At 38.3% G+C, this 243,416-nt stretch overlaps 2 protein-coding genes across 13 annotated transcripts; one reads left to right on the plus strand and one right to left on the minus strand.

Moving 5' to 3' along the window:
* Positions 1–95,008: 95,008 nt before the first annotated feature.
* Positions 95,009–101,986, plus strand: SMLR1 (small leucine rich protein 1). The gene is made up of 2 exons (XM_058836735.1): positions 95,009–95,263; positions 98,629–101,986. The coding sequence occupies exons 1-2, from the start codon at positions 95,125–95,127 to the stop codon at positions 98,781–98,783; spliced, it is 294 nt and encodes a 97-aa protein (XP_058692718.1). The 5' UTR covers positions 95,009–95,124; the 3' UTR covers positions 98,784–101,986.
* Positions 101,987–108,347: 6,361 nt separating this feature from the next.
* On the minus strand, positions 108,348–215,365 carry EPB41L2 (erythrocyte membrane protein band 4.1 like 2). 12 transcript variants are annotated; one of them, XM_058834131.1, is made up of 23 exons: positions 215,275–215,365; positions 211,526–211,607; positions 165,793–166,268; positions 164,573–164,782; positions 151,787–151,891; positions 147,318–147,360; positions 141,384–141,459; positions 139,672–139,890; positions 139,144–139,231; positions 137,750–137,902; positions 136,778–136,875; positions 132,174–132,346; positions 130,600–130,781; positions 126,206–126,268; positions 123,295–123,441; positions 121,829–121,933; positions 118,901–119,044; positions 117,921–117,974; positions 117,158–117,718; positions 115,201–115,323; positions 114,625–114,723; positions 112,487–112,567; positions 108,348–108,486 (listed from the first exon to the last, which is right to left on the minus strand). In XM_058834131.1, exons 3-23 carry the CDS (start codon positions 166,252–166,254, stop codon positions 108,379–108,381), a joined length of 3,294 nt encoding a protein of 1,097 aa, XP_058690114.1. In that variant the 5' UTR covers positions 166,255–166,268; positions 211,526–211,607; positions 215,275–215,365; the 3' UTR covers positions 108,348–108,378. The 12 variants fall into 12 exon arrangements, with proteins under 12 accessions (XP_058690114.1, XP_058690115.1, XP_058690123.1 ...); XM_058834132.1 differs by having other exon boundaries at positions 215,279–215,312; XM_058834140.1 differs by lacking the exon at positions 117,158–117,718.
* Positions 215,366–243,416: the final 28,051 nt, after the last annotated feature.

Below are 243,416 nucleotides of genomic sequence, written 5' to 3' on the forward strand. Positions count from 1 at the left end.
ACTTCTAAACCTACAATAATAAATTCTGCTTCATGAAGTGAATTTTATTTTTTAATTGAGGTATCAAGTTTTACACTTCTATTTTGCTTTGAAACATTTACATCTATTTGTTTAATATATTTTCAGGCTGTTCAAACTACATTTTTCAAAATTTTGGCTGCCATAATATCTGGAAACAGATTTTTTATTGATATAATCTTCTTTGTCTTCACGGTCTCACTCATCAGACACTGGCAAGAGAAGCCAAGTGATCCTCTGTTACATTTCCTCATAACAGGGTAAGTTCAGCTCTATCTGCAGCACAAGTCTGCTCCCTTTTTTAGCTGTTGCAATGGAGAAGACCACATTCTTCCAGGTTCACCATGTTGATTGTACTTTGCTGTGTGTTCTGTATCAGGAATTTGTTATGTGGTCTCATTTTTCCCCAGTGGCATTTTGTTGGCAAATATTGATGATTCCTAGAGGATTGGTCCCTGTGAGGAGCTTGTCAGATAGCTGGGATCCCTACGGAGGGAGCTACAGTCCTCCAGGTCATGGGAGGTGGGGAAATTCCTGCTGAGTCTGTTCAGAGACTCTTCAAAAGGAAATGGTGTAACTTTGTTGAGAACAGAAGTATTAGTGTAAGCATGGGGATCCAGAGCAGTTTTTGGCACAGAGATAGGTTGGCCTTCTGAAAAACAGCAGACGATAGAGAAAAGAGTGTGAAGAGCTGGACAGCTTTTCTGTGTAGGTGGTCACTTAAATTCACTGGCAGGCATCTAATGTGAGACTGAGCATTGCATATCACGGATAGTCTTTTCCATGGATTGCCCAGTCCTTCGAATGATGAGATGTTACCAGTGCTGCAAGCATGTCCTTCATATCCCTACAGGAAAGTCACTTGGCTGCGAGAATGTCCAGGTTTCAGGGATCAGACAGGGCTCTGCAGCAAAAGCTCTGAGGCTCAGATTATGTTTTGCTCAGTCCTATTGCCATACTCAAGGACTGGGAGTACTTGGGGTGGAAGAGGTTACCACCTGAGCAGCCACTTGGACTGCTCACCTGTAGAGCAGGTACAATGCAATGTTTCCTGTTGCTAAGTACCTTGAGACACAGACTGCTTCTGGGTGGGGTCAGCTTGTCTCTTGATAAAAATAAATCACAGATCACTTACTGGGGACTCTCTTTCCTACAGAAGAGCCCACCTAGCATGACAGTGATGCAGTAGGATGTCATGGCACCAGGCTTCAAAAGAGAATCGTAGTTATTACACATAATGCTCAAAATGCTTTGGTGTCATGTAATTAAGGGATGGAATGGTCAAAGAGTTTAGTGTTGTAACTCTGGTCATTTTGGGAAGTGAGTTACTTTTGTAATCAATGGACAAGACATGCAGTACAAACACATTGATCACGTAACCATATCATGAAATTGCTGTTCACTCCCTCGGTTTAGACAAGTCTGATCCTTCCATGTGCTGCAAATGGACAAATCCCTACTGCTGTTCCTGTAGATATCATCTCAGAAAAATGTGTGCCCTCCTTAAGAGTCCAGGCTAACTGGTGGTGCTACTGTCTTGTTCCACTCCCAATGACTTAAAACCAGGGTAATTCCCCAGCATCTTCATGTGGATGGGACTCACCACTGCCAAGTCACCATCCTTCCTCTTCAAAACACAGAGAAAATATGTATACATGCTACGTAACAAGCAGAGGTCTTTGTGGTCACCTGATCTTTCCTGTGGGCACAGAGATCTGTGCGTTATATCGTAACAGAGCTGCGTATTGAACAGAACTGTTCAATGAGAGTTGGTAGCAGAGTGTGTCAGTAGTGGTGGCTCTCAGCTTGTCTTCTGCTCTTCCCAGATATTAGGAAAAAATTCTTTACCGTGAGGGTGGTGAGGCACTGAAACATTTCCCAGAGAAGCTGTGGGTGCACCACCCCTGAAAGTGTTCAAAGCCAGGTTGTGTGGAGCCTTGAGCAACCTGGTCCAGTCAATGGCATCCCTGCCCATGGCAGAAGGATTGAAACAAGGTGATCTTTAATGTCCCTTCTTACCCAAACCACTCTATGACTCTATGATCCTATGATTTTACTGTGGTCGCTTGGAAAAAAAAAAATTAACAGGGCACAACATCATAAGGCACATAGAGTTTTGAAACAGGTGAATTGTGAAAATTTTGTGAAACAGGTGATTAAAAAAGCTGAGCTCAATCTGTTCCATTTGAGCTACTATAACTGCATTTTCATGGAATGCTCAATACTGGAAGAATTCCTCAAACTTATGTCAGTATTGGTAGCTCTCAACACTTATTTAGAAGAATTAGGTCACTAACTGAAAATTTCTAAAATTTAACTGACATTAGGATCAAGAAAATAAAGAAACTATTATGTGGGTAGCATATATTTTCTAGTTACAGTCATTCCTACTGCGGTTAAAGGCAGACAAAAAGAATGTTGGAAGAATAAAATATTCATTGGTGTGTGTATATGCTAGAAAAACCATTACTTGGAATGATGCCAAGACATTTCACATTATTTTACTCATGTAAAATGAAGGAGATACAAAAACCCACATTATTATTGTTCTTCTGATAAGGTTTTGCAGCTCTTCAAAATGAAAAGTACTGAGGGAAAATTAGAGGGAATATTAGCCATGATATAAAGCATCACAAAAATGGTAACATGTAAAAGCAGTGATTTGTTCACTGTATTAAACTAACCAGCATAACTGACTGCATGTTTTAAATCACAAGGTAATTTTGAGTATTTAAATGAATGGGATATGATTAAATATACAAAACCTAAAAATCAAACATAATGACTGAGAAGTAATCAGCAACTCATTTTCCCATGTTCAAATATTAGAGCAATGCACTCTGAGAAACTGAATCATGCACTGTAATGTACTTCATCTTGCAGAACTGAACCTGAGACATGCAATTACCATAAACACTCAAAATAATTGAACATTTAAAGAACACATAGATGCCTTCTAAAAGATCATCTGTTGTAACTATGCCTGCATCTAGATGGTGTGCAGTAGATGTATACAATTTCCTTCAGCTGATAGAAAACATGACTCCCACAGATTGCTATGCTATTAAGTACATAAAAAGGCAAAGCCTCCCTTGTATTCATTCATCTCCTACACAGCTCAGTCTTTTCACAGCTTATTTGAAGGAAAAAGATATTTTCCATTTAGTTATTTACACAATTGTCTCACACAAACTCCAAGTGTATGCCAAACAGAGTTGCTGCTACTGTGGTTAAGGGAAAGTGGCTATTATGGAGACAAGGTGGTGAAGGAGCCCTGCAGACTGTGCTGGGCTGTGCACTGTGGGACTGACACTGGGAGCATTTCAGAATTTGTGTTGGATTGCAGCTTGATGTGCTTTGGATTTACATTGTTTCCCTTTTATCAGCTAATTCCTCACCAGCTGCCATCACCTCAGTCAGAATATTTCTGGTTTTGAAAGCAACTGCCGGTTGTACTGAGCATTCTTTTGTGACCTCTTGCCAGCCCTCCTTGTTCCCTTCCCTGGAACAAACCAGCATAGAAACAAAAACACAAAGGAGTCACAATGACACAAAGAGATAAATCTGGTCAAATCTTCTGGTCCACTCTCTGTTATTCTTGTTGCTGTTAGATTGTTGTGTACTTATCTAGGGCGTTTCTATTGTGCCACATATGTAACACTTTCACACCTTATGCCCTGATGTACTCAAACACTCCTTGCCTTGTCTTGCTGAATTACAAATTCTGGATGCAGTCATGAGGGTGGAATGGAGGCAGAGCCAGTGGTGGTAAATCCAAGTTTAAGAAAGCATCTGGGGTGCTGAAGGGTTTGAAAGCAAATGCTTGTAGTCAAAGATTTAGCCATTACCTATCTGACAGTCCAGTCACATCAAAACGGAAAAATATTTACAGAAAATATTTAAGCCATCTCAAATAAGAAATACTTAAGTCATCTCAAGTAAGAAAATTTGAGAACAGAGAAAGAGACTACAGGACAGAGGAAAGAACCAACGTGAAATTAGAGACACCAGGCCAAAGGCTGGAAGAATAAGGGGAACGGGAATGACCCAGCTTGAGGTGGAAACAAATTGAAAAATTTTAAACTGGGGAACCCATCAATTCTGCAGCCTAAGTAATGGAAGAGATACTCATTTGCAAATGCTTTTACTTTGTTAGATCAAGAAATTCTGAGGTTTTAGCGCAAGAACCATTTCGGGAGATTCTCTTAACACAGAAAATATCTAAGTGCATCTAGCTTTAGGATGGCACTAAAACAGTTTTTAAAAGAGTGTGTGTGATGTGACTGCCTGAGACTGCAGACAAAGCAGAGGATGACCTCAGTGAATCAGGAGGTCTGTTCCAGCTTTGTATTCCCACAGGAAATCTACTCTAAAATAAATCTACAGTTTTGAAATTATGCATTTAGAGAAAGCTGCAAGGTTGAAATCCTCCCTGTAAAAGGAGCATTTTCTGCAGCTCTTTTGGGATGGCAAAAGGAGAAGCAGAGCAAATTCTGCAAAGCAGTATTTTCTGTACATCAAGGAATACCCAGATTCTCACTTTTCCCTGGGTTTAACCATTCTCTGGTGCTAGTATATGAGTAGCCTATCTTTAAAAGCAGAGGCCCTGACAGTTTATCCTAGCAATCATTTAACAAGCATAGCCTTAATCCCTTACTGCAAATTCTAGTCTCTGGCAAGTCTGTGGTGTCTAAGTGACAATGAAAAATTCTTATTTTCCAATATTCTTTTGCATAAGCTGAGAAAAGAAGATTGATGCAATTGTGCTGATGAACACTGGTAGGGAATAATAATTCTCTACCAGGGACACAACAGTGATCCGGTTGCTAACATCAGTGAAACAGCCTAAAAGAAAACCAGAATGGTTCGTTTCAGTCTCTCCTTAAGAAGCTGTTCCAGAGTCATTGTACTTTATGAGTATTTTCACAGGTCAGTAGAAGAAGAAGATAGATTTTAAAATCTTGTCAGTCTGAAACCAAAGATTTGAAAGAGGTAAGCTAGACAAATCAGAGGACAAATATAATGAGTGAATGTTTGAATACGTAGTAAAAGCACATCATCTACAATTTCTTGCTTGTGAATTTAGATTACAGATTTTGTTTCACAGGAAAATGTCAGCAGTTGAATTTCAATGTAAAAAATGTAAAACACAGAAATACCTACAGTTACGTTTTGGTATCATTCTTGGTTTCCATTCTGCCTGCCCTGGAAGCTGGAATGCAGAAGATGGAAGCTCAAAGTGTCAGAGCCTGTGATAAGAAGGTTTAGTACATATCACACACACACACACACACACATATACACATATGCTCCAGTGTGCATGGGATATAAAGTTGCCCTTTATGTTTTGGGCTCCATCGTTCATCACGTTTTAATGCTGCAAGTGATAAAAAGACCCTTTTTCCTTATCTTCTTCGGTAAACATGGATAGTAAGATCCTTTTTCTTGGTGAACTATGTATTGGAATCACATTTGGTCACTGAGGATTCTAGGATGAGTTTCTAAGCTCTTATTACAGGTTCTCAGTTGTGCTGCAGCCTATGGATGGGATAAACATATATTACTACAATTATTGGTGAAAAAACAAATAAATAAAAAAACAAGTATGAGTATAACCAAACACCATCGTATCATATCATACAAAATATAGATACTTAAAAAATAAAGAGGATCTTAAATATGAAAAGAAATCCTTGCACTACTTGACAGAAAATAAGTACCACTGATTTTAATCACAGAAGAAAGACTGAGGAACTCAGACAGACCTAATAGGTTTCAGCATGAATTTATATTTAAGAGATGCATCTTGCTGATTTACCTTAAATAGGAAATCAACATAATCATAGAATCTCATAGCATTAAAAGCAATGACTTTGTGAAACTTCAAGTAGTTTTAAACGTATATCTGAGCCCACATACTAGCCTTTCAAATTTGTTAAGGATCAACAAACTGGAAGAAATAATATAACAACTGCAGTCTACAATAATTCTCCATGACATCTCTAAAACTATATTTTCTCTTCTGTTTAAAAAAAAATTAATTCAATTATATATTTTTCAACAACTGGAGCCAAATATACTACTCAGTTACTGATGAAAGAAAAGTATTTTAAATTGTACTTTCTGCTTCAGCATCCAGTCCTGACTTTTTAAATATATGTTGAGAGGAAAGAGCAAGAAAGAGAGTGCTCTTTGACACCCTGGTTACCAGCAGAGGAACCGTCAGTTCACTAAGATTTGGAAACAACATTTAGAAAGCTGTAGTTAGCTGTGTTACAAAATTCAAAAAACTTTCTTATCACTTTATGGCAAAAAAAAGCTGAGGAAAAAAAGAGATAAGAAGAGAGCAGGGCAGATCAAAAAAGGTTTTTGACAGCCTGTATTCCCCAGTACAGAATTACATACAAATGACTAATTGAATACAGCAAACACTTTTAATTTTTTATTCTATTTTATTCAAACAGAAACTGGAAATGGAGAGGCCTAAAGACCCCATTATTAATTTTTTTTTTTATAGACAAGAATTTCTTCTAGAAGCATATTGGATTATATGGAATTGGGGGTTAAAATAGTTATGAAGAATTGACTAAAAAAAGTTTGTTATATCTCTAACCATTTAATCAGTTTCAACTGTAATAGGAATAGGTCTCACATATCTTTAAAAGCTGATATTAAGAAAGTTCTTTACAAACTGAAGACCCAGATAAATAATGTAGAACAAAGCAGAGGAAAAGATGATTCACCTCAAAAGAAAATTACTGTGTGTCTTGTACAAAACCTTTTCAACTCCAGTGAAAATATTCCCTTTAAACGACAGTGCACCATATTGATCAACAGAGAATTGGAAATGCTACAGTAATAAGAGATGAAGTACAATTTTACACAATAGGGGCAGACAGAAAATTGCAGATCTTCACAAGTTGGATAAGAGCTGTATTATTTAACTAACAAGCAAGCAATTCCATTGCAGTAATGAATTACAAAGAATAGCTGAGAAGTACTGGAAAAACAGAAGTATCAAAAGCTTCCTAGCACTATAAAACTTCTATTTTCCACAAAGAAAAGACAGAGACATCTAGTTTGCTATCAGCCATGTTTGTATTGTGAATTATGAGAGTTAATCTATAGATTTACAAACTCTGAATTTGATCGTGGGAATGTCTACAGCATCTGAAATGTTTTCTCTCATGCCAACCTGTATTCACCACAATGCTGTTTTTTAAGTTTAATATGCAAATTACCCTTTTATACTTGGCTCATAAGCATTGCAGAAGGCCCCAGTCAGCAATGGCATGTTGCTGAGTGAAAAATGTAGGATCAAATCTCTTCCATTTTTAAGGAAGTGGTATTCAGATACCATATGAAGTGGTGTATAAAATCTGCCTGGTGATGTATAACATTTATCTTTCTTTAAACCTAAAAACCAATTTTATTTTTAACTTGATTAGCCTGGATTGCTTTGATTTCTTTCAATGACACCAACTTTCTCTCTTAATGACCTACTGCAAAGGTGAGGCTGTGCTTCATGAGGCGTTTCAAACTGCTGTTACTGCTGAGGTGGGGCTGTGTGCGTGCCATTTTTTAAGAAAACATATTTTCATTATATAATCTGAAAAACAGATGCAAGCCAGAGTTCCATTCTTCTCTTCCCAAACACAATCTGCTTTTAAGCTGCAAATCAATCCAACATGTCTCAGATGTCTGCCTCCAGCTGACTTCTCCCTTTAAACATAAACAGTGCAGATTCCCAAGGCCTGTTACTCTGACAACCCTATAATGCCATCCTTTAGACTCTCCAAGCTCTGTAAATCTTCGTTCCATCACAGCTTGAAATGGACCAGTCTGTTTTCACTGCTCAAGATATGGAAAGCTATAAAACCAGCTTCATGGTAAATTCATCAGCTTACAAAATTGTTTCAGTATGACCTAAGCACTCACCAATGAAGCAGATAAATTGCAGCTTTTAACATCTTATTTTATTTGCAATCTAATTACTCAATGCTGTTTCACAACTACAGCTGGGGAGGAAAACTCCTCAATTTCTGTAGTGACTCAGCCTGAAAAACTGCTGGCCCAGAAGAAGTAGAGGTGACTACATGCACTTGTATGAGGCACACCAGGTGTCTGTCAGATGGCCTTTTAGCATCTTTGAGTACCTAGTGATATGAAGAGCAAGCACTTCCAAAATGCCTTGGTGCAAATCATCAATCTCCAGCATATGGAAAAGTATGCAGGGGAGTATGCACTTAACAGAGCCAGCCAGATCTTTAGGAGGTTAACATTTGTTTTTAGCCAGAATTCCAAAATTTCCAATGCCCTGTCATAAAGCAGAGAGATATCCGTTCTTCACAGCAATGGTAACCTACAAAAAAGCCACTATTTGTTACGATAATTAGCAGCTACAGGCTATACATCCAATGACTTTTTTTTTTTTTAATTAGAGGGGAAGGAGAGGCATTAATAATTTGGTGTGTTGGAAGCTGAGTTCTTTTTTCAGCCTTAAAAACAATGCAAAGAGAACACAGTTTATTTTAAAAGGGGCTAAACGCATGCCTTGCTAGCAGCAAACACGATGTGCTGTTTCCATAGAAACAGAAGTTGGTATTATTAAAAGAAGAGAGGCTTTCTGTGGCTGTTTCTCCTGAGGGACCCTCATTTACAGCTAGTATTGGGTAAACTGGGTAAGTGAGTTTTACCACCTGTTGTTAAAGATCGTTAGATATGCCTCTTTAAAGCTTTATTAACTCTCTGCTAATTCATGACAGAAGTGGGAGGAAAATCATTACCCACTGCCTATAGGTTTGTCTGGAAGAAGATTTACATTAAAAATCAAAACCAAAGTCATATCCTCCTTTAAACTGAGTTGGCTTTGAAGGACGTTACTTACCATTATCCTGGTAGAAGAATAGAGACAGAATTTTTTCTCTGTCTCAACCAAAAATATTTTCCTTCCGTTAAAGACTTCAAAGACTATATGCCTGAATAAAGAGACCAAGAGGAAACTTCTGAAACTGGAAAATTGAGTAGCAGCAAAACGACAAGGCATTATTTCAGAAAGTTACTGAAGATTTAAAACTAAAGTTATGCATCTGGCTATCTATTGACTCATATGTCCTGTGGTCAATCTAACTTTTTAATGCCATAAGGTAATTTCAGATGTGATAACGTTCAGGTCTATTTTTGTCAGTGCTCACTGATTTCTATACACTGATGTTGTTAAAGTCATTGCTGCTCTTGGCCTTTTCAGTTTTCAGGATTGTCAGAGTGAATGGCACATTGAGAAAGGTATGGGAGAGAGGTCCCCATCTAAATGCTCTAAACACAGTATGCTAGGTGCCAAAAAAACTGGTTAATCATGTTATAGCATCCTGTTGTCCTACATAAAAAATACAAAGCGGGTTTAGTGAGATGGTGCTGGAGTTAAATGTTTTTTATTACCACCTTTCTGTCTATTTTAAAGCATAATTTCTTCATATCTCCTGCAAATCCTAAACTGAGCTGCCCATGTTTTCCAGTTACACCCAAGGCCATAGGAAACAGTGGGCTTGGTGAACTACACATTTTTACTAATTATGGACTATTCCACACAAGGAAGATGAGCAACTTCTGCCAAATAAAGGAACCACACAGCCGTCACGCTCTGGCTATTGTTTCAGGATTTGTACGTAATCCAGATATAAATGGTTTGAAAGGCTTAATATAAAACACAGGTCCGGACTTAGCAATATAAAAAAAATCTTAGAACTAGTGTGGGACACTTCACAAACTACAAATCTCCTTTGTACAAATCTCTTTTGATCCCCCTTATTTTTTTGTTCATCTGAAGTGATACATTTTTAATAATTCCACTAGGGCAGGAGGAGTTGGCATCACTGTGCACGAACTTCATACCTTGATGCTGCTTATGGAAGCTTTGTTTCAATGTGTTAAAGAAAAAAAAATAATTAAAAAAATGCTGCTCTGAAGCTTCAGAAGTCAGATTATCACTTGTTTCCTGTTTGCTGTCACACTTGAAAATGAGATTCATAGAAAGACAAGTTAATTAAAGACAAGCTTCTACTCTTCAGTGGGAAACACAAAGTAAACATACATGCAGAAAGGACGTATAAAATTTTTTGTCTCTTCTTCTTTTGGTCTCAAATAGCTTCTCTTTTCACTCAGTTTGCCAGGGCAGTTAGCCAGCACTGCTCCTAAAGCTGCCTGTTGCAGCAGGAGTCATCTCTTTAGTCCTCCTACCTCAGCATGACGACCTCAAAGAGAACCCCACTAAGCTCTTCAAAATGCAAATTAAAGTTGACAAAGGCCAAAGCCTGGAAATGCTGATGCAAAATGGTAATGGAAAAGAACTTGGGTAAATAATAACTACGGAAAGAAACTGAGACTTGTACTTGCTCTGCATAATAAAATCTGCCCCGACTGTAGAGGCTTGGTGAATGTTGAATGTCACTTCATTGTACCTGCTGGTTTCTGCTCTGAGGCTGCCCGTTATGGGTCAGAGGGATGAGCAACAGAAGTGAGGGTCCCTCAGGAGCAAGAAGAGAGCTAGTTATCAGAAAACACCTAATTGCTTGCTGTGAGGTATGCAAGCTGAGGTCAAATTTCTGTTCAGAAAAATGCTATCATGGAAAAGCAATATAATACATTGACAAAAGAGAGAAAGAAAGTGAGAAAGCTGTGGTAATTTTGGAAGAGATAAGTTTATGCATACATATATGTGTAAATCCCAAGTATATATACAGCACCTTCAGAAGGAATGGAGAGTGAAGTGAGACTTAGCTGTGTGTGCTTGTGACAGCTGGACATCCATCCAAGCTCTAAGAAAGGTAGGCAGCATGCAGATGAGCAGACGTGTGTGTTTAACACTTTTCTGCCTGCTCAGTGTCTGTGGGTAAGTGAGCAACACCTCCACCCAGCAAAATCTGCTCCAATCTGTGTCAACCAGCTGCTGCTTCCAGACGTGCAGAGGAAGCATGGAGCACCCATCGAGGACAGCTGGGCTCTGCACACCCCTGGAGGGGGACAATGAAGAAGCTGCCCCACAGGAACATGGGGATGTGCCCAGACTGCTGGCTGCACATCAGACAAATTATGGGCAGGTAGCAGGTGTAGGGCATAGAGCAGCCTGGTGATCCAGGTGAGCACGGTGTGAACCACAGAACAGCTGGGACCTGTCCATGCAGGTCTGCCCTGGAGAAAGGTGGCACACAAAGAGAAAAAGAGAATGAAATAAATCTGCCTACCCCTACAAAAGGACACACTTCAGGTTTAATTTTACATGAGAAAGTTTTCTTAGGACAAAGCAAGGAAAAGCCCTCTCAGGAAATACATGATTTCATTTTCAAAGAAAAACACCCTTCATAGCAGAACAAAATTTAGAATTTAAAAAAGCAAGAATTTGACATTTAGGGGAAGCCTGTAAACCTTAATTATTTCACTGTATGCGTACAAACTATGAGACACTTCTATGATGTACCTTTTTTTTCTAACCTTCCTCTCATTCAGCACAAGATTCTCATGCAGCTAGCAGCTATTTAATATTTGCTTTCTTCTTGTTTTTCAGTGTGCAGCTCACCAAATGTCATTTACTGCACTCCATAGCCTCATCTGAAGGTGGAATTATCCTCTGTAGGCTGCATTTCTCCTCGCTGTGGTATCTGAGTGCCTCTTAGACCTGAATGTATTTCTTTAATATCCATGCAAGGTGGGAGGAAGTAGTTATCTCGTCTTCCAAGATGAGAATCTGGCCATGGGAATTAATTTCCTAGGAGGATTTAGGATGTAATATGTAGCATCTGCTTTTTAAGTACTCTGCCATTTAGTGCCTGTCCCATCACTAACGGAGCAAAGAACATCATTAGCTACTCCAAGGAAAAGTATTGGCAAGAGGGGAACAGACTCAGCACTGTTTTTACAAGAGTAGGAGATTTCCATTCTCAAGATTCACTGTCAGGACCTACATCTGGGATTAAATGAGAGAGCACCAGGTGATGGATTCAGTGCCATTCTTCCTGTGTTCCATAGTCTGCAGGCAATAGCTTTTATCTGCACCAGAGAAAATAAATTTAAGTCCTTCTTCTGCATAACTAGATTTAATTTGGATCAAACCTAATTGGATATGACAGTAATGAAATTGAAAACAAATCTATCATGTCATAACATCACCAGGTATTGCAGTACTTGTAGGTTTATGTGAGTCATGGCTTAGAGGGTGTTTTTTACTTCTCAATCCCCTCTGCTCTCCCACTGCTACATTCTTGCTGTGGAGCTGAGATCTGATTCTGTGGATTTTTTGCTAGGAAACTCTTCCCTCTTCCTCCCCTCAAAGGCAAGGGATTTTCAAACTGAAGATTGTTTTCTGGACTGCTGACACGTGGATGCAGGAAGAGAGCCTTCTACTCTGTGCAGCAGCACTACCTGGAAAAACAAGAGGGCTGAAGTCAGGATCCAGCAGGTTTGGGCAGCACAGAACTGGGCTGGGGCCCAAACACAGGGCTTCCCTCTGACATTGCTAACAGTTCAGCATCACAGCACAATTGAATACATGTATTACCAGAAGATATTTCTTTCTATGGCATTTATATACTGTCCAAAACTAGGTTCAGCTGCTAGTCTTGCCCTATGAAGCTCATTTTATGTAACTTCTCTTTGCCAGATCAGGAGCTACAACCTACCATTCCTGTCTCACTGATGCTGGCCTCAGTATCCAGAATCTCTCCCTTTTTATCAGAAATTTTGAATCAGAGCTGAGCCTGTATTGTGAACCCAGCTGAGGCTAAACTGTGGATAAGGATTTTTGCAGCTCAGAGCTTTCAAGTTGTAAGTTTAATTTGTGGTTCTCTACACAAACGTTGCAAAAAGAGGTTCTAGCTATGAGCATCCTCTGGTTGCTGCACCTCTGAATATCTCCCTGCATGTTTCCCCTAGGATGAAGGCAGATATTTCAAAGTAAAGGGCTTTTAGTAACCTTAACTGGCCACACTAGAATGCCTACCATCTTTTTTTCAGTATGTTTGGCTTTATACAAGGAAGGAGATCTCCTGTTTAATTCACTTGAGCCTGATGTGTAAACCTGAAGTAACATGGTGAAATAGGCAGAGCTACAGGCAGAGCTGAAAAAAGGAACAAGCAATTGGGAGTCTCACGCAAATTCTCAAAAATTATTCCATCTGATGACTTTGGAGACAAAAATAGACATCTGAAAAATTGCCTTTAATGTAAACTGAAGCTTTGAACTCCACAGCAGTACTTGTTGCAGAGCACATATCTTGTTTGGGTAGTGTACCTTGAAATGTAAAGACTCTTGAAGAATATACTTGAAAATAAATGAAGTAAAATTAAAAGTAAGATAGTAAACCATGACTAAGTCTGACATGAGGGACATGGCATCATAAAGTATGTCAAGAAACTGAGAAAATTCTCTGGTTTTTAAAGATCGAAGTTAAAAAAGACTTTTTGCAGAATATTAAATGACACTGAGACAGGCTCTACCCCAAAACAGACCCTCCTTAGCACTGTGGGATGATGGAAGAAACCAACAGACATTTTAAGAAAGGGCTCAGTGGGGGAAATGCCACTTGCCCTGTATATTTCCAATTGCCCTATTGCATCAGTGCTTTTGGAATAGAACAAAAATGATTTCACTAGTAGAAAAGTGCCAGAACAGGGGGAGGCAGCTTCACAGAAAAAAAGAAGTGGTGAAACACTGTGTTTGGAAAGTGATGATATTTTCATTCCAGTCTTATATTGCAAAGAGTGAGATGCAACTAAATGCTCTGTTTCATGGAAAAGCCAAGCAATACCCCCAGTCATAAGTAATAGTGTCTTCTAAAGTGCAAAAAAAGGATATACCCTCATCTGAGAACAACACCTTCCTCCCAACCTTCCAACCCAAGTTGCTGTACATGTAGTTTCTGCTGAGTGCAGTGACATTTTAGAAAATTTTTCATTTGTTTCTTTTTTTCAGAGTATACCAGCAGGATGAACACAAAATTCTTTCTCCCAACATGAATCAGTTGCTGATGCAAACATGGGAATTCTCAGTCCAGCCAAAGGGAAGTTTTTCTAGAACTCCTTTTAGCCACACCTGTCTGACCCTGACCACAGGGATTGTGATCTCAGACCTGAGTTTCATGTATTAACTGCACAAAGAACCAGGTCAGTAAAGTTTACTCTGTAACCTGTTTTAAGTGAATCTGTTTTGATTGGAGCCAATAAAAGTGCAGTTTACACAAGAAGCAGTACACACAGCAAGAAGAGAACAAGCAACCCAGCCACCAAGTGTGATGGACAGTAATTTCCTGTAGAGGAGCAACGCTAAGTGAAGTAGGGACAAATGGCCCTTCCACTTTTCCCACCACCACAGCTGGGTACAGACCAGAGCAGCTACTGGCAATCAGATCACCCACTGTCTCTTGCAGAAAGACCTGTGCTTTAAGAGCCTGAGTTAGGGGCTCAAAGCTACCCAATTAGGCAATTTGGGGGAATTATTTTTTTTATGCAATGATTATACTTGAGTTGCTGAATAACAGAAAATCCGTATCTTCCTATATCATTTATATGCCACAAATCTGTGTTTTGCTGCCATTAGAAATGTTCAGAGGGCTAATGTGGTGTGACAACAGTCCAAATGAAATTAAACTGCAAATTGTCATAGTAGCTTGAGGTTGACAAGAATTTCTTCCCAGCTGGAAAACACAGAGGGAGAGCTTCACAGATCGCTCGGTCAGCTCTATGCCCCATTAAACATCACTGACTGATATCAGTGAAGGCTTATCAATCACCAGAGTCCCAGAGACTGTGAAGAGATTAGGAGTGGTACAGTTTAGCATGGAAAATAAAATCCCTAGTGGGTTTTCTACATTGTCCAGTCTGCTTTGCTTTGTAGTAAAATTTTAACAGGAGTTCAAGAAAAAAAGATGGAGAAAGAATGGAGACAGAAATGTCTCTGTCTTTTCGCACCTAATCCCTTCTCTAATGCTTTAGGAAATTGCTGACACAACCAGATTATCAGAGTAACTTCTCTGTAATTGCAATTTGTCTGGTAGTGAAGGCATAATACTTTGGTATAAAATATATGCTTTCTTTCTGTTACCACAGACATATGTGGCCATAACTTTGCCCAGATTTCACAAGATGAGGACAGAAAATGCTGTGGTGTTGCTCTATTTCACCTGGCCATAATGGCTAAAATTAATGTAAAAACCTTCTGTCTAATGATTGAAAACAATGAAGTTTTCTTTCTGATGCTCTCAAAGATAAGCTGTCGATTGCTTTGATTTAGCATCAGCAACAAGTTAGGACCATTTTATTTCCTAAATAAGCAACTTTCATGCTTAAGCACATGACTTAAAGGGAGGGAGCTCTAATGCCAGTAACTGATTCTGCATATTATAAATATCTTCCCAATCACTACTTAGGCAACATTTTCTTATCTACAAAGCATCTGGTCTGTGTACAGGCACAGCTGTGTATCTTTGAAGCTCAAAAACACATCATTTTATCATTCCAAAAACAAAAAAATTGAATTTACTAAAAAAATTCCCAAACTTGCAGAAATAAGTGTCTGGTCAAAACAGATAGAACTGAAGTGGTATAATTTTCTTATAGAGAGTAAATTTCTAATGCCATTGCTAGTTATAGTTTGAACTTTAGGTTTCCGAGTCTTTTCATCAGTATCAGTGCATCCAAAATTGAAAAGATTTTCAATTTAAGACAGTAGAAGGAAAGAAGTCTTAAAAAATGTCAGATCTCTCAAGATGAAGATGAAGCGTGTTTTAAAGATCAGTCTAGGAAACCTGAATAAATGAGCTCATGAAGCACCTACCTGTTTCTATTGGCTTTATTTCTAAATGTACCCTCTTTCTGTGAAGGAAGAAGGCTGTGTGAGCATCAATGCACATAGCATAAGGAGATGGAGGCAGCTTATATCATTCTATTTCCATGAAAAATGTGGAAGTCCATCCATTTCAAGAGCTGACACACACAGTCTCACCATTTGAAGTGCGTTACATCTATGCTTGATATCTCACAGTGACGGCATCTGACCCAATGGTTCTGGTTGTAAGGCAATGAGTTTTTCCTCCTTCACAGCACACAGAGAATGGAAGAAGAACTGAACTATTGCCCTCAAGTTTTCACAGCACTAATCATTTCAGAAAGTTTTGACCAGACTTTTCAAAGCAATTTGATGTGATTGTACTTCTAACCTCAAATCCAAATGAGCTCACCTCAGAAAACTGTGAACAAATGAACAATGGAAGTTAAAATTCATATGACTGCCTGATGTAATGCATGATTGCCATGAAGAAAGGAGCCAGTCTGAGCATTTATTTGATATAATGTAGATATGCCATAAAAGTCTCTTCTAAAGGCTCCTTTTTGCCCAAAAGATATATAAAAGAAAGACTGAAACATGTAGCTTCAAGCATGGCATTAATTTTGTTCCAACTATACTGACTACATAGCAAAAGCTCTTGAGAGTTCTAAAATGTGCACATACACTCTTTGGTATGGATTGCAGAAGCATGCTTGATATTGAAAAAGTCCTTCCAAACAGATAAACTTTGATAAAATACATATTTAAAAGATAATTAAATTTTAAATATTCTTAGGAGATATTTCCTCATTTTTGAAATTCTTCTCCTTAGGCAGTAAAATGCCATTTAACACTTCATAATAAAGATAATATAGCATTTCTGTGTATAACAGTGCTTTTCAGCTTTTCAGGACTAAATCTCTTGTCCTACTGAAGGAATTATTCATCATAACTAAAACACAGTCAAAATCTCACCTATTTTTATTGCTTATAATTGATTTAGAAAAAAAATAAATGGGAAGCCGAAGGAAGCTTTTCTTTAGAAAAATGCGGCAAACATCTAATTAATGCTTAAGTGTCTGAAAAAAAGCCCAGAATCTGCAGCCCTTGGTTCCAGGTCAGCTTTAGGTATGTATAAGAAACAGCAGTGATGATACTGCATAATTGCACCTGGAAAAGGAGAAGCATATGCATTTACAAGTGGGAAACAGCTGAGTGAGTTGACAGGATGCTCTGTGCCCACTGGGAACACCCACAGCCCTGCAAGCGTGTCTGCAGCGCTCTGCTCAGGTCTCTTTTGCAGAGCAAGAGGAGTAGTGCATGACTTTTGGCTGTTCCCTGTCAAAAAAATGTAGAAATGCAGTATTTCCACATTCATACACAGAGATCTAAAAATTTCACCTTCTTAGAATAAAAATCCCTGTAGAAATGTACCACTCATCTTTGCCTACTGTCCCCTCAGTCACTCTTTAAAAACTGTCTGAGGAGAAAGAAAAGGACCGAGAGACTGCATTTTGCTTCGAGATGACAGCAGAAATTACGGGAAGCAGTTGAATTTCAGTCACTTCAACATTAATTTGGAAAAAAATTCATTGACTAATGGAATTACAGTGGATCTATATCAGCATAATTGAGTAGAATTTAGTCTTATGCATAATAATGTAGGCTAATCTTTTTTGCCTAAGTCATAAATTAGGGCTTATCCAATCGCATTCTAACAGAACACAGTATTTTCCTCTTTTGAAAAGAATTAACAGCAGGTAAACTGGCATACACCGCAAATCAGTAACAGTTTGCTAAAATGTGCTATGAGAAAGTCATTTAATGTCTCTTCAGCAAATATTTGGAGCTCCTTGCTAACTCTCATACAAGTGGTACATGCCCAAGTGCAGTCTGGGTGACAATATTAGGCTATGCTGAACAGACTTACGCCCACAGATGGGTTCATTACATTTTGCATATGCTGGTTACGTAGCATTTAGCTGGAAAATTCCTTTGGCAGTGCTGAGAAGGGGATTTATATTACAATAGTCTCAGTAACACTCACAGTACTGTACAGAAATAAGCCAAGAACAGAGGGGGAGGAAGAGGAAGGACTGGAATAATTTCTGCATGAAGGAATGCCAAGTATTAAAATACAATTTTTTAAACTTCACCAGTTCTATTTCAAGGACATTAAATGTCCTGACTGAATCCTTTGCATGCGTCTTGCATGTGTAAATTATTGGGTGAACTTTAATTATTAAAGATAAACACTAATGAAGTGCTTAAGACAAAAATAATATATGCAATAAGGCACATATACTAGGAAACATCAGAAATATAGAGGAACACAGAAATTATTGCTTTCAGTGATATTTATATTGTAGAAAAGTTTTGGTCAATTATTGTGCATGTTCAAATAATTTCTGTTAAGTAAGTACTTCACAAATATTAGGATAAGCACAAAAAAGATGGGTTTCAGCTCAGGCTTTGGATTTTCTCTGAAGATTTTTTATTAAAATATTACTTATATCTAACTGAAATATGCCATATCAATATGCCATAAAAATCAATATGCCATAAAAATCTAGTTATTCACTGGTGTGTGGCCTAAACATTCTTTTATTCACACAGTGAACAAAACCTTGAATAAGACCACTTAAGTATGTGCAAATGCAGAGGATCAGATGCTCAAATTTGCCATTTCAACTCCTTGAAATCGGCTTTTAAAGCCTGGATGTAAGAAAGTCCACAAACTATTTCATTTGTACTGATCTCAAATGCAGGGGCCAATCCCACCTTGCTGAAGATGAGCCAAGGCATTTGCCAGTCTGCGCTTCCCAAGAAGACTTTGGAATTTAGTTGGAAAACAAAACATTGGCATGAAAATTTATACTGAGCAGTGCTAGCTTTTGAATATTTTTCAGCTTCTGTTTTTTTCAGCACAAAGTTAAAATGAAAAAGGTCCTCCTGTTTTCCCACCAGTTCCAGCCATAGCATGAATAATAGAACTAGTCCTGTTCAGCCTGTGACACATTATCAGATAAACTCCCAAGAGCACAGGGGAGCAGAAGAGGTGACACTGTGTATCTCAATAAAGGAAAAATTCCATGGTTTTCATACTTAACAAGATATTTCTGTACAAACATAATCTGGTATACCTTACTACACTAAGAATGGAACTTGTATTCCTCTGTACTTGAATGTACAGAAATGTGGTGCACTACAAACTGTAGGCTGAACTAGTTACACAGAACATTTGAATGTGCAACAAGTTGTCTGTCAAATGCCAGCCACAGATCTCTGGGTGTGAAATCCTAAGGAAACTACTTAATCCCTCCCAGAAGGAAATTCTAAGTCAAGGCTATTCACACTAGCCACGGGCACTCACATCAGAGGCATGGGAAGTCTGTGCTCATGTCATCCAAGACTGTCAAGGAGTCATGCAAGGAGCAGGTTTGAGAGCAGGCTGCCATTCCTGGGACTCCACAAAAAAACTTAAAAATGCAAAATTTGCACCATGTAGCAACTGGAGACAGTCCTTATTTATTAATAGTAAGACCTTTTCTTCTTCCATTTGTCCATGAAAAATTGAACGAAAAGGAGAAAAGAAAAAAGAAAAAAGACAAAAATTATTTTTAAAAGTGCTGAGACCTGTCAAACAAAGCAGATTCCAAATAGTTCCCAGAGCAAGTGAAGTCTCCTCCCCCTTCAGCTTCCTCTCACAGAGGTGAGCCTCCAACTGAAGCCAATAAGGTAAGGGTATGACCTGAAGATCTTTCCACACATGTGCACACACATGCACACAGAGTGACCATTTCAAAACATCAAACAGATGGCAGGGGTGAAGAGAAATCATTCTATGGTAGTCAGATCTGCACTGAGGATTCTGATCTGAAACACAGACAGGAGGAATCTACTTCCCCCCAAACCCCTGACATACATGTTATTAAAAAACAGTCTTGACAATCATTTCTTACACAGCCATGCAATGACTGTACTGTTTTATACATAGTTAGTAAAAGAAAATATATTTCCAGAAGCATACTGTCTTTTTGACACTTACTAGGAATACCTTGAAAAGCTATTTCTATTCTGTTTGATGATACAGAATTTCAGATGCAGCTGCTGGAGCCCATGTGTCTGTCCTAGGCTCTTCAGTAGTGCACATTTGGGCAGCCAGCATCACAAGTTCATCTGTTGTGAATAGAAGTGATTTAATTTTGTAAAATGCTGCTCTGTATAACCAGACACTGATGATCCTGTCTGATGATCCCGTTTAATCAGTGTCCAAATGTTAGAGACAGAAGATAAATTCCAGGAGCTTTTCTAAATGTTATGATTTGATGAGGGATTTCACTCCTCATCTTATCTGAGCAGAGCTAGATCAGCAGGCTGGCTAGTAACTTTGTTAATCTTCTAATGCTGATACGTTTCAGGAATCATCTTGGATTAAGAAGAAGCGTGCCAACTGTTTTTGCCTTCGCAGCCTCCCCAAGACTAATCTGTCTGTTCACCTGTTTTGCTTCAGTCCCTTGTTGCCTTTTTCAGTTTCTTCCCTTGGGTATATCCCACTTAGCCATGCAGCCAACACATGGTATACAAAAGCTATTTCAAACAGCCCACAAAAACTAGTATACATTTTTCTCAATTGATCAGAGTCAGGGTAATCCCCAGTGAATTACATGTCAAAGATCCTTTTGAAAATTTGAACCACAAATTACATTGATTCAGGTAATGGAGACAGAGTGTGGGTAAATAAATGGCAAACAGCAAGAATTGTCTTATTCTATATTGCACCAAATTAAATGAAAATGTCTGTGTCCCTAGTTTGGGTGTTTTCTTCTTTCTCATTATTTTACTCTTCTTTTTTCTCTTTCCTCCCTCTCTGCTTTTCACTATAACCACTATAGTCTTCTTCACGTTTTTTTCCCCTAACCTGTTAGAGTGCAGTCCTGCCAAATCTCCTTTCCTTAGTTTTGTAAAACACTTATTTGCACTTTACACATCACACATATTGCCCTGCTGTTAGCCCTTGTCACCCAGTGGTGACAAAAGTGGTTATGCCACTATTAAACACAAACCTTCCCCCCCAAAAACAAACTTCAGCTCTGCTGAAGGCACCCTGAGGACATTTCTGACTCTATATCCACTTTTCCAGATGTCTGGAGCATCACATCCACCTTTATTTTCACTAAACAGTAAGACACTCCATCCAGGACTGATAACTACTGGGTTAAAAGCATTAACTCTGCTTTCAGAGCTCATGGTTTCCATGACCTGCTTCATTCACATAGGTAGATAGATAGATAGATAGATAGATAGATAGATAGATAGATAGATAGATAGATAGATAGATAGATAGAACTGCTATCTTGCTCAGCTACATGAATCTCATGATGCTCAAGGCCAGCAGAGGGTAGTGGAGTTGTTGCCCACCCACCATCATTGTCAGGTATCTTGTTTGTTCTTATCCTTTATTTATACAGGATATTTTGTTCTGTGTCAAATCTACAAAAAACTGGATAAATATACGGATGGCAAAGATTTGCACCAGAGTTTAAAAGAAATGCTAGATAAATATTTAAACACCTGGAAGAAAATTTCTAATGCCTTTTTTATGATCTTGCTAAATAGTTCTGATAACAAATCCATTTCTAATGTGAGGCATTTGCCTTCATCTTGAGTTCATCTGATTAGGCCACATAAAAGTTTGAACTACTGTGGCAATGAATCACTAAGCAATACAGCTGTGTTCATTCAAAAATTATCTGTAAATGCATATGCTGCTGACTCACCTTCTGGACAGTATTTCACAGCTACACTATAAACGCAAGCCAATTTTGAAAACACTTCTGGAAGCTACAGGAAATATTTAACAGATAAATTTTCCTAAACTGTATCCATTATATGGTTTTGAAGCTCAGATTAATGCTCTGAGAGCTTCCCAGGACACACCAGGTCTGATCCCAGGCAATCAAACAAATCAGGAATTGCAGTTGCTTATAATATAGCAAAGTAACAGCTCATCTAGCATGGATCTGCTTGTCTGTTCTCAATTTGACCTGCTCATTAGAACAGAGACCCATGGGTTGCCTATAATGTTATTTCTAAGCTCCTGGTCAGCTTCCAACCAAATTCTTGCCAGATATAATTTGGATGTAAACAAAATTTCAGTTTATACATGTCCACTGTATAACAATTCCAATCCAGCCAATGCCACTGAAAGGTACAGCTACTGTAATTTGTTTAAGAAGAAATGCCATCAGATGAATAAAGCCCTAGTGGTAATTAACAAGACTTCCATTAATTAAATTCTATTTTGAGTGTAACTTACAGTGTCCTTACTGCAAATGGAAGTTTGTTTAATAGTTTTTTTTTACCAGCAGTAAAAATCACCATCCTTTATTTAATTTCCTATCTTTGCTGCAAAAACACTGTTACAGCTCTTGAGTAACCCAACAACCTAATGAGAAACAACTGGGGTTTTTATATAAAGCAATTTCTTTCGCAGTCGTTTGAAGTCTTGAATTGGAGCAATACATACAGACGTTTGTGTGAAAGGAGATTTCTGTTTTCAATCTATCATCAGCAAAGATGCACTTCCCTAGCTTTTTCCATTAGACCAATTATGTTACAGGAACTAATCCTGCATACAAGATTTCCACATAACCTGAATATTTTCTTTTTGTTATTCCATTTCTGGTTGCACAGAACAAATCGAAGCCATCGAATTAGTTTAATTTGTAGACATTCATAATAGTATAGGCACATTATGAATCTGAGTCTACAGGCTATTTTCAGCTGCATGAGTGTATCCTATCAGCCATTACAGAGACTAAGAATATTTTAAAAAGATTGAACAAAGTTCTTGTCTTTTTTGAGTGATTTTTTTTTTACTTTGAATTTCTTCCAGATTGAAATAAAACTGTTTGCAATTTTTGAAGCATAGTATATTAAAATCAGACATAAAAAAATTATATTTCCACCTAAATAAATTTTAGACAAGTCAAAGAGAATATTTTACTTAAAAGGTGTGAGTCAAACTCCCTGTCATTCTATAAGCAACAGATTATTACAACAACTAACTTGAACCTAACTAACCTGACACTGCTCTAAGTGTCAAGAAAGGAAACATCAGCATAAAATTCAGCCAGCACTTTCCTACCTTCTTATTGTAGCTGTTTGCTTTCAATTTTTACAGTCCAGGCACTTTAGTAAAAATATATGTCTTAGTGAGGTGAATTCTGAAAAATGTATCTATCACAAGCACAGCTTTCTTCCTGAGGACAGATAACTTCTCATCATGCAGCTAACATTAGAAGTGGCTTAAAAAAAAGATATATAATATAGAAAAAATACATGTTGACTTAAGAGTAGCGCTCATCACTATGAGTGGCCAACAACTTTTTTCAGTGAAACAGGGGAAGAGAAACTTCTTTTGCTGTACAAGGTTGAAAATAGACAATCTGGTACTCATTGAAGGTGCTGAGAGAGCTTTCAGATACCATAGAAGGATTGTTCATTTTGTTCTCTTCTTGGAATAGCATGAGACAGATTAGCCAGAAGAGTAGCCCCTCAAAAGAAGTGGAAGCATCCTGGAACTGTTTGATTTCAAGAGCAATACAATCACTGCAGTTACCATTAGCAACAAAAGTCTTGCATTTGTTGTACTCAAAAGCATCCTTCAGAGATGATCTCTGAAAAATGTGAATGGTTTCTGACACTGATATTTTTCACAGATTATAAAATTTGAGGGAATGGCCTGAAGTTTTGTCAGGGGAGGTTTAGGTTGGATATCAGGAAAAGGTTTTTCACCCAGAGGGTGTTTGGGCACTAGAACAGGCTCCCCAGGGCAGTGGTCACAGCATCAAGCCTGACAGAGCTCAAGAAGTGTTTGGACAGTGCTGTCAAGTACATGGTGCCACTCTTGGGGATGGTGCTATGCAGGACCAGGAGCTGGACTTGATGATCCTTGTGAGTCCCTTCCAACTCAGCGTATTCTGTGATTTCATAATCCCAGTCAAGTGTTGCGAACACACTCATTTTCTTCAAGTATCCCTCTCAGACAGCTACTTTTAGTCCTCATCAACCTTTGCCAGGAACTAATTGTGGCAGTGGACTCAACAGACAGGCAGATGAAGGGGCTCTCTACACAAGTCTTCTGACTCTCAGAGCTTCGTCCTCTTCTGGCTGCTTGAGATAGTGAAGGTTTGTCTCCTTGCAGCCTCTGACACTGATGATGTTGAAGGACAAGGCTGTATTATTGTTCAACCTAATTCTGGTGCAATAAGGGCTAGAGCAGCAATGTGATACTCTGCTGACAAATCCTCTCAGCTGGGCTAATTAGCCTAGACAGGATGCTGTGTTAATGTGTACAGTTTTCGTGCCCAAGGTAGCTTGGATATACTCCCAAGGCACTGCACTAGGTGATGGAGATGCACCCAAAGACAATACTTGAGAAATTAGACAAGATAAAAGAATTATGAGGAAAGAAGAAGCAGTTTGCTTCCAAATGCCGTGATCAAAATTACTCAAGAGAACGAACAACAGGAAAGAGGTCTTCCATTATCAACCCCACAACATTTTTCAGGGACAAATGTGACAGAACTGCAAAGAAAGGCAGTTTGGGAGGAAATATTTCCGGATATAAACTGGATTAACCAGGTTATAGACTAGATATGGCCTTCAGGAAAAGGTTTTTGCAAGTAGATTTTAATATCCATAAGAAAACAGACTAAACTTTTCCTTTATTATTTAGGTTCTGTAGGCTCCTACAGAAAATAAATTTACAGGTTTACACTTCAAGAAATGCAATTAAAAGTTCATCTTTGCCCCTAAAACTAACAACCAAACATGGCAATTGGGATTTCTCAAACAAGCAACTGAATTGTTTTCCATCTGATCTCTACTTTTCTGCTCCAAATGGAAACAAAATTGCTTTCCATGTGGAACAATTTTTCATTGAGAAATGGATAGAAAATACATTTAACTTCTGCAATCTGTGTGTTACATTGAAAGATCATTCAAACTGAGCTTTAAAATGTTATAATCTGTCAGAGAATTCTGGGCCCAATGATGTCTTACTCATTCTAACAGTCCCATCTGCTTTCTCAAGTGAATACAGATTAGAAGGACATGGGATTTCAGCTATAGATTGAGAAGAAGGTTTTTGATTCCTAAAAAATTAGAGCTTCCATAAAGAAACTCTGAAGTCTTTACTAAGATTATGCAGGCACAATTGTTTCTCCTTTCCTAACGTCAGGTGTGCACTCCAGTAAAGATCTGGAGAGAATTTTTTTTTCTTTCTGAAGATTTTGCCACTCATAATGTAAATGCAACTTATAGATTTCATATAGCACTTAAGATTTTTGAGGTATTCATTTTTATACAATAATGAGTCTGATTCTGGCAGTGTAATGTCTGGGTTAGAGCAGATATGCATTAAATTATAGATTATATGTAATCTTGGATAATGTAGGTTTTCTGTCATGTTTAAGCATTATTTCAAACCATCTGAAATCCTTTTGAAACCTACTTTGAAATCCATTATTTTTAATCAACTCATTAGTTAGAAAATATTATATTTCATAAAATTATTCACTTTCTTCAAAGTTATTTACAGCTTAATACTATAAAAACTTGAACCTCAACTCCTTTTTGCTTAGAGTGCACAGATTATACCAGTAATGAATGATGCCTATTTATAAATACAAATGTGTTGCATTTCTATGCTACCTTCTGCTGAAGATATCAAACATACATTTTAAGACCAGTATTTCAGCTGTCATAGGGAGTAAATGCTAAAAGGGTTTTTAAGAGTTATTCTGTAAAAAAAAATAAAAACCATTCAAGCCAAAAGCCCCAAACCCAACAACACAGAAACAGAGAATAGACCATCTTACAAAGAGTCCTTTACTTTGAGTTTAAATGCTTTTATATTATTTTAAAAGCATATATATATAGATACACTCATTATTATCTAAAAATGAATGAGTGAAGCCTAAACCATACACAGAACATATTCTGGTTTTGTTTTGGCATGATCTAATTCTGTTTTAGTTTAGTTTTTATTTCATGGGGTAAAACACAAATTTCAAGCTGCTTCCTTAACTTACTTATCAAATTTATAAGGAGCCTTGAAAACACATATTGGTAATTGACAAAAAAACTAAGCACTTCACTGAGCTTTCCAGGATCTAATGTAATGCATGTAATGTAATCCAAGTAATTCATCAAAAGGATTTTAATCTGTTCTTGTAAAATTAAGACATATTTAAGATACATTTAAAATATGTTTTGGCTGTAGAAATTACTTGTTGTCAGACTGTCCCCTTTACCAACATGAATATGCAATGGGTTTATTTGAAATGTCTATGGCTGCTGCTACTCAATGCTTTGGCCTTGGAAGTGTTGGATTACTGAAAGCAGCCTGGAAAAAACAGTGGGGTCCTAGCAGAAATAATATTGATATTAAAAGATGGAACAGTCTAGGAGAGGAAATTCCTGGCAAGAATTAGGGAAGTGGTAATAACTACTATTCACAAATAAAGAAAATTTCATCACAGTTTACTGAGTTATTAGCAATAGAATTCACTATCTGAAAAGATTGCCTGCTTCAGTGCAGGCAGTATAACTAACTCCTGGTATTAATTCCAAGTGTGAGTCTTAACAGGATTGTGATCTGAAATAATTCTCATTTTCCTAAATCTGATACCGCTTTCATTTTACCTAGCTACGTTTTTTTTTTTTCAATTTGTGTGTTTTTATATGCCTGAATAATTTTTAATTTATAGGTCAAGTATATAAAAGTAACTGCGAGCCATCTGACCAAAAATCATACCCAGCATTCTGTTATTCAATTGATGATTCAAGGATGTAAATCTTCTCCCCATGTGTCCATATTTTTTTAATTGTTTTCTCTGCAATCCTGCTGTCCAATTTATCATTCTGACCACGGAAGTTACATCCATTAATCAGGACTTAGATTCATGCCACAGTAACAGCAAAGCGTTCATGCATATTCACTCGTTCCAAATATTCTGAGCACGAATGCTCCCTTTGACCACACTGTTTTTAGAATGAATTTAATTCAGTTCACAATGTGTTTATCATCTCTAGAAGATAACTCTAGGAGTAATGTAGGCCTAGTCTTGTTTTGAAACAGTTGCCTAATCGATTGAAGTTTCATAAAGCAATGCCCAGCTCGTATCAGGTGTTTATACAGCAGTACTATAAAGCTCTGTGCACATATGACTCAGGAAGTGATGTGCCAGTAAAAATAGCCCACAGGTCCCTTGAGAAGCATAAGTTATGGAGCCATGTAGAAGAAAAAGCCAACAAAAGAGGACTAGTGCTGAACATACTGAGAGAAGTAAAGATGGGAGCTTGAAAGTGCACTGTATAATGTGGTATTCAGAAATGTTTTCACATTGAAGAGGAGAGGAAAGAAGTTACTGAGAGTATCAGTTTAGATGGAATGAAAGGAAGTGTAATAAACCCAAGGCAAAACGAGATACAAAGCAGGAGTTGAGAGGTTCAAAGAGGAATTTGGCACTCCTATTGTCTTTCAGTAGGAGATAGCTGACATTTTTTAATGCTCTTTTTCATTACGGTGGACATCATCATCTTTGTCTGGGGTTTCTTGATAAGGTGAACAAATACATTTGGGTTTCTCTGTAAGTTCTGTTTTTCACCCCAGGATTTTCCAGATGTCTGGAATGTCCAGATGTCCAGAAGCCCTGGTGGAGGAGTAGCTTTGGCCAGGCTCCAGACATCTGGAAATCCCAAATGGAGAGATACTGCACAGACAGAAATGAATAGCACAAATGTTTTGGGGTTTATTGTGACCTGGATGCACTGGCCCCACTCTACAATGTTGTCTGGGGCATGCATGTTTGTTTATGTTTAAGACATACAAAGAGATATGAAAGCACTCTTTATGTATTGGTGAAGTGTGGTAGAGATTTTATGGAGGTAATTATTGGAGAACAGAATAATTTCAGGGTCCTGTACTGAGCAAGAAAAAATGTAAAGAATTATGTCAAAGCTGTAATTTACTGTAAGACTCCTATTTAGAATTACTTGGATTTCTAAAGCATGGATGAGAAATGAGGACCAGTATCCTGCTTTTGTTAAAATCAGAGGACTAGCTAAAGCCTCAGTACCTCATTTGTACTCATACTAAATTAAAAAAAAATAGTGCATTTTTTTCTGTAAGGGCTAAACTGGTTTAGTGATGAAGAAGGAAGACAGGTAAGCTGAGGAAAACCATACCTCTGCTCATGATTACCCTGCACATCTGTGTTCACCAATACCATCAATATACCACACAGGAAAAGCAGACTTTTCAGCCCCAAAGTGAAAAGCATTGACTTATTTGGTTGGAGTGAAGAATGAGGAGGATGGAGGTGAGAGGGTAATCATCTATCAGCACCTGGAATCTGCAAATCAGGAAGAGCTGACGTGAAGTGAAAACACAGAGAGTCAAATGGTAAGGTCTATCCCCGGGGAAGAGATAAAATGAGCAGAGAGCAGGTTATTTGCTGGCAGCAGAAGGCAGTTGTAAGAAAGAGAAGAAATCACTCTGGATGAGACAAACAACATTCAGTCAAGCAGGGGAGTGGATGTTCTCAAGGCTCCAAAATGTTCTTGGCAAGCCTGGAACAAGACACCTGTTTCCTTTTTTCTTGCTTGCTCTTTTTTTTTTTTTTTTTTTGTCTTCCTACCAAACACTTTTGGGTTAGGTCAGCATAGGTATTTATCCACAAAAATTAATGTCAGTATCAAACTTGCTGAACATGTCATTCCTGGGAAGTTCTTTGCAAAAACAGCTACACATACATATGTATATTTTTATTGCAGCCCAGTTTGTTTTTAAAATCCCTGACTTGCCTACGAATAGACATAGGGGAAACCTGAAACTTGTTTTTCAAAGTGCATTTTACCTATCAGGAAAGCTCACTGGACTTTTCTCCTAATATTGTTTCATGTCAGGGGGAGCCAGAACATGGTGCAGAGTTAAGCAGCGCAGGCAGGAGATCTCTCACCTGACATAAGATAATTAGAAATGCAATTGAAATTTTGTTGCTTGGCTCCTTGCAGAAATGTTCAGTGAGGCATGATGTGGAAATTCAGGGAAATTTTAGAAGATTCAAACTCAGATGTGAGAATTTCAAAGGAAAGTAAGCCCAAAAATGACAACAAAAATCAAACTAAGAAAAAAATATTACTTGATTGTGACCATAACCTCCTTGGGTTTCCATCACAAACTTATTTCTTATATGTATTTTTCCACACCAGTTAACAATGGGGTTCTCCTGCTTTTAATTTAATAAACACAGTGTCCATGAAATGCCTTACAAGCAGAAAGAATGATAGAAATACAATGTGTTTGAGGTTGTACCTTATGACAGGAAAAGGCAGAATTGCTATGTCAACAGTCGACTGACCTTGACCACCAGGAGACCCTAAGCTCAGAACCAGTTTTACCTGCTCTGTGGTTTGGGACACATCCCTGAAACTTTCAATTTGCTCTGGCCTTAGATTTGGTTAACTATTTTGGTTAACTATTGTAAGAACTTGATAGCTCCAGCCTGTCAAGTGTTCGTGTTATCTTCTTTTATGGGCTTTTTATGCTCTGGTCCATAGCACAGGTTCCAGATGAGACAGACAGGTTCATTTCCTTGCCAAGGAGATGGGGCAGAACAAGAGGGAAAACCAAGGAGAAGCCAGCTTCTGCAAGTTTTGTATGTGGGAAGCTGGAAACCATCTGCCTGGAGAGCCACGGTTCCTGCAGTATCTGGTTCTGCCTGGGGCTACTGGGAGACGCTCAGCAGTGCTGCAAGGAGGGAGCCCAGCATCCTCTGGCTGGGAAGGGTCTGTCAGCTCCCACCCTGGGCTGGCTGCTCCCAGCCCCCTTGCAAGTGTGGCTGAGGCACAGTCCTGACCCAGGAGGATGCAATCTTTCACAAACCACGCTGCTTGCTGGCCGGGTTGCTGCCTCTTGTGGATGTTTTAGTTTGAGGCGAGATTGTTTCTCTCTGCTGGTACATGCAGTCCCTGCGTTTATTGAAGAACACGTTCGAGCTTTGTTTTAAACAGTGCAATAAGTCAGCACAGCTGTCTGATTCAGAACAATCTGTTTACTTGCTCATTTGTAAAGATTTTAGGAAATTAAAACATCTAAAAGTAGAAGGTGTGTCAGGAAAGAAAGCAATTTAAATGTGTCGTGTGAGCCATTGCTGGCCATTAATGTTACTGCCAAACTACACAGGGCTGTTTCTTCTTCCATCTTGCCATCCTGACTGCTCAACTCCTCTCAAAGGGAAGGCTTGACATCAAAATCCATCATGTTTCCTTTCCCCTCCTTTTAGGGGGAGCATGAGAAAGAGCCCAGTGAGGCTTCCAATCTGTACCTGCCATGCTGTGTGTCCCTCTCACAGAGCCATCCTGCTTGAAGGTGAAGGGCACCTGCTGTGCTTTGGGCTCTCATGGCAAGTACAGCTGAGGCTTGAAGAGCCCTATGCTTGCAGAATCAGCACCAAGTCTGTCTTATTTGCTACAGCAACAGTTTGAGAGACCAAGCTTCCGTGAATTCTCAGCAAATCAATAGCCTTCCATAATTTTGCCTCGTAGGCAAAAGTGGTGCTGGCATGAGCTGGTGCTTGTGGTCTCACCTCCAGTAGAAGCACATATCTTGTGAGACACTCAGGCACTTGGCCCTTCCAGGTTAGATTCAGTGCCTTTAATCCAGAGAGAAACATCTGCAGGATCCCAGTAGGTGTGGAGAGACCCTGCTGGGAAACAAATCTTCTGGCACAAAGTAAGGAAAATGCAAGCCACTTCTACTTTAGCCTGGGAAACAGGAGTTTGGCAAGGATGAAACTGTGCTGAGAGGACTTCAAACAGTGCTGCTGACGTTAGAGAACCATTGAATCTTAGGCCACACTTTATTCCTTAGGCTTTATGTAGATGACGCCCAATATTCATGGAGCAGCCCCAGACTAGAAGGATACAAAGCTAGTTTATATAACATTTTTCTGAGTGAAGTCTGATGCAAAAAGTGATCAAATAACAAGATACTACAGGTTTTGTGAAAACAATCGCATTTTTGAAATTTTAATGGAATGGAAACTAAAAAAAAAAAACCAGAAAAGCTTCTTGTGGAAATTTTTTTGTAAACCTGGATGTTAATCTTCATTATAAATACCCACTATATCCACCGCACTTCTGAAAAAATAACAAATCTCCAGTAGTGTCTTTCACATCTGGCTCTTCCCCAGTTCAGTCCTGGTGAGCCCTATATGAATATCTGTCATAAGAATAATCAGAGGAATCATTGCAAGGAGAAGTTTGCGCTGTTGTCACTGTAAGAGTAACAAAAACTAGAACATATGTTTTGATCCTTTGATGGAAGGAGACAAAGAAGAAGATGTTAAAAGGCTGATGTTTTATACACTGATATTATATACATTTCATGGATATATGATCTGCCCTGGAATGGTAGCTCTCTCTTTTCATCTACTACAGAGTACCTTTTAAAATAAACAACCTTAAATATAGGCTTTTGATCTAACAAAAGTCTATATGCGTATCATATTGTTTATTTCCCCTTTTTCCCCTTAACTAAAGTTGAACTAGACTGAAGTTTGCTTTCTAAAGTGCCTTTTTTTCTTCATTTTTTCTTCTCCAGTTTCTCCTCAAACTGTGTTCTTCTATTCTCTGTCTTTACACTTTATTTAACCATTCAGCTTTTTGGGGAGTTGCCCTAAAACCCCACTCTGCACAGGCCAGGTGTAAGCTTGGAGGAAAGGACAGTATTACAGTTTTAAAATTTCAAATTTAGACTGGTGCTTTTCTTACTGTAATATCTAATTTCCCACTAAGTATAAGATAAATAAAACTTAAATAATATAAGATACATGTGGCTATTTAAAGACACATACATTTTATTTGCATTGCATAAAGCTTCTAATAATACTGTGTCGTAGTTTTAAAACAGTAACTAAAAAATTACTTATTTCTTGCTGTGAGATATGGATTAGAACAAGAGCAAAACAGGTTTAAAACTTAAAAGGAATAAAGAAAATTTATTAACCAAATGACAAGAATAAAACCACCAGAATAAACTTCCAGAATACTCTTTTATCCCCCACTACCTGACCATTCCTTTGTACACGTGACAACATAGAGGCAGAAAAACTTTAGAACTTTGGTGGTTAAAACAGTCCCAATTCTTGCTAGAGTCTTTTCATCAGCCTTTGTAGAGAAACAGAAGTCTTTTTCTGCTAATCTATGGAGTTTCTCACAAGAAAACTATTTCTGTTATAGTTTTCTATTTTTCTGATGCCAGCTGCCCAGAAATTCTGACATCAGAGTTCACTCCTCCCATTTCACATCACTCTGAGATGTGTATGGGCCATGAGTCTAGGGATGTCATTTTAAGGATGAGTTATTCAAAGGCAAAAGTCTTCTTCATCTGTCTCTGTGAGCTTCCCTGGAAACAGTTTTCTCTTTGCCCTCAAGGCCTCAAATCTTCGCTTCACTCTGTTCCAGCACCTCACTGTATCACAATTACTCTCTCTTTGCTCAAAAATCCACACTTCGAACACTCCATTCCTCCCAATATACTTTGTCATGAATTAAAAGAGTCTTTTTAAACTACTATTGTCCATCTCCATAGCTTTAACAGAAAGATATTTCAGCTTATAATGCATCTCCTTATTCTCTCCCCATCTAAAACTTAACTCTTTCCCTCACTGTTGTTGGTAGTTTTATGATGTCTTCTTCATGTTGATTGTCTCTCTCACTTTGTGTCTCTCTGGGAAAAAGGAGTAATCTGTACATTTTATCCAAGCAGTAAAAGAATTAAAGCCTTAGAAAAGCTGCAAGAGTTCATGGTGTCAGGTTTCAGCCCAGCAGCAGAAGCTGAAAACTAAGCCCGGCTGGCCGGCTCTGCTTCTCCCCACCCCCTCCCTGCGGCCTTGTCCGGCCTGGAGCAGGGGGTGGAGGCCAAGACAGAGTCTTGTTACTTTTCCAGAAGCCGAAAACACAAAGAGGACAAGAGAGCTTTGACTGTACATCTTAAGGGGGTGTTCACATGTTGACTTCACTTTTTAATGGTCAAAACTGCTGTCAATCCTTAGAAATGACTGATAATTGGTCAGGAGGAAAGACCCATCAGCCACCAGCAGCTTCAACTTCCTTAGCTCTCAAAACTACCTTAAAGGTAAAGCCACACCATGACATACGCTAAGATAGTACTGAGAAATTGATAATTTAAGATGAACACTGATTAACAAACTAGTAAAATGAGGTATGAGGTACAGATGAGCAAACTGAGGAGCTAAGTGATGTCATAATCCTATGAGACACCTTTCTAATAATCTATAAAGAGCCCAAATACTTGTATTTGGTATTATAGTCTTGTGTAACTTAAGCTTCTGCTTCAGTGGAACTATTCACATTATTTTGGTAAGCACCATGCACCAGTGTATCAAGGCCAAGGACTAGTGGTGGTTCTTTGAAGTGGACATCCTAATTAACACTGGACAAAGACAATTTCAACACACAAGGACTGTCTTCTTTAACTGCATGATACAAGTCAGATTGCACAGAAGACAAGCTGAACGCCAGGTAATTTTTATTTAATTCAAGAGTGGAAGAAGACTAGCAAAGCCATGTAAATACATGACATAATCAACTGTGCTGGACTAGGTTAAGCACAGGGATAGCACACACTCTGCTCTACGATTATCAGACCCTGCCCTAAGGAAAACACAGGTCAGTCCTCATTAACACTTAGCAAAAAAACAGGGTCAGTGGCAATCAGAGTAAGGGCAAGAGTTGGAAAAGGATGACCTTTTCTCCGTCTGAGACAGCAGCCCTCCCCCACCCCTATCTGAAAGAGACGAATGTACACAGCAGGAGGGAGCAGCAGCAGCAAAGCCTCGCAGCGCTATCAGGGGACAGCTTTGGCAGCTGACCCAATTTGCATTCAAAGCAAAAGCATCTGAGTTCCTTCACGCAGACACTGCGCTGCCAGAAGCAGCACCACATGGCTCCCTGTGAATTCCTCAGCTCTGTTTTTGCACATCCAGGGCAGGTGATGTCACCCTTACCTTTGTGTCCAGGTGGACCACATGATTCATGAGGAAAGGGATAAAGGTGCTAATGTAGCACAAGGTCATGAAAAAATCCCCTATGGACAAATTGTCTTTCAGGATTAAAACTGCATTATTTGAGTTATGAGAGAATGCTAGAGACAAGAAAAGATCAACATTTCATAAGGCAACGGTACTTTAAGACTACTTCACTTTGGATGCCTGAAGTACTTTAAAAATATTGATGAATTTAAGCCTTGCATGGGAGTTCTGTCAAGTCAGTACTGCTGTCATTTTGCATAAGTGAGAACAAAGGTAGAGAGACTTCAGAAATGTAATTTTCTACCAATCTCAGTGCTGCCCTTAAGATTTTCAGTGGATCTTGAAAGTGTTAGCTATAAACACAAATGCACCATCAGCCACAGAATTCTGGCACTTGAAATTTATTTTCAGTACAGCTGGTAACTAAATCTATGAAGGCATATAGAGGACTAATTTTGTTGAAAAGAACATTTTAGAATGAATGCAATTTGCATGTGGTACTTCTAAACTGAAGGTGAAATTTGTTTCAGAAGAGGAATTTTAGAAGGTAAAATGTGTTGTTGTTTGTGTTTCTGTAACTTGTAATTCCTGTCCCAGACTCTTTAAAACACAGAGAGAAGACAAGAGTCTGATGGAAACATACATATCAGGTGGAAAAAAAAAAAAAAAAGAAAAGAAGAAGAAACAATAAAGTAGTGCTAGTAAGCATGTCAGACAGGTATTGGTCAGAATGTCCAACAGTGACCTGAACATACTTTTCACCTAAATGCTGAATCCCTGGCTTGTGAATTTTGTGCTTAACTTCACTTGGGATTCTGTACTTAAGAAAGTGTAGAACTCTGGTTGGAAGGAAATTATGCTTTTTCTCTCACTTGAAAGAATTAGAGAGTCTATCTTGTCAGGAGAGAATCCAAACACTACAGCAATCATCTATTGAAAACTTCAAATGCTAATCTTGTTTTCATTAACAGTACTTCAGTGATATGAGAATTCAACCAAAATTACGTGTGATGTGATGGTTTCATGTTAATTCATATTTAAGTGAAAAGCAAGGCATTAATCAAAGATTAGAGAAATGTATGCTAAATTATCATGATCTATGTATAATTGAAAAGAAGTGTTGAAAGGGCAAGAGACTCCTCTCTTGGAAGAACAAAAATTAAAACATAGAACAAGGTGGAGTCAAGGTAAAATATTTTTGAAGATGCGCTGAATGACTGCTTTTATTTTCTCTCTTTGCATTTTTCTTCTCCCAGTGGGAAAGAAGCAATTTGTCTGGAACAAGTACTTGGAATTCATAATTTGATGCTATAAATGGAGGATCCAAAGGAAAGTTATTCAGGGTAGTCTTGGTAGCTGCTAGGGCAAAAATTATCATCCAGGTTAGAACTAGTTACAAGTCCTTCATAATAAGGTCCCAAACTTGCAAATGTAGCTGTCATGGGCAGTAACATTGAGACCTGAAGTTCAGTTTATATAGAAGTGGGTTTTTTTAGGAGCTGTGAATAAAGAAATCAGCTGATGCGACTTAAGGAGTAATTTTGGGCAAATCCTGTAGTGCCTTCGGCTGTTTTTGTACTGGGAGAGATCTGAGTTAAATTATTCTGTGGAGTCAAGTCCTTTCGCTGAAAAGGAGATGAGTGGCAGCCACGGCCCTGTGTCCCACTAATCCCTGCAGAGCAATGTGGGCTACTGAGGGCTGCAAAAGTACCCCAAAGCAAAACAGAACAGCTTGAAACTTGTCCTCTCTTGTATAAGACAAAGATCGTCTTTGGATCACAGAGCTTTAAAAATAGTTTCAACCCACTTCTGCCTTTCTTAGCTCTGCAGGCTTATGAGACAGGCTGTTTTGGCCCAGGGCTATGTCACTCTGGAAAGGAAAGACTCTAGCCTGAATGTTCCCTGTAGGCTGGGAAGCGCTGGGCCTTAAGAAGGGGGATGAGCTGGACAGAGGTGAAGCAAAAGCCGTTGTCTTGCAGCCAGCCCAGATCCCCCAGTACCAGCACCTAAAGCAACCTTTCTTTTTCAAAACCATTTATTTCCATGAAAACACATGCTCCATCCCCAGTTTTCTGTCAGAGCTCCTTCCTAACAGAGCTGTTACCTGAGCAGAAACCATCTGGTCACCTGCTTATCCCTGTGGGGGGAACTGGCTGAGTCTGAAGCCATCCTAGCAAGCTCATGGCAGGTGGAAAATTGAGTCCCTACTTCCACTCCCAGGAAATACCTCAAAACCCCAAAGGTTCAGTGTCACTGCTAAAAGTATGGGTATTTTCAATGCTTTCTAAACTCCATTGTTAAATTCATGAATCCACTTCAAGCAAATTAATAGTTGCTATTTTGTTTACCAGGCTTGGGAGGACTGAGAGCCCGCAGTGCCACACTGGGTTGTGTCGATCTCATTAGCATTTCATTAATCCTTTACTTCTTCTCATTAAAGTCTCAACCTCATGCAATTTCTCTGCCTCTCTCCACAGATAAGAAAGAAGGCTCAGATGCAGAGAGTTAATGGTGTCAGGCTTTTCCCCTGTTTCCGAGGTATGCTTGCTACAGGCACTTGCTGAGCCCTGTCAAGCTGATATTTTTAATAATACAGTATGTTCTTATTAGTCCTCATGCCTGTGAATCACATTGAGCTGAAAGAGATTTCCAGCAGTTGTAGGCTCCGTGCACAGCATGGTGTAACTTCCCTAGCAACGGGGATCTGATGTGACACGGCTTTGTGCAAAATGTAAAGCTTCAAAAAACTTCACTGACCTTTTGAAACTTTTGTGTCTTGTGGGAGGACAACTATAAGGCTGGGCTGGCTCTTGAGTGTCCTGTCCTGCTCATGCACGTCAAGCGGAGGTCTGCCCTCCGATTCAGCCAGCAGGGAGGCCAGGCACTGCCTACCTGGAGATGACAGTGGTTCTGGTTTCTGGACCCAGAACACCCCCTTCTCCTGATGTCCATCACATCCCCAGAGAAAGATATTAAAATGTGAAACACCAGACTCAGAGAGGCAGTACAGTTCCTCTGCTGGCTGTTGCGGTGCGAGAAATAACTACAGCCCCTCCCTTAAAAAGAAGACACTTCAATAGAGGGAAGAATAACTTTTCCACAGAAAGAGAAGAGGTGCCATGAGGAAAGCAATATCCTTCTGTATGATGCTTTCTGAATATCTGGTAGTTCCAGGCAAAATTTGTAAAAAAAATTATAAAAGCAAGAATATTTTAGATTCCTTTGGGAGCAATGCACAATATACACTAAATCTGGATTTGGGGATGAAAATTTAAAGGACTTTACTGGACCTGGTTAGGAGAGAATTAATATTCTTCATAGTAGCTCATTTTGCACTGCACTTTAGATTTTTGACCAAGACAACACTGATAACACATTAATGTTACAGCTTTTGCTGAACAGTGTTTGCACAGTGTCAAGGCCCTCTCTCACTCTGCCACCCAGTGAATAGATGAGGAGTGTGCAATGGGGCAGAAGGTGACCCAAACCAACAGAGGTGAACTAACTAAAGAATATTCCACACCATATAATGCCATGCACAGCAATAATAGAAGGGGAAAAAAAGAGGTTTCAGCAGTGTTACTCACCTTTTATTTGGGAACTGGCTGAGCATCAGTCTGCCCACAGGAGGTGGTGATTGATTTCCTCTGCATCATTTGTTTTGGTTTTTTTCTCTCTTCTTCCACTTATTCTTCATTTGTTAAAGTTTTGTTTGCTTGTATGTTTTATCTTGACACCCAAGTTTTCTTGCTTTTATTCTTCTTTTTCTCTTCCCCTCTTTCACTGAGGAAGGGGAGAAGTGAGCTGGGTGCTCTGTGGTGTTTGGCTGCCCACTAAAGATAACCAACAACAAAGACCTAAGAACTTTGCAGGTTTTGTACTGTTAGTAAACATTTCCTATGGCTTATGAACATGCCTGACATCTTTACTGATTTTTTTCTGTAAGGAAAGACACTAGGCTATTTTCTGAGCACTTTAACACACTGCAGTTTTGTTTTGAGCAGCAGGTTTTGTGAAGAAAGATGACTTCAGACTTGTTCTCTGGGTTAAAGTCTATATATTCCATAGCAGGAATAATTTATGGAGTTAGAAGAACATAATTTCCTGTGGAAACTCTCAGAGGTTTATGCTTTTTTAGCCTTTTAGAACACATTTACAATTAACCAGTTAATGCTTGATTACTGAAGCATTATTATCTTTATTATTAATCTTCATCTTACCTCTTATTTTGATGATCACATGCTCGCAACCTCCACAGTGAGTATTTCAGATGGGAATTATCTGGAATAGAAATTGTTTATATGTTGTGAGGACAGATTCTGGTACAAAAGATACTGGTCTTTAATAGGGCTTTAAAGTGCTTCCAGAACAGCATTAAGCGGGGGAAAAAAGGCAAGTTCCCCTGATTATGATTGTAAATAATCGTAAAAAGGTAGTTATTTATATTACTCAGTAGGGAGTCATATCATAAATGTGTACAAGTTTAAAAGACAGGAAATTACAAGAGAATAATGACAACACCAAACAATTAAACATCTATCTCCACTTGTGTTTGTTTTCTTTGGTCTGCTACAAATGAGTTGGAGGTAGATGAGGAATACAGAAAGATGAAAATTGGTTCAAGATGTTATCATTTAGAAAATGGTAAATATAATTTCTCTAAGTTTCTGGTGGTTGTTCCATCAATCTTTATAAGAAGGTCATTTTCCCCCAAGTGAGTAATACTTTAATTCACAGAGTGCAACTGATTACATATTCCTGTATAAATAAAAGGCACTTTACACTAAAAGGCAGAGATGAAAATACCCACATGACAGCATTTGACAAGGGAGTATGAGAAGCCACAAGCACAACAAATTTCTCTTTGCTGATTGTGGTAATTGAAGGGTAGTTGGAACTTTTCTATATAAATATTTCCGTATATGTATGTGTACATATAGACATTTGAAATATGAGCTCTTTGTGGACTCCTAATTATACAAAAGCAGTCCTGTGACCTCAAGTACAACAGTGTAGAGATTGATAAACTGCTGTTCTCTAGAGCTAACCACACTGCCATTTCTTCTGTTAAAAAATAGCTTGTCAAATTAATGTCAGCTGATTTTTAATTCCATAACATTAATAACTATTATGGCTCTATCTATTTGTTGGATGACACAGTCAAATCCCTTCTTGTACAAAATGCTAGCTCCTTACATGGAGTTCTCTCATCTTCTCCATTCAATCTATCTGCCTAGTCCCAAACCCACTGAAGTAATTGAAAAGAATTCTTTTAACTTCAGTGAGATTCAAAACAAGCCTTAAGCAAGTAATTGTCTACAAATGGTTCATCATATGACTCACAAAATTTGTTCAGAATTCAGCTTAATAGAGTATTTAATTTAAAAAGAAACACCATTAAAATGCAAAATAAAGAATATTTGTTGTTAACCGACTGGGTTTCATCCAAAAAAAAAAAAACCAAAAAACCAAAACCAAGATTTGAAAAACATTGCCTCTTCTGGTTGATAACTAAGCTTAAAAATAATTTCTTTCTCAGATCTATGCCAAAAATATAGTAAGCTCCATCAGAAAATCCAGAAATACTCACTGACATAAATCTTTTAATGTGGTATAATTTTCATGACTCTCTTCAAAGGTCTATAAAGGTGTATTGCCCAAAGAACTTAAGTGCTAGAAAAAACCTGAAATATGATGCGTAAACACCTTCCATTCCATTTTGCAAGGTTTCTATATTAGGTTTCCTATCATCAGAAGTAAGATGTATCAAAGGGGCCACCGACAGGGTTGGTGCTTGCCTTCCAGCAGGGCAGGGAGGCTGAGCTGGTGACACTGGTGCTACTCCTTCTCCCCAGTTTGCTCCATGTGCAGGGCACATATGAGGCTGCAGGTGCCCTGTGCTCCTGGGTGCATTCCAGGCCAGAAGCAGCCATGCAGGGTCGCTGTCTGCCTTCTGCTAGCCACAAGCCTTTGATAAATGAAGCATTTGATGTAGGTATCATTCTTGTTGGCTAAAAATGTAGGAAGTTCTGTATCCAGAGGTACTCTGAAGCTATGGACACTTGCAGGGCTTAGTGGGGAAGCATGAGTTATGGCACTGTGTGCCTCCCTGTTGGTTTCCAGCCTCTGCCTACATCCCACTTGTAGCAGTTATATCCAAATCAGCCCCTAAAATTGAAGAATGAGTCCTGATTTCAAAGAATAGGAATTTGTCATGTTTGATGCTATTCTTTCTCTCTGTCTGCTCTGTTTGATAAGTGTAATTGCTCCTTAGTGAAGCTGCTGCAAATCACAAAAGGCAGAAAGCTGTGTCTAAGCCTGACCATTAATAAAACCAGTTCATTGATTTCTGGTGGTAAACAGCGTTTCTGAATGCAATTAATTTATATGAACAGTACAAGGGATTTTGTTCTTTAATTTTATTCTGTTGTTTCATGAAAACCTAATGTGATAGAATAGATGAGACTAGTGTTAGCTTAAGGAAGAATACCTCCATTTCTCAGTATTTTAGGTCATCAGCACAGACATGATGTAGGTTTTAATAAATGGAAGATGCTAGGGTCCATTTAAAATGCTTTGTCAGGTCCCACATCTAAAATAGTTGCTCAATTTAAAACTAGCTGCTTGTTTCTGTTAGGATATAGGAGTTAATAATACTCACCAAGGCTCATGTTCTAGCCATATTGAAAGATTGTTCATTTAACTGGAGCTCACGTACTCAACTAGGGCAGCTCCTGGGAATTGGTTTCCATCTAAGAGCAGCAATGTGAGAGTGATGAAGATGTACCACAGATTCCACTTAAGCAGAGTATCTATTCAGGTAGTATCACCACCACAGCTGATGCTTCACCATGAGTGAACACTAAGCTTCAGTCCAGGCTATCCAAGAAAGTTTTACATTTGCCCAGAATAAGAATTTGCTAAACAAAGGATGATTTAATTTTTTTCCCCAATTTTTAATTTTTTGATCCTTGTTTTTGATATATCAAGCCTTTACAGATTTTAGTTAAACAGTCTCCTTCTTAGGCAACTTGGCAAAATTACAGGTTTTAGAACAATAAAGCTTTGGCTAAAATGGCAACAGTGCAACGTTATGTCATTATAGTAAATTTAAGCACCTGAGTTCAGTGTTAAAGGCAGGACAGAGAGCTCTATCTGTAAGCTGAGAGTAAAAAAAGAGGCTTCATGACCTTTGAAAGAGGGGGCAGACAATTCAGGAGAAGTGCAAGGATGTTATGAGGTTATGAAGAAAATTTTAAGGGCCTAAACCCAACTTGAACTTAATCTGGATACTGCTGTGGAGATTAAGTGCTAAGAGGTTCAGTGGTGGAACCAGCAGTGCTAGCAATTGGACTCAATGATCTTGAAGGTCATTTCCAACCTAAACAAAACGAGTCTATGATTTCAATTGAGGACGAAGGACGCTCACTTGGGATTTGTGTGGGATTTGTTTTTATTTTGTTGATGTTCTTCATGTGAACATGTCTAAGGACACTACAGCAAATGCTGCTGTGAGCCATTGCACACTTCCACTGCACAGGGAATACAGTTGCCTTGTTGCCACTGCAGAAGGCTGCTTCTACTCTGTGAACCGAATTGCTCTGTAGTGTTCCCTCTAAATAGGTGCTGACAGACATCTCATTAAAATGGGAGGGTTTTTTTCTGCCACTTCACTTGGGGATGCATACACAATCCCTGTTGACTCTGGGGTCTAGATGGAGGCCTTTTTTTCCCATCTGCTCAGCCAGCATGGCTGGCATGAGAATCTTCTTGCTGTGAGCCCTGTTCCAAATTGTGCAAGTCCACCTGCAGGCACAGGTGGGCTGCTCCTGTGGGACAGAACCTGCATGAAAAATACCTTATCAAAAGCAACCTCTGTGAAAATCTCCTTGGGCCTGGAAAAGAGGGATGAAATAATTTCCCTGTGTCCCTTCCCCATGGAGGTCTCCAGCATGATCCCAGGCCAACCAAGATTTCAGAAAAGTGTTGCAGAAAATGCAGCTGCCTTCTACTTTCACTTAATAGTCACAAATCCCAGGCTGCAAACTCACCTGGACAGCTTTCAGTGTGATAAGTATTTTACTTGGAGAGCTCATATAGGGAATTCTTCTTTCTTGAGGTATTTCATGGCAGACTAAAATAATTCTCTAGAAAATTCTAATTTGTTTTTCTAATTTTTTTAAATTCTATTTTTTTTTTCTTTCAGACATTTCTTCAGACATTTAAAGTTTAATAAACTTCATTTCATTGAGCAATTTTTCAGGTAAGGTGGGCAAAAGAGTGGAAAACAATGAAAAGGTGAACTATATTGACTTATAGTGTGCCTACCAGATAATTTCAAATAGAATTTAGAGGGAAATGTTGATTCTCGAGTTTTCTGACAAATAAAATGAGTGAACTAATGAAAAGGCATAGGAAAAAAAGTATATGTCCAAAAGAAAGACGGACTGTAAGGGAGATAGAAGGTTCATAAAACAAATGGAATGATCTTTTATGCTAGTGGTTTTCAAAAGTTTTTCTTACTACTAATGGAATACAAAATTCTTCATAAAATAACTTAGGAATTAAGGATGCAAAAATATTAGAAAAATAGAAGTATAATGTTTATATAGAAAATCAGTATTTTAAAAATTATTGTTAAAGAATGCAATCTAGTTGCGGCAAAAAGACATTTAACAGCTTCTCATGAAATATGTTGCAGAAATGCAGATTTCTCAACTCCCAATACTATATTTCTTCTAAAATTTCTTTATTCTAAGATTTATTCCTATTTAATCAGTATTCATTTGCCCATGACACTAAAAGATAAGATCCTAAGAAGAACACAAGAAAGGACTGAGCGTACCGTACCCATCAAGTTAAGGAGTCAGGTAAATTTCTGTCATATGGGAGGATAAAATCTATTGGCATTGCACAGTCATCTTTGCAAGCCTTATGTGTATCTTCCACCTCCTGTTTTTCTCAGGATGATCACAGGGTTTTAATTCTCAGCGGGAGACTACCATCTCAAAAATCAAATCATGAGTACCACATAGCCTAAGAGAAATTGTCAGTAGAGTCTTTACTCAAAATGAACCACTTTAAGACATTTAAGAGAGTCCACGTTTGGGATTAACAACTTTGGATTCTAGTGCTTATCTGAGACAAAATAAATTGCAATTTGAAAAGGAAAGTGGTACAGAAGCCTTGGCAGAGGAAAGGGAGTTACAGCAGTACCCATGCACAGCTCAGACAGAAGGCAGCATCAGTGCCAGGGGCAGTATGAAGAGAGTAGGCAGAGGAGATGCAAAACCAGATATGAAGAACTTCATATACTTTTAAAACTTGGATGAAAAAATATTTTTCTTAGATTAAAATGTCTTTGGAAAAAAGGTTATTAGACATGAGAAATAGTTACTGAAGAAGTGCTGGTTAGAGGGGAAAAGCACTAAGAGGGAAAGAGCATCCCTCCTGTCCTGCTCAGCCCTGCGCTTCCCTGGGCACCCAGATTTACCAGTGGGGTTCCCTCTGCTCACCATTTGATGTTTTTACCTATATTTTTACTACCGAGTTTTAGCAATAATTGTCATCTGGTGATTTTTTTTTTTTTCCAACGACAGCACAGTCACACCTTTTTTAAGCCCTCAGAAAAATGAGGAATAAAAATTCCAGTAATGCAGCTGCACTTATTACCTGATAAGTGTTTGTGCCCTCTTTAATTTATAGTAGTTACCATCAAGGACTTTTTAATAGCCACCATTATCTTTATGTACACAATTAACTTTATTAGTTACAAAGAATCACTTTGCAGGAAAAATAAGAAGATAAGAAATGCATAAATGATGGCATTTTCATTAAAAACACTGTATTGTTTTGGAGATTATAAAGTGTGGATCCTGATGGATTTTTTTCTAAAATAATTTCACCATTTTTTTGCTTTTCCCATTCCTGCAAACAGTCCTGTCTCTGTAGGTTATCTAGGAGATAGAAGCATCCTGTTAATACATTGCTTTCCTTACCGAGGAAAGCAGGCTGCTTTGATAATTTTTTTTTTATCAGCTGTAAAAAGAAAAAGCAGAAAAAAATTCTCCACTATAATCCATCTATAACACAATTTTCATGCCTTTACCCATTAGAGGATGGCTACAAAGACAGTTTGGTGCTCTTCTGCAGGTGTCCTGCTCTGCCAGAGACCCGTGGTTTGTACCATATGCCAAAGGGAGCAATGAGGAGAAGATTCTCCACCTCCCTCTGACACGTGTGCATGCCTACAGGTGGAAGTGGTGCATCTGCAGTAAGGAAGCACCAACGAGGAGCCCCCTAGCACTTGGTGGCATCCTGACAGTCCTTTCACCTGATTGCACACTGGAACATTTTCTTCTTATTTTACTTTGTTGAAAGCTATGTATAAATTAACCTAAAAACGAGTGATGTAATAACTGAAGAAAATGTTTTTTGTAATAAATGTTGAGTTAAAATTATTTCATATCTCTAAAGAGCTTAGCTTGAGTCTGCAACACCAGTTGTGATACAAGTCACTAGAAGCAATGAGAATTCTAAAATGGATCACTTGGATCCAAGGAAGTAGGCTGGGTGTAGATATTACCCTCCTCCCATTCCTTGGCTCACTCTTTGATAGAATAGATTGTGTCTAGTTTGGAGAGGCTTGAATAAGTATGATGAAGAATGAAAAATCAATATTAGAATAGCAGACACTATTTATTTCCTGGGGATCACTGAGCATAAGGCTCTTGGAGAACATCACCATTCTGCTGCAGACTGCTCAAGCATACTTTTTATTTTATTTTGTAATATTTTCAGGCTCAAATAAATGTTTGATATCTTTGTCTCTTGGTATATATATGAGAAACAGCTCGCCTACCTGAATGAGGTCAGTTTGTTCTTCCACTCAGATATGTAAAATACAGAAGAACTGCAGATGCAGACCAGACAGAATAGCAATAAATCAGTATGAACTCACTAATACAAAGAACAGTGCCCTTACATTAACTGATAAAAATTATCTTCACTCAGCAGATGTCACTCCCTGGCCCCATTTAATATTTTTCCAGTCTGTCAGTACTCCAGCTTCCATGCTGGGGAATGCTTTGCTGGTTGCTGCTTTCTCATGCTGGCTGTTCTGAGCTGGGGAATACAGACTTATATGGAGGCAAGCACACCGTATGTATTACCACACATATTTGCCTGATTAAGTGGGTTACTTAAATGGCTACAGCCACAGACTCTTCACACTTGTTTAGACTGGAAGATCTTTTTTGCCTTTGCACATTGGAGACCTACAGCAATACCATGTGCTCAGCCTGAGGAGCCACACTGAAGTGTAGCTCAGGGAGGCTGATGATTTCCCAGGAGTTCTGATCCCTGTCCATTGCTCCCATGGAGACTTGCCAGGCTGGTGACCCAATGTGCAGTCTTATCAGAGTCATAAGAAAGAAAACTAGACCAGGCACAGTAAGAATCCAGATAAAGCTGGAATAAAACCATTGAGGACAGAATAGTCTATAAACAAATATTTGGATGGAAAATAACATTCTTTGTCATGTGATTCTACTATAAAAGAGGACTGAGATGTGACAGTGACTCTAGTGGGTTAAAGAAACACCATTAGATGTTACAGAAAGTGCTGTCACAGGATCATGAGCTTCAATTCCTGACATGACACTTACTAGGCTAAACATACTGATCTGAGTTTCATGCCCCTGGTTAGAACTTCACCACAGAACAAATCCTGTGGGCATCTAGGGCAGTGTAAATGCTGAGATTCGTTCAAAATAAATTTTGTAATGCTGGAGTTCTTGACACCTCTAGAGAAGCACCAGACAAAGGCTCACAGACTTCTCTGTCCTTGGTGACCAGTGACACCGTGTGCCTACTGTAGGTTCTCTGGGATGTGACATGGCACAGTAGCCTGCATGCTTATAGTTGTGGATATATTTGAAGGAAATCATGATCCTGTCACTGATATAACAGATAAGGAGAATAAATGCTGGAAATCATTTGTCCACTATTATTGTAGAGCCATGAAAACAGCAATGAATTTTTTGCTGACCTAAAACCCTTATACATTGTCTCAGCAATTCTCACAATATTATTAAAGACAAGAAGGGGTTTTCTTTATATCAAATATATATAAATAAAATATGGGGGTTCATATTTTCATTTTAAGTCTCTCTGAGACAAATATTTCCTTGTGTTATCCCCTAAGAAATATTCCTGACTAGATGGCCTATAAACTCCACTTAGCCTAGCACTGTGCACAGCATTTTAGCTATGCATGACTCCTTTTGGGCTAGCTGCGTGTGTTATCAGCTATATTGTACAGCTTTGGCAAGGTGCCCACTTAAATCATGAAGGCCAGTCCTCTACAGAAAAGTATGTGCAACTCAAAAGCAGCGTAAAGTATAAGAGAGGAAATGCCTGAAACTGCTTCTTCCAAAACATTTTTAAGTATGAGTATGCTCACAGACACTGCAAAGTTAAAATCAGAAGTCAGAGCTGTAGAAGAAACATACAGTCTAAAGTGCTATCATTTTGATCTTGCTCTCAAAAAAAATTATAGACCAAAATAACTTCTCATAGGTATGCTCATTTTGTGCTCTATTACGCTTTCCCCTTAACTCTGATTTGTTTTAATAATTATGCTTTGTTTTGACATTTTGAATCATTTCCATGACATTCAGCATATTATCTGATCCGTGTTACAAGCTGTCACTGAAAATGTGCTGTGCAGTGAAGTTGGATCCGAGGTGACAAGCGACTGAGCTTTTTTTTTTTTTTTTTACCTATAAACTTCAGTTTCATGAAAACCTCATTTCTCACTGCATAAAGCTCTTGACAACAGAATGCTGCAGTGAATATTTGGCAAATCTTTGAATTTTCCCATGGCCTGTAATGGTTACATAAGAATACACTAGTCAGACCCAGTTTTTACTTTCCACTAAATATCCAAGATCACCACTGGTTTTTCCTATCAGTTTTCAACTTGGAAATGTAAAGTGCAGAAATGTTTGCCCATCCTTTTCTCATGTAATGAGCACCTAGATGCCTTCCAGGGGTTTTATATATATATATATATATATATATATCTCTGTGTGTGTGTGTGTGTGTGTGTGTGTGTGTATAAAACAATGTATATACTTTTTCTCTTGAGATACAAGGCTTGATGGAAGGCTTGTTCAAATGAATGAAGACTCACTAGTTCCAGAGGGCTTTAGGTCAGACTGTGGAATAGCATTTGCAATAGCATTTGGGTGAGGCAGCTATCACTCTTTGACCATGAATCTGTCAATTAAGGTTTTTTGGATTTTTTTCATATTTGGCCAGCATACATAATTGCTACAGGATAGTGTATTCACTTTTATTGTTCTTTTGGGGTTTTTTTGAGGGATCTATTGTCAATACTGCATTGTGTGGATGTTCTACAGAAAATCCTGGAAGCCACCAGGACATGGGCTTTATTCCATGGCCCTCATCACTTTTATCTCAGGTACCTTCTTGAAAGATCAGTTTGAATTTGCAATGGTGAGGCTTAATAGAAAAAGAATATGGATGGACAGGAGCTTTCACAGCTGTAAAATTTGCATTTGCAGTCTGTCAGTTTGATTATTCCTATCTCATTTTTATAACTCTCATCTGTTCTGTTAACAATATAATGTGTCTCTCTCTGGGAGCTCTGCATCTTGTTGACATACCCCTTTTCATTTACAAAAAAAAAAATCCCCTCAATGTTTCCTTGAATCATTTCATGACGTTTATTAATTTACCTTTATTATTGAGCAAACAAAGTGGGGTCCATTTTCTATGTAATTACTGTGATTGAAGTCTACTCCTTCTCAATTTACCTATTTATATTCCAAGATGAGCCTTTCCCAGTACAGCTGTCTTTCCTTCAGACTAAGAGATATGACTCTCCAAACTTTTTATCACACTTGTCATTCTTCTGTCTACCTGTCAACTTGTCATTCTTCAATCTACCTGTCATTTTATAAAAGCAGACACTTGGTTTTGGGCAGCTCATAATGAAAGAGCTGATTAAAAAATACCATGACATCAGACAGAAAACTCTTTTTCTGATGTTTTCAAGATTAAAGCAGAAGAGGGAAAACCTGTCTTGAGTCCAAAGGAAAGCAAGGTCAAATAAAATTCCAGGGAAAAGAGTTTGTTTGATATTCAATGGACTGTGGAAGCATGTGAGGGACCCATGTTGCTGCAGGTGTTTCTCAGATGAAGACTTCCTTAGGTAATTTCCACAAACCCAGACCACCAGTGTTTTGTCAGGATTTCATTAATTTTCCAACTAAAATAATCAGATACATTTTTGTAAAACATCTTGACCCTTTGGTACTAAAATACAAACCATAACAACAGATGTAGAATGCCTATAATGTTAACTTTCAGGTTGCTTCTCTGAAACGCCTACAGATCTAATTCAAATAAAGATGATTAAAAGAAAAGAAATTATAACTTGCAATGAAATTCCCTTTTGTGGAGATGTCTTCCAAAACATAACCTCTGCCCTCATTTCCCAACTTGCAAGAGATTTAAGATTTTAGAAGGGTCAGTGTGGCCTATTTTGTTACAGTGCTGCAGACAAGATGAAATTCAGCTGTTCAAGAAGCAGATTTTACTAACAAGCTCAAAGCACTGTATTTTGGCTCCTAGAGCTCAACAGCTGGCTGCAGCTGGCCTGAGGGAGCTGGAGGGTTGCAGAGATGGCTGCTCTCCTTCCTCCTTTCCCCTGTTGCTGCCACAAGCAGCAGGAGCAGCTCCACAGTCGGTGTCAGAAGGGCTCAGTCAGTGAGGTTTGGACCGCCACAGGGGTGAGCACATTCACCACATCCAGCTAATGCTGATGCTGAGCCAAACAGTTGAACCTTAGGGTTTTGTGTACAGGTTTCTGCAATGAAGGGAAAAATCACAATTTATAGATTCTGATAAGATTTTTCTTTTCAGTGACAAGATCCCTGCATCTGTTTCTTTTTGATCTGTTTTTCATAGGATAAGGAGACTTCTTAGTGGAAGTGTTTGCAGATTAAATTTTTCTCCTTCGGAAGACAGACAATCTCACAGTGATTTGATGGAAAAAAAACTTGCTGTAGCAAAAGTCTCTTGACTGAGTCTTTTATTGCATGAGAATTAAATTAAAAATCCAAAGTGTCAATGGGGCAGGAGCAAAATGACAGAAGGGAAATATGAGAGAACTTTATAAAGAGAATGTGGAGCATCGCACCACCCAGCAGAAGTAACTCATGAAACACAAGCAGCATATTTATCCAAGCAATGCCACAATTTTGGTCTTTCCTAAATGGGAAAAAGATTTGTTTATCAGGCATTCTCCTGAAATGGGTACAGCCAAGCGCCTCATAAGCAATGCCAGCTTGAGGTAGAGCAGATGGGTGGCAAAGGAGACCACATCTATCACCCACAGGACAGCTGGAAGTGGGGGGCTCCTAGGCTCATTTAAGCCCAAATTTTCCTCACTTTCCCCCTTCTATATGTCAATTGCCTCATCTCATGGCCTTTGACTCTAAGTGTGAGAATTTGTTCAAGTATTATGTGAAACACCTCTCCAAGTATTTTTTTTTAAACCAGCACAACCAGCTCAGTATGATACTTGGATAAATGTGGTACATGAATGTCATCCTTGTGAAATAAAAGGGAAAAAATAAATGAGTAATTTCCATAAAATATATACCCAAAAGATTATCATGGAGACCGAGTTTATTTTAAGAACAGAATTTGCTTGTGATCTTCCTGAGTTATTATTAGGTCTAGCCACAGAGAGAAAATGCAGTTCAGAAGTGGTGTAATTGGGTACATATGAGTAGTTACACAGTCAATAGCTGCAAACCTACATCAGTTTTCTTAGTAAGCCAAAATAATTGGGGCAATTAAGTATGAAATTTATTTATGAAAATGGGACCCAATTGGTTTTTTGTAACAGATACTAAGAGACTGTAAATGAGAAGGAAAAGTCTCTGGGTAGATTCATGTCTAATTGTAATGTGGTATGTTATTTTTTTTTTTTATTTTTTCTTTTACCTGAGAAAGGATACTTTTGGGATGAATGAGATAGCTAATGTTTTCAGCAATCAAAATAAATTTGATCAGTCTAAAGAATGCATTAATCATTTGGGCAAAATAATCTAGCCTAGAACCAGGCTTTCACACAGTTTACTTTATATCCCCAAGTTTATTTCAAGGCTGGACAAAAGCTGTATGCTGGAAGGTTTTCAGTCAGGAAACTTGTATTGGTATTCAGTTAGTACAACATATGACACAGCTCTTTCTGGTGCAGAGTACTGACTCATTACAATTTTTCTTCTTTTTTTCCACGTCCCAGAGTTTTGATTTCCGTTCAATAATCCCTTTCATAATTGCCAAGATCCATGATTTCCACAGATTTTCTCTCAGTACATCCAGCTTCCCCACACAAGGAGAACAAACATAATTATAAGAGAAAGCTTCAAAGAAAAAAATATTCTTATGAGCACAGGAGGACAAAGTAAAAATGAATAACGCATTCCTCTTCTAACACATTACATTAGAGTAGATTACATTAATTAGATTTTGAGAAGTCAATATATCTGGTAGACATATTGGTCTCTGAGGCTCTTACAGGCTTCTTTTCTCTAGATGAGAGAGAATTTTAATTAAAATAATTAACTAATAGAAAATTTAAACTGTTTTATATTTATTTGTCTTTAGCAATATTATGCAACTTCAGTAATAGTTGGTGGATAATTGATCATTCATGGTCACTGAGGATTATTTTTACTGCTGGTGAACCATCCCTGAGTCTCTCTCCTCCAAGGTCTTCCTGAGTCTTTCGTAGTTTGTTGCCAGCAAAGTCCAGTCTAGTCTTCCTAAGAAGACCTGTAACTTTCCTTCCCATACCTCCATTGGCAGGGTTGGAATCAGATGAATTAAAAAGCTTGTGTTTTTTGGTTTTGAATCAAGTTCTTTGTTTTTTTCGTTTGAATTAAGTTCTCATGAATACATCCTAGAGCAGAATCAGCTGAAAGTATCTATATTGCCAATTGTAAAAGAGGGAGGTAGTGCTCTACTTGGCAGTCAATTTTAATTTCACCATCCAAGCTACTTTAAGGCATTTCTTCTCTATAAGAAATTTCACATTGTTTAATGCAACTAAAAAGGCTATTCCTCAGCTGTAGTTGTTAATAAATATATGGAAGCTGATTCAGTGATGGCATTTCTACTTCAAAAGTTCTGTAAATTTCCCTTGTAGCATTTCATGTGAATAGTTCCCTTAAGATGCAATGATCACTTTTATTCCTTAAAGAATTAAGGCAAGATTAAGACCCTTCAACTTAAACATCTGTTTTATACTAAAATAATGTCCTGGCATGCTTCTCAGAAAAAGAATGGTAGCATAATCACTAATCTATGTGGGTGGTGTTTTCTAAACAGAATGCAATAAAGATATTTGCAAATTATGCAAAGCCAAAGATCTTTAACCCAAATCTTCACTGTTCATGGTGGCTAGTTATTAAAACAGATAAAACCAAAGAAAGATCTGGAATGTTTTAAACATCCTCTACTGGCTCTGGCTACTTCAGATGTCCACCTTCATCTGCAACGTGAAGCAGATTGTGTACTTGTTTTTGTTCCTATAGTGAGATCATTCAAAATAAGTATTACTTCCTGTATCTCTTCAGGCCAACAAATTACAGCTATTGGTCAAAAGGAAAAAATAAATCAAGCTCTAAGGAGCTTTAGGGGTCAACAGAAATGCCCTGAAATTGAATTCCTTCTTTCAAATGAAACTCTGTGCATTGTTGTGGACAAACTGGGTCATTTAGTACCAAAGCTCTCAGTTTAATCCTCCCAGCCTGCTTGAAGCCCTGTGAGGAGATGAACTGCCAGAATTCTAGTTCTGGTATTTTCACTGCCAATGGAGCCCTACAGCTTCATTGTATCAAATATAAACAGCATGATCTTTCAGATTACCCAAAATTTAGCAATGATTTGTCGTTCTAATTGGGAACGGCAGGAAGAACGACACGGACTCTCAAGGGAGTCAGAACAGGAGAGAATCTCTAGTTTATTGTTACAGCCATGTTATATAGACTAGTTCGTGAAGAGTACAGAAAGGAAACTCTTATTGGTTAGTAAAGTACTACATTACCATCATTGGTCAGTGGGGTTCATCACCCCCTGACCCTCTCCTGCAAGGAAAACACGGGAATCAGAAAAACAGCACCTGCAGGCTGTTTTGTGTCTTTGAGGATTGTTTTGAATCCTCCCATGAATTTCCCAGGCTAGCTTCTCAGGCAGGGCTGGCAGGCCATGGGCCTACAGCCTGCTCCAAAGCTAGCCTCCATAATGATTCATATGAAGGAACAGTACATCTAAGCTATTATTTAAACAGACAAAATAGGAGAAATTCTGATAAGAAGGAAAACCTGTACAAAAATTTTCCTCTTTCATTATATCCCTTGCTATCAAAATTGTCTGCCTACATGGATAAACCTGTTATGAAATTATCAAAGTTTATATCTTTGACCAATTTCTATGGGTTATATAATAAATAATTTAAATTAAAATCTCACTGAGTTTGTTAGTATTTTTAGATTTAGTCTTTCAGAAAGACACAACTGGTTATCTCAGTTATCTGGTTATCTGTGCAAGTTAAAAGAAACAAACCATATTTCACAAGGCATATAAATCTTCAGCAGCCAGATGCTGACACGCTGTGCAAGTGGCCAAAGCAGCAGCAGGCTGGAATGCAGATTTTCACAGAACCTACAAAATCAGAGGAAACAATTGTGTCATCTATTTTGAACACCTCAGCATCAAATCTCATTCCATTTCACATGGCCATCATTTTCCCAAACCTCATAATCAGTGCTTATCTTAGGCTCTCTACCTGAGAGGCACTGAAACATCAGTTTCAGACAAGAGGTGCTTATTAAGCTTCTCAGTGTTAAATAACATAAACATCTGGCACCCACAATGCTCTCATGAGGGTAAACACTACTTTATCCTACTTGAAATAGTGGAGTTCTGTGTATTTGATATTTCAATCCTTTTTCTCAAGGTAACATTGCACACTGTTATAGGATCCTGCAGCATGCTTGCTTGGTGTGCAACAGCAAGCTGTCCTTAAATTTCCTGTCCTGTAGTCCATACAAAGCCAAGAGCTAAAAGTATGTCCTACAGCAAACCAGCACATTCTTTTCCCATGCATTATATAACTTTGCTATCTCAGCCGGTGAAGGCACCTGAAGGACTCATCCATGAGGATGTTTCTCCTGTATCCATAGTCAGTGGAGCCACTGGTGAAGCTCAATGGAAAAAACCCCATGGGGTTTTACAGAGAAACCTGTAAATCATATAAAGTCATGTTTTCCACTGCAACTAACTTGTTATAAAACAGGAAGGCAACTTTTCTTTGCAGTGAGGCTCCCTCTCTGCCCATGCCACAGACAATGTCACCTTCTAGCAAGATAACTGTCTCCAACAATAAGATTCAGAAAAAATCAGCTTTCAAGCACATTCCAGAATTAATGTGAGGCAAAAATGTCTCCTGCCACATGGATTTTCAGAGTGATATGCTGATTAGCTGAGCATGGATTTCTTTTAAGTTGGTAAGCCTGATGTTTCCCTCATTGCCAGAATTTGCATTAAATAGATGTGTCCAACAAGAGATAAAAAGGGGGGGAAACAGTCAGCTTAAGACATCTTCAAATTATGAAATAAATACTTCAGAGACCCATTTGAAGGACAAAGACTGAAAAAGAAACTTTAAAGATAAATTTCTTTGTGTTTTATTTTTTAAATGGTATAGAAGGAAATACTACCATCTGTAATTTATATCATTTCATTATGAAATATTTCTGACTGCATAATCAGTATCTGCCATGCCTAAATATGCTTGGGGTGTCACTCCACAGTCCTCCCACACATAACATTTCAATTCAAGGCAATATCTTAGCAAAATTCCTATCAGCTCTGTTAGGAAAGTCACTTGCATAAGGATACAGGATTCAAACACTGGAGTATATTGTGAAAACTCAAATAGTCTCCCTCATATTCCTGGACAGTGAAAGTAGTCTGTAAGGACAAATTCCTATTATTTGCTCCAAGTCTATTAAGAAGGTAAACAAAGAAAAAGCTAGAGATTATTTTATCCCATGGCTCTCATTTTTAGTTTAGACACGCTGACAAGAATTTTGGTACAAGACTCTAGTTTTGAACCGTTTTGTCTGTTTTGCAGAAGGGCCTTATATTTTGAGGGGATACAGGATTTTTCTTTTTGGTCAGCACAGGGAAGGGCCTACACACAAATTACTGTGTGGAAAATGCACTCTTTAGGCACCACTGGAGATGGTAAACAAAGTGAAGATGAAGGAAACAGGAGATGAGAAGATCTACTTTTTTTTTCGTAAAGTAGGGTTGACAGAAAGTCAATATCATGACTTTGATTTTTTTTTTGTTTTTTGCTTCTTCATCTGCAGAGAATGGGGAAATCATAGAATCATGGAACCATTAAGATTGGAAGAGATCTTTGAGATCAGATAAAGGAAGGAAAAGCATAATCCAGGCTTCAAATCTCTTTGCTTGTTTTTGCATAATTTGAGATTATTTGGATTAAATAATTTAATCTGTTCTGCCACCAGGTAAATTGAAAACAGCCAGAAGGTCAGTACTTCCAGCACTGCTGGTTTGGGTCTTGCTCCTATCCAACACAGACACCTTGAACACTAACAATCAGAGAGTTCAATCATTGATTTTGGCAATGCCCAGAGATAAAGGTCTACATGTCAGCTGTAATGATTCATCAGTATGATACACACATACACACAGATAAGTGTGTCTTATGCTAATAATTACACTCAAACAACAGATTTGTCCTAATACATGGTACAAATAAATAGTTTGATTTAAACAGTCTAGAATATAATATACAATGTGAATATTATCTATGGTTAGAAGGGAAAAAACCTTCCATAAATGGGGGGCAAAAACTAAATTATGCAGTTGTTTAAAACACATGTTCCTTTAAGCATTTTAATCTCAATGCTGAAATCAACAGTTCCCTGTTTCTTCAGTGACAGATACACCATTTACATTATAACCTGAAAAAGTGTCAAAGAATAAAAATTTGAACAGGTTTAGCCCCAGTCTAAAGCAACAGCAAGATTGTCTTGGGTACTATAAAGGAGAAATATAATTCTCAAATGGAATTTCAAGGTTTTAATACAAAAAATATTGAAGACTACAGTAAATAAAAAATGTTTTTACAAATATATTATTGGCAAAAGGAAAGGTAAGACCAACCTTTGTGTGGGTGTGGGAGGAAACTTAGTAACTGCAGATGTGGACAAGGCAGAAGTGCTCAATGCCTTCTTTGTCTCCGTTTTTAGTGGGAAGACGGCTTGTCCTCAGGACAGCTGTCCTCTAGGTTGGTTGATGGTGTCAGAATGCAGAATGGTCCCCCTGCTATCCAGGAGGAGGCAGTCAGAGAACTGCTGAACCACTTGGATATTCATAAATCTATGAGACCAGGTGAGATCCATCCCAGGGTGATGAGAGAGATGGCAGATGAGCTTGCAAAGCCACTCTCCATCATTTACCAAGAGTCCTGGCTCACTGGGGAGGTTCCAGATGACTGGAAGCTGGCCAATGTGACACCCATTCACAAAAAGGGGGGGAAGGAGGATCCTGGTAATTATAGACCAGTTAATCTGACCTCAGTACCTGGTAAAGTAATGGAGCAGTTTACACTGAGTGTCATCACACAGCACACACAGGATGGCCAGGGGATCAGACCCAGCCAGCATGGGTTTAGGAGGGGTATGTCATATTTGACCAACCTTGATCTCCTTTTATGACCAGTGATCTGCCTGGTGGATGTGGGAAGGGCTGTGGATGTTGTCTGTTTGGACTTCAGCAAGGCCTTTGACATTGTCTCCCTCAGCATTCCCTGGGAAAGCTGCAGCCCAGGCTTGGACAGGAGCACTCTGGGCTGGGTTAGGAACTGGCTGGATGGCCGGGCCCAGGGAGTGGTGGTGAATGGTGCTGCATCCAGCTGGGGGCTGGGCACCAGTGGTGTCCCTCAGGGGTCTGTGCTGGGGCCAGGTCTGTTCAATATTTTTATTGATGACATGGATGAAGGTATTGAGTCTTTCATTAGTAAATTTGCAGATGACACTAAGCTGGGAGCGTGTGCTGATCTGTTGGGAGGTAGGAGGGCTCTGCAGAGAGACCTGGAACTGTTGGGTGGATGGGTGGAATCCAATGGGATAAAGTTTAATGGTCCAAGTGCTGAATCCTGCATTTTGGCCACAATAACCCCCTGCAATGTCACAGGCTGGGGATGGTGTGGCTGGACAGTGCCCAGGCAGAAAGGGACCTGGGGGTGCTGGTGACAGCAGCTGAACATGAGCCAGCAGAGTGCCCTGGGGGCCAAGAAGGCCAATGGCCCCTGGCCTGTGTCAGGAATGGTGTGGCCAGCAGGAGCAGGGAGGTCATTCTCCCCCTGTACTGGGCACTGGTGAGGCCACACCTGGAGTGCTGTGTCCAGTTCTGGGCCCTCAGTTTGGGAAGGACATTGAGACCCTTGAGCATGTCCAGAGGAGGCAACGAGGCTGGTGAGGGGCCTGGAACACAAACCCTGTGAGGAACGGCTGAGGGAGCTGGGGTTGTTTAGCCTGGAGAAAAGGAGACTCAGAGTGACCTCATCACTCTCTACAACTCCCTGAAAGGTGGCTGTGGTCAGGTGGGGTCGGTCTCTTTCTCCAGGCAGGAACTGACAGAACGAGAGGACACAGTCTGAAGCTGTGCCAAGGGAAATACAGGTTGGATATTAGGAAAAAGTTTTTAGGGAAAGTGTGATAAAGTACTGGAATGGTCTGGCCAGGGAGGTGGTGGAGTCACCATCCCTGGATGTGTTTAAAAAAAGATTGGATGTGGCACTTGGTGCCATGGTTTAGTTGAGGCGTTAGGGCATGAGTTGGACTCAATGATCTTGGAAGTCTCTTCCAACCTAGGGATTCTGTGATTCTGTGACTCTACTGAAAATGTCAGATACCTAAGGACTAAAGCAATAATTACAGCATAGGGAACATGCCATTCTTGAAAATCCTAGGTGAAGTGCATCCTATTTAATACAGCTTGTGATTACAGGAGATAAAAAAAATAAGGCTGTTTGCCTAACTATCTAGATCCATAAAATTATTTACAACAACCCAACAAAATGAAAAAAAAAACCCAAATCCACTGACAAACACCAACACAAGTTCTGATATCATCTACTCACCCTCCAGTGAGTAGAAATTACCTCAACGGTCAGGATTCTTGGCTACTCTCAGTTCTGAAAAAAATGGCATGTTCTTGGCTAAAATGTGGATTTGGGACCCTATGAGTGTTCATATTGTTCCAGTTAAGGGTCTGTCTACAGGCTGTTGTCAAAGGGAGGATACTGAAGGAAGCAGCATATGATTAGAGATATGATAAGCACAAGCTGACAACATAGTAACATAGCCACTTCTAGCCCCTTGCTAGCCCCTGTTCAGAGGCTTCTGGAGCTGGAGCAGTTTCATGGCTGAGTTTAACGGCCTCTGACAAACTTCCTTCCATCACTTCAACTGAGCACTTTTCTGAGCCCATTTACTCTCTTGGTCTCCAAAACTTCTGTGCCAATGGATTAGTTCAGCAATTGACTAACAAGGTATGAAAAGATTTCCTTCTCTTTTTTTCAAATTTGCTTTCAGACTATTTTGCTTAGTATCTCTCTAACTTTGTACTGAGATGAAAGGTGCATTCTTCCTACTAATCTCATTTAATAAATCTCTCAGTCTCTCAGAGAGAATCTTTCTAGATGAAGAGGTTAAATCTTGGCATCCACAGAAGAGATTCCTTACCTCTAATCACCACTATACTCTTCTTTATGTTTCTTTCTCCATCTGCTCAGAAATGGAAACAATTAGAAATGTATATACAATACTGAAGATGTAAGAAATACTTGAGATTTCTGTGCTGGAATTGAGGTATTTTCTATTTCTGCCTCTCTTCCTAACAATTAATAGGACTGTGTTTGTCCATTTGGCTACTGCTAAGAGATGTTCTGATGCTTTCAGAAACTTCTACAATGATGACAAGATCTCTTTCCTGACTGATAATAGCTAATGAAGTCTGTCATCACAAAAGCATAATTTCCCCTTCCATCTCTATCCCTTTATGTTTCAACTAGGGGTTTTTTTGGTTTTCTTTAATCCAGTCATTCAGTATTGCATGACTTTTCTGAGGCAGTTTCAATCAATTTTAGTTGGGATTACTTTAATTTTTGCGTAGTAAAAATGTCATTGTGTCTCTATTTTCTCTCTCTTCAAGAGCATTTGGAACACAGGTTGCAACATATTTCCACAGTGAACTCTTGAAGTTATTACATTATTCTTCTTTGTTCCTGCAAAAATCTGTATTACTATGGTTTCATGAAGATTTGCTAGTATGAAAGTCAGACTTAATGATCTCTGCTTTAGAATAGTGGCTAGTTAAAAGTTTTTTCATACTTGCCACATTCCATTCCTTTCATATTGAAGCTTCTTGGAACCAGTGACGTTGTGATACAGTTTTAGGTATGAGCAGAATGAGGATGTTAATCTCTTAATCTTTCATCTCTTAATTGGATGCTCCGTAGAGAACGATGTGAGATGTAATTAACGTTTTCAAGTTCACAGCAATTACCTATAGCTTTTGCTGAGAGTTGATTTTAGCATTAACCTTTACATGGTTGTCAATTAGCTGCAAAAAATGTATCTTATCTTACTGTGTTTCCTATAACAATTCTGTCTGGAGACTGCTCCTTCATTTCTGGGGGCCATTATAAAGATGGGCTGTGCCTATTCCCACCTCTTGTTCAAACAGCTCTGATAGAGCAAGGGTGACAACCCTTAGTTTCTAATGATGATACCTCAGTGCTGATATTTGTTGAGGTTAATGATGGGTCTGAGTTACAGCAGAGTGAATGTAACCTTGCAGTCTATCTTTTACTAATTCTTGTAGTTTTTAGGAGGCAGTTCCCACCACCATTAACAAAAAAGAGGAACTTTGTACAGAAAGCATCTTTTTCTGGTGGTCTACTTGCTATTTTTGTATGATCACACAGTAACGTGAACCCTTCCAACACATAAAACTGCCTGTTTGGAAGTTTACACAAAGGCCGTTCACACATTTGATTTCCCATGTAAATGAGATGTAAATCAAATGTAAACAAGAAGAAAGTCACTGGAGAAAGTCACGGCCCAAGTATGTCAGATGAAATTTCATGCTCAGTAAACATCAAATGTTAGAAAGTTTTATAATTTTTTTTTTTTAAGATAACTGCCAAATAACTATTGCCTTGGATGGCAGTCTGCTTTAAAGAGGAATGTCATTTTAATGAGAGCCCTCCTGCTGTTTCACTGCTTTTGACTATTAAAGACAGTTTGCTCCATTGACGTGGTGCTTAGCAAAGTGATTGCCTTAGCCCTTGTTTATGAACAAGTACACCTGATACTGCATGGGTGTTGTACAGGAATACCTTTCAGCAATTTTGATTTTGCTGAGTGAATAATCTAAATATATATTTTTCTTTGGGTTTTGTTTTTAAAGTGTGATTTTTCATAGTCAGCAGTAAGCACTAAACTTAACCTCTGAAAGGCCTTTCTATGAAGATAATTTTTTCTTAGGTGAGGCTTGCTGCTGACTGAGATATAGCCCATTGTGGTAAAACTCAAAAACTGAGCTTCTGATAATATTTAGGAGCCAGCCACTGACACATCAGAAATGCACCCAGGAGTCATAATTTCATGTCTTTATTTCAGAGATATGACTGTTTTTCTGACATATTTTTTAGTGGTATTGTCAGTTATCATGGGCTATGTAAAAGCCACAGGTGAATAAATTAATAAAGTGATTAACTACACTAAATCTCACTTAGCCTGGGGAGCTCTTGAAAGAATGTTTTTCACTCAGTTATTGCTTCTTAGAAAAATAACACAGATCTGATCTGGTTGGTTTTATCTGGCCCCAAACATCTTTATGGTAAAAACCATAAGCTGCTGTTTTGGTTTCTCAGGTGCAGTACAATCCCAATGATAATGGCTGTGCCTACAGAGACCCATTTGGACCTCTACTTGGAGAGCTTCAATCACTTTCGGATCATCTCTATTTTGAGCATAAGCAGTTCTGTGCAGATACAGCTTTTTCTGACCATGCCTTTATCTATCAGGGTAGAGATTCCCTCAGTTTTCAAGCTGAGGATAGAAGAAAATCCCAGATTTCTTCTCTGGTTTAACTTCCCATCCAGCTTCTCAGCATCTCCTTATGTCTTTTCACCTATCACTGTGGCATCTGTCCCTGCCCTTCCCTGAGTCTGTCAAGTCTGTATCTTTGGCTCTTCCAATTTCCAAATAATTTTCCAGGACATTTGAAACAATAATCTGCTTCCTAGAATGGGCTGAGTCACTGCCAGCAGCACTTGGTATGCATTACATGAACACCATTCTCCTGGACTGGTTATGCTAACCCAGCAAGACACTCACTTAGATACTGGTAACAACTTCCAGTTGTCCACATTTAAATCACTGACGAAGAATATTTTTTTCAGTAATATGTTTGCATGCCAGTCTATTTCATTATCCTCACTAATATACTGGGATAGCAGCAATTTATGATTCCATTACAGCACCTACAGCCTGGGAATTTGACTCTTGTCTCAGGAAAGAGCAGTTTTGCTCTGCTTGGGAGGCGACATCTGTGGTAATTGTCCATGGGATCTTCATGTGCCAGCCTGCAGTTCACACTGCTGAGCAACACAGGAGGGCAGGTAGTAGACAATTCCACCTGCAAGATGTGGTCCTTCTACAGAGCAGTCCCAAGCCTGATCTAACACCTTCCTAAAAAGCTATGTGGAGTGCACAGCAAGTCCTCAGTACCAGCTCCTTTGCTCTGTAAAAGTAATCCTATTTAACCATACTATTTAACAGTGTAGACATAGCTGTAATTCTAGAAATACAGGGAAATTAAATAACAGCACTGCTTTTGAGATGGCTGTTTCCTTTCTGTCCCAAGAGTCTTTTCACTCTGAAAACTTCTCCCGGTTGAGAAGGCAGGGAATAATGATTACAATTTGACTTCTTTAATAGGAGTCTTAATGGGACTCCATTGTGGTTTAACCTCAGTCAACAACCAAGCTCATTCACTTCCCGCTGGTGGTTTGGGGGAGAGAAGCAGGAGAGTAAAATGAAAAAACTCCTAGGCTGAGATAAAGACAGTTTAATAGGTAAAGCAAAAGCTGTGCAAAGCAAGCAAAGCAAAACAAGTAATTCATTCACCACTTCCAAAGGGCAGGGAGGCGTTCAGGCATCTCCAGAAAAGCAGGGCACCATCACACATAGCAGTGACTTGGGAAGGAAAATGTCATCACTCTGAATGTCCTTCCTTCCTTCTTCTTCCCCCAGCTCTACACTGAGCATGACATCATGTAGTATGGAATATCTCTGTGGTCAGCTGGAGTCAGCCTGTCATAGATGTATCCCCTCACAGCTGCTTGCTGAAGGGGTGAGCTGAGAAGCAGAAGTGTCCTTGATCCTGTGCAAGAGCTTCTCAGCAATAGATAGAACAACCCAGTGTTGTCAGCATTGTTTTAAGCATAATCCAAACCACAGCCTCATGCCAGCTACTATGAAAAAAAATGGACTCTATTCCAGTCCAAACCAGCACAGACTCAAACATGAATGCAAGGAGTAATGACAGAAGAAAAGACCAGACAGAAAAACAGCTCTTGGTTCATAGAATCACAGAATCACAGATTTTTTTGTGTTGGAAGGGACCTTCAAGGTCATCTAGTTCCAACCCCCTCACCATGGGCAGGACACCTTCCACTTGGTCAAGTTGCTCAAAGTCTTATCCAACTTAGCCCGGAACACTTCCAAGGATGGGGCATCCACCCCTTCTCTGGGCAACCTGTTCTAGTGCCTCACCACCATCACAGTGAAGAATTTCTTTCTAATACATAATCTGAATCTACCCTCTTTCAGTTTAAAGCCCTTCCCCCTTTTCCTATCCCTGCATTCCCTTGTAAAAAGCTCTGAATAAATAACACCAACAAGAAAAAGTTTAGGCAGGGGAAAAGAGAAAAACAAATTTTCAGTTCTCATCTGAAAGAAGAGCTGCAAGAGGGAAATGTAACCACAAATGAAATCAGTTTCTAGGGCTCTTGACCTTTACTGGGTATTATCAACCAAGATGAAAAAGATCCTGAAAAATTCTGGGTCCAGTTCTTTATTTTCTATAGTAGAAGTGGTGGTAAGTTAGTCAAATAGTACACACTCTCACACACAAACCCCTACATCCATACACACACTATGGAGTGAATTTATTCCTTACATGGCTTTACTGTGTCTCTTCTAACCAAGCAGGCAATAATATTTACATTGTGGGGGGGGCTCCCCAGGGAGATCCATGCAAATTCCCTTGTCCAAGAGAAACTCTCTGACACTGCCCGAATTAAGCCATTGGAAACGAGGGCTTTGCAACTTCTTTCTCCTCAGCTACCAGCAAAACTCCTCCTAGGCAGGTAGAGCTGATTGGTAACAAATGTAGGAGGTGTACAGAACATCTGCCGGCAGAGCCAGCGGCGAGCCAAGGCGCTTGCTGTGCACGCCCAAGGGCACAAGCAGCATCCCAGCGGCCACGCTCCGAACTGAAACCCTGCTAACATCTACAACAAACAAAACGGCCTTGGGATTTCTGCCGGCAGAAACCCCTTCCTGATGTCTTCCTTTCTGAGGGCCACTGGGCCCGGCTATCACCCGCCACTTGGCCGTGTTTTACAGCATCCTTTGTAAGGGCACTTGTGTTATTTCTTAGTGCCACCAAGTGGCAGAATTTAATCATGCCATATTCGTTAGTCGCTTCTGACCACTGAAGAAACTGGAATAGAAATCTTGCTGCCAGTAGGAGAGCAAAGAAAAGCCCCCCAACAATCTAAGGCAGCAAGATTTTGGAAGTGAAAATCATAATAGGCGTTTTCTGTTTGAATGTTAAATGATCCAAGTAGGGCATAAGTTCACAACCGAGAAAAACTTTCAATGTATGTAAATCTGTAAGGTTCTATTCAGTTTAATGCTAAACACATGGAGGAGAAAGATGGCTTAACCATATATTTAATTTTAAGACCATTTGCCGGCATATCTTGCTCACCAGATGTGACTTGCAGAGCTGGAATCAACGATACCGGTAATTAATTCAGAGAATCAGTGGGTGGAAGGTGAAATTTCCAGTAGGCTGATGCTACATTCCTTTATAATTTATTTGGGAGCAAAAATATTCACCTCTTCCCAGAACAATATAATCATAAAAATTTGCAAATCAAAACATAGACAAAAAGTCTTAAAGTATACTAAACCATGGCTGCAGTTTCATAAAGCACGGAATACTTTCTGTAAGCATATGAACTTTACCAGGAGGTCACCATGGCAAGCAGCAGCATGATTTGAAACAAGTATTTTCTCAGCTTTTTCAGGTTTCTTTTGAATTTACCTGTAAATAAAGGGAAAGTGGTACAGATCTCAGTGCAACGTAAAATAATCTCTAGGATGACTTTCTGGAATGATTTTTCTTATTTTTTCCTCTAGATCTATAAATAAACATAGATACATTTCTGGAACATGAATTTATATTTGGAATATCCACCAGAAGGAATTATGCATAGCAGACAATAGCTGTTTGCAATTTTTAAAAAAAAGTAATATTGCTAATGTTTTAGTACAAATGCACCGCATCCATCAAGCTAACTTCAAATGTTGTTAGTATCAGAGCAGGAATCTCCTAGTATAAATATTGCAGTGAAGTTTTTCTTTATTGGAAGTGCCTAAGCAACCTTTGGGAATAGGAGGGCTTCCATGCAATCTGTTTTGAGAAAGAAAGCAATGCAGCTAGGTGATCTGTAGGTGCAGTGAGGGCTGTGAATGTGGGTGCAAATAGGTAGTCTGTTCTCAGTGGAGAAAAGCTTTTTTGCTCTTTTCAGAAGGCTCCAACACGGTTTTCTCTCAAAAGCTATTATTTATGTAAAAAGCATTGGAAAATTGCACACTCAGTCTACCTGTTTATTCTGAGAGCTTGGGAACAGCTCACTTGTTATAAAGTTGTAAAATGAAAGCTGAAAATAGTTTAACTATTTTCTTGTTTACAAACATGAGAATAAAATGTTTCACCATATAAACCAGATATAAATACCATGTAAGGATAGGTCACTTCTAAGAGCAGCTCAAGCACTCTTCTGTAACTCCTGATGCTACTCAACATCTCAGGCTCTGAGTGGGATGCTGTGGCTGATGGGTCGGGCGAGAAGGCACAGTCATCCTGTCCTCTTCAAAGGTCAGCAGTAAGTACTTCTGCCTTCCCCTTCTGTTTTTCTTCTCCCTTTCCTGAAACACAACACAATTTTTTCCCCAGTGGATACCCCAGCTGCTCTGCCTATCTGGGGTACTGCACAGGCAATAACAAATTCCTGTGCTAGAGACAGCCCATATTCTACTGGGGACCAGCAGCAGCTGACACCTCTCAAACTGAAGGTTTGCACCAATGCCACCAGTTTTACAAGGTTAGGCTTAAAAAGTATTTAGATACCCACTACTAAAAGGTTAAACCATATGGCTATTAGGAAAACATGCTAAAGACATGTTTTGGCGGAAAAAATGTTTGAGTTTAATTTAAATAAGGGCCTATTAACATTAAGAGCTGTTCATTATCTGCTCTGGAGGTTTCATCAAGAGCTGAAATACTAACCCCGTGCTTACACACTCAGTCTAACACTAGATATCCTTTCAGTAAGTTGCTGGCTGTTAAAAGCCTTCCCAGCCCTGCAGCCATCGCAGTGAGACACAACAGATGGAGAACCTATCATCTCTCGACTGTTGTGCCTCTGTTACTTCAGTGGCAACACAAGAAATGAACCAGCTCTTCTCTCTAGAGTGCAGAGGGGATAAAGAGGATCTGAAATAAGATGAAAAAGAAACTGTGAAAGCCTCTAACCTACAGAGAGCTCATCTATTTAGTATTTTATCCATTCTAGATTAAAAGGCCCATTGTGATTACATACCAGCCTCACACATTTCCCAAACAGGTATCTTCCTACCCTCTTCATCATGCATTCATCATGTCAGATGAATGATATGGCGTGAGATTATCCCAAGGAAAATTTTGCACTGAAGTACAAGATATTCAGCTCTCTGGATCTCTGTTAACCTGACAGCTTCTTCCAATTAGTCCTTCTTATTTAAGCACATGCCCTCTCTGCTACTGCAGACACATTCAATTAAGATGAAGAAAAAACTGCAGTAGACAAGCTTGACATTAATATAAATAAATGAATGTCTTTTCTTCATGCACAAAGAGATCACAGTTCAGCCTTCAGCTGAGCCATCAGCTCAAGGGGATTTAAATACAGATAAACTGCATCACTACAATTCCTGTTTGCAGTAACTAGAAGAAAGGTGATATTAATGAAAAAGCCAAAATGTCTTTGAACATCATGTACCTTTATCTGGATCTCTGGATAATAAAATTAAGAGTGATTTCTGTGTCTTCTAATGGCAATGATTTTTTTAATACTGACAACACTGTAAAAAGTGGCAGGCAACATGATAACAAGCATGGATTCCCTTCTTGCTCAGGGAAACACAAATCTGTCATGAGCTTGGTCTTTTGCAAGATCAGAGAGATGCAACCTGTTCTCCTTCCTGCCCAGAAAGCACTGTGCACCATCAGTCGGTTGTCACTGTGCACCATCAGTCAGGCTGTGTGTGAAACAATAAAACCAGTTTTATACATAAAATTCTATTAGGATACATTCTTCTCAGCCATCTACCATGAACACATTTATTTCTCTCCATGCCAATCTCTCACTCTGTTCCATAGTATCAACTAGTTTCTATTCCAGGTGGCCCAAGGGACAATATACTCAAGCTGAACCTGCAGCAGTTATTAAATAATATTTAAGAAACCACAAACTCAATTTCTGATCTGTGAAAGGGCTTCTCTCACTAGCAACTTTTTAGTCTTTTCCTTGCTGAAATGATTCAATAAAAAAATCCAAATTTTTCTCTCACAAGCTTCAGCTATGATGTCTGAAATATGAGATGCTATTAGAGTAGACTATCTGTAAGTATTACATGAAAGACACGGATTTCCTAAATTAAAGTAGTGCCTGCCCAGTGTGAAGCATTTGCTTAATGTCAAAATCTTTGGTTGAAAAGCCCAGAGCTCAGCTGAGGGGCCAACCCCTTCAGGAACAGTAATTAAAACCCTTTCCAAGAAGGCTAATTATGGTCCCTATTAATTAGAATCTAATCAATAAGACATGTTCATAGGTGCTCCTCAAGGATGAGACACATAACATGAAATGCTCTAATGATTGCAAGAGGCATCTGCTAGACTTAGAAGCATGGTTGTTCAGACCTCAGCTGAGGAAACTATTTTTACCTGAGCATTCAGAATATTAAAAGCTGGCCATGTACTTCCATGCTTCACCATACCTGAACAAGACAGGAAAATGTTTGCTTTACACAAGCAAGAAAAGGCCTCCAACTTTATTTCCATTTTGCAACATACCAAAGTTTGGAAAAAATTGAAGGCACATTCAAGAAACATTATGAGATTTATGAACATAAAAGCCAAAGTCTGTTAGTTGAGAGTGTCCAAAAAAGTAATCATAATAGTTTCAAAGTAAATCAGGTGTGTTCTGATTTAAATCAAGCATTGACCTGCTTTTTGCAAATATTCATATCAGCTATGCTTTTTGCCATATGCTTACTTAGCTAATTATACCATAATCTACTTCTGCATGTGCAAAGAAATGGACTGTGCACTGTTGAGTGCCACAATAATACAGAAGGCATGTGTTAAATCCTCCTCTCTTTGTCCACAAAAATAATATAAAACATCTTGAAAATGGCAAAGCCAGAATAAAATTTATTGGAGCAAGAGAAAAAGTCCAGAAAACCAAGGACACAGAAAGGCTTACAAGCTACCATCACTTGAAATACACCAGTTTGGGGTTTGAAAGAATTTCCACTACACTGAAAAATATATGTGAGAAACAACTGCTTGGATGTTTGAGAGCAGAGAAGAACAGTGTTAATGCCTGCAAGTCATGTTTTGAGTAACTTGCCCTCACCTCAGCAAAAATGGGAATTGACCCAAGAACCTTTGTTTGATCTCACTGCTAAGTATGCAGACAATCTGATTATCATCAGGGTTGTGTCTTAAAAGGTCTCAGGCACACTTTGAGCGTTAGCAATGCCTGAAACAGCACTCCCTATGTGAATAGCAGTGGTCCCTGCAACAACCAGGCCAGAAGATGGATAGCTAGAGCTAAGCATGCCTCCCTGCTTAATCAAACTTTCATTACCTGGTGCCTCTCTTCACTGAGATGCCTCTGAATTTGAGACACCTCTGGTGCCTCAGAGACAAACCTGACCACTTGGAAAGCTTCCTGAAAGAACCCACAATGTTAAACAGCACACCAACAACCACAACTACCATATCTTGACATCTTGGTATTCAGTAATCTGGTTTTGTTCAGAAGTTTAGTACGGACCAACTATATTTGGACTTCTTAAAACCAGAGATCATGCTAAAAATCCAAGAAAATTTGCTGGATTGTCATCTCAACATTTTAGAATAAACATACTCTGAAGTGCATAAAGAGAGGTATGATTTAAAGATAGAACGTTAACAATTTGGATTTTTTTTCCTTGGGAGGAAGCTGTTGAGCATCTCTTGGTTTGTGCAATGTTTGCTTTAAAACTTAAGGGTTATTCAAAACTGACACACTGTGGGTGTAATTCACCTCTTGACAGAAATGCCACTGCCTTAGGTGATTTCTGCTAACCCATTTCATGGCTGAAGCATACCCAGTTTGATATTACAGCTCAGCTGATACTGTGGAGGCAATTTTAACCCAGATGTTAATGACTGTGAGAAAGCACTTGCCTCCTGCAATGGCTCAGACATGCTGAAGTCTGGAAAGATGGACTAAAGCACAATCTGGGCTGTGCTGCAGGTCACCTGGGGGCAAAGACTACAAATCACTGCAGACCTAATTCAAAGCATAATGCAAATCTCTAAAGGAAAATAGTCAGGTTGTCTTCTTGGGAAGCTGCATGATTTCTAGTTGAATTACATTTTAACTGCCACAAATATCTCCTTGAAGATCTGATTTTAGGAGGGTTTGGTCTGAGCATTTACAACACAGAGCTGGTTTCATGTGTGGATCAGGGCTGAAATTGGGGAGACATGTCAGATTGCTTCGCTTCTCATGCAAGGTTTTAAGTAGGGTAATAGTTGGAGGAGTTAAAACCTTTTTGGGTGGTTGTGCTTGCTTAACTGCCTTCCCACCATGGCCAACATGTTCATCAGCATACGGACCCATAACTTGAAGATTCCCTGGGACCATTTTAGGCAGTTTCTAAAATAGCTTGGAAAATAGAAACCCTCTTGTATGTGTTTTTTTCTGGCTGAGCTCCTGTCTTGACACCTGCCAGCACAGAGGTGGCTTAAATTGCATTTTTCCTCAGGTCATTTAAATAATTTAGAAACACTGAGCAGAGGGAGTGAATATTTTGTATTGTAAAGGTTTTTCAAGGGTCCCTGAGAGAGAATTAAGGGATACTGCTTGCAGTCAAGTGGAGATGGCATTATCTTTTCTCAAAACTCAGAAGAGGTAGCACTTCAGACCAAAGGTTCCAGTAACAAAATATTTTAAATAATTTCATGCTTCAATGAAAATGTATTTCCTGTTTTCCACAAGCACAAAAGGAAAGACCATGCTTTCTTGATCTTGTATAAAAAAATGTTTTTCTGCATTTCTTCATCTATAACATTCACATATAAGACACTCCATGCCATAGAGGTTTCCTTAGCAACGGAACACAATTTTTAACAATAGTAGCTGTTCTTTTCCCAGGTATAATTATCAGCTGGCCATAGCTTAGCCTTTGAAATTAAGCTTCTTGTCTTTGTGAAGCTGCACATCTAGAGTGAGCAGCTATTTTCCACTCAGCTTACATGAGTGATGCCTTAACTCCAGTTAGCTCATTTAGAAATGAGTACAGGAATTTTAGCAGCAGAGAATACCTTACTGTGTCTGAGTTCTTCAGAATCTTTGAAGCATGTGTCCATATCTTCCTTTCCTACTTTCAGGAATTTATTACCTTTGTCACAGGAGACAGGGAGAAGGCAGAAACATGCAGAGAATGAGTCCTTCCAGAATCATATGAAAGTGCTGTGGTAGAGCAGACAGTGAGATGGATGTTTATGTTTATAGGCTTTTGTGCTGCCTGGCACATCATCTTGTGGAGCACCAATGAGATGCAAATGATCGTTTCTGTTCAGTTTAATCTCTCACCAAACTATGCTAAAGTTAAAATGAACTTTGTTTCCTCCTCCTTCATTTGATGGCTACTTGGGTATTTTTTCTGAAGGTCAAACCTTTCTTTGTATCCATGGTAAAGATTCAGTGTGATTCCATCCAGCACCTGACATCCTCACTCCTCTTGGATCCATTCACCTGATTTCTGAGACTTTTGACTTTGTACTTTCTTGGACTCCCTTCTTTGCCCACAGTGAAGTGGCCACAGCACTCTAAAGGAAGGACAGTGCTGACCATGCTGTGTGTGATCAATTTCCATCTTCCAAAGTCTTTTTTAAGCAGCTACTTTGGCCTAAGAGTACACTCATCAATAAAGTGTCTTTTTTGCCTTTTGTCTCAAACTATTCTTTTGTCCTGATTCATGCAGCATTTATTCAGGATATCGAGAATTTCATATTGCTTTTCTTAACTGCAGTGTACATTTTTGCTACCAGAACAGTAAAAAAGGCATAAAGGATACAGATGTCATTCTTCATTTGGAAAATGAATGCAATAGACAGATGGATGCTGGTTTTCCAAGGCCTGGAAGGAGTACAGACAAGCTCCACAGTCTGGCACACATCAAGCAGAGCTGGTCCAACAGGAGGGAGATCTTCCTCCCTCCAGAGAGCTGGGGAACTATGGTTCTCCAGTAGCCCGTCCTACGAAAGGCACTGCTAAGACCTACCTGCCTGACCCAGATCATTTAAACCACTTTTAACTGCTTTCTCTGCTCTAAAGTACCCAGTCCAAAGCTGCTGAGGTAACATTGAATAGAGATGGTTTCAAAGCAACCCACTCTGTGCCAGTGCCATGCAACAAATTGGATCTCTGAGCTGTCCAGGTTGGAGCTTCCCAGTCTCAGTCCAGCAGCTGAGCTGCAGCCTTTGCTTCCTGGAAAACCACAGCAAAATCAACTTTTGAAAACAACCCAGGAGGGACATGATGCATCTGAAAGCATATTGATTTTATTTTATGGGCTATCATAGCAGATGCTTTCAAGTTAACATTTTCACCACAAACATTCATTTTAACGTAACTCAGTTGCTCTTTGGTAATCCAAAAGATGATCAGTCACTTGACAAGGCACTGAAACAAGAGAGTAAATAAAGGAGAGAGGTTCTGCTGCTGCCATGTTACCTCTGTTTTGTCACACTGCATGTGTCACCAGGGAGTGAGGATTACTTTAATTACCAACTGCTTTAATGTCAAACAGTTATTATGGAAAATAGTGGGTCATATTCATTTATTTTGTCAGCATGACAAGGGGATCACTTTTAATCCTTGGTAGTGGTTGAAAGGTTGATGGAGGGGGAGGCAGGACTGGAAGGAAAGCATTTCCACAAATTTCAGTTTCAGAGGGGCTTTTGTTATTCAAAAGAAAGTATGAGATGGCTTCCAAACTGCTGGGTCCCTTCACTTTGTCTGTCAGAATTTCTACACTGATAATGAGCTGCCCTGAAATGTTCACTATCTTACATTTCAGAAGCTTATAACTGATGCAGCTGGCAGGAAAACTTTATTCCTTTGACTTCGGCTTTTCAAAAAGCTGCTGTAAACTTTCAAATATCTCTGAAAAATTAAATGGAAAACAAATGCTCTTCTAGCCCAGTCCCTTGGAAATACCATGGAGTGGTATAACTAGACATATTTAGTGATTAAAGTATTTTTGAAACTTCTGAGTTTGATACCCCTTGTGGACAAGATATTTAGCTTAGATGAGTTTAAAAGGGGAGAGTGAGCACTATGGTACTATGTTGTGTTGCATGCCTCTCTGCCCCTCCACCCCAGTGTCTCTCTTTCAGGGGAAGGTCTAAATTCAAGGTAGTATTATGTACCTTTGCTTTGCCTGTGGAACTTCCTACCTTCTCTCTGGTCCTTGCTGTCTAAGTCAAATGCTTTTTGTTCTATCTCCACCACACACAAAAACAGAACAAAACTCAGTTTTGACTTATTTATCAGTTTGTTTGTTTTGTGTGTTTTTTTTAAACTCAGATGCTCTCAGCAACCCACTTTCCAGTTCAGTCTCATCAAGAGCTGATTCAGCCCAAGTGAGGAAACTGTGAATAAATGATTGAGGATACAGATTTCTTAGTGCTTCTATGATATACAGAGAGCTGTACAATAGCCTATAAATTGCAAACTAATATCTCATGAGATTACACAGAATTTAATGCCTTTCTTGATTCATACCATAGCATTTTTCCAGGCTAAAAAAATCTCAAACAAGAGATATGCTAATTAGGATTTTTCTTATCTTTGTACCTTAAAGAAATAAGGGAAGTCCAAATTTCATCCCCTTTAACTCCTCTGAGTTAACAACTAAATCGAATGTACACTAAAACTGCTGGAGAATGGTGGAAGGCCAGACACTAACGTTCTCTTTATCTTTTTTATTCCTGACTGGAAATGAGAATACATGTGGGCACATGTTCATAGCTGTTCCAGGCCACGGTTGTCACAATCTCTTGTTAAAGCTTGAAAACTTTTTGGTCTTTTAGGAGCTCTCACAGCACTGGGAGGCCCTGGCAATTCCAGTGCAAAGCACTGGCCAACCCCTCCTAAGTCTCCTAAGAATTCAGTGCCTTCAAGTAAATTTTATCAGCAATATATATTGCTGTCTTCTTAGCACTCAGCAGGTATTTTTACTGAAGTACTTCAGCAAGGCAAAGTTCCCTGTCTCAGGTCCTCTCAGTCTCCTGGTTGGATTCTCCAGGCACTTCACTGGATGGTTCCATGGTGGCACAGCAAAGACTGGGCAGGGACTACTGGCTTTAGAGGTCCAGGCCCCTGGTGCTCAGTGTGCTCCTGAAAAGGAGGTGCAGTGCTGGGGTGCTCTTGCTGATCTGGCCCACACACCCAGCCAGTCAGCTGGCCCTGTTTCAGTCTGGGAGATGACGTGGTTTTACATATTTCAAACACATCCATCTCTCTTAAAGGCTGCCAGAATTTGTCGTTTCTCAAAAGCTATTATGACAACTACTTTAACTCCAAAGTCATAGAAAGGTTTCTTGATTGGCTGGTTTCTTTCTTTTCTCAGCTGTCACTGTAAGGGCAATGAATATGTTTGTTTTCTGCAAGTTTTTTTGTTTTGTAAAGGAGAAATAAAAAAATAAAAATCAAAACTATTTCAGAAACAATAACAAAATGCATTTCAGAAAACACATTTACATTTTGAGGCTCACTTTTCAGAATAAATGTTCCCCTGAGATTTCAAAACCAGAGGCAATGTAAGTTTGATAATAACAAGCTACACAAGTGCAAGCCACAAGCATGTTTAACATTTTCTGTGTCATTTCTGAGACACCTTTGAAGGCTAGCTATACTTTTACTTGGATTCCTCAAAATAGCTTCAGGCAATCATAAATGTAAATTGAACTCTGTCTTCCAAGAAAACTAGTTGGAATCGGTAACTAAAACTATTGCTCTTGCTTGAAGCAAGGGCAGATTACAAGGAGAGGTTGTGCCACAAAAGCTGTATTCATTCTCTACATCTACTGTCTCCTGAAGATTTTTCAAGATTGTATTAACCAGAAATACATCCCTGGAAAGCATTTATCTTTCAATAAGAACTGCAGTGTCTGAGTTATGTTTGTTTTCCCTTTTTTTTTTTTTTTAAGTTCCAAGTATCCAGATGCTTTTGTGTATGAGAGTCCTAGAAAAACTTTTATTTTAAGAATGCCTTTCATGCTCTAACTGCCAGATACTACAGAGAAAACTGGATTACAAACAGACTAAGCAGCTGTGTGTACTTAATCCCAGAACTGCTTTTTTTTTTTTTAGCTCTGAGATTTATGTTAATTTAATAATTTATTTTTCAAAATTTGTTTAGGAGGTTGACATCTTAGGTTTGCTGAGTTGCTGTGGTTGCACTTTGATGTCTTGAAAACAAATCTTGGAAAGAAGAAAAATGGTTTGAGGCAGAGTTGTGCTGTGGCTCTACCTGGCATTGTTCCACCAAGGATAAATTAAGGGGGCTGGGCAGACGTCTTAAACTCTTTAATGGCAACAGAAGATTCTCTGCCCCTTCATAGGACTGAGCTTTGACCCAAAGTAAGGGACCATCATTAGGGAATGGGAGTTCAAATATGCATTTTTTCCTCCTTGTTGAATCAACACACAAGACTACAGACACATGTCTGCTTCACAGTAGTTTTTGTAATAAAGAATACAGCCAGAGAGGCCCTCTGTGGAAAAGCTTTCTTCCAGATATTGGCACTATCATTCCCTGGATCCAAGAACAGGTTTTTTCATTACTCCAGGACTTAATTTGATTACATATCACATGGTAAATTTCCCAAATCAACTCAAAACTAAGATGCCAATGTACTAATGTTGCTCTGAGAATTTATTTAAAGCATAAGAGCAGTTATTACAGCTTTCTAAATTTATTTAGACATTATGACCTGTTTGCCCAGAAGTACTGAAAGAAAATTTGCAATGTGAACATTGCAAGGAAATTAAAACAGCATTTAATCCCCTTAGTATTTTCTATACTCCTTAACGATGACAAATCACATATTCCCTTAAAGCCACAATGCCCAGCAGTGTGCCTGGAAAACATAGCATGCAGTCTTACACATGGCAGAACTTGGCAAGTCAGAGCAGAAACACACTGGAAATACACAGCAGACTTTTAGGGACAGAGTCCTACATTCTCTGTGGGAATAGTTATTCTCACCAGTTCATGCATCCATCGCTATTTTTGGCACTTAGCAGTGACAGCAGCAGAATAAATTCCCCTTCCTCAGTTTTCACACCACAGCATGAGACTCATCTCTTCACTAATCCTGATGGATTTGTAAGGTCACTTGGACTCCTCTGGGTCTGACCTTGCTGAGAAGGAGTTTCTGAAAGAGAGCAGAGTTATTGCTCCCATATTGCCCCACGTACACCTTGTGCCAAGCAGCATCTCTGGTTTACCAAGAGACCACAGAGACTGCAGAGATAAGCTGTCCAGTTTTTGGGCAGTAACTCCATCAAGACCTCCTATGCCCACACATACAGCACAGCTGCCAGAGCTGCTGGGTGAGCTAAAGTGATACAGGTAAATTAAGAACAGCTTTTCCCCCAGGCAATTGAGATACCAAGAAGAAGAGAGCCAAGGAGGTGCACTCATGGGAATCTCCAGGACTGCCACCATCATTGAAGTGGCAAGGGTTCACTTGCTCAGAGCTGTGTTGGATGTGTTGACTTTTGCTTTCAGTTTTCAGCTTGAGCCTGGAAACAGCCAAGAAAAGCATTGCCTCAGGGATCTCCCTGTGAGATGAGCAAGTATGAAGTTAGGGCAGGGTGAGAGGAAAGCTTTGTCATGTGAGTCAGGGATTCAGAGCAGTGTCAAGCATGGGCAGTGGAGGACCAGAGTTCTCTTTGCATCCAGCTCCCAGGCACTTCCTTCTCAGCCTGAAAGTCCTTCCTCCAGCTGCTCTCAAGGGCTGATTTCCCGGACCCTACACCACATTTTCCCTCTACACTGTCACATTAAGATTCAGACTGGGTGGGCATAGGCACGAAGAGAGGTACACAAATCAAGCAAGGTCTTGGGCAGTAGTGAGTAAGGTGGAATTATTGTCTGGTGTCATGTTTCCTACACAAAAGAAGCCCTCCTTGCTTCAGCACTGTATTTCTCAGTACATCTAGTAGGATGAGTAAGAACATTCAAGACCACTTTGAGTTTTGAAACACATTCAGAGAGCAGCACAAACATTCTTCAGTACTGTGATCTAAATATGAAATTTTGTGCTGCATTCCCAGGTTGTAACTCGTTAAGGTACCTTGCTCCATGATAGTATTTCAATGATTTGCTAAGTTGGAATTTCTTTTCACATAATTATGCTGCCTTCTTGTTAGCCTGCCTGCCTATTACTGATGTAAAGCCCCCCAAAAATTAAATAGAAGCTGGAGCAACATTTAATACGCAATTATTGCTGCCGATGAAGACATAATAAACCCCTGAACAGCAATAAAAAAGTTTCATAGTTCATCCAAGACATGTGATTTCAAAGGCCAACTTTCTGTGTCATCTGACAGTTGTTAGATCAGAGACCAGAGGAAGGAGATTCTCTCTTGGACCAGGATAACATGTAGCTGTGGGCAGAGCTCCCCTTAGGAAGCTGACACTCTCGTTGTAGACTCTTAGTAGAGCAGATCTCTGTGGGTCTGCAATTTATTAAGGGCTGATGAGCTTCAGCTTTCACTGCAGTCATGAAAAAATCAAAGGGATTAATCATTGATTCAGGAAGCATCTGTCTAACAGCAACTTATTAAGCAAAATAAATCTCTTTTTTAAGACAAACTCTAGTACTTGACTGCTTAATTGTCTGTGAATAACCTTTCTTGCTCTTCAGGAGATACATCAGTAGAATGAGATATGCTAATAGTGTAATGACTAACACCTGTCTGAGGATAAGGATATGATTTAAATACAAAAATACTATGTTTTTCTTTACATGTAAAAAATGGAACAGTGATAGAGGGGAGAAAGGTTCTGCAGCAATTACATCATTGCCAAAGAGTGTTGTATTTCCCTTTAAACAGTCACCAGAAGGTGAGGGTAACTCAGCCTCTTGTTAATAGGTCCCTTGGGGCAGATTAGAGTGAAATGACTCTATATGATTTGTGTTTTTTATTTTTTAAAAAAATAAATATATGTAAGGTTTATTTTAGAACAATTTGTTTGCAAAGGAAAGCAAGTATGCAACCATTTTGGTTATTATTATGTATAGCAATATTGCAATGTGACAGCATAAAAATATACCTTAAGAAAAAAAGGGAAGGGAAGGGAAGGGAAGGGAAGGGAAGGGAAGGGAAGGGAAGGGAAGGGAAGGGAAGGGAAGGGAAGGGAAGGGAAGGGAAGGGAAGGGAAGGGAAGGGAAGGGAAGGGAAGGGAAGGGAAGGGAAGGGAAGGGAAGGGAAGGGAAGGGAAGGGAAGGGAAGGGAAGGGAAGGGAAGGGAAGGGAAGGGAAGGGAAGGGAAGGGAAGGGAAGGGAAGGGAAGGGAAGGGAAGGGAAGGGAAGGGAAGGAGGATGGATTTGAAACATCCCACCTTGCAGGATCTGTCTCTTATTGGCCTCAAAGCCTGACTTGCAAAGGCCCCTCTGTCTTATGCAAAAGGCCACCACACACCCAAAAACTCACCTCCTCCCCCCACTGAGAGTGCAAACACAGTCTCAGCAAAGCACCCTGGAGGCTCCACAAATAGACAATTGGTTTGAGTCATTAAACATTAACAGTCTCTCACAACCTACAAACAGTATTTATACAGTGTCATATCATGAATTTATGGTTTATTAATTTAAATGTACTTGTGTTACAATAAAGCATGAGGCCTTGACCACAGAGAAAAAGCATTTAACATCCCATAAAGTCTGCACCCAGAAATACAACTGTCAAGTAAACAAGATATTTCAGAGATAATCAAAGGAGATCTTGGCATTCAAAGGACAGAAAAGGCAAGGAAGCATTTTAAGCATTTGTTTTTAAGGCCAGTGCTCAGTAAGGATAGCAAAAAAAAAAAAAAAATCAATCATTAGAGCACATCTCAATTCAATATCCCCAAAGGCTTTGTGGAGGAAGATTCTTGGAGGAGGTCTGCACTTAGACAAACCATACCTGACCAAGACACAAGAAATTTGCAGATAAAAAATCCCTGAGTCCTATCCTTACCCAGGAAAATGCACGGCCTTCCATTATCATTATTATATGGTTCAAATGGTAATGAATTGAGGAGGAAGAGGTCTATAAGAACTGGACAACTGGACTGAGCTAATGTTACCCAAAAATCAGAGAGCGATATCCAGTTCTTCCTCTGGTTGGCAGGGAGAGAAGGAATGCAGCACAGTCATGCTATATCCCTTAGGGGAGTCCTGCTAGGAGCAGTTCAGCTGAAAATGTGCAACAGCAATGGCAAATAAATGGCTCATTTTGGACAGCCTCTTTCAGCAGATGCTGCACTCAAACACACCAACTCACCTGTGCATCTCTCTGCTAAGTGGCTTTTTGTCTTGTCCCTCCAGAATAGTAGTCTGCCTTAGAACCATGTTCCAGACCTTGTTATGGCATTTCTGATGCCTAACAAAAGGGGTGAGGGGGTTTTGAGACAAGGTAGAAAAGTTAAAACTAAATCCAGCAATGAGCAGGACATGAGCTTTTGCTTTGGGCTGGAACAGCACAAAACAGGGTCAGCAAGTCACGGTCTCTGGTTGCTGCATCCTGCAGTAAGATCTGATCCCTAGTGTATCCTGGCCTGATACTGAGACTTTATTGGGTGAAAGAACCTTTCCTCCCACATCCCATCAAGACATCTTGGACAGCAGCACTTTACAAACCAAGGAGTGAGACAGCTCACCAAAGAGGGTCAGGGGAAGAGCTCAATTTCTTTCCAGTGCAAGGGGTAAAGTAAAAAAAAAAATGAAACCACAGTGACTTTCACCAAAATTTTCCAGATCAAATAATATTGGGATTTGAAATTTAGTTTATTGACTTCACATTATCTTTAATTTTATTATTCCTGTTAGTTTGCTTGGATTTTATAATACAGAAACATATTTTTTAAAAAATTCTTTCAAGACTTCTACTTTGCAAGCTCAGAGGAGTCAGAGAGTTTGAGTTAGGCTGAGATAAGCTCTCAGAGGAATGAATGCTTATCTGAGCCAACTTTTCTGAGGTTTTTCATGTAACAAACAAGCACCTTAGCTGCAATCAGAGTTATAAGAGAGCAGGGATGGCCTTGGGACTCGATGGTCCAGCTTCTATTTCTGACTCTAACTAAAGTCCACCCATCTGACCTTTGGCCAGCCATTTAGCCTCCCTCCCCCAGTCCACTGCATTTAAAAGGAGATAGCAGTACTTCCTCTCCCTTCAAATATTGGTCTCTCTTATCTGTCCTTTGTGCAGCTGGAATGGGACAGCTGTGAACTGCTTAATATGGAGAATTCCCCAACTCTTTTGGACCCTCCCCAAGATATTGTTGTCATTTTAAACCCATAGTTAATTAACAGTGTGGAAAATTGCAAAACCATTCCCTTCCCTGGGGAGTTCCTTAATTTCCTTCACAAGTTTGTTTACAAAATGTTTTTCTTTTTTTTAAAGTGACAGACCATACTTAATAAGGCCAGTCAGTAGAGACTTTAGAATGATTAATTAGGAAGAAATTCATGAAAGTTTTAGGCACTGATGTTTTTCAAAGGAAAACATCAAATATGCGCAGGAAACTGGTACCAGATGTAGTGTCTTTTAATTTCATCTGATAATTTCATTATCAAGCAAGCTCACATCTCAAAGTGGTGGTTGCCAGAAATTTAGAAAAGTCCAAAGATATGCTTGAATGCCTGACCTGTGAGAGCATCAATTATAAGAGAAGCGTGCTGAATTCCCCTCTCACTGAATTCCTACCAAGTCTTACTGAATTTTTTTTGTTCCTGTTCCAAACATTTTAAGTACTTTGGAAGCCAATGCAAAATAACTAGTGGTTGAAACTAAACTGAACTTAACATCAAGCTTTCATACTGCCTCTTGATTTGACATATGTTGCAATATTCATTAGAAGACAGACTGATATTATGTCCTTTAAGACTGATGTGAAAACAGTGGGAATAGTTGCTGTTCCAATACATATATTCAAGATTTTGGCATAAGGATAACATGAAATCTTAGCTTTCAGCTTCTAACACCTGTTTTATACTTTATCCAGGTCAATAATCTGAGACAGGATATATGTCCATTCAAAAATGCGTCACTGGAAATATTAGGTCAATGCAGATTTTCAGACAGGTGGTTGTATTAAAGCCAAGAACTTCACAGGTCATAATAAAAAAAAAAATTGAAAAAGCAGCTTTTTTGTTTTACCAACTGTATGTATGAATATGAAATTCTGTATTAACTGTGGTGCATTTTTTACTTTAGAGGTAGTGAAATAGGTTGATGCCATGGGGATAAAGAAAAAAGAGCATTGTCATAGTTTTGTAATTTACTGCCAACTTCTTTGCATGGCTAGGAAAAGCTCTACTGATGGTTGAAAGCAATATGTACATCATGTGGGAGCTGAGAAAATTACCCAAATACAAGCATGAAAACAGGAATTTAATCAGAAATTTTCTTTAATTCTTGAGTTTTCATTCCCAAAGCTTTTTTTTTTCTTTTTTTCCCCTCAGATTGTGCAGCTTCAGTGAGCAGAGAGAGGGAGGGCTCTTTTCCTTCCTACCATACATGCTGCCCTACAGCACAGCAGTTGTTGAGCTTTTATGGGGCAAGTGCAATGTGACATTAACTCCTCTCATTCTAGGGGAGCCCCAAACCCTCTTTGTCCCCAGAACATTGTTCAGGAAAATTTGTATCTTCTGGGGAAAACAAAGCCTGTAACACAGAAAGCTAGCATAAACTTTGCAATTTGCTTTGCAGAAGAATGTAGATATTGTGCATAATTTACATTTTTCAAGAGATATTTTCTGTGTGAATCTCCTAGGATGAAGAGTAAAGTCTAAAATACCCCACTATGAAACCTCAACTTGTTTATGATTTAGCAGTAAAGTGTGAATCCAGCATTGTTAGCTCATCTTGGCCTTAATTGTCTCTCTGGTGACAGTGGTTTAATCCATGAAAGATTACTGAGACAGCTGAAGTCTGCACTTTAAGCCATGAAAATCTAACTAGGCATTTGTAAGTGTGTGTTCAGGACTGGAGTGAGAGGCTTTCATTTCCATGCCTCTGTTGCTGCAACTTCCTCCTCCCTGGCTCAGAGAGGCACAGCCATATCCTCTTCCCCATCTGCTCGTGTCCACACAGAGCACACCTGCAAAATCTGCTTTTCTAGACCATCAGTTCGGAATCTCATCTTGAAATCTATCCATGCTGCTGCTTCTGTATGCTACAGAGCATCCAGCCTTGACTACTTTTCTCTTCCAAGACTTCCCACATTCTGTCCCACCTGACTGACCTGTTTTTCTGAACAACACCAAGAGACTGAGAGGCTCACACTGTCAGTTTGTGTCACATACCCACTGGGTTCCAAATTAATACACTTTTATGCATAGAAGGTGACCAGAAGGTAGCAAATTAAAATTACCTCAATGACTGTGTTCAGATTACTTCTTAAAACTTGCCTTGCTACGACAACTACCACAAACTATGCTCTCTCTGCTAAGTCTATTGATTATTACATTGGCTACTGTAGTCTACTCTCTGGGCTTTTTCCTCTTGCTGTACTTGGGTTACACAGTCCCCAAGGCTGCTTTTATATTTAGTTCTATTTAAAGCTTTCGGAACTATGTATATGTAGTCTATGATGGGCAGTAGATTAATGCAATGCAGTAGAATGTTTTTAACCAGCATTGCAAACTGTGCTGGTGTTGGTGTTAAAAAGCAGTATGACCCACCTATGAAGTTTTTTAAACAGTAAAGCTCCACTATTATTTGGGGAAGAGCACTTTTCTTCACAATACTGGAGAGCAAAACTAAAACACTCAATTTCCCACAGCACATATTTCAAGAAGAGGTGAAAATAAAAATTGAGAAGGGGATTACTATGAAACTAAGAACTGAGAAGGTAATCACTCCATGCATAGAAAACAAACCAATAAAGAAAATTAAACAATGAAATATTACTACATTACTGCTCACAGTTTTACCAGATGTTGGATACCATAGCCATGTTTCAGCTCAAAACTGATATTTGGCTTTTAGGAGAAGGTGACCATGTGTCTGCATGGAAATACTCAATTTTATTTTTTTTTATTATTATTATTATTTTTATTTGCAGTGGAAGGCACATTTCCATTTCAAGTTTCAAATTCACTGAACTTTACAAGCTATACCATATAATTCTATTATTACACATTCAGGTTCCTTTTTTCTTTTTAATTCCTAGTATATTACTAAAAAAGCCTTCCAGTTTTCTGATGAAGGGATGAATAAAGGGAGCCATGGGGGATAGCTGGAGGCCTAGAAACTAGAGCACACTTTATGTTCTTGCAAATACTAACACTTAATTTAAGAGCGTGCTATGCCATCAAATGTATTGTTGGCAGGCCAATGTCCCTCCTAACAACTGTGATTGCAGACAAAGGGTAAATATTACACAAAAAATTACACAAGAAAACATAACAGTAACACAACCCATTGGGAAAGGAGGAACAAGAGGCATGCCAAGCAGCAGTGTGCTCTTTGGCAGGAGTATAGGCTTGCTCTGGAACTCAGCCATGCCTAGAAAAGCTCACAAGCTACCCGATCTTCACCCCTTAGGTCTATCTTGGAAACAGACATTGCTGCCCTCCAAAGCACACAAAGCAGAGTGTGCTTGTTATATTCCACCTCAAAGTGAGATTGAAAAGACATACAATTAACTTTCAGTGATAATGACCTGTATCAGATAATTCCAGTCCATTCATACCCCCTTGCCACACAGACCCTGACCAGACAGCACCTACATCCAGGAGTGATGAGAAAGCCCTGAAAGCTCCTGGGAAGCCAAAACCAGCTCCTGCACCAGAGTGGGGCAGAAGAGGCTCCACCAAGCAATCACCAGCTTCTTGAGAGCAGCCCACACCCCAACATGCACAAGAGCATTCGGGCTCTTCTGCCCTCCACTGGGTGTAGGATGAGCTCTGCAGCCTTACTGTCTGCTGAGCCATTCCTTCAGCTCCTGGTACTTCCTTTCCTGCCTCTGTGACAGACCTGGAACAGACCATAGCCAAACCATTCAATTGAAAAACAAGAGCATGAGACAGCACAACAGAAGAGAAACAAAACAAAGCAACCCCCAAATAACAACAACGAAAAGGTGAATGGGAAATATATGAGAAAGGAAACATACAGGGAAATTATTTAAAAACTGCCTGGGCTTTAATGTTGCTTCCTGCCATACAAACTGGACATCCAATGCTATTGCATGGGCTAATGGAGAACAGGAAAAGCATGTAAAGTTACTTTAATTCTATGCTTACTTGAATATCTCTAATAGAAAAAAATATATTTTCAGCTTATTTGTATTATTTATATAGTTTAATATCAAGGACAAAATAGCTTTAAAACCACCTTGGTTACTGCAAGATAAAATAACTATTAACTGAACCCATATAGGCTAAAATAGAGTTGAGCTACAGGGTTCAGCTGCAGCTGCCAGGATGTAATATTTGCTGAGCACAATTATTGCTTGTGCTGGCATGGAAACTGCTCTCAGCTGTAGCCAGTTAGGCCCCTGGCCAATTATGGCAATAAAAAATCCCCCGTTAATGTCAACGGGGTTGACATAGCTAACTTATTCACAAAATGGTTGTGCATATGTGTTTGACAAGAAATTAAATGGAAAGAGCACGTCAAAGCTTCATCTGTCTAAAGATATGAGTGAAGAAAAAAAACCCACTACCTTTTTATCAAGGAAGCTGATGCTCTACAATTTTGTCTGATGTCACTGCAGAGTTTCCAACCCTGAAAGCAGGTCCTTCCTCAACAACACTGCATTTGTCAGGAACGAGCTGTAAGAAACCTTTTTATCTTTTGCTCTGAAAAGATGACTAGTCTCATGTAGGGAAAGAAACTACTGATGCAGTATGTCTTGATGTTAGCACACCTTTGATACAGTCCCATTTCTTTTCTCAGAAAAGATCTTGAAATAAAGCCTATAAGGTAAATGCACATTTATATGTTAGACTATCTGCTGTAAATGAGAGGGTCACTCAAGTGAGGTCACAGAGTCTGTCCCAAGACAAATCTATCTCGTATCATTATCAATGACTTGGGTGATGAGTTAGCATGTAGGTCATGCTAAGATATGAAGATTAGGATTTAAAATGAATGTGAACAATTGAAGTGATAATCTGAAAATTCTAAAATTCAAAGTACAAAGGACCATGCCACAGGTAAAACTGAATGATACACACACAGCATGGAAAATAGCCAAGATATGTTCCAGTCCTGGTGGCTTTTGTGGCTTAAAACCTGAAAGTGAAGAGACACAGTTGAAAAAAAGGATATACTGAAAGTATACCCTGAATGAACAGTTCTGGCCTGGGTAAGTCCTATATTAGGAAAAAAAAACATTGCCAGACAGAAAAAAGCATTCTTCAGAAACAGTCTGAAGAATACTCGAGACTTCCAGCTGGAGTTTGAGTTATTCTCAAATATTGTGATTTTTCCCAAAAAGTTTGGCATAATTCAGAGAAGAACAGAATTATAAAGCTTTCAAAAATAAGGTAAGGAAATAACAATAACAAATGAGGGGAGGTGGCGGGGGGGGGCAGGAGAACAGCTTTTTCCAAAAATGGGATGAAAGGGCACATAAACCAGAGGACAAAGTTACAGAATGTGTCAAAAAATAAATAAAAATAAATAAAAATTTAAAAATTGCAGTAGACTGCTGTTGAAAGATAGAACAATAATTCACTTAATTTGCAGTAAGGGCCACTTAGGCTCGACAGCAGGGAAGTCTCAGCACACCACTCATTACATGGTACCCCAGGGAAGCAGTACCTCAGGAGGTGGAGCCTTGGCCTCAGGGGGTTTTAAGGACAGATTATTTTGACATGTTCAAGAGACACAGCTGCTCCTGACCCTGCCACAGAAGATGAGTATTGGCTAGACAGCTTCCTGAAAACTTTTCCAGTGATATTTCTTTGATGTCTTGTTTTACTTTCAAATGCTGGAAAATACCTACAGTGAGAATTATAGCTGTCCAGAGATTGTTATCTATGTGATCATAGCAGAGGGACAGTGAATGACAAAGACCATCTGGGGTGCTTGTGAAAGAATTAAAAGAAGAGATATTCTTAGGCAGCACAAAATAATTCAGCAAATAAAAAAAGCAGATCTCCAAGTGGTTACCAGAGAAACTGAATGTCCATCTCAGCCTCCCTTCAGCAGTTACCTGCATAAAATTGTTAATGCAATAGGGGAAAGAGTCTTTGGTTTTTATTTCAGAGCCATCAGTAAATTTATAACGAGAGAAGAGTATTTCATATTCACTGAGACAACAAGCCAGTAAGAAGGTCACAGTATCACCTTTAAAGAGTATTTTTAAAGTAAGCCTAATGTTTCTGAGTAAATTTTTTCTCTAAGATACTCTTGTAACCTTGAAAGCCTTTCAATACTCTGTGAACTTTTTATAAAGGTACAGAAAATTACTTCAATTAAGTCTTTTTTTTAGCCTGATGATGGTAACTTAGTTTTGTTAAATACAATCAACAGTGACAGTGACAATAGCACCTAGGTAAATTTCTGTAAGTTGTACTGGAATATTGCTAATATCTGGAATAGAGTAATCCTCCCATATTATTGGTACTACTCCCAGTAACTCCAAATAATGACTACAACATTAAACTGACTGATTTGCTTTTACTTTTCCTGCTTTTTTCCCCTGGTCATTTTGACTACTAAAGTTTAAATTCCATTTCCTTACTCCCAGCAAGCAGAGTTAACAGGAGCAGCATATGTGCTCCTTATCCTCTTTTACCAAGTAGGTTATAGGAGACATTCTTTCTGTCTCTTCACACTTCAGCTGGTAGTGAACAGTTCCAAGGTAATTATTATTTAGAGAAGTGAAGGAGGGATAGAAATGTTTATTTATATTTGAGAAATATGACCCTTTTTAATAATCAAAAAATAAGCAGACCTTGCTTTGCTTTTCCAAATTCTCAGTAGCCAACAATGCCATTAATATAGTTTCTCACAGGCTTAAGCCATCAAAACTTCTTCTAATTAATCTCCCTAGTTTACCTACTGCCTTATGCTTTTGTTTTTCCTCACTCAGCTGACAGGCCTCAGTAGCCTATAGCCATTACCTTCCCTTGTGTTCAGAGACCAGAGAAAGTCCCAGCTCCCTTCTGTCAGTGTGCCATCCCACCTTTCCCCTGCTGATTTGTGATATGGGAGATGTCAGGTTTTTGGGTATGACCAAAGATACACTAAGTTACTCTGCTACTGATTAAATGAGACTATTCTCTGTCTCCATCCAGCTCAGGGAAATCTGTCAATTGCAGCTGCCCTGTGCGTCCCCCATCAAGGAGACCTCAGGAAGTGCTTAGAAGATAAAGCAGTTGCTTTCTTACTAAAAATTTGTGAAGATGAGGTAAAATCTTTCTTCTGCTGCTGTAAAATTAGAATTGTGAATTCCAGTACTCCCAGGAGGTGCTGGAGTCCCAGCATATTTAAGGGAGTGAATTTGTCAGTGCTTTGCACAATGTTTGGGGACTCTTAGATAGAAAACTCGATTAGAACTTCAAATGTCGGTATCATGACTCTGCCAAATGTGCAAATAAGCACTACAGAAAGACAGGAGAACACGTCTCTGTAACATTGTTTGATTGTAACCCATTTTCTGAGTATCCCTGAGTGCACTGTACTTCTGCAATCCACTGACTGAAGAAGAGTGCTAGATAATAAGTGCTGTTGGAAGCCATTGAAAAATCAGCGGGTTGCTGTCACACAACTAACTATAAGTGAAAACAGATAATGCCACCAAGATAAAAACAGCATGAATGGAAGAAACAGTGTGTGGGTGATTGGAAAAGAAAAATTATAAAAAAAAAAACATTTAAAAAGTGTATTTTCACTAGTTTCTCCCCAGCCTTTCAACCTACCAAAGAGGCATGCTGCAAAAATAATTACAGATGATTGCAGCTCTGCAGATGCTATGTTGTTTCTGTTTTTGTAAACAATAAAACTGCCCAGACTCAAGACTGATAAATCATAGCCTTCAGATCTGCGCATGCACACACACATAACACAAAAATATGTCACCAGGAAGAGCAGGCTATGGGTTCACAGCTACTCCCTGATTACGGTCCAGGCAGGCACAAGCTCACCAGAAGAGTGATTACCCACCACATGTTGACAGGGCAGATAAAAATCTGCTAGGGGGCACATGGTTGAGTAGCCAAAGTGCTATTCTGTGTTCATACATTTTTCAGTCCATACAAACTAAAGTTTGCTTGATGGCACACTGTGAGGTAGAGTCTTCAGTGTGTTTAATATATTAAACATACCCGCAGCTCCTCTTGCTTATCTGTTTTATTTGATTTTCTTGACATTTGTGACTTCTATTTTTCCAAGGAGTCAGAGTAATAAATGAATTTTTTGAATAAGGATCAGATATCTCTACAAGGGCAACCCCTGGCAAGACACTGCAGGGAAACTAAATTAATTCCTTCCATAAGTATTCACTTTGGAATAAACTGGAGAGACTCCCATGCTGGAATTCCTGGGTGGAGAAGAAGGAAGAGCAGCAAATATCTTAAATTTGAAGTGGCTGTAAACAAAGATACTGAACTAATGGTAAAAATGAACATTAACATATGCCTGTTATTCCCTGAGGACTTCTAAGAGAAATCAAGGATGAAGTAGGTGAGGTACCAACAATGGTGGGTAACTATTTGAAACTTGTCTTGCTATCTCAGGGCTTGATGATGTAAAAACACAGTGAGTTTTACAAGAGACATTGGGAACTCCAGTGCAAAAGGCAAATTAGTAAAATTGCTATTTTAAGCAAAAGAGATTTCATTTTCTCTCACTTCAGGATCAACTATGCAATCAATGTCTTGAGGTACCTGTACAAATCAACTTAGGAGTCTTGGTCCTCTTACAGACATATTTGTCATTGTATCAGTCAAGGCTTACAGGGTCTATCAGCATTCTCAACACAGTGTGAAAAGTCAGCAAGTTGGGGCAGCAGATGCTCAGAGCAGCCATACCCTTTTCAAACAGGAATTATTGCCTCAATTATTTCCCCTTCTTTCTCTTTTACCAGTTTGAAGCTCCTTTATTCTACTTCCATGGCTCTGCATGGTTTAACAATCATAGAGAAGCTGCTGCCTATGGGGGAGTTTTCTGATGAGGATGGACTATCTTTGCCTTATCATTCTTATAAGCAGAAGACCTTAGAATGCATTTCTCATTCAGGGAAAAAACGCAGTTGCTGCTCTCTTAAAACACTACATGAAACTCCCCAAGACAGAACATCCACAATAACTGTTTTAAATAATCAAAAAGGTAGGATTAAAAACTCTTTCCTTGATTTTACATGGTTGCATGTGTAAATTAGCATTTGTTGTTGCCAATGTCAGTGTTAAACATAAGGTTTTCTGGATATGTTAGTGTATAAGGAAAAACACGAAAGGCGGTCTGTCTATCTCCTTCCTGGGAAGAGGAGAAAAAAAAAAAAGATCATTTCATGCCAGCAGATGGCTACAACTCATTACTGTGTAAATGTACAGTGTGGAAAGTGGAATGACAAATTAATTAGCACTCACCAGAAATACAGAACAGAGAATGATATGTGCTCATGCCATTTTATTTCATGTCACATTAATTGAGTACTAGATAGCTGACAAAATGCGTTAAACTAACCATAGCTTTTGCTGGCAGCAGCCGAAAATTTGTCTCACACAGAGATTTCATTTCCTTGCAGACACTGTGCCAGAGGAGGCAGCTTTGCACACACACTCACTTCTGCAGAGTTGCTGAGGAGCTCGCTGTACTGTTCATTTCACCGTTGGTTATTTTCACCCGGGGTTACTTTAGGCCTTATCCCAGTAAGTTCTTGATTGCCCCTATTCCACCAGCAGCTTGGATCCCTCTAAGGAGGGACCCTCTTTCTCAGAAAAGGAGCCTGTGCAACAGGAGGCAGTCACAGCTCAGTTTCCTATGAGGGAGTCGTGCAGGGAAAACCCACATAAAATGTCTGCCAAACCTGTAATGAGTGACTCGAAACAACTTGGCTTACCAGCGACAGTGGCACAGACACTTCTAATGTGAATCTTGAGTTTTCTACAGCTCTATCTACTCTACAAAACTTGAGCAGTTTCTTTAATATGCCTAATAAGGACACACAGAGAGACTGCAAAATCATAAGGTGTCCTGCAAAGCAGCTGAAATGTTGTGGCTCAGGTCACCTAGGGCACACAAGTAGGCACAGATAAACCAACGTGCCCTAGAAATCATTCTGATCTGGGAGATGCCACTTTTTTACTTTGCAGAGCTGTGCCTCAAATTCAATACATCTGTGCATGTTTAGCCACCAAATAAAATGCTTCTGCATTAATCCCACTCTGTTGCTTGTTCACAGGGTTTAAAATCTATCTGTGGTGCTGAGCAGCCTCCCTCACTATCCACTCTGCAGCTGTCCCAGACCCATGCTGGATCAGGGAATCATAGAATATCCTGAGCTCCTAGCCCTGCACAGGACAACCCCAAAAATCAGCTGGGGCTGGGGTCAGGCTGCCCAAGAAGCAGAATCTGGGGCATTTCCAGTTTAGCCTCTTCAGCTGGCTGGGCACAGCTGTAAATCTTGCCACTGTAGCCTGCTCTATATCATCTTTTACCATGGGGAAACAGGAAAAGAAATGGTGCATTACTCTACAGCTACACGGTGATTCAAAACTCCCTGAGGTATGGTAGGGTAGCAACACTAGGGAAGCAGACATGTTGTAAAGTAATATCATGAGGTATTAGGTAACCAAGAGACAACAAATGGCATTATTCAATTGAAACAAACCAAATAGCATAACACATTCAAAATCAAGCCAGCTAAAAAAAAAGTCATCTTAGCTTTTACAACTGCTGTGATCACTTCTCTGGACCTTTACATAGTGATTTCAGGATCAGTTACACATCAGGACACCAAATGAAAGCTGAGCCTCTCCTAGCTTCTAGAAGCACATCTTCTTGCTTTGTTTGTTGCTGTGTGAAAAGCAAGCTGGCAGTGAGCAAACAGCGATACAGCAAACTGCCACCACAGCCATTATGGGTAAGACAAAAAGGCAGCCCTGTGTTACCACTGTACAACAATTCCCAGGCCAACCTGGCTCTGTCTTTCCAGCAAATCAGAGCAGCACCCTTTTTCATCACTCACTCACTTATCTACACTGCCTAAAGGTTACATTGATTTTATCTTTACTAATCAAGGAGTAAAGCACATTGACAGGCAGCCATGAGCTGTCTGAGAGATGAGAGAGAAAGAGATTGTTTTGGTTTTTTTCCGTGTTTAATTAAGAAGATAAGGATACCCTTCCATTTAATATACTGCTTGAAGTCTCATGCAGAGAGCATCATGTGGCTCCTAAAGATCCATGATCTTCTAACAGAAAGGGATTCGGCTGTCAGGAGGGATGCTGCAGGACTGGGTTATGCCAGGTACAGGTGAAATAGTCCCTGTGCTGGAACTGGTGAAGAGCAGCTGGGTACAGAGAGCCATTGGGAAACAATCTCATTAGATGCAGGTGAACAGTGGGCAGCCCAAACAAGAAACTGTACAAAAATACACTGTACGCACTAAAGTGGGTAATAGACATCAACCCATTTCCAAAATTTTTAGTAAAATTGTTCAATGGAAAGAGTAAATATTTATTAACTTACAATATCCAACACACTTTAAAATTTGTATTTAACAGAAATACAAATAATAATTCCAAAAGAAAAATATACTGGATCTCTGTCAAGTCTATTTCAAGTCAAGGACAAGCATGACAAGCCATGAGTGTAAAAAATGGACTCCATGGAAAATGCCATGGTCAGAGGGTTAGGAAAAATCAGATTTTTTATTCTTTCAAAATTGTACTGGAAACAAGAGAGATGTTGACAGCAGCTCATATCAGTGGGGTTTAAGTAATAATGTATAGAATGTATTATTCTAAATGAATGTTCTGGCTTGTACTCAAAGAAAAGGCTCCTCCATTTATACCACTGCCAGATGTTTGGGCAGAGGTAGATTAATATTCACCTGTGCAGGTGATTAACTACAAAGCTGAAATTTAAATAACCTGTACTGAACTTTGAAAATCAAGAAGCCTGAAAGAGACCTGGAAGTTGGCCAAGAAGGTTTTGGCATTTTTTCCACTTCAGCTAATTTTTCATAAATCTCAAACATAATATTGAGAAGCCTAGAAACTCATTATTTTTGTGCCAACGTTCAAATAATCTGGCCTATTTATAGGTAAGGAAACTAAATGCAAGCCGTGAAGAATGCAAAGATTGTTCAAAGAGATAGAATATAAATTAGCTACTTAGCACGGTTTATGCAAAATAGATGTTACTTTGTTAATGAGATTACAAGTCTGTTTGATAAAGTCAGCCACAGCTTCAATTCACCTACAAGTCCTAAGGCACTTGAATCAATAGCACAAGATGTGCTCATTAAAAAGTAATCACTTTTCTATATCAATAGAGCACACAAGTAATGAATTAGGAATTGCTGCAGGGATTTTAAAGTCATATCCACGGGGTAGCTGCTGCAGTGCTTCTGGGTGAGGGAATGGTTACACATTTGGCAGCAAAGCCATTTCCAAACTCAACCAGTAAATGGATCCAGTTTCACAATAATCTCATTAATACTTTCCCTCAAAGCCCAGAATCAACTTATGCAGCTTTTCAGCTGTATCAATAACTTGAAGCAACTTACACCATGAAGACACAAAAACTTGTATTTGAAAAGCAACAAAGTAGAAAATCAGCAAAGTAGGAAAGGAAAAAAGAAATCTCAGGTGGAAGTTGAAATAAAATCAGCACTTCTAAAAGGTGCAGATAATCAAAGGCTTAATGCTAAGCAGTAAGGGGAAGTAATAAGCAGTTAGGCTGTGTGATCTGGATCATTTGTGAAAGGCTGGGTTTACCATGACACAAGCCATTTTAACATTTCCAAACAAAAATTTTCCATCTAGAAACAAGCTTAAAAGGTCATCTCTAAAACTTGCTCTGGGCAACAGCAATCCTGAAGAGGACTGAGACCAAGAGCAGGTGTGTAATCCTAGTGCGCCCAAATGCCCTAACAATCAGGGCCCCACAAGTCCACCTAATGAATGAAAAACTGATTAATAAGTGGGAATAGAGACATTAGCTCTGGAAGTGTCACAGGTGACTCTGTGATGAGATTGCAACTGTCAGGATGCCCACATTTCAAAAGACAACTTTAAAAATTAGATAAAGCACAAAAAACCTACAAGGAAGTTTCAAGGATGGGCAAACCCCCCATATTTCCTGCTGTAAGGAATGAAGAGACCAGAATTTCTCTTAACAGGGTATCTTAACAGGAAAGAGATTGAGACATGATGCTGAAAGTTTAAGTGCTTTCAGAGGGGAAAAATAACAGGTCTCCCAAAACTCCCTGACACAGTGAGGAAGGCCCAGGAGAACAAGTGGCTGAAAGCAGAACCACAGCAAGGTCTAAACCAGACATGAAGTGGGTGTTTTACACAATGAACGAGGCATAGAAAGGGACAGATGATTCTTTGCCTCCTGATGTTTTCAAACAAAGGTTAAGTGCTTTTTGGGAAAACAAGCCTCAATCAATTTATTGGATTCTGCAAAGGACATGGAAGGAAATGAAATTGCCTGTAATAATAAAGATATCAAACTACCCAATCTAATAACCTTTATTGAATTTATGTTGGAAAGGGGAATAGACAATTTTGGTGTTCTAAAAAACATCCAGGATAAAGATAGATCTAAATGCTCATTTACCATTTTAATTTAATAACCTTTATATACATTTCAGGAAACCTTGTGTCTTGATAGTCCTGGGAAATAAAGCTCTTTTTTCATCCAAAATGTGTTTTCTGAGCAGTGTAAGCTTACCAATACTATCCTGGGCTAGGGACACCTCTGGGAACATCCAATCCTCTGGGGCCAGTTCCAACCCTGGCTCAGGGAAGAACAAGTGTTTTAACTCACTGGTGTGTGCTGGAAGGCTCTGTCCTTATTGAGCAGCAAATTCCAGCTTCCTCTTTCCACCATAAAGACAGAAATCTTGATTTTTTTTAATTTTTTTTTTTTACAAAGTTTCAGCCTCACAGGAATTTTTAGTGTCTTCTCTAAGAAAGTGCAACCTCAGCTCTGCTGGGTCATTTGCTGTGCACACTGGCAATTTGCCTGTACAAAAGTTCAGCATCTTGGCTTCTGCCCAAAAGGCTCTTGAGCACCTGCAATAACCAGGTTTCCTTTATTTATTGTGGTTCAGTCTTCACAAGCACATTTTACTCTTTTCCCTCAGCACCGATAGGTACTGCTTTACCTTTTTATATTCTCTCCTAAAGCCATCTAGAAATCTTAAGAGAACGTTTTCCTTTGGAAACTGTGATTGAAACAAAATATTCAACAAGAATGTCTGTAAAAATATGTGTCCTTAACACACACACACACACACACACAAAGATGAGCAGTAAAAGTAATCTCTTCCAACATGGTAGGTGTAATGTTTGTAATTTCTGGTGTTATTTGGCAAGTTTGGAAAATAGAAAGTCATTTGATGTTTGAATTAATTCATTTGTGTTCACATTCCATGCAAATAATTAAAATGACACAGCTGAAATAAGAGTTTTATTTGCTATAAAATTAATGTTCCTTAAATTCCTTCTCACAGGAAATTAAGTTTCTGATTCAAGCCAAAAGGAAAATTTTGAAATGGCTGAAATCCCTGTTTACCATAAAGCAAACTTTGGGCAGGCCCACCCTGCAGTGCTGCAGGGGTAACAAGCGATCAGTTCTCTTTTTCCAGTGGGTGAAAAGTCAGTGACAAGTTCATAAAGCCTGTGAATCCATCTGTTTTCCCCAATGCACCCAAGCTCCACAGATCAGCCAGGAAACCATATGTTCCTGTGTCAGTAATCCATGCCTGGCCCACATTTCCCAGTTTTCCCCTGGCTGTGGCAGACGACATGCGAGGCGTTGCTGCTGCGAGCACCACTGCATGCCCAGCAGCAGAGCTCCCCTTGGCTTCACACAAACCATCCCAGCCAGCCCGGCTAGGAAATGAGCTAAATGTGTTTGACCTTGTTTCCACTGAGTTTGTCCTGCTTCAATATTGAAACTTGCATTACACGTCTGCCACACTGAGCAGCCACGAGCCAAGTTTTGTTCCGTGTTGCTGAGACCGGAGCTGCCATTTCAAAAGGAGGTTGTACAAATGTGGAGGGTTGAGAATTTTCTTATTCTTCCTGGGCAGAAATGAATCCTTTCCAATCCATCAGCTGCCTGAACCACGAGAGGCAGGTGTGACAAGCACGTCAAGCTACTTACTTCACCTCCCCCGACTTGCATTTGACAGAAAGAAATTGTATCACAGGCACACAAAGTAACCCAATTTAAAAAATCCAAGTGAGTGTTTTGCCCTTGTATGCAGGTATTTAGCACCCATCAACGTCATTATGGTCCATAACAAGCATATCAATTAGAAGTATCCCCCAGATCATTTATAATGCCACAGTGCTCAGAATTCAGTCACTCTCAAAGACTGAGGTCTCTGATTACTCAAGGTATTTTTAGATAAGAACATCAGTTAGGAAGGAATTTAAAAAATATGTCAGAAGAATGTTCATCAAACACAGTAACTGTTTTGCAAGGCCAAACAATAACAATCACAATAGTCTAAAAAAAACTGAATTAACTTTTCATGCACAAAGTAAAAAAGTCTAAGGAATTTATTGATCACAGCTGACAGGTATCTATTCAAGAAAGGAATTATCTAGCAACAGATGGGCCTATAATAATATTAATATCTTCACCATCTGGCTTTTAATCCATGTTTTTCATCAGTAGATCATAAAGCACTTTATGAATGGGGTCAAACATCTTGTAGGAAAAGGCAGAATAAGATATAATGGTTAGAAGCTGAAGCTGAACAAGGATAAGCAAGAAATAAGACACACTACATTTGTGCTTCTTTCAATTATAACAGCAGGTAATTAAGAAAACAATAAATTTGCCTGTAAACATTATATTATGTATATACACATCATCTGTTAAAAAGAGAGACTCTCAAATATCTTACAGTTCAAAAAATTACAAACTTCAAATAGTTTTTAGGTGAGGTTGTTTGCCTCTTGAAAACAATAGGTGAAGAAAACAAGGTGAACACAAATACCTGTTTCCCCTGAAAGTCTAAAAATCTACTGTATTTCCCCTTGGTTTCAGCCTACCCACCTAGCCAATTAATGAAGCAAACCTTGTACATCTCTCTGGATGCTTGGACAGAACTGCTCTCAATATGAACCTGAAGGTGTAGAGGACTATAAAATGATTAATCATCTTTTTAAAAATTGATTTAGAAGATCAACGTATGCAAGGCACAGTTTTGTCATAGGCTGGTGACTAGATGGGAAAAACAGAACTACTCAGTCATTTAAAAGGTTCGTGAATTCTCTGGCACATCTACCCCCCAGCCCTCAAAATCATACAATTTCAACTTTGCTAAGAAAGAAACCTTCCCGAGATTCTGTTCCACAGCTGCTCTTTGGGAAGAATGCTGTTAGTACAGCATCACCACAGTCACTTTCTTCTTGCCACTTGCCTTGTAGTTGGGTCTGAAAACCCTTCGGAGTTGAGAGCACACCTGTGCCTGTGTGGAATGTGCAACAGGGTCTTCACCCTGAGAGAGCATTTGAGATCTACTCTAAAATTAATAATATATCTGGGAAGAGGGTGCTTATTATTCAGAATGGATTTTACAGTGTTGGCAGATGACAAAACCCACACTGCTCAAAGGGCAGCAGCAGTCTCACATACTGAGCCCTGCCCAGCCCAACATATCCAAAGGTTGCAAAGCCCCACATTACCTCAATACACACTTTTAAACTTTGTTGTTGAGTAACTTTGTGAGTGAACTCCAGTACTGCTGGGATCACAGACCTACACAAACAAACCAAAGTCCAAAAAGAGATAATGGCCTGAGCAAAGGGCAGAATGTCCATCAGGGAAAAAAGGAAGAAAGGATAAATAAGGTCCAAACTTGGAGACCTTAAGGATCTGGCTTGGCACGGTTGCCAGAGATGAAAATGACAGTGGGTTACGTATTGTCGGTGTTTGTAAGGGAGCTCCCTGGTTATGTTCTCTTTGCTGGGATCTTTATGCCTGTGACTTTACTCCTGCTGCTGCTAATTGTCTACTTCAGGATCAAACTAAGAGAAGGTGAGTCAGGGCTTGGGGACAAAGACTGGGGAGGCGGACAAACCTTCTCATTCAACAGACACCTTAGGCTTGTACCATTAACTAAACTGAAGACAACTGTGGTCAGAAACAATTTCATGAAGTTGTACTGTATTTTAGACCACTTTCTGTTTGAAAAACACTACTGGTATTCATTTAGAACTTGGATTGACCCCTCACTTTAAATGTTGTAGTTTTATATACTATACTATAGGAGATTTTACTGTTTTACATTATAGAAAGGGCAACCAGAAAGAAAAAAAAAAGAAAATAAAAGGGCAGTTAAAGTATAGATAATTTTCTTCCGTGCTTACAGTGTACCAGTCTTCAGTGAGACAGGTATCAGCAGTTACACCCTATAAGTAATTGGGCTTCGAGTATGTGTCTGTGTTCTTTCAAAATATGTATTTGCTTCTACTTTGTACCTAAGTGCACATTTGCCATGTTGCTTTTTCTATTTTAAAACCAGCTTAAACTCACTTCAAAAATCTATCTTCTGAGTAAAACCAAAACAAATACCCACCCCAATGCAAATGTACAGTGATTCTAACACATCTGTGTACTGAGAATCAAGACTGCTCACAGAGCCTAACTGGAATACACTTGTAGCAGGCAGAGAATTTATTTTAGTCAGGAAAATCCTCTACCTGAGACCATCCAGTCTTGATGGATGATCTTCATGCCCTCCAGATTTGGGTCCCAGCTACAGCAGCAGATTAACACATGCTCTTGTTTCAGGGTTCTAGCTGCCAAAGCCAGCCTTAGGGCACACTCGGATCAGAGACCTCAACCATTCTTTCCTTCTCCTCTTTAAAAGCACACCCTCACTGACACTGGGCTGAGCTTGTTCCTCAGATTATCTATCTGTCAAACATTTTCTCCATATGGAGTGTCAGGAGAATTAAGAGGACAGCTCAGATTTTCTCTGTGAACTGCAGAGGTTCTTGATATAGCTTGGTGAGAACCCTGCCTGGGACAATGTTTCCCAACTCTCCCACTGCAGGTTTCAGCTCCAGCAGAGACTGGGCTGGGACAGATGGGCCAGTCCTGTCCAAGGGGCTCTGCAGATCAGCTGAGCACCGAGCTGGCCTGGGGTGCATCAGCCCAACAGAAGGATTTACCCACCAGTGCAAGGTCAGGATAGAAATCTCACTTAGATGACAGGCCAAACACTGTAAGTTGTGCACTCAGATTTTGCTCTATCCTGAACATTTGGTCACTTAACGTAAGAAAGGTGAGATGCAGCCAGAAATGTAAAATAATCTAACTTCCTGTTTTGTGTAACATCTCCAGGCATTTAGATCCAAGACTTTAACAGAGGAAAGGTGTTTGTTTGCATATGAGCACACACTTCAGGTTACTTTCAGGTTGCTAAAACTCAAACATTTCCTGTTCAAGATGTGCTTTCAGATGCTGAATTAATCTGCAAGGGAAAGGCTACTCCACATGCCTAACCCAGCCCTGCCTTGGGTTATAGATTATTCTTAGGGCAAGGTGCTGTTGGTTTTCACACACTAATAAAACAACAACAACAACAAACAGTGCAATGCCAAAGCATTGTGCAATTGAGTATCTGTGAAGAAACAGGAAAGCTAAGTACTAAGAGGGTAGTTTTCTTTCCTGAAAGTGGTTGAAATGAAAGCTAGTGACATTATTGCATTTGACTTCAGATAAAAGCAGGGATTTTTTCTTTCAGTAAATTACCAGCTTTGTGCTCATATTTGTAAGTCTGCCATTCGTTATTATGAAATCATAGGGAGCTGCTACTGAACTCCCTGTTACCTGGTGATGCTGTCGCTTTTCTATTCCAGCTAGGATGAAGCATGCCAGGAAAAGCAGGTGGGCTACTGATCCCATCAGTTCAGGTATTTTGCTGGGGGCTCAGACAATACTTTCATTAAGCCAGATGAACCCATCTAAAAACACCCATAGACATTTGCATTCATGATGCATGATCAACTGCTGAAATAGACTGTCCTGCCTTTTTTCACAGCACCCATATCCTCCTTAGGTACTTTCTGCAGGTCTGTAAATAATCTACAGCACCAGATGTTAAATTCTGCTTCTCTTAAAGCACAGAAATTTTAGCTTTAGATTTGTAATGAGTTTTAAGCAAGCAATGGTTTTGTAAATTTTCTGAGATCAGTAATCAAGGGTGTAAGAGAGAGGTGAATGAGGTAGTTGGCAGATAAATTTGCCAAAGGAACATTGCTGCTGTGCTTCTCTCTCTCACAACCAAGAAGGATGCTTGAAGGGAATCATCTGGGTTTCCAATGCCTCAGGAAAGGAAACATTCAGTTTGCAGATCACAGGTGTTCTGGCTGGGATTCTTAAGAAGATGTGAGATGAATTCCTGTCTATTCAATACTTTGGGGATTGCATTCCATGCTCTGTCTCCAGGATCTTCTTTTTCTTGAGCTGTCAGAGACCAACCTACTGTTTTGGCCTCCAGCCAACTTACACAAAACAGCCTGAGCAGCTCTCCCTGTACAAGCAAGTGGAGCCAGCTTCAGCTTAAGACCATCAGGTGAGAGAAACAGCCACAGATAAGCCTGAGAACAGACTCCTTCAAAAGCTCTCTCTCCTACAGAACAAAAAAAAAAAAAAAGGAAAAAAGGTGATCTTTTTTCATTACTAAAATCAAGGCTGCTTCGCTTCAATGCTTATTGTTAAATAAGCATTTTTCTCTGTGCAGCAAGAGAAAGGCTCTGAATAAATATATTAATATATAAATACCTTATGAATAAGACTAAATCACCTAACAAAACAGCATACATTTCTCCTGAACAATTAGCAATGACAAGTATTTTTATATTGTTTTTTTTTTGATTTTCTCTCTTTCTCCATCCTTCTTCAAGTGATCTCCAAGCCTCCAACAGCACTGTCGTGGTCTGAAGATGTCCAGTTATGAGGGCAGCAAGCATTTTTCTGGTCTGTCTGTACCACAGGCAGCATGGGGAGGATCAGGCCAGCTTGAGGTTCTCACAGCACAGCCACAGCTCTGTAAAGTAGAACACGAATTGACAGTATAAACTAAATATCGTCTTTGCTGTTTCTTAAGGATTTTATTCTGATTGAAAGCTGTGGAGGCAAATGGAAACAGAGCATTTCTGCTGATGTCAATAGTTCATGTTAGCGCTTCACTGGGCATAGTAACAGCCCCAGACTCACACTCAGACTTCCCTCTAGAATCATGGGCCAACTAATACCAGTCTGTTCTTTAGACACCTTCACCTTAGTAAAATTAGTTCTTAATATATGCCAGCTCTTTTCTTAAATATAAAAACTCATTGTAGGAAATCAGCATAGTCTTATGGAATTTTTGTGTTGTTTGGATTATTTTTCAGTTGAGGAGGAAATGGTCATGGCACAAGACTCCAGGAATGCCTTCCTGAATCACCGTGGCCAGTGGAAGAAACCCAGGAGAGCCGGACAAAAGGAGAACAGATACAAGAATTCAAGGACATTTAAAGGAGCTTCACGTCTCAGGAAGCAAGCTTAAACCCAGTACTCAGCGCTGCAGGTTTAACAATAAATGCCACTGTAAATAAATACCACACAGGAAAACAAAACTGGAGAGGAGAAGCCAGTGTTCTGCTGTCCTAATGAAACAGCTGGTGCCACATCCAAGAGTTCTTGCAAGCGCTGAGCAGCCCTTTGTGCAGAGACCAGAGGCCTCCTGCAATGAACTGTGCTGGTTCCCCTACGTGACTCAGGATTTGGGGGGAGGGACAGCGCCCTACTCACCAGCCCCTCCCTGACTTTCTAAGGAGAAAGTGACATAAGGGGCTCCTGAGAGAGCTGAGCTGGCACATACAAGGCAGGCAGCCTTGAGATGCTAAATAACAAGTTGGTATCGAGCACTGACATCTGGGAAATTGAAAAGGGTTTTGAAGGGGAACTGACATTTATTAACTTGTACACTTTGGGAAAGAGTGTGGGTTTTGTAAAGTATCCTTTCCACAGAATTTGGAAGCAAAATACAACAGTAGCAGGAAACAAAAGGATTTCTCTCTACTGACTGAAAATGCCAAATTTTGAAATCATGGAAAGATTTAGTCAGTATTCTGCAAAACAGCTGTTATTCTCCTTTAAGGACAAATGGATGACTTTTTCAAATAAAATACTGCATAAGCATGGAGTTATCTTTTTGGCAGGTCAGTTGACATACTTTAAAAAAAAAATCTTCCTCCCTGCTCCCCTGTAGCTGTACAGTTTTTAGTGCATCTCAGACTGCCTGTGGCAGACAGCCCACAAAAATGCAACTCAAATTGTTTGCAAGTACTACTGGCTTTTAACTTCTCTAATCTAGATTCCGACTCTCAAGTTTAAACCCAAACTGGCAAGGAATAAGAAGTGACTATCATTACTGTCCTGAGTGTTTACTCTCCCTGTCTGCAATTACCTTTCATTAAAGCTGTTTGTCATTGCCCATCCTGCAAGAGTGGTAATGCCTTGTCTGAGACTATGTGTGGTTTGCAGAGTTTCAGTTCTCACAGACTTTTAGGAACTCATTGGAATCATTTTATAGAAATACTGATGAGGCCATGACCACAGGTTTAAAAAACCACTATAATTTATCAGTCTGTAGAGAAAAAAAGAATTTAAATAGCAAGTACCCTTACACTCTCTCCCATTTTAATATTACCCAAATTTAAAAAGACATAATTCATCACACTGGTTTGTATCTGTGCAAATAACATGGAATACATTGCACAGGTAAAGAGGCAATTGTTTCAAATTGCAAACAATCTTTTGCAGGGAAGTTGAGACAGCTGCTGCAAAGAATTACGTTCTACATTTAGGAAGGATGCTGTCTTCTTAAAGCAGTGATCTGGGATATTGATCAGATGTTAAAGGAATTCTAACATACAGAATCCCAAATACTCACTCTCTCATTGCCCAAGGAAAGACTGGCCAGGACCACATGAAAAAATACAGAATGCAAATTGATTTTGTTAACGTTACAGTGCATCTGAGAATGAGGAAATTTGAAATGCCAAGAAGTGGTAACACTCTTAAACAGCACTTCATTGTAAAATGGTGGTACGGATACCAAAAATAATGCTACATACGTACACTGTGTGGCTTTGACAGAACTGCCTATTGAGCTGTAACTGCTTCCATGTAGGAGGATCTGACATTCACGACTTAGTAACATGCATTGAAAATTCCAGGCCTTGTTGTTTTCTGTTCCGTTACTGAACAGTGTCAAGAAATATGCTTTCATGCTACCAGCATGAAACTCACCATCGTATCCCATGTAATTCCTTCAAAAAGGGAAAATATATTTTAAATAACACCATAGAAAGACACCTTTATCTAGATAAATTATACAAGCATTATATAAATATAAATGAAGAGAGTAACTGCAAGGAAATAACTTATCTTCAATTATTGTGTCACTGAAGAGTCCTCTCCCTTCCTGTCTCTAGCAATAATGTGAAGTTAGTATTCCACTGCACCTACAACCAGTAAGCACACTTAAAACCTTCCTGCCTGTGACTGCTTCCCATAACAAAATTTAAAGTCTCAACATTTAAGCTGGAAAGGTACCGAGATAGTAAAGTAATAAAGGATTGTGAAACCACTTTTGGCTGCGGAATGACTGAAGAGAGTGATTAATAGGTGTTTATTCCAGTGTCTGCAGTGATGCTGTCCAAGGATGCTAGAACAGGGGCAGATTCAAAGGATACAAAAGTGCTTTTGGTTCTTTTTTTCCCTGAGACACACCGAAGAGTTAAAATGCCTGCCAGAGGAAATTTTTAAAAAGCAGCCAAAAATCCAGAGGCAAAAAAATACTGATAAAAACCAGTAAGTCTTTGAAAATCACTCAAGACTGGAAGAATATTTGGGTAAGTACTACTTTCTAATATAGTAATCATAGTTACACACACCCCAAGGCAAAGACCAGTAGCCTCAGAGACAGATCTGGGAGAGTTAAGTCACTTAGCTGTCCCCAGCAGAGACATTCATATAGACTTACCTCCAAGAACTCTGGTAGGATTTGCCTCAAACCAAACAATATTTTAACACAACAGGAATTATCACAGCATTTCTAATGCTTGTAATTTGTATTAATATTACTACCCTAGTTTTTTTTCAAGTGCAGTATGAAAGCCCCAAAATGCTGAGCAGCATGAAAATCAGAAGTTTCAAACCTTCCAGAGGTGTAGTTAGTATTTTTTTCCATCTGTTTGATTTCTTCTGTGGCCCAAATAAAAGTTGCTATTCAGCTTGACTGTCAAACAGAAGAATACATCAAGAATCACTTTGTACTATAGTTGCTCATTGCTTTGAGCAATAAATCTTTTGTTTAAAGTTTTTCATTGGAGTTGCATGCTTGCTCTTCACAAAAGCTTTATCTACAAAATCATCTGTGAACAAGTCCAACATTTATTATGAACCCTGAGGTTATCATTATTAAAAATGAAGATGTATTAAGTGTTTTTTTGTAAGACTCACATGACTCACTTCTCTAAGTATTTGAGCAGAATTAATTACTGTAATTGTATTTCAAATTGCCCATGTATTATAAAGCTGGCTTGTGAAGTGCCTTGAGAACAATTTCTTTTTCGCATGTTGTAGTTTTTGCTGTAGATATATTATATATAAAAGGGTAACAATGAGACTTCAGAATTGCACAGTATTCAAGAATATTTAAATAAATGCATAAAATCTGAATCCAAAAACCTTGACTATTTTTAGGACTTATGTTTTTCTGCATGACACTTAGGGCTTATGTTTTCCTGCATGACAATGGCTGTTCAATTAATACATATTTAATCAATGCAAGTGACAGCTATGCATAAGCTATGCTGACCTGAAAATGCTATTAATTTTTCACTGACAAAAGGTTCTATTACTATTTGAAGAAAGATATATCTCAGTGAAAATAATATTGTTTCAAGAATATTATATTTGCAGGATTAAATACAATTGAAATTAAACCAATATTGATCTAGTGTCTAATCAGACCAATCCAAAATTAACGAACTCAAGTAATATGCCTTCCTCCCAGCAAACGAGATCAGCAACTAATAATACAACATATCAAAAATACCTTAAAGATTTTTATATAGCTTTTTCTTTCACTTTTGTAGGAAAAATCCACTAAGACATCCTTCTAAATGCAAGTGTGTCCATTCTGACCTACATTTACATATCCCAAACTTGCCACTTCTTTGACAACCTTCCTGCTTGTGTGTTGCGGCAGTGTTGTGTTATCAGACTGGATTCTCTTCCCCTTTTTGAAAAGCAGAACAGCTCTGGCTTTGAAGGAAAGCAGCTTACCTGTTATCTGCTAATTCTCCAGGTAATGTGGATGTAGTTGAGAATGCCTACATATGTACAGAAATTAACATCTCTGTTACCATTGTCATATGTTATCCAAACTATGCAGAGCCAAAGCTAACCAGAACTTCTGTTACACAAGCCTGCTGACAGATGGCAGCCGTCTAAACTGAGAATAGCACCAAAAATACATTGCTCAGAAGTGAAGAAGAATGTAATGAGAAATTTTATGATTTGTTATCTGAAAACCACAGTAGATCATATCTCAATGAACTCAGTAGAGCCACTTGAAGACTGAGGGACATTTCAACTTCCACAGTGATGTTAAAATCTCCTTTGTTCTAGCAGCTGAAGATTTCTCTAAACTACAGAAATCAGGAGGTTTATTAGAAGATGTTTAAAAAACCCTGGTACTTCAGTACTAGGCAATCGTGCCACCCTTCTGGCAGCCCTGCAGACCATTTGCACTAATCCCTGTTTTTCAAGGTTCTGTGACCTCTAGAGTTACAGTTCCCAGAAGTAATATGCTCATTTCAAATATCCTCCAAGCTTATGTACGAGTGCCAAAAGTCATACAGAGAATAAACAACTTTATTTTATAACAGAATTACAGAAAGCAAAATATCACTTAATACAACTTCAAGCTACTATAAATCTAATTTGGCATTTTAACTATACACAGAGTCAACAGCAAAAAAAAACCCAAACAAACAACCCCCCCCTGCAAGAACAAATTAAAAATAAACCCCAATATAATTAACAGGTTTTTGCCATGGCAGTCTCAACTGATGGTACTCTCTTATTACTTTATGAGTGGAGTCCATCTTACACCTTTTATTCAGTAGCCTAAAAACCTGCAATAACCATTAGAGGAAGCAAGTGAAACATATACCTTCTCTGTAACAGAAATGTCAGTTCTAACATGGAGACACAGTGAGGTTTAATAGCAAGCAAGCATTCTACACATGTATCCAAATAATGGAAGTATTGAAACTGGGACACAGTAAGAAAAAAAAGCACTACGGTTTTAAGCTGCCTAGATCATCTCTTGTTGGAAAAAGAGAAAGATATTTTGTTCTTCCTTCTTTCCTTGTCTGGAATGCTGCAGACAGCAAAAAGTCTGCAAAAAGTTGAGCATTGGCACCAAAGTGCAAAAAGAACACAGTGCTCAGTCAGAAGAAATCTGTCTGCAACTCCTTCTCCTCTACAGACTGCCACACCATCTCTGCTCCGCAGAGAGGAGAACCTTGGAAAAGAAAGAGTTACAGAGATACCAGTATAAAATTTATTCAAAGAAATATACTTTTTCAAATTTTAGCAAATGTTTTATTTTTATAAAAAACTTCGTTATGTGATATTATATATTTACCTGAATAATCTGAAAAAAATTCTGTAAATTACTCCAGTAAGAGATTTCACTTGAAATATCTGAAAAAAACTATATCTAAATTAGTAAAGATCCTCCTTCCTGCACAATTACCACCTTCTCCAGTGAACAATGATTTCCAGACTTCTTTTGTTCACTTTCATATAATTAAGAATCAGTTTCAAAAATACTGGTATTTGTGCAAAAGAAGATCATACCCTCTAGAACTTCATTTAAAAAAACCAAAACTCTAAGATTGTTAAGAAGTGGTTATAAAAATAAACAAGAAATACTCTAAGGGAATATAGACCAAAGATGTTAAAATGGAGTTTGGTATTGGCATTTAAGTCGTGAACAACTGGTCATCGTTGCTAGGCCTGGTGGATTCAGTGGAGTCATGATGACTTGGAATGACTACAGTTCTTCGTGGTCAGTGACATTTTTATTTCTGGAAGAAAAAAACGTTGTGGAAGGTTACATAAGCATTTGTAACATTTACTGTGTGAATGTCACATCAGAGTCAGAAAGTAATTTTCTCTATGCAGGGGTCTTTGTTTTTTTTACAGGAAGGGAAGGTTTCATTAAAAATTTTTCATTTTTCATTAAAAAAATATTGCATTGACTAAAACCCTCTTCTTTCATTAGGCAAACAGTACTACACTTTCTCCAAGTACTCATCTTTCTTTAGAACATTTTTTTCCCATCCCAAAATTCCCATGTTATTACAATTGCAGTCACTTGCACAGTTTACTGAAAAAATTAATCCACAACCTAGAGCATAAATAAAAAAGGAAGGTACTTGTTCAATTCAGTAATCCTTCAGAATCAGAATGCAGTATCTTTTACTTTTATTAGAGAAAACAAGTCTAGACAAAAAAATACTGTTGTAGTCATCAGAGCTTTCATCGCCTCAGAAACAACTATGCAAAATTCATTGCATGACTTCATTGCCTTAGCACAGGAGAGCAACAGGCTCTTGACAGATATTCAAGGCACTTCAGGTGGTTTTCTTTTGTTTATATGACTAAATTTTTTCCCTAAGGTTTAACTGAAAGGCATCGTTAGTCAAACAAATCTTGAGGTCTGACACAAAAGTAGCATGGAGAAAAGTCCTCTTTTATTCTCTCACAAGCACTGAGGAACCTATAAAGGAACTGGCAAACTCAGACAACAACATCTGACACACTCCAGTCCTTTGCAAACAACAATGTATATGTTTGTCAAAAATGAAAAAGAAAAAAAACTTCCTCACACAATGGAAGGAATTCTTTGAATGTTTTCCCCTGAATAAAATTTTTACAAAGTAGTTAAATACTTGATGAAAGAACAGAATCGACTTTGCAGCTCATCACTAATGTAGAAATGTGGTGCAAACCTGCCAAGATAATTTTTTCCTCCCACAACCCAGACCCCTCTAAAAAGATGTAATTACTTCTATAGGATGGATCGTGTTGAACACTGATTCAGGATTAAGGTAGCATGAAGAAGCTGGCACTTTCTACACACATGTAAGAGAAGAGGCAATCTCTGCTCCCAAGACCTTTAAATTCACACTGATTAATAATGAATGCAAAATGTGATGGTAACACATAGTAAAATCCTGCAAATCCAAACCATCTGTTCTGCTCTCTCAGTGTATCCTTCTACCTTAGATCCTGTGATGGAAGTGCTGAAAATATGCAAGTGGTGGTTTGAGTGTGCATGTTTAATGTTGCTGTGTACCAAGGGACCAGTGAAATCACCCAGAGCACAGGCATTCTCCTTACTGCAAACAGCTCTCACAAAAGTGACGTGCATTTTTCCAGGCCTTCTAGAACATTTATGTGAGTCATGTGGGGACTCATCAACACCCCCCCCTTCCCACAGTTCAGTACAGTTCTCTGTCCTCTCCTGTGCTTTTGAACCAAAGTTGGAGCATACATGTTATACTCATTTTCAGTGTCACTAAGCAACAAAGCCACGAAACAAACCCAACTGAACGCTGAAATAAAGGTACAATGAAAAAACAGACATTTATGCAGTGATTCTTATTTTTGGGTCATTTCCCAAATGTCCCTCACAGGCAACCCCACCTGCATTGGGTTTTTTTGGTTTCTAGCATTATCTAATGTGAAAATAATTTTTAAAAGTATTAATGCTACAAATGTTTTGTCCTGGCTTGTACATTTATGAACAAAAATTATTATTTTCTTTTTCAAACACACAATAATCTGACCAAATCTGAAGAAATTTTCTGGAGGCAACCCAAACTTAGTTCTACTGCGTTTCACATCCTGAAAAATTATGTAAACTTATATGCTGAAAAGCTCAGAGGAAAACTAGCCAGAAAATCCTGTCTAAACACACATGACCAAAACAAACATCATAGTCCTAGTGCAACCTGTATGAAGTCAGGAAGGGCAATTGGAAGCACTTTGACAGAGAAGGTGGATAAACTTCCTGCCTGCAGGCAGAGGGCAAGCCATCCTACTCTCATCCTCGTATTCTCCATGGCATTCAACATTGCTGCTCTATGCAGCACTGCACACAGCAGGAGTTCAGGACAACCTCTCAGAAGAGTTATGCATACGGTGATGAGATCCAACAATTCTGCCAGCAGATAAGAAAAACTCTCACCCCAATACCCCACCATGGGCAGCCTCTTAACCGACCATATCCATGTCAACAGCTGGCAATGGATATTAGCTCTCCCTCAGCCACACACAGGCACCCCCACTACTATCCAGATTTAAGAAAAGAGACACTCGTAGGTAGATGAAATAAACTAAGGCTTTAGTCTATGTCTTTCAGCTGCAAATATGCATCTGATCAGAATGGCACAAGAAGAGTCCCATTCCTTGATAAAGGTCATGCTCCATGGAACAGCATTCAATAGATGCACTTCATATCCCCTCAACTGATCCTTGAATCTTTTCTCTTCTGGACCCCAGAAGTGATACTCAACAGTCAAATCTTCAGCTTTTAGGAAATTCAGGCACAGCAATAAAATGGATCTTTTTAACATGACAAATTATTAGGATTATGTGAAAAATATCCTCCCCTCTAGTAGCTTACATCACATTTGAAATCAAGTCAGTATCTCATTTTTCATATATTCCTGGCACTTCATGTCTGTGTTCAACTCAGCTAAAGCTGCAGGCTGTAATTTATAATGGGTAGTTTCCTTGGGTAAAGAATTTTGTTCAATACTAGCAGAATGCCAGCCTGCACAGGACATAGAAGTCTCTTGTCCATGGGCCACAACCACCATTGTTTAAAATACTGAACCGGGGAAATAAGAATCATGACTACTCTCATTTCTTTAAAATATATAAAATGTATTTCTTTTACCTTGTCTCCCCCTACATCAACATTGATCAAAGTGCATATTAAAAGACTGAAGTTGTACTAAAATAATTTTCTTTCTTGAGATGTTCCAATAATAGTGCTGCTCTTCTAGCTAAATACAGAGGCTGGTCAGTAAAAAATCAGATGTCTTAATGAAGGCTTAAACCACTGGTTTTTAAATGTAATTTCTTTATAAATCTCTCCCACTGATATAACCATTTAACCAGTAACAAAACCCTTTTCTTGAATCTAAGTCTACCATTAACAAAACCATCAAGTTTGAAAAAACCTGAAGCTTGAATCTCATACCAGCAGCATGACAAGCACAGGAAATCTGAAGCTTTACACCCCCAAATGGTCACCGAGCATTAAGACATTAGCCTATAATGAGTGCAAGAGCAGATTTATTCAGTGCTCATCCTGATCTTCCTATTGAATACATGAAGGAAAACCGTATTGTGGTTTTTTCTTTTTTTTTTCTCAACCTAGAACAGAGGGTCTAATAAACTAACAAGACTTCAAACAGCTTTTTCAACTAATAAAAGGCTTTGAACTCAAGCTTCCAATACATTTACCTTCTTGCCTGGGAAAGTGATAAAAGGCCAAAAATTTCAGTGTGTTTAAGATTAAGGATAAGCTGATTAAACTCAAATGTCCAAGTGTGTCCTTTCACTACTGGAAACTACACAGTCTTCTCACTAAACAAGCAAGATGTTAGGCAAGAACTATAATTGTGCAGGTTAATAGAAAAGTGTGACATTGTTCATATTTTGCAGAAATAGCCCAAACTCACTTCAATATAAACTATAACAACCTGACAAAACATTGTAGAAAATGCCATGAGAGTCCTGTGACAAAACTGGGAGATTTATATAGGGAACATTTGCAACTGAAATTAACGTCAGATTAGACCCAAGACAAACATTCTTACACTAATAGTCTTCTATTAGCACCTGTTTAAACTCACCCTTCTGTGAATGCCTATCTTAAAGATGACCCATATATTTCAGATGAAAAGACATGAATGCAACAGAAAACTGATGCCACGTTTTCCTGTGTTAATTATATACACAAGCTTACCTGATGTATTTGCTTGAGAGCATTTTTCATTTTAGTCTTCATCTTCCTCAGCAAGTTCAGTTTCTTTGTGCACCACCACTCTTGTCACAGACATATCAGGGTGCTGTTCTTTGGCTTCTTTGATTGCCTGTGCCAGGGCCTGCAAATGCATTTGAAATAAGGACTCAAGGAGACCAAAAAGGCATTCATGTGGAGCCAGAGAATAGGAGAGTACCTTCGGAAAATTTGGTTAAAATTTTGCAGAACTGTAAATTCCTGAACTTGAGATCAAAGGTAAAAAAAGCCAACCAACCCCCAAACCAAACCAACTCCCCAAACACAAAACCCAAATGAAAGAAAAAAAAAAAGAGCCAACAAAAAAACCCCACCATGTTAAAAATATACCAAGATTTCCAGGAAGTAACAACCGTAAAGCTGTAAGATAACTTCCTAGCTCATCTTAGAGAAAGAAAGTATTTCTAGATCTCAGAATTTTCTCAACTTTTGCAAAAGATCTAACAAGTAATACCTTAGCAAGAGTATAAGATAGTACAGAAAAACGAGAGTGCCCTTCAGTTTCCTGAACAAAACAGAAAGATACTTTGGAATAGTATAGTAAGTATGGTACTGTAACTCTGCAATAAGCTCATAACAGAAATTTCTCAGCACAAGAATCCCATTTTTCTCCTTGTACTAGTTTAAGAGAAATATCTCTAGCTTAATTCAGGGAAGTATAAATTGCAAGTATCATTCAGTTGCTTATAATCACTGCCCATTTCAAGAAATGTTATCATCTTAAGAAATGTACCAATATACCCAGTTGGATCAGATGACCATCATAGGTCCCTTCCAACTTAAATGTAGTATTTTACTTTATATCATAGTCAACCAAATAAGAACATTCCCTGAATCATCACAGGTGAAACAGCACCTGGGACCTTCTCTTTCTTGCCCACATCTTAGCACACATCTTATTTCAGTGAGCTGCATTACTGCTGGAACCCAACTGTCATGGAGTTACTTTACCTTTAAGGAAGTTGAAGTTGCTGGGGACTGCCTGGAGTCTTTTCTCCTGACCAATTATCGGTCATTGCTGAGAACTGACAGCAGTTTTGGCCATTGAAAAGTGGGATCAACTTGTGAACGCCACCTTAAAGTGTAAAACCAGAGCTCTCTTGCTCTCTTTGTTTCCTGGCTGTGAAAGGTAGCAGAGCTCCGGCCTTTCGCTCTCTGCCCAGACCATGCAGCCGGGCAGGGACTGGGCTGGGCCTGCCGTTCTCCCGGCCGGGAGATGGGGCCTGCGGGAGCTTGCCCCGAGCCCTGGCCGGGCCGGGCCAGTTCCTGGCTCGGCTGCAGGTTTTGCCGTGATGGAATTTACCAGAAATTGCCAAGTAAAGAAAGAAAGGGGCTCTGAACCTACAGCAAGCAGAGACAGTGACCACACTCTCCAGAGCAGCTATGAAGAACTTTCTATCGCAGACGGCTCCAGCTCCTGCACTGGCCGAGGCCACAGAACTATCTACAAAAGCCTGGGCAAGATTTTAACTCTTTCATTACCCAGATGAGACTTGCAGATTAATCTTTTTATCCAGAGAGAGAAAAAGAGAGTGATCAACATGAAAAGAGACTTTATAAACTATCAGTGACAAGAAAGAAAAGCTTCACGGAAGGTAAAGAATTAAGAAGATGCTTTGATTAAGATGAAATATTTTTCTGTTAAAACTATGGAGATGGACAATGAAGTCGTGAAAAGAACTCCTTTAATTCATGACGGAGTATGGGGAGGAATAGAGTGTTCAAAGTGTAAAATTTGAGTAAAAAGTAGAGTGATTGTGATATAGTGAAGTGCTGGAAACAGTAAAGCGAAAATTGGAAGCCTTGGGGGGGCAATGAGAAAAACTGTTTTCTGGTGAAGCTCACAGAAACAGATGAAGAAGGCTTTTGCTTTTGAATAACTCATCCTTAAAATGCCATCCCTAAACTCATGACCCATACACACCTCAGAGTGATGTGGAATGGGAGGAGTGGGCTCTGATAACAGCAGCTCTGGGCAGCTGATATCAGGGAAAAGGAAAACTATAACAAAAATAGTTTTCTTGTGAGAAACTCCATAAATTAACAGAAAGAGACTTCTGTTTCTCTACAAAGACTGGTGAAAAGACTGTAGAAGGAATTGGGACTGTTTAAACCATCAAAGTTCTAAAGTTTTTGTCTCTGTTGTCATGTGAACAAAAGAATGGTGAGTAGTAAGAGATGAAAAGGTTTTTCTGGAAGTTTATTCTGGTGTTCTTATTATTGTAGTTTGTTAATAAACTTTCTTTATTCCTTTTAAGTTTTGTGCCTGTTTTGCTCTTGTTCTAATCCATATCTCACAGCAAGAAATAAGCAATTTTTTTTGTTAGTTACTGGTTTAAAACCACGACACCAACATAAGAAAAAAACAGAAAACAGAGGAAGGTATTCAGAAGCAACAATTCACCTGTTCACCTTAGTACCAAATGCAACTAAAAAGCCCCCAAAATACTAGGAGCAAGAAAAATATAATGCAACAAAAAAGTTCATCTTAATTTAGAAAAGTGACTTATTTCCTGAGCTAGCTACAGGTATTGAGAAAAGAAATAACTAACTCTAAAGAGAGATTGAAAACACTAGCAATTAGACACCCTAACTATTATGTGACACTGAATTTGAAATCCTATTAAGGGAATATGTACAGGACACATGATGTGCATTGGTATAGGGAATATGTGCAGGACACAATGTGCATTGGTAAAATACTGATATTTGCTGTTTTTTAGCAATCAAAGCATAAAAAATTAAAAAACCCTAAGACTTTAACTGGTAAATTACAACAAGTAATACAAACATTTGTATTCTGCAACTCCAAAGTGAAATATTGTTTTCCTATTGAAAACTATTTCAATGATATAGGGAGCTAATAGACAAAATAAAAAAACATCTAGCATGTATTTTGGGCATTTCAGAAGCTCCATACTCAAAAAAAGGTATATATTTCTTAAATCTCTTAAAAGCTGCTCACTGCTGTTTTAAAGTTCAGTGATTAAAATTGTATTTTGTACTTCCTTTTTTATAATTTCATTTTTTACTTCATTATTCACATATCCCAAATTAAAGAAGGGCTTTGAGAATTGTCTGGTGCACTAAAGATATTTTGTGACCTTTCCAGACACTTGAAGTGTACTGAACGTGTGTCAAGGCAAAAAAGAGCCATCCATGCCTGACACTAAGCAGCCCTGTCATTTAATTACAAATTTCAAGAAGAGATTCAACTTGTCAAAAGACACTTTCTGGACACAAATCAAAATGTGAAAATAAATTTCTTGAAAACTCTCTATATATTACAATTCATAAGTTAAACTGAGCCCTGTTATGCTGATTTGTGAAGCCTGCACAAAGTTAGAAATTTATTCACCGCAAGGCAGGCTTTTCCATTTGTATTAACCAATGACTGTTGACTGCCATTGCTACTATAGTTTCTTAGATATAATAACCCCTGTGTAATCATCACTACAAAGACAAAAATTGAATTTTCACAATTATTTTCCTGTGTAGTGCAAAAAATTCAGCCTTATTAATTGGGCACATAGAAGTGATTTTAACCTCAGTTTCTAAGATATCATAAAATACTGATTTAGTACTGATGGGAGATAAAAGGTAAATATAATAACAGCAGATCAACAATTACTTTTGTTACACATAATTCTACAAATACTGGCAAAAACAAATTTTAAATTCAAGTAGTTAATGTTCTAATGTATTTCAAAGTTTTCAATCAAAATGAGTGCTGCATTCAGATGTTGCTGAAACAATGCAGTAGAGACTCCCATCTATCCAGGTCAGCGTATCAAAAGAAGATTATTTCAGTAATGTTTTTCCTCCCAGTACAAAAGCTGCACTAAATAAACTGGGTCTCCTCCAAAAAAGTAATCCCTCTAAAAGTAGCAAAAATCCATTCACATGATCTGTGATGCAAATTTACAAATGCTGTTTTTCTTTCACATATATTCAAAAGGCTTCTTAATAGCAAAACGCAACTATTTATTTAATTTTTCTACTTTTCTCTTACTTCAGATTTCTGAAACATCATCTAGATCTCACCAGACTACAAAACCCACACTTTGTTAAGTTTGCATACTCACCTCATCATGGTCAATATCTGCATCTCCAGTAATGACAATGCGCTTCTCAATTCTTGTTTCTGATACTCCACCTTTCACCATCTGCAGATGTCAGAAAAAACAAACAGAAAAACATTCCTGTAATTATTCCATATTTCCACAAAGCACAACCTTCTGTTGCACTGAAGCAAATAGATTTTTGTGTCTGAGTTGCAATTAGTAGTAAATGTGTTCAGTGGTAAACCATCCTCTCCTTTTTCAGCTATGCAGTTGGTCACCTTCTAACAATTGCTAAACTTGATAAAAATCAAGCAATAGAAAATGACTCCTTTTACTGAAGCCCATGTTTGGCAAACTAATTCCAGCTTCTTCCACCATATAAATCTGGCAACACAGAAAATCCAGGAGTCTTTTCTTTTATTACAACCCATCAATCATGGACCTCTCCACAATCATAATCCTATGGCACTAAATACAAAGATGATCTGGTTTTCAGTTCTGTCCTTCAAGGACCTTCATCAGATATTTTCAACATATTTCACCCTGCTGAACAGTTTTGTGCTTTTTTTCTTCACTTCTTATTCTAATGATTAAAACACTTAAGCTTATAAAAAAATTCTCACATAAATAATGTTATCTGCCTTTTAAATCAACCTATGTATGAGAAAAGAATAAACTACTAAAGATACACTGACCATATTAGGAAAGAGCCAAGAAGACACTCTTAAGAATGCCGTTAGAGTATTAAAACTATTTTGGAAGGTCCCTTTACCAGTAATTAACACTTTCCAATGTAAAATCGAAAGTCAACTTAGGAAATTCAAACAATCTTGCTACTGATGGCTTATCATCAATTCAAAAAAGATACAGATCTGCTGCATCATGGTAATTCCAGTAATTTTTCAGTAGAAGACAAGACTGAAACCATTTTGTTTAATTGTTCCTTCCAAGAAGCAAGACTATTTGACATCTGAACTTGACAAGAAAATGCACACTTCCTGTCAAAACTGTGGTTCAATTAATTGAATAAAGATTTTTTTTTTCCTAAAATGGTGGTGGCTTAATGATTCCAAAAAGGAGCTGAAGTCTGAAAAGGATCTGTTGAGTAGGCTTTATAACAAATGCATTTTTAACATATGCATTTTTAATTCTAAGCTTACTTTATTTCTTGTGACTCACTTTCCAATATTATTCTTCCACTATCATTTTGTGCATATGACTTTCAATCTTCAGAATATTTCAGTCTTTAGAAAATATATCCGGTGAGCAGTAAATTATTGCTCAATTCCATCATGTTGTAAAACTTCTGTATCTTAGGGGGGGAATCCTGAATTCATGCTTTTGTTTCCCTCTTCCATTTTTCTTTACCCTAAACAATCCTTTCTACAATTGTCTTAGAAAAAGGAGCTAAGAGTTCAAAGAGGAGCTGAAAACTGTGTTGTTTAGGCATGCCTAAAATTTGACAAATATTTACTTAAACTAGCAATAACAATAATCATCATTACGCTTTGGTAGTTCTAACACACAAATGAAACATGCAATGTTTCATGCTTTCCATGAAACAGATGTGATGCCCTGTTAACACTGAGTTTTCCTTTCCTTTTCAAGCATGGATTGCAGAGGAAATCATTCAGCACCCAAACACGCTTGTAAAGTAATAGAACAGAATGTTCTGTTTTTAAATATACCCTAAACCTAGAAGCATAAGGACAATCAACACAAAGTCTGGGAAACATTGTTTCAGTTCATCATGGTGCCATCAGCAGGGCTCCAGTGGACCTCAGACAAGTTAGTTACACTAGCAAAGATTCTGCAGGATATCAGTGGGTGAGGACAGGTCTGAAGCTGTAAAAATTTAGTTACATACTCATTTGTCAAACACTGAAAAAACACCTATATGAACTACTGAAAAACAACTAAGCATATTTTTCCCCCTTTTCCATGTCCTATTCCCAGATATTCCTACTTCTTCATTAGGACTTCTGTCTTCAAAATCTGTACAGAAAGATTTAACTCTCACACATGCCTGGAATAAATCTCTTCCATTTCAAGTTAGTTTTCCTCAACGAATTAGCAGATCTACAAGAAACTTCATGTAAAATTGTGGTTTGAGGGTCTGGTGTCTTTTTTAATTAAGAAAGACATGAAATATATTTTACCTTTGTGATGTGTGTAGTTGTGGTAGTGGAAATGGACTCTGATGTAATTGTCTGTGCACTCACCAGCACACCGGTATCACCAACAGCATTGCCATCAAGCTACAAGAAAAAAAAGGTATTATTGTATATTGGCATTTAAAAAAATGTTGTTTTCCCAGAAGAAAAGGCCAGTTTTCTAGCCTTTTCTTTAATTCATCTGGAAGTGAAATCTAAATAAAAGCCATCCAAGTTCACAGAGTCAGGTAAGGCTATTCTTATGGCCCATTCTCATGAAGAATTCATGGTCACAGTTACATGTTCCTTTTAGGAGCAATGAGATATTTTAATCAAGTTTCCAAAACTGGATTAAAGTCAGTTATACTTCTGCAGGCAACAACTAAGTCCTTATATAGAAAAAGGAAATAAGAACTTCATAATATAGTTTCGTAACATTTCACTTACCTAATTCATAGCCAAAGTATAATCTTATCTGCTAGGAAAAAAGTATATGCTTTTGAAAAGCATTTTTTGACATTATCTATTTGGATCTATGTAACTGGAATAAAAATAAGATTTTAAACAAACCAGTCACAGTACCTGTGAAGATTCATATGTGATAGTTTTAGTTTCTGTTTGAACAATTGGAATTTCTTTAGTGGAGATTTCAGTTCTCTGTGTGGCATCTGAAATGGTTACCATCTCTGTTTTCACTACCGGAGGCTGTGATGCAAGAAATAAACAATAAATTCAAAAGACAAAAGAAGTTTTGGGAAGTGGACCAAGAAAACACAACCAAAAGCTCAAGAAAAGCATAACAGTAAGAAATATTTTACTGACTTCCCATACAAAAAACATGCAATAAATAAGCAAAATGAAATGAAGATTAATACATCAGCCCTCTAGGATATCCATTACATTGTAGGAAAATCTAATCTCCTAAAAACCTTTCCAAAGTTCAGTGTTTCAGTCAACAGCACATACCAAAGATCAACTGCTGAAACAAAGCTACAATACGTGTATTGAAAATGTGTAAAAGTATCACTATGAAAAAAATTAAAATCACAGTTTGCATAAAGAAATTGACAGCTTTGAGGTAATCTGAACTAATCTGGGAAAATACCTATCAGTATCAGGAAAAGACCTCCTCAGTCTACAAATCAGGACCAGAAATTCCATAAAAGTTTAACTTTTTAATATGGATTACTTTTGGAAAAGAAAAGCTTTTGAAAACTGGATTTTAAGCAGTCTAAATTTTTCTGGAAGTGAATGCTTTCTTTTGACAAAGATTCTAAAAAGCTACTTCAACAATTTTGAGAAAACTATTGGTGTTCTCTGCAATATCACAAACAAAGCAGTTAACCTGGGGTCTGTAAGCTCGTGAACTCACTACTTATCTTATTGGAGCAGATTTTCATTAGATTTAAGAACTAAAGCCTTTTGATATTTTTCTAGATGCATCAGCTGCTATCTTCTATTGATTTTGAACACACATAGGGTAAAATCCTAGGAAAAAACCCAAACTGCCTTTCATGCTTGCACACACGGCAGCCCTTCTTTCCCTTTCTCCAAACTATCTATGCTTTTAGGAAGTGGAGGTGCTTGCAATTTTTAAAAGTCTAATAAACAAATTCTTTCACGTCACTAATCAGAACAGCTATATATTTGCAAGACAACGAAAGAAAGAATGTGAGTTGTTTTGGTTAAAAACTGAAGAAAAAAAAGATTGCCACCATTACAATAATAAGCAGGTAGAGAACTACAAAAAATCCACTGAGCTGGTGAAAAACTCAGCAGAAGATCATGACAAAGACATACATGCCTGCCTTTCATTTTTTCCCTTTCTGCTTCTTTATAATTTGCCCAGTAATGAACTCTTCAACCTTGCTTGGCTTAAAACAACTGGTTGTGACAGGAACCCATGCCTGCTTCCTAAGTATCTACTGCCCTAGAAGATTTGACAGAAACATTGTGATATGAGCCTCACCACGTAACAGTGCAGTGCTCTCACCTATGCAATTTCTAGCCATACATATTCTAGCCTACGAATCTGTAATGTTTTATTGAAGGAGGGTAAAAAGGGCAAGAAAAACAGTGAGTGAGTACGGGGCGGGGGGGAAAGGAACAAAAATTTGTGTCGGTTGCTTTCTAATTTCAATTTGCAATAGTTTTCCAATCACAATTATATGTCATGGACTTGTCAAAAACAGTTGACAAATAGACAAGACAAGACTTAAAACACTCAAAACATGTAAATAATAAATACACATTATGTATGTGCATATAAAATACGGAGGAGATAAAAAAAAAAGAGATCTCAGTCTTCGGAAGGTTTGCCTTTACTGGTGATTTTCACTCAGTTCTAGCAAAAAGTCAGAAACCATAACTGAAGGAGACAGAATTTCACTGCTCATCAATGGTTTCCCCTTCCAAATGATCTGAATCTTGTTGGATGCCAGAAGATGTGGAGGAATAGGAGAAGAAGAAAGGCAGGTATATTTTCACCCCAAGAAATAATCTCTGCTTAATCTAGTTGTCGTACTGTTCTACCATTTACCTCAGAACAACAAATTAATTGTGGTGCAACATCAATGTCAACATGAGACACATCTCCATTGAGTTTCAGCTGTTCCTCCTCCTTTTCTTCACCTAAATCTTGCTTAATTTGCTCTGACAAATTCTTCTCTTCTGTAGCTACAGTAACTGTATTTTTCTGGACCAAATCTTCAGCTGTAACTTGTGTGTGCTCAACTGGTACATTTAGTTTACTGCTTTCTGGTACGGCTTCCACATGCTGCGTATTTTCTTCATGTTCTTTCTTTTTCATGTTTTCATCTTCTTCCTGTTCTTCCCTGATGACATCCTCAATTGCCCTATGATGTGGCTGGTATTCTCCCATCTCTTCATCCTCACTCTCACTACTACTGCTGCTGCTGCTACTATCTGATGGCAATGATGAAGAGTCCTTTTTTGACACGTGCTCCACCTTACATGTCTCCCCAGCATCAGTGGCAACTTGCATTTTCCCTTTGTTGGTTTCGTCTACGACTACTGTTTCTTCTATCCCAAACTCTGCCTGCTTCTTCTCCTCCACTATGTCCAGAGTCTCATGTGAACTCTGCACAAAAAACATGGATGAGGATAAACAAAAGTAGAGAATATGAATAAATTAAAATGATGAAAATAAAATTAGCTGGTTCATGTCATATGGAAGACAAAAGATGGCTGTGATGGTTAACTGAAAAAAGAAGCAAGGAAAGAATGAAGATGGACTGGAAGAGTTAGAACCAAATTTAGCCATGGAAAAAAATCTGCAGAACCTTATCAGCATCGCTGACTCCAGTACAAGGCCCTTCTGCTCTGGAAGCATGTCTCTGTGAAACAAAAAGCAATCAGAGGACAAAAATCAATACATAACCCTTTTCAACAGTGCAACATCCTCCAAGCAAGCTTTTAAGAATGTATACACGTGATACTAGAGAGATGCTACGCATTCACCGCAAGATGCTACTTGCCTTACACTTTATCAAAATATTTGATCTAAAGTAGGTAAGAATTATGGAAATTATTATTGGTATAAGAATTGAATTATGAAAGCCTGAAAATAAGAAGTGTGAATGCACTAGCCAGTGACGCTACCGAGGGAATTATTGCTCTCAGTTAAATCAGGAATTAAGAACAAATAATATTAAAGAAAAATAAACAGAAAAAATAATGCTCGACTACCAGTTTGCCATAATTTAAAAAATAGTAAAAAAGGTGTTATTGGAGGGTTTTATTAGTTGTTTGTCTTTGGTCTGTTACTTTATACAACTTAGTAGAAAATGAGAGGAAGACTGCTTAGGGTAGTATGTTGTCAGAACAGCAATACACGATTACCAAGATCCCATAAGAACTCAGTCTGGAGCCAAAAGGATGATATTAAAAAGCATCTATATTAGTATATGTTCCATAACAAAATAATAACGGCTATCTGAAAGCCCACAGTAAATTATGTATTAAGCTGTCGGGGTTTTTTAATCGAACATACAGTGAACGGTCTGCGGCAAAATTAAGAGCTCGAATGAAAGGAACAGAAAAATCAACACACCATCTGTGACTTAATCCTACTGCTGTTTACCTAGCGCAGCACCTACGGAGCGCAAGCTTAGCCAAGCGCTGACTCCTCCCTGTTTCTGGCGTGCTGCAGAAGCAGAGTTAAGCCCTGAGGCAGGCACGCCGCTCTAAGGCAGGCCGGGACGGACGGGAGCAGCCCGGAGCCGTCCCTGTCCCTGTCCGTGTCCCCGCGCCCGAGCAGCACCTGGGGCCCCGGCGCGGCAGCGCCCGTCTGCTCCCCCGCAGCGCCCTCTGCTGGCCCCGGGCTGGCGGCGGCGAAGGGCCCGCTGGTGCCGGCGCCGAAGCGCTCCTTACTAAACAAAATGGAGGTTATCTCCTCTTCCAGGCTCTAGACGGGTCAGAGAAGGGAAAGGACAGAATTAGACAGCGGCGGACGGAGCGGCAGCCACCTACAACGGGAGAGGTTTGGCAAGAGAGAGACGTGACAAAGGCAGCGGTTCGGCAGGAGCAGGGGGCACGGGCAGGGGGACGAGCGCTGGGGCTGCGCCTCCACCGCGCACCGTGGGAACGGAACATCGACACTGGCACATCGACATTTACACATCGACATCTACACGGACCTCCCAAACAGCACAGCTTACTTAGCTGGTAACTCCGTATTCACTACTGGGATTTTTTTTTCCCCTTTAAAATCCATTTTTGACACCTTCCAGAGCCCAGCTTGATCAGAGCTTTAGGGCTGTCAGACATATTTGCTTAGAATACATACCCACAGCACTGCAATATTAAAATATTTCTTACTTCTTTATAATAAATGGTATATATATTTATATACTTAAAATACTTAAATATCCTAAAGCAAATTCAAGTAGATGAATAATCTGTTTTCAAAAAGTTTTTCCCGTTTTAGTGGGAAAACTTGTATTTTTCAAACATTCATAAAAGGGGACGCATTCCTTTAAAGCATAAGTTATGTTCATAATATGGTCTATTTTCTGTAGGGCTATAAATCTGTATGGTTAAGCAAACTTTTAAAGTTCATGTGGGTACAAGCCTCTGAAAAGGCTACAATTCTATTCCAGATTTAATTCCACAAACTCTGGTAAGAAGTTAGAAGTAAAAGTGGTTAAAATAAAAAGCCAACAACATATGAATACATGACATGGACATAACGTACACATTGACAACATGTCAAGAGATACATTTCCTCAAGGGCACTACAGAGAATCATGCCAGATGCAGGCGCCAGAGGAAAGCCAAGGTGCCATGCACACGACTGCAGCCATGGCGACTCACCGTGTGAGCAGTGATGTATGTGGACTATGAACGGACAGAGGTTACACCATGCTGCTGTACGGACACTACAATGGTATGCAGAAAAACAGAGGAAAAAGAAGAACCCCTAACCTGGATTTTTGTTGGGTTTGTTTTTTTTCCCTACAGTAAAATTCAAAGTTTATTTCAATGGTGGCTAAGAAGAGTTAACAGGAAGTTATTAAATCTGTCTTCATGCAATACTGAATATCCATTAGGGCAATATGTTCCTTACCCCTACTATCTTTTCCTAGTTTACTCCACCCAAGAGACATTACTCTATTAACAGGTTACATCAAAAGGAAAAAATGTTCATGGTCCTCCTTTCACTGTATCTGGTACTTTGTTTTCTGATTGCTCAAAGCAGTCACAAAAAAAAAAAAAACCAACCCAAAAAAACAAAAAAAAAGCAAAAAAGAAAAAAGCAGGGGAAAACCAAAATCTTTATGTGGTAGGTAGTCAGACTGTGTTCATCTCTCTCTAACCCTGCTCCCCCTTCTCTCTCTAACCCTGCTCCCCCTTATATATATAATTAGACAGACACATACCACCCCATCTTTTAGCATTTTCCCATTTTCTAATTTGTGGGTCGTCTAGTCTTTTAAAACGAAAACCCCAGTCACACAATTAGTTTGATAATGTAGCCCCTGTTCCCTGGAGCATTTAGTAGAAAGGATTAAATGTATAGATAGAATTAATCAATTTTGTATCAGCCTCTCTTTAAATTCCTGGCAAATTCTTCTGTTACATGGTCATACACTCTAACATGAAATATTTTTACAAGCTATGGGGGATGGATTAAAGAAAAAAAAATTGTGGGCATCCATAAAACAGAAATATTTCTTATATTTGCAACATACATATCAATGTGTCAGTTTTTGTTTAATTAAGTCACAGATGCTGTGCACTTGCAAGAGTATGGTGGATCTAGAAGTATAGTGATCAAAATGAGATGTACCCAAAATAACATTTCTAGGACACAGAGAATTATTTGTAAGCATTTTTGCTGAAGCAAAAGAAGAAAAATAATATTAGCAGTGCTATCCCTGCTTTATTCTCATCTATCATTCAGCTATCCTAAAGGACAGGCAAGGATCAACAGGCATCCATCAACAAATAATTCAGGGTGGAAACAGTTCCCCAAATGTCATATTTATATATATTAGTGAAATAGGACTGCCAGCTTCACATTAACCTAATAGACCAAAAGTAATGTAAAAAAGCAGCATCACAATTGCTACTCATCATCACTATCACACTGCCACTAGCCCCACTGGTTAGAGCGCTTTTCATTGCATAGATGTTATCAGGGACAAAACTTCCCTCTTTTCCTTAATGAAAAGAGAGGTACAGAAGTGCAGAGGTATTCAGAACAGGTTGCTTTTGAAATGAAACTGCTTACACAGCACTATTGATTTGAATAATGATTACATAATGAACACACAAAGCAAAAGTTCTTGTGTGAAATGTCAAATAACTGCAAGCAATTATTTCCGTATAGAATGAAAATACATGTTTTACTGTCATCATAGTCACATCAAATACAGTAATTTTCCAGTGAAAGACTGGGTTCTTTTCAGCAGCCATTCAGAACTTCGTAGTTATTCTGGTGTTTAAGAAAAATGTTGCTGGCATTCACCTATGTGTATCTATACTCGTATACACACAGAGATCCTGGTTTACAACTCAACATTCTCCTTTCAGTATTGGCTTTAAAAAGTTATTTCCATCAAAAAAAAAAAAGAAAAGAAAAAAAAAAGAAAATAAAAAAAAAGAGAGAAAAAGAAAGAAGTGCCCAAGCCACCAAGCTAGCCCACAGCAGATGCAGCGAAAAAGCAGCAGGTTTCAGGGCAGCCACCTTATCGGTTTCCTCTGGTTTTGCTCCAGCAATCCATGGCATTGAAATCCATTGTTTCTCCTTCCCAGGCAGTGTTTTCACTTGGAAAATGTGGTCTCCTTTTTTCTATTTGGTTTTCATTTTATAAAACCAGTGTAAATCAACAAGCAATGAGACAGACATACACTATACATAAACATAAAATCAAATCATCTGGAAGTGACAGAACATACTAGATGAGCAAAAAAAAAACAAACCAAACCACCAGATATAAAATAATTTACAGGGGCCTCAATTTCAAGAGAAAGAAATCAACAGAGAAAATAAACACAACCATGTAACAGAAATTAAGCTACACTTTTACATAAATGTCACATACAAGCAAAAATATATTTATAGCTTTTAAATGAATCACTGTGTAATGAATGTTTGAAAACATGACCAACATTTGTATCTGTGCCTATACCACTATATGTAGAAATATTAAAGTACCACTCAAATCTGAGGAATTTTTTGGCAGTATGACAAATTAACAAAATAAAGAAGTGATGAATAGTTAGCTGCTGTGTTCCCTGTATGTACATACTCACAGTTCAGATCACTTACAGATCTTACTGAAATAATGTCCTACTATCAACAATAATTTTGTAGCATCAAGCCTGCTTAATTGAAAGCTCAACTTTCTGTGGACTAAAAGAAAGCTGAAGAATTTAAGGGGAAAAGACAAGGATACATTTAAGGAAGGAAGAGTGGGAACCATGGCGATAGACAAGGAGCAACAACACAACAAACTGATTTATTTAAAAGACTGATTTACTTATCTACTGTATGAAAGAAACAGCTAATAACCCAGTAGAACTAAAAGTTTCACAACAGCATGAGAAATTTGGGTAGGTTTTTTGCTACACGCATTGAGGGTGATATTTGTGGAAAACTGTATTCCATACTGCTGTTTCAAGGTTCAGTCAGAAAGGAGAGGTAGAAAGAAGTAGATAAATTCATTTTACAGACTTCTAAAGATTAAGATAGGTAAAATTTAACAACTACATTAAATGTGTCCTGAAGTCAACACTGTAGATTAACTGATCACAAAGTCCTTCTGAAACAAAACACAGACTGTGTGTATTTATGCACAAGCTGTTTATGAAGAGATAAAGATATAGAAAAGGAAGGAAAAGTTCTACTGTCACTGAAAAATTGTCTCTATCAATCTATGTAAATCAGAGTGAAATTTAAGATATCCTTAACATACAGGAAAAAGCTGCCATCACTTCTGTTTTCTTCTAATTCAGTTGTTCATGTAGAAGAATAAAATTCCACCCATTATTTAAAGTCATGTCCAATAGTAATGGTAAAAAAGTTAATGTATACTTAGTATAAACAAATATTATATCAGACAAAGTGTTAACCTGAAGGACAAACTGCATTTGCTGTATGACAGAGGGTTGTATGGAAAGGCATGCAGACAGGTGTGTGCAGTGACATACCCCTTGTGTCTGTAGGGACAGAGGTGTGATACGCCGCTTTTCCCACTCATTTGGGCGTGGTTCGGGTGTGGATTCCATGAAATTGCGCTTGAGCTCACTAATGCTAGCCTGGTGTTTCAGTAAGTCGTCCTGGGTCTTATCCAGGTCCTAGCAACCCGCAACATAAAACAAAGTAGGACAAAACACGACAACAAAAGCAAACTTAACTGGAAAAAAAAAAAAAAGAAATAGAAGCAACCAAACCAAGAAAAGTGCCTTGTGTCTAAAACGGTGACCTCCTTTGTAGTGCCTCAAAATAAAAATCTTTAAGGCAATAAGGGACCAAGATTTTCTGGTTTTGTTTTTGTTGTGAAGTTCTTACTCAAAATTACTGTTTCTTCCATATTTTAAAGCAAAGGAGAATAATGCTGTATGTGGTTATTTAGCAAAGAGCTACTTTCATCCAAAACATGACACTACTAGCCCTTTGAAACAATAGTAATTTCCAGAAGCTGTTTGCTTTCACCTAAAATTTGTAAGCACAGAAGCAAATGTTTCAGGATACTGCACAGCTAACATAACTGAAGGTAGCTGTAAGAAAGAATAGTTTAACCCAAGGAACATAAAAATGCGTCTTTCCTGGTATTACAAGCTCCATGAAAAATACATCTGTGAACACAAGGCCAAATATACAAGCAAACTAACACCTGCTTAGCTTCAGAGGGACAATTCATTGTGCCTCTCATGCAGGCTTAAATTTACTGGAAGGATCAGATTTAAAGACTTCAAACCTGTTACCTGCCAATTCTACTTTTAAGAACCTAACAGCAGACATAAGTAGGAATAGTTTTTGTGCATGCCAGTACCAAAACAAATTATCTAAATTGCACCTCCAAAGATCAGTGCCAAAGGGGATACCAAAGCGTGAATACCAAATTAGATTTTGTCATGACCATTGAGGCCAAACCGCAGCACCTTGGATCAAATAGCTACAAAGTATTCTTTCACTTTGTACCAGGAAGAGGGCAGAGGTAAGGTCCAGGTGCTATACCAAAATATAACTGCTCTAGTAGCCAGACAAAAATATATATGCTTAGCTTTATTGGGAATTCACTGTCTTCTAAATACAATGGCTGGCATTTGGTGGGAAAAGCAGATTTCACCCTACTTTGACAATTTGTCCTTCCACCATTCTAGGTCTCAAAAAAACCCATGTTGCTTATGCTCATGCTAACACAAGAATATTTTTTTCAGTAGTTATATTCAAGTTTAAGCCTTGGATCCATTTTTAGTAAAGAACTGAAAGACTGAAAGATTGAAATGAAATATTGTCAATGCAGACATAATTAAGGAAGTTTTGTCAAAAGAATATAATCAGAAATAATTATGTAGATAAAGAATCTGGATTTTTTACAATGATTTCAAATACTTTTTAGGAGAATGTTCCAAAATCTACCATTTATGTTAGGACTTTTATTGATGCAGTGATCACAATGCAAAGATGCTTCACATTAAGTCATGAAAAACCCACACCCCAAGCTCATTAGTTTCTAAGTTCTTTTCACTTGCATGTTCAGCCCCAGTAAGGGTTTGGTGCTGCACATCTATTTCCTAACATTGTGGATAACCCTGCATGCATTTTGAACATTTGAACCTCTCCCCTTCTGGCAATTCAGCAGGTTTATATTGCCACAGGACAACTTTTCATCCTGGACTAACAAATGAGACATTAAATACATCCCCCTAAAGTTTGTATTTCCTGAGTGAAGTAAAATCTTATGCCAAAGGCATTCTATTATGCAACCAAAGCTCGTAACAATCCCGTCATTATTTTAAGACCTGTCTTGGCTTGACACAAGGCACATTTCTTGGACTTGATCAAAGCATAGTTATGCAATGCACACTTTCAGTGCTTCAGAAAGTTATACACAAGCAAAGTTTCAATAGTGATCAAAAGCTGCGAAAAGCCATAAAACATTAGTTGGGTTACTGCAATCCATACATCTCCCTATTACTGAACAAAACCAATTTTTTTCTTAAAAAGCGTTTTTGTGACAAAGGGAATTATTTATAGCCCCATATGGATGGATAAAATAAAGACAGCAGTAGGATTTTTTAAAACATTTCCAGTTATTAGCTTAAGTTATTAACCACAAGTTAAATGATACTGACAATAACTACAGACAGTCTCTGATAAAATAATTGAGATTATGAATTGAGATTAATATATGAAAATTCTTATAATAAAAATCTCTACTTCAGTGACAATGCACTACATGTGAACATACTGTTCAAAGCTCTTTGCTGTTGCTCATCTACAATGAAAACCAACCTTCAAGAAGCAAAATTTACTTCTATTTGAAAAGGAAAAAAATAAAGCAAATATTTCAGAAGATATCCAAACATTCCCTTTGAATATTTGATCCTTGTATCATTGCTCAATGTTCCTAAAAAACAGTGTCAGAATCAGAATTAATTTTCTATACTTCTACTGCTTGCCCCTTACTAATTCTATTTATTCAGCTAATGCATTTGAGGAAACTTGATTAAACTGGCAAAAAGCTGGAAACTCTCCTCAACAGAAGATGCAAACATTGAGGTGCAATGTACAAAAATCCATTTAGAATTACCAACTGCACCCATGTGTCTGCTCTAAACAGGGCTATTATTCCCAGTTGCCACCTTGAAAACATTTAGCAAAAATACACAAATTTACATTCAGTGTTCAAGCTGAGGGTTGGCTGTGGGTATTTTGTATTTGTTTGGTTTTTGTTTAAACTCAGAAACTAGAATGGTAACATGCAACATTTCCAAGCCGGTTTTCCCCATGCACTTCATGCAGTGTGTCCATAACAGCCTGCAGGTGACCTCCCATCCCATGCAGCCTGGCAGCCCGTGAGAATGGAGAGTACTTTTTGTATTACATACAAACCTCCAACATTAAATTGCTATGTCTGACATAAATATTTTCCCCGTCTACTCTCAAGGAACTGATCTGTGAAATTGAGCCACATAAACAAAAAAAAAAAAACAAAAACAAAACAAAGAACATAAAATGGACCAGCAAGTAAATAAAAAAGGATCCTTATAATCAGACAGTTAAACAAAGGAAATAAAATGGTGAAATGAAAAGGCACTGTTCAGACAAAACCCACAGAAAATTTAGGGTGCTAACAAGGCAGGCAGCCACAGCCAGGTTCAATTGTAAAAGAACAACCAAGCACCTTCTGCTGCGCTTCCTCCTCTTCGTATTCCACCTGTGTGAGCGCGTGACAAATCATCAAGAAAAGGAAGCGTTAACATTGGCTTACAGACTAACACAGAGACTTCATCTCTTTGTAAATGCTGCAAAGCGTGCTGGATTTTACAGACCTTTACTTTTTCGGCCCCAGATGTCGAAATTAAGTGACTTGGGTCTTCTTGCACCTACATTGTTGTAGAATGGCTGAAGTAATTTTTGGCATAAGTGGCATGAAAAATGGAAGTTGCACACTGTGTCCCTTTCTTGCTGCACTTTTTATTGTTTCCCAGGTGAAAATTTAAGAATGAGTAACAAACAAAAATGATATGTATAATTTCTATGGTAAGTGATTTAAATTCTGCAACAAATTGATGGGAAAATGGAATCTAATCCAGGAGTTGTTTTGGGAAAAGAGTTTAGGGTTCAAGTCAAACACTTAAACACTGCATTTACAACCAGTCTTAAATTTTAGGAATGTTGTTGTCTTGGGATGAACTATTTGCACATACACACACCCACCCCTTGTTTAGTGAATGTATTTATTCTTAAACTGCAATTCATTATGTTGGTAATTTTCTGTAGCTAATCTTAATATCTCATCTCCATGTATTCAGAATGCCTTAAGGAACAGCATTCTTTAAAAAGTGAACCACTTCCTGGTTGTCTTTCCACATGTACAAATATAAACTGGTAACCTTAGGAAAAGATGCATTTACAAGTCAACACTGGGCAAGTCCATAAATTTGAAGATGGATTTACTGCTCATACCATTGCATTTTGGATTCTGTGTGAATGATATCATACATAAAAGGTTTTTATTAATTTCTGACTCATCTGGGATTCTATTTTCAGTAACTATACTACAAATTATTAATTGAATTAGACTACAGAAAAATTGAGAAAATCTTAAAGTCATGTTTATCATTATTTTATACTTAAACTGGTATTATAATGACATTGTGCCATATTTACCACATCTTTAATGTGTACATCAGTTTAGCAAACTTTGTTAAATGTAACATTAAACAGATCCTCCTCCATTCTGATTCTATAATTGGTTTAATATTTTCTTTGAGGATGAAAATAGAAGACATTTTTCCAGTGGTATTGCTGTAACATGTGCAGTAGACATAAGGAAAGGAGGCATTTTGTCAGCCATTCCAGATGATCAGAGCAACATACTGGTGTGACTGAGGCTTCTGTACATTTTAGCAGTGTATTCCAAAGAATTCTCAGACTTCAGTGATATAGTTTGACACAACTTGCAATCCCAGCTAAGGAATGAAATCAGTCTCAACTGCTGCTAGAGATTAATCAAAGCATGTAAAAAAAGAAAAAGTGCCTTGGACAGACTCAGCTTTGCACACACCCTTGTAGAGCTGAAACATCTGAAATAACAAAACTCTGATTTTAAAGTATTTGCAAGTTTTCTGAATTCAGCTTTTAAAAATTTCATTTTTCAGATCTAAACAGAACTTCAGAGATGTGCATTCCAGTCAATGCATGCAGGAGACAGGCATTTTAAAACCAATTTACAGCACAAACAGAACTTGCAAATAGTATCAAATAACATACCTATTGTTACACACCGTACTTTCATTATTCAGATTTATGTGCTCGCTAACATTTTCAACTACAATGCAAGTCCCACCTGCAGCTCAGTATCTGTGGAATTTGATGAGATTATGCATGCTGTAGGAAATTAGGCAGAAAAACCATGAGTTATCTATTGACTACAGATCTCACAATGGCAGTTTTTCACAAATGAGAAATGCTAAAAAGATACAGATATACACATGTGCAATTGTGTATTTATATATGTATTTACAGGCTCATACACAGACATACCTCTAAACTAGGAAGTGTGCAAAACTGAGCAAGCCTCGTGAGAACAAGCATAAATGCAATGTGCAAGTGTCAACGTTTAAGCAGCAAAATTACACACCTCCTCTTCCTCTGCTTTGTCATTCAGGTCATTGCCATTAGAGCTACTAAAGGAAGTCACCTTAGGCTCCAGGTAGCAGAGGGACAGAGCGAGAGGAAGGGAAAATGTGAGTGAAAAAGGAATAGACTGGAAAGCAGACAGAAGCAGGACAAAGACAAGGAGAAAAGAGGGGATGAAGGAAGGAGAGGTAATAGGAATATAATGCTGAAGGCCAGGTGGAAGGAAAGAAATGCAAACATCAGGAAGGCTAGGAAAAGTAATATAGCCATCCTCATCGAGCAGCGAACGGAAACTAAAAGAAAGGCATCTGAAGAAGCTGCATGAGACGCGCAACTCAGTGCTTTTGTAGTCATTTGTATGGATTCTTCTCTCAACAGCAGGGGAGCCTCGACTAGCTAGGGGTCTCATAGATTCAAAGGTATTAATTGGTGAAACTGTTCTGGTTTTATTATGATCTGATGTTTGTTCCATGGAATTGCACTCTGAAATGTCTGGAATGGTAAGGAGGGGCTCTTCAAAGGGATCTTCCTCTGAAATATCTGAAAGCATGTCGATCTCAGGGACAGGTGACAAGTTTGTGAGATGGGATGACACAGAATGGATGGGCAATGATGACGGGTGTATGTGAGTGAGCTGAAGAAAAAAATTCTGTGCACAGTGGAAAATGAAAGTACAACAAAAATGCAAGTTTGAAGCACATGAAGAGGGGAAAAAAGAGAAATTATTAGTTAGTGAAAACTTTTACTTAGAAGAAGGGATAGCTTTACTAACACAATAGAAATAAAAATTGCTCTGTGTTTTACAAGCATCCAACTTGTTTACTTCAGTGGATTATGAAAGGAACCCATTACAAATGTTTTGTTCTCAGGCTGTAAAGAACTGTGCACTTTTGAACTGTAATAGTCACTTAAAACAGATGGAAGCAGACAGACATTCAAAGCTTTGGCAGAAAGGTCAAAGGACAGTACACGAAAGACAAGCTGGCACTTCTTGGGTTTATAACTGTTTTCTCTAAGACTTAAAGAGAACCAGAAAGGAAAAGAAGCATCTGCATTAGGGGAAAGAAAAAAGCTGTTCACAAAATAAGCATGTGTAACAAAACCATACTGAACAGCTTCCTGGAACAACTTCCCAAAATACTGCATTCCCCTCCACCACTGTTCTGGTTTAAATATTGAAACATCAAGCATTTTTGAAAACAAGGGAGAATCACCATCTTATCAAGCCGAAAGGTAAAACAAAGTAATTTATTTTACCATTTTTCTCCCATAAAGAAACTGTGAGTCCTTTTTTTCCTCATCTGTTTCAAAATTATTTCAACTCGCCAGCAAACAAAAAAAATATGCAGCTGTGGTATTTATTCTCTTTCTACACTTGAATGGAGTTGGAACATATGAACTGCACAGAAAAACTCAGCAGACTCATTAAGAATAAAATGGGTAGCTAACTTGCAAAAATGTTTGAGGAAAAAATTACTCTTTAAATATTTAACTAAGTTGTGGAGAATTGCTGAAGTAGAAATTATCTCCAAGAGAGAAAGAGCAGAAAATTTTACCTGGCACTTTAGGAGGAAATTTTCACATCGCATCATACAAAGTATAAATTTTTTTTACCTATTCCCCCAGTAGCTCAAGCAAACAAGACAAGCAAACATTTGCAACAGGAACAGATCACAGTACTTTTCACAGAAATCTATACCTTAGTCAACGTGTAAGTTTTTAAAGGATGAAATAATTCTGCAATGGCTACTAAAACAAAATTGTTACCTATGGTAATTAAACTCAATCATATATCCAACTTTGTAGAGTGTACACAACCATGGTATAATAACATTTTTATTCAAGTCTGAACAATTATTTACCCTTTGAAACATTTTTTCAAGAACTCATGCAAGCTTATTGAGCATTTAAATTAGATTTACAGCAATAAAAGAAACTCTCAGTGCCATTTAGAAGTTTGTATTCTCTTTACCTTACATATGCTTACATTAAGTTAAACACACAGAAAGCACTTGACAATTTTCCTTTAATATTTTAATATAGTGTTCTGTATGATACTCAGAACTGATAGACACTAAAGAACTACACATGAACACACACATCACATGAATAAATAATTTTGGTATGAAAGTCAGACATACCTTTCCATCCTGAGTCAACTCTAATTGTGGAGTTTTGAGTGGACTTTCATCTTCTTCTCTGCCACCTTCTTTTAACTTGGCCTGACCAGCAGCTTCAAGATCAATGATTTTATCTCCAGCAGCCTGCCCTCCAGTAGCAGAGAAATCTCTTAGAAGACTTCGGTCTGAAATACCCATGGGAGCTATTAGAGAACAAAATAATTTTGGTTAATTTGGATAAGCTGAATCATTTTGGTTTTAAATCTTATTAGGAAAAGCACTTTATGATTATATCAGCAATGAGCAAAACAAGCTACTTGCCGATTGATACAGTATTTTTCAGCTTCTTGGCTTTACAAAAACTCAGTCATTCCCATTGCACTGGTATGAACAGCACTGCACCCCTATCATAAAACTTGCACTTATTACGTATGGAAAAGACCCACATAGTATCAGACAAGTACTTATCAACTTCTTTATTAGTCTTGGAAGATAAATTGAAGGTATTGTTCTTTTGGGTGTGTAAATCACCATTAAAAATAGAGAGAGAAATATTAAACAGTATTTTGAGGAAATTCACCATTTGAGAGGACTAATGCGATCCAGAAATAGCTACACATAACTGTCACAGTATTTTTCACTGGAACCTTAGCAAAACTGCACAAACAGCTCACTGAAAGTAAGAACTTTCCTCCCTACATGCTTGCAAAAAATGGAAGGGGGAAATATTAAGCATGTATACTTGAATGTAGTCAAAGCACAAGAGAGTGAAAGGCTTTAAATTATCTCTTATTTGACTCAGCATAGCAGGACTAACTGTTGTTAGTACAGCTCAATTGTAGCTAAACTCACATCACTGTCATACCTCACTTTTATTCCAGTGAAGTTGTGCATGCCTGAATCTAAGTCAAGCTTCATGTTATTTTGCTGAAGTGTTTTTCTATTATATATTATTGCAGAAGTGATTTTGAGTAAGACATGAGCTTTTACATCTCTCACACATAGTGCTGCTATACCTGCCTTTGGAAAGAGTGCCTATTTGCAAGCCAGAAGGTATTTCTGCTCAAAAAGACCAAATACCAGTAGTGACAATAAAACCCTTAAGCTATTCAAAGTTAACGTGAAAGTTTTTATCTAAACGCTAAAGTACTGAATAAATATACCAGGATAGCAATATACTGAAGAAAATGATGGAAAACTCTATGTAACAACTCATTCAGCCTTTTCTGTTTAGAGACACTCAGGCCAACCCAGATCCCAGAAGATGCCACTGACCAAACAATTTTATATAGCCTATATTTTCATATAGCCTATGCCTTAAAAAGGTATGAGTAATGTACACAGATGCTACAAACCCAATACAGAGAACTCCATATATTCACAGCAGTGCCACACCATTTAGGCAGTGAGTGAACTCAATATTTAGGTCACCTCATGCTGACAAGTACTTAAAGCGGCTTTAGATATTGAAATTCATAAATCTGTCAAATGACCTTCTGGCCATCCGTAATGTTAATATTTCTGAACGTTGGCCAGGTCAGAGTGACAGCACATAATGTAAATACAACACCGAAAAAACAAGCTGAATTTCATACCTCCATCAAGGCTTCTGGAAACCCGTTTGCTGGAAGTGCGTTCGAAGTACGGAGCTGGTCTGTCTATGAGGTTGCTGGCCTGTCGTGTCTGTGCCTGCGTACGGCCGCTGTAGCGGAACTTGGAACCCAAGGTCAGAAACTTTGCTTTTGGAGGCTGTTCCGGTGATAAAAGTCTGAAAGGGAAATTTGAGAAAAGTCATTTTAAAAGATTTTATTTTAAGTATTTAATGAGGTAATCTGAAGCTACTTATTGTACTTCAGTTCACAGTGCATAATCTGTGCTCTCCAATAAAGGATTCTACTGTAAGCTCTTCAAAGACCTTTAAAACAATACATGTTATTTACTGTTTGAAGTTGGAGTCAAAGTGATGCTGATAACCATCGCATTTTTCCACAGTATGACTAAGCATCTGGGACTCCTATCTTTTGGTGCTATCTTGGTTGAATTTTAATTTTTTGTAGAAAGCTGAAAGCCATTATAGGTCACGTAGAATACCTCTCAGATCTCTCCTTGGAATGCCACTTTTAGTAAAAGCTATACACTACACTTCCACTGCCTTCCCTGAATTCTGAGCTACCCATACAGCAGTAGCTCTTCCTCAAAGTTAGGGAATGGTATCTCAAAGCTGTATAGAAGGGAGTATCAAGTGAAAAACGATTGAGAAGACTGGAGAGTTGTTACCCAATAACAACAAGTTTAACAGTCTACATTCAGACTTCAGTTTATTTCCACTGCCATTTATAAAATTATATAGGTTGATGTTCGCTGGATATAAGGAGTGGGGGAAAGAGGCATATTGTGAAAAGGGTGAGAAAGAGAGTTACATATACTGTTAATGCAGGGTACATGTGTTTGCACCACAAGTGTTGGAGTCCTTGTCAGAAAGTCCAGAAAGGGCTACCTGGGGAGGTGGTGGAGTCACTGTCCCAGAGGTGTTTAAAAAAAATACTGGATGTGGCACTTACTCCCATGGTTTAGCTGATAAGGTCATAGGTTGGCCATCTCCAAGGTCTTTTTCAACCTGGTTGATTCCGTACCATCATCACATGAGTTTGAAGACAGGTCCTCTCTACATCCCTGGATTTCCTCCAGTATGAGGACTTCAAGTTTGTACTCATCTAACCCCTATTGCTTGTCCTTTGTTTTTGAAATCCTACCATCAACTGCAACACTGAGGGTCCACTGCCATCCTTGCTGATAAGGCAAACTCTCCCTAGTCCCCTCTTCTCTGGCAAGGCCTTTGAAATTGTTTCCTGTAAATGTTTTAATGTCAAGTTGCAAATACATGCTCACCCCTACTCTCTCTGTGTATAAAACTATCATACTATTGCAGACAAAGCTTCTTGATTTGAGAATTTGCAAAGAATGAGCAGCTCACTGAACATTAACTTCTTTCAAGCGGAACCAGTAATTCATGTGCCATTTGTACTGAGGATGGCACAGATGGGCAAGTGAGAGTTCAAACTGTGCTGACTTTGTCCTCCTCTTCTGAAGCATTTGCACAGAAATAACTGTGTCAGCAGAATCTGACCCAATATATGTTAAGGCAGTAACCACTACTGGGTTCTGAAGACTACAACAGTCATTTTAAAAGTGCTTCAGCAAAACTGAAGAATTTTCAGATACCTAGCAAACAGAACAGTGAGCTACTGTGATGAGCTGATCTTGGCTATGTACCAGGGCCCCGCCAAAGACACTCCCCTTTCTAAGCTGGACAAAAGAGATAGATGTAACAACCAGCTTATGGGTGAGATAAGGACAGGGAGACATCATTCACCAATTGCCCTCATGAGCAAAACAAACGAGACTTGGGAACAAATTAATTTAATTTCTTATCAATCAAATCAGGGTAGGAAACGAGAAGTAAACCTGAATCTTAAAATTATTTTTCTCCCTTTTCCCTAAGAGGGGATGTTCATTGGGGCACTAACCAGAAGCATACAATTCCCCAAGTCTAAGATGCATATGCCTGCACCTGAAACTTAATCTGTTCCAACATTTATAAATAAAACAATTCAAGACAAAGTAATCCACTCTTCTGCACTTAAGTCACTTACGAACTTCAGGCTTCACTTTCATTGCTTCTATAAAAAAAGTCTTTCCCCCCATTATTTCTGAGAGGGAGTGCATTATGTACTAAGAGGAAGAAGGCTAAAAGGGTTTTTCCAAGGTTCCTTCAGTTCTTGATTTTCCAGTCTTGGCAAGGTTGCAGCATTAACTGCCATTTTTATCTTCCACCCTGCTGAGATAAACTTTTAATCTTTTAATGTGGAAAAAACAGGAGAACTAATTACTTCCTGATTAAGGGCATTTGAATGGATTCTTGTATTACAGGTTTAATTATGTAAAATAACTGAAATCCATGCTTTTACCCCTTTAAGACATTTGGAGGAGATGATGAAAAAAATCATGAAAATATCAAATAAAACATCAAAAAAGCAAAAATATAAGCATGTTTCTGCAGACACTGGTTATGATCCAGAGTTGCCAACTAAGCTTACATCAAAATTTTCATTAGATATATGGTTTGATTGCATTTTTAAAGCAGGTTGCTGCTCTTTGAAAATGCTACTGGAATCCTCTACGTTTGAGCTGATAACAAGTGAATACAATGCCCTTTGGTAGTCATTTTCAACACAGTTCATTACAATTTTTATAAATAACTTCATAAACTGGTGAATTTCCTACACATTATAAGAAAATGGATCTTAATGTGATTATTTGAGACAAACTGAAACATTACATAAGACAACACAAGGAATCTTATCATGTTATATAGGACATGCTAAGAGATTTGGAAGCTAAAAATATGCATCTAAACTGAATACAATTTACTGTGGCATCATACATAAGCTTTACACATGCTCTGAATGAGCTACAGTCTCTTGGACTAGCAATTGCTTTCTGCTTTTTATCTTTGAAGGAAAATAGAGCTGGCTTTATTTTACTGTTTTTAAATCAGGATGAGAGGGTCCTGAGGATTTTCTCTCTGATGACATCATCAGAGTATATGGATTTACAGAATGGTTCAAGTATTTGTTACATAATTCTTGTTATAATGTCAGTCCTGGTTAGGAAAAGCCACTTCTGACTGGAAAAAAATCCAATTATTTTTATTATGTCTGAATTTCTGTAGTAAGATTATTTCATACTTATTAATGCTCCTGAAAGCTTTCAGACTTGCACATGGTAGTTGTCAGTTTAGGATTTTTGACTTCCATAACACTTGCTTTTTCTTTATTCAGGTCTATTTTATTACTATAAAACTAGGAAATACATCTTACCAACAAAGCAAATCACTGCATGAGTTATTCGAAGAGTATTAATAAACTTTTCACTGCAGACAGAACTGCATGCTATTTGTGGTAATGGACACCAGCAGCCAAAGCAGACTTCAAATTTTCAAGAATAGAATGCTGGACTATGTTAATAAACAAATTCTATCAACATGAAAAAAAATCTCTGGTCAAGATATAAATAAGAAGTGCTTCTAAATTAAGTATTTGAAGACTGATTTATGCTGAGATTTTGCAATCTCAGCATAAATCAGGCCTTAGGCCTCCTGGTCCCCAGGTTCTCTGAAGTTCTGCCTAGCAAGTATATTCAGCAACAGGACTGCATCTACTTTAAAACAAAACTTTTTTTTTAAAAAAAAAACAAGCCACAGGCTACTGAAGGAGAAAGCTTACCATTTACACACCCTAGGTACTGTACTTTGAAGAAAAAAACCTCAGATTCAATGCCTATCCAATTCACAGGAAATTCAACCTAAACCTGTGACTCCTAGGCTGCAGGAGGCACATGCACACCCTAATGGAATGTGTGCTATTATAAAAATCAAATGATGTCAAAATCCTTTTCAGTGGAGGAAGCAGACAGAGGAACAACTCTGTGGCCTCTTGTTTAGGTGCTCATTTACAAATAGATCATCGTTTCAATGATCAATTCAGAATTCTGTGCTCCTCCTAGCTGGAGAAAAAAAATGCAGAGGATGTTATGGATTACTACATAAACAAATCATCTGTTTAAAGTGATTCTCTGTTCTTTGAAGAATGACTGAACTCAGCCTAGTTCATAAATAAGGAAAAACTCAGCTAGAAGCATTTACACTCAGCAGAATATTCAAATGAATTCAATGAAGATTAGTGTCAAGCCCTAAGAGTTTCTTGTGATGATGTATAAGGGCTTTCTAGATGGTCATTCTGAAAAGTCAGTCTCTCAGGAAATCTTACCACAAATCACAAAATGTGTCAGGTTGGAAGGGACCACATTGGGTCATCTGGTCCAACCTCCCTGCTCAAGCAGGGCCATTCCAGAGCACATGGGACAGGATTGAGGCCAGACAGTTCTTGTGTACGTCCAGTGCTCCATGACCACTTGTTTACTTTCATCCTCTCAGCACTCAAAGTTTTGATAAAGCAATTATTTGTGCTTGAGACTTTAGGAACTGGTAATTTGGCGTCAATTATTGCCAGGGTATCTTCTGTCTAAGAGACAATACTCAAGGGAAAAGAAGGGGAAAATCTTTACTTTCCTCCTATCCTTTAAAAGAAAGATATTAGCATACCTTGCAAAGTAGGGGAAGGAGAGAATTATCATTTACCTGAAGAAAGTATGGTGCTCCACACAAACCTTCCATAACCTTTTAGCAGCCCGATGGTTTGGCAGTTTGAACCCAATAGTGCTCTCAAACTGTTCCAGCTGGAAAGAATCCACAAATAAATTAACCCATTTCCTTAAGCTGTCTATTAATTCATAGGTAGAGTTCAGATAGTTCCATTACTGTATCAAGATGTAATACTCCCGTCATAAGACTTAAGATTTTTTTTTTTTTTAATTTTAAAAATATCAGAATTTCCAGCCTTTTAAAAGATTTATACTTGGTGGGCTATGTCATGATGGATAAATTGCATGAAGCAGTTGCGCTGCAGGTTGTACTTTACACTTTGCTTGGATTTACTGAAAGTCTGAAATCCATACGGCAGTGTTAAACATATATAGTGATACAAATCATGTAAGACTTTGTTAGCAAAAATAATTCATCTAAGCATCAGTGAGTGCAAGAACAATACATCTGCAGTAGAAAACTTACATAACTACAATGTTAATATTGTACAAATGGTGCTTGGATGTCTTTTTTTATTTATTCATACAGTAAAAGCCACCTTAAAAATTTTACAGTATAAACTAAAAAAGCATTACAGTATTTGACATTTTGGGGGTTTTGTTAAATTTCCTGTTACAAAGGGCTCAAAATGTCAATGTGTACACATCCCCTTCAACAACTCCCAGAAACTTTTAGCTGTAACTGAAGAGAAAGTTGAATCCACTACTTCCATAGCAGCTAACGAAGTTACTATGTTCTACAGGACAACTCAAGCCTTTGGTTACAGCCACAAACTTTAATCAAGACAAGCATTTAATACAATCATTAGAATCTGAAGAGGAAAAAACACTCAAGTTCTGCTTGAGCACATAAGCTTATGAGGACAACTGTGGAAAAAATGAGGATATTTTCTTGTTGCTGGATAGAAATGATTTCTCAAAAGAAACAAGACTGAAAGGTGCTACTCACTTCTGCTGGCCTGACTTTGATGTAGAAATTACTTCGCTTGTAGGAAATCTTCAGAATTTTTGGCCAAGCGAAGCGGTTGATCCGGAGTCTGTCTTTGTAAATCAGCAGACCATTAGCACATACACCCAGCATGATATCCACACCTTCAGAATCCTACCAGGTATGAGACAATTTCATAAAAATCACTTCAATAACATTCCAAACAAGCAATTAATACTGACATACCTTGAGGGAATATTGTAACTGGGACATGTTTAATATTCAAACCTGACTCTGACAATGAGATTCTTAAATCAGAAATAGTCAAGTATATTCATTTTATAGGAAGGACTTTGGACTCTAAGTAATGGTTTTGGCATTCTTATGCCACAGTTCTGGGAAATCTTTCAATATTCTGGTAATAAGGACTAAGTTAACAACTTAAAAGCAGGAAAAGTATGGCCTTTGTGTGTGCTAGCAATAATTTCAACAAATATTAAAAGAAGAAAAATGAATACCAGGTCCAAAAAAAAGCAGTCAGTGAAAGTCTGAACAAGCTGGTGAGCAAGATGGTCTTTTACAGTCACATACTATTCCAACAAAGATAGAGGAGGTAATGGGTTGGTTTCTGAGCATTCTTGCGCTGACAGCATTTGATGCAAGTTTTACAGGCTACAAAACTAATCACTTACTGATACACTACACAGTACAGGAGAACCTCATATCCTCCCCAATGACAGATCAACTACATCAAATGCGAACACTGTCGTTAAGGAGACAACACAACGCTGGCAGAAGTAAAAAATAAAATTTAACACTGTTTCTCCAGTACTTAAAAGTTTTGGTTTTCTTTTTAAAATGCAAGACTGATATGCTTACCAAGAGCTTAAATTTCCTAATGATTTGAGATTCTGGATTAATGGGAGGGAGTGGGAGGAGGTTATAAGTTTGTCTTTTGGGGTTTTAACTAAAAAAAAAAATAAATTCACACTTGAAATGAAAATTTTATTTGACCTACCCAGGAAGTGGAAAAGGCACCAAAATCCTCCCCCTATTTTTTAGGATCTCCCCCCTATTTTTTTAACTCTCATGGTACTATGAAAACAATTACGTGTTCCTTTAGGCTTTACTTTATTGACCCTGCATCTTCTTTTCATAGAAAATATGACATTTTAAATGTATTTATCTGCTCTTATGAGTGAAATATTATTTCCAAGATGCACATGTCTATGCATTGTAAAATTCAACTGATGTTAGAGTTGTAAATTGAGTAATTATTATAACCAAGAGATAAAGGCTTATAGCAAAAAATTAAGCATATGACTTTTTAAAAAATAATCTATGTATAAAACATTTTCTTTAATACTTGGCACGCCTATTCTAAAACAAAACCAAACAAACCAAATCCACAATACCTTGGCATGATGTAAATCCACTCCATACATGGAGAGTCTTTTAGCATTTTCTAGGAACTGGGAATCCGCCTGTGCTGGAGTCAAGCCCCTAAAACCATTGAATAAGTCTTGAGTTTATTGGCAAAAAAAACAAGAGTCAAAACTGAGTGGAATCCTGGAATTCAGACTGATACAAAAGCCTCAATTTATAAGGTATCAATAGCATTTTTGTTCTACTGGAAAAGTGTTCTTTCAGAGCATATTATATATTTTACTTGAGTACAGATTTCCACCTGTACTCTTTCAAACTATCTGTATGTTGCTTAAACTAATTCATATAAAAATACTTTTTTTCAGATGTTCTCTACCAAGACCCTAGTGCAGCTACTATTTTCAAAGTCAGCTTTCTAAACATACCAAAGTAAGAACTTTCAGTTACATAAAAAACAATTTCCAGAGTAACAATAAATTTACTTCACCAGTTTTACACATGCTCTTAGGAGTGACAAAGGAAGACAACTTCTTCTAATCCCACTGTATCTCACATACCTGTGTGTTTTGTGTAGCTCAGCCACTTTCTCTTCCATTTCTTGAGTCTGATTGGGTGCAAACTGGAATTCACTGATATAATCACTGCTGTGCTCCTCTGGGTCATGATCACCCAGCTCAGCCTGCAGAGTATATGAACCAAGGAGGGCGTGAGTCACAAAAGAGCACGGCAGTCGGCCAGATGCAATATCCTGGCGAAGCTGTAGGCACAAGAAATACCTGCAAGACAAAGGAGGAAAAAAAAAACAACCAAAGAGAAAGAAGAACAAAGGAAGGGTTACCTTTGGCAGATAATGAGAAATACGGCAGAATTCATCAAGATGCATGTAAGCATTTTTTAAAGTAAGTGAATGCATTAATAATGACCTTATATTATTTGAGCATTATTACTACACAGTAAATTTCACTTGATCTTTAAGAATCAATACTAGTTTAATAAGCAACGTGAAAATTAGAAAAAATTCTGATTTCCAATATAAATGAATAAAAAGCTATCTAGTTTTAAACAAAAGCTGACTTAGGAACTTGTTCAGTTCACATTGTAGCCCGTAGGTATCTACGGTTTAGAAATATAAGCTATGCATTTCTTTGACATTTCCCTTTGGCTTTGAAAGTCTAACTTTTATATCCCTTGCAGTTCACAAGCTAATCATGTCTTGTAATAAACAAAAGAAATCTGTACTACATCTAGATACTAATCTATTACTGAAACCATAATTACCTTTCTTAAACCATCTATGTATTAGAATTCAATCTTTCAAGTACTGTATACAGCTTTCTACCAAATTTAACAAGTTAAACATCAGCAGACATTCTATTTTAGCAGAGATTTTTTTTTTAAATGTAAGTGAAAAAAAGTCTTACTAGTGAAACTTAGATTGAAGATACAACCAAAGGATGTTTTTATGAGTTGAACATGCAATTTGAAAAATCAACCAATGCACTGAAAATTTTCAAAGAAAACACACACAACTTCTTGTAAATACACTCTGTACTAAATATCTTTTATGATCCTACAAATCACTATCTGTAGCAATACATTAGCTGCACACTTGCACAGCTATCTTATTTTATGCAGAAGATTGATGCAATGCAGTAGTAACATATATCCTGCCTCAGCAGAGTCAGCTGACTCCAAACCAAAGTATTTAGGTTTCCTGTAACTAGTGAGAAAAATGAATCAGTTCCCTGTATTCTATCCCCAGTAATCAGCACTGCAATGCTATTTTTAGGTGCTTAGTATCCACTGCATTCCAAGTATTTTCTAAGTCTGGAAGATAATTATTTTCTGGGTTTTTTTATGTTTTATGGCTTTATTTAAAGCATATGTGTAAACCCACATTTTCACCAACCTAGTCTAGATTATTACTGAAGTATCTAGGATCCCCTTGAGCTTTGCTCAAGACCCCTCTGTTTTCATTTGTTTCATAATAAAGGAGCAGTCTGACAATCAACCACTGACTTCTTTCACATACTACTACACACACTTTACCTGCTGCCCAAATGATATCCTTACTTACCATTAAATTCTTCTTGCTCAGGTTTCTTCCAGAAGTTTTAATTTTACCTTTTCAACATTGCTTCAAAAAAGCAGTTGATGTATGTAAGAATATCTATATTGTACAGTACCCAGAAACTGAAGAAGAAATTCTATGTGTCTTTTAAATGAGACTAACAGTAATTTAAAGTTTAAAATTAGGACCTGTGCATACCTAGTGATGTCTTCAGTCAACTGTGACGGATCAGGGGGATAAAACTTCACATTAAAGGTGAATATCCATGGTAAACCTAAACATGGGAAATAGCTGATAGTTAATCTCAAATAAGTCCAAGTAAGCAATAAAAAAACTTTACTGAAAAATGTTAGAAAGTAAAATAATTCTTAATCACTGAAATCTCAAAGGAAGTTTTTTTCTGATTTTTACTGTACATTATTAAGAAGCATAGATTATTTTCATTAGCAGGTAGAGACCTACAGACATAATGAACAATAAGCATGTTAAAAATTAATTTTAAATAATGTTTTACAGTAAGTTACACAAATATCAGAAGACATTTTTAATTTGAAAACAACCGTAATATATTAACCCTCTTACAATATTGTCTGTTCAAAGGTACTTGCATTGAATTTGTGTTTATTTCCAACTCCTCCAAGGTTAACAGTCTCCTCCTGTCTAAACTTAGTTTTAGAGACTGTACAGTAACTGTAAACATGAACTATTGGAATGAGCTCTGTGCTGTTGCATATAACAGAAAGATAAAAAATTATTCATTGAGAATGTGTGAAAGACAAAAATATTAGCCATTCTTACTTGATAAAATATTTGTCTGGTAAACACCACATTAAAAAACTGCAATAGCAGTGATATTTAAATTCTTATGTGTTAAAATTGTTAATAACACATGGATTTTTTTTAAGTAAAAGCATGTTTAAAACTAAATAATTTGAAAAAGCATGAAATATTGCCTTTAGTCATAGCTCTGTTTTTAAATAAATTTTTAAGGTTTGAAAGCAAATTCACACATCAATAATCAAAATACATTTTCAGAATGTTAGATTTTTGGACAGTAAATTATTTTTAAAATCTGTGTTACTCAGATAAATCATGCTTTGAAAAATGTGTCTTTCTACAGCAACAAAAAAAGACTGAAATGCCATTTCCAACACAATGCTAGAAAAAAGTGCTGACGTTATTTAAGGTTACTTTCTTTAAAAAAAACTGTTCTGAAATTCCATATATAGTAAAGAGGTGTGTCAGAATTTCTAATGTCTTCCAACATTTAAAAAATTATTTTGGTTTTTCAGACATGGCTATTCACTGAAGCACTTCAATTTTTGTTTAAGGGTAAACCTCATTCTACAGCTGGCTGGTAAGCCACTATTTCTTTTTGAGAGCTCAGGGTTTTAGTGTATCTTAACATTCCCAGTTACGAAGTTTCTGTACAATTTTGTGTACAATATAAGGCAGGACCCTTAAATTAGGTCTCATTTATCATTGCATCGTCTACTGCAATACACTTCAAAACAGACTTAAGACAAAAATATCTTGGGGAAAAAGAAGTCTGACGGTAATGAATATCTACAGCATAACAAACAGAGTTAAAGATGGAATAGATTAACCTACTTCCATCATCTCCCAGGGAATCAGCATAATTTAATGAAAAGGTGCTGGATATCGGTTAAACCAAAGTGATGAGTATGAGCAATAGGGCCAAAATATCTATGCAAAAAGCATTCAAGGAAAGTTGTCATGTTAACAGAGCTGTAGACAAATGGATGAAGGATGTATTCTTCCTCACCAGTACTAAACTGGTCTTCAAGTTTTTCCTAGTCTAAAACTGCAGTTAAAGTAGTCACATATGAATTCCTGTTTAACTGTTGCTCTTTCTTGTCAGCATTTCTACAGCTAACTTTCAGAAAGCACTACAGCCAGGAGACTTAGGTGTGGTTTGAAGAAAAAAAATACCTGAAAAAATATTCTATATTCTTTATAAAAAGTGATTCGATATTCTTTATGAAAAATGCATAAATCCTCTGAGTGTGTAGCCTTCATGAAAAAAAATTCATGTCTCTACTCATACTGATTAAATTTCCAATTTATTGAAAAAGTATTGAAGTTAATTTTGTACTAAATATTTTCTGGACAGCTGATGACCATGTATTTTACCTGATTACTGAAAGGACATTTATCCCCTAGATACAGACTAGCAAGTTTATTACAATGTGCTGTCTATATTTCTACCTCTCACTAAAGCATACTTTTTATAGCTGCACAAATGAGGCATATAATCATAGTTGTCCTCACATAATAATGCACATTATTGCTGTCTCTTTATAGAGTTGGTAGCCAAGACAAAAAAAATCAAAACAACCCCAAAGCTGATTTGAAATTATATTTAGCATTCTGTCTCTGATAAGGCTCTCTGTTTCGACGTTCAGCAGTATGGGCTACAGAAATGTCAAAAATTTTTCTAGCCAGCTCGTTACATCAAAAATGCTTCTGTGGCAACTTCAGGCACATTCTTAGAGAAAAAGAATGCAATATAACCAAACAGCTAGCAGCATACAATTAACATGATTCATCCCATTTAAACTGGGAAAAATCAGTGAGGGTTCTTTTTTTCCAGTAAAGGCTTTTTCTGGCTTTTACTCATGATCTCTTGTATGTCAGCCTTTCAAGAAAACCCTTCCTTTGGCACAGGTACTTAGTTCTCTTCAACAATAACAATGTGCATTGTAGTGTAATCAGCTTAGATCAAAATTAGCTAGAACTTACAGATATATAGCTAAATATATATAAAATAGATGGATATTAAATAAAGTGAACCTGCATAAAGTGACCACCATGTTTTGATGCCTGAGCATACCCATATATTTATTAGCATTAAAATCAGACACCCAGAGTAGTGCACCTAAAATGCAAGCTCTTTCCTAATTAATTAAAATTTCTCTTACTATCCCAGACTATTCTGTATTCAGAACATCTGAACACTCTCCATTTCTTACAAGATACAGAACACAGAATATGTGATGTGGAAGTATTTCTTGCAGTAAAAATACTAGTCATGCTGCAGGCTAGAAAAAGATTAAATTGACATAATATTACCTTTGGTTTAAACAGATAGATTCCCAAATTGAATTTGGTATAAGGGTGACCCAACAGACCCTCTGTGTAGTCTGAGATTTGACTATTTCAAGGTCAGTTGCTATTGCTTGTACCAGCACAATATTCTAGCCATGATTCTCAGTTTTGCAAAAGCCTGAATCCACTTGAGATGTACCAATTTTCAAAAAGATAGTGACAGAAATGTAATTACCTACCTGTCCCTGAAAGAAGTAATTAGAGGTTTTAACACATGCCAGTGGATAGCCAAGTACATGAGTTAAAAAAAGTCAAGAATTCATTTTCCTGAAGAGATCAGGCTGGCTGAAAGCAAACAAGATTTTTGTCACCTTTGTAGCCCTGAGAACAGAGACAGTAATTTGTGGATCATGTTCATTAGCTGAAATAACATCAGTAATTGCTGAGATCCAACATAATTGCCCAGCCAAAGGCCAACCTGGTACAAGTAAGAGATTGCACAGAGGGGCTGAGGACTGTGACACAGCTTGCAGAACATGTCCTGGGGGAGACTACAGGATTCTTATTTTGTCTTTCCCAGTCACAAGTGGTATACACATGCCCAATGTGCAGAGTATTAGTGTTGCCCACATTTAAGAGAGACAGATTGTTGTAAATATTAGGTTGCAAACTGATGTGCTGAACTACGTTTCTGAAAGTGTCACCTTTGTGTGTTCAGATCAATGAATTTGTCCAAACACATCTAGCATGCTAGTGCTTCAGTTTGCACCATACAAGAGAAAAAGAAATCACCGACTGTTTAGAGTTGGAAGGGACCCACAAAGATCAGCAAGTCAAGCTCTTAAGTGAATGGTCCATAGAGGGGGTTGAACTCACAACATTGGCTTGTTTTTTTGTTTTTTGGCACCAGGCTCTATCTAACTGAGCTAATCTCAGGTTCAAGAGTTTTGTCATTTCCAACCTTCAAACAGACTAAAAGGTTTTACAGGTATCTTAAATCAAATGAATAGTTTTGGTTTTTTACATTGTTGATTAAAGACAAATATATTCAGAATTAAGCCTGAAAAGAAAAAAAGTCTCATTACTTGATACTTGTATAGTTGGAGGATTAAATATGCCTGCAATAAGATTCCAATATCTGGAAACTTTAATAGACTAATGATGAGGAACACAACTAACAATTTGTTAATTACTTGCATATTGGTATAAGAAAGTGTCATTTAAAAATCCTTAAATCATGTTCTTACTTCGGTGTTTGTTTTATTATACCTATCAACTCTGAAATACTGTAGACCAGAGGAAAAAAAAAACCTATCCTGTCATGATTCCTCATTCAGTAACTGGACTTGCTCTCCAGTATAAAATACAGGTCTTCATGCTGTATGGAAAATGAAACCCCCTTAACGTATTTTATTTGTAGTGCATATGATACAGTGTTAAAAAGAACTTTGTCTAGTGCATCCAAAAAATTTTCAGGTCAGTTCTTACACTTGGGACACTAACTTGTACGCTAGATAGCATGCAAATTGCTACAGAAGACAAAAAGATATCAACATTTGTATCAACAAAGTTGATACAAAGAGTATGAACATATTCCATCCTTTGTCATTTATTCAAACCAAACATCCTTTAGTCCACATATTTGGACAACTAATAGATTTTCACTGAAGACCTGCAGAAGTTCCAATACCAGTAACTTTTTCTTAATTAAAAGGTACGGCTACTACTTGCATATTAGTACATTCACTGTTTTAATAGGTCTTGTTTGCTTACACAAGAGCACGTTGGACCAAAAAAACAGCTTTCAAGGATGCTTCTGCAACTTTCATTTCTATATAGAAAATATAAACCTTCCTATTAAGGGATTTCATCAATTGGCAAAGATGCGAAGAAAAAGGAATTAACACCACTATGACTTCTGGAAAAAATGAGTATTGTTTTAAAACAGCAGAGTTAACAGCAGTAAAGAAACCATCTGTTTGTCATTATAAATAACACACTGCTGTTCTTAATTACAAATACAGTCAGTTTCTAGGCTTAAATTCTCATTGTGTTGCAAGTCTAGGCTTGTAAATATTATCATCACCCTCTTCTCCCTACTTTCCTATCAGGTACTACCCAAAAGGTTTCCATTAAAAACAAAACAACAACAAAAATCCTGGTTTGGCCACAAATGAGTAAAGCAATGGCAATAAGTTCAGTAAGGGCAAAGGCTGTCTAGCATGTTTAAGTGGCCACTTATTTTATCATATGTAGACTCAGGCAGAGTATCACCTAGATTTAATCTCCATACACTCCCCATTTACTACAAAAGCTACCCAGCTAGTGAAGAGCTTTGACAGAGCTTAATACAGAGTAAAATAAATTACTCATCATGTACTGAATATAGGAAGGAGAAAGGCATTTCAAGCAGATTCAGTCTGAAAAGCATTGTAGCGAGTCATTCCAAGATTATGCTCTCTATTCCTTCTAAATTCTGAAAATTATGGACATTATCAAAAAAGTCAGTGGTGAGCTGATCAGTATTGAATAATACACATTTTCTGTAAAACATAATAATTCTCTTTTTGTAGGTTCATATTCTTCTGGTGAGTCTTTGAAGAAAGTCCTAAGGCAACAATCATGACCATCTTTGCACTGGATTGCATTCTCCATCCAATAACCAACTATCAGCACAAAGTTGAAAAATATGTTTCAGGATGCAAAAGTATCAACTATTACTCACACAACAAGAGGAAATTTTGAGGAAATAATATATTTGATTAGTTTCTAATATAATAATTAATCATTATAATATAGTGATATAATAACAACACATAATATAGTATAATTATTAACTTCTACAGCATAATGCTGAGTGATTGCTTCTCCCCTACTTGGACAGGGTATGGAAATAGAAAATTTGTCTACTGTTTTAAGGTGATTAGATCACTTCACCACATAGAAATTATTCGAAAGCTGTAAGCAATCAACACCCTACTACAACATTAGGCTACTATATTTATGAAGAATATTTCTGTGAGGAAAAAAAGAAGCATAACATCTGAATACAGAAGTACTTACTTCGCATTTGTCTCTTAATTTCCTTCGAAGAATCTAGCCAGTTCTGAAAAAAAGAACAAGCAAACCACAGCCAGCATTTAAAATCCTCAATTACAAAAATATTTTGATATAATCTGTGCAACTTATTTAATAGCTTTTAGCATTTCAGTTGTGATCAGTACTGATACGTGCAAAGAGACTGTTTTGTGACAGGTCATCCAAAAACTTAACTTCTGGAAGTGAGACTAAGGAATCTGTAACATATATTCATTGGTAATTCAGACAGTCCTGTTTGCTAGTTTTACCCATGCATGTTAGAAAACAGGCTGAGAGACTAGGAACATAAACCTTTTAACTACAGTTACTGAGACTTTCCTTCATTGAGTTTGAACCTTTACTTCCCATGGCCACACAAGAGCATTCAAGGAAGAAACAAAGCCAGCCTGACAGCAGATCTTGCAACATTTCAAAGACAGAAGTGAAATGCAGGGAAGAGTTAGATTGTGAGGCCAAGGAAAATTTCAAGCCTTTTTCACAGCTCACTGCAGGTACTTGCAGCTTTAAAGTCGGAGGGAATAATACCTCAGCGCCAGCACAAATGTTGTCAAAGGCTTGCTTCTACCAATGTTTCTCACCTAACTTAGCAAAGCAGAACATCCTGGGTATAATGTGACCCACTTTTTCAGTCTATGGTAGCAAACAAATTCCAGGTGCACCATTGTTTCCCAAAACCATATTCCCTCAGTCTCTATTAGGGGCTTTTGCACCTGAAATCCATCTTTTTTAAAGAAGATAAAAACGCTAGTCTTATTTCACAGGTCTGTGCAAATTAGGAGAATGTGGAACTACATTTCTGCGGTAGTGCAAATCTTTAACACAGAAAACCCCTGGTGACAGAGAATGTCACCTATGAATACAGACCAACACATCAAGTTGTCTGTTGTAAATTACCTTGGTCCAAGTAGATTTTATCACAAGTGCACTATGTATATATTAGATGAATATTATTTACAAATTAAAAGCAAAATCCCTTTTTATCATTTATTACATTTGTAATATTTTTTAAAAAGGCAATAATTTCACATTTCTTGCTTTGTCTGTGATCTTTACTTTCCATAGCTATGACAATTTTTCCAGAGAAGGCAAAGTCCATAACATTTTTACACAGGAAGAGTTAGAAAGCATTTCTCCAAAATCCTGGATACTATTTATAATGCTTACGTCAGAAAAATTGCTTTCTGTTAGAAGAACCCTGACATGGAAAGACCTTGGAAGACAATGTAAATCTTCAATTAATTTTAACTGAGACTCACTTCAGCTACAGTTATCATCCTAGGTTTTCAGTTTTGGCAAGAATTCCATTCTGAAATTACCCACAGCCGTATTCTTGCAACTACAATAACTAGAAGTATCTTAAACCTTTACATTTTAGACACTGCATCAAGTAAATAAATAGAGAATATACCATGGAATACCTACAACAGAAAAATATGATTTCTGAGTACATAATACTTTCAGTGCTTCATTGTTAATCATTACAAAGCAGAGAAAAAAAAATACAATACAGACTATGCTGCAAGATTATAAGAGTAATCCCTTCTGTACAAGTTGTACAGTTAATTTTCTGATTTTTCCAAGCCTGAAATAAGCTTATTGGAAGCAGACTTAGCCAGCAACTTTCATTACTGCTCTGTCAAATAAAATCAGATGCTTATATTCCATTTATAGGCATAATTACAAGGGTGGATTTTTATTTTTTTGCATCTATGTCTTTTGTCATGAATGAAAACAAACACCATGAAAAATCTACCCTAAATTAGAGCTATTAATGCAGAATAGACAGGTCTGTCTTTCAAAACAAAAGACAAAGTGTATACACACTACTTTCCTCCAGTAGGCAGAAATCTATTTGTTTAATTTGTGAATGGTAAGGTTATGGATAAGACAAAGTAATGTATTGTCAAAGAAGAAAATGTTCTCTACCAGTACAAAAGTATTTTGTACAAATCCAGAAAAGCAGCATTTCCAGCTGGCGCTCAAAACTAAAATACAAAAATAAAAGCAGAAGCTTTCTAACAGTACTGCAGACCAAAGTGTGAATGGAGCATTCATGAACTTCTTGAGGGTGCAATGCAATGAAATCGCTAACTAAACTTCAGGCTAATAGATCTAACATTTGCAAAAAATGAAAGAAATCATTAATTACTAATTTGGCCTAGATAGTTTTAAACTGTGTATTAAAGCTAACAAAAATAAGTCTGATTGGAAGACATAACCTCTCTCCCAGCTGCACAGAGCATCCATGGAGAAGAGTTAATGGGACTCCTCCTCCAATGGTACCCCGATGGTGCATTGGGGAGCAGCTCTAATTCAAAAGCTTGCCTGGCATTCACTTGCCACATGCCACAGCTGCCGTCGGGTTCAACAGCTGGCTCATAAATGGGTGGCTGGGAGGAGTGCACAAGAATGGGAAAAACACATATCATTCAGCATTTAGTACTGCCTGGCCTGGAGGTCAGGGATTTGGGGCATTTTAATCCAAAATGGTAACAGTCGGGGGAAAAAAAAAAAAAAAAAAAAAAAGCATCACAAGGAACTGGTACCAAAATTAAAAAGTAACTAAAACTTAATACAGAGGTGAACAAAAAAGAGAACCCAAACCCAGCAAAAGTTCTGACAAAGTAGGAGGTGTGAAACATACATTTGCTAGGAAAGAGGTTTTTTCAAATTTCTCCAAATAACACTAGGAATGTATTTGTATGAAGATGACAAAATCCAGCAACTCTGGTTGTTTAATCTTCACAACAAAAAGGACCAGATTTCTCCAGAAGTTTTTAAATAAAAGCCTGCTGCTGTCCATAACTCAGGTGAGAAGTGATCTATTCTACTTTTAAATAAGGACCCCACCATCAGATATTTCTCAATTTATGTAAACACCTCTTAATTTATGTAAATAATTATGAATGTTGCTTCACAGACAATGGATAAAGAATTCAAGGACTTATTCACACTGAAAGAGACCTCTGGACATAACTGATGCAAGTGTGATTCAAGAGCCAGTTTTCAATTAGATGAGGTTTGCCCAGGTTCACATCCAGTCAAGTTTTTAGTATCTCCAAGGAAAAAGACATGAAAAAACAGATGGGGTCTTTTTAAAGAGTGGACTTCTGTTTCTCTATTCAAATGACTGAAGAATACCAAGAAAGTCTTAGTCTAACTAGAGGAATAAAAAAAAAAAAAAAAAAAAAGGGAGAGGAAAAAAAAAGAGATAGAACCCTACACCAGACTTTTTTACTGAACTTCCAAAATCCTGAGACTCCCTATTTTACCTCCTAGAATCTACTCTGGTGAGCTATTTTCTGGTACAGGTCAAGGATACCCGGTTTAGTATTAGACCATTTCTCCCTTGCCAGAGATGTTTTTGTTATTTTATTGTGTTTTTCAATACACTGTACAGTGTACAGTTTTTCAATAGTGAGAATCACAAATAAAGCAACAAGCAAAAATAACAGATAATATTAAGATTATGATATCAGAAGATCTTATGTCTGGAAATGGTTTACAAATCAAGAACAAAAATCAAATATGTAAGTAATAATGCAACAAGCTCCTTTTGTATATGGGGATTTTTAACATAGAGGAATGAAGTATTTTGCTCAATACTGCACGGAAAGCTTTGCAGCAAAGCAAATAACTCTAGAAAACAGCTTAATCAGAATGGAAGTTGTCAGAAATTCAGATTTATTCCTACCATGAAACTACACTGAATTAAAAAAAAAATAGTGTTAAGAGGAAGATGACAGGAAAAAAGCAAAAACTTTTAGATGCAATATGATGTAATGATGCTCCTACTACAAACAGGGATTAAAAAGAAATACAGTTTTTCCTGCTCCAATCTGTAATTATTCACCTGGGAGATTTTTATGAAGAAAAATATGATCATACATATATCTTTAGTTCATGGAGGATGCAACAGGCAGCCCAGCCCATAACTACAAATGTTAAGATGTTAAAAAGAAAAATTGGATTTTGGTAGTTAAAGGAGCACTTGCCACTGATTTAAAATTTTCCTCAGCTGAGCAGTCTAGATGTGCTCAACTATCCAACAAAAAAACAAATGCAAAAGAAGACTGAAGTTACAAAATGGAATTTAAGAAATCCTTTCCAATGCAGTCATCTCAAATGCCACTGATTTGTAAAATTAGCATCCAATACCAGTGATAGACCAGAATCAGTCTCTTTACAAATTATAAAAATTTTCTGTAAACCTGAAATTTATAATAAAGGAACTCAAAGGCCTAGTCATTGCAGACTTATGGGCTAGATTCCCTTCATGTTCATGAACAAAGCATTCTTACACATCTATGAGAAAAGGCAGCCAAATTTACTCAAGTGTTTGAAATGGTAAACATTTAATAGAATATACCTCACTGAATTATTGGAGTGAGTGGCAATGATGAAAAACAAGCAAAACCCTCATACAGGCTTACCTTCTGTTCTGAATTCTCATAAAACAACAGCCCAAAATAGTCCTTTTCCAGTAAATTGAGGTGTTCACATACTTTATCAAACAGCACTTGTCCTTTCGCTCTTTTCTGAGGGGTGGGAAGGAAGAAGGAAAAAAAATAAGGAAAAACAAGAAAAATGAGAAAATTAATATAAGTAAATCAGCAAAGTCCTTAGTTAAAGGTACTGTTATTTGATGATATTATTCAGGAAAATTTAAAATACACATAAAGCAGATTATAAAACTATAAGCTTTCTTACAAAGACTGTTCACCATATTTCAAAGCTAAACATATCCTTGACAAAATACAGAGAAAGCTCAACTTTTTTTTCAATACATCAAAAAACCCTGAAACAACAATATAAGTACACAAGGAAAATCCAGTACCTGAAAGATTTAAATATTTTGCACTATTAAGTGTCACTAAATAGTTTTGGTTTTTCTAGATCTTTATTTTTAAAGTAACAGAAGACTTCTTTATTTGAACCAACTTTTTCTATATTATCTTCTAAAAATTAATAGTTTCTATACTGTGAACTTTAGCATTTTTATCATTTTGGTATACATTTCAGTGACTTATGAATCACATGATATGAATGCACTGAAAAATAAAATGAGTTATCTTCAAAAGACAAAAAGAACAAGCAGACCACTAACAGCTGATGCTCACACCAGCAGAAGCAGCATGCAAGCAGAAGCTGAACATATCCAACATGTCTATTGTCTGTACTACAGTGGTTTGTTTTGAGGGGCAGAAAATAAGATGGCTGCTTTCTATCTGTGTATTTATGAAATCTCAGTAGCCAACAAATTCATAAGATGCTCTAAAATAAGAAATCTTCAAGGAGTTTATTTTTCTTAAAAATATTATTTGTGGAAGTTAGCAACAAAGGAAAAAAAGCTGAAGGTTTTATTTGATGTTAGTTTCAGTATCACAGTCTCCTGCTTTATAAATATAGTAATTAAAGACTGATAATCATTTCAATGTACTCTTAAAAAGCATTTTAAAATGGCAACTTTCAAGCTCACTTGGTGAGCTCAGTATTACTAGAGCTTAAGCAAATGGCAGTCAGTCCTGAAGTTTTATCTGTTCTTCTTGTGACTTTTTCCAACAGAATCTGAATGAGGCTTAAGAGAAGGGAAAGAAAGGGCATGTAGTGACAGGACAAGGGGTAATGGTTTTAAAGAGAGTAGGTGCAGATTAGATATTAGGAAGAAATCCTTTACTGTGAGGGTGGTGAGGCATTGAAAGAGGTTTCCCAGTGAAGTTGTGGGTGACCCATCCCTGGAAATTTTCAAGGCCAGATTGGATGGGGCTCTGAGCAACGTGGTCTGGTGGAAGGTGTCCTGGCCTAAGCAGGGGGTTTAAAAATTAGAAGACCTTTAAGGTACCTCTCAACCCAAACCATTCTATCATTCTGTGATTCTTGTACCTGAGACTGGGAATGTAAACATTCCATATGTCTGTAGTGCCAGTAATGAAAAGCAGGTCCAGGATCTACTTCTGTGTGACAGGTTTTAAGGAAAATCTTTGTATCCTGCTGACAGGAAACAAAGATTTAGAGCAGATGGCTCACACCACATTCTATAAGGGGTGGGAAGATGAGGAGTTCTTTCTACAATCAAATGGTCAAATCTGACCATGACTAGCATGCCGTCTCCAGTTTGAACCAACTTCTTCATGACAGCTCTGCTATTTGTGGCATTTATCACAGAGGCCACAACATGGCCTTTTCAGAAGCCTGTCAGCTTATAGGAATTTTTGCATTTGCTTATCCTCCACATTTCAGTAGATGCCACACACCACTGCCATTCCACAGAAATGCCACTGGCAGCCCCTGTGTAGGCCCGGGTGACACTGTGGCTATTGTCCCTGCAGAGAGTGGTGGCAATCCGTGTGCCCCATTCCGGCACTCCCGCAGCTCAGCTCTGCGGCACAGGGTGGTAAAGGCCAAGAGCGGAGGGAGAGGGGAGAAAAGAAGGTATGCATAGAGCAAAGAGTGAAGGCATTGTTGATTTATTCCCCAAGAATCTAGAGCTTTATTCAAAATCGCATTGTCCAGCAGACATTCTACTCAGGAAGATCAGAAAGCTTTCACAGAAGCAAAATTATAAGATGACCACATTTAGTAGCCCAAGTACAAGGCAGTGGAAAGTAGAAGTCAGAGTGACTTCTGAAATAGGGAGCAGGGAATTTTAAGTCTGTTCGGTACTTTCAAAAAATCTTACTCCTCAAGATGACTACTTCCTCTAGGCATCTGAACCACTTAATTTCCTTGACAGCTTCACCTTCAGCTGAGTAAGAAAAGTCACCAATACAGAAAAGAAGTAAATTAAAAGCAGAAAAAATAAAAGCAAGAGAGAGTTCAAAGAATCTTAGATGCATGTAATAGATACCACTTTTTTTCCAAAGTCAACGTGCAGGTCAGTGATCACACCTTGCAAATGCAAGTTTCAGTTATACAAATTTCAGTAAAAAATATATATATAGATTAGCACAAAATAATATATGCTATCATATCAAATCCACATCTGGAATCAGTTGCTTTTTTTAATGTTTATATACTAAAACCCACAGTTAATATTAAGGCTTTGACATATACAAACAAACCAGGCAAATCTACAGAAAATATATTGCAAATATAACTGTAAAACATTGCACAGTTTCTTATTAGGAAGTCATAACCAGTGAAGAGCCTGGATACACTAGCAGCGTCCACTGTGTCTTTAAACATCTTTTTGTCAGTTCATGGTCCTTCCACATAAGGAGAAACACCACCATGTCACAAAGCCTAAGTCTGTGAGTCCACATAGAGAGCAGCAGAATGAAAAGACATTATTCCATCAGCAGCTAGTATTTAAAGAGCTCTGTTATGGATTCAAAAGCATAAGAAGCCTCTCAGTACCAGTGAAGGTTTTCATTATAAGATCCCACTTATAAAACTGAAAGACTCTGAGTTACTTATATATATAGTGATATATAGTTTTAAAAATCTAAAAGATTTTTTAATTTGCAAAATCAAACTTTGCAAGTGCAATTTCTTTGGGGACAGGCATTACTACACAGTTTAAATTATATGATAACATAACTTTTCTGGAAAATGTCACATTCTTAGTAGACTGTCCTAAACATGAACTGAAGATAACTGTTGTGATCCAGTCAGTTCAGAAGTTAGAAATATTCTGATAGAACAGGGCACTCTTAATAGGGCAGCATCATGGTTTGCACGCTTTCTTACTTTTAAAAATGGATTCCATTCCTTTTTCTAACAGGTGTTTGAGATGTCAAGTGATAATCACAACCAATATGTAAATTATAATCACTGCTCTTATTCTATGTATGTATACATATACAATTATGCATCTGTATTTACACACGTGTTTACAGCACAACAAATACTAGCACTGAAAACAAGGCAATATTCATATTCCAAATTATAATGCAGAAATATCAGTAAAAATGTAAATCTCTCCTTACTCCCATAAGAAGGGGAGCACATTCAACCTAGCTGTACCAAGAGGCTGAGAAGTGAGGAGATGCTCACAGAGCCAGCAGTTTAAAACACAAGAGGACTCAAATTAGCAGTACTGCTGCCAAGTTATGCTTTAAGTGAGAACATAAAAAGAACACATGTAACCAAGGTTATTCTAGTACCAATTTCAAGCCTGTATTTAGACACCGCAGATGCCACCTCACAAAACAACCACCTCATAAAACCAGAGGTAGCATTTTTATGTCCTTTACCTTCTCAAAGCAAAGCAAAGCAGAGCAAAGCACTTGCAGCTGACATACACAATGGAAATTTCTATGCAACTGCAAATTACAATGTCATGGATCTGTTTGGCTAAATAAGAGTTGCCAACTACTGATGCAATATAAATATTCACAGCTACCAGTTCTGTTCAATACATTTATCTATGATAGGGATGCAGGAGTTGAATGCATCATTAGCAAGTCTGCTGATGATACTCAAGTGGGAGGTGCTAGTGACCCCCTTAAGGGATGAGAAACCCTACAGAGCAATGCAGATAGATCAGAGCATTGGGCAGTAAGTAGCATGAAATTTAACAAATGCCAGATTCTGTACCTGGGACAGAATAATACTGGGCACAGGTATAAACTGGGAGAGAGGTGACTGGAGACCAGCCCTGCAGAAATGGATCTGGGAGTGCTGGTCAGCAGCAGCTCAGTGTGAGCCAGCAGAGAGAGCCCGGGCAGCCAGGAGGGCAAACCCCACCCTGGGGTGCAGCAAACCCCGTGTTCAACCATCCAGACAAAAGAGGTGATTATCCTGCTGCACTCAGCTTTGGCATGGCCACACCTCGAGTACTGCGAGCAGTTCTGGGGCCCATAAATTAAGAAGGTCCCTGAATATCTCCACAAGGCAACAACAAAGCTGGGGAATGTGCTGGAAGGAATGTCTTATGAGGACTGGCTCAGGACTTCAGGCTTGTCTAGGTTAGAGAAAAAGAGGCTGAGGGGTGGCCTCACTGCTCCCTACAGCTTCCTGAGGAAGGTGAAGAAGCAGGTGCTGAGCTCTTCTCCCTGGGATCAGTGATAGACATGTGGGAACAGTTCAAAGCTGCACCATGGAAGATTTAGATGTGACATTAGGAATCATTTCTTTACCACAAGGGTGAACAACCAGTGTAATAGCTTCCTAGGAGGAGGCTGATACCAAAACTATGTCAGTATTTAAGAGTCATTTGGACATGACCTTTAGGTCAGCCCTTGTGACATGGGTGCTTCCCTGCCCTTAAAGAGTTGATCATCAGGCAGCTGAACTTGATGAGCACTGGAGGTCCTTTCCACCTGGAACAGTTTATTCTATTCTTATCCCTGCCTTGTCCTTTCTCTAGCAGTACACACAGAGGAAGATTCTCAACATTTCTTCCCAGCCCTGCACTAGCAGAAAGGATTGAATGGGTAATCATATCCCAGCCTAGGCACTGAATGTCTCTATGTGGAAAGAGGCATGTCCAGTCTGATGGGTGTGAGAGCTATGGATTAACTGAAACTAATTTAACCATTTGAAGAAATTTGGAAAACAAAACAAAAAAAAAGCCAACAAGCACAGTTTTAAAAAGTTTTCTGTGTTCAGTCAGTTAATCTGGGTTTCTACAGAATAGCAAAACTCCACATATCTCTTCAGAGATCTTAGCCAAATGCAGGATGTGGTCCCAAACTGAGTGACTTTTTGAAGTGTGTAAAACCTATTATTTCCCCAGAGATTTTTTTTTCTTTTTGTACTCATTTTTAGAAATGTTTGGGTCATTTCCCTTGGAGAAATGTCATGAAACATTTTATTACATTTGAGAACAAAAGTACTCCAGAGCAAGAGTCCATCTCCAAAATGGCTAACCACAGATGTCTACAGGCAAGCACAGGAGCAGTACCCAGGAGCTGACTAACTATGAGACTGGTATTTGCCTGAAATGCCAGGGTTTTTTTGCTCCAAAAACATTTCCAAAGACACATATTTGCAGGAGGGAAAAGGATTAAATTTCATTTTATTTTTCTGAATTGGGTTAAGGGCCAATGCTCACAGGCATTAACACAAAACAATTCTGTAGCCAGGCCCAGGCTAATGCATTCTTCAGTTTTGTTTAAAAAATCAAAACATCCCTTGCAGTATGGCAAAGACAAGGCCACAGAAAGGAGAAGACATAATATGAACCAAGCAGTCTTTGTTTCCTGAGACTTGACGAATAAGGATTGGTACTAGTCACATGCAAAAGAAGAAGAGAGTGCAACAGCTTGGGTTGTTTTCAAAAGTATGATACATATCCATGACATGCATATTTTTTGGCTGCAAAAAATTGCTTTGCTGTGCTTCTTGGCCAATGATGCATGAAAAGTGCTCTCATGCCTGGCCTGCACTTGTGTTGCATGCAGGGAGAGCTGGAAAGTGCCAACTCCTGATGCTGCAGCAAACCAGACTGCCTTGTACAAACAAGAACCCTAGGGAAAATCAAACCAAGGGAATACAGGAGTTCATTCCTGCTGCAAACTTGGAGTGGCAAAGAAAGACAGAGAGAGCAAGGGCATAAATGGTGCCTTGGAGGTGCAAAAGCAGCAGGAGAAAACATAGGCACAATGGCCCAAAGGAGCAGTTGGCAAGGGGCCGTGCTTAATGCTGCAGAGAAAGGCAAAAAATCCCCAGGGACTGAGATGACTTCATACATAAACATTATTTTCAGTGGTGTCTGTTGAATCTAGACAAATATTTTAAAAATGTGCCAAATTTAACATCATCCCTATTTTCCTTTTTCTAAATAAAAGATGTCATACTTTAAACAGACCACTTAGTGCTTGAATAAACCTAGACTAGACATCTGAACAATCAGAAAAAAGATTTGCAAATCAAAACTCAGATACAATTAAACATCTGTTTCATATCAGCTTCATTCAGAGTTTTCTTAATTCAGGGTTAAAGACTGATCTTAATTGTACATTGAGCAAACATATTTTTACTTTGTATTAGCAAACTGTAAGTAACCATAGAGTCTGTGTCAACTCCGATATATTTCACTTGTTCATACGTGCATAAAATACGGTCAGTGCTGGCATCCTTTAAATGCCTCTTGTCATAAATATTTAATTAGACCACTGACTGAATGCAGTAAACAAACCCAATAGGATCTTCATTTGCTTCTAATTAGTAATCATTATGCACTTAGCACTTTTTGTTTGTTTGAACTGTGTTATTCTCCTCTAAAACACAGTTTATATTTAAAACAAAATCTGAACTAGTCTTTACTGTAGATCCCAAATTCAGTGATAGAATTTCTTCACAACTATCTACAAAACCACAGAATGAGATGGAAAAAAGCAAGTTTATTTCCCTCATGAAAGCAAGAGATACGTGTAGTTCACGGTAATATATTAGGAATTTATACCTTTCTCAGAGATCAATTATCAGGAAAGGAGTACACCATCTGCACTGGGTCAAAAAAATTAAAATTGCTCCCAAAAATTAAGTCTTAAACATTCCAATAGTTTGCAATTCAAGCTATTAAAACTCAACTGCCATTACATCTCAAATATTACACTACTGAATTATGAACCAAGGTTATTTTATCCTTTAATATGGTTCTATGACTTCAAGCAAGCACAAAGGTTCAGTCACAGTTTTTGGCAAATACCACTCATTAGCTTTCGTCCTTAGTACCTTGACAACTGTCTCTGACAAAAAAAGATAACAGGCTGTTATTCCTTTAGCTCTCTTTAAAGTAATGAAAGGTAACTGAAAGTTTTTTAACAGTTCACAGCCTGTGAAAGTTGCTTTAAGTCATGCTCCTCCAGAACTATTCAACAATAGCTTCTTCCTCTTTCCATCTCTCCAGGCATTCACATATTACTTTGAAGATTCTGAGGCTAGGTAGGTGTTATCTCTAGGAGTTACAATAGTTTTAAGCTTAAAATAATTAAATTAATTGCTCATGCCCTATGAATGCACATACTGTGTACATGTAACTCGTTATTTAGTACAGGACTTCCATGCAATATTATTTTGTGATTTATTTCAAAAGATTCCTTTAAAGCAACAGAACAGAAAATCAATCTATTGAATTAATATGGAACCTGTGGACTTAAGGAACTAAAATACTTAAAGTTAAAAGAAATTAATATAACATTGTAATGAAGGATATTTTGCTGCCTAATAAAAACAACAATATAAATAACAGTAACAATATAAAGCAAGTTTGAGGAGTGGCTGGTATAAATGTTCATAACACTACTCCCACACAATTTTAATTCCCCAGAGCAAGTAGCCAAGATGCAGGGTAATTATTTACAGACCACATTTTATCAACCATGCAAGATTACAATCAGCATCTCTGCATTGGTGAACTAAGTGCAGTTCCTTTCTGAGAAAGATCAAAAACCACAAAACACTACAGTGAGAATTTCCAACTACAAAGAACTGAGGAACAGGTTTCACCCAGCATAAAGTTTAGCTTAATAATGCTCTTATGTCATGGACTTCTCTAGGCAACAGTGGAGTACCTTAGGTGTTGTATCCACAGTGACATTCAGACAAGGATATTTGGAGAAGCTATACTCCAGAAAGATTACAAATCAGGTTCTTTAAATTTGCATCTTCAAAGGTAATGAAAGTACAAAGACAGATGAGAAGTAAAAAGAAAATAATCACAAAAGAAACTGAAATATCTGTTCAAACAGTTACACAGATAAAGAATTATTGACTTAAAGTTCAAACTGGCAAGTTCACACCAGTGAACTCATTACTAAGGTTCAAAAATAAAGAGCTCTCAGTGAAGAGAATAGATGGCTCTCAGAGGTGATAAATTAATTTACAAAGTAACATCAGAAAAGAAAAACATCAGAGATTGGCTTCATGTTGAAATCTAAAGATCAACCATGTCAGGCATGCCTGGGGCAATGGCAAAGACTTGCAAAAACAAGACAAGAAATAACTCCACTGTCAAAGAACACTAGGTGGCTGAAAAAAAGAACTTAAAGTGATTATCAATACACAAAACTCAACTGGCAAAGAGACATGAAAGGTTCAAATGTAAGTGGTACTCCTACAGCAACATTTGATTACAAATTCTGAATTATGGAAGAACAGCATCAAATTCCAGTAATCTGCAAAGATGTTTTAATAGCCCATTAAAAACATGCTAATTCACCAGGATTTTCTTTTTTCCCAATTTCACACATAACTAAACTATCTTGACAACTTGAAGCTATATTTTTCCCAAGTGAGCATCTCCCATACATTTCTATTCTGTACCACTCACACAGGAATCCACTTTCAGATCATTTTGTCACAGAAACAAGTTTTTGTTCACTCTGATGTATTTCTCAATGCAACCTGCATGTGACATTTTCCAAACGGTGCTTTAACTCAATATACATTCCAAGAAAATGCCTCATTAGGCAGAAGTTACATCAACTTCATATTAACTAGACTTTAAATTGTAATAAATCCCTTTTTCATTAGCATAATAGATGCTAAGTTTGCCCATGTACCTAATCCATCCAAAATAAACTGATCTAGTTCCAGTTAGAACAAAATGCACATACATGAAAATTTTTAGTGCTATAATTTATAACTAGATTGCAATTTTTGCTGGTTTATAATTTTTTTCTTAAATAGTCCATATATATGTATACCATTTATTACATATATTTGCTCCAAAAACTCCCATCTGAAGAATCCAGAGTGAAAAAAAAAAAAAAAAAAAAGGTGACATGATATCATGATATACAATTTTCTTCTGACTTCCATGCGGGTCCTTTTAAGCTGACAATAATGTAGCATTAACCTCTTGCTTACAGGGGATCTTGCCTTACCAAGAGGAGATCCTTCAGAATATAAAAATTATGATGATAAAAACCAATCTGTGGTAGCCAGGACAGAAAATAAAAGTATGTCAACAGACACAAATTCACTTCAGCCACACTAGAATTACAGGACTTCACCAATTCACTTCAACTAATCCCTCTGCCTATGTCAGCTTCATACTACAGAATTTAAATGTTTCAGAATATAGCTGAACTCAATTTCTAGCAAGTTAGGATATTCACTTGTCACTTGGTAAATATTAAATTTCTAAAAATGTTTAATGAAGCATGGAGAGCCTGGTCCAGAACAACCTCTACAGAGCTTTTGCTGCCTAATGTAAGTCTCAGAGATGATGCATTTGTAAAAGAACTAATTCCAGATGAACTGTCATTAAACACCAACCTTAACAACAAACTGTAGCTTTTTTTCTAATACTGTTGTTTTATATGCTCTATAAAAGCTCACTAACACTTTACTGAATTGAAATATCAATCTTTTTAAGCTTGAAAAAGAAAAATCTATTTCAGTCATATTTGAGAAATTATTCTAACTTAATTTGTACCAAATGTTACTTTGCAAAATAAGGAAGAAAATCAGGTTCAGTGTTGGGGAGAAACAAAGTGGGGGAGGAGATGGTGGTGTATGTGTAAAAACTGAATTTTGTACAAGACATTATATGAAACAATGTTTCCTTTTTTCCATATTCAAAATTCAAAATCATGTTATAAAAAATTAAGTATGTTGAAATGTTTTAAATCACTGGAGCTGAAGAAACATAACCCCAAATATGTCTACAACTAAATTAATCTCACAAAGCAAAAGGGAATATAAGCAAGATCGAAATCTAACTATCACGTGGACAGGAGTTTAGAGAGCAGTTTCTGGTCTACTGAAATGGCATTTCTTCCTAAGCACACAGACTATTGTGAGTGGATTTTCTGTTCTCTCAGGAAAAATTACAAACAGGATGGACAGAAAAAAAGAATGGAAATAAAGCAAAAAAATCTGTCAGAACTTCTCATCTAGCACCTGAATCTATATTTAGACTGCTTTTTAAAATAAGGGAAAATAGAAGGAAATTAAGAGAGAGCTCTTGACATATATCATGGAATTCAATGAGCAGTAACAAAAGAGCTGCTATTTTAGAAGCTGTTGATAGGAAATGCTAGGGATATTATACCTGAACTCATCTGCCCTTCTAGACAATATGAAGTCTTACAGTGCAGGCTTGTACAAGAGAAGAACAAGCCTAAGAGTTCTCAATTATTTAGGGATTTTACCTTACTTCAAAAAATAAAAAAGCCCACAAAAAAACCCCACCAAAAAACTAGAAAAAAACAGACACTTGAACAACCATGATGAACAGGTGAGATTTTATGGCATTGCTTTTTCCTACAAGCAAAAATAAGTGAGATCTAACCATATTGCTAAAAGGGCCACACACAAAACTAGGAATTTTAAGACTCTAAGATGGCATTAAAAAAATGCTTCTTGAAAATAGGAATGAAATTTGCCTTTTGCCACCCCCCACCCCAGGTAGAGTCGTGCTGGGACATTGCCAATATGGTCAAGTTTGGCCTTGAAGCAACACCAGCCAGCTCACTCACTGGTGGGTGTACTCTATAACATCCCATGGGACTTGTCTATCTCAAATGCTCCCACATGTAACCATAACCCTTCCCTTTTTCCATTAGTTTCGAAATCACATCTTCAATCTTTTGTTATTAACCATTTACTGATCAGAACATACTCAAGCTGGAAGAGTAACGTTTTTCTGACTGAAACAGCTTATATTCTGAGAATAATGCATCAACACTTTTTTTTTTTTAGGAAACAAAGCATTAACATTAGTTCAAGATTTTCTATTTAGATTCTAGTGAATCTAAGGTATGTAATAGCTGAACTGAAGTATTAAGTCCTCATATTATGATCCATCACTGTTTACTAATTAAATCTACTAAATGGACACAAAACTCTCAGTATTAAGTTACTGAGAACCCTGATCAGCCTTGATCTGTGTGCTAACACTGAAGCGACTGCATCATGGCTTTCTTTTCTTTTATGCCTCTTCCCAGGTATTGTCTTATATAAAGACACAGCAGGAACAACTGGAAAAAATTTAACAGGGACTAAATTAATGGGGTTTTGTTTTTGTATTGTTTTTTTACACATTATGTGAATACAAATTGATGCAGTTCTACAAGAAAAAAGAAATAGGATTGCAAGTCAAATAGAGAAGTCCCCAATAGTGTATTAGCTCAGATTTTATTACTGATAATCATGAAGGTTTAGAATGGCTATTAGAAAAAGACAGGATTCTACGAAAAGCCATCAAATAGAAAACGAAAACAAGATATTTTTCAGTTTTACTTTGCCATTAGCAAGTATATATATTTTAAATATAAAGAAGATCTACAGTCCATAGTAAACTGGAAAAGGCATCAGGAATGTGAAATTGCCCCACACTAAAACCATATTTACTAGAAAGTCAACCAAGGTAAACTGGGATTTGACTGCAAAAATTGTTTCTTTGCTTTTTAATTCTTGTATCATTTCAGTAACTTTGTAAAAGCAGAAATAAACCGACATTTACCCAAACACTATTGAAGGAAGACTAAAAAAGAGCATCAGAAATCTACTAGGACCTTTTGCAGAAAGCACAAACTGAAATTTAATTTATCAGTTGATATAGCTTTCTGAGACTTAAAGTATTTTGATATAATAGTAGAGCATAAAAAACTCTACATGTACTTAAGAACATGAATTCATCCATAAAATTGCAGTCAGCACTCCTCATGTCCTATAAGTAATTCAAATGAATATATAAACCAAATTGTTTCTTCACCACTTTTTTCCCCTCTGAAATTAATTTTACTATTGTTCCTACAGGAAACTCACTGTAAATAATGAGAAAACTTATTTCTTGTCAAATGACTTAGCTGAATCTTGACAGACTTAAAATACTGTAGTTGTAAATACAAAATGGTATATTCTTAGATCTGTGATAAGTCACCAGTTCATTTAAGTCTCATTTTAGGATGGGGAAAAAGCCCCAGAAGATAAAGATCACGTAGCTTTTAATTAAAATAAAGATACCGTCCAGACTTAAATATCCTGATTTATGTGGGAGAAAAAATCCCAAACCAACTACTACTCCAGAGTTACTACCTAATTAAAAAGACATTAATGAACTCAAGAAAACTTCATCAGCACATGTCACACTACCTTCAGGAAAACCTTAATATTTTAGAAAAATAATCAAGTTTGAGCTGTCAAATAATCAGCTAGTGTACCACAGAGGGCATTTTTAAGAATAAACTGATATGGTTTTAAAGATGGAATTTTAAACTGAAATGTTAACTGACTTCTAGCAATAGTGTTAAACACTCAGTACAATGAAAGCCAGTTTTCCCTATAGAAAAAGCTCTTTATATAATGACTTGATACCTTACCTCTAGGTCACAGCTGTATTCCGTGCCATCCAGAAGCATCACCTTACACTGCACAGTTTTGATTTTCTTTGGAGACTTCTGAGGAATGTTATCTATTTTAATTTCAGCTGTCTGCACTTCTTTTGTCTCCCTTTTTTCTTTTTCTTCTTTTTCTTCCTTTTTCTCTGCAACTTCCTCTACTTCTGTTTCTTTACCATCTTCTTTGGAAGGCTATAAAAATACAGTTAAACTCAGGACAGAGGATATTTTTAACCGGTTCATTCCTTTTATAAGCTACTAATAAATAAGAGAGCAACCATTTGTTATAGTTATGCACATACTGGAAACACAATAACCAGCATAACCATTAACATCTTCTTTTAGGGATCAGATATTCTTGCTCTCAAACCAGAGAAGGCGCCTTTTTTTCCCTTTCCTTGAAATGATGATTGTTTTTTTTTTTTAGTATGAAGTTATTGCCTTTCCTCCAAAGAGAAACAAATTTATTAAGAAGATCCAGGAATTATACTAAACTAAACCCCAGTGCTTATGAGAGCCAAGTGATACAGAATCACAGAATGGTTGAGGTTGGAAGGGATCTCTTGAGATCTAGTCCCAAGTCCCCCTAGGGCCACACAGAGCAATTTGTCCAGGACCATATCCAGTTGTGTTTTGGATATTTTCATAGGGGAAGACTCCACAGTATATCTGATCAACCTGTTTCAATGTCTGACTCACCCCTTTACCACCCTGGGAGGCCTATAATCTGCACCACCACCACCACCTGGCTACATTCCTTGCCAAGGAAAGGTCCTATCACCATCAGAGTAAAAAAGATTTTCTTGTTATTTGAAATGTAATTTCATGGGTTTAATTTGGGTTCCTTGCCTTTTGTCATCTAACTGTATTCCACTGAGAAGGGTCTGGCTTCTCTGCACTCCTTCCATTCAGGTATTAATACACACTGATTAGATTCCCCTTGCTCCTTCTCTTCCCCAGGCTGACCAGAGTCAACTGTCTCAGCCCCTCCTGATAAAAAACACTCTCAATGTGCCTTCACCATCCTAGAATATAAAGTTTGAATGTTAAGAACTGACATGCAACTTGACAAAAAGCAGGACTAGAACCTAGCAACTGGAATTTTTTCTGAGCCTAACAAAGCATTACATGAATTACATAATCCATTAATCAGGTTGTATTAAAATTACTCCAAAGTATCTATGAGCCTCCCCTACACATACCTGTATTTCAGCACTACTGATGGAGCGCTTTTCTTTGTCATCTGCTTTAGCATTCTGCTGGTTTTCAGCTGCTTCTTCCAAGCTCTTTCTTGGCTGAGCCACCCCCTCTAGTGCCTGGCTTTCACTTTCTTCAACTACTTGCTCTTCCCCTGTGGTCTTTTTCTTGGGCTCATCTTTGGGCTCTGCCAAGGTGTATGACTTCTGTTTCTTAAGCCAAGGGGGAAGGAAACGAGAAATACCCTTGCTTTCAGGTGAAGGTTTTTCCTTCTTCTGGCTACTTGGACTGCTTTGGCTAGTTGGTGCTGGATCAGAAGAATCTTGAGCTTCTCCAGAGAATGTTTCCCTGGACTTTTGATCTCCTGGAGTCTCTGATGCTTCTTCAGGCTTGTCCTTGGCTTTGTCTGCTCCCAACTGCTCAGAATCTTTCTTTACTTCAGTCTCTGAACCAACTTCAGTTGTCATTATCACAACTGACACTAAAAGAAGCAACAATAAAAATAGTTTTGTTACATAGCATCACTACTTTTATTGACTAATCATTTGCAGTAATTTGTAGTAATTCATAAACTCCTATATATTATTAAACTTACTAGGGTTAAAGAAATACTTCTCAAATTTTGAGTTCACAAGACCAGTGAGCTACAACTTAGTGCTCTGCAGATAAAACAATGTACGGTTTCCGTCTCATTGATAAAATTTTGTGTGCTCACTGAAAGGCATTTGTTTTTTATTATAAACAACTTCTAATTATTGGCCAAGTTATTGGCCAATATTATTTCAGAAGTAATTTTAATTCTCTTTCTACTGAGCTCTTTGACAGCTACAGAAAATGAATTTTCAGAAGAGCACCCACCTTCTCTAGTAAAACTGGTAGATACAACCCCCCTACTGTTTGGCGACACCAACTTAAAATAAATTGGAAGTGAAATAGCAAGATTACCAAAGAATATGATAAAAGGAAGGTGAGCATGATGGTGAGTAAAAATTGGCAAATTATAAATCAGTGATATTGTTGAAATTACTAATAATGCTGGAGAGCATACATTTTTAATTAAGACTGGGTTCTTAATAAGAAGTTCATGCCAATCAACATAAAATCATATACAACTCTTATACTCTCATCACTTCTGCTTACTTTCCTTCAGTGAAATTAAAGAGAAATCATAATACTCTAACAACAGGATATGCAATAATAACCTTTCCACTTACTATTACTGGTATTTATTGAAAAAATATTAACTAAAATAAGAAAATGTTATCTGTGTGGCACTATATTGTGCTGCATTGCTTTAAAAATATAGTAGAACTATTTTTTTCCAATATATTGAAGTGAGCCAACAAAGATAAGCATACAAGGGACCAACAAAAATTTAAAATGGTTAGATTTCATTATTCGTCACTGGTATTTATTTACAATCTTCTGAAAACAATTAAATTGATGGTCTGTTTTTCTGGCCTAAAGTTTAGCAGGTTAGTTACAATCACATTTATATATTTTTAACATGGGAACCTTATCCATTATGATTATCTTCACTGCATGCTATTAGAGGCAGGAGGCTCTTAGGTTCAGGACTCTTGCTGAACTCAACTGCTCCCACCCTTGCCCAAGAACAGCCAAGAAGGTTATCTGGCTTAGGCTTGATGCAATTAACTTGCACAGCCCCTTTAAACTGCACTTGAAGCCAATTGAGAACTAGTTTAGATCACAAGGCAGCAGCACCACTTTGCCACCAAGTTTCCAAAGCACATCCATAGGCAGTCAGAAGTGGTTAAACTAAACCATTCCCTAACATGAAAAAATGAAAAAAGGAAGCTAATAGAGACCTAAATTTACAAGAGAAGCCATTCTGGCCAAAGAGGTGAGCAATACTGAGCCAAAGAGAATACCATCTTGACAGTTATCTTACTAAGAAGCCTAGACATAGGAGCCTTGAACTATCTACAGGAAAATTCACATTAAGCATCCTGAGCCCAAAGTAGCTGCATGGTGTGTGTGGGATTTTTGTTCATTATTTAACACTTCATTATCTAAAATCAAAGCATTCCCCAATGGGGAATTAAATTAAAAGTTAGTACCTTTACTGCTACACTAGAGACTTCTGAATACATTTCAAGCTTGAATATTACAGTTATGCAGCCATTTCTACCACTTTTTAAAAAACCCTTCAAGTATCAATACTACTAACAAAGCTTGTTGTGATAGAGTATGAAACACGTAAGTACTATTTATCTCAGAAGTAATTGGCCTCTGAAAGGCAGGTTTCCACCTCACCGTTGAGATTTTGTTATTTAAAGCCATATATTAGTATACTAGCTTTCAAGCTGCTACTAATTAAATTATATTTTGCTATTACATTTGTATCTTACACAGAAATGCCTGTTTTTTTTTCAAATGGAATGGTATCTTATTAACATAAAAATGTAAAACTTCATTATCAAAATAAAAAATGAACAATATCTAGAAAACCAAACTCAGCTTTCCCTGAGAAAAACTGAAAGTCCTGCTGATCAGAAAGTACCAATCCACACTGCTTAATAAATTCATAAGGGAGGTTTCATAATTAACAGAGATGGTGATTTTTTTTTCATACCTCTCTAAGAAAGAACCAATTTTTTCTCAGAAAGTAGCTAAAACAATTTTATAACACTTGATATACAAATCTTCAAAGAAGTTATAGGGAAGCCACTATATTTCCTGCACTTGTTTTACTTTTCAAAATATGCAGAAATGCATGAAACACATGTACAAACTAATAAAAAAATCATTATACGCCACTCTCAAAATTAATATCACAATTTGATTATACAATTGAAAATGAGACATTTCCAGAAAATTCCTTAGAACAAAGCAAAATAAGTCACCCTGTAAACACATCCCTATGATATTGTTCTAACAATAAAAGAAACTGAGGATACCAAGTCACACATCTTAACAGATTAAATTTAGACAGAATAGCAGTGGGTGGTACAAACTTCCTCAGTGTGAAAGAAGAAAGTTTTTGCATCTCCAAGTGCCCCGGTTTTCATAATCATAGTTACCAGGAGAACTTGGCTTTACACTGCAGAAGCAAGGGAAACTTGTTACAGCCCCTGTCTGAAGAGATCTGTCCATGTTCACTTAATGCCTTTATTTGATGCACACAGCAGGAGGGATTTCTTTCATGAGATCAATTTCCTATAAGCTTGTAACTTCAGTGCTTTTTGGGGCAGGGAGAGGAGAGGGAAAGAAGAGGAACAGACAAGAGAACCCTACAAAAGGAAGCACATATCTCTGCTGAGCCTGTATATTTCTTTATACTCCCAGCAGTCTGAATTAACTGCGAAGAAATGGATGAGTTAACTAAACAAGGGTACTCACCAAGAGTGTAAGTAATAGTATTCCTAAACACCTACCTTCTCTACCACATTAGCTTGATACATTTCTTTTTTCCAGAGTTCCATGTTGTTACAAATATTAGCTATCCCTTGAGAAACACAGAATATGTGTTACACTCCCTATCTCAAAGCTCTGCCAGATCCTCCAGTTTTGTAGTTCACAGAAAAAACAAGAGATTCAGAGGGACAAAACACTGGAGGCTCTGCCATCAGTCGACTGCAGATTTTAAAGCCTCAGGTGTTACCTTCACTACAGTCAAGCAATCAAGAAACCAGGTTTTCTCAAAGTGGCTTTTTCCTGATTCCCTCCTGTCTTGGTATGGAAGACCTCACATGATCTCACACGGCTCTGGCCTAACAGCCAACAGTGTGCCAGAAAGCAAATGGAAACAAGCAACAGCATTTGTCTCAAGTTATATTGGGAAGAAATAAATCAGATTGAAAATTTAGAATTTCCAACTTCAACTGTATGTTTTCTTGCTTTCCTGTCTTCAAGTAAACTCTCATTTATTCTTACTACTATAGCATGAGCACACTACATATTTTTGACCCTATCATCTTTTGTATGTTCTGTAACAACTGTAGCAGGATAGGGTTCTCCTTCTCTCACCTTTTTTGTATTGCAAGGTAACATTAAATCTGTGCTTCATTTGAATGAAGAAGAAGAATGACAACATTGCAGAGAATAACAACACTGCAGCAAGAGTAGACTAAAGAGAAGGAATTTTGGAGTGATGCTCAAATAAAGGATTACCATGTCTGAACTAGAAAGAAAAATCTTAGATATTGCAATTGCCATTCAGCCTATGGACATTAAACCACAGTGGTAACAGCTGTATCTTTTGTAACCCTCCAGAAAACTTGGCTCATGCCGACTGAATGACAACCTACACTGTAAGGATGAAGGTGGGGGTGGGATGGCAAAAAGTGCTGTAAAACACTTCACGGCTTCTGATGAGAAGGTGAGTTTGTTAAAACAGATTGCACTTTTACAGGAAGCAGATGATCTGCCCCATTTATAACTCCACCAGCTTCCCCAAGCAAGGATGCTGACCAGGAAGCAACTGAAGACAACAGATATTCTCACTCCCCTCCATTCACCCCTTCCTCTATTTATTACACAGAGAAGAAACAGTACTGGCCGGAGTTCACAGCTGAAAGCAGAAAGGGATGCTACACTCTTTCCTTACACTCTCTGGGATGTAGATTGGTCAGCTGGTTGAAAACTTGCTTCCAGTTTCTAGCATAAATTCTTGAAATGTAATTTTATGACCAAAAGGATTCCTGCCACCATAGATAAACTAGAAACAAGACACAGCATGAAGTTTAAAAAATTAAAAAAAAAAAAAGAGAGGAAAAGAAAGTAATATAGCTTAAAGACAATATTAAAACCAGCTGCAGTGAACTGAAGTATTCTTTGGTGATGCATACTTTAATTCGCTGCTTCTGTTAGAGCATTTCTTATTTATCAGCACAGAGGAACAAATTCAGATCTTTTTCCATACATTTCTGGATCTCATTTTACTTATTTTCTAAGTATATAAAAGTAGAAAATGCAATCCTAAACTTGTTTCTTTTTTTTTTCAGTTTGTCACTGAAATTCATAGCAAACTCAAGAAATAAAAATCGCTTTGATAGTTGCATCTCCATCAGTCTACTAGGATTCACAGAGAAACCATCATATCATGGAAGCAAAAGGAAAAAAAATCAACCTACGTCTACAGAAATAAATTACAGCTCAGTGCACTAAAAGCCAATGTGTGTCTGTGCAAGTCATGTAATTTTCTGGACACCATAGTATTAATAATTTATTTTTTAAATCACTAACTTCATAAATATTCCAAATATCTATTTCACATCGGCTACACATAAAAAAAATCCAGAAAGATATCAAAGAAAACTTCTAACATCTCAAAAATATACATGAAAATCTGAAACAAGGTCAGGTGTATTTCAGCTGCCTAAAACAAAGCAAAAAAAAGCTCCCAAATGAAGTTGTTTATTTCTTGTCATGTTATTGATCTGAAGGCAGCAGAAGCCTGATCTGCATTTCACAGTTGGTTAGGACACATCATTCATGCTTGCTGCTTTCAACACTTAGGACTGGTTGATATAAAAGCTATAAAGTAAGTTCAGGAACAGGATTTAGATTGCAAAAGAATCTGGCTTAAAAACTAGGTAAGATCTGAGGAAGCTGGTACTACAACCAGATTTTTTCAAAAACATAAATCAGTTATTTTCTGTAGAGTACAGTAATTTATACTTCAAATTTGGCTGAAAGTACTAAATAACTTTATTTTGGATTTCTGCAGACTTTAAGACTTGTATTTTATCACTGGTTCACAAGAAAACTCATAGTATACCATGATTCTGTGTAGCATCGTTTTGCTGAAGGTGACAATATAACCTATACACGTTCTATTAGCAGACAAAGCAAAAACTAAATCTAGTGTCTCCTTTTAGTCATTATTTAAATAGATTACTACAACTGAAAATTCACAGAATCACAGAATCCCTAGGTTGGAAGAGACATCCAAGACCATCAAGTCCAATCCATGCCCTAACACCTCAACTAAACCATGGCACTGAGTGCCATATTCAGTCTGTTTTTAAACACATCCAGGGATGGTGACTCCACCACCTCCCTGGCCAGACCATTCCAGTACTTCATCACCCTTTCCCTAAAAACTTCTTCCTAATATCCAACTTGTATTTCCCTTGGCACAGCTTCAGACTGTGTCCTCTCATTCTGTCAGTTCCTGCCTGGAGAAAGAGACCGACCCCACCTGACCACAGCCACCTTTCAGGGAGTTGTAGAGAGTGATGAGGTCACCTCTGAGTCTCCTTTTCTCCAGGCTAAACAACCCCAGCTCCCTCAGCCGTTCCTCACAGGGTTTGTGTTCCAGGCCCCTCACCAGCCTCGTTGCCTCCTCTGGACACGCTCAAGGGTCTCAATGTCCTTCCCAAACTGAGGGCCCAGAACTGGACACAGCACTCCAGGTGTGGCCTCACCAGTGCCCAGTGCAGGGGGAGAATGACCTCCCTGCTCCTGCTGGCCACACCATTCCTGACACAGGCCAGGGGCCATTGGCCTTCTTGGCCCCCAGGGCACTCTGCTGGCTCATGTCCAGCTGCTGTCACCAGCACCCCCAGGTCCCTTTCTGCCTGGGCACTGTCCAGCCACACCATCCCCAGCCTGTGACATTGCAGGGGGTTATTGTGGCCAAAATGCAGGACTCAGCACTTGGACCTATGAAACTTCATCCCAATGGATTCCATCCATCCACCCAACAGTTCCAGGTCTCTCTGCAGAGCCCTCCTACCTTCCAACAGATCAGCACATGCTCCCAGCTTAGTGTCATCTGCAAATTTACTAATGAAAGACTCAATACCCTCATCCATGTCATCAATAAAAATATTGAACAGACCTGGCCCCAGCACAGACCCCTGAGGGACACCACTGGTGCCCAGCCCCCAGCTGGATGCAGCACCATTCACCACCACTCCCTGGGCCCGGCCATCCAGCCAGTTCCTAACCCAGCCCAGAGTGCTCCTGTCCAAGCCTGGGCTGCAGCTTTTCCAGGGAATGCTGAGGGAGACAATGTCAAAGGTCTTGCTGAAGTCCAAACAGACAACATCCACAGCCCTTCCCACATCCACCAGGCAGGTCACTGGTCATAAAAGGATCAGGTTGGTCAAACATCACCTACCCCTCCTAAACCCATGCTGGCTGGGTCTGATCCCCTGGCCATCCTGTGTGTGCTGTGTGATGACACTCAGTGTAAACTGCTCCATTACTTTACCAGGTACTGAGGTCAGATTAACTGGTCTATAATTACCAGGATCCTCCTTCCCACCCTTTTTGTGAATGGGTGTCACATTGGCCAGCTTCCAGTCATCTGGAACCTCCCCAGTGAGCCAGGACTCTTGGTAAATGATGGAGAGTGGCTTTACAAGCTCCTCTGCCAGCTCCCTCATCCCCTTGGGATAGATGCCATCTGGTCCCATGGATTTATGAATATCCAAGTGGCTCAGCAGTTCTCTGACTGCCTCCTCCTGGATAGCAGGGGGACCATTCTGCTCCCTGACACCATCAACCAACCTAGAGGACAGTTGTTCTGAAGGCAAGTTGTTTTCCCACTAAAGACTGAGGCAAAGAAGGCATTGAGCACTTCTGCCTTCTCCTCATCTGCAGTTACTAAGTTCCCTCCTGCATCCAGTAGAGAACAAAGGCTGGTCTTACTTTTCCTTTTGCCATTAATATATTTGTAAAAACATTTATTATCCTTAACAGAAGTAGCCATTTTAAGTTCAAACTGAGCTTTGGCCTCGCTCATTTTTTTCCTACATCCTCTAGCAACCCCCTTAAATACTTCCTGAGAGACCTGACCCTCCTTCCAAAGATGACCCATCCTCTTTTCATTCCTAATTTCCTCCAACACCTCCTTGCCCATCCAGGCTGGACGTTTACCTTGTCAACTTGCCTTTTGGCACACAGGGACAGTCTGTTCCTGTGCCCTCGAGATCTGTTTTGAAGCATGGCCACCTTTCCTGAACTCCCCTGTTTTTAAGAGCTGCTTCCCAAGGAACTCTCTGAATAAGTCTCCTAAACAGCCAAAGTCCGCCCTCCACAAGTCCAGTGTAAAATTGTTATTGGTGTTCCTCTTGATTTCATCAAATATTGAGAACTATGATTTCATGATCACTGTGGCCCAAGTGGCCTCCAACCACCACATCTCCCACCAGCCCATCTCTATTTGCAAACAACAGGTCTAACATAGTCCCTCCCCTGGTGGGCTCACCCACCAGCTGTGACAAAAAGCTGTCCTCCACACACTAAGAACTCCCTGGATGGTCTCTTTTCTGCTGCATTAAGTTCCCAACAGATGTCTGGCAGGTTAAAGTCACCTACAAGAACAACGGCTGGTGATCCTGAAACATTCTCCAGCTGCTTATAGAATAAGTTGTCCATCTCCTCTTCCTGGTTGTGTGGACGATAACAGACTCCCAGCGGGATTTCAGCCTTGTCTGCCTTCCCCTTAGGTCTTACCCACAGGCATTCAACTTCATCATCATTAGTTTCAATACCTATGGCATCAAAAGCCTCCCTAATATAAAGGGCCACCCCTCCACCTCTTCCCCTTTCCTGTCTCTTCTGAAGAGCTTGTAGCCATCCAGTGCAGTGCTCCATCTATGTGAGTCATCCCACCACGTTTCCATGATGGTGACTGTATCACAGCTTTGCTGTTATACTATGACCTCCAGCTCTTCTTGTCTGTTACCCATGCTGCATGCATTGATGTACATGCACCTCAGCTGGGCTACTGATTTCACCTCTCAGGCTTTCCACCCTTGGGCCTGCTTCTAGACAGCCCAGCTGTATCCCCTTCCCCTTTCAAACCTAGTTTAAAGTCCTCTTGCAAGATATGGAGTGCTCTGAACACCAAGGAATAAATTATACTAAACAATGAAGTTCTCAATTTTAAGATAGTTAAGAGAGCAAAGACATCTATAAAGTTGGCTTAGATCAATCTGCAACATTTACACCACACAGTTGGCTTAGATCAATCTGCAACATTTACATCATCCCAATTAAACATTGTTCTGCAGTCATATATCAACCCAAACACACCCCAGTTCTCCCACAGGAACATGTATTCTTCTCTGGATGTATAAATACACAGAAGTGTTTATAAATACAAACATACTTTGAAAGCAGAATCTAATAATTTGGATTCTAAGCATATTCCTAAAACAAAATAGATCATACAAAAGTCAAAGATCAAGTTGAGCAAGCTAGTGAGTATGACAAAAAAGCTACAACAGAAAAAGCAGAGGAACTGGGTACATGTTTTATACATATAAAATCCAATTACCTGTTTTTAAATTATTAATCAAAGAGATCTCTAGCAATTGAATCTGAACCTACGCCTTTACACATTGAACATGACAAAGACTGTTCCAGTCTGCTCCTTCCCCAAAGAACACTGTCCACAAAAATCAAGGTTAACAGCAGAGGCTGAAGAGACAGACTGCAGACTCAGCTTTTCAGTGAGTCTCTGTAGTAGCCACAGGGCAGAATCCTGTCAGAGTCCATTGGTTTCTCAGGCTGCAACAAGACCACCAGAGCTGGGGCCTGGACAGATCTCTCACTGTCATGGCTCTTCACTGCAGGCTTAGAAGGTAACACATTGAAAACCAGACTACCAAGAACAATCCTACACCATATATAGCCCAAAAAAACCCATATTCTTTCTTTTAAAGCTTCACAGTTCATGGAAGAAGCTTATGCAGTGATTCAGGTGAGTAGACAACCAAATCTGTATTGATTCAGACTTGAGTCTTTATAATAATATCTCCAAGTAAAATAATTTCCCAAATGTAAGCTCATAAAAGAATTGCCCTTTCTCGTCATGACTGTGCTTAGGCTTCCTCCTAAACTGGGAGCTTATTCTCAAGGAGGTAACCAGGTGAGCAAACTGACATTGCCAGTCTGTGTATTGGTCAGCAGATGGTGCCATAATAGTTCTGAAAGTCAGTAGCACATTTCAAAGGTCAAATTTTAAACAGCAACAACACTCCAATTTCAAGTGTAATTCCCAGTTTACAACAAGTGATGGAATGCTTTCATAGAATTATTAACATAACCTATTTTAAAAAATACAACTTCAGAGCCAGACAGTGCATCATGACTCCATGACAGCATAAATTAGTTACATGTGTACATGAACACATATGTGTCCAAATACATACACATATTGAAGCTTGTCTCCAAGAGTAGAAATGAAAAACAATGGTGTCCTCCCAAAGAATCTCATGCCTATCAAATCTAGTTGCCAGGGAATTACAGTCATGTCACAGTGACTAGCAGCCCCTGAGCCAATAGAAACTGTACTTATAAGCATCCTTTCATCTAGATAATGAAATCACTATTAAAAATAACAGGTATTTTATTAGCCTTCACGTTTATATCCATGTCATCATACACTTGATAACATGCAAACGTAATATTTCCCTTCCAAACATGTTCTTGTCCTTATTTAAATATTGAAGTTTCTAGAACTCATTTTTATACTGTGAGAAAATTATTGTAGTTGTGTAACCATTCATTGCAATGCACAGAACACAGACAACTCATCATAAAAGCACTGTCAAGTTCCCTCATCGGCTGGTGAGAATTTATAAAGTAGTTCTGAAACAACAACGTAAGACAAGTACTGGTGTAATTCTGAAGACTGCTGTGAAGACAAAGAAAAAAAATCAAGGCTACAGACAGCAAAGTGAATGTGACAAAAAATTAAAGTTTAGTCGGAAGTAAAGTTTAGATAGAATATTTTCACAATAAAACTATTGGGCTGACAAATTTCTGTAAAGCAACTCTGGGGAAGTCACCTCAACTCTTTGTTACCTCAACTCTAGACTTCTTTGTTTGGAAAATTACTATTTCTCAAAATCCTTTTTCCTGTTAAAGCAGCACAACACATACTTATCACCCAAGTGCCTCAGCTTTTCATAAAACACCTGCTGGAGGCCATCTCCATTTTGCCTGGTAAATAACTTGGTTACTGAAATCCATATACTACTTTAAAGGTTTAGTTTTAATGGATAAGTCAGTTGAAGGAAAACTCCAGAAAGGAAAGATAATACTACAAGACACAAAAACCAGTGAGAATTCTTTAAAAGCTATTTTGTTAAAATTTATCTCCTGACACTATGCAGCAGTCTAAAAATGTGTAATAAAACATAGAAAATGATGTTGGAAAGTGCTGTTTCCCAAACTAGATGAAATTCACTGAATACTGCATTATCTTTGTAACAGCAGCCGTAGAACATGTAAAATTGAACCCCAAGGCTTTCAAGAAAATCAGAACATAAATATCACACGTAGCCAAGCTGCAATGCCCATATTGGAAATCGAGGTCACATTTCAGCAAATATACATCCTGCAGCTCTCTTGGTGCAATCTCTGCCATACCCAGAAATAACAGAAATCTGTTCCTTCTGTATTTTCAATCTACAAATATGCTGCTATATCAAGGCAAAAAATAAGTCTCAAACAGCAAATCAATTTGAATCAAGAACTTTGTCTTTGCCAGAGTACATATACACAAATAAAATCTGTTTGTCAAGATAGCTTCATGCTCTTCCCCAGCGCTGAAAAAAATGTTGTAATCTGATGAGAATCCAACAGTCATTTTGAAAAGCTGTATTGAACAAGTGACCCCACCCAGGCCCTGACACTGCTAGAGAAGTACATGCTCAAGTGGAAAAACGGGATTTAGTTCCAAATTCATTCCAGCAGACAGAAAATGAACATGGGTCAAGAGACAGCTCTGTTTTCCTGTTATCTGTCCAACAAACTAAGAACAACACAGATTTTGAGAAAAATCTCTGCCCTGTTTTTAAAATCAACTTTGCAAGTTTACAGTGGGTTTTGGCTGCTCACATTAAACCCTCATGATAACCACAATTTTAAAAGATTAAAACCAGCAGTAAGTATTCATTTGTTCCAAGCAATGCTGTCCCTCTGATCTCCATTCCTATCCTTCCCACTCTATCCCACCTTGCCAAGTGGCTGGTTCTATGACAGTCATACAATTCCACCGAAGCACAGGCAAACATTTAAATTTTTCCAGTTCTTAATAAAGAAGCTGTGGGGGGGTGGGGGTGGACAGTGACAACCCCATTTGGGTTCTGTAAATTATTTGCCTTGTTCTGATTTGGAGATGATTGAATTGTAGATGCCACAATAAAAAAATTCCATTTCCAGCTATCTTTCTATTTATAACGTATTGGCAAGATTAAAAACATCACATTCTCTCTTGCATGCAGTATGCTTACAAGGCACTCACAATAACATAGTTAATCAAAACACTTGCCAACTTGCTGAAAAATAATGTACTAGTACCTGAGAATTTTTTGTACTGCACACTGGAGGGCCCCAGCATAATTAAGTTCCTGAATGGTGGAATTCTAGATGCACATCATTGTTTTGACAAGTATCCATTTCCTCTTCAGTGGAAGTCATATAGAGAATTATTACCCTCTCACATGTTCAGGAAGTGTACAACAGCATGCAAAAAGAGAAATCTCTCCAACACCAGGATTCAATGTCAGGACCAAAAAAAAAAGAGAAGCAACTAGTCTGTGCTTTCAGTAGTGAGAGACCAATACACACATTTAAAAGTAATTTTAATAAGCAGATGCAACCATTAAATTTTTTTCACAAGCACATCAAGGCTGAATGTCATACAGATGTGGACACTACTGAGATCACATTCAAAATGCCTGCTAGCTTTTTCTTTCAGCTCGTCCAACTTAGGAACCATAGCCAAAACACAACTGACAAATGCATTAAGACAGTTTGCTCTGGCAAAACAAGACCAGAGTTCAATCAACAAATGTTTATAAAGCTTTAGGGTCTAAACATAACCACAAAAGTGACTTCTTTGGCAGCAACATCAGTTCTATATTTCCACTTTAAAGGGCATTTCATTTTTCCTATTGCCAAATATAAGCACCACAGAGGGCACAGTTCTCTTAGGCAAGCCACTTGAACACTAATGGTAGATGCTTGCCATTACTGAGGGAAACAGAAAAAGTGACAATAATATTATAAAGCCTTTTATGCAGGTGACAGGAGAATCATCTCCTGCCACTATTCTTTTTTTAGTGTCTTCCTGAATCAGGATTCAAGTTGTGATACAGAAATTTGATACGGCTATGCTTTCCACCAATAATAAATTCAGTTTCAAATACTTGATTAAATGACATCCCTGCCAACTCATCTTAAACAAGCTTAGTCCAAATTTTCAGTAAGCGCAATGTCTCAAGGTATATGGTTAAGTATTTTTGGACTTCTGCTGGAAAGCTGCAGCTGTGTCTTTGCCGGCTAAGTTGTTACCAGTACGTGAATCATCTGCTGAAGAATGTGGAGAGCTTGATGCTCATGCAAGAAAGCAAACCCAGGCTATTAATTGTATAACAATTTACAAAAAAATATCCCAAACCAAACCAAAAACAACTACCACAAATTAAAAGTACAACAGTTAAAACCAGGATAATTCTCACTTCCTGCTGCAATGAATAAAAGCTATCCAATATTCCCCAAACCTCAGAGGTTAGCCACCTGAAAGGGTGTTTTGGTACTTTAGTTTTTATGTTTGCAGCTAGCACAAGCTAACTGAGTCTTTCATGTGCTACTGGAACAGAAATATTCCCTTGAAAGAGCAGGGCCAATTTGCTCAGTGTTTCCCACCTACTCAAAATAATTATAATGCACGTCAAATGATATATGTAAAGCACAACACTGTAAACTATTACCTACATTTGTTTGCTGAATAGATAAGTACTGAAACTAGAGATAACACTGCTCTTCTAAAATGTATGGATCTATTGCTCCTGTGGGAGTTCGCTCTGATAATCCCAAGCAACAAAAAGCAGTAGAGATGCCTCTTAGCTGAGCAAATAAAACTGGCAGCCAAAATTTCATCACTCCCTTGGGCTCTTCTGAATGCTGGTATTTGATTAGAAGAGTGAAAACATGAGCAACTTTATAAAAGTTTTCCACTTTTCATGGCAGTGGCTTCACAACTAACAACACAGCAATATCTATGGGCAAGACAAAGTGAAAGGAGCTTAGTTCATTTCTGAATCTAGATGTCAGAAACAAGTTTAACGAAGAAAAAAGGCAAAAGACAATGCTAATAATGCTGGTTTTGTCCCTGGACTTCAGCACTTAATATGTTTATTAGTCATCTAAGTGCTTTAGCTGTTTTGTGCTTTTTGGAAGGACATTCCCAGCATAAAAGAGTGTAATATAAAACAGATAACAGGATATGAATGAAAGACCCAAGGGAGTAACTATTTAAACAAAGTTTTCTTTGGAGAGTTAGGGAATGGCAATAGATAACGAAGATTTAAAAGAATAATTCATTTGTGAACACCAAGAACAAGGTGGGGAGGATTATTTAGAACTGTCCTGTAGACAAGGAAGAAAGAATGTTGTCCTGCCAAACCACAAATAAAATTACACTTCCATATAAATATAAGAATATACATCACAAACTGCAGTTCACCAAAGCAGCCTCACCCATTGCAGAAAAGCTTTTTAATGATCACATACAAATGGGGATGGTGTGTTGTCACAGTAAGCTTTCAGGCCAAGTAGAGGCATTATTCTGCCTTCTTGGGCTGTACTTTCAGTGTTATTCCATACATGCAGAAAAGTTTCAAAACTCTGAAACAGACCAAATCAAACATAGCTCCAAGATGACTGTAATTTATCATCTTACAATTTTATTAACACAAACACATACAGCATGATATTATGAACTCTGCACTGAAAAGCCTTTGAGTGACACACCCAATCTGCATTGGCTTATGGGTTTCTTGCTTGCTTTTGGGCTCATCATTTTACATGCTGACTGAAGAAATGCTTGAAAGCATATTTACCCAGCTGTTCTCTATGGGTATGCTCCTTACACATTTAATGTTAAATCCAAAATCATATTTGGGCTCACAGTCATTGACTTCCCTTGTCCTATGTAGATTTTTAAATCCCTAAGTACTTTAAAATATAAAGCACTGAGAAGATGAAAATTGGTGAAGTGCACAGACAAACTAAGTTTTGTTGTTTTTGTTGTTTTTTTTTTTTTTTTACCATGGTATACTGGTTAACAACTGGGGTTTTTGGCAAGACCATACTCCTGTGTGTGGAAGCAGTAGAGAGCACATGTCAACCAAAAGGACAAGAGTCACAGCCCTGTTTAAAATGGCATCACATACTTTCACAAATCAGGAATACTTGATTAGTTCTCAAAGATCAAACGTCAGAGATCAAGAACTGGAGCTCTGGTCTGGATGAGGTCTGAGGTGTGCTAGTCTCAGAATTCTGTCTAAGCATAAGAACCTCAACAAAACTGTGTGAAAATTTCTAGCACTTAGAAAATATATCTGGCTGGGAGAAATACATCCATGTGACAGACCTGAGTTTTGGGAGAGAGTATGAATACCATAAAAATTAACATTTAATAAATTTACTAAAAAGTGGATACAAAAACTCACTAAAAGGAAGGATTGATGCTATAGCTCTCAACTCTTTCCCACTCTTTCCTTTATAAAGACAGAAATGGGTAAAAGCAATCTAGCAATGAAAAAGTAGTCACCACTGGAGAGAAAGTCAAGAGTAAAGAAAAAAAATGGGGTGGGGGAAGGAAGGAAAAAACAGGAAACAGACACTGAAGACAAAACAGGAAAGAAGGTCATGATTTGTCTAACAGCCAAAAAGCTACAGTGAGGCCAAAGAGGGGGCAGGGTGGGAAGACACCAGAATTCCAGTACTGGTGAAGCTATATCATAGATGCTACTGGTCAGCCCACAAGATCTCCAAGCGCTGGTCCTTCAAGTGCTTGTCTGCAGGAGATCCAGCATCTATATGCACATCACTTTTAAGGCTCTTCCTGAGTAGCTTCTTCACTTTTGTACATGTATTTTGTGACAAGTCTCAAGACTTGCTCCTCTGTTGTAAGATTTAAACAAAAGTACTCCTTCCTTTGCACTCGTAATTATTTTTGTATTTATTTTTAAGCAGCAACTGGTTGCTTTGGATTGCCTAATGAATTAAGTGAAAAGTTGTACTTCCTGGAAAAACTGTGTTACCGTATCTCCAAATCCATAAAATCACAGAAATCTGATTACTTCCCTTCTGTTTTTCTGGCTTATCTACATATCCTTAAGTTCCATTCAATGTCAAGATTAGAGGCACGCTGCTGCAACGATGCAACTATATATTTGGTTCATCATTCAACTTTCTTACTCAGAAAGAGTAAGCTTCTTTCTGGTTTAAAAACAGATCATAAATTATATCTCATTTAACTTCTGTTGAAGAGCTCCAAGACCAAACACCTGTGTAAAGTATAAATCTGAAGCTTTGCAGCAGTTATAAAATTGACCCATCTAAAGAAGTATTTCTGATTTGAGCAAAAAATAATTTTAGAGGTAGACAAACTTGAGCACTATGAGGAGAAAGTGATATACAAGAAATGCCCACTACGATAGTAGTAGAACCAAAACAAAAAATTCTCAAGGCCAGTGTTCTTAAACACTGACATCAAGTACTTCTAATTGTTCCAGATAAGGAGACAAATTCATAGCCTTTCACTTATTTTCAGTTGAAACTCAGAGGTCACTTCTCTCCAAAAATATGGTGGTGATGGTCCACAGGGGAAGTTTAGTCTTCCTTAGACAAAAGCCATCTTCCTAACTGCACATGAAAGAGAAAAAGTGGAGACAAGACTTTTTGATCTATTTACATTATGAAGTTGTCTAAACAAGCACAAAAATTGCATTACATGTAGTGTTAGAACTGGTTTAAATGGGAGTTACAAAACCTACAAAAAGTTATGGAATGGGCTTTTTTTACTTCTTAAAATTATAAACAAGAAGTATTCCCAGATTAATTTCTACTGAAAACTAATCACAGAAGCTAAAATTTGTGCACATCAAGAGATACAACATTTTCATGTTGAATATTCCAAGCTAATTCATGCTGTATGAAAATCTGAAGTCCAATTCAAGTCTGGAGGAAACAGATAACATTAACTATACATTCCAATTCAATAGAACTAGATTTCACCACATTTATGTACAAAATGAACCAAATCCTCATCAGGTGAAGAATTCTGTGTTGGCAGATTCCGCCTATGAGGTACTGCTGTCATCACATGATTCCCTGAAACTTCATTAATCACCATGACCACATTTGCACAGAAACAATTCAATACTTGAAGCAAAATGAATATGCAGTCTTCTTCCCACACAGAGTAACTGCAGCATTTCTCATGCCAATTAAAACAATGTTTCATTGTCCTCTTCAACAAAGGAGAATGAATTTTAGACTGCACATGTCTACAGAATACAGTAACACTTGAGATAAAAATTTTAAATATTAAACTTACTGGAAAAGGGAAATAGAGAATGAAGCTGAAGACACTCCTTTTAAGATAGACAGATAAGTAATACAGCATATTTGGTGTGACTTCCAAGTAGAAGTTTAAAATTGTTTAAGAAAAATTGGTTTTGTCCCACAAAGATTACATGAAATATACAAAATATTATACAATACTTCACATAAAATGGCAAGTATGCTAAACTATCCAAAAATATTTAAACAAAATTATTTATGTAATTCTTATTCTGAAAATGTATTACCAGCTTGTGTTACTCAAAGCCAAAATGAATATTTAAGCCTTTTAAATATATTTATAGTCATACAATCAAGAGACGTTTGGATGAAAACAGTGAAGAAAGAACTATGTTGGAGCACATGGTTCCATAATCCTGTAATGGGAAACAGATCCCTTAAAATTGCCAAGACGTAGCAACAAGGCTGTTTTCAGATACAATGTGTGGGCTTCAGCATTTGTAACATGCTGAAACCCTTCTTACTTCATATTAGTTTCACATATAACCATCTCTTTCATCCTCTTTTCTCCCTCCCCTCTAGTACCTTCACTTAATCTTACTTGCTTTTTTTAGAATCTTCCTGATTATCAATTAAGTACTATGTCTTCCACTCTTAATTCCATCACTATTGCTAGAAAGCCAGGGTGCCGAACTGTGTCAAGAGACTGGCTTACATCCAGATAGTTTAGTGCCTCACCTGAACAAAAATATTATAAACAATTTAATATGCAAACTGGATTTTTCTTTCAAATCTTATCCACAGAAGAACAAGAACAATAAGCTGTTCACAAAATTAGGTGAAGCTCCTTATTTGCCAACTGATCAAAACAAAAAAATATTTCAAATGCAGTACTTAAAAGCCATTCAAGTAATGGCAAATTAACCCACAGGCAAATACATCATATGAATGAAACGGCCTTAGAAATAAAGAATGCTTTTCTGCATCAAATTTTTTAATGAAAACCATACTATTATCTAATATTATCTAGTATCGGGATTTTCCTTCAGCCCAAAGCAACTGGAAATGAGTTCAGCCAACACACCACAAAGATATCCTGGGAGGTTGAAGATATTCAGTTTTTCTTCTTCTCTGCAACATAACATACATTCCAGTGAGCGTTTTCAACATCCCAAATAATTGGGGAAGTAACAGAAATATTCTTTAAACCAAGCAGTAATAAAATCTGAGAATGTTATAAACCACCAGATTTTTCTGCTCACATCTCCCAAAGTATCTTGTTCTGAAAAGCATGGATTGATCATGTTTTCGATCCATAGCCCATGAAGACCTTTGCGTTCCCTAACTGAAGGGATTACAGGTATCAAAAACGAACACCAGACTTCCTTTCATATGGAATCTCTTCCAGAAGAGCCTCTGAGTAACGGAGATGAAAGTGGCAGACCTAAATAGTTCTGATTCTGCCTGACAAAAACTGCAAGGCAAAGCCAGCATAGAAGAAAAGGATTGTATGCTCTGTTGACGTTGTCAGCGACCTCCTTTAAACTGTCATGGCAGGGATGAATAGCCTAAATCACCAATCCATTTTATGACTGCTCAATCTGAGCCAGGGTTTAAGCGCATGCTGTGCTGCACAGCCTACGTTAATCTCAGTACATGTTAAGATATACGGAGAGCTGCAATCTGCCCGGTAGACAAAGAATAGCCCTCATCTTCCCTTTAAAGGAGGACTGTGTTTATTTAAGGAGTACATTTTCCAGTTCAAAGAATAAAGTTTTAGCAAAAACATATATTCTTCATTATTCAACTTGGAGCAGGTTTTATTGCTTGCAGACCTCCTGCAAAGGTGGCAGAAACATCCCAGTCTTTTTATTCTCTCGAGTTTGACCATGACACTACTCTGAGAATTGGCTCTAACTAATCCCTAGTAATCCTTTGGTATATGAAAATAAATACATCCTTGAGTAAATGAAAATAAACCCAGCAGGAACAAAAATCAATTATCAAAAGAAAAACTGTAAGAGGGAAAGATGCCATTTGTCTTTTCATTAATTCCTAGCATTACGGGCCTGCCGAAAAAGAATACTGAAGTTTCTTGGAAGCTGTGCAATATTTCTTCTACTTAGTGTTTAATCCCTTCAGGAAACACAGCAAGAATAAAAGGAATGCAAACAAATTTTAAGCAGCTCTGTTACAGCAAGTTTTTCTTCTTCTAGCTCTGAGCACTTTGAGAATGATCCAAGAAAAGTTTTTAACATTTAAAAACTGAGTTCATGAAAAAGGCTAACATTTATAAGACTTTAAGAGGAAAAAAAAAATAGGCTGTTTTGTAAAGAAATTTGTGTTGCTGTGTTTTACAAATTCTTTTAGGCTGCTTTAATTATAGATGCTCAAACAGATCTGACAACTAGTTTGAAAATGTTAAAAACTTCAAGTTCATTAGTGAAGGGACTGCAATACTTCATAAAGCCACTTTCTAAAGACATTTCAAGCTTTTATTTGAGACATCAGTGAAGTTCTTCTGAAGTATTCAGTTTACTCTTTCATAAATAAATGGAGAGTTTTTTCTGAAAAGAGTAACAAGATTCCTAAGTTCTGTATATGGCAAAGCAACAAAAGCCCTCAAGGTTAAATGCTAACTTTTAGCAATGTTCTAAACAGAGCTAGAACTAGCCATGTACTGAAACAGAAGTTATATTTCATAAACAACTAGAACAGGTATCCCACTGTGTTACATATTCTACTCTTAAATCAGTTGCCCTGTAGACAGTATTCATTGACCCAGTCCATAAATAAGGGGGTGAAAAACCTTTTATGTCAAAAGGTCAGCACAGTCTGCAGAAGGGCATTATTTCTGAGCATTTCTGAATTCACGGGTTGTACTGATTTGATGATAAAACTATCTATCTATCTTAAAGAATACATCCTCTGATTTCAATTGGTTGGCAGTACTTACTGCTCTGCCAGAGTGCATATGCCTGAACGCAGGGATTTTCGGGATTTTTCTCAAAAAACCTCTATTCCTTTTTGTTCAGTAGTTGTTAAAATGGATTTATTTCAGCAGTAATGTAATCTATTATTTGGCATTGCTGTTGTGATACTCAATTACATGTATGGTTGATCCATACGGTCACTTACTGTATACGAAGCAGCAAGGCCTTTTACCTATTCCCTAACCTCTTGTACACCTACCAGAAAATTCCAATGGTTCTTTACAGCTCTGCCATGGCACTAACAGTCTGTCACTCTATTTTGAAGAGTAAGAAGATGTATCATAAGGTTTTCCAGGGGTGGTAGAAACTCACTGTGCACTAGTTTAATAGTACAAATATATCCAACTGATGTTTCAGCTATCCCTCCTTTGAATTTAAGTTTGGTGTTCCAATATCTATATTTACATCAATTCTTAACAGGCAGCATTTAATTCCCAAACAAAACTACATACAGCTTAAGACAGAAGATGCTATATCACAAATCACAGTGGTATTCTGGACACATCAGCACATAAACTTGTTGTTAGATTGGTAACTACTAGCGAGTATCAGTTCTTAACATACTTCTGCTGATCTAACCATATCACAAAAAATGGTGCTGATGAAAAACATTTCTTATCCAACATATTTCCCTTTTTAAAATCACAAATCGCTAGAAAATGTATGTTCCCGTAGCTGCTTTTCTCCAGTCTCTCAAAGCAGCAAGTACGTGTCTGCATGCACCCAAACTACTTCAGCAACTAACAGCAGTTAAACAGGAATAACTAAAACTCAGTGTACTGGTTTGGCACATACACATTACATTTTGGGGCTGGTACCCCAAGCTGCAGCATTTTTGGTACCTCATCCAATTCACTTAACTACATTAACAGTAGCTGCAGTCCCATTTTTGACCCTAAGGCAAGCACATTCTGAAAACATACAAAAAAAAGAGTGTAGACAAAGCCATTGTAAAGAAAGTCTGTCAAATTTCATTTCCCTTATTAAACTCTATTCCTTACCCTTGTGAAACTACAAAGACATAATCAGCGAGCAGGCAAAAGACTAATTCTAGGCAGAAGTAAGAGTATTTTTTGACTGAAATCTTGACTCAAAGGTGGTCTTAGTGAGCCAGGAAATTTATTTCCAGTATGAACAAGAAGCATGACTACTATATAAATAACACACCCTCCCTAGCTTTAACCTAGATATCACCAGTGCCAAAAAAGATACAGCAAGTTCTAACCCCTACAGAATATATTACCAAATCTCCATACTGTTCTAACCCAAACTTTAACAGAACAAGGCTCTTGTACTGACTCCAGCACAGCCCTACTACACAAGGCTGGCAGCCTCTCTGCTCCAAGTACTTTGCTGGAGTGCCACACAACCCCCATTTCTCAGAACATCAGAAAGGCAAGATGCTGGGCAGCACAGATCAAAAGACCTCAAGAAGTTTAAGGTGATAAATAGAAATTCTTAATGAAGTATCTAAATATGCTTGACCTACCAAATATTCTGTATCACATTACTTATGAATAAAATCGATAAGAGTAAGGAAAGCATGTTGTAAGCACACACTTATTATGCTCACTTGTTTGTTGTAATGCAAAAGCTACAACACCTTTCAGAGTTCTACCACTGGATGAGGAAATCTGAACTACATAGTAACACGGCCATGGAAAGAAATTGTAAACAATTTAATCGAGAAAATCTGATGTACAAATGAATGGCTATAAATTTCTGGACTAACTATATTAAATACAAGTGGTTTGGGTTTCTTTCATACAACAAACAATATTTTTGGGACCAGTTTTCCTAAATGAACAGGATTAACAAACCAAATGGTACTTGCAAGGTCTTGAAATAACTGTCATTTGTTTTCAATTCTTGAGGACCCAGGAGACTTACTCTGAGTCCTTAGTATCTAACAATTCAAACCTAACACTTACCAAAACTCAAAGTAGGACTTCATCAGTTTACATTGCTGCCATAGTGCTCACCATCTCCTTTTTGCACCACTTTAATCTCTCAGAATAGGAACACAGAAACCCAATGTCCTTTCTCTGCTGCTTTGAAGAGACAATTCTCTTTTTAACCACTCAAAGAATGTGTTCTGCACTCTATCATAATTTAATCACTGTCAGTTGTAACAGCCTATTGTGAAAAATAATCCACTCATTTATTTTATCATCAGTGCACTCAAGCATGGTCAATTTACAAGCAACATAGTCACATGCATCAGCCACGAGAGATCCATTACAGTGCTGCCAGAAAGTTTGTGAACAAACAAATTGCTTTCCTCTGATTATCCATAGGATCAATCTAAAAGTCTCATTCTTTCATCACCCTAGTCTCACAGGAGAAGCAAAATAAAGCCTTGAAGCAATAGTGCTAGTATTTACCTCAAAATATGCTCACACAGCAGGCTAATTAAAACTTTGAATTTTAGTATTAAATTACACTAATAAAATCTCATCCAAATAAGGTGCTTATGGAAGAAAACAATTTCAATCCCATCATAGCTCACATCTGACAGAATCAGCTCTTTGTGCTGACCAAAAGAACAGCTGCCATTTAAAGTGCAGGAGCTGTAGAAAGAATGCTGAAAGGCTTGGGAGCTACCAGGCTGTAGGACAATCAGGGGTTCCCAAATAGCAGCCAGAGCAATACACCTGCATGCATTTAACAAGCCCTGCTCACACTGCCAGGTTAATGAAGTCATGCAAGTAACATCTATGAGCTCTAAGAGATCCAGGCACTGCTAATCCAAGAATTGTCACTGTGCACTAGCAGTTACAAGATGGAGGAGCTAGGTGTTAGTACACACATTTTTCAAACTCTTGCACACAAATGTATGTGTGCCGCTCAGCAAGACCTGAACAGGCTTGAGAGCTGGGCAGAGGGGAACCCAATGAAGTTGAGCAAAGAATAACCAACCCCATGCATCAGTAAAAGTTAGGAGTTGACCTGCAGCAGCTCTGCAGAGAAGGACCTGGGGATCCTGGTGGACAGCAAGCTGTCCATGAACCAGCAGTGTGCCCTTGTGGCCAACAAGACCAATGGTATCCTGGCTTGCATTAGAAAGAGCATTGCCAGAAGGTGGAGGGAGGAGATCCTGTCCCTCTTCTCATCCTTAATGAGGCTGCACCTGGGGTTCTGTGTCCAGTTCTGAGCTTCCCAGTCCAAAAGACAAGGAACTACTGGATAGAGTTAAAGTGAGGCCTATGAAGGCGACTAGGGGACAAAAGCATTTCTCTCAGAGCTGTGACTGTTTGGCCTAGAGACTGAAGTGATCTTATCAATGCGCACAAATATATTAAGGACAGGTGTCAACAGGATGGGGCCAGACTTTTCAGTGGTGCCCAGTGATAGGACAAGGGACACAAACTCAAACACAGGAAGTTGCATTCGAGTATGAGGAAAAACTTCTTTACTGGGATGGTGACAGGGCACTGGAAAGATTGTGGAGTCCTATCTGGAGACATTCAAAACCTGCCTGTCCATGATCCTGTACAATCTGCTGTAGGTGAACCCGTTTTAGCAGGGGGGTTGGACTACGTGATCAACAAGAGTCCCTTTCAACCCCAGCCATTCTGCAGTTCTGTATACTATAGTCTCATCTGCCGTCCAGCCAAGGATTCCTCAGGAAATACCCTCCTACATGTGATGTCATTTAAATTGCTACTATAATAAAGACTGGCCAGAAAATTACTTAAATTATCATAAATGATAAAGCTTTTTAAGAATTTTCAAATGGTAATTGCTTTAATGGATTTTTTTTAATCAGAGAAACTCAATGAATCCTGCTTTTTTGTACGCCATATGCAGAACACTTGGACAATACCCAGCCTTACAGTTCTCTCATCTCTTTAATTTTAAAAGTAGAATACATTTAAAAATTTAGTGGCTAAAAAAGTCCAGATTTCCAGTCTTAACATTTTCAGTCAGGATATACAGTAAAACCTAGAAATTATCTACTACTAAGTTTAAAAAGAGACCCAAGTAAAGAAGCATCGCTTCAACCAATCAGCCATTAAGTTCCTTGGCAAGGTACAGAAGCCTCACCCACCCATCCTTTTGGCAGGATGTAGGATGCTACAGGGCAACAACCTATGTGGGAGACATGGCAGACATCCCTGTACAGTTTGCCAGAGCCTCACACATTTATCTGGAGAAAAATTGTGGAAGTACTGCATATGCTGACAATTTGGAATGCTCTGATTTGCATTACACTGTGTTTTGCAATTTACCTGACCAAGCCAGCATTGCAATTCTCACAGCATACAGAGATTAGATATTTCTTTAACTCTGACAGAAAAGATTTCCAGACAAATCATAGATAATTTCTTTTTTATTACAGCAAGATTTACCTACAAGTCAGAGTATAATTAATTCTTCACACAGACATTCAATCATGTAATACCATGCACTCCAGCTAATTAACAGTCAATGTATTAGGCAGTTACTTGTCTTGAAGTGAATTTTTGGCTGCTAGAAGAAAATCTGCTTTGAATGCAACTACTGTTATAATGAAAAGTAATAAGTGACTTCCATAAGTAACCCACAGTATATCAGCGTTCTCTAAGAAAGTCTATATACACATAAAAACTGGTATGAAGAGCATCATGCCTATTGCCCCATTTACAGAAATTTAATTTATCCTCTAGAAACATGTTGTATCATGAAATATGACTTTTTCCAGTTAAATGAAAATTATACATTTTGAGCTATTTCTTTAGAAGCACAAAAATATTAGTACTGCAAATTCTGGTTACTTTCCCACTAAGCTACAAACCACTATACCATTCAATTTGTAGTGTCAAAACAGTGAAGCGATAGAGCAGCACTGCAACTACCTGAAAAAACTGAAGTAACTAACTCAAGCCAATACCTTTCAGGACCTTTTCAGGCTACAAAGGTTATCATTGCTGAATTTTCCAGAGTATTCAGTGAGAAGTAATTTTTCATGCAGTGTTCTGTATTAAAGTCTGACAAGCCCTTAAAAGAAGGCTGAGAACAAAAGCTGGAATTTATGACCCAATTAGGTCAGACACACCAGTGCCTCAATAAGCAAATACATCAAGTCTGCCATGGTTAGAACATCTAACTCAGCATTATTCACATTTGGGACTCATGCACTGAAAATATGATTCTGCCACTTGTCAATTAATAGATGTAAATTCTAAACAAAAAAAAAGCAAGACAAAAGTCCACTCCAGCAATCTCATCCACAAAATTAGGCTATCAGGCTTCTCTTAAAAAAAAAGGTGGGTTTTGATCATTGGTTTGTTAGCTGTTTAACTTTGTGCCCCTGCTACCTCCCCAGTCCACAAGCTGTTTCCTGTCAGAAAGCACTGATGGCAATGTCCCTCACTATACATACCTTATACAGATATTTATTACAGGCTACCTAAAAATTCGCAGAAACTGCCAGTTGTCACTTTTATAGAAGTCTTCAGTTTCAGAATTAAGTCAGAAGTGTAATGTGTTTTTCAAATATTCTCTATTGGCTTCAGCATAAGACAAATGTATATATATAAACAAGACTTACAGAAGCTAACTAACTTTTACCCTTGAGCAACAGTGTGGTCCCAGACAGTCCACAACTACAGTAAACGGATCTTCCGGCAGCCTAGAGTCCCCTTCTAAATTAATTATCAATATCAGGCTATCACAATGACAGACAAGGTCACCTAAATCACCACCAGCTACAGGGACATCACAGGATCATCCTGAGGTAACAGTGAATGCAGACACACTGCACTCAGCAGTCCCACTCAGGAATTGCTGACGATGCTTCCCTCTCTAGAGTCTGCAACTCCTGGATTCTTAGCAAACAAAAATTTTGGTGTGAAATCATGGGACACTAAAGTTTACTGTCACTTTAACGGCAGTGGTGTTTTAGGATAGCACTAAACAACTACAAACAGTTTAGTTTCCTACTGATTAAACCAGGTCTGTTTCAATGTCCATTTAAAAGGATGACTATTTCTGAAAATTTCAAGATAATTTAAGGAATACTTCTTACAAGGAAAAAAAAGTGAGTAAATCTGTACTCAAGAGAGATTCTCCTACTCTCCCTTTGAAAATTTGCATAGACTGACATAATACAATGGTTTGCATCTGACTACACACAACAATGAGAGTTATTCCACAGAAATAAAATTTTCAAGGAAAATCTGTTTCATCTGGGGACACACAGCACCTTATTTTGCAATGACTGACTTGTCAATATCTCTAACCTGTGGCTGCATTTGGAATATAATTTAGATCTATAATCAGTTCTAATTTGAAGCGTGGTCTATTGCAGAAACTGAGAAATATCCTTCTATGGCTCTACATGCATTAAAAGTCATAGAAGATATATTTGATGATCTCAGAACTCGTTGTCAAGGCAACTCCAAGACTGGCATCCAAGTAATATGTCAGGTACAACAAATACTAATGATAAATTCTCTTCAAATGGCTGTACTATAAAATAAGTAGGAAACAGTATTAAAGGGGAACATTTCATACCTCTAGAAATATCAGAAAGAAGCAAATTCGAGAAGTGAAATCTTTAGTAGTAAAATTTTTCTATTGCCACGACACAACCATCTTTATTCCAGTATTAGACTGGTTATTCTGCATTGACCTTTTTCTGAGAAACTGAAGACTTTAATGGTTGTTAACATATTTATTTGATTTATAAAGGATTCCTTGAAGGTTTTTTTTCCCAGAATACTGTTTTCTACGCAGTGGATTTACTGGTTTGGCTAGTTCCTCCAATTCTAACAGCAAACTAGAGCAGCACCAGAGGTCAAGCACCACATTTCTCAAATTACCTTAGCTTTAAGTTTTGTACACGTTATTGAAACACTAATGTTTTTCAAGGTTCATTCAACCCTTTATCCTATTTCTAACATCCTGATAAGCTAAAGAATAAAAAGGAAGCTTATTTTAAGAAAAGCTATCAGAGGAGATGCATGATATCACTTATTATGAATGCATTTTCAAAAGCAAATCACAAAGACACTTTTAAGCATAGCTGATATTTATTTTTTTTCTGTTCTGTTAAGAGCCACCAGTCACATGACTGACCATTCATTTGAAAGTTTGGGGACAAGGCAGCACAAATTAAAGGCTTCTGAGGAGTACTGACAAAACTAGCTTTTTCCAATTTAATTCATTTTTGGTGCAGAAGAAGTACCAGCACCAACTTCCATCCTTTCTCCATAGTTTAGGAGCCCCAGTGACAACCCCACCCTTACTGCTGATATTGTGCTCCTGAATTCTCTCTGTCCAAACTTCCAACCTTTGACAGCTTCCCAGGAACCTGACCACCTTCAATCAGGAGTGAAACAGTGATAAGGATATTGTAGGAATTAAGTTTTGCTCTAGCTTGCCCCTGCCTTTCACAACAGAGAGCTATTGCAACAGCACATGCAGTTATCCTACCCTCCCTCACCACCATAAATGCCAGGACAGGGCAGGATGCAGAGGCAGAGGAGTGGGTACACTCAGTATTAGCACCCTCAGCCATTCATGCAGCCGTTGTGTCAAAGCAGACAAAAAAAGAGTCTCCACCCAGAGAATCTTATCCTTTGGTTTTAGACTGAAGTTTTTCCTCCCTTATCTGCCCCATCTACAGATCAATTCAGTGACAAAAACTGTTAAGCAAAGCATATAACAAAAGCAAATTTTGTTTACGCCTCCTCCTTCCAAAAAACATTAAAACTATGACTTTGCCCTCAACATTAACTTTTGGTTATAAAACCCCAGCTGTCTGGCAAACATTTGTATAATCATTCCAATGAGCCCTCACAGGGGTTTAAACTAAGCATTTCAGTCCAACTTCATTCTTTGGCAGGGGTGGGGGTGGTGAGGGTGGGTAGAGAAGGAAAGCAGGTTGCTACTACTACTACTGAAACAAAACAAGAAGTTAGTTTGTTTCCAACTACTGCTAAATTCACTGTGAATTATTTCACTTGAACCTCCTGAAGTGCCTCAGGAGACATTCTTCTGCATTAAGCTCGCAATTACACTACAAAGCTATACTATAAATTTTTCATCCCTTTACAGGTGTCCCTCTGTTTACAGCTATACTTAACTGAACTGTTGCCATCAGCTACCTGCATTTTACAGAGACTCAGGGCATACATATATATTTTAAAAACTATTGTATAACATCTACACTTCCCTTCAACACCCTTTTTGATATCTGCAATATCTACAACTTGCCAGTACTTCTCAGACATAGGCTCATTCTTTAAGTGTTTAAAAACTGTACTCCACCATTCTCCACAATCTGTCAGTCATTAAAAGCTTTGCAGCTTAGCCAGAATTATGTCATAGGCATAAAGCGTTTTCAGTAATAATTTCAAAGAGTTATTTTTGTGTATTATTATAGCAGTAAGTATTGTTACTTTCATTCAGGAATACCAAACAAGTGTATGATTGAATTGGTAGATAGGAAATCTAATCCCATTTGGTACTCCCCTAAAAAACCATTTATAATGCTCTTTCATTAAATTTTTCATTGCAGTGCACATCAAGTGTGCCCATTCCTAAACAAGATAATTTTTAACAAACTGAATGAATAGCAATTCCCCACCTAGAAGAAGGATACTGAGTACCACCTAGAAAGGCTACAACTGCTCATTACAATTTTGGTTTTATATGTGACTCCCCAGCTGATATCTAAAATGAACTATTTCAGGTATGTGGTTTAAGGAGAAGCCACCTAAACAGAAAATGGAAATAAACAAGGGACAGTCTTTCTGTAGGATGTGCGAAGAAAGTTGAAGCAGCAGTCTGTTAATGTGGTAAGGAAAAGACAGAATACAGAATTATGTACAGTGGCAGAAGTTTCCTAAATGAAGAACTACTGCCAAAGGAATTGTAACAAGTGATCAAACCTTTCTGTTTGTTTTCATGTCATACACACAAGAGAGACTTCGTCTGGGAAATCAACAATAGCACTTTTCTGCTAACTAATACCAACTCATTGACTGATCTATATGATACAATTAAGTCAAATAGTAACAATTAATTTATTTCCTTGCCTATGGTTACAATCTCTTGTGAAATACCAAGTCCTCAAAAATGAGATTCAGGATCCTTGACTCAAGATAGATACCTAGAGGTGAATCTTGACAAGTTGTGGTACTGCCTTTGGGAATCCATTTCCTGAATCTCTGTACAGGGAAATCTAGTCTAGTAAAATATCTCCAGGAAACAGTTTTGATACATTTGTAATGTTATGAACTCAAATTCAGATTCCATGCTAGATTAAAAAACCAAACAACCCTCCTTTATCCTCATGGCAAAGTCTCCTTCAGTATAAAGGAGATTCTAAAAAGATACAAAACACTTCACATGTGGCCGATACAAGGAAACTGTGGAAGACTACACTTATTTCAGGAGTTCTTCTATTGGCAGAACTTCAGTTTGCCCTTGAGGAAAAAGAAATAATTTTCTTTGTTAATACAATTCCTTTGCATTACAAAGAATAGCTTCTATATGCACGGTAACCAAAGTTTTCACTTTTTGAAACTTCAGCTTTCCTTGATCCAGACTTAAAAAGCTACATTTGAGATCAAGCCACAGATCAACAGATATGATAAAATTAAGCTAAGAGCACCAACAATTTGTGTCAGGCATTTCACACAACCAAATAGACCGGAATTTACATACCATAAAAACAGACCCAATATATAGCTTACATGAGGTTAAAAAAAATGCCAATAAATAAACTTCCATTTTTTGTTAAGATGCTAACTTTAAATCTCCTTAGTGTTAGAACAAACTGGCTGGCTTTAAAAAAAATCTTTCCAGAAAAGAATCCCATCTTAACCAAAACCCAAATATGTAACTTAACTGCTCCATAAAACCAGTTTACAACTCAAAAATTAGTCAAAATATTTCATATCCATTTCTCTCCCACCCGCTAAAAACAAACTTCAATATTCAAGGCAATATCCTAGATTTTAATATGTAAGCTTTACACTTTTTAAAGCAAGTTTCAAATACAATAAAAGTTGCTTGAAGGCATAAGTTGGAAAGACATGAAATTCCATGACTTGCTACTCCCCATATTCATTCCACAGAATGATGATAAAATGGATTTGTAGATGGAACATTCCCATAAAATTTCAGAACTGTATTCTATTCAAATGACTTTGAAGAACAAGAAGTTGACACAACACAAACGGTATTAACATAACACTTCAGCTACCTTCTAAAGCATGCTTATGTAAGCAATTTGAGTATCTGAAAGAAACAAACACTAAAGGTAATAAACTCCTCTTGAAAACCAAAGGAGAGCTGGACATGCAGCCTTTTCCTCAGAATCTTTCCCATGTGAGGACATCTACTCTCCTTATTTAACTCCCTTCCCACTTCAATTTAAGTTATTTCAGCAGCATGGTCATCCCTCTCACAGAAAATCACAGCAAACATAACAATGCTCAGCTATTTTTTCCTCGTTCTTGAGTAAATGGGGAAGCCATTGCCACCTCAAATGGCACAATTAGAAATATCGTCTGAGCACAGACAGAGGATTAAAGTTCACAACATGATGTTTCGTCCCAACAGAACTTTAAAAGCTATTTACCCTTTAAGTTTTCATTTGATAAGCAAGAAAAGAGTGTGTCCACAATTTCTGGAATGCCTGTGTGGGCAATGCCATTTGTAATTCTGGGGGTTGGTGCACTCAAACAATGGCTTATTGGAGATCTTTCAGATACAATTAGACCGCAGACCATCGGTTCCATCACAACAAGCCTGGACTCTCCTCAAATTTACACAGAATACTTATTCACAGGATATTTAACTAGCATGCAAAGGAGTTACCAGAAGCATGACCATAATCTTTCCTTCTCCATCTATCCTCTAAATTCTCTTTCCCAAATGCACTTGGGAAGGGAAAAGGAGCCAAGGAGACCAAACAGCACCCATCCCCACAGAGCTTTCTGCCCCACTGCAGAGACTGGGATTTATAATCAAAACTGTCTGGGACACAGACTGCTGCTAGTGCTGCCTGCAATGCTGGCAGGCTGTTAAAGTTACAAAGAGAAAAATGTGCCAAAATATGTACTCTTGCTTGCCAAGCATATAATCCTGATGCATACTTCCTGATAGGAAAAGGATTTAATAAATATGAGACAATTTCCTTTTCCCTTTGCTTAGAAATGATCTTCTTTCCCACATGCTTAAGGCCAGAGAAAAAGAAACAGCATGCCTTTCACATTTAAAAGAAACTCAGTTAATTCTCTGACTGGAATACTCAGGTTCATTTGATCAAGCATATTTTGTATTTTCTTAGCAACTCTGATAACAATCACCTGGACAAGTTTTGGAATCTAAGAGAGTCTCTGCCTCCTGTTACTAATGAAACACTTCAAAACATGTTGGAGGGCTGGATTTGTTGGTGGACATAGTCCCAGTTGTTGCTGGGCTCACTCCACAGCGAGCTGTGCTACTAGTTTCTCTCCTGGGTGGAAAGAGCAAGGGAATACTTGGGAATACCAGTACACTTTAATCATGGCAGTACAGAAGTTTGCTACAATCTTTCCAGTCAGAAAGGTTAATTAGGTGCTAGATATATATATAAGTTGAGGGATAGCTTCTGTTGCTTAAAAAAGCCAAAGCAGAAAAGCAAATTTGTGGATCAGGGCATGAAGTAACAGACAACAATACAGGGCTGAGACACTCAAGCTTACTTCATTACTGTAGCGTGTCAATGTTCAGTAATTTTAGCATATTACCATGAGTGATACTTCTAAAATACTACACAAACCAAGGGTAGAATTTCAAAAGAAACTCCTCATACAGGAAAAAGTAAAGGTAGCTAACAATACATTCAATAGATCTGTTGCAAAAAACCATGTGAAGGAGATACTGATAGCTGCATTGAAACTGCATCAAAAATAATCTTAATACACTTAAGAAAACTCTTACTTTCATAAGAAGGATTTCAAAGAAGAAACAGTTGTCATTTTGGTCCAACAGAGTTGACCAAAAGAGTTGAGTTTCCAAGCACTGAAAGTACCCAGTGAATTACTTAAGTGTTACTAAGGTAACAATCACGACTGTATTATCCCTAACTTGCAACATCCTTCTGCTAGTTGACATCTTTTCCTATTTGCAAAAAAGGAGGAAATAAAACCTTTCACTCATAACAAGCTGTCAGGGACTTCAGTTGCTAAATTGTATTCAGCAGTATGAACATAAAAGCTTAGAGAGGATATAGCAAAACAGTTGACGCGGTTTTAGGAACAGAGGTTGTAAGCAAGATGAGTGTCTGCCTCCCAAGTAACAACGGGCAAGACAAGAGAAAACAGCCCCAGGTTGCACCAGGGGAGGTTTAGATTGGATAGAAGGGATAATCTCTTCACTGAAAGGATGGTCAGGCACTGAAACAGGCTGCCCAGGGAAGTGGTTGTCACCATCTCTGGAAGTATTTAAAAGACTTGGAGATGTGGTGCTTGGGCACATGGTTTAGTGGCAGACTTGGCAGTGTTAACCTAACAGTTGGATTCAATAATCTGAAAGGTCTTTTCCAACCCGAACAATTATATGATTCAATGAACAAGAGTTTATATAGCAGAAAAACTTTGCCTGACAGCAAAAGGCAGTCTACAAACATTTTTACCAAAAGTATTAAGCATTCTTAAAAACAAAAAAAGGGCAAAAGGGCTAAAGATTCCAGAAAACCAGCTATTAACCTAATCAAACTGAGAACAAGAAATATCAGCCATCACCACATGTGTGTTAGAACAGGATGGAAAAGGTTATTTTGAACTCCAGTAAGAATGCTGTTTGAAACATTACAGTTGTTGGCCTGGTTTCCTACAGAAATAAGATCTATGTAATCATACTGCCTGTTCATCTGTTTGTTATTTTTCTTTAGTAATGTTTAAGTTCAATGGTCAATTTGAACTGAATTTAGCAATGGTCCAGAGGTCTCAATAATACTTAATTTATATAGGACATGCAAAGCAAGTTTGCTAGGAAAGAAATCCCAAATATTGGAGAGTGTCTAGTACAAACCCATAAGTAAACTTATTTTATTTGCCTTACTAGCTTTACTGTCAGCACCTACCAGCTACAAAAATAGAAAATAAATACTTATCTGGTGGTAATTTGGATGGTTCTACATCACATATACTTAGGGAATAATATAAGAAAACAAAGAAAAGAAGTACTGACAGAACAAACATTTTTAAGTGACAGGAAAAAAAGATGATACTTTGTTACAAAGGAGAGCATGAAAAAGTCATGAAAGAACATGTCCCCTAAGTTCTTCCACTGCAACTCAACTTTAAATATTGAAAGATTACATTCTTTCAGGCAAACCTGAAATGAATGCTGAGGAGGATTACAAGAAGGTCAACATCATATTTGTTATCACTACCTATGAGAGGCTAGTATTCCACCATTCACAGAATTATTTGGGATGGAAGGTCATCTAGTTTCAAACCCCTGCCATGGGCAAGGACACCTCCCACTAGACCATGTCACTCAGGACCCCATCCAACCTGGCCTTGAACACTTCTAGGGATGGGACATGCACAACATATTTGGGCAACAACCACCAGTTCCAGTGCCTCATCACACTCACAGTAAATAACTTCTTCCTAACATCTAAGCTATGCCTATCCTCTTTCAATTTAAAGCCATTATTCCCATACTACTACTTCTAAGTATTACTGAATATTGTATAGTGGACCATAAGAGTATGAAAAAAGGAGAAAGAACATCAGTAGAACAGTATTTCAAATACATGAAAACATTATCATAACCAAAAAATTCTACTGTTTGTCTCTTGCTTTTACCACACTATTATCATATTTACTAGAAAGTCCTTGAATTAAGTTAGCAGAAGAAAATCTAACCATGTAAGCCAACTTTAGTGGCTATTAGATAGATGGGCTCTCTAAATGCAGTTTATTAATCTTGCAGGACTTGGTTTCTTCCATCTCCTCCCCATCCACCAATATTACAGAATGCAAACTGATTTGTGCTTTTAACCCAAAGAATCTGCAACTCAAATACGTGAATAATTAGCTGACCATAAAAGCAGAGATAAGATAGAGATGCAAAGTCTGGTGCAGGTGCATGAATTAATAATGCAGAGGATAATGTAGTTTAAAAAAAAAACAAAAAACAAAAAACAACAAAACCAACTCTGTCTCCTGAATTGCTAGTTTGACAATTTTGGTCAAATATTTATGCTGGTTTTGCAAGTATTCAAACTGAACCTGCTTACACTGGTTATGAATGAACTTTAGAGAGTCGCCCTGAAATTTTGGCAGCAACAATTCCTAAGATTACAAATAACTTATAGCATCATTTCTGTAGTCCTGTCACAAAGAGAATTTGTGGCAGTTTACTGGGCATAGTGACCTCTTGAGCCTGGAAGCAAGAAGCACATCAGCTGTGCATGGAAATAGAAGTATCATGTCCTAAATCAAAAGATAACCTTTACTCACAGCTGGGCAGTCCATCTACTTCCAATCTGTGCGCTAATGGACAGTTTCAAAACACCTTCAAATATAAACAATATATTATGCACTTTGGTGTCACCCAGGAAACTGACTATGTTGAATTCCATGTATATTCTTTTGAAGAACATACCAAGTTCAGTAGGCTATGTTAGAAGTATCTATGGCAAAATACATCGGACAAGTTCACTTGCAGGTTTTGTAGAACTTAAGTTGCTTAATAAAGTTTCTTAACTTGGGAGAAAATAAAAATATAAATCAAATAAACAGTATCTTTCAGACTCTATGGAGAACAGAAAAATATCAAGGGTCTTTGACATCTTATTACAAGAATTTGCATATCTGATTTAGAACTCTCAATGGCATCTCAACCTTTCCTGAAAGGCCAGGAGATACCTCACAGTTAACAACATTCTAGTCTCCTAAGCTTATGTAAACTACAGAGCAAACATAGATATCACAATCACAAGACCACCAAAAAGAAAATAATTATAAAACATTCAAAAATCTCTCATTGTATCCACCTTTACATTTTGAGGATAAAAGAATCATAATTTTCATTACATTCCTCTAAAAAAGTTATGTTCCAGATGCCTACGCACTACTTTATTTCAGCATCCTCCCTTGTGTGAGCTACTAGTAATGATTCCAGAAAATCACTCTAACTAACCATTTTGATGCAAGAACTTCTTTAACTGAGAGGTCAGTTAAAAAATACAGTATTACTGTAGGCAATGATAGTATCATAATCAGAAGAGATTAATTCTTCTAATTACATACTGTATAAGAAAAACAGGAGCATTAAGTCAACATCAACAACAATCAGTGAAGATCTTCTGGAAATGTTTTACCTTTACAGACCAAGTTAAATGCTTAAGTCAAAATGTTCCAATATTAAGAGGAAATAAAAACCATTTAGAGGTAACAAATCAGTATTTTACTGATCACACATTGCTATGCTACCTCAAACATCTTGCAAGCGCAAACCCACAGCAATGCTGCCTTACCTCAGACTACAAGTCTGATTCCTTCTCACTTTCTCTATGCTATTCAGTAACTAGCTCCCAGTCAGACCTTTAAGTGTCACCACTTGCACTATGAAGCTCGAAAAACAGCCACAAAACCCCACCGACTGTGAGAGAAAAAGACTATGGGCATTAACCCATTATGTGAAATAAGTACAGCTGATCCTAACAGGCTACAAAAGGCTGCAGAACAACAAACATAGGTGACCCAAGGGGAAAAAAAGGCTACTTTAGATTCCTTCTTTTCTCATACTTCTCATCCCAAAAGTTAAGATCTATTTAGCAACCAGAAACGAAAAGTTAGTGGAAGTCAAAGCCCAGAATCTCTGTAACAATGCACTCTGCATGTAGTGACTTTTCCCTTGCTATCACTTCTCCCAGTGTAGCAGCAAGCTAAGAGTTTGAAGTTTGATCTTTCTGTTCAATTCTTCAAAACTTCTATGCTAAAATTTTCAAGCATATTTTGCAGAAGAGCAGCAATGCAACAAAGCATAAAAATAATTCCAGAAAGTAACTACAACTGAATCAGTGGATAAACTTGAGAACTGAATACAGTAGTACACCCTCTTGGCTGAAAAGCACTGCATTACTTGTAAAACTCTTGCAGACTATTCAAGCCCTTTGCAGAATTACCAGCCTTCAGGGTATCAGCAAAGACAGTTCTGTCATGTGAATTGATGCATAGTATCGAAAAGTAAGTGTAGCCTTTGGCAGCACTTTTCAAGTACAAAGACAGGTCAGTAAATTGAAAGGTTTTTCATGCAAAGGAAGATACAACTTAATAGCCAACCAGGTATCTCCTTTAGTCTAGGGGAGGTGAAAGGAGCAACAGCTGTTTTCAGAAGAAAAGGTCAGATGCACTAACTGAATATGGGAGCATTTTCGGCTTAGCTTGATTCTACATAAGGCTGTTTATGTTGCCATCATGTTGATATGAGGCCAGTATTAGATTATTTCACTGTAGCAATAGTTATACTGCCTATTTTTAATAAAAGTATTCTGAGGTGATTGCTTCAATTCCAGCTAAAGCCCTGAATGTGATCACTTTCACATAAAGCAACAAGAAGCCTTCCATACTAAAACAGTGTATCATTTTAAAAATACAGCTGCGGATCAAGTAACAATTTACTGCCCACATGAGAGACAAAAAGTTTTGCATAACTTCCCAGCACGTAACCATCAGGCCACTCTCAACTCACTAGAAATGTTTCTTTAGCAATGACTAGCAGAGCAAAAGCCACCTTCAATTCTTCAGCAGCACAGAATTTGGTAAACAACAGCAGTGTTTACTTTAATTCAAGAGAAGACCAAAGAAGAGAAGAAAATGTAGTGGGGAGAAGAGGTTACAAAGGGCTTGTTTGGAGCTGAAAGGACGAAGGGGAGAAAATACAGTGAACCACACCTTTAGAGCATAAACTGAAGTGGAGGAGAGGGAAAAAAAACCTACAACAGTACATCTACTACTGAAAATGAAAACCAACTTCTGCTGTTTAACACAACCTTCATACTGACTAGAGATACTCAGCCTCCTAAGTGCATTCTTCTTTTTAAAGGTTCCATAATAGGAGCAAATAGTTCAAAAGCATCAGCCTTGTATGATCCATGGACACAGAGCTGCTTGCTGACATCTTGCTGACTCACTTAAATTTAATTAGCTCAAAGTTAGTATTGAACAAAAAAGAATTACTATCTAGTTAGCGACCAAATTTGCTATTCAAATTTCTGCACATATAAGATAGAAATGATCAAAGATACAAAAGCCACACTCTAAGCTCTCCAAACCAGACAAAGAAATAATGAATCAGTCAGAAACATCCCAAGTATCTCCAGTTCCAATTCACTCCTACACAGTGGCACATCTTCCCTCTGTTCTATCATAATTTACATATGATTTCAGGCTAATAATGCTCTGCAAACATATTTGTAAAGAAAAAATTCTGTAATTTTACTTCATGTTACTGAAAAATTGAAAAAATATAACTTCAGGCTTGCAAAAAATATATCGGCAGATTTGTCTTTTATAAAAAGTGCTAATACCTTAAGAACAGCAAACAACTAGGAAAACAGTACAGGTGGAATTCCCATTATAGCAGAATCTTGCTGTTCTAATAAGAGTATTTAAAATTCATGAAGCTTTGCTTTGACAGATGACAAATTTGCTATTCTATGATTTTGTTTCTCTTTAATTTTATTAAAGACATATACACTGCAAAACTTTCCAACTTTCCAACAACACCCAAAAACTTCAGAAAGAGAATTTCCACTCAGCTTTTCAAGTACAAGTTACGTACCTGAACTACCAAATAATACTATACCTGAAGCATCTGGGAAAGTCATTTTTAAGAGTATATCAGCAATATAGACATTGTAAGATTCTAATGGATGTGGTCAACAAAATAGTACCCACATCCCCACCAAGCATCAAGTAGGAAACACAAGCTTTCCTAGGCGCTGTGGGTTTTTGGAGGATCCATATTCCAGATTACAGTCAGATTGTAAATCATCTCAATCAAGCAGGGTCCTGAACAACAACAAGCTTTTGAACAAATTCAACAAAGTCAGGGATGCAAAGGATCCCAAGGCTGTTACACCCCAACTGAGATACCAGCAGCTTATGAAGAAGTTTGAGGTGTCTCAGAAGTGACTGGCACTGAAGCACAGCTTCTTCTGACACCCTGACTGCCAATACTGGGCTAGATGTTCAAAGGGACAGTCCCTGCCATGCATCACACCACCGACACTACGTGGAGTAGGCAGGTTGTGTTGATCACACAGCAAACAGGAAACCCCAATCACCCGGGATCTTGGAAGTCAGCAAGAACTGACAGGCAAAAATTTCAGATCATCATCAAAGAAGGTAACATATGCTGAAGAGGCCCTACCATACACCATGTATCAATCATCTAACAGAAAATGAAAGCAATACACCCTCATTACTGACAGCTCCTGCCACACATAGAAAATGGAAAGCTGCCATATCAAGTCCTACACAATGAGCTGCAGAAGCTATTGAGTGGATCAAGCCAGAGTGCAGAACTAAAAGACACCCAGCTTTAGTGGTTGTTGAAAAAGAAATGGCCAGTGCTCTACCTCTACACTAACTCATGGATGGAAGCAAATGATCTGGGGGTGGCTGGACTGATGGAAAAAGGTCAACTGTCAGCACAGAGGGAAATGTACCTGGCCTGCTGAAATGTGGCAAGACATCACTGCCTAGGCAGAGAAACTGGCTGTAACAGTATGTCTCAGATTTACACATAGCCAAGAGCTGGGCTACCAAAGAACACTGCAACAATGGACAGGTGGATCAAGTTGCCAAGATTAAAGTGTCTCAGGTAGATATGGACTGGCAAGATACAGGTAAGTAATTTCTGGCTCGATGGGCCCATCATATCTCGTGTCATCAGGGAAGCAATGCAGCACATAGATGGGCTTGTGATCAAGGAGGGGACTCAACCATGACACTGTGTCTCAAGTTATCCCTAAATGTGGAATACGGGCTGTGATCAAGGAGGCCAAGCGGGTAAGGCCTCTGTGGCATGGTGGGCTATGGCTGAAATAAAAATATGGGTAGGCCCTACATATTGATTTCATCACACGGCTGAAAACCCACCAAGGCAAGCGCTACATGCTTACAACAGTGGAAACGATCCCTGGATGGTTGGATACATACCCTGTGTCTGATGCTACCACCCAGAACACCATCTTGGGCCTTGAAAAGCTCAGCCTGTGGCAACATGGCACCTCTGAGATAACCGAGTCTGACAACAGGGCTCATTTCAAAAATAAACTCACAGAGACCTGGGCCACAGAGCATAGGATTGAGTGGGTGTACCCTATTCCCTATTGTGTGCCAGCCTCTGGGAAAACTGAACAGTACAATGGACCATTAGAAAGCACAGTGAGAGCAGGGGGTGATGAGGCCTTCAAAGACTGGAATCTACACTAAGCAAAGGCTGCCTGCTTTAGTTATCACCAGAGGCTCCACCAACCAAGCTGGTCCTGCCCAATGAAAATGGCCACATACCGTAGAAAGGGATAAAGTCTCCGTGGTGCATTTGAGGAGTGTCACTTTGCATTGGTCCTGCCTAAAGCAAAGGCAAACCTATCCGCACGACTGTTTTCATTCGAGGAGCTGAGGGCAGTTGGTGGGTAATGCAGAGCAATGGGGAAACAATGTGTACCTCAAAAGGATTTGATTTTCAGGTTAGAACAGTCTGTAATGTTGAATTTTATAATCCTGGCTGCTGAATGACACTGCCACTGTGTATGCCATAACTACCATGGGCAATAAATATGGTCTGCTCCAGATACAGGAGGCTTCTGTTCACAATCACCTGGCAGCACACCACCCTTCTTGCTGGTATGAAGACATCTAGGATGTACAAAGCCCAAAGTCAGGGACCAAATTAACTCAACACTCATCTTGGAGGGACAGCCATTGACTAGTGAAACAACACCTATGCTTGTGTGTGTGAATACATTATATATATAGAGCTGGTAGGTGTAGGATTTTTGCATGACATGAATGAATGACATGAATAGACTAAGGGGAGGATAATATCCTGGCTGAAGCAAGGATAATTTGTACAGTAGCCAAGAGGGGGCCTGGCCAGGAGGCAGAGATTATTCTACATTACCTCTATATCATTTTCTAGGGACAAGAGAAGGAGTCCCTTCTCCATCATGTAGTGTGGTGGTGCTCACCAGGTGTTCACCAGGCCCTATGTGAGAACACTCATGTGGCTCACCTCCCTCATAAACTCTGTTATTAATATTGTTGCTCTTACTGCTCCTTTTCTTATTCCATTGCTATTTCCAGTAAATTGCTCTTATCTCAACCCACAATCTCTACCTTTTGTGCTTCCAATTCTCTATCCAACCGAAGGGGAAAGGAAGGGGGGATGGGGAAATGAACAGCACATGGTTTGGAGTTTTCCAATAGGAACACTAAATTGGAGAATTTCCTTCCTAAACCTTCTTTAGGATGCCTCAGTGCTGTACCATAGTCTGCCCACAACCACATATAGTGCCAATAGAGATAACAGGACTGGTTACAACAAACTGGTGGGAGGCATAATCTGAAACCAGTCAGCAGAAGCTGCTGTTCTCTGAAAGAAATCAAGAATTCCATACCCAAAAAAAAAAAACCCCACACAAACCAACTCTGTTTCTTAAAAACAGAGGGATCATCTTTATTCAATTTAATACTGAAAAACAGGAGTATGATTAATGAACAAGCAAGACTTGACAAGCTACAGAAACCACTTTTAAGCAATTAATAAAGTTACATTAAATAGGATCTCTGATAATATTAACATCATTTTCCTTTAATTTGAGTTGCTTCCTTCATGATCAATTTACCAGGGCACAAATACAAACATACTGCCTGAGTTACCTGAAACAAAGCATTTGACAGCATGGAGGCAGGTAAAAAAAAAATAAAAGCAACAAACAAACAAAACACCCAAAACATCATCAAACACCCAAAATGAACCAGCAGAGAAAAAACACATTTTTCCCAAAATAAGTGCTTATGATTTCACCTTCTTGGTATAACCAAGGATCTAAAAATAGTCACAGAATATAAAATCACTTGTTGTGTCTTAAGCTGTTAGTTTAACTGCTTACATACTGAGCCTCCTAGCAAGAGTCACGTACTGTTGTTAACCTTGGGAATAATACAACATGAAAAGCCACTCAGAAGTTTAAAAACAACATTTGCAGAAAAATCTCTGCAGCATAACTACTTCAAGTCTTAAAACATTTAACCAAGCCATTAAAGAAAAACTGACTTGTTTTATGAAAACATTTTAAATATTAGTAAAACATATGTTTTAAATATGAGTAAAACAAGAACATACTCATGAGCTTTTGAACAGGAAGGATCCACAGATTTATTTTTTTTTAATAAGTATCCTTTATGAGCAAGCAAAAATCATACAGCAGTAAAAGAACAAAACAGGTTGATTTTGACTTCAATAGGTTTAACATGTGGACAGCAACATACTAGCCTTTTCACCTCTCTTTTATTTCAAGTAAATCCACCAGGCAAATTAATCTTTCCACATCATTCAACAGTTATAGAGACAAGATGTTTCAAAAAAGAAAATTAAGGCTCATGACAAGGGGTAAACAGTTCACCCAATAAAAACTGTTTTCATCTGGTCCTATTTCAAAGTGTTAACATGCTATGTACAGCATATGTCTTGCCCTTTACCCAATACATAATGTACCACCACTGGTGAATTTTATGCTAAGTCAACCAGTTTCATGCTATGTGTTGCCTTGGAATACAACTTAAGAATTTTTTTTTTAAAGTTAAAAATCAGAGAAACTGAGCAGAAGGTCTGAAAAACACAAAGAAGATGCATTTTTTATGAAATGATTGAAGCAAACTTGCTCCCAATATACTGGGAGCATATTTTGCCTTTCTCACACTAGCTGTTAAAAATCCAATTGCAAGCAGTAAATAAAAGTCTTAATTCTTAGCCCAGTATATCAAATCTCATGATGCCTCAAGACAAAGAGCTGGATTTCTTAGCTTTTCAAACAAATCAGCTCAGGCAAAATATACTTCAGCTAATGTGTGGGTGTTTTTATAAAGTTTCACTATGCTTTTTGAAACAAAAAGAACAGAAGTCCAGAATACACGAGAGACAATAATTAAAGCATCTTCCAGAGTCAACCTTTCATATCAGGGCTAAAATTGTAGAAATTCTTCCTTCAGTGGTAGCTGCCTCACATTTAATACCTGGTCTCTAGTTAAGACTGCAAATACTCTGTTTTGATTCCTGATCTTGTAATGTTCTAAAGGACGAAAGTAGAATGTAGGGTTATGTACCTTTTATTAAATTTGCTAAAACTAGTGGACATATGAGGGAATATGAAGGGGGTAGCAATGTGTGGTTTCTTAAAACTAGTTTGACCATGTCACCCTGCCGCTCTCTCCAAGTTAGAGCACTGTCATTTGTAACCGTGTTCTGTAGCACAATTTCTTTTTTGATTTGGATTAAGTTGTTAAACAGAATTCTCTTGCAACAGAGCTCATTTTACAGAGTGTTTCTATGGACAAGGCACCTTTCCTCAAAGAATTTTCTCACCTACAACACAGGGCTGTAGTATTCCTTAACTTTTACATAGTTTAATTTCTTCTACAGTACAAGAAAAATGTGCCAGTAATAGTATAAACTTTTCCCCAAAAAACCTTCAACTATTCAGTCTCAACACTAAGTCATTATACTGCAAGGTGGCAGGGAAGGGTGGGAAACAAAAAATAAATCTCTACGTGCACAAATTTCATTACACACTAATTGCTCTCTGTAATATATCCTCAAGCACACACACAGTCAAGAAAGCACACTGGGAGAGTGAGGCCAAATACCCAACAGCTTAAGTTAACTAATGAGATAACTGGAGGTCCAAAACAGGTTTAATACTAAAATCACTTACAACTGGGGCTTGTAAAGAAGGAGCAGTAACATTGATATGTAGGAATCCCAGCCTTGATACACACAGCTGCCTCTAACCGTAAAGCACCAAGATCTTTGACAAATGTTGTCTTACAGAGGAGACAAGGCAGCCATGGACTCAAGAATTAATTTAATGCTACAGCATTCTTTGGTTCTGGTTGTGGGTTCCCCACTCTGCCTGCCCTCCCTCCACCTCCTTCCCTCCCAGACACTGGGTTTATTTCAGACTTGTGGTCAAATAATGAAATACTCGACCAGGAAAAGTACCCAAAAAGCCATACAAGAAAAAGGATTCGGTCTGCTAAGAGCAGACTAATGATATACAGGACATATTTCTTTAATTCCTTGATGATGAAACAGCAGCAGTTACAGTATTATTTAAACACAGCTTTTAAGTACAACTTCAAAACGAGAAGCCAAATGGGATAAAACAGCTTCTTTCAGCTAAGGAAACAGCAAATAGATTGTTTACAAATAATGTCTACAAAGAACAAAACGCTGTATTTGGAAATTGAAACTTTCAGATCCAAAACTGAAGTGTTCAAAGAAGTTTGCAGGACATACTTAATATATTATGGCAAATTTTAATTGATGAATCCCTGCTTTTGTAACTGGAAGCAATAAAATTGTTTCAACAAATGTGAAACATTTGCAGGCATATTTTTATCACCAGATTTTAATTTTGGTTTGATTTTCAGAAGTAGGAGGATACATGCTGAATCAGTTAGAATTCAAAGGTCTGCCTAGTATGAATTCAAAAACTTGAATTAAGAATACATCTTTTAAATCCCATATACAGCATAACTGAGTATTTCAAATTAGAAAAAGCTGTTCTACTTTTTCATCATGGTAAGAGAGCACATCAAGCACTTTAAATACATACTGAAGCTTTTCATGCTCTTAACAACATTCTATGTTCTTAAAACATTGTAGTCAAATTCTTATCCAGGCCACTATAAAGAATACCACAGCTGTAGTCTATACTTCTCTACCCACAGAAATGGGATAGCAGCAAATTACAGTAAAATCCAGTGTTACATTTAGCTGTACAGCACTACTAATTAGAGAGTAACTTCAACAATAAATATTTGGTTAAACTCTGCTTTGTCATCAGCACAAGCAATTGAAGATGACACTGATCTTTCAGAGTCCGTGCTTTTTTTTTATCTTTTTTTTAATTTTTTTTTTTTAGTCTATTTTTATTTTCTGGTTACTGAACATCTTTTCCTACAAAACAGTTTTCCAGAACTACTGCTTTGCAAATAGAAAATCACATAGACAATGTTAGAAGTAAAAGGGAAGATTCAAGCCTAGAGGACCACGGCAATCCACAGTTCTCTTTTAAACTGTCCTTAGCTAACCTCATTTTACTACTCAATGGCAAGATCTTCTAACAATGACCTTACAGAGCACACAGACTGCATGACTCAGGAAGGTAAAAGACAGGATTTATCACACCCTTCAGAAAGAACACAGGGAAAAACCAAGATACTGACAAATATGAGACCCATGGTAGATACAATATCAAGTAAAACACCCAGTTAACCCCCCAGACGCTGACAAAAACCACCAGTTTTAAGAGAGGCTCTTCCTGCAATTCTCCTCCACAAGAACTCTCTAAAGAACCGTGCTGCTATTAATAAAAGCACTACAGAGATAAACAGTAGCAGTACCTTATCTCCTTTAGAAAAAACATCCAATCAAAGAAACACATAAGCAAAATACTACTACCTGCTTTTGAGAATCCGCAGAGACAATCAGTTTTTACATAAGAGGCCATCTTCATTGAAGTCAGGCTTTGAAAGCATCCCATACTTTAGTGCAGTCATTAAACATTATGCCATCAAAGGCAGCTGTGATATGCATAGCAAAGGGTTGGCATCTGACTTTCTCCTCTAGGACACCACAGAGTTGTTGTAATGCACTGCTTGTGTAGTGCCTCTAAGACATCAGATGCTACAGCAAGTGAAAAAAACCTTCCCCCCCAAGTCTCTTAAAATAAATAAACCTGCATTCTTGCTAAGCTGTCCCACCTGCAGTACACATAACCCTATAATTTCATACTATACATGGAACATATTTTACTCATTTCACTAGACAAACAGAACAGCTATTTTTGGATCACCCAATAGTAATTAATCAATATTCTGTCAATATGGCCTTCACTTAGTCCGTAAATCTTTACAAAGTTCTCAAAGACAAGGTCTTGGAAGTCTATGGAAGAAATAAGTTACCAGTAAAATTACCTTCACAAAAGAGTGTACACCACAAAATTCATAGGTACAAGTCAAATATTTACTGTATCATCAAGATGTTCCTTTTTATATAATATTACAAAACTGACAACTTAAGCTATGTAGATTTATCACATCAACAGCCAAAATAAAAGAAAATTTGAAACAGAACACAAAATTTTGCCTATTTAGTTAATTCATACAATAAATCTTCTGATCTAAAAGTATAAACCACAAATTACCTTTCACTCGAGTAGGAATCTTGAAGATTTGTAGAGTGAAATCAACTATGACAACTGGATAACAGCACAATATCTTCCTTGCCTGTAAGGGAATCATTCAGCATCACATTACACCAAAAAATCAACCCACCAAATAAATTAGAAAACCAGAGAAGTGAAATTAAACAGTGCTAAAATGACAAACAGTGCTTAAATGATTAAAAATGTGAACACCCTGACAAATAGGAAGAGAAAGAAACACCACACCCAGTCATTAAACTTGCACTTTGATTTTCATCTCTTAAAAAAATAGAAGTGTGGCAACTTATTTTAAAATCTGACACCCTTAAAGTTTAAAGTAGTCTTTGCTTCCAAAATAGAAGGCCAGAAATAACCCCTTACAATGCAGTTTGACTTCTTATATAGCTCAGACTACAACAACCAGATGCTTCCACATCCCCTTTTCTTGCTCCCATCCTCTTTCTTGTGTCCACCCATTGTGTGAGCACACAATGAACAGTTTTCCAACACTGCTTTTCCTTGATTTAATTTTGCTTGCAATGAGGAAGACAGCCCACCTTCTCTCTTCTCACTCCTCCCTACTTAAGACCAATTCCAGAATGAAACCCATTTGACTTAGTACATCTTCCTCAGGAAAGCATTCAACCTTGCTTTAGAAATATCTAGCAGCAAAAATGTTTGCTATACACTACAATTTTTAGTAAAATCACTTTTAACCTACTGGAATTTACACAGAGTAAACTAAAATGTAGAAAACTTCCTCTTTCAAAAGAGTCAAGCTACACATTACAGACAACTATTAAAAATGTAAACCATTTAGATCATTTTTCTGCCAACTAATACTTTCATAGCTCTCATCCATGTAACAGGTACACCTACCATCATTTTGTTCCCTCCCTTTTTAATCCTAAAATAGATCAATATTCTGTACTAAAACATGCTTCCCAGATTAATGCCAAAAGGAAATGCCAGCTCAAAAAGGAACCCCACACCCACTGATTTTTTTTTTACCTTGTCATATGTTTTAAACATTGCTTATAAACCTAGTATGATTATTTGAAAATCGACTTAAAGAGAACATATATCCAAATTATTTATCACAACCCACAATACTTTCTTTACCTGTCCGTACTTCCCAGGCTACTCTTCTATTCTCCACCTATGACCCACATTCTTCATCTTTAAAGGCATGACTTGGGAGCTAGTCCCATGAAAAATTAATATTCTGCCTATATCCACACTCACAAACTGATTCAGATCATTTTGGCTACTAGAATTAATACAACTATTCTTCAGGTTACCTCCTCTAAAGGAGAGCTTTTCAGTGTTGTCACTGAAACCCCATTAAGACATCAGGAAGCTAAACTAGCTTCAGAATGTTACCTTTGTTGCTCCTTGAATCTGAAATCAAATTATAAATTGATGGCAGTTGCTGGAAAATTATCCAAGTAGAAGTGGAACAAAAGGTCTGTTTCCAGGTGAATGAAGCCTGGAAGCTTATTCCACACAGACTTGGATATTAAGAAGTTTGAATTCTCCCTCTTCTCCACTATTAACAAATGTGCAGAGAGAATATGCGTATTTTTGCAAGTCTTGTCTAGGCCATTTAAATTATATTTTTACAATGCAAGCTCACCTGCCACAGGTACAAACTGTTGATATAAATTTCTGAGATTCACAACCTTGGAAAACACTAAAGGGAAGGTCGTTTTCTAAGCCCAAAGGTAATGAAACTAAGCAGAATGTTGCAACTTAGGCAAGAGAAAGCAGCTCAACTTCCCACCAAGAAGTCAACAGCAGACAGAAAGCAGCATGGCCAGCAGAAATGGAAACTTGTTGTAAGGGAGCAGCAGCTGAAACAGAGTGCTTCTGCTGAACACCCTTCCAGGGCCATTGCTATGTAACCCAGTATGCCACGAAACTGCTTCTGTTCTGTAACTGGCTGGCTCTGTAGCTTAGGGACTCAGTTTTTCTGCTGTACAAAACGTGATGCTAAAGGACACAGCTTTTCTTTTATATAGTCTCTCAAAGAAGCACTTTCTCATTTCAATCTCTGCAGGACTGGACACACACAAATTTATGAGAATTTACTGAAGGCTAAGTTCTGTAGAACTGTGATCGTTGCATTCCATTAACACTCTGGAGCCACCTGTGACAGCAGACAGAAAAGGAGGCCACAAAGCTAAAAAAACAAATACATGTGCTTTAAAAAAAATATAGAATACATAATTTTAATTAAAAACGGGTCTTGGAGAGCATTACAAGAAGTAAAAAACACACCAATTCAACTGCTTGCTAGTTATTGCTGGTATCAAAGCACCTTAACCTAAGTTTACTTTAGCTGGCTATTACTTGTTCTTTGGCAATGAGGTGGAAGTCATAATCATTAAGCTGACAAACCCTCACAACAACTCCCTTTATGTCAATCAGCAATCCATCTAGGCATACATATGTGTGCACAATACTATTAACATCAAAAGAGATTAAGTTCAACGCAGTAGGACCTTTACCTGTGGAAGAACGCTGCACTAAAAAAAAATGTTACCACAGTGTTAATAGCTCTTTTGAGTGTATTCAGGCTTCAGAGTACTGTAATCAAAGCCTTACAAAAGCACAATAATAGGAAAAGAACCTAAATTTGGACCTAAATTTAAAAATAACAAATCTTTTTTTTAAAGATCTCCGTGCGTAGTGTTCAGAGGTTAGGTCATCACATCTTGAAAGGAGGACTTATTTTAAAACAGTAGACACAAACCATATAAGAGGATTCTACACTTATTTTTACCCTAATCCTGAAGAGAAGGGAAATTAGGGATACAAAGTCTTCCTCGATTTCACACCCTACCTGATTCTTGATAAACAGCCTCAGTGCAGAGGCCTATATAGCTCATTTTCCTGCAACTGCTAACTCACAAATGAAAGAAAGGAACAGCCCAAGATGCAAACAGATGAAGTTATCAGGAGGAGAGGAGTGGTGCTCTGGGAGGAAGGAAATTAGGAAACCAACCGCCTCTCTTCACGCGGCATTCACACGACGTGTGAGGGAAAGACACCTACAGCCATCGGGACAGGCTTTCGGAGAAAAACACCCCTCTCCTTCTGGCCCCGGAGCAGAGGCGGGAGACTTCAGAGCGCGGTAGATGCGGGCACGGCAGCGACGGCGGGAGCCCGCGCAGCGCCGGCCGGGGTGCCCCGAGCCGCGGCCGGAGCGGCACTGCCCGCGCCGGCAGCCCCGCGAGGAGGCTCGGAACCGAGCGGCGAGGAGCGGCTCCGCACGGCTCGCCTCGCCGGGCTCAGCGCCCATGGCTGCGGGAAGAGGAGGGAGGGAGGAGCCAGTCCCCGCAGCCGCTCCGCTGTTCGCCCGGGGCGGAGGGGCTGCGGCTCGGAGCTCACCCCCGCCGCCCCCGGACGCGCGTCCTCGGGGCCGCTGCCGCCCCCTGCCGGCCGCGGCGCTGACAGCCCCCCGTCCGCCCGCCCCGCCGCTGCTCGGGGCCGGCACAGGAGGGAAGGAAGAAGGGAGGGGGCAGCTCTACCCGAGCAGCCGGGCCGGCCCCGCCCGCAGCCTCCGCATCCCGCGGCAAGCGGAGCGAACCAAGCAAAACGGCGACGGATACGCGGCAAAGCGGCCCCCGGCGCACCCCCAGTCCCCCGCAACGCTACGCTTGCCAGACCCCCTCCTCCCGCCATCCATCTCCCGCTCCCCACTGCCGGGGTAAGCCGCGCTCCCTCGGGACCGCTCCCGCCGGTACCTACCGCCCGAACTGCCGCTGGCGCCCGCACGCTCCCGAAGTTCCCAGCCGCGGCCGTCAGCCCAGCCCGGGAGAAAACCCCGCCGGCCCCGCCCCCCGGCCAATCCGTGCCCCGCCCGCCCCCGCGCCCCGCCCCGGGCCCGCCCCACCCCGCCAGCCCGGTCCCCGCTCCCGCACTCGCTGCGCCGCCATTGGCTGGCGCGCCCGTCAATCTCCGCTGATAGAGCTTCGCCCCCGCCCGCTCTTCCTGGGCCCTTTCCAGCGGCCGCTGCCCGTCGGGGGTGCGGTTCTATCCTGGAGCCGGGACGGGCTTCGGGAGCGTCGTCGCAGCGTGGGCATCGCACCGGAGGGACGCTCTCCGGCAGCGCCGCTGCCGAGCCGTGGCCCCGGCCGAGTCCGGGCGTGGCGCCGGCCGTGCGTGCGGTGCGGTGACGCTGTCCCGCGGGGTCTCCGAGCGGAACGAGCCCTTGCGGCACCGGGGGCTGCGCGGGCGCGGAGCGGAGGCGGTGACGCCTCCCGGCTCTCCGCAGCCCTCGGCCGGTGCCGCCTCCAGCCGGGCCCCCGCGCTCGGTTGGAACGGACACACCACCGGGAGCCCGGCGGGACCCCGAGGTGGCGGGGCCGGAGCGGCCCTCCCGTGCGGGGAAACGAAGGGTCAGGGCTGTCCTGCGGATGGGATCAGCGTTCGTGGGGACCTGGTCGAGAAGAGGCAGCCGGGGGCTTCAGTGTCCTGCTGAGGGACCACGGGAGTGAGGTGAAATGAGAGCGTCAGGCTGGGTGTAAGGAAAAAGTTACTCATGCTGCGGACAGCTGGGCCGTGGGAGTGGGTTCCTCAGGGATTTCCACTCCCAAGCAGGCGCAGTCCCGAGTAACCTGGACTGACCACGCAGCTGGCCTTGCTGTTGAGCAGCACGTTAAGTGAGAGGCTTCCTTACAACCTGAATTTTCTAATGGGGAATTTTCTACTTGCACTTGCCTAAGGATGTGTGTGTGGATGCTGACTGCTAAAAGGCCTGGATATAAAAAACTCACGGCAACTGCTGTGCTGCACAGGCTGCAGGCCCTGGGAGTGCTATGGAAACAAAATTATTTACATTGTGTGCAGTCATACTGATTTTGCAAAATCGAGCACATAATTGTTGCATGTACAAGTTCATCCCATTGGTGCTTTATATCCTGAAGTTAACTACAAACTCCTTTCCTTAACCTTCGTGCCTACCAGGCCATGCGGTTTTTTTTTTTTTGTAGTGCACAGAATAGATTTTTCTACTTCGGAGCAGAGCTGTGTAATAAAATGAGGCATTTTATATGTAATCCCTGTGTAATTTCTAGGCAAATTAGAAGGGAGGGAACAGGATCATGACTGAGGTTGCTGACTGTTCTTTTCAGATTTCTGAAAAATTGTAATATACCAAGTTTTCTTTCTCAGAAATCTCTGTGTGATGCCATGCAACACATAGCTTTAATCTGATTTTTTTGTGTAGAGGTTGAGATGTGTTTTCACAACGCCAATCTTGAGATGCTGGGGTTTCATTTAGGGTGGCCTACTAGTGAAAATTAAGTCAGCAGGCAATACACCATATATTCTACATATTTCATAATGTACAGAGTCAAGAAATCAAATTCTATTTGACATTGATTAATATTTTTTCTTTAATCTTAGTGCTTATGAAGTAAAAGCAACCATGCATCTCATAGGAGTGCTCTTAAAAGAAATTAATGTAAGCAGAGAGAAGCAATGAGTTGGCAATGAGTAGAGAGTAGGCACTATTAGGTATCTGTGCTTTATTCCACACATTCATTCTGCATCCACTGAAAGAGGTTAGGGACCAGTAATTAAAGAAGGAATTAAAATGCATACGCACAAGTAGTTTTAATTTGTTCCAGCTATATTGCTTGATGTTGTAATCTTCATGTTTTATGTATTACACTGCATAATTTAAATAAAGCTGATGAATTATTTTTAGGATCTCTTGCTCCACATTAAAAAAAAAGCATTAAAAAAGCCTTTTGACTCTTTCAAAGAGGAGACGGAGTATCATTTTTGTTTTTCAGGAAAACCAGTCACATTTTTTAATTTGATACAGCAAATGCTACAATTACCGCAGCATTATTGGTTTAGGGTTTTACCTCTAGATGCTTTCTCTATGCAGAACAGACTCTAAAACTCAGCGTCTGATCCTTCCTGGTTCATTCCTCAGATGCTCCAATATCACTAAGCATGAAGAACGATAGTGAAATATGTGCCAGTTTCTCCAGAAAATAATACAGCAGCTTCCCATGCATGCCTAAAGCCAGTAATTACTACTGTAAAAAACTTAACTTATGGGTGCAACAGGAGACACTTGGTCTCTGCTGCTTTCAGAGGCCTCCTAAGTTTGCACCATCCCAGCTGCTGTCTGTCATTGCCAGTACTTGTGTGGCTGCCAGTGTTTAATACCATTGGCCAGAGAAAATGTAATTGACACAGTACTAAAACCAACTGCCCCTGCAACAATCTTGTCTTCATTAAGGTTTCCAATGTTGCTAAAAGTGGTGGAAATGCCCACAATGAACTTTGCCTAGATTAGAAAATTCAGGAAGATTTCAAAGGAACTGCTGCTTTTTTCCTCTTTCCTCAGCAAGACTTGGACGCTTCTCAGAATCCCAGTTAGGGGTACCTCCCAGAGCTTTATTTACACTCATATTTCTTCTCACACTGGTTTTAGGCCATTTGTTTCTGGAGAAATCTGATGCCTTATGACAAACTTTGCTTTTCTGATCTACAGTTTTGGAAAAGTAGATAGCCTGACAGTTTCATTAAATTAAACATCTATGTTGCTTTTCTTTAAACAAGTAATATATTTTTTGGTGTGTGCTTTTACTGAACTTTTATTGTGGGACAAACACGGCCTGAAAAGGAGAAGGATGTAGGCAGTTTCTTAAGCAGAGTAATGGAACATCTAGGTGGCCAAATAAAGTCTGTGTCATTCTGTATGCAGCTTGTCAGGTGATGATTTTCATAGTCCTCTGGTTTTCACAGAATGGGTGAAGTTTGAAGGGACCGCAGTGTCTGATCCAACCTCCCTGGTCAAGCAGGGTCATCCTAGAGCACGTTGCACAGGATATTTCTCGCATATCCATTGACGGAGATTTCACAACCACCTTCACATTAAAGAACTTTTTCCTCATATTCAGGTGGAACATACATTTTTGGGGAATGTACTCTGCTGTACTAGCACTAGAGAAAAGCTGTTAATGTAGTTTCAAATATTTTTCTCATTCTTTCCACTCCTCTGAGTTTATATCCAAATTTTATGTAGGTGCCACAGTGATAAGAACTGTTACCAAGCTGTTGTTGCACTCAACATGCAAAATTTCTTTAAAGTGCTGATACAACCTACACACTGTTTAAGAGATAGAAAAGCTGCAGCGTAGAAGCTGCTGTCTATGGACTATAAATCTGTCGTCAAAATGGCTGTTTGCACAACTCTTGCGTCACTTTGCTTCTTAGCCTTACCTAAATGACACTTTTATAATATTCCTTCTGTAGTCTCCACATTAATGTGTTGGCACAGCCATGAGCAGTGTCTGTTACAAAAGAAAATCAGGGAAAAATATCCATTTCTAGTTACAAACTGTGTGATGTTAACAGAAAACAAGACATAAGGAAAAATATTTCTGCTGCCTTCTTGTATGTAAAGATATCTCCTTTTTAGAGATTTCAAAGGACAAATGAATGAGAAAAAGATCCCAGAAATGGCTGAAGTAAACAAGAAAACTGCCTAATCTATTCCTGGTATTATAACTGTTTTAGTTACATGTAGTTAGTTATATTTAGTGACTAACTTACTCAGCAACATCATTGTGGTTTCTAATAAGTAAATTCCTGAGTGGTCTGGAAGCTGGTCCTGAACATTGTCTCTCCTTCCATAAACTTTTCTTATAGAAGAGAACAGGCTTCTAGGAGGCTGCTTTCTGAAAAGGAAATATATTTTTTGCCCAGAGGTTAGTTTGTTGGCAAGTCTACTGACATTCAGCAAGGTTCCAAGGCATTGGATTAATGGCTGAAAATATCTTCCAAAATGAATAGAAAATGTCCTACAGCATAAAAATGCACAGTAGGAGATCATTTTACCTACAGTTTAATGTGATAAAACTGCATAATTAATGAAGACACTTATCATGGACAATATTTTCAACCTGTTGGCACAGGAGATTTCATATGCCCAGTTATATCATTTGTATGCAGCGTCTGGAGCTCAAAGTTGCACAATTTATGCACATGAATTATGTGAAAGGTGTCCTTTGGCATCACAGGAGTGGATGCTGCCACTGCATTTGATTGCTGGTCAAGGAATGGCCCTTCTGATTGGGTACTTTTTAATGTGTGATTCTGCTTTGTGCTTCTGGCAGTACAACAGTGCAGTGGATTCTCTCTGGCCCTAGATTTTGACATATCAGATACAGCCCAAAACAAGAGACAAGTTATATTGCTGCAGTGTGAAGGCATGAGTTTTCTCACACTCCAGCTATGGTGCTGACAGGGAGGACAGATGCAGCAATCCCACTCTGACAGCTCTTGTATGGTGATTATAAGTGGATAAATGTAATTGTGTGGGGTTGGAATTAGTAAGATTCTGATCTTGCAGACACTACTGGTTAAAAGACTCATTCCTATGACTGCAGCTTCTGAATTGCTAAGATTTTTCTTGGTTACTGCTATACTGGCTTAAGGGTTGGCCTCAAGTTAGGACATGTCTCTGTAGATGTGCATTATTGGACCATCTCATTACAGAAAAAAAGCCTGTTTTTATCTCTGAAGAAAAGGCACACCTTAAGGGCCTTTACACCTTTATAGCAATAGACATTGTGGAGTCTGGAGCATTAAAAGAAAACCATAAAATAACAAAAAATCCTGGAGATGGTGTAAGATAAACACAATGAATTTAAACTTTTCATTCAGCTAGAAAGAAAGGGTGAAGAGGGGGAAGGGGGAAGAGAATCATGTGGCAAATACACAACATTGGTCATGAAATTAATACCCATAGGTTATACTTTTCTTTTGTCTTTAGATTGCCCATTTGTTTGATTCTATAGTATTGTTAAGTGTCAAAATCAAAGCCACAGCATAAATTCCACTGAACAGCAAAAAACAACAAGTAGTTCAAAGTGACTGCTGATGTGAAAAGCCCATGTTCCCTTGATGTTGCTGCTTGGCATCACTACCGACTGGGTAGTGAAGCGGATAACAAATATTGGCATGGGTAAGTGGCAAGTGTTGCTGAAGACCTAGATTTTGTTTGTAGAGCAAACATCCACAACAGATGGAAAGATCCAACCTGGCAGGCCAAGTAGGGCTCAAACTCAGTTATGCCTGAAGAAATGTAGTTGAAACATGATTGTGTGGTAATAAAGTAGAGGATGAAAGCTGTTAAGAAAGAAAATAAGTTACTTATTTCAAAGCTGTGCCATACCAACCAATGGAGACTCCAGAGACATCTTAAGTGGAGCAAAGGATGTGTACCTTTTGTAACTTAGTAAAAACATGACTTTTCCATATCTGAGATTTTAACTGCAAAGCTGATAATTCTCAATTCATATATAATCTCTGTTAAAATATCTAAAATATTTCTGATTCTAATATACTAAGCAGTGATGAAAGTTTCTAGACTCCAGTTGGAGAGAGCTTGTGTCATCATCAAGTTTTGTGAGAGAGGGCTCTCACTTAGCTGGAAAAGGCTGTAGATAATTACCACATTTGGAAGGCATTTTCTTGGGGCTGAAAAACAGAACTGCGAAAATGTAAGCTGGGAGGGATGCTTTTTATTTTTATTTGAGTCCCATGTCAGCTGTGCCAAATAGCTGTGCCCACCCTGGTCCCATTGTCCTCAATAGTAAGGTGGGTATTTACATCACCATCATAGTGTCTATTGTACACACTTCTAGAATCACCCATCTTAAGATGCTGAGACCAAGATGTGGGAAACCTTGCCACTTAGCAAAGATCAAAGAAACTGGGGATGATTGTATACTCAGTATAAATCACTAAACACCTTGTAGGAACAGACTCACAGGATTATTTAAATAAGGTTTTGTAACACAGCGTCCTGTGGTAGGAAGCCAAACCATTCACTAAGAACGCTTTGGAAAGTGCATATCGCAGTGTGACAGAACACACAAGAGAAGAGGACATCGGTTAATTAGAGGAGTTCCATGTTAACCCCATGACTGAGTGGGAGCCTTGGCACCACTACTTCAATAAAGACAAATCAGAATATAGATCAGAATACTTGTAATAAAGTCAATTTTCTGTAAGAGTTTTGAACTGAATATTTCTTTACTTTCCAAAAATTCTAAGTTTCCACCATTCACTGACTATTTTTGAAACTTTCCAGTGGCAAAAAGATAGGAACACACAACAGAGGCACTAAATCAAATCAGCAAACCCACCCCCCCCAAAAAAAAAAAAGAATCGGCAAGAATCCCAAAGTAGCAGTAGTACTTATCCATTTCTTCTCACAATTCTAGCAAAGGGGGAAACCCACGTTTGATACTATAAACAACCATTTACCCATTTTCTGAATCTATAACTTTTTCAAAATAAAAAACATATCCAGCATACATTCTGCTTCTCTTCTTTCAGATGTGTGCTGAGGATGTTCTAAAGCAAGCTTTCCCAGACCAGAGTACTGGTGGCATGGATCACCTCTGTTTTCATTTGTGGAACAAACAGGGCCAACCACAGAAACTGCTCCAATGGAAAAGAAACATTAAGAAAATATTTAGTTTTTCCTAGCTGTTCCAGCTGTGGTTCTGGCCTTCACTTTCTCTGTGAGGACAGTGCATACAAGAGGCAGTTAAGATACTTATATCTGTCCCATTCCAAGTGTTTAAATAAGTTTCCTGACTTTTCCTGGCTACTCCTCCAAGTATCTGGAGGCAAGAAAGCAGCACTATGCATCCTATCAATTATCTACATTAGAAAATTGCCTGCTGACCCCATCTTTGAGATTGCTACTATGGAAAACACAGAAGTTGTGTGTCTGTAAATGTAATAATAAATCCACTTCACTTGATTGTGACATAAAACTTACCCAATAGTTCATGCTTATCAATAGCTCACTCCACTACTATGAAGATCCAGATAGTTACAGAAATATCTTTTTCTCATACATGGTTTTAATAGGGAATGCATTTGTAGCAGCTGAAGAAGATGGGAATATTAAGGTTGGTGTTACTACGTAAAAATAGTTTAAAGTTTCCTGATTGGGAGGGAGGGAGGGAGGGAGGGAGGGGGGAGGCATTTCTCTTCATAAAAATGTGTTTTGTGACACTTCATCACAAGTAAGAGATAATTTTTTCTTCCAAATAACTGAGGTTTCTTTTCTGCAGTCTCAGTGTTCCTCTCTTAGTTTATCCACATATTTTTCTACAATTATGTGTGTTTTTGTAAGCACACATTTCCAGTATCTCTGAACTTGGTTCCCAGGGTATGACCCAATGATTAAGGCTGAACTAGTCAAGTGATTTAACATACAAGGATTTCAGGTAGGGTGTAACCGGAGGAGGGAATGCAGCCCACCCAAGTCTGAGACTGCGAATGCCAAGTTCAAGTAAATTTACTAGCAGGCTTTTCCTTTTAACCCCCCCCACCAAAACATATAATCAAAAGGTGAAGAGTTCAGTTATGGAACAAACAGGACCTCTTTAAAAATATGTAGCTGGCTGTAGCCAAAGACAAACTATGATGTCATTGGGTGGGAACTTCCCCTCACTGTATGCAAGCAACATTGGAGTGATGCGTTGCAAGATGTTAATAAAATCACAGGAGTGATTTTAGTATATCTTGGGGTATAGCTGTTACACCTAATCTGCAGTATCAGTGATTTTCTGTTTCATACCTTTGAATGTTGTTCATTGATGCCCACACAATTTTCCATTCCTAGCCACGCTATACTCATAGTCAGACTGAAAGCTAATCTGATTTGCAAAGTTGTCAATCACAGCATCGATTAGATAGTAGATAATGGTGTTAATGCAATCATTAAATGGCAAGCAGCTTTTGCAATGTTTTCTTTGAGTAGCTTGTGGGGACCCATCTCTATTACAAATGCAGTTGATTCAGGGAACCCGGCTATGGACAAGTTACCCTATACTGGGTGTTAACGTTTATATTGATTGGTCCTGCAGACAGGTTGGTACCTAGTTCATATTTATGTCTGTTTGCAGAACTGGAAACTAGTTTTGCCCTCAAGAGATTTCCCATGCAGCCAGTTAGGCTTAGCTACCTTTACAGCAAACTGTTTGAGAAAAGGCCTTATGTGCTGCTGTCAGAAAATGTACCAGAAGAATATGTTTTAAAGAAAAATTGGTACTTATGTTGATGTTTCTAATTCTCAGTATTCCATGTAAGACTCTTAATGGTGACAAAAGAAACCAAGGTCAAATCCTGGCTTCACCCTATCACTATAAATCAACCTCATTTGACAGCACAGGGGGCCTCTATTTTATCCTGTAGGTTTTACACTGTAATATGGTCAGCTGTGCGAACCTCCAAAATACTTAGGCCAAAATAAGTTAAAGAAGCAAATTAGCTTGATTTTTTTTTTTCATACTACAATATGGGCATAGAATTCTACCCAATCTTTTCTCAGGATTGACTATTAGAAACTTTCTTGGTCTGCGGTAAACTACATTATTATACATATAGTTCAGATACGTAGATCCAGATAAAATATCTTCTCTTCTTCATTTTGCTTTTCCAAAGGTGAATGGAATGAATATTTCCATTTTGATCAATTTGACTTTTCAATTTCACTGATGTAATTTTCTTTTTTATTAATCACACTCAAGAAAAAACATTGGGTAGATAACAAACAGCTTCACAACTGGCATTGATTTTGAAAGAAATCTGTTAGCAGTTTTCAAGTACTGTATTCACAAAGGTCAATAAACTTAAAATGGATAAACTCGTTGTCCGAGCATATAGACTGCTGAGGGGAAAATGTGCTTCATGAAGAGCTGATCTCTTTAAAATCATCTATCTCAGGTCTTTGCCTTAGGTAACTTTTTAGCATTACAAAAGCATATAGCCATGACATTGCCAAGACATCTGTGATGTCTTATATAAAAAAAATAATGAATATCCTGATTTTCAGATAATGTGAAATTTGCCTGACACAAAGCCAAACACTTCACAGTCTTCTTTTTATATATGGATTTTTCATTTTGTTTCTTGAAAGGAAGAAATTACAATGAATATCAATATTGGGCCCAAAGAACCAATTTCAATTTTTTAATACTGCGTATATTAATAAAATGTTTAATCAGCATGATTGCTGTATTGATATTTTATCATGACACTAACTTTGACTATTATCCATATGACATTTAGCAGTATTTCAGTTTTATATGAGTAAAAGCATCTTTCACAGTTTAAAGTGTATGTGACTGGTTGTATTGTTAGTAAGGAAAATTATTTTACTGTATGCAATTCTAGATTATTGTGATTTAAGGAGTGATATTGTCTTTTGGGTGAGTGAAACAGCCATTATATATATAAAGTCAGAAACAATGTATTTATTGACATCACTACTGTTTAACCTAGAAATTCTCAGAAATTAACTTTTGCATTGTATATACAGAATAACAACTGTCCATGCAAGTTGTGCTCAGGGCAGGTTAGAATGTCTTGCAAAATCCATATGCACCACATAATTTCACTCTAATTTGATTTGAAGTGTCTGCACAGCAGGTGTGTGCTAAGTGTTTAAACTGATTCTTGGGAGATTGGGAGTGCAATTCCCTGTTTGTAGGAGGCATACTACAGCATTTGAAAAAGAAGCAATAGCAACATCAGCATTGCTCAGAATGTCCTTTGGAGCCGAGCAGAGCAGAGGTGCCCCTGGCAGCTCCTTCCAGTGACAAGCGTTCCACCACGCTACTGAGTGGAGCGAGGAGTTTGCCCTGAGACACAGCTGACTTCCCCTCAGATGCCCTCTCAGCCCGTAATCCACAAACCCCACTAATCTGCACTGGGGCTTCCCTGCATTACTGTGGATTAGTGACGTGCTGCTGTATCATATAGCATATTTACGCACTGTTTACAAACCTTATGCAGTTTAACCCATGACAAGCATGGCTCTGTAATCTTGTGTACTGTCAACCTTGTTTAGTACAGGTATAAAAATATAAATCTAAATAGTGTTATGCTTACTTCACGGGAGAGTTTTATACAGCATACTGCATGTATACTTTATAGCCAGCTTTTCACATCCTTCGGAAGGGAGGTTAAGTATCACTCGGTGCATTCAGCCGTGCCTTTGCACAACAGCAGCCTCTCACAAATCTGTCAGGAGGCAGTGGTGCTCAGGGACTTCGCCTGGATTCCCCTTTACTCCACAACTCTTTTCTAGTGGCTTGGCTTCCAGCCTAGCAGTGTTACTTATTCTTCCTCTCTCGAAGCTGTAAGCCTCTACCCTACAGGAAGCCTGACAGTCTTAGACTCCCTGCTCCTGAAGGCTTCAATCACCCTGTCTTTTGAGGTCTACCAGTAGTCTTCTGCCAAGTATGGCTCAGTTCAAGAGTAGTTGTGACTAATTCAAAAGGAGAAGCGATTTAAAGGATGTACCCATCACCACTGTATTGTCTCTTTTTCTTCACTTTTCTGTGGTGAGCCAGCAGATGAGTTACTGTAGCAAGATCAGGAAAATTGGAAGAGTTCTTCACTAAGTTTTTCAAACTTCTGTTCTTCCTGTGGCAGGTACCTGGCGCCTATGCCCGTGGCAGCCCCTCTCCTCCCCCTTCCACCCCATCAGTGCACAGTCTCTCTGTGCATAGCTCCCATAAACTGTTGCCATCACCAATGCAAAAACGTACCCTTAGGCCCTACAGAAGGATTGGCAGCACTGAACTGTTTTCTCTTGTTTGGTAAGAAGGGCCAGAGGCAAGCATTGGAGTGCAAAGTGCAAGATCCAGCAAGGAGTAATAGGGTGCTGTGGGAAAGACAGCAGGGCAATCATGCCAGGAGAAAGAGTAACAAAATGCCTTCCAAAAAGTCTGCTTACAGCATGTGGATATGCACACAAACAGTTCTCCATCTCTGCACCTCACAAACACATCACAAATTCCCTAAGTTGTCCTTTAAGAAGAGAAAATAATATATGTGGAGTTTCCGGGAAAGTCATGTTTGGCAATTCCTTCAGGGCCCAGGTTGGGCACTCCTTTTCCTTTTAAAACTTGCACCTCACTTGACATCATCTCTCTCCTCTGCAACCTCCTCCTTCTCTTCCTTTTCCCATCTGACTGCTGCAAGACCCTGCATCAGTCCCTACCCTGCTAAAGCCTCAGCAAAGGTACAAAATGTGGCAAGGACAAGCATAGGGGAGATTCTGACACTGGTAAGATGTGCAAGCCTGAGTCGCATGGATGACTAATTTTGGTGGCAACAAACTACTGACTATTGCTGTAGTCTTTAGTTCTAACACTAATTTCACTATGAACAAATTGCTGCTTTTCCTATAGTATAGATTCCTTCTCTAGGTACTCTGGTGGCTTGCTGAGCTGTATGTTTTCATTAATGGACTTTAAATAGAACCAAAAGAGATGTATCTTTCTTCTCTTCTAATGTGGATATAATTTTACATTTCTTCTTTGGTACATCTTACATTTTTACCAGGATTGCAACTACAGTGAAGGCAGGAAAAGGGAAGTCAAATGAGATTTGTGGTCTATGAATCTCTGGACTACATCATCAGAGTGTTTGATGATATTATCTCTTTCTTCTTCCCTTCTCACTCCAACAGGTGGGGTATTTTTGTGGTGCACAATTGTCACGGGAAGCTGGCCTCAGAAGCAAAAAGTATATTTAGGACCGCCCGTGTGCAGTAATGACAGAACTGAACTGTATCCTCTACTCTTTGAAAAATGTAAAGGTTTAATATGGGGATGCTGTGTCTGTGGAATCAAAACCATTAATGCCTCTTGAAGTTATCACCCTTATTGAAGCATTGTTTTTGGTTGACTGTGCAGCAATCTTGGAGAGGCTTCTGTAACTTGCATCTCCGTTGAATTTTATACTAGATGCAGCATTTACCAGCATTTTTGAGGAAATTTCTAGGCAAACTGAACTGCAAATTTGCTTTATGTGTGACTCTGGCATACACTAAGAAACCACCTACTTTAGAGAAGTAGTGGGAACACGCTTCACACAACATGCACAAACCCTCTTATGATTTAAATGTGAACAGACTATGTATCTTTGCCATGTTAGCTCAATAATCCAAACTTCCCTCGGGCAAGTTGCCTGTGTGTCTAAACAGCACACATCTGTTCTTTTCCACCACTTGTTTACATGTTCTTCCTCTCTGTGTGCCTGCTCCATCCTCATTTTAAAGACATTCCTTAATGCTTTGCTTATTTCCCATGTACATTTCACAACTGCATGCTGTAACAGTAGTATGTGTTGGGTGCTGGTTTTATATAATTTATGATGTGTTTGTTTTTAATGTATTAGTGTGTAGGAAGAAAAACTCCATGAAGTCATTCAAGGTTAAAATCAAGCTTTCTGGCTTCAGGCTGACTGGGCAGCATCACGAAATACCACATTGCATGGTAATGTAACTAATGAATCTACAGTGATACATACTGCAATATAGAGCAGGGGATTTAGGATAGGAGAGAAAAATCTAATTAAAATTAGCAATTTAATAGTGTCATCCAAAACATTAATATATATTTTTATTAAGAATAATAATAAGAAAAATACACACTGAATTGAGAAGAAACATAAATATTTTTAAAATAGTAACATCTTCAGTCTTCTGTTCTTAGGTATTAAAGAGACTGATTTTCATAAATGCTGAGTAAATATTTGTTCAGTAGCACTGAAAAGATAATGCTGGATAAGTGAAAGAGAACTTCTATCAAGTCCACTATTTTTGCAGTGTAAGTACAATGTTGTACAAATATCAGGACTATGAAGATGCTTATTTTACTATAGAGCTGGAGTAAAACATTGCTGCTGCTTGAAAATTGTCACTAGAGCAGCCCAATTTTGAGAAGTATCTTACAAACCTTTTTGCTTAACACTGTTTTGTGGGGTTTTTTTTTACTGTTTAAAGTGTTCTACAATTAATAAACCACAAAGCCTGAAGTGGGTTGTTTGTTCCTTTACTGAAATGTCAATTGGTACTACCAAAACAAAGCACTCAGCACAGGACTTGTTTACATGTTTAGTCTGCTTGCCTATCATATTCGAGTGCTGATCAGTGCTGCCTCAGTCTCTTTTTCCAGAGCCTCTGGTTGCCAGCCTGGAGTAGAGCCTGAAGTGTGGGTTTTTATGAAATGCTTCACAATGAAAGTAAAATCCACAGAGAAATATTTTCCCTTTTTTATGTAGAAATCTCAGCAAGCATATGAAAAAGTCCATGGCATTAGGAATGGGCACATCTGACATTTCATTCCTGTAAAATGCGCCTACAGACTAACAATGCATCATTCAGAAAAGAAACCAAGTATTCTCAAGGTAGAAACATAAGCAAAAAGGTATTCCTGTACATAAATTAATATTACTGTAGGAAAAATGTTTCTGCTGATTGATCTGTTGGAATTAAAAAACCCTACAACTGGCAGAAGATCAATGTGGAATTAAAAATCAAATGCTGAGGAATTCGTTGAGATGATGATTCTGCTCCTAGGTTTTTTCTTTTTGAGGAGGGAAAGTCACTTAGCAATGCAAGTCTCTTTTATTTGTGATGGTTGTAAACAGGCAAAAATATTTTTTTAGATGTGTATAAATACTATTGCATAATGCCATGTTGGTCTCTGATCCTTGTGAACGCAATTATTTCCTTTGGACAAAACCCTCTCTTCATTAGCACTGAATGGTATTTGTCAGTCTTTTTCCTGTTTAGATAATTTGTTCTCTGTTGATATATTTAAAAACATTCAATTGGTTGGAATAGTATCTGCGGCTTTCCATCAAAGGAGTGATGGCAGTGGCTGTGGGTCTAAATCTCAAAGCACCACTCTGTAGACTTCCTAAGTGATTAGTACAGAGTATTATCGCTCTCCACCATCTGGCTATCTAATATGGAAACGATATTAAAGGAATCAGAAGACCTATACAGGCTTTGTCATTTTGGATGTAAAGAATGTCACAGCAAAAATGTGGAAGCTATCTTAAAAACAACAAGAGACATGCTTAAAATAATTATTTCTATTTGCAGGGAAGATGTATGTCTGCCCTCCCTCATTTTAATTACTTGCAAGTATATAAAGCCATACATATGTATGTAGAGATAATGCAGCTTAGCACATATACGCAGGCTGCATGTTTAGCATGCTAGGAGTGAAACCTGTTTAAATTAAGAGTCTCATTTTGGTTTTGATGTCACTACAATCAGTTGATGTGTTGGATGGTTTCTGAGGCTTTGATTCATCTATGCTTTAAAGGTTTTGAAGTTAAATGCTTTGGGTAAGGCAGAATTAAAGAATCATCAGAAATTTCTGCGATAAAGCCTCACAATCCAATACATAAAAACTCTTGTAATTCAGTGTACTGTATATCTTTGTGTATAAAAATATCCCTTTATAAGGAAGAACAAAAGATACGCTTCTCCACTCCAGGAACATTACATGGAATAAAGAGCCTCTGAAAACCTCTGAAGCACAGAATGCAAGCTTGTGCTGCCAGACAAAAGTGAAAGCCTATCCTGTTTTCTCTCTCCCTGATGTAGTTGCTGTGTCAGATGAGGGCATCAGGGCAGATTCAAAAGTCAGAATGTAGAAAAGAGGAACAGTACAGAGAGAAGTGTGATGAATTCAGTCCTACAAACACCTAGGTTTTCCCTGTGCAAGACCAGCTTTAGGCTTTTTAATTTGTTTGTTTTACAGAAGTGCAGATAAAGGCAGTAATTAAAAATGGGTTATCAGATTCCACTCATTTGTAGGTGTTATGCTCCAGGGTATTGTAAGCCCTGTATCCGGCAAAGAGGAAAGCAGAAAAAAAGGGAGGTTTTTTTCTCCTGTTTCCTTCAAGCTGTATAGGAAGTTATTTCTTTACTTCTTTTTAAACGGTTTTATTTTTATCTCACAATGAAAATCAGTTTCTTTGCCTTGCCAGAGAATCCTGAGCTAGTGGGCTTTCTACTCATGTCACAAAAGTGCTGTAGCTGATTATGAGGACACAACATGTTTGGCTGAGCAGCACAACTAATAGAGCCTGGTTTGGTATAGATTTATGTATTTTGGTCCTGAAATCTCCTTCCCCACTGCAGTGATCTCAGTCCTCCTCTGTGGCACCTGCCTCAGACAAAAGACAGCATGAACTGCGGCTAACCTGGAGGAAGGACAGTAGCAGAGCTAAGAACTTTTCCCTCTGCAAAAGAATTATTTTCCTTTCTCTTCTTGCTAACTGCAGAGGTTTTTTACAAAGCTTGTAAGGCATTAATTGTCTTTAAGATGACTATCCTGTTGCACATATGGCTGAAACTGGTCACTGACTTCAGATGATAAAGGGCAATGGCTGACAGCAATCACATGTGCCTAAGGAAACCAGGCTATGAAATCACTTCTAATACATGTTTTTATATTTTATATTCTCAGTACTTTTGATCACAGTTTTCTGACCTTTGGTTATGTTCTTCATGATATCCAAGGAGCATAATAAGTAAGAAAACCCAACAAACACCATCTTCTTATCCGAAATGTCACTTCTCTTTCTTTTCCATATATCATGAAAAGAACACAACATCTTTTCCCTTTGTTTGCAAGCTAACTATTATACACATGAAGGCTGTGGAACTGTGTAGCACTACTTTTGGCAGCAAAGCCAGCTCAAGTCAAGTTGATGAGCTTTGTTTACTGCTTCCAATCTGATCAAATCTACATTGTACTTTGCATCCACAAAGAAGTTGTGTGCACAGAGCTGTCTCTGGACTCTAGGATAAGGTGGCTCATTGAAATGACACACATTAAAAAAAAACCCACAAAATTAATTCTTTAAGGTATTGTTAATCCACACTTTTCAACGTTCTCATTCTCATTTTTTTCTGCTTCAGTAGTGCAGAATGTGCACTGCTGCAGTGAGGAAAGGAGCTGGGAGATGAGTCTTAAAGCAGATCTAAAACAGATATGCTACCAAAGTGGAATAAATTTGAGTTATTCCTGAAGTGTAAAATTCTGCTCTGACTGAAAATACAGCAAGTTTGTGTTTTATTGCAGAGTGGATAGAATTCCATCTTGCGCAGCCACAGCACAAGGGCAAGAATCCAGGCCCTACTGACATCAGGAGTAAAATATCCCATGAATTCAACGCTGTGGCACTGAATAAACTCCAATAGTTGCAACTCTGTTATAGAACTGTAAAATCTGTGAAATGTTATCTATCAGTTGAATCACCCCTGCCATTACAAATTCCAATCATAACTATGGAAAAATAATTATTAAAGGACAAAAAGATAAAACTAAAACTGCTCCATACTTAACTGTCCAAATCTTTTCAGAAAGTATTTAGGATACAAATAACTTTCAATTCTACTGTGTCTGCATTTGCATGCATAGTTTAGGCAAATATTTTATGAGAGTATTTAAAATTTTCTGGTCCATTTTTTATTTTTAAAAGCCAGTGTCAATTAGTACAGACTGTGACCCATTTTCTATAAAATTGGCACTAACAAGACAGACAGGGGCATGAACACAAGAAATGTACACAGTTTGGCAGTACTAAAGACACAGGTTTCACTTACCTAAAAAAAAATCAGGTGCTAGCAGAATATACAAGAAGAGAGAAGAATTGTCAGCCTCTGTGCAGAGTTCAGCCAGCTCCTAATAACCTTCAATGTCTGGCTTTTCAGGACCTGCTCATCAAGTCCTAATTCTGGCGGATTCCTTTCCCCCGAGTAAGGAGCATAGAGCAACCCACACAGTGAACATTCTATAACAAGGCCTACGAAAACTAGCACAAGATAGGTTTTAGTAAGAAAATATACATCTTCCAAACAATTTAGATACTTTATTTTCAGTTTACATCCAGAAGTATCAACGTAGTCAAGCCACTGTAATAAGCTAACTCAGTTAAATGTATTTGTTCTCAACTTTAACTCATTGTTAGGCATGTACACTCCATGGGTGAAAGCAGGAACACAACAGTGGCAGTGTTTTTTTCTGATCCTAAGCGGCCAGTACTTTTGGCAAAAATTGCCTTGGTATTCCAAGAGCTCCTGTCTCCTTCCAGTGTGCTAGTGGCTTTGCAGTAACTGTAAAATCTCTATACAGCATAATCACAGTAAGCATATGCCCCTTCTGTCTGCAAAAGACTTGTTAAATATTCTATTGCCCTCATTGTAGAGAGGCAATATACACATTCCCTTTTTTATGGCGTAAATTAGAGAAAAAATATGAAAATGCCACTGTGAAAAAAGCAGATTTAAATAAAATATGAACCACTTTGTAATTCTCTAGACTATTCCTTCTACTTCGGCTTTTATTACAGCTTTACATCGTGGATTTCTACCAACATAGATGTCATCTCATGCAATTAAACTATAACATTTTCAACAGTGTTGGATGTAATGAACCACTCAGAAATAAACTTTATGAAATATACCGGGGGGACAGTAAACTTTTCAAGCAATAATACTTCAAAAGATTCAGGAATAGGTATTTATAAGAAGACATGTCTTTTATGACATATGGTTTACTGGAATTCTTATGGGTTTTTTCTGAAATTATCCACTAGTAATTTAAAACATGATTTTAAAATGAAGGTTTACAAAGGGTACCAGCTCTTTTGTCAAGGCTTGATACTTATCACACAAACATGAAGTTACATTGTCCAGTTTTCATTGGACAGATTTTTGTGGTGGTGATTTCTTTAGCTGTAAAGCAGAGAAGCTCCATCTGAGATAGACAGACTGGCGTATACACCAGGGAGCCATATGACAAGCATTAAACGGCTTAGAAGATTGTCTTAGTACATTATTAGTTCAGCAGTTGTAAGGATTATTGCTGTTGTTGTTTGGGATTTTTTTTCTGGCAATATCATAGTAAACAACAGTTTAAAGGAGAACAACAAAGTAGTTTTGTTGGTGCTAACAGCAGTATTTTTCCAAAGAGAAGAAGGAGTGCAGGGAACAAAACCATAGATTCCATGTCTCCACAGTACTAACACAACATTATGCAAAGATATCTGAGCTGCTTCAGAATGACTTAAATCCACTCTGGGAGCAGAAAAAATTAATTAGTGCAGGATTCCCTTTGGGATGTTTGCTTGGCTAAGAAGCCAAATATATTCATCCAGTTGTACAGCCACAGTAAACACAGCCATCCAATACCCAGTACCCAAGACCTGGACTCTGCTTCTCTTGAGCTATGCAGGCAAAAGTAATAGTTCCTGTTTAAGTTACAAACCTTTCAGAGAAAAAAACAAACCTTCTCAATATTAAGAACAAGATAATTAAGGCAGTCATTAACCATAAAGAATAAAAGTCAAGACATCTAAGTTGTGTGCTAAAATACAGAAGCTGAGGAGGAATTTAAGATAGGTTACATTGCAAAAGTTGAAATTGTAGAAAAAATTACCTTCCCAAAGACTGTCTAAATTACTGTACAGGGGAATCAAATTGCATTTCTCAAGGCTACAAAAAAAAATGTTCCAGTACTTGAGACAAGGTGAAGATCTGGGCAAGAATTAAAATTATAAGCATTACAGTTTACACTGACAAGACTCTATCTTAGGTAAAAAGTTGACTTCTGCCTAGCACATGACAGATTGAGAAGAGAAGAGCTTTGAGAGGTTTGAGACAAACATAATGCTTATGTGATAAGTATTAACTGATAGGCAGGAGCTGTGCCTCCAGGTGACTGAAGGAATATGGAGAGCAAGGATGAGGACAAACCATGTTTAATGATGTTGCACATAGGCTGAAAGCCAGACATCCCCAAGCAGATGGTCAAAGTCACACTGAGATCTTAATTTGAAAAATATGAATGAGAGAAAAACCTGAGAGTGAATTTGATAGAGATGGTAATTTGCCCATTAGATGAAAGACAGTAAAAAAATTAAGGGTATACTCAAAGGAGTCAATGAATAAAACAAATCCTCCAAAGGCAATGTGGAAACATGGGGTAATCATGAGTCAACATTATCATAAAAATCAAGCGAAACAAGATTTCAAAGGCAGAAATTTGACCCTGATTTGAAAGATGTCAACTAACCACAAAAAACAATTATGGGCCTTGGGTCATTAGAGACTTGAGTGAAAAGAGATTCAGCTGTAAGGCAGACAATGGACTCTAGATCATGCAATTTTAGAAGAACTTAGCCAGCAAATATAAACAGAATATTGACTGAGGCTGGAGATGAATAGGTAAGGTACAACATCTATAAAAGCAAATACACACAGAGTTATTTTCAAAGACACGAAGGACCCTTAGGTTGCCAGATCCCGTGAGAAGTCAGTGAACTCTACCTAATCACACTTCCTCCCTCTGAAATCTCCCTAATTACCATTCTAATTACATGGATATGACAGGTCAACTGTCATTTGTGGTACTTCCCATGAGTCTCTGGAGTCCTGAAAATACAGTATGTAATTGGTAAAGCCTGCTGTAGACCCACACAGAGATTTGACACAAGTGCAGCTCAACATATCCTTCAGCAATTCAGTTTGTTTTTTTCCCCCTTGTTTTTCTGCTGGTCCTTCTCCTTGTCAATTAAAGGAACAGATCCTGGCCATACTACATCACTTCTGAAAAGCATTAGTCACTGAATGTACCTCAATGATCCTATTATTGCCTTCCCAACTGTCACAAAAGCATAAAGTGATCTTTTTCTGGGTATGATTTCACCCTTTTTTTGAAAGCCTCAATGCACCTTACCTATCTAAACAGAGCTATGTTGTGAGGAAGGTCCTTCTTAGGATTGTAGATACCATTTGGCCAAGACACAGCAGAAAGACACTACATGTCCCATAGTATTATTTGTCTACTATTTTCAATTTGCCTGTTATTTTCAGTTTTGATGCTTTTGTGTTTGCTCAAAATCATAATGATGTTTTTAGGAATCAGTGAAAATTAGAAAGAAAGAGAGCAGTTATGTCACCCATCATGCTATCTTACATGGGGAGCTACAGCATTTGGTCAAAACTCAATGCAAGTATATTCATATTGAATATTTTGAACTGAGCATGAGTTACGTGTCAAAAAATTCATTGATTCCCTGTATGCCCACCAAAAATAGAGTTTTTGATAGAGTGCATTTTAATGTGTCTGAGCGCCTTCCTTTCAGTGTTCCAAAGCATGCGTAAACTTTCACGACTTTGAAGCTGTAGAGTGATTATTTTATATGTAAGCAAGTTCAGCTCTCTTAAAATGAAAACCATCCAGAAAGTGAATAAAAATAACACCAAATAACACCACTTTTTTTCCTTCCCTACATGGGTACAGGTTCTTCTGGTAAGACCAAACATTTTGATCAGACCAATGAACAACAGTTCTTCTGGAACCCCGGAGAGATGTTTTTCCCCTCCATCTCCTCCTTTTATCCTAGTTACATTAAACAGCTGTTAGTCCACTATCACAGATACATGATAATGGTCACATTATGGAGACAGACTGGATGCCTGACAAAATGACACCAAACATGGTTCCTTCAATAGGGCTGCTTAAAACATTTTTCTAACCTGGACTGAAAGTTAGATGTACTACTGGAAATGCAAATATTTTCCTCCCTTTCAGTTATTGCAGCTCATCTAGGGCCAGAGTATGAATGTGAATTGAAAGTTGCTCAACAAAAGTCTGCAGTATTGAATAAGAACTGTATGATATAATCTATTAAAGACATAGCAGTGTGCTAAACTGGAGAATTAAAACGTGTTTCTTTCCCCATTAGTCAGAATGTGTTTCTTTAATTGTATTTGTATTTTTTTCATGCTTTGTCATACTAGAATGCAGACACGAGTTAATGTCTTTGATCTAGGTTAAAATCATGATTATAAATAAGGGAGCTTTGAACTGGTTCATCCTTGTGATTTTATAAATTTAAACTTTGAGCCTCAAGAAGAGGATCAGGAAACTCCACCACCACCGAAGACGTGGCAAATAGTCTCAGAGCGTTACATACAGATGGATCCAATAACTCTTAAGAGATTTTAGTGACAGAAACTGGATGCCACATCACATTGCCCCAAGTGTGAGCAGTAGCTAAACCAATGCTAGAATTGAGATATCTTGTTTCTGTTGAGGTCAGGGGCGCTTTTCTTCTTCAAACAATAAGTTACTGTTTCCCTGAATATCTGGTAGGAAAGGTATTTTGAGCATCACTGGTTTTTTGTTCTAGACTTTAGGTTAAACATAAACAGACATCTTAAGAGACTGCTGATGTGAATGGTGGGTGGGATTTTTTCATGGTTACACCCAGCAACACCGGGGTAAATCAATTTCAAAATTCATGTGAAACATAAAACAACACTGCTTAATTATTTCTTCCTAGGTAGGCTCTAACTTGGCAGGATCACAAAACCTACACTGCATGAAGTTTTCTGAGCACTTGAGATTTGCAGAATTAGCCATAGCCATCAGCAGGTTCTTCCATCATGATGAGGGTTAGTATAACAATCAAAAAAGGTTGTTTGGACTCAAGTGTTTCCAGTTAGAGAGCAGATGTTGAATTTAATCGTCTGGGCTTCAAAAGGATTTGCCAGAACAAGTACTGGGCTAAAACACAAAGTTTTTTCCCTAATTCTAAACCAGGTCATAACGAAACTGGGGCCTTGATCCATTTCCCTCACCTTCTGCCTTCTAACCAACATGCAGATTAGAGGCTGTGTCTAAGCAAGACACAATCCTGGTTGCTCATGGAGGGAGTAGAGCCTCTCTTGAACTGCTTACTTATGGCACAATATATATATTATTATTATATATACTTATTATACAATACATATTTACTTATTATACAAATTCCAGTTCACATAAACCTCTGTCTTTATTGACTGGTGAAGAGTCTCTAAGTGCATACATTCACACCTTAGGCCAAATGAGCAACTGTCAGAAGCTCTGGTAGTGCTTGTGAACTAATGTCTGGTCTCCTCTTATGAAAAACACAGGTACACACCAGAAATGCATGAAGAGAGAAGAATGAGCTGAACGTCAGGAAGAATTGTTGTACATTCTGGCAATAAGGAGCATAGATTTTCTTTTTCTTAACTAGACAATGGGCTCTGCAAATGTGCAGAAAAGCCTCTATTCCACAGACATCCCAACTTGACAGAAAATCCATGGATGAAAGAAGGAAATAGATATAAGGCCACACACAAAGCCTTTCCTAGTGGTGATGAACATAGTGTGTTTGTGCAATACCTGAAGCTTGAGAAGGTAGGAAGCCAGAGCTAAAAAATAAGCTTGTGGCTGAAGGGAGAGACAGTCAGAAGAACAAGAGGAGAGAGGAGAGCAAGAAACAGAAGAGACTGGCAGTGTAGAATCAAGATTTTTCAGTTTAGTAAGTAAATACGTATTTCCCCCACCCACATCTGGAATAATATGAATTCTGGATTCAAAACTGCATTCTTTACTTGCTTAAGACTCCCAGTAAAGTGTCTTTTGCTCAAGGAATGCAGGATCTACTTAGTGTCTCAGCTGTATGACTTCTGCAAGTAGTTGGCCATATTCACTCGAACTTTTCAATTTCAGGCAGTGTCTTCTCTTACCTAAAGACTTTCCATCCACTTTTCCTTTTCACATGCTTTTCTAAAACTTCTTTTTCAGTCAGGAAAAAAGAACAGCTCTAGGAAATTGGACATTCCACATCAATGTCCAATTGACCTAAAAAGTGAAGTGGGTTTAATAAAGTTCCAAAAAGTGAAATCTGCTTTTATTTCAGGGTACAGTCTCTCATATTGCAGTAGTGTGAAGGTTTCCTTATCAAACTGAATGTAGTCTTCACCTTGCAGACTGGCATACTTAATGGTCTCCAGGACAGGCAACTTTTTGCTTAAACCCACATTACACTTGTCAAGAATCAGAGAAACAAGATTGTAATAATCAAAATCACTTAGAGTTATTTTCTATTCTATAGTTTTGTTTGGATGTATATAAATACTTACTAAAAGAAAGCTATCTACTCACATTACAAAATATGAACTACTAGAGATATTCCATTATATTATTTGTATTCTAATTAATTTACATTTTGGAAAATGTAGTGACATATATCACAGTGATGGAATTTGTGCTTCTGAGACAAAACTAAAGAATCTTTCAACCTGCCGATGGAGCAACATAGGGAAGACTGGTTTTGTTGACTAGAAAAGGATGATGTAACTCTGCTGCAGAATGAGGATTTACTTGGATGGTTTCTGGTGGATTTTCTGCGATGAAAAGTGAAAGGGAGATTAGGAAAAACATAGATTAGGAAAGCATATTCTACGTCTGCTGCTTGAAGTATTTAAGAGGAAATATTAAAACTAGCCAGTGAGACAATTTGCAGGGCGAATGGATAAAACAATAAATTAGCTTTAATAAATGCTGTGTTCAGGGACCAAAGACTGTAGGAGTTCAGGCTAGAGATTACACCTAACAATAACACCCAGTGAAGAGTCCAAGCTGGTAAAATATGTCATGGATCATTAAGTTAGTGCAGATGTGCATCCAGCCATTTTTGCCAAAACCCATCAGGTCCTAGATGCAAGGTTTTAAAATTGTCTTTGTTGAATTTCATGTAGCAAGCATCTGCTGTTCTACTTTTCCAGCCTACTGAGGTCCCCCTAAATTCCAGACAATCTCTGCCATCATGCTATCCTGCACCTGCTTTCCCATTATCTACCACTACCTCTCTGTCAGCACACCAGCTTTTAGCTCTCCCAATTCTCTTCCACCTTAAGTCTGATGGGACTGCTTCTCCATCCTTCAACAACCTAGTTTAAAGCCATCCTTATGAGGGTGGCAAGCCAGTTGGCAAAGACATTCCTGCCCCTGGTGGCAAGCCCCTGGCAGACATTCACTTTGTTAGGTGAATCCTCTCTCCACCCAACAGATGTCATTCCTCAAAAATCCTGTAAGAACATGGAAGTGGCTGAAATATTACATTGACATTAACAGCATTTCTTTGTCTATGCTGATCTTTAGGCCATGTCCCTCACAACAGGGCACTATCCAAAGGTTTGCAAGTGAAGAACTGCTGTTCTTGGCAATCAAATTTTCAGCTGCTTTCCACTGTTCTGTTCCCTCCTCCTGAAATGTGAATGAACTGCCTGTGATCAACAGATCATGAAAACATCCATTTATATTATTTTTTCATGACAGATTTCAATCAAATGCAATTTATATTTATTAGCATCTGATAGTATCTTCATGTACTTCTTTTTATACCAGTCATTGTAGAGACTCCAGACTACTTGGTCTTCGACCTTTGCATTAAATTACCTTATCCTAGGCACTCCCCAACCTCTCATTTTCCATTACCTGTAGTACTGCAGCTCAAAATTTTCTTTGTTTCTCTGGAAAATCTGTTATTACTATCAGGTCATGGTCTGTTATTCTTCGCTTGTCAGAAAACAAGATGCTGCATCAGCAGCAACAGTAATGATGACTTCTTTTGTATCAATTATGTCCTCCCTTCTTATCACAACAACCCAAGCTTCCCTTACAGCTTCCATGCTCTCTCCTTACACTACCTTCAACTCCCTCCCATGTCCTACACAGTATTCTAATGTCTCCTCTAGGCTCCCTGCAATACATCCCATTCCTGCCTTTTTACTACCTAACTCCCCTCAGTGAGTCATGTCCCAAATACTCATAGCTCATAGCTCCCCCGTATCTCTTGCTTGACTAAGACATGCATTGATAATATGTGCTGTGACAGATAGTGTAATGAGCTGGCCAATACTTGTGGATAGCCACTCTTGGAGAAACAGACACACAGCACTGTTTCTTCTTTCCCTCATTTGGGAGCTAAATGGGTCTTTCTTTTCTCCCAAAACACCCACTTTTAGGCAAAGTGTGGGAATATCGTACCTCTGAATCCTCTAACACTCTATAGAATTTGCCTGAAATTAGTGGGTGGATTAAGAGAAGGAAAGGTAGGTGAGAGGCTAACAGGCATTGGCAGTGCAGTTGTGTAAGCAAATACAACCACCGAGCTGACCCTGCTTCCTCTTTCTGCTAGCGTCACACAGCTGTCATAATGTGATTTTTTTTTCCTTTGAAGGGACAACTGTACTGCTGAGAGGTTAATCAGAAACTTTCTTTAATAAAGGCAAGGCCACAGAAAATTGATAAAGCGCTGGCTTTAGCCCAAACCTAAGCAGAAATGAAAAGCAGTTTCTGCCAGGCACCAGGTCAGTGACCTCTGTGAAACTTGTGCAGTATTTGGGCATGCAGAAAAATCACAACTTGTTAGTTCATCTTTCTAGTCCTCAAACATTTCCCTCCAACACCACTTCTGTGGCTTGTAGGGACAATTAATGGAAACTGCTACCAGCTTCAGATAATGTACTTGTCATTTTTCACTTCCTCTCATCCTGGAGGTAGCATATTCAGGCAAGTCATGCGACTGAAGAATACATCTACAAGCATAAATTTAATGCTAGGCTAGTGGGTGCTGGTTACAGACAATTTTAGCTCCATAAAAATGCACAGCATTTTAATTTTTTAAGAGCACTATTAAATGCTATCTTAATATAAACATTGCATTGGACTCCCCTGCCAATTTTACAAACAGAAATGTTAAAAGTTTTGTCACTGAAGATTTCTGCAAAAAAATTAATGAATTGTTTTGGAGCAGTTTCAGATACAAATTGCTTTTTAAATTCATGTTTATACAAAGACGCTTAATTCCAAAAATATTTTCTTCCAGTATTCAATCTATAACTCTCTAGAATCAAAGTTTTATAGAAATACAGTACTTGATAATGGAAATAGGCTAGGAAGACGTGACCACTTATGCATTTAGTTTCCTAATGATAGCTGATATTCAAATGAAATGTGAATAAAAACTGACAGCAGCCTCATCCTAAAGCTTCTCTTGGATCTTAGGATTTCTGCATCACATCCAACCTTTGGTCTCTACAGACCTATGCAAATCAAATAAAAATTCTATGTGAATAGCAAACACAGCTCAAGATGGATCAGAACAATGGTAAAAGGAGGAGCCAAATACAGTAACTGGCCTCATTTTTCACTGTTCTTTCAACCAGCTTCTAACCTCCAGTTGTTTCCTCCAACCATCCTATTTCATTTATTTGCTTTTGTGACCTGTGGAGAACCAGACATAAGCATATTTTGCCTCAAACACTGTAACTATTACAATGGGAAAGGTGTGATCTAAAGATATAGAGGTGAGGCAGCACTGTTCTGACCCAACTTCCTGCTCTACCTTGACACTTGTGCTCAATGTCCCCATCCCCACTCACCTCCTGTGGGAGGGGTCCAAGGGCTGGCTATGCACATGTGAATAAAACAGGGAAAAATATCTGGCTTACCTAAGAGGTTTGCACCACGTTATCTGTAAGAGAGCAGGTCAGGCCCTCTCACACTCTTTTGCCTCTCTTTCACTTTCTTTCTCACGACCCCAGCTGCAGACCAAACACACCAGGACCTGTGGTGGTGTGTTTTTATTGTTAGCTGTTTAACTGATGTTAATCACTTGTACCAATGGTCGACCCCAAATTCCTTTCCCCTGAAATAGAATGGTTTCTCCCTAAGTTCTCCCCACCCCTCTCCTGTGTCACTCATCATGGTATCCTTCCCCTTGTTCCAGAATGGTCTATGTCAGTTTCTCCAAACACCAATGGTATTAAAGTTCCCCTTTGTCCATTATTGTAAACCCTGCCCTTTGTTCTAGACCCTTCCCTGTCAATCCCTTAACCCTCGAGGTCCCATTGGCCTATGTGACCAGTCCTCTCCATCCCCTCATCCCTGTTAGTCCCTGCATTGTAATCCCCTCCCCTTGCTCCTCCTGCCTGAATTCCCCATTGGCTGTTTGTTTGTACCATCCCATTGAGTTGTATAAAATTCCAAGCACAGCGATGCTCAGGGCTCTTTGGTCCCTGACCCCCTTAGGGAGCAAAGCTCTCTGTGACTCATCCCAGAGCCTCCTTTCCATCCTTTATCCCTGTCCTTGGCACTTTCACTGACATCAAAAGCCATAGAGCATGTCAGTCTGACCCACGCATAATTCGCCAACCATGCCCCTGATTGCGTGGATTTCTGGGGATAGCCCACGCACCTGCTGTCATGCCAGGGGCTAGCCTGGGCTGGTCAACCTCAGGCACGGCAACAAGGACCAATGCAGGATCTGAGGATTGGTGATAATTCTTTGTACTCTCTCCCTTTTCTTTCTTTCTTTCTGTTCCATCTTGCTTTCCGTGGACAATACAAAGCGGTCACATTCTACTTCCCATATTGAATTTTGTTGTGGGTGTAGGGAGCTTGTGGAAGTGTGTTGTGGCTTCTGGGCCAGCACCTTTGAGTAGTTCATTTTACCAGTTGAGAATGTAATGAAGAGTATGGTATAGAATTAAGGAATTGTTAGTCACCGCATTTGTGGAAATATATTGTAAGAACTTAAGGGCTTGTTAGCCAACAACTTAAGACTCAACAGTGGGCTTGCCGAAGTTAAAAAGGCAAGAGTTCAGCCCGATGAGAATTTGCAAGTAACCTCACCCCTCTACTGATGAGTCATGACACCATCCCTACTGTATTTAAAAATGAAAGTAGGAATATATGTGTGCATATATACCACCTGCTCCCTCAGATCTGGTTTACGTGGGTAAACTAATCAGTATTGGCATTTAGCTTGGCTTCTCCCGTAAAACATCATGACAGGATTTGGCTTCCAAGAGGCACCAAGTCCTTATTTAAGCAGGAAAAGACCATCTTTCCTTCCTTCCCTCATACAAGCAGCCTTTCCCATACACTGCCCTATTTCTTTCTCCACTGGTTCCAGACACCCTTACAATCCTGCGTGCATACCTTTACATCTTTCTTTGCCAGTCAGTTTTTAAGCTCTATTCGGTAACTTCAGGGAGACTCAAAATTTCTATTCTTTATGTATTTATCACCCTTGAGGCCATTTCCAACACGACACTGTACAGCCAGAGGAGAGCCCTCAGTGCCAGCGGTCAGAGTGCCCGGGGCTCCGTAAAGCAGCACACATTCAGATG

Source organism: Poecile atricapillus, chromosome 3 (assembly GCF_030490865.1).
Source record: "Poecile atricapillus isolate bPoeAtr1 chromosome 3, bPoeAtr1.hap1, whole genome shotgun sequence".
Classification (NCBI taxonomy): Eukaryota; Metazoa; Chordata; class Aves; order Passeriformes; family Paridae; genus Poecile; species Poecile atricapillus.

Excerpts from the sequence above, each read along its gene's own strand:
- EPB41L2 (XM_058834131.1), bottom strand. The coding sequence starts at position 166,254 with ATGACAACTGAAGTTGGTTCAGAGACTGAAGTAAAGAAAGATTCTGAG. Across the intron at positions 130,782-132,173 it reads TTCCAGAAGCCTTGATGGAG|CTCCCATGGGTATTTCAGAC; the intron begins GTATGAAATTCA and ends GTTCTCTAATAG. Across the intron at positions 123,442-126,205 it reads ATAGCAATTTAATGTTGGAG|GACCTGGATAAGACCCAGGA; the intron begins GTTTGTATGTAA and ends GCGGGTTGCTAG.
- SMLR1 (XM_058836735.1), top strand. The coding sequence starts at position 95,125 with ATGAAAATGACAGTGGGTTACGTATTGTCGGTGTTTGTAAGGGAGCTC. Across the intron at positions 95,264-98,628 it reads CAGGATCAAACTAAGAGAAG|TTGAGGAGGAAATGGTCATG; the intron begins GTGAGTCAGGGC and ends ATTATTTTTCAG.